Genomic DNA, 288358 nt, shown 5'->3' on the forward strand with positions numbered 1-288358 from the left:
CAATACTGTAAAAAATACACATACAAGATATATAATATTGGATGTGAGGTCTCAAGAAAAACAACAGGCCGGCCGGTGTAACCGAGCGGTTCTAGGCGCTTCAGTCTTTAAATGCGCAATCGCTACGGTCGCAGGTTCGAATCTTGCCTAGGGCATGGATGTGTGTGATGTCCTTAGGTTAGTTAGGTTTAAGTAGTTCTAAGTTCTAGGGGACTGATGACCCCAGATGTTAAGTCCCATAGTGCTCAGAGCCATTTGAACCATGTTTTTGAAAAACAACAATATTGTAGATAATATTCATTCAAGCTATACAATATTACATACATTAGCATACAGTATTACAACATAATTTATAAAATAATGCATCATTTACAAAAATTACAGCTCTAAATATTCAGTTTAATTATATACAGTATTGTTTAGGAGGAACTGTTTCTCCTCATGAATAAATTCAGGCTGTCAATGTCCTTTTTTATTGTCATTGGAGCTTATTATAAGTTCTTATTTCGTATTGGTTACCTCATTTCAATAGAATACTGAGAGTTGTTGAGTCTTTGTGGACACACTGCTTCTGCCTTCTGTCATGACTGTGAATATCACCATTAGTTGGAAGGGCTTTTCTGTTGTTGATTACAAGTACCCTGTGAGTACTAACGTCCAAAGGGTCTTGAATATTATGACTGATTTATAACGCCACAGACCTACCTAACAACTGATGACCTTAGCTGTTTAGTCCCCCTTAAACATCCCAACAACCACCACCACCACCTACGTAACAGCTCATTTTAGTAATTTAAAATTTTTTCCCCTTTGGCAGTATTTCCTCAGAATTTTAAATTACACAAGATCAGTGAGTCGAAATACACGAGATATGACAACATTATTATTTCTCTGTCAACACAGGGTGCAACAGGTAGTAGTACAAAACATGCCAACTTTAGTTTCTTGAGCAGGTGACTAATTTATTCATTCCATCTTCATTTATTATCCATTTGTATGCCTAGAAATCTTATACATGAATTTTCAATTTATTTTCTGGCCATTGATCTGTTTGAAGATGCTGAAGCTTGTTATTTGCTATCTGAAACTAAATTAATTTTATTTTGCAATAAAGGTTTAATGATAGGCTATTTGCTGTGAATCGTTTGTGTACTTGTGTTATAGTTTCAGTTGTAATCTGCATTGAGAATTTCACACCTTTGATCAAAATACGTGTGTCATCAGTGAACGTTCCTATATTTTCCTTGTTATTTATTGATGTTGGTAGGTCCAGGTCATTAATGTACGCTATGAAGTTCACTTGCTCAAAGATTGACCCTTGGAGAACAATGCACATAATAGTTTCTCAGTCTCATTTTATTGTTTCACCGGTACCTGATAGGGCAACTCCTTTTTTTCTGTTGTGTAAGTAAGATTCTAGTCAAGCAAGCAATTAGTCATTGATGCCATAGAGTGGAAGATTTCTCACTAATGTGATATGTTTTACCCAGTCAGAAGCGTTGGCAAAGTTTCAGAAATCTCTGTGGGATATTTTCTACAGTTCAGCTCATCTAGAATTTATTTTATGAAACTAAATATTGCTCCCTCTGGGGAGAATCCTCTGCGACAGCTGAGCCAGGAGTGTGTCAGTAACTCATCTTGTGTTAGGTTTTACACAGCGTGCAGTACACTAGCCTCTAAAATATTTTTGAAAGAAATGGCATTGGAGAGATAAGCCGATAAATAACACATGTTTGGCACCATCTTTGTCTACTGGAACCACTGTCCTCTATAAACTTAACACAATGTTCTGAGCAATTTCTTCTGTAGAATAAATATTTTTTTCATTTTGTCTACATTGTCTCAATAGAGTATGGCATGGTACAGCACTGAGGGAATGTGTGCTGACAATCCCTTGTGCTGGTAAATTTAATGAGAGAAATTGCAAAACACAAAGGATGTGTGACTAATAATGTTAGTTAAGTCTGCAACGATATTTTTAAATACAGTATTCCCGTTTGCCGTGGGATCAACTGCTGTTATTCTCTCTGTTAAAGAATTAGAAGCCGTTGCCTTCTTATCTCGATCGTTGTAATTCCTGGTATTAACTTTCTGCGAGTGTATGTGAGTCCTATATGTACGGGAGGCCCTCGTCACACGACATTTCATTTCAATAAACACACCGTCAACCATCTTTGCGCAGGTAGATTTGCGCAAGTATTCAGTTTCTTGTGTGACCAGTGAGCTCTGTACTGTAGTGGTAAAGATGATCTCTTCCGGCGGCTACACTCAGGGAGCTTATTACTTCAGTCTTTAGTAAAGACTCTTTACCACTGTTGTCTTTAATACCGCCAGGCGCGAGTTGTGACAGATTTGGTGTAGTGTGCTGTTTGCGTGTGTGTGAAAATATGTAGTGGAAAGTACTGTTTGTTGGACTGGTTTAGCGGTCAGGATGTGTTGTACAAAGCATGCAGACTTGAAACGTTGAAAAAACAACTGCAATTTTTGACAGCTACTGAAAATGAAGCTTGTGAGTGTTAACATTTATCAGTGTTGGAATAACTTATAAGTTTTTTAATATTTGTGTCATAATTTTTGCCTAGAACTGGGTGGGTGTCGAATTAATGTTTTTTATTCTGATTAATTAAATATTATGTAGAATTTTTTTAAATAACATGTAGAAATTTTTGTGCTCTAGTGTACAGTAGATTATTTACTATTTTCCAGTATTGCTTGAGCAGCGATCCTAACAAGCCTTGCCACATATTGCGGTTCAAGGAAATCACATTAATGCTTGACTGTGGCTTGTCAGCTCAGACAGTTCTTAATTTTTTACCTTTGCCATTAGTACCGAGTGCAAGGCTAAGTAATTTGCCAGGATGGATGCCAAGAGATGTGTCCGATCCGCAGTTGGAGGGAGTACGTATCTTTTGTTGTTCTTTTCTCTCTTTATATCTGTCGCGTGTATGAATTAATCCAGGACTCTCATAATTATGTTTCCATTCCAGGAACTGAAAGAGTGTTGCGGAAGAGTTTTTGTGGACTCTGCACCGGAATTTTTCCCACCACAACCGAAGATTGTAGATTTTGCTGAAGTTGATGTTATACTTATATCAAATTATTTATGTATGTTAGCTCTACCTTTTATTACTGAAGGCACAGGATTTGCTGGGGTTGTATATGCCACAGAACCGACCCTCCAAATTGGAAGGTAAGAAATATTGAGACAGTTGATTTTCAAATATATTTAATCAGACGTTTTCAGCAGATAGCAAGATTAGCTAATAATGTTTCAATGTAACATTGAACCCATAAGGAAATGGGAACAGAATTTCTTTTTTTAGCCACTGTATTTACAGACAGTAGGCATATTTATCTGATTGCAAACTGACAACACCTCAAAATCCTGCGCCGGAACTCTAAGCGCATTTGAATGAAAACATTTGATAGTCAGTTTCAAAGGCAATGTCCCTCATGAAAATGGCTGTAGTACATACACCAAGTTACAAATGGAGCTAAATCTCTACAGAAATTCATGCATGTTTCTTATGTACATTCTGGTTCTACCCCACCCATCACTGTATGAATGTGGCAGCAACATCTTTAAAAACTAAGTAACTGTGAAGAATGGCTCTTCCTATTCACATGATTGTAACCTGGGGCTGGGGTGCTGTTCAGCAGTAAGTATGATGATACTGAATAATGCATTTTTTTTTTTTTTTTAAGGACCAATTTCAGTTTAATACAATATTCTTTACTATGGGAAAGAGTGTATGCTTGGTAACAACATGATAATAAACTGGATAACTGTGTAACACATTACTAAGGGTAAAAATAACTGACGATTTAACTACAAAGTGTAACAGTTAAAACACAAGGGCTTCCTCTAGGCAGTTCATATTATTTAGGTGTAGTGAACCAAATTGTGAGGAAAATGTTTTTAGTCTAATCTCACAGAATATAAAACACTCAAAAAGGTCCTGGGAATGCAGTTTACGGAGCTACACACACATTCAGTATTTCAGAACCCAATCATTATGTTATTCTTAAGGAAAATATTATTGGTACTATTCAGGGGATTTTAAACGATGTTGGTATAGCAATAAATATACTTTCTGTACATGTCAATGTTACAGTGGTATTCATCCAATGTATACTTATACAGCTCTCATTGCATCAATAATTTTTTTAAAGATATAGCTATGGCACCACATTTCTCAAGATTTCATGTTACATTCATTGGCTTCCATTGCAAGCTGGAGCGTGGTCTATGCTACAGATCGATCTCACCTTGACCTACATAAAAAGCTGTACAAGCATAATAACTATTGTCAACATTCAGTTAAACTGAACATGCTGACATAAGATGTTGACTTCATCCCATGATGTAATCGTGTTGTGATGTTATGAGTTGCACGCACAAAAGAAGACAACAAAATACTGACAGATTTTTTGCTTTCCCTGTATATTATTTTTTGGAAAGTAGATTGTGGTGACAGATTGATACATAGTGTAGCCCAAAGTATAAGGTATGTTGAAAGGCAACAATTTGGTTGTGAATTGGCAAAGCCAGTCAATGTTAGTCCTAATTATCTGACTTGTGGTGACATCCAGTTCTGTAGTCTAGCCCAAGGTCTAGGGTAGGTTGAAAAGTGTCAGGTTGTGCATTGGCAAAACGGTATCAAAGGCTTCATTTAATGTCAGCTTTCTCTTCTCTCTTTTTCCGCATATAATAATTCACACTACAACATTGTTACATTGCAGGTATACGAATGACCAGTATTTAGGGTCAACTACTACTCTTTTCCCTGCTCTCAGTTAAATCAACACATGCTACCAGTAAGGCCAGAGTGTTTTTTTGGGATATAAATTCCAGCTGTGTCTCATTTACATCATACAACACATGGTTGCAAATAAGAGTGAAAACCACAGTACATGTGTCCTTTATACTACAAAATCATTCTTATGTATTAACCCTAGGATGCATATACAGGGCCTCCGAGGCCCTTGTAAGTCTTCATTTTTAAAAAAAATTCTGTAATTTTTTGTTTGATTTCAAACTGCTTTCCAGTACTCTTTCACTAACACTATGACATTCCTCCTATCAAGTCTGAAAGAGATACCTTTTTAAGTTTTTTGTATAATTCAATACATTTACCCATACACCGTGAATGCATAAGCAGGGCTTCAGAAGCCCTCACACATTTATAAATGTTCTTTAGCCTATATTGTCTTCAACATTTGTTTGGGAGCAGTTATTAATTCAGCAATAATTGTAGTGGTATTTCCAGCAACAGGAGTGCCAACAGCAGCAGTAGCTGTAGTAGCAATAGTATAACTAAAAAATAATACACACTATTTTCACATACTGGCGATCTCAGTGTATTATTGATCTTTTTGCTATCAAATGTTTTATTATTGCATAGTATTGTTATCCTGTGCTACTCTTGTCAGCCTCGTTGTTACTGTAGTTTGTTTGTTGCTGCAAGGCCCATATTGTTACGAGTGTGACTTGTTTAGTGCTGCACAAGCTGCTGTTCGAGAGACACGCCTTTTGCTATGGCTTCGACACGCAAAACAAGAGAGTCAGTACATGCAAATGCAGCTAATTGTGAAAGTATTGTGGCTCAGTGGTTTGAAGAAGATGATTCTTGCAAGGAAGGAAATATTTTTGAAGATGCAAGTAGTGAAGAATCAGCCAAGGACCTGCAGATGTGAATATTGAGGCAGATGACAGTCCTTCCGATAATATTACTTCATCAGAGTCTGAAAATATACAACAAAAAGGTATAGAAGACCACACATACATTAGTCGGAATGGAACGATTTGGAAATTAGATCCTCCTGCAACTTTTCGTACGCCTGTCCATAATATCGTAAAGAAGGCACCTGGTCCAGCCCGTGGTTTGAAAACCTATAAACCTTAGGATGCCTGGGACTATTTCATCTCCAAGGAAATACTAGATGAAATCATCAACTGCACAAATACTGAAGGCAGAAGATTGGCTGCTTTACGTGGTAAAACGTGGAAAAACGTTTCGCTTGCTGAAATGGAGGGTTTTCTTGGTCTTTGACTCCTTTCTGGTGTTGAGAAGAGTTGGGATGTCCTTATTAGAGAATTATTCTTGGATGAAAAGGCAAATCCTACATATAAGGCCACCATGTCAGTAAATAGATTCGAGGTTATAAGGAGAATGATTAGATTTGATGACAGGCGTACCCCTGAAGCTCGATCTGCAGGTGACAAACTTGCATCTGTTCGCTGTGTATGGGAACTATTTCTTGACAAACGTAGAAATGGAATGATTCGCAATGATTCGCTCACTGCTGGCGACCAACTAGTCCCATTCCATGGAAGATGCAGATTGACCCAATATATGCCCTCTAAACCAGCCGAATATGGCATAAAAATATTTTGGTTATGTGATGCTACATCTGCATATGATTTAGACGGAATTGTTTACACGGGAAGGAAGCCCCATGAACCTATTCAGAAAAATCTTGGATTGAATGTGGTGAAGGATCTTGCTAAAAGCATTGAAGGATCATCAAAAAATATTACAGTTGACAACTTCTTTACTAGTGTGCAGCTGGCAGAAGAGATGCTTCAGAAGCAAATTACAGTGGTGGGAACAATTAAACAAAACAAACCAGAAATTCCGAATGAGATGAAACCATCTGCCTCAAGAGCGATTCATTCCTCTTTGTTTGCATTTAGAGGTGACATTACAATGGTGAGTTATGTTCCCAAAATGAAAAAAAGTCTGTAGTTCTCATTAGCACAATGCATCACGACAGAAACATTGATGAAACTCATGCAAAAAAGAAACCAGATATAATCAAGTTCTAGAACTCTGCGAAGGGTTGAGTAGATCAAATGGACCAGAAAATTCATTATTACACTTGCAAGAGACAAACAAAAAGATGGCCATTTGCATTATGGATGAATCTGAAGGACGTTGCAGCAATCAGCAGTGAAATCTTATTTTCCGCCCAACATCTGACATACCATAGTGGAAGAAGTGATAAAAGGCATTTGTTCCCAAGAGATTTAGCGGAGGAAACGGTAAGAGCACTAATGGAACTTCGTATTCAGATGCCTAATCTTCCAAAGAAAATCGTTGATGCCATGCAAAGATGTGGTGTTCAAAAATATGTCATATTGCCAAACCAACTACCTGTTTCAGGAAAAAGATGATGCAATTATTGTCCATATAATAAACACAGGACAAGTGCTATGACATGCATTAAGTGTAAAACCAACATTTGTAAGGAACATAGTGGCATTCTCTATGCTTCTTGTTTCTCACATGTTGAAAACTAAGAGAAATGCAATTTTATGTGAACAATGAATAATAAATTTTTGTCAAAATATTGCCTATATACATAATATTGTGAATAATAAGCATGTTTTAATTGAAGAAATTGATTGTAATAAATGTTATAAAATGTAAACTGCAACTTATAAGTGAATTAATAAAATTATTTGTATATGTTGTATGTAAATTGATGTAACTAATAAAAATTCACTCTTAGAGTTTTTTTAAAAAAATTAATAAAATGTTAATCAGGCCCACCAGATCCTGTTATTGTATCTTAGGAATCTTTCAATATGACAATAAATTTGACAGAAATTAATTTTAATCCAAATAATGATTATATAAAAAGAGGAAAATTTTAAATTGGGGCAGGGCCTTGGAGGCCCTGCATATGCATTCATGTATGTTTTTGGCACCATGCATCCTAGGGTTAAGGGGGATAAATGTCTATCTCAGTACTTCCTCAGAATTCTTCATGTTTCAGAAGCAGTGTACTACAAATACAGAGGCCCGTCCTCTTTACTTTTTTTAATTTTGCACTCAGTGAATGAATGGCCTACCTCCTCTAGTAAACTCCATGAGCACATAAATTTCTTGTGCCCTGTATGTCAAAGTATGAAGCATTTGCTTGTGCTGAGCTTGTTGATGGTAGTTATTAGCCTGTAATAGCTGACCACAATATTATTTTGCACGCCCTTCCATGGCTGTTAAGGAAAACAGTACTGTGGTAAGAAAAATGTCACAGTGTGAATGCTTTTGGGACAAGTGTGCACATGCTATCAAGTGGTACAGCAAATCCTCTTGAAATATCATTGTAAAAACTTGTCATAAGCCAACTGAAGCACCCTCACTCCCAGGTGCAATATTATTGTGGTCAACTAATAGATAAAGATCAGTTTGTGTTGCCAAGATATAGGTGCAATGTCCTTGCTTACTTTCACAATTTGTTGTGACCAACGAATACACAGGGTAAGGAAGTTGATGGTCTGCAGGAAAAAATACAAACTTTCTGAACTGCAAAAAATTACTACATAATGAAAGTTAGCATTACTTTTAAGGTTTCTGGAGACACCATGGTACCTGTGCCGGTTTGTGTCAATAGATACATCTGCATTTATTGGCAGGTTTATAGTAGAAGTGACAAGACGATCCTTGTTTTTTTTATAGTTACAGTGGACTTGGTGCAGCTGCTTGCTGTATCTACCTCAACCAAATGCGTAATACGATTTTGTATATGTGTAAATGGTAAAGCCACAGTGTTGTACACCTGTAGTTGACAATTGTTTTCACCTGCAGCTGTTTGTACTTTGCAGTTGGAAGCAGGCAACATGGCTACCCGTAAACAGAAATATTCTTGCTCTTATCTGCTACTTAGTGACTTGGACATGGAATGCACTTGTGCCACTTCATCACTGCAGCTTAAAATGTGAGAAGCAATTTTGATAGTATTTCAAACTCTCATTCTTCTTCAGGTTAGAAAGGAAAGGTCAAGTGCCTTGTAGTCATCATTGTGCTTCATGCAGTCACCTGCCACTCCACACTTTGCGTTAAGGATAAATCAGTGGTCTGTTCTCTCCCTCTTTCCTTTAACTGCTCAGAAGTTTTCATTTTTGTGTGTTGTTGTTGTTTGAATCCATCGTAAAATGTGTCGAACTAAGAAGCAAAACAAATTTTAAGTATCTAAATTGTCTGTATAAATTAATACAGTTGCAGCATCCCCCATTAGCACTTCTTGATGTATGTTTCAGTGACAAGTCTGTCATTGGTAGCTATGGGGAGTACATGTTGTTCACAATATTTGCTGGTTTTGATACATTGTAGTTTTTTTGGTGGTTAAATGAGTCTCTAAATTCCTGGCATGAACAAGGTTTGCTTCATGCTAGAGAAACTTGAGATGAAACACAATAAATAATCAAGGTTGTAGGATAGCAAGCTATATAATCCAAGGAATAATCCTCCAAATAGCATCATGCACAACTTAAAAATCACTTCAAATATGTGTAGTTGGGTAATCCATGATGTTTATGCTGCAGTTTGGTATTCCTGTGGCTAACGCCAATGCATTATAATAGATGAGCTCAGCATGAGATGAATTACAGCAAAGTTCATTCTTCATGTTTTGAATGTTATAATTAAAAAAAGGTTCAGTTATGTATTAAACTGCAAGCATCTCTTTGAGATGACTGAAATTTCCTGTGCATGGTCATAACTCACATTAAAATGCAGCAGCAATCTCAACAGTGTAATATTTCCCATGGTTTCTCTAAATCAATTAAAAAACACCCAGAATCCTAAACCCCTCACCTCATTCAGATTCACTGATGACATCTTTGCGATCTGGATTGAGGGTGAGGACACCCTGTCCACATTCCTCCAGACCCTCAACAGCTTCTCCCCCATTCGCTTCACTTGGTCCTACTCATCCAAACAAGCCACCTTCCTAGATGTTGACCTCCAACACAAAGATGGTGACATCGGTACCTCTGTTCATATCAAATCTACTAACCACCAGCAATACCTCCACTTCGACAGCTGCCACCCATTCCATACCAAGAAGTCCCTTCTATCTAGCCACTCGTGGCTGTCACATCTGCAAGGATGAGCGGTCCCCCTTGAAATATACCGAGGTTCTCACTGAAGCCTTTACAGACGATAATTATCCTCCAAACCTTGTACAAAAACAAATCTCCTGTCCCTTATCTTTCCAGTCACCCACCATCTCCCAAAGTCTCACATTGCAGCCACGGAGGAGCATTCCCATTGTAACTCAGTACCACCCATGACTGGAGCAAGTGAATTACATTCTTTGCCAGGGTTTCAACTACCTTTCGTGCCATGAAATGAGAACTATCCTGTGCCAACTATCCTTTTCACACCTCCCACAGTGGTATTCCGCTGTCCACCAAACCTACACAGTATACTCGTCCATCCCTACACAACCCCTGATCCCAACCCCTTACCTCATGGCTCATATTCCTGTAATAGACCTAGATGCAAGTCCACATACATCACCCACCCAACAAAGGCAGGGCTATCTTTGAAACCAATTGTGTGATCTGGAAACTAAACTGCAACCCTTGTGCTGTGTTCTATGTGGACATGGCAACCAACAAGCTGTCTGTCTTCGTGAATGCCCACCAACAAACTGTGGCCAAGAAATAACTGGACCACCCTGTTGCTACCAACATCACCCGACATGACATTATTCATTTCAGTGACTGCTTCACAGCCTGTGCCATATGGGTCCTTCCCACCAATACCCATCTTTCTGTAACCCTCCTGGCCCCAACCTTTGTTAGTCATTGTTCTCACACATCTAGCCCCTACCCTGTTCCCATTCCAGCACTACACAGCCCTCCATTCCACCAACGAACCCTGTCTTTTTTCTTCTCTCAGACTTTTCTGCTGCCCCTCTCCCCTGCCCTCAGTCTTACCTCATGACTGCACCTAGCTGACCTACTCTCCACCTCGTCCCAGCACACTCCCAGCAACGCTTTACCATCACGCACTCCTACACTGTCATTTCTCCCCCTCCATGCCCTAGCCTGCTCCTTACCCCTAACCAGTTGCTTCTCCCATCATGCAGTGCTGCTGCTGCTCGTAGTCTGCCTTTAGCTGCCAGCGACTGGCCATGTGAGAGAGTTGAGTTTGCACATACGTACGTGTGTGTGTGTGTGTGTGTGTGTGTGTGTGTGTGTGTGTGTGTGTGTGTGTCTGCTATATGGTGAGTAGCATTTACCTATTTCATAATATTGTTGCATTCCATGCTGGATTTTTCATTGTTTGAAGACACAGATAAGAGTATAAATTAGGGTAATGTCATTACTTACGTGTTTTGTAGACCAGTAATGGCACCATTCACAGTGAAGTGTGATGGAAATGTGTGTGTGTGGTGGTGGTGGTGGTGGTGGTGGGGGGGGGGGGGGTGTAAACAGCAGGTTGTAAATATCTAACAAGATATCAGCAGACGGATAATATTTATAGCATTGACTCAACAATTATCATCAAATCAAATCCTGGTAATCTACATAACCACAGTATGTGCAGTGGACACAAAAAATAATTAATAAGATTAATGATAGTAATGATACAATAATAATAATAATAATAATAATAATAATAATAGGATAATTGTACCCCATATAACTCATCCAATGTTAAATTTTTTTGTTATTTTTGAAGACACAGCAATTAATTGTAACTGGTTGCAAATTACAATCAATTGAGTACATAACAACAATATTTGGAGCAATTAAAATTATTTACTTAAGTCAGTCAGCTGTATTTAGTGGCAATAAACACACTCCTAACCGTTTCCTAAATGACTCTCCTGATGATCTTGGCTTCAAAGGATCTTTAACTAACTCACTTGACTGGTCAAGGTTGTGAAGCTAAAGGTTCTTTCAGTTCTGATGATGGACTTGTTGCCCTGAGGTTTTCTAAAATTTCAGAATGTGATTATTCAGAAAATGCCTTGTGCAAATGCAGTTTCAGGAATTGCCTAGGATTGTATGGAAACAGTACTGTTTCATTAAATGCAGACTTTATCTTACACATAGTCGTTGATTTTTCCAAAGTGTTGTTTGGTTAATGTCCTCTCACTATGATTGTGCCATTAAATCATCACTTCTTGATCCCAGTGATGTTCAGGGGAATGAAACTCTGCCTTATCAAGCAGTGCTTGTTAAGCATTATAAAACAATGTCATACTTCCCAATAATCTCCACAATGTCCATCAAAAACTGTTACACAGTGACCAGTTCCTTTATGGTGCCCAGAATGTTCTAACAAGAACAAACATTTGTAGTTGTGGAAGTTCATTCAGTCATAAAACAAACGGAGTCTGCTGGTAAGTCATCAGCATAAGATCATATGAGAAATTGCTGCTCACATTGCTTTTATACTAGACAATACGATGTCATCAGATATATAAAAAATTCTAATCACAATGTGGCACCAAGAGAACACACACAAAAGAAGGTTATACTTGTGGAAGCTTTCGGAGCCAGTGGCTCCTTCTAGGAGAAGGGTTGAAGGGCGAAGGAAGAGGGGTGAAGGAAAAGGACTGGAGAGGTTTAGGAAAAGGCGTAGATTTCAGAAAAGTCAGCCAGAACTGCCAGTCACGGAGACTTGCCGGACAGGATGAGAACGATCATCACACGTGCACATTGTTCATTGCCAATGATAGTAACTCTGTCTACCTCTCTTTGCTAGTACATTTGACTCTTTGTGCAAAATTAATTTGCATTTCTTTCATCCATATGCAGTAGGTTTTCTTGTTTATTGAAAAATGTCTATTTAGCAAAATCAGATTTAAAGATTTAATTTTTGAAAATCTCTCTTTACTGTTTGGTCACTAGATCTTGCAATGTCCTCCTTGAAATTGCAACATTGACTTTTGGAAATGTTCTTGTCTGTTTTTGGCTTGTGATTATTTAATGTCATTTAAACTCATGCCTAATGTTATTTTTCTTGCAAAGTCTACAAACATATAACCTTATAATTTTAAGTGTTAAAGGAAACCTCACTTTTCTGCCAGCTGCATAATTCAATAACATAAATCGTCATGCTGTTCTTTATTTAGATTGATGTCATGTTTCAACTCAGCTTTGATTTCGCAACCAGATGTAAAGTGTCCGTGAACGGGTCTTTCATGTTACACCAAATTCCTTTTTGGCTTTGTAATTAGACATTTGATTTTGTCTAAAGCTTTCAGTAAATCATCCTGGCCATTTTGTCTTGTTTCTCAGTAGATTGTGGAATAGCCCTAATACATGAAATTAAAAAATATATGTATTAAAAACCAATAAAGTAAATACCCAGAGTGGCCTATCCGGTCACAATAGTTCACCATTAGGCCCTTCATGAAAAAGAATTTCCCATAAAATGGTAGACAAGTTTAAATTTATTGGGAAATGTTATTAATGGTACAAAGCTATACAGTGTATCGTAAGTATCATGAACAGTACCAAATTTGTAAAAGAATTTGAATGTATGAATTACAGATGAATCTTACTGGTAGAGAATTAAAACACAAAAGTAAAAATAACACATCTGCTTTCAACAGTCCTTCACAAACAGGTCATAACAATTGTGTAATTGCTAATGTGCCGAGGTTGTTATAGTTGCCCACAGAATTAACTGCTTTTGGATTCCTATTGCAATTGTCAGAAAGTAGAAATTAGGCCTCATAGGGTCATAGGCCATATTGGTTACAGTAACCTTAATAATACAGAGAGAATCCCAAACATTTACAGAATATTTGTCATAACAGTAAAAATACTTTGGCTGCGTATGATGTACAGCCAAAATTACAATGTAAACTAATGTGAAATGTGGCAACCTCTTATCTCTGAGGTCAGAAACATACCATGATCAGTTCATTAACTGTAGTCAAGTGTGTTGTTATATTCATTGGTTTCATCAACTAGCATCTAAACTTTGATCTTTCAGCTTAATCTAGACTACAGGCTATGCTACAGGTCACACCGTTGTCATAAGCTTCATTCCCCGAAGGAACAAAAGTTGAAGTTGCAGTTTAAAGCAACTATCTATGACCCTACAGAAATCGTGTATCCGTGAAGAATATCAAATTTCAACTTTCAAAAAACATCACCCCTTTTCTCCCCGTTCATTGGTTACCTGTATTCAATGTATCATTGGCAGCACTAAACTGACAATTTGCCAAGCTGTGTAACTACAGAGGATAAGTGTGCTGGGTGGCACTGTCCATATTCTGGACTTCAGGCAAGAAAGTTTTAGGGTGATTCCTTTGAAAATGATGTGATTCCTTCCGACCTTGTCCAATCCAGTTGTGTGTGCTATCTGTGAGGACATCATAGAAGGGGGGGGGGGGGGGGGGGTCCGCAGTCTCTTTCTTGTGCCTGTCTGTGACTCAGCATCCTTCTGTAAGGTGAGCAGCAATCTGTCCTTTCCATAATACTGTCTTAAGAGTGCTTGTTCGAATGAGGCAGTCACATTTTGAAAAGTTACTTAGGATTTTATCATACTTGTCAACATTCAGTTCATTTAATTTTGTGTCATTGTATGTTGTGATTGATCTTTTCTTATTTATTTGCTTTATTTTGATGTAGGTTGTTTCTTGAAGAGCTGGTTCAACATATTGAACAAACACCAAAGGCCACAGTTGCTACTCATTGGAAGGAACAGCTGCATGTCCTGCCCCCACCTTTATGTGACAGTCAAAAGCCTCGAAACTGGAAGCATATTTACAATATGCAAACAGTAAATGACAGTTTATCAAGAATACAAATGGTGGGGTATAATGAGAAGTTGGTAGGTCTGTCGCTTACTGCATTGTATTTTTGCTATAAAAAAAAGTGATTGAAAACATTCTAAAATTATGCTTTACAAATAGGTATGAGAAATGGATTTCTAACAAATTAGACATACAGTGTTTCTATTTGTTTTATTTTATCTTTATTTTTCAATATGTTTGTTCAGAAATTTCCTGTACAGGATTTCATTTGGTCAGTTGTAAATATTTTATGTTTTATAATTCTACATTGTTGCTGTATTTGTTTTCAAGCTTGGCTCAAACAAGTAGAGGAATTTGGTAAGACCTTTAGTATCAACTTGCTCAGAGTACAGTTGTACTCTGCAAGCCACTGTACAATATATTGTGCACTGCTCTAGTTTTGCCTCTTTCTGTTCCATTCACAAATTGCTATAATGCTATTGCCATAGTCAGCTTAAGATGCGAGATTAGTAATATGTTACTTAACTCTTTTTGGACACTTCATTCTTGAAATTTTTTCTGTGTCTTACACACCCAAGAAGAAATTGTATGAGCATCTTAGTGACAATTTCGTGTGGAACAAACTTGTTACGAAATGCGGCTCGTCTCTGAATTTTCTCTATCTCCGCTGTCAGCTTTACATAGTAAGGTGTAATAGTGACAAAAATTACTCATGGGTTTTGTCCAATTTTCTGATTGCAGTATAAACTCAAAAAGACAACTACAGTTAAAGAGAAGCAGAAAATCACACAAACAGACCTCACAGAAAATATTTACTTAAACCAATGCTCTTGAAAATGAGACTAAATCCTCAAAACAAATTCTAAAAATAAGTAACAGTTACAATTTTTCATTATGTAAATCATACTCTGAAATTGTTGAAATGAGAGTTTTCGGAGAGCTGCCTCCTCGTCTATGAATTACGTTCCTATAGAATTTTACAAGTGAGTCTCCATATGAAATTTGCCTTTCTTGCAAGCAGATTGGTATGTTCATGACACATTAACCCATTAGTGCTCAGATGATGGATTTTTTAAATACATTGATAAATAGGTATTTACACTTAAAAAGCAGTTTCCTTGCATTTCTAGTTTTCATGGAATATACTGTACTGTATTTGTAACATGAACCACTGTTGAGAACAAAACATCCATTTATATGAAAGGGTTATTTTTGCGTGAAAGGAAAAAGTTAAACGTGGGTACAAAATACAAATAAACAAAAACAACAAATTATTTGGTATGACAGGCAGCAAAACATTAAACATAAAGTATCACATTACATTTCTTGCAAGCTGATATCTTACTGTTTATTCCAACACATCGTCTTCATTTGAGAGTCTGTATTGTCACAACCAGATGGTTCATTCCATCGAACTGCTACATTACTGGAGTGTGGGGTTTTTCCAGGTCCTTTCAGTGGCATCTAATACCTATACATCTAGTCTCTGCAAATCAATGTGCAGAAGGTACATCCCCATTGTACAGGTTACTAGGGTCTTTTACCCTTTCATTCACATATGGGATCCGAGCAAGGTAGCGCAGGGGCTAGCACGCTAGACTTGCATTTGATAGGACGGTGGTTCAATCCTGCGTCAGGCTGTCCTGATATAGGTTTTCCATGATTTCCCTAAATTTCTCCAGGCAAATGCCGGGATGGTTCCTTTTAAAGGGCACGGCCGACTTCCTTCCCCATCCTTCCCTAGTCCGATGAGACCAATGACCTTGCTGTCTCGTCTCCTCCCCCAAACAACACAACCAACATATGGGACATGGGAAGAATGATCGTTTAAAGGCCTCTGTGCATGTGTAATTAATCTAATCTTGTCCCACAATACCTATGCAAGCGATACATAGAGGTTTGTAGTATATTTCTTCAATTGAAGCAGGTTCTTGAAATTTCGTAAATAGGCTTCCTCGGGATAGTTCATGTCTATCTCCGGGTCTGCCAGTTCAGTTTCTTCAGCATCTCTGTGACATGCTGCCACATGTCAGACAAACTTGTGACCATTTGTGCTGACCACCTCTGTATACGTTCAATATCCCCCGTTAGTCCTATTCAGTACAGGTCCCACACCCTTGAGCAATATTCTAGAATGGGGTCGCACAGGTTATTTATGAGCAATCTCCTTTGTAGACTGATTGCATTTCCCCAGTATTCTACCAGTAAACTGAAGTCTGTCACCTACTTCATCCACAAATGAGCCTATCTGATTGTCTCATTTCATGTCCCTATAGTGTGTTACATCCTGATATTTGTATGAGTTGGCCGATTCCAGCTGTGACACATTGATTTTATAGTCATAGGATTCTATGTTTTTTCATTTTGTGAAGTGCAAAATTTTACATTTCTGAACGTTTAAAGGAAGTTACCAATCTTTGCGCTGTTTTGAAATCTTGTCAAGATCAGACTAAAATTTTATGCAGCTTCTTTCGGGCAGTATTTCATGAAGATAATTACATCACCTGCAAACTAATAATGTTGTCTGCAAGGTCATTAATATACAACATGAACAGCAACGGTCCAAACACTCTTCTCTGTGGCACATCTGAAGTTGTATATCTAAGAATGACTCTCCAACCAAGATAACACTCTGCACCCTCATTAGCAAAAAGTTCTCACTCCAGTCACAAATTTAGCATAATAAACCCTATAATTGTGTTTTTGACAATAAGTGTAGATGTGGTACTGAGTCATTTGCTTTTTTGAAATGAAGAAATCTGCGTCTATGTGACTGCCATGATCCAAAGCTTTCATAGTGTCATGTGAGAAAAGTGAGAGTAGCATTTTGCGTGATAGATTTTTTTGGAATCCATGCAGGTTGGCATGGCGGAGGTAATTCTCTCTTCTTTATGTCTGAGCTCAGAATATGTTCTAAGAATCTACAAAAAATCAATTTCAAGGATATTGAGTGGTGTTTTGTGGATCACTTCTACCACCTTTCTTGTAAATGTGTGTGACGTGTGCTTTTTTCCAACTACTGGGCATGGTTTTTTGTCTGAGGGATCTACAATAGATTATAGCTGAAAGAGAGATTAACGCAGCCACAAATTCAGTATAGAATCTGATAGCAATTCCACCAGGGTGTGGAACTTTGTTCAGCTTTAAAGGTTTCAGCTGTTTCTGAATGCCACTGACACTCACTTCACCCATCTTTTCAGTGATATGGGGATTAAATTGAGGCAATTCTCCAGGATTTTATTTTGTAAACAAATATTTGTAGATGTAGTTATGCATTTCAGCTTTTGGTTTGCTACCCCCAATTTCAGTTCCTGTCTCACTCATTAGGAACTGGACACTAACATTGGTTCACAAACAGTCTGTACATACGACCAGAATTTCTCCGGGTTTTGTGAAAGATCATTTGACAGTATTCTGCTATAGTGGGCATTGAAGGCTTCATGCATTGCTCTTTCGACAGGCATACATGTTTTATTGAGCATCTTTCTATCTATAGTCCTCTGCTTTGTTTTACACATAGTATGCAATAGCCTCTGTTTCATTAGTTTTTCAGTGACTGTGTCCCATGGAGGGTCCCTCCCATCATGAAGTGTTCTACTGCATATGTTATGTATTGAAGTGACCTCAGCTATTCTTTTAAACTTGAACCATAGTTTCTCTCCATGCTCCTGCGCCATGCTGCAAGTTTAAAGTTCCTCATTCAGATGTAACACAGCTGCTTTCTTATCTACTTTGCTGAACATATATACTTGTTGCAGTTGTCCTTTGTACTTTGGTAATCATTCTTCAAATGACCTTGGCCATGTTCCACACATACTCGCTAGGTGGTAGGGTTGTGCTTAGCAGTACACTGTTTGGGCTTTTGACACATTAGTTACGGTGACAGTGGCTTGTGATTTGGGAGCAAAGAGTGAACCTTAAGTTCTGATTTAAACTCAGAAAAACATGGACAACGATTAAGCAAGCATATGCAGGCAAGGCTGTTTCAAGAAGTATGTTTCCGAGTGGCACAAAAGTTTCTGTGATGGCAGAGATTTAGTGCCAGATGATACCAGAGCTGGTTGCCCATCTACAGCACGCACTGATGCAAAAGTGGAGTGTTTAAGGCAGCTATTGCAAGAAGACTGTCATGTAACTGTGCGTGTAGTATCAGAACAACTTAATTTGAATTGTGACGCATGTTATAAGATTTTACGCGAAGATTTACGGAAATGGAAACTTAATTAAAAAAACTTGTCCATCACACACTAACAGACAAACAGAAAGAGGAAAGACGAAGAATCTCTGCTGAACTACTGGGTAGAGCCAGGCATGATACCACAACATTATTGCTGGGGATAAAAGTTGGTGCTACCAGTATGATCCTCATGTGGGGTGTCAGAGTGCTGAATGGAGTAGTCCTCGTCTTGTGATTTTTTTTTTTTTTTTTTGCAAGTGAAAAGGCGACTGAGAGGAAAGCTTAATCAAGATATTGCAGATATCCGAAGGTCTGTGACAAATGATCTTACAAGCATCGCAGTTGAAAATTTTTCTTCTTCCAAGACCTCCAGAAACATTGGCAACTGTGTATAGGTAGCCAAGGGAACTACTTCGATAGAAGCTAGTGCAATTTTCTTAAAAAAAAAATTGTTGGATGGTTACAGCCTCCACTGATGCTTACAGTATGGTTGGGGAGCTTATGGAAAAGTGAACTGAGCTTTGTTGAAACTGTGCAAGGATGCTATTCTCAACCTCCCATGCCAGTTAGTGGAATGACATAAGTATGAAATCGGAGCCCAGATGAAAGGCATTGTTTTTTCCAATGTGTGCCACAGTTTGCAGTTGGTTGCATTCTGTTTCCTCAGTGGTTTCTGGAATAGCTTTGTGAACATGTTGAATGTGGTTTTCAGGGGTACACACGTATTGCACCTGTTGTTCTTTGCTGTCGTTTCCCTAAGGGTACCATTATTTATCCTTTTTTTTTTTTTTTTTTTTTTTTTTTTTTTTTTTTAAGTGCCAGTGATTAATAGACTCCTACCCTTTGCGTTTGCCTTATCTTGACACAGGACAGAGCAGGTTTCCCCAAAACATGGAGTGAGTCCCACTGGCTCAGTTTCATTGAAAGGCAGCATCTGAAACCTGTTGATCATGGGGACGGTAACACACCCTTTGTCCTCCCTTATTAAGAAGTATGGCAGGAGCCAGTGCAGTGATTACTAAATGCTCATTCCATTCCTTACTTGTTCCTGCTGCCGCTACTTTGCAGGCTACAATAACATGTTGATCGGAGCTATAGTCCTCAGCACGATCATCTGTATCAAGGGTTTCATCCCGAGTCCGTCACACATGGTGACATTCAGAAGACTGCCATCATCAGGCCATTCACTTTGTACAAGAGTGTCTTCATGAGCTTCAGCCTCCGTTATGCTGCCTAAACGTGACGGCACTTTCTGGATGCCATCTTGCAAGGCTTGGCCTGGTATTTTGTGTATGTGGATGAAGTCCTCGTTTTCTCCATGATGCCCAAGGAACACTTCAAATGCCTCCATACAATCTTCAAATGCCTCTGAGATGCCAACGTCTCGTCAAATAACAAAGTGCTTCTTTGGAGTTAGTAAGGTGGTACTCCTGGGTCATACCATCCTCGCTGATAGCTCACATCCCCTGCCTGATAAGTGCAAGCCATCCTCAATTTTTTGTGCTTCGAGATGTTAGAGGACTCTGCCAATTCCTTGGCATGTTAAATTTATTGCACTGCCACATGAAGAAAGCACATGACACAGAAGACTCCAAACATTGAAGCAAGACTTTAGAACTGGATGCGCTAATATCTTTTGTCTGATTTTTATTACAAGTGCAGTCCTTTTTCCAGAACCCTCCCAAAAAATCCACATCTTATGTTCCATTTCCCAATACTAATTTTGCGCGTTGATCCCATTTGATATAGATAGTTAGTAGTACCCCTAAATACTTACATGATGTGGTGTGCTCGAGATGATCACTGCTTATCTTGTAATACAATACTATTGTTCTTCCTCCTTGTCGTGAGCTTATCTTATATCTCTTCATATTTAAAGAGAGCTAAATGGGAATATTGTGCAAGTACTTCTGCATGTCCACGAAGTCGGACGAAGATGCAGCATTGCCATAGAATAATCCTTTAGTAGTGATAATCACTGATTGTGTAATCCAACAATAATGGCTGTTTTCAACAATTTACACACAATGTTACATTTGTTAATTTTGAGAATCAAACGTCTGTCCATGTACCGCACACCCTGCCATAGTGCACTGAGATTATTGCCATGTATGTATCAGTCACGGTGACAGATGGACCACACTACCTGGAAGCAGCGCCCTCGCTGGTGGAACTGTGACGAGTACATTGGAATGAAATGGCATAAGGGATTCCTTGCGACTCCACAGGTGCAGTCTATACCATACCACTGAATCCCAGGGCAGTAGCCTGAGACCTGTTGACTGTGGTAAAGGTATCTTCCAGCTGTTTCTGGAAGGTGGTTAATTTTCCTCTTTCTTTGCACACAATAGGAATAGTTTCTACCCATTTTGCACTGTCTCCTACTACAGACAAGCTATTGAACATGAATGAAGGAATTATAGTAAACCAGCTCTTGGAAGAACAGTTAAAAGTAATTGATTTGTGTGGCTCTTAGCTATGCGAGCCCCAAACTACATGACTGCTGCAGAAAGTGGAAAATAATGCTTTGTAGTTTCCTCATTGGAATTTTGATTTGAATATTTGGTGAAGCAGGCACAAGAGTCAAGACTAGTGTGTTTTAGAGGATTAGTGCAGTGGAATTTTGTACCAACATAAGCTGTTTGTAGCTTACATTAACTGTTGATTAGTGTTATCAGTGTAGAAAACTGAACAATGATTGTGCATCAGTGTACACACATGCTGATGAGCCAAAAATTATGATAAGTATTGCCAGTGATAATGCTGGAATAGGTAGTGGTGAAAAGATCAGTAATGTGAAGACCATCACAAAATCAGCCAGAACAGAGATAAGTTGAAGAGGAGCACAGGGGTTGGCCAGGTTGTTATGGTAAGAGTAATGGTTTTGGGGTACAGTTTCAGAAAATCGCCACCCAGTAGAAAAGTTCGTTGGTTCATTCAAAGCAGGGATCATGTTGTGGGATGAAAGATACATCCCTTTCTTTATTTTCAGAAGAATCAGTAGTTTTGGAATTGGTTTCGGTAGCGGTGAAAATGTGCTTGTGAAGCAAGGCGGTGAGGTAACTGTGAGAAAAGAAGATAATTAATAAGAGTAGCTGTGTGTTTGTGTAGTAACCATTTGTACATATTTCTGCTGTCCATCTGATAAATAACTATTCTTCAAAAATAATTGAATAAGTGTATCATATATTATCAGTTCTTTTGTGCTCCTTGTTTGTTGATTTTATTGTGGTGAGTGTGTGAAAGTGATTCCTTCAAATATGAGTGTTATTTCTTCTGCACTTGTATGATATGCAGTAATTCTGCCATTTCATTGATCAGCCTCCGTTCAGTTTGTTGCACTATAGTGAACATTGCTTGTGATTGTCACTCCATTAATTAGTATTGTTTTATCATTTACATTTTTGTCAATGTTTTCTATTTGTTTACTAGGATGTGTATGGAGGTTTGGGAGTGATGGCTGTGAGTTCAGGCTACTGCCTGGGCTCCAGCAACTGGGTTATAAGTTCGCATTATGAGAAGATTGCCTATGTGAGTGGATCCTCAACACTTACAACACATCCAAGGTAAATTATAGCCTTATAAATTTTAGCTGAAGCAATGAACAGTTTTTGCATAAGAAAAAAAAGCTCAGGCAAGTCAGTTGATACTACCCAGCAGTACACTTTTAATAATTATACTTAACATGTCTCCCATGGAAAAGTGTGTTTTACATTATTTGGTTTGTATCAAAATTTTCACTGATACGAATGAAGTTATTGTGATACTGTAAACAGTCTGTCCAAATCATTTATAAATATCTTGCCCATTATGTGAGCAAGTTGTACTACAGTTTCACAGTGTTATGATCATTGATGTGCTTGCTATCAGCAGTGTCCCCTGTTCTATTGGACTGTCAAACATAGGAAAACTGCACACTGCTGTGATATGCTCCTACTGATTGATTGTGCAGTAATATCATCCTTATAAGTACAGCAAGTTACAGTTGCTCATCAAAATGGAAATTAATTTGAGGAAACTAATGTTACATGGAGGAAGTATGGCTGCCCACTGCTTACTTTCATGAGGTGAAATTCCTTGTAGGAAGAAATACCTACCTTTCGGAATATTTATGCTCCTTTCTTGTGGAGGAAAGGGGGATTGATTGTGGAAGGTTGGGGAAGGGAAGGGAAGGGAAGGGAAGGGAGAGGAGGGGTGCAGTTCACTCAGGTCGTGTATTAAGAAGGGACCTGCCTGGTGAGAGAATGAGGAGACTTTTATGGTTTCAAGTATTTTTATTGACAATGCCTGAATTTTCACATCCTAAAGATACGTAATGTTGGGCCATGATAAAAATATCTTTTGCATAGTGGCTTTCTGGAGTGGCAGGAGGGATTGATTTATCCCCCACTCCCTCCCCATTCTCCCCCTCCACATCACGTATTAATAAAGAAGCAAAAGTCTGAGCTAAAAATTTATGTGATAGGTTTAACTGCATACTGTTGCTAGACCTAAGTAAAATGAACCATAATGTAGTGGTTAATAAAAAAAATGGGAGAAGAGAGACCGTGAAAAAGGGAAAGAATGAAAGAAATGCAGATCGAACTTTGTATTACGGAAAAGCTATCGGACTTCGTTATTCGGAAAAGCTATTGTTGGGGTGGTCCTTGTGGCGTTTTTGAGCAAAAGTTAAACAAATTTTCACTACAAAAGTTATTGAAAAGAAACAGAGAATAACAGAATGTAACTGACAGGGGGAAGTGGCGTAGACGAGAGATCATCCTTTACCAGATTAACTTATCTTCTTTCGGGCGGCGTCCACGTCTTCAAAAATCTCCTTCATTTCAGCGTGAAAAAATCTGCTCCGAAATCTTGTAATAGTCCAGGGATCACTAATTTATACCAATTAAAATCATCTTGATACTGTATGCAATTTAATTCACTTTGCTACTTCCATCCACCGAATTTCTTAATAACTTCCACAATATCTACACATTACAATCAGATCAAGATTAGCCATTAAGTTTTTACGTCAGCATCCGATCACGCCTGCCTTAAGCTACGGCTACCAAGAGACAATTGAAACGGAATAAAAAACAAAAAAGAGTTAACAATTTTAGTATTTTCTCTCTGCCGTCGAGCGCTCATACCGCTGCGACGGGATATTTTTATCTGAGGGAACGAGTGTAGCGCGGCGAAATTCAAAGCCCCGCTACAATAATGAACACTTAAGCCGTGGACTGCACTTCAACAGAAAAGGGAAGGGCAAGCTACAAGTTAAATGAATCAGGCGAGAAATCTTTAAAACAGGACGATCCTGTTACCCTAGATTAGAAGCAAGAGGCTTATATATATATATCACACACCTCACTTCTGTTCACTTGAAGGAAAGCTGTAACTACGAAATAAATGACCAGTCATTGCAATACGTTACTAAAGACCCAGTTAATGCTACAGGTGATTGTAAAAATTGTAACCTAAATAAATGTAATTTGTGCAAGGTGTTAAATCAGCAAGATGTTCTGTTAATGACAATGCATTTTAATGTTCGATATCTCGGACACAGATTGAATTTATTGCAAATATTCATAGAGGAACAAACCACTCTTATGTTGGTTACAGATTCTAGTCTATAATAAATTATGGATTAGAAGGTGACTTATTAGCAAACAGTTGTTGCAGTCAATGCCATTAAGATGGTGGTGTGGAGTTTGTTAACAAACATGTAGTAGTTAAAAAAAATCTTTTCTTGAAAACCACTCTGCAGGTGGTTCAGTTGAAATGACACTTGTCATGCTCCACAGTAATGATCTTAAGGTAAATAAGCATGAAGTGATTGGGGTGTATCGTCCACCAAATACAGATGTAACGTGCTTTGTTGAGAGATTTATTAGAATAGGTGGCCAGACTGGTCCTAATGACCTTATTATATTTGGTGACATTAACACAGATGCAAATTCTAATAAAGCAGTAAATTTGAAGCTCACTGATGCATCAAGCTCAGATAATTTTGTAAATATAGTACACTCGGACAATAATGACACATGCTCCATTAGAATAGATTATGTTGCAATCATCAGAAATATTATAGATAAGGTAAAGTGTAGTAACCTAGACTTTAATTACTCTGACCACTTTTTTCAGGTGGTAGAGTACATAAATTGAGCTACACCAAAAATAACAAAGGTTGTTCTACAGAAACAAACTGAATATATCAAATATTAAGGCCTTTAACTATAAACTAGCAGAGGAGAAAAGTGACTCGGTGTAAAAGCTGAAAGGGTCTGACAGCAAATGGAATGAGTTCTATTCAAGCCTGGTGAGAAACCTAAAAGGTTGTTAAGCATTGCTAAAATGCAAATAATTGTAGGCTGTAGTGTAGGCTGTAGCTCCCACTGTGTCAGATAGGCTCAGCAAGAATATACATGATCTAAACCTGCTTTATATAGCTGCTATTGAACAGATTTTTAGGGAAAATACAAGCAGGCAAAGAAAATATTTAAAAGTGAAATTACAGACAATAGGAAGTAGATTAACCCCTTAACTTTAAACCCCAAGTTCTCATTTTTATTACCTTAGCAGACCTTGATATTCTTCCACCTGTAAGCTCTCAGGTTTTCAAATCTCGTTCACTGCAGTCCTCAACAAACCCCTGCGGTAAGTCTCCCGAGACCCACTGTTGTGGGTGACTTTTCTGAAATCTAGCCCTTTTCCTAGACCTGTCTATCCTTTTCCTTCCCCTTCAACCCTTCTGCCTGCTGAATGAGCCACTGGCTCAGAAAGATTGCCTAATTGTACCTTGCTTTTATGTGTGTGTTCTGCCTCCACTCGATGAGTAATTTTTTATCTAACTTTTGTAGTATGTAACCTATTTTGTAAATATAATTATTTTTCATATTATACTGCTGGCTCCAAGCATAAAGAAAAAGAGAGAGAGAGAGAGAGAGAGAGAGAGAGAGAGAGAGAGAGAGAGAGAGAGAGAGAGAAAGTAAATGAATAAATAAGACTTTGTGAGGATATGAGCAGTGAGGGGAGGAGAGTGTCGATTCCTTCCCCCTCACCCATTCCCCCCACCTGATGCTGACACCATTACATATATTTTGTGCTTATACAAAAGTGAAGGTGACACCCTCAAATACAAATGAAGATGTTCCAATTAGTGCTGATCTTCTTCACTACTGGCAGAACCAGTAAAGAGTCTTCTCATTGTGGGCGAACTGTACTGGTTATCCATTTTGTTACTTCAGCATTTCTGTGTTCACTGTTGTTCATCTGTAACTGCCAGCATAGCATTTAATTACTATTACGGTATATGATTTATGATCGATTTAGCACAAATACCTCGATAGCAATATAGACCACTGAATAAAATAATGGAATCCTATTATACAACCCAGTTGCAGTTGATTTTAGTTCTAGGTGTTGTAACCCTCAGAGATTAATGGGATCACTTTCTCAGAATATGTCGGTCTAATTTTTATTTATTTATTTATTTGTTATGAAGGAGTGTCTGTCATGCTTTTGTTGGGGCATAATGTAAAACTGATAATGCAAAGCATATAATCATTCAAAGCAAGTATCTTGTTCGGGCAAGTACCTTGTTTGTGAATGAGTTTGCGTAATTTTAGCACCCTCCTGGTTTCAGTGAAATATTTAAGCATTGTGTGAACTACAACAGACATTGCCACAGTAAGAAGTGCATGCAGTTTTGTAGTTGACATTACTCTTCGTTACTGTACCACAGAAAGGCAAACCAAAATACACCATGAAGAAGTACATGGTAAAATAGCTCTGATGCCAGTGGCAGTAGTAGACAATTCTTCCCTGGGTCGATGCAGATTCTTTATAATAGGCAAAGGAATTGGCAAATTTTGTAAATGACCATTTCCATGGTATGACAGAGGAGTTGCAGCAAAATCTTTCTAAAACATATGTTTCACTCACAGTGACTTACACAGCAACCACAATAATGATGTTTCCCACAACAGAGATTTAAGTCAGGAAGGTAATACAGAAATTAGAAATAAGATGTCAGCAGTGATAGATGCGGTCGCCAGTCTGTGTTCTGGAGGCACACACAGACAGCATATGAGATATATTAACTGAGTTTTTTATTTCATTTTTTTCCAGAGTACCTAAAGCATGCATTAGTTGTATCCTTAATAAAGAAAGGTAATACAGAGAGTATTGAAAACTACAGGCTAGTTTCACTACTGTCTGCATTCTCAAAACTGGGTCATGATAGACTAATGAATGACATAAATAAATACATCCTTTTCAGTGAATCACAATTTGGTTTCTGAAGTGGAAGAAATACAGTATTGATTGTTACAGAGTTCACATAAGTGATAATTGAAGCTCTTAATTAGGGTAACTTTGTTATCTTAATATTTCGAAGGATTTTGATGTTATTGACCATAAAATACTACTAGTTAGAAGCAGTAGGTCTAAGAGGAACAACAAACTAGTGGTACCAGTCTTACCTGAGAAACTGGTTGCAAAAGTTAGTGACAGCACAAATCTTCTGATGCTAAATTTTTAGTAAAACAATTTTTAGCCAAGAAACATATACTGGGTAGTGTGTTGGGTCCAGTCAATACTAGCTGTAGAGGGGAGTTGAACTGTATTACTGCACAGAGCAGCTGGTTTTTGGGTGCGGCAAAACTATAAATTTTAATATGGTTCCAAAATGATGAATTGAACAAGACAGTTAAGATACAATTCAATCATAAAATCAAGTGCCTTACTGCAAATAGCCTACAGTATTGTGAAACAATGATAAATGAAGTGCTGGGGTTGGTCACTGTGCTAGCATCTTTTAAAATAGTAAAGCTTGCTAGTGACGTGTTACAAACTAAATTTCTACCATATTCCTACACAGCCCTTGGAATGTATGTACGAGGGTCACACCAAAAGAAATGCACACTATTTTTGTAAAAATACAGTTTTCATTCATCATGTGTGAAAGTTTTACAGTGTGTAGATACATTTTTCCTGCTTGTTTTCAAACTTAGTTCAACCTGTTCCCGTGAGTGGCGCCGTCACAGCATGTCTTCAAGATGGCTGCTACACTTTACTTTCGTCAGAAGCAACGTGCTGTCATAGAATTCCTGTGCTGTGAAAACGAGACAGTGGGAAACATCCACAAGAGGTTGAAAAAGGTGTATGGAGATGCTGCTGTCGATCGCAGTACAGTTAGTCGGTGGGCAAGCAGGTTACGTGATGAAAGCGGCCACGGCAATATTAAGGATTGTCCTCGCAGTGGCAGGCCTCGTACTGCACACACTCCAGACAATGTGCAGAGAGTTAACGAATTGGTGACTGCTGACAGACGCATCACAGTGAACGAATTGTCATGCTACGTTGGGATGCGGGAAGAAAATCTTTGCAGAATACTGAAAGTGTTGGCGTTAAAAAAGGTTTGTGCCAGGTGGGTTCCCGGGATTTTGACAGTGGCTCACAAAGAAACAAGAAAAATGGTATGCAGCGAACTTTTGGAACAGTATGAGAATGGTGGAGATGAATTCCTCGGAAGAATTGTGACAGGTGATGAAACATGGCTCCATCATTTTTCACCAGAGGCGAAGAGGCAATCAGTGGAGATGCATCATGCAAATTCACCCAAGGAAAAATAAAAATTTTAAACCATACCTTTTGTTGGAAAAGTTACGGCTACGGTGTTTTTTGATTCCTGAAGGACTCTTGCTTGTGGACATCATGCCAAGTGGAACCACCATAAATTCTGATGCATATGTGACGACACTGAAGAAACTTCAAGCTCAACTGAGTCTTGTTTGACCACATTAGCAAAAGCAGGATGTTTTGCTGTTGCACGACAATGCACAGCCACATGTCAGTCAAAAAACCATGGAAGCGATCACAAAACTCAGATGGACAACAGTGAAACACCTGCCTTACAGTCTTGATGTGGCTCCATGTGACTATCATCTCTTTGGGAAAGTGAAAGACACTCTTCGTGGAACAAGGTTTGAACATAATGACTCCCTTGTGCACGTTGCCAAACAGTAGCTCCAACAGGTTGGTCCAGAATTTTACCGTGCGGGTATACAGGCGCTGGTTCCAAGATGGCGTAAGGCAGTTAAGAGGGATGGAAATTATGTGGAGAAATGAAAATATTGTTCCTAAAGGATGTATCTACACACTGTAAAACTTTCAAACATGTAGAATAAAAGATGGATTTAAAAATGGTGTGCATTTCTTTTGGAGTGACCCCTGTACATCAGCTTGAAAGCCCCTAAAGAAACAAAATTTATAATTTATAGTACTGTATAAATTTTATTATATTATGATAAACACTCAGATGGACATATGAAAATGTGTGGATTGGAATGACTCCTTACCCTCTCCCTTAAGACCCACATCCTTTCGTCTTTCCCCCTCCTTCCCTCTTTCCTGATGAAGCAACCGTGGGTTGCGAAAGCTTGAGTTTTGTGTGTGTGTGTGTGTGTGTGTGTGTGTGTGTGTGTGTTTGTGTGTTTGTGTGTGTGTGTGTGTTTGTGTTTGTGTTTGTTAGTGTCTCTATCAACATACCAACACTTTAGTTTGGTAAGTTACATCATCTTTGTTTTTATATATATAAAGATGCTGTAACTTATCAAATGAAAGTGTTGGTATGTTGATAGGAGACAATAAAAACACACACACACACACACACACACACAAATTTCAAGCTTTCGCAACCCACAGTTGCTTCATCAGGAAAGAGGGAAAGATGAAAGGATGTGGGTTTTAAGGGAGAGGGTAAGGAGTCATTCCAATCCCGGGAGCAGAAAGACTTACCTTAGGGGGAAAAAGAGAAAGGTATACACTCCACCGCGCGCGCGCGCGCGCCCACACACACACACACACACACACACACACACACACACACACACACACACACACACACACACCCATCCGCACATATACAGACACAAGCAGACACTGTAAAAGCAAAGAGTTTGGGCAGAGACGTCAGTCAAGGCAAAGATGTTGCTGAGTGACAAGTGATGTACGGGAGGCGGCAACTTGAAATTAGCAGAGGTTGAGGCCGGGTGGGTAACGGGAAGAGAGGAGATATTGAAGGGCAAGTTCCCATCTCCGGAGTTCTGATAGGTTGGTGTCAGTGGGAAGTATCCAGATAACCCGGACAGTGTAACACTGTGCCAAGATGTGCTGGCCATGCACCAAGGCATGTTTAGCCACAGGGTGATTCTCATTACCAACAAACACTGTCTGCCTGGGTCCGTTCATGCGAATGGACAGTTTGTTTCTGGTCATTCCCACATAGAACGCTTAAAGTGTAGGCATGTCAGTTGGTAAATCACGTGGGTGCTTTCACACGTGGCTCTGCCTTTGATCGTGTACACCTTCCGGGTTACAGGACTGGAGTAGGTGGTGGTGGGAGGGTGCATGGGACAGGTTTTACACCAGGGTCGGTTACAAGGGTAGGAGCCAGAGGGTAGGGAAGGTGGTTTGGGGATTTCATAGGGATGAACCAACAGGTTACGAAGGTTAGGTGGACGGCGGAAAGACACTCTTGGTGGAGTGGGGAGGATTTCATGAAGGATGGATCTCATTTCGGGGCAGGATTTAAGGAAGTCGTATCCCTGCTGGAGAGCCACATTCAGAGTCTGATCCATCCCGGAAAGTATCCTGTCATAAGTGGGAAACTTTTGGGGTTCTTCTTTGGGAGGTTCTGGGTTTGAGGGGATGAGGAAGTGGCTCTAGCTATTTGCTTCTGTACCAGGTCGGGAGGGTAGTTGTGGGATGCGAAAGCTGTTTTCAGGTTATTGGTGTAATGGTTCAGGGATTCAGGACTGGGGCAGATTTGTTTGCCACGAAGACCTAAGCTGTAGGGAAGTGACTGTTTGATATGGAATGGGTGGCAGCTGTCAAAATGGAGGTACTGTTGCTTGTTGGTGGTTTTGATGTGAACGGATGTGTGAAGCTGGTCATTGGACAGATGGAGGTCAACGTCAAGGAAAGTGGCATGGGATTTCGAGTAGACCAGGTGAATCTGATGGAACCAAAGGAGTTCAGGTTGGAGAGGAAATTCTGGAGTTCTTCTTCACTGTGAGTCCAGATCATGAAGATGTCATCAATAAATCTCTACCAAACTTTGGGATGGCAGGCTTGGGTAACCAAGAAGGCTTCCTCTAAGCGACCCATAAATAGGTTGGCATACGAGGGGGCCATCCTGGTACCCATGGCTGTTCCCTTCAATTGTTGGTATGTCTGGCCTTCAAAAGTGAAGATGATGTGGGTTAGGATGAAGCTGGCCAAGGTAATGAGGAAAGAGGTTTAGGTATGGTAGCAGGTGATTGGCATGAAAGGAAGTGCTCCATCGCAGCAAGGCCCTGGACGTGCGGGATATTTGTGTATAAGGAAGTGGCATCAATGGTTACAAGGATGGTTTCCGGGGGGCAACAGATTGGGTAAGGATTCTAGGCGTTCGAGAAAGTGGTTGGTGTCTTTGATGAAGGATGGGAGACTGCATGTAATGGGTTGAAGGTGTTGATCTACGTAGGCAGAGATACGTTTTGTGGGGGCTTGGTAACCAGATACAATGGGGCGGCCGGGATGATTGGGTTTGTGAATTTTAGGAAGTAGGTAGAAGGTAGGGGTGTGGGGTGTCGGTGGGGTCAGGAGGTTGATGGAGCCAGGTGAAAGGTTTTGTAGGGGGCCTAAGGTTCTGAAGATTCCTTGAAGCTCTGCCTGGACATCAGGAATGGGATTACCTTGGCAAACTTTGTATGTGGTGTTGTCTGAAAGCTGACGCAGTCCCTCAGCCACGTACTCCCAACGATCAAGTACCACGGTCGTGGAACCCTTGTCAGCCGGAAGAATGACGATGGATCAGTCAGCCTTCAGATCACGGATAGCCTGGGCTTCAGCTGTGGTGATGTTGGGAGTAGGATTAAGGTTTTTCAAGAAGGATTGAGAGGCAAGGCTGGAAGTGAGAAATCCCTGGAAGGTTTGGAGAGGGTGATTCTGAGGAAGAGGAGGTGGGTCCCGCTGTGACGGAGGACGGAATTGTTCCAGGCAGGGTTCAGTTTGGATAGTGATCTGTTTGTGTTTGTTAGTGTCTCTATCAACATACCGATGCTTTCGTTTGGTAAAGATGCTGTAACTTACCAAACGGAAGTGTTGGTATGTTGATAGAGATAATAAAAAAACACACAAATTTCAAGCTTTCGCAACCCAAGGTTGCTTCATCAGGAAAGAGGGAAGGAGAGGGAAAGGCGAAAGGATGTGGGTTTTAAGGGAGAGGGTAAGGAGTCATTCCAATCCCGGGAGCGGAAAGACTTACCTTAGGGGGGAAAAAAGGACAGGTATACACTCGCACACACAGACATATCCATCCGCGCGCGCGCGCCCACACACACACACACACACACACACACACACACACACACACACACACATCCATCCGCACATATACGGACACAGGCAGGCATATGTCTGCCTGTGTCTGTATATGTGCAGATGGATATGTGTGTATGTGTGGGAATGTATACCTGTCCTTTTTTCCCCCTAAGGTAAGTCTTCCCACTCCTGGGATTGGAATGACTCCTTACCCTCTCCCTTAAAACCCACATCCTTTCGTCTTTCCCTCTCCTTCCCTCTTTCGTGATGAAGCAACCTTGGGTTGCGAAAGCTTGAAATTTGTGTGTGTGTTTGTGTGTTTTTTATTGTCTCTAGCAACATACCAAAGCTTTCGTTTGGCAATAACAAAAAGCAAGGTTCAAGGTCAGGGAGGGGGTGGTTGAGAGGGAGGTGGTTAGAGGTGGAGGGGGAATGGAGGAGTTGATGGACAGAGGGAGTGGGGAGGAGAGTAAATGTGTATCCAATTATCAGTATTTAGCAACTGCAAAGCATTACCAAGTTTGCCAGTAAAGAAATAAAGATAATTGTCATCATATGAGGGCCTGACAGTTCCTAAGATAACTATAGCAGTATTACTAAGGAAAACACTTTGTATTATCTAAATCTACATACATATTCTGCAAGCCACCATATGGTGCGTAGCAGAGGGTATCCTGTATCACTACTAGTCATTTCCTTTTCTGTTCCTCTCGGAGATAGCGCAAGGGGAATTTGACTGTCTGTATGCCTCCCTGCACGCTCTAATGTCTCCAATCGTATCTTCAAGGTCCTTACACGAAATGTAGGTTGGTAGCTGTAGAATCACTCTGCAGCCAGCCTCAAATGCCGTTTCTCTAAATTTTCTCAGTAGTCCTCCTCGAAAAGAACGTCACTTTCCCTCCAGTGATTCCAATTTGAGTTTCCGAAGCATCTCCATTACACTGGCTTGTTGTTCGAACTTACCAGTAACAAATCTAACAGCCTGTATCTGAAATGCTTTGATGTCTTCCTCTAATCCAAGCTGGTGTGGATAGCAACCACTCCAGCAGAACTCAACAATGGGTCACGCTAGGGTCTTGTATGTGGTCTCCTTTACAGATGACCCTCACTTTCCTGAAATTCTCCACATAAATCGAAGTCAAGATTTAGGAACCAGCTTTAAATTGTAAGATATTTCCAGGGGCAGATGTGGATTCTGACCACAATCTATTGGTTATGAACTGTAGATTAAAACTGAAGAAACTGCAAAAAGGTGAGAATTTAAGGAGATGGGACCTGGATAAAGTGAAAGAACTAGAGGGTGTAGAGTTTCAGGGTGAGCATTGGGGAACCATTAACAAGAATGGGGGAAAGAAATACAGTAGAAGAAGAATGGGTAGCTTTGAGAGATGAAATAGTGAAAGCAGCAGAGGATCAAGTAGGTAAAAAGACGAGGGCTAATAGAAATCCTTAGGTAACAGAAGAGATATTGAATTTAATTTATGAAAGGAGAAAATACAAAAATACAGTAAATGAAGCAGGTAAAAAGGAATACAAACGTCTCAAAAATGAGATCGACAGGAAGTGCAAAATGGCGAAGCAGGGTTGGCTAGAGGACAAATGTAAGGATGTAGAAGCATGTTTCACTAGGGGTAAGATAGATACTGCCTACATGAAAATTAAAAGAGACCTTTGGAGAAAAAAGAACTACTTGCATGAATATCAACAGCTTAGATGGAAACCCAGTTCTAAGCAAAGAAGGGAAAGCAGAAAGGTGGAAGGAGTATATAGAGGGTGTATAAAAGGGCGATGTACTTGAAGACAATATTACGGAAATGGAAGAGGAGGTAGATGAAGATGAAATGGGAGATATGATACTGTGCAAGAGTTTGACAGAGCACTGAAAGACCTAAGTCGAAACAAAGCCCCGGGAGTAGAAAACATTCCCTTAGAACTACTGATAGCCTTGGGAGAGCCAGCCCTGACAAAACTCTACCATCTGGTGAGCAAGATGTATGAGACAGGCAAAATACCCTCAGACTTCAAGAAGAATATGATAATTCCAATCCCAAAGAAAGCAGGTGCTGACAGGTGTGAAAATTACAGAACTATCAGTTTAATAAGCCACGGTTACAAAATACTAACACGAATTCCTTACAGGCAAATGGAAAAACTGGTAGAAGCCGACCTTGGGGAAGATCAGTTTGGATTCTGTAGAAATGTTGGAACTCATGAGGCAATACTGACCCTACTACTTATCTTAGAGAATAGATTAAGGAAAGGCAAACCTACGTTTCTAGCATTTGTAGACTTAGAGAAAGCTTTTGACAATGTTGATTGGAATACTCTCTCTCATATTCTGAAGGTGGCAGGGGTAAAATACAGGGAGCGAAAGGCTATTTACAACTTGTACAGAAACCAGATGGCTGTTACAAGAGTCGAGGGGCATGAAAGGGAAGTAGTGGTCGGGAAGGGAGTGAGACAGGCTTGTAGCCTATCCCTGATGTTATTCCATCTGTATATAGAGCAAGCAGTAAAGGAAACAAGAGAAAAATCCAGAGTAGGAATTAAAATCCAAGGAGAAGAAATAAAAACTTTGAGGTTCACCGATGACATTGTAAATCTGTCAGAGACAGCAAAGGACCTGGAAGAGCAGTTGAACGGAATGGGCAGTGTCTTGAAAGGAGGATATAAGATGAGCATCAACAAAAGCAAAACGAGGATAATGGAATGTAATCGAATTAAACTGGGTTGTGTCTGGGGGAATTAGATTAGGAAATGAGAAACTTAAAGTAGTAAATGAGTTTTGCTATTTGGGGAGCAAAATAACTGATGATGTTCGAAGTAGAAGGGATGTAAAATGTAGACTGGCAATGGCAAGGAAAGCGTTTCTGAAGAAGAGAAATTTGTTAACATCGAGTATAGATTTTAGTGTCAGGAAGTCGTTTCGGAAAGTATTTGTATGGAGTGTAGCCATGGATGGAAGTGAAACGCGGACGATAAATAGTTTATACAAGAAGAGAATAGAAGCTTTTGAAATGTGATGCTACAGAAGAATGCTGATCATTAGATGGGTAGATCACATAACTAATGAGTTATTGAACAGAATTGGGGAGAAGAGAAATTTGGGGCACAACTTGACTAGAAGAAGGGATCGGTTGGTAGGATATGTCCTGAGGCGTCAAGGGATCACCAATTTAGTATCAGAGGTCAGTATGGAGGGTAAAAGTCGTAGAGGGAGACCAAGAGATGAATACACTAAACAGATTCAGAAGGATGTAGGTTGCAGTAGGTACTGGGAGATGAAGAATCTTGCACAAGATAGAGTAGCATGGAGAGCTGCATCAAACCAGTCTCTGGACTGAAGACCACAACAACAGTGACAAGCAGCACATTACTAATACTGTATTTTAACATTATGGTTTTTAAAAGTGAGCACAAATAGTCTCAAACACAAAGACCCTCCCCCTCTTTTTTTTTTTGTGGTAACTGGTTGCGATCAGTTTTTGGCCATCTTCAGATCTCATACTATGACGGTAGGCAGTGGCGGTGAATGGGCGGCTGTTATAATTCCACGAATGTCATGGACTTACAACAGCTGCTCCATTCACCACCACTGCCTGCCGTCATGGTACGAGGCCTGAAGAATTATAAAAAAACAAGTGGCCAAAACTGGCTACCACCAAATAAATGTTTTTGCAATTGAGACCATTAGTGCTCATTTTTAAAGTACTTTTGCCAGACCCATGCTCTCCACGAGAAATGTCCTAAAAAATTACATTATGGATTTGTTTTTCCTACTCATCTGCATTAACTTATATTTTTCTACATTTGGAGCTAACTGCCATTCATTACACCAACTAGAAATTCAGTGTAAGTTATCTTGTATCCTCCTACATTCACTCAACAATGGCATCTTCCCATACAACACAGAATCATCAGCAAATAGCTGCTGACTGCTGCTTACCATGTCTGCCAATCATTTATGTACATACAGAATAATAATGGTCCTGTCACACTTCCCTGGGGCAGTCCTTACGATAACCTCGTCTCTGATGAACACTCGCCATCAAGGACAACAAACTGGGTTCTGTGACTTAAGAAGTCTTAGAGCCTCAGTTTACCTTCCATTCGGAAAGTGGGTGCACTCAGTGACTGTATGTGACTTATAAATTATAGAGTGCAGCAATCAGTCATCCCTTTTAGACTTTATTATGCAAATCCAGATTTCGGCTAGTCGCTAGCCATTCTCAATGCGCTATTTTTTATTCTCAGTGCATGTAAGGCCCTGTTGTTCGGGCATCAGTCACAGTATTCAGAGAACTGTGACTGATGCCCGAAGAACAGGGCCTTACATGCATTGAGAATAAAAAATAGCGCATTGAGAATGGCTAGCGACGAACTGAAATCTGGATTTGCATAATAAAATCTAAAAAAGATGACTGCACTCTATAATTTATAAGTCTTGGAGCATCTTGCATACTTTCGAACCTATTCTGTATGCTTGTGCCTTTATTAACCATCAGCAGGGTTGTGCCATGTCAAATGATTTTTGGAAATGCAATCTGCCTGTTGGCCTTCACCCATGGTTCGCAATATCTCGTGAGAAATGGGCATGAGCGGTGCTTTCTCAAACTGTTGATTTGGGGACAGAAGCTTTCCCTTCTTAAGGAAATTTGTTGTGTTCGAACTGAGAATATGTTCAAGGATTTTACAGCAAACTAATGTTAAAGATATTGGTTTTTAATTTTGCTGATTTGTCCTTCTACCCTTCTTATATGCAGGTGACGCTTGCACTTCTTCCAGTCGCTTGGGACTTTGTGCCGGATGAAAGATTCACGATAAATGCAGACTAAATATGGGGCCAGTGCTATAAAGTACTCTTTGTAAGACTGAATTGGGATTCCATGCTTTCAACTCTTTCTGTTGTTTCTCCACACCAGCATTGCTTATTACTGTGTCCTACATAAAGGAGCCTGTGCAATGGCCAAATGGTAGTATGTTTGTATTATGCTTAAATATGAAATTTAAAACTTCACTTTTGCTATCTTCCACTGCCACACCAGACAGATCATTGAGAGACTGGATAAAAGCCTTAGACCCACTTTGCGGTTTATGTAGGGTTAGAATTTTCTCAGGTTTTTGGCAAGATCTGTTGCTAAGATATAATGGTGGTAGTAGTTGTAAGCTTTGTGCATCAATCTTTTTACAGACACACAAATTTCTATTAACTTTTGTCTCTCGTTTGCATGTTCTCTTTTGAACTGAGAGTGTAACAGCCTTTGCTGCCACAGCATTTTTCAAATTTCTTTGTTAAACCATGATGGGTTTTTTCCACCCTTAATCAACTTACTTGGCACATACTACTCCAAGTATGATTTACGGTCTGTTTAATCTCTGCCCACAATTCCTTGTCTGTTGTACTGGAACTAAATAATGTCAACTCCTTTTGGCAGTAATTCTCTCCTATTCTTCTTGATTGATTTATTATATTTAGTAACCAAAGTCGCTGTGATGATATCATGGTCACTAACCGCTATCTCTATACTGATGCCATGGACTAGGTCAGGCCTGTTTGTAGCTACGGGGCCTAAAACATTTCCAGTGTGTGTGGACTTTGAACTAGCTGCAAAAGACACTTTTTAAAAAAAGTGTTCAAAAGAACTTAGGAAGACTGTCTGTATCCACTGCAATAAATCCATGTATGCCCCAGTATATACACGATAGGTTGAAGTCATGTCCAACAAAAATTGCGTGATATGGGTATTTCCACATTACTGACTGCATATGTGTGGCCAATGGCTAAAACCGTCACAGCAGAATTGGGTGGCTGGTAAAAACATCCAACAGTTGACATAATTTCGCCTGGACCTGTTACACATGACCAGATAACTTCAGTGTCACACTCAAAATCAACCTCAATAGAGACAATATTTTTGTCATCTACAATGAACACACTCCCTCCTATGGTGTCTAATCTGTCTTTTCGATATATGTTAAATGAATTGCTAAATATATCGGAGGCTCCTATTGTTGGTTTGTCAGCTTTTGGGCACAAGAATAAATTAAACTTGAGAAGTATCCTGGAAGGCAGTAAATTCAGGGAGTTTGTTATGAACACCTTGACAATTTACTGATAAAATTTTGTCAGTCAGTGTGTCTTAACTCTGAACGTGGTCTGACTTCACTATCTGTGAGTATCTGGTGAGTGTTCACCAGAGAACCTCAACTTACCACCTAGCCTTCAAAAAATTATAAATAAATAAATAAATAAATAATGGATCTGCTATTAATGCTATTTACATTGCTATTCTTCTTGTTGTGCTCCTCTCAATTTTTTCTGTTCTGTGTGTATCTTCCTGTAAGTTTTCCCTCTTTCCCTTTCCACACTGTGTTGAAGCAGTGCTTGAAAATTCCACATGGGGTGGCAAAATCTGTGGAGCAAACTCTGAGTCCAGTTCTATTATTAATATATATCAGTGACTTTCCAGACTGTATAAGACACAGAGAAAAGGTTTTCTTCACTGATGACAGCAACACTATAGTCACTGATAATACACCAAAGCTCCTACTGTGGTTACTTTCTACACCTGTGTAAACCAATTTCTTACCTGTAGGATTCTCTTTGGATATTTGAAGACACAAAATGTGGACAGAATTTGTGAATAGTACATCTATATAAAAAAAAAAAAAAAAAAAAACCACTTAAAATAGTGTTCATAAGTAATGCATTCTATATATTCTAAGACTAGTGTGCCTAGAGGACTCTGGGTAGTGGTTGATGATGAAAGGGTACAACTGCAGTGCCTGTCACATTACAGTACTTCATCTTGATGTAATGCTTTTACTAGAAAATTGTGTGTAAAGATCTAAAGTTCATGATAATAATTTACTGCTGTTCTACAGAGTTCAACATCACACTTATCTTTGGAGGGGGGGGGGGGGGGAGGAGGGATATGTTGCCTCAGAATTTCAGGTGGATTGAGGGGAAGGCATAAAAATGCAGATTTTGGGGTATAGTTGCAGTTTTCTGAACAGACTGGACTTATTGCAAGGGGCATAGCAGCAAGTTCATGGTCCATTAGTCGCCAACGGGTGTCTGTAGTGTAGGTAGCCATGCTTGCTAAACTATGTTGTATGTTGTTTGTTTTCTGGGGCAAATTGTCTGTACATCAGAGAACTTTGCATGATAGAGACTAAATGAATAAAGCACTGCAGGCGTTAAAACACTGATTGTATATTCGGGTGGATGGAGTTTGCTCTGTCCGGCCACCCTGATTTAGATTTCCCGTGGTTTTCCTAAATCATTTCAAGGGAATGCAGGGATCATTATTTCATCAGTGTGTGTGTGTTTGTGTGTGTGTGTGTGTGTGTAGAGGATTACGGACATTTTTAAAATGTTAACAAAGAACTATTTTTTTTTAAAGTTAAATGACTTTACATTTGTTGTTGTTGTCTTCAGTCCAGAGACTGGTTTGATGCAGCTCTCCATTCTGCTCTATCCTGTGCAAGCTTCATCATCTCCCAGTACCTACTGTAATCTACATCCTTCTGAATCTGCTTAGTGTATTCACTTCTTGGTCTCCCTCTACGATTTTTACCCTACATGCTGCCCTCCAATACTCAATTGGTGATCCCTTGATGCCTCAGAACATATCCTACCAACCGATCCCTTCTTCTAGTCAAGTTGAGCCACAAATTTCTCTTCTCCCCAATTCTATTCAATACCCCCTCATTAGTGATGTGATCTACCCATCTAGTCTTCAGCATTCTTTTGTAGCACCACATTTCACTTCCATCCATGGCTACACTCCATACAAATACTTTCAGAAACGATTTCCTGACACTTAAATCTATACTCGATGTTAACAAATTTCTCTTCTTCAGAAACACTTTCCTCGCCATTGCCAGTCTACATCTTATATCCTCCATACTTCGACTATCATCAGTTATTTTGCTCCCCAAATAGCAAAACTCATTTACTACTTTAAGCATCTCATTTCCTAATCTAATTCCCTCAGCATCACACGGTTTAATTCAAATACATTCCATTATCTTCGTTTTGCTGTTGTTGATGTTCATCTTCTAGTTTCCTTTCAAGACTCTGTCCATTCCATTCAGCTGCTCTTCCAGATCCTTTGCTGTCTCTGACAGAATTATGATGTCGTCGGTGAACCTCAAAGTTTTTATTTCTTCTCCATGGATTTTAATCCCTACTCTGAATTTTTCTTTTGTTTCCTTTACTGCTTGCTCAATATACAGCTTGAATAACATCAGGGATAGACTACAACCCTATCTCACTCCCTTCCTAACAACTGCTTCCCTTTCATGCCCCTCGATTCTTGTAACAACCATCTGGTTTCTGTACAAATTTTAAATAGCCTTTCCCTCCCTGTATTTTACCCCTGCCACCTTCAGAATTTGAAAGAGAATATTCCAGTCAACGTTGTCAAAAGCTTTATGTAAGTCTACACTTGCTAGAAATGTAGGTTTGCCTTTGCTTAATCTATTCTCTAAGATAAGTCGTAGGGTCAGTATTGCCTCACGTGTTCAGACATTTGTAAGGAATCCGAACTGATCTTCCCCAGGGTCGGCTTCTACCAGTTTTTCCATTCATCTGTAAAGAATTCGTGTTAGTATTTTGCAGCCGTGACTTATTAAACGGATAGTTCGGTAATTTTCACACCTGCCAACACCAGCTTGTTTTGGGATTGGAATTATTATATTCTTCTTGAAGTCTGAGGGTATTTCGCCTGTCTCATACATCTTGCTCACCAGGTGGCAGAGTTTTGTCAGGGCTGGCTCTCCCAAGGTTTTCAGTAGTTCTAATGGAATGTTGTCTACTCCCAGGGCATTGTTTCGGCTTAGGTCTTTCAGTGCTCTGTCAAACTCTTCACACAGTGTCGTATCTCCCATTTCATCTTCATCTACATCCTCTTCCATTTCCATAATTTTGTCCTCAAGTACATCGCCCTTGTATAGATCCTCCATATACTCCTTCCACCTTTCTGCTTTCCCTTCTTTGCATAGAACTGGGATTCCATCTGAGCTCTTGATATTCAGAGGTGATTCTCTTTTCTCCAAAGGTCTCTTCAATTTTCCTGAAGGCAGTATCTATCTTAGTGATGTATGCCTCTGCATCTTCACATTTGTCCCTGCTTAGCCGTTTTGCACTTCCTGTCAATCTCATTTTTGAGATGTTTGTATTCCATTTTGCCTGCTTCATTTACTGCATTTTTATATTTTGTCCTTTCATCAATTAAATTCAGTATACCTTCTGTTACTCAAGGATTTCTACTAGTCCTCATCTTTTTACCCACTTCATCCTCTGCTGCCTTCACTATTTCATCTCTCAAAGCTACCCATTCTTCTTCTACTGTATTTCTTTCCCCCATTCTTGTCAATATTGCCTAATGCTCTCCCTGAAACTATATACAACCTGTGGGTCTGTCAGTTTATCCAGATCCCATCTCCTTAAATTCCCACCTTTTTGCAGTCAGTTTTAATCTACAGTTCATAACCAATAGATTGTGGTCAGAGTCCACATCTGCCCCTAGAAATGTCTTACAATTTTGAAACCTGGTTCTCAAAGCTTTGTCTTAACAGTATATAATCTATATGAAACCTTCCAGTACCTCCAGGCCTCTTCCATGTGTACAACCTTTTTTCATGATTTTTGAAGCATGTGTTAGTTGTGATTATGTTATGCTCTGTGCAAAATTCTACCAGGCTGCTTCCTCTTTCATTCCCTCCCCTCATTCCAGATTCACCTACTACATTTCCTTCTCTTTGTTTTTCTACTATCGAATTCCAGTCACCCATGACAAATAAATTTTTTTCCCCTTCACTATCTGAATAATTTCGTTTGTCTCATCACACATTTCATCAATCTCTGAGTCATCTGCGGAGCTAGTTGGCATATTAACTTGTACCAATGTGGTAGGCGTGGGTTTCATATCTATTTTGGCCACAATAATGCGTTCACTATGCTGTTTGTAGTAACTTACCCGTATTCCTATTTTTTTTTATTCATGATTAAACCTACTCTGTCCGGCCATCCTGATTTAGGTTTTTCGTGATTTCCCTAAATCGCCCCAGTCAAAAGCCGGGATGGCTCCTTTCGAAGGGCACAGCCGACTTCCTTCCCCATCCTTCCCTAATCCGATGAGACCGATGACCTTGCTGTCTGGTCTCCTTCGCCCCCCCCCCTGCCCCCCCCCCTGCCCCCCCCCCTGTCCCCGCCCCAAAAAAAAAACAACCAACCAAACCTACTCCTGCATTACCCCTATTCGATTTTCTATTTATAACCCTGTATTCATCTGCCCAGAAGTCTTGTTCATGCTACCACCAAACTTCACTAATTCCCACTATATGTAACTTTAACCTATCCATTTCCCTTTTTAAGTTTTCTAACCTACCTGCCCAATTAAGGGATCTGACATTCCACGCTCCGATCCTCAGAACACCAGTTTCTCCTGATAACAGCGTCGTCCTAAGTAGTCCCCGCCCGGAGATCCGAATGGGTGACTATTTTACCTCTGGAATATTTTACACAAGAGGACACAATCATCATTTAACCATACAGTAAAGCTGCTTGCTCTCAGGAAAAATTACAGCTGTAGTTTCCCCTTGCTTTCAGCCATTCGCAGTACCAGCACAGCAAGGCTGTTTTGGTTAGTGTTAAGAGGCCAGATCAGTCAGTCGTCCAGACTGTTGTCCCTGCAACTACTGAAAAGGCTGCTGCCCCTCTTCAGGAACCACACGTTTGTCTGGCCTCTCAACAGATACCCCGTCGTTGTGGTTGCACCTACAGTACAGCTATCTGTATCGCTGAGGCATGCAAGCCGCCCCACCAACGGCAAGGTCCATGGTTCATGGGGGGGGGGGGGGGGGGGGAGGGATTTTACATTTGTGAATGTATAATGAATGTCAGCATCTTCCGTGACACAATAGCTGAATAAAAGACGCATACTCATGCATGATAAAATCAGTTTAATTGTTTTGCAAGTTTTTGTACCAGTACAACATGGAAAGAACAACTGGTGTGACTGACTAGTGAACTGTACATATTAGTTTAGTTTCCTCACTGTGTAAGAAAAAAAGGCGATCAAAATTTAAGCTCAGTTGGGTCATTAACTTGTTGACATGGAAGTTTTTATTCAGTACACTGAAGACATATTGTTAAATTATTTCGTTCTACACAAATCTTTCATTTTCTCCTTTCATATGACCTGAATTGTATCAGTGAGCTTAAAAACTGCTTATTTTACAGGGTCACAACTTAAGACAGAAAACAGAATTTAAAGAGGTTTCTTTACATACTACAAAACATGAATGAGCTCTGTTGGCTCTGAACTTCATTGACATGGTCATCATTTAGTGTGTCATAAATGTGCTACAGTGGAACTGACCATGAGGATTGAAATCACTGTTCCTGTGACAACAACTCATTATTAAAGCTTCTTGATCTTTTTGAATAAACTGAGAGGACTTAAATTTTCAGTACACTACTCTCTGGGTTGAAAGACTACATCTGGAGTGTGTTTGTCTTGCAACAATTTTTATTACTCCTGCAGTAGTCTCCTTTGTACCCCTTCTGTAAAATTTGAACTGGATTTGAAATAGCTTCTGAAAGATCTATATAAATTCATTTACTAAATGATATCTAACTTTACAGGCCAATGGATCAAGTTGCTTTGAAGAATTCAAATGTTCTAATATTGACAGGGCTAACACAGACACCAACTGCCAACCCAGATTCAATGCTAGGAGAACTCTGCATGACAGTTGGTAAGTGTTTCATATGCTTTTGTATATGGAAATACTATGTACAGCACTATTATTTTTCATTTCAACTTTCACAGCAAATACATTACGATGTGGTGGCAATGTTCTGATACCGTGCTATCCTTCTGGTGTTGTATACGATCTTTTTGAGTGCCTGTCAAGTCATCTGGATAATTCTGGGATGTCAACAGTACCCTTGTATTTCATATCACCTGTTGCAGATACATCATTGGCATATTCTAACATTCTTGCTGAATGGTAAGTATAAATTGGTAATAATTAGCACTATTACATTGTGAACAACATAGTTGTTGAAAAATTTAATGAATTTCAGGTTATCAACCACCAAGCAGAATAAAGTCTACTTGCCCGAAGAGCCATTTCCACATGCATTTCTTGTTCGAAATGGGCGCTTGAAACATTTCAAACACATTTTTACAGAAGGTTTCAGCACAGACTATCGTCAGGTTTGTTCGTAACCCTTTCCAATAAATCAGCTAAAAGGGGTGTTGAGTTGCAGACAGGCATGATGAAAAAGAGTGCTAGATATCTTTAAGATTTTGGACAAAGTCCTTCTACAGAAGTAGAAAATTCACACATGTCCACACTCACATACTCATGGTCCCTGTCTCCGGGCACTAATGTAGTGCATGTATTACTTTTCTACTTCTGGAAAATGGCTTAGTCTGAAAGCTGATATATTTCCAGTGTTCTTTTTTGTTGTGCCCGTCTGCAACCCAACATCTCATCTGTGTGGTGAGTAGTGACCTATCCTTTATGTAATGTTGTTATAGCATTCTGAACTTTACATTGTTTGATATCAAGCCTAGATCACATGAAATTAAAATGTCTGTTATTAGCAAATAGAAACTTAAAAAGTAATTGTTTATAATAATAACTACTCAATTAAATATTTAAAATTTTAGAATTCAAGGTGTACAAGCTAATTTCCCCTCCTTTTACTGCAGCCCTGTGTTGTATTTTGTGGACATCCCAGCTTGAGGTTTGGAGATGCAGTACACTTCGTGGAGTTGTGGGGCTCCAATTCGCTCAACACTGTAATTTTTACTGGTGAGAAAAAAATTATGTACAGTATCTGCTTCATAATTACCCCAGTTTTTGATCTTTTTGTAATTTAATATGTAAGCTGTCAGTTGCTGTTGATGTTTGCAAATCTGCAAATTGTATTGAAACATTAGTGGTATTAATTTATCATATTTTAAAATTTTAGTTGCTTGCTTTCCTGAAGTTAATAGTGCATTCCACCTAACTGACAGATATCACATCAGCTTTGGTATTAAGAGCTTCAGTTGTTCTCAGTTTAGGCATTATAGTTAAAAATTGGCACAAATAATCTTGAAATAATTGGCAGTTCATGTATTTGTAGCATCTTGGTGGCAATACTGAGCAATATTGTACAGTGTGAAGATGGTATTCGTATTCAGGAGGACATTGCTCCAAATTACCTCTGGGCCATTAAGATTTAGGTGTCTTCCTTAAATCTCTTACAGCCAATGTTGGGATGGTGTCTTTGAAAAGCACATTGTCCATCTACATCTACACCCACAACTAAATGACTACTCTGAATTCACACTTAAGTGTCTGGCAGAGGGTCCATTGGACCACCTTCAGATTACTTATCTACTGTTCCACTTTTCAAGAGCGTGTGGGAAAAACAAACACTTAAATCTTTCCCTATGAGATTTGATTTTTACTCTTTTATTTGATGATAATTTCTCTCAATGTAGATGGGTTCAACAAAATATTTTCGCATTCGGAGGAGACAGTTGGTGTCCAAAATTTTGGGAAAAGATTGCATCACAATGAAAAACCCCTTTGTTTTAGCAACTACAACTTGTGTACCATGAGACACTCTCCCCTGTTTTGCAGTAATACAAAATGAGTGACCCATCTTTGGAATTTGTGATGTCGTCCATCAATATCGTCTGGTAACTATCCTATACCGCACAGCAATACTGTCGCAGAGGCCAGACAAGTATAATGTAGGCAGTCTCTTTAATAGACCTGTTCCATTTTCTCTATTTTTTTGCCAATAAAATGCAGTCTTTGGCTCGTCTTCCCACAACATTATCTATGTGATCATTCCAGTTTAAGTTGTTCATAATTGTGATCTATGTGTATGTAGCTGAATTTGTGTGATTTATCGGGATTTAACAGATTCAGTATTACTGTAAATGACCCCACACTTCGTTATTCAATCAGTTGCCACTTTTCGCATCATCTTGTCTAAATAATTTTGCAGCTGGTTTTGATCCTCTAATGCAGGCCGGACATGGGATGCCAAGCTTCACTTGTGCAGTGTGTGTGGGCCGTGAGCGGGCCAAGGCCTGGCCTGTCACGTGGTTTTGCTTGGTCCTTCTCAGAAATATATGGGACAGCATGACATTTCATTCTGTATTCCAGTGTGACATTTTTCAGTTGTCACAAGTCTCAGAGTTTGTCAGAATCATTCTGTCAGTGCTGTTTCACCTTCGCTATTTGTTTGTTGTATAAAGTATGTTTACAGGTCATGTGGCTGTTTGCACAAAAAGAGGCAGTCTAGCAATCTATCATGAGTGCTTTAAAATGAATGGGAATGACAGAAAAGAACCTAAGTGAGAGGCACTGCATATTTGCTCTGAAACGACATTGCAATACCATGCAGAAAGAATTTAAAGATTTAGTTTACAATAAAAGAGCAAAAAATTACAGTGACAGATGAGATTCGTTGTTCTGTGCATAAAAAAGCACTTTGTGCTAAATTTGCAGGCCTGGAACACGTGAAGAAATCAGTGGTATGAGTAGTAAAATTTATGAATGTGCACACATTATTCCGCTGTCAGTTGCATACAGTTTTCAGTGGAACTGAACAGTGTGCACGGAGACTTCATATATTGCTACAAAGGACATTGTTTAAGTCAAGGGGCACGACCAGAATGATATTTCGATTTAAAATTTGCTATTGCTTAATTTGTGACAGAAGAAGGTGTGCAGGAATGAAAATTAGAACACCCAGAATGGACTGCAGACTTAGTGTTTCAAGTGGAATTGACTGCACACTGCTCACAGTAAAATGTTGTGTGGGGTGGCAGGTTAAGTTTAATAAGAAATATTGTATTTATTCATTTGACGCCGTCTTTTACAAGAGCCTGAAAACTTTTTTTGCAGTCAGCTAGAAAGTGATGGAGAACATCCCGACTATAGTATCCAGTCTGGAAGTCACTATGATTATAAATAAAAGTTTTGAGTGGTTTGATGCAGCTCTCCATGCCACCCTATCCTGTGCAAGCTTCTTCATCTCCCAGTACTTAGTGCAACCTACATCCTTCTGAATCTGCTTAGTGTACTCATCTCTTGGTCTCCCTCTACGATTTTTACCCTCCACGCTGCCCTCCAATGCTAAATTTGTGATCCCTTGATGCCTCAGAGCATGTCCTACTAACCGGTCCCTTCTTTTTGTCAAGTTGTGCCACATACTCCTCTTCTCCCCAGTTCTATTCAATACTTCATCATTAGTTAATATATTCAATAAAAATTCACATTCGCAGACATAGTAATACTTGTGATAATGATGATGATGTGTCTATTATAAATGGCTCTATGAGCAGTTTGGAGGCAATCTCTATGGTAAGTTCCACTTAAACAGTCTTTCACCCTGACTGCTAATCATCACAGATTATTGCATGCCACGAAAGTGGAAAATAATATCGCCACTTGCCATGTGATCTTGTTAACATTACAGGTGACACACAAACAGTTACTTCCGTGAAATCTAAGTGATCCAGGGTGATGAACAGTCCTTGCCAGTTCACTTCCTGTTTGTACTGAAAACATCCATTTAGCTGCATACTGGCTGTGACATCGTCTGAGGCAGCATGTAAGCTGGCATTTGACTGATGTGGATTGATTGGATAGCAAGGTGCGAAGTGAAGTGTGTCACTGCCTCTCTGGCTGTATTTGTATATGGGTGCAGCTGACGACCAAACAGAACATCGGCCATCATTTGCTCTAAGCCCAGGTAGCAGCAACGAAGTGTCTTTCTGGGACACATATTACTGTGCAACACTGTTGTGTACCAATTTACAATCTTCATAATTTTACATGAATGGAGTTAGGTTGGCTTTAAACAGAGAAGATTTTAACTCGACTGCATTTAAACTTTTCCGGCTAAAATTTTTAGAACGAAACCAACAGTAGAACATGATCTCTGAACTACATCTTTAAGAGGCCTTGTATTGGTTGTTACCTACATTAAGGTCTTGAAACTTGCTACAGCTTTACTGCTTAATGGATGTAATCAAGTGCTGTAATCAGAACTTTCTACCATTAGTATAAATGATACTTAATCTATTACAAATAATGACATTTTTGTTCGAAATTTAGTTTTTGGTAAATTACTGGAAAACTATTAGAGGTAGCTTAATGGGGTCATATAGGTAATATTTTTATATCCGACTGAAGCTTCAAATATCATTTTTGACTAAAATATTGCTCCAATAAATTTGAGACTCATAACTGTTGCTTGTGACATAAATAAGCACAATATGAAGAATTTTTGGCTTTCTGTCTTCATTATTTAGTGCCACTTGGTTTTTACCTAAAACAATGTATTTAATGAAACCTATTCATCTGATCACTGTGTGATTTAACAATTTTAAGATTAATATACTGAAGCATACGTTGACAAAGTGTGAAAAAGCTACTTTAATTTTTAATTTCATTCTTAGATCATGCCGCAATGCTTTGTATGCTATGCACAGGCACATTATGATGTGGCATTCGTGGCAGTGAACTGGAGTAAGTCCCAGCACACTTGCTCACCTCTGTGTCTCTCAAATGATACAGGGCATGTTTCACCACAGTTGCAAGGTAACATATTTCTGATTTGCTGGGGATGCTTTTAAAAATAAAATTACATTGTAGAAGGGACACATTCTAACAAAGACAGTCCAGTTCCGTAAGCTCACTGGTATTAAAGAAAACACAAGGTTTGGAAGACTTCATTGTGGCCTTGAAAGAATTACAGTGGTAATTCTATAAAGATTTTGAGGACACAGTGTTACATTTGTTTCTGTTCTGTTTGCAAGACCATTTGCCATTTCAGTTTAAAGTGCTCCTGTGTTTGTGCCGATGTAACTGACTGACCTGCAAGGTAATTCCAGTTTGAATGACAAACCTTTTTAAGTTAAAATTGTCCAGGATGTCTACATTACTTTACTCAAGTAGTGTTTTCAAGTCTCCATAATGAGATTGCATAAGTGCTACAATCTTCTCATCGACATATTTGTGTGAAAGGGTTTTTGTTTTGTTTCAGTAATGAAACTAAATAAGTCGTGAGTGTGAAATAATCTGTATCTATCCACATGCAGACAGTTTGTACCAGAAAAAAATTGTTATGTCCCCAGTGTGCCAAAAATAATTAAATAAAACTGAAAATTAGTTTTGTTTGTGACCTATGTTGCTGAGAAATGTGAAAAATAAAAGCAAGCAGTATGCAGTGAGACTGTACTGCCGTTTAAACGTGGTGCGCTCGAAGTTTTCCCCTCTTGCCCTCCTCACACTCTGACAGGGTGATGTGGCAATGGGGCAAATGTGAAGTTAGGCTGAGCACTTTGGCACATGTGCACAGGCACGGCCTGTGAGCCAAGATCTTGGCTGCTCCTGCCCTGATTTGAATAGATGGTAAATGACAGCATGAGCTCCAAACAATCAAAGAGGGCAGCCCAGATTGTCTCCTAAATTTTTACATAGATCAGGAACAGCAGAAGGCCTGTAAAACTTCCCTGAGGAATAATCTGTTTTTCATATAATATGAACTATGACCTTTCTGACAGGAAATCACAAACCCACTCTCACAACTGAGATGATGATCCATGGGCACGCACTGTGATTGGACGTTGCTGGTGAGGAATGGTGTCAAAACTCTTCTGGATATCTAGAAGTATGGAATAAACTTGAGACTATTGACAATAGCTCTCATTACATTGTGTAAATAAGGAGCTAGTTGAATTTCACATAAATGGTATTTTCTGTGTCTGTGCAGACTGTGTCAATAGGTAATTTTCTTTGAGTTAATTCATAATATTTGAAAACAGTATATGTTCCAGAAGCCCACTGCAAATTGACTTGAGTGCTTTGTGTGTTTAATTCAGTGGATTTCCCATATTTACTTTCTGGAATATTGGTGTGACCTCTGCAACTTTCCAGTCTTTAAGTATGGATCTTTCATTGAGTGAATGGTCGTATATGATTGCTAAGTATGGAACTATTGTATCAGTGTACTCTGGAATGAACCTAATCGGTGCACAACCTGGACTGGAAGACTTGCCTTTATTAAATGATTTAAGCTGCTTCATTAGCTGAGGATATGTATTTCTAAGTTACTAGTGTTGGTAGCAACTCTTGATTCAAATTTGAGAACATTTACTTAGTCTGCTTTGGAGAACTGTGTTTACAGGGTGCATGCACTCCAGGACAACTGGGAAATCCGAAAAAACCAGGAATTTTCTCATCTGGGAGAAAATCGGGAAAAACATGGGAATTTTTCGATGTTTCAATATTCAGTTAAATTTTTGTAATTTTCGCTGGTAAGAACTTATACTCTAACAAGGAATAGTACTGTATCACATTGCTGCAGAATAATACTGCAGCAATAAACATAAATGAGAGAAAAAACCAAAATAAAATTTTAGTTGCAAAGGAAATGTGCCATTTACAACAACCAACACTGCGCACACACAAGTGTCTTACAGCAGCAAAAAATGTCAATGGCATTAGAACGAAGACTGTGCAGTTGTAACAACAAACCTCTTCCGATGAACGTGACGTCATAACTGTTTACTTTAGGTTCATTTGACCAGCGGACGCACTTGCTTTAGCAGCTGAGTGGCGTATGAACAGTATCTCCCATGTCTGGCTACTTGAAGTGTGGCTGTTTGCTGAATCAACAGTAGCAGCAAGCAGCCAGATGCTAACTGGGAAAATTTCCTGCCACACCGAGACTGCCAGATTGTGCTTGCACAGAGCAGTCTGAGTAGTTTGTGTGTGTGTGTGTGTGTGTGTGTGTGTGTGTGTGTGTGTGTGTGTGGTTTTTGGTGGGGGGGGGGGGGGCAGGGGTGGAGGTAGTTTCCATGTGACCAGTGTTTACATTTAGTGATTTTTCTGTTTCCTCTTCGTTTACAGCTCCCATGTCAGATGAAAACAAAACAGATTTCTGTGGCCAGGAGCTATCAAGTGAATTAAAACACATTCACATAATTTCGGAAGGCTAAAATATATTATTAGTTTGTTTGCTGATTTTATTTTATTTCCAGGTTTTTGGCAGTCAAGCATTAATTGCCTTCAACAATGAAGTTATTTTTTCCATTTTGCTAAAGAAATTTGGCTTTTATTAATTTTCTCCATGTTGTTGTTGTTGTTGTTGTTGTTGTTGTTGTTGTGGTCTTCAGTCGTGAGACTGGTTTGATGCAGCTCTCCATGCTACTCTATCCTGTGCAAGCTCCTTCATCTCCCAGTACCTACTGCAACCTACATCCTTCTGAATCTGCTTAGTGTATTCATCTCTTGGTCTCCCTCTACGATTTTTACCCTCCACGGTGCCCTCCAATGCTAAATTTGTGATCCCTTGATGCCTCAAAACATGTCCTACCAACCGATCCCTTCTTCTAGTCAAGTTGTGCCACAAACTTCTCTTCTCCCCAATTCTATTCAATACCTCCTCATTAGTTACGTGATCTACCCACCTTATCATCAGCATTCTTCTGTAGCACCACATTTCGAAAGCTTCTATTCTCTTCTTGTCCAAACTATTTATCGTCCATGTTTCACTTCCATACATGGCTACACTCCATACAAATACTTTCAGAAACGACTTCCTGACGCTTAAATCTATACTTGATGTTAACAAATTTCTCTTCTTCAGAAACGCTTTCCTTCCCATTGCCAGTCTACATTTTATATCCTCTCTACTTCGACCATCATCAGTTATTTTGCTCCCCAAATAGCAAAACTCCTTTACTACTTTAAGTGTCTCATTTCCTAATCGAATTCCCTCAGCATCACCTGATTTAGTCTGACTACATTCCATTATCCTCGTTTTGCTTTTGTTGATGTTCATCTTACATCCTCCTTTCAAGACACTGTCCATTCCGTTCAACTGCTCTTCCAAGTCCTTTGGTGTCTCTGACAGAATTACAATGTCATCGGCGAACCTCAACGTTTTTATTTCTTCTCCATGGACTTTAATACCTACTCCGAATTTTTCTTTTGTTTCCTTTAGTGCTTGCTCAATATACAGATTGAATAACATCGGGGAGAGGCTACAACCCTGTCTCACTCCTTTCCCAACCACTGCTTCCCTTTCATGCCCCTCGACTCTTATAACTGCCATGTGGTTTCTGTACAAATTGTAAATAGCCTTTCGCTCCCTGTTTTTTACCCCTGCCACCTTCAGAATTTGAAAGGGAGTATTCCAGTTAACATTGTCAAAAGCTTTCTCTAAGTCTACAAATGCTAGAAATGTAGGTTTGCCTTTTCTTAATCTTTCTTCTAAGATAAGTCGTAAGGTTAGTATTGCCTCACGTGTTCCAACATTTCTACAGAATCCAAACTGATCTTCCCCGAGGTCCGCTTCTACCAGTTTTTCCATTCGTCTGTAAAGAATTCGCGTTAGTATTTTGCAGCTGTGACTTATTAAACTGATAGTTCGGTAATTTTCACATCTGTCATCACCTGCTTTCTTTGGGATTGGAATTATTATATTCTTCTTGAAGTCTGAGGGTATTTCGCCTGTCTCATACATCTTCCTCACCAGATGGTAGAGTTTTGTCATGAATGGCTCTCCGAAGGCCATCAGTAGTTCTAATGGAATGTTGTCTACTCCCGGGGCCTTGTTTCGACTCAGGTCTTTCAGTGCTCTGTCAAACTCTTCACGCAGTATCTTATCTCCCATTTCGTCTTCATCTACATCCTCTTCCATTTCCATAATATTGTCCTCAAGTACATCGCCCTTGTATAAACCCTCTATATACTCCTTCCACCTTTCTGACTTCCCTTCTTTGCTTAGAACTGGGTTGCCATCTGAGCTCTTGATATTCATACAAGTGGTTCTCTTCTCTCCAAAGGTCTCTTTAATTTTCCTCTAGGCAGTATCTATCTTCCCCCTAGTGAGACAAGCCTCTACATCCCTACATTTGTCCTCTAGCCATCCCTGATTAGCCATTTTGCACTTCCTGTCGATATCATTTTTGAGACGTTTGTATTCCTTTTTGCCTGCCTCATTTACTGCATTTTTATATTTTCTCCTTTCATCAATTAAATTTAATATTTCTTCTGTTACCCAAGGATTTCTATTAGCCCTTGTCTTTTTACCTACTTGGTCGTCTGCTGCCTTCACTACTTCATCCCTCAGAGCTGCCCATTCTTCTTCTACTGTATTTCTTTCCCCCATTCCTTTCAATTGTTCCCTTATGCTCTCCCTGAAACTCTGTACCACCTCTGGTTCTTTCAGTTTATCCAGGTCCCATCTCCTTAAATTCCCGCCTTTTTGCAGTTTCTTCAGTTTAAATCTGCAGTTCATAACCAATAGATTGTGGTCAGAATCCACATCTGCCCCTGGAAATGTCTTACAATTTAAAACCTGGTTCCTAAATCTCTGTCTTACCATTATGTAATCTATCTGATACCTTTTAGTATCTCCAGGATTCTTCCAGGTATACAACCTTCTTTCATGATTCTTGAACGAAGTGTTAGCTATGATTAAGTTATGCTCTGTGCAAAATTCTACAAGGCGGCTTCCTCTTTCATTTCTTAGCCCCAATCCATATTCACCTACTATATTTCCTTCTCTCCCTTTTCCTACTGACGAATTCCAGTCACCCATGACTATTAAATTTTCGTCTCCCTTCACTACCTGAATAATTTCTTTTATCTCGTCATACATTTCATCAATTTCTTCATCATCTGCAGAGCTAGTTGGCATATAAACTTGTACTACTGTAGTAGGCATGGGCTTTGTGTCTATCTTGGCCACAATAATGCGTTCACTATGCTGTTTGTAGTAGCTAACCCGCAATCCTATTTTTTTATTCATTATTAAACCTACTCCTGTATTACCCCTATTTGATTTTGTATTTATAACCCTGTAATCAGCTGACCAAAAGTCTTGTTCTTCCTGCCACCGAACTTCACTAATTCCCACTATATCTAACTTTAACCTATCCATTTCCATTTTTAAATTTTCTAACCTACATGCCCGATTAAGGGATCTGACATTCCACGCTCCAATCCGTAGAACGCCAGTTTTCTTTCTCCTGATAACGACATCCTCTTGAGTAGTCCCCGCCCGGAGATCGGAATGGGGGACTATTTTACCTCCGGAATATTTTACCCAAGAGGACGCCGTCATCATTTAACCATACAGTAAAGCTGCATGCCCTCGGGAAGAATTACGTCTGTAGTTTCCCCTTGCTTTCAGCCGTTCGCAGTACCAGAACAGCAAGGCCGTTTTGGTTATTGTTGCAAGGCCAGATCAGTCAATCATCCAGACTGTTGCCCCAGCAACTACTGAAAAGGCTGCTGCCCCTCTTCAGGAACCACATGTTTGTCTGGCCTCTCAACAGATACCCCTCCATTGTGGTTGCACCTACGGTACGGCCATCTGTATCACTGAGGCACGCAAGCCTCCCCACCAACGGCAAGGTCCATGGTTCATGGGGGGGGGGGGGGGGGGGGGGGGGGGGCGGGTTTCCTCCGTGAAGGCAGTCAATTTATTTCAAATGACATGTTTCATCCCACAGTATTGGCTAGTTCCAGCTGTTCGCCGAATTTCAAGTGCATGTTTTCATCGTCTGGCATGTGTGGTATTATGACATAATAAAGAACCAAATTTGAGATAATACAGTACTGGTACGATAACCACACTGAGAAGCATGATATTAGCTTGGGGGCTTCTTCATTGTAAATCTGGACTTACGAAAGTGCGCTTCAAGCCGAATTGTGCATTTTTTACGTTTTACTAAATTTCGATGCTCTCGAAGTATCATTTTATGTCCTGTTTCTCTTATGACATAATGTAAGACCTCTTAACGCTTTATACATATGTAAGTAATAGCTCCACGCACACAATAACGCCTGTTTTCTGTTGCTCTCGCACGACTGCTGAAATGAACGTATTTCTGATAGGTCTTGGGAAAATTTTGTGTATGTTGGTTTGAAAAGCATTACTTTCAAAGTAAATTTCCTTTTATGCAAGATGAATTATGTTGTGCATGAGAATGTATGATGAATTTCTTAAATCACATTCCATTTGGATCTCGTTTCAATATTGGTGATCTGAGGCCCCGCCACTTAGAAGAATTTTGAGCCCAAAAGACCAGATATTTGTGTCATTATTTTAAATAATGACATAAATGTGAGGTATTTAGCGTGCTCTGTTTGTTGGAATTTGAATTTATACTTTCAAGAAAAAGACTCTCACAATTAAAGCTTTTGGCCGTTAAAGTCTTCGTGGATTGTTGACGAAGGCCTTAATGTCTGAAAGCTTTAATTGCGAGAGTCTTTTTGTTGTGCCTGTCTGCGACTCAGCATCTCCATTATATGGTGAGTAGCAACTTTTCTTTTCATAATATTGTTATATTCCATCCTGGATTCTGTTTAATTTATAGTTTCGCAATATGAAAATACACAGTGTACATGTTGTTGCACATCAAAGGTCTTTCCAAAACTTATTTTTAACTGGTTTTTGTTTTCTAAAGTGCCTGGAAGTTCTACGCCAGTATATAAAACATTAACCATTCAAAGGGTTGATAAATTTTGTAGTCAAGAGGGAATCTATACTGTCACTTAACACGGAAAAAGCGTATTTTTTAACCGGGAAATCTGGGATTTTTTTTTTCCTTGCCCACATATACACCCTGGTTTAGTAACTGTGCTTTAGTGGCACTGTCTTCTGTAGCTTTACCATTTCCATAGTGCAGCGAAGATGTTGATTGTGTTTTACTACCATTGCACTTTACATACAACCAGAATTACTGGATTTTCTGCAGGATTAAGAGACAGAGTTTCACTATGAAACTAGTAAAAGCACTCCCATTGAAGTGTGCACAAAATTTCAAGCCTCTGTAAAATGTTACCAATCTTGGAGATTTTGTGTTCTTTTAAATTTGACATGCTTTTAATGTTACTTCTGCAACACTGTTTTGATCTGTTTTGCATACCATAGGGGATCAGATCCATCACTTTTTGGTTTATTTGTCTTCCATCACTTTATGGTTTATTTCTTACAAGATTTCATTCCCGTTCTTCCTCCATATAAGCTTGTGCTCCATTTCTCATGACATTTCTATGCTGAACATTTAATTCATAGACTGTATGAAGGCTTTGGATACACACTAATCTTCTACAAGACATTGCTGTTCCATCCATGAAAAGTTCAGGCTGTGAACAAATTGATGAGAAGACAGTACTTACTGAACAAAAAAATATAATCATGGTAGACATCAGCATACAAACTTTAAATAAATTTCAAGTTTTAAAAATTCACGTCCATTAAAGGGAGATGAAATCGGGGGAGGAGGAAGAGCAGGAGGTTGACTGGGTAAAACAGAAAAGAAATGGGGTAGTTTGTTGAGAACAGAGGATTAAGAGGTGTTCACAGGAGTAATTAGGACTGTAAAGTGAACAGTGAACATAAGGGATATGAATTCTTGTGAAGTTAACAAAACACTGCTGCATACAGTCAGGGAGTCATTACAGCTGAAACTTGCTTTGCAGTATGTGACCCTCTTATGGCAATATTCATGTCATATATCAACTATCACGCTAATAACAATCAACTTCATGTATTATTATAATAATTATGAAGCTTACTGATTATCATTTACAAATGTATATAGTAGTGAAATGCAACATTTTGCTACCCATCTACTTGCTCATATTGTCATTTTGGAGATTGAATAATCTTTTGTCCACTTGAACCAACCCTTCATGGCTGCTTATTTATAGCTGAGGCCAGTTCCCCCCCCCCCCCCCCCCCCCCCCCCCCCCCCCCACCCCCCCCCCCTGGCTTTGTAGTAAATCTATAGGTCATTCTTCTTCTTCTTCTTCTTCTTCTTCTTCTTCTTCTGTTTTTGATTGGACCATGGATGGCTTACAACCTTTGTTCGGCTTCATCTGGTGTTGTGTAAAAACCTGCTTCAGTGGTGCACTTGGTGCCAAAGGGGTGTCAACATGGCCAGGCACAGAACAGTAATAAATCAGCCTGGGTAGTTATGGCATGGACTGCACTTCACTGCACTATATGCATTACACTGTAAGCAGTATTCCAATTGCTGATACTGGGATGATGAACCAGCCATCTGGCATCAGGCTTTGTACTCGTGTAATCAGTAGAATCGCTTCATGAAGATGCAGCTCAGGAAGGCAGCATGGAAAAAAACATGGTAGCACTCTTATTAAATGGACGGTGAAAGGATGACAATAATGAGCACAGGATAAGAATTCTGCGGCTTGCGTACACCTCGGCAAAAATATGTCGCACAACAATGTGGGCCACATGGCATGGCATGGTCGAGCTGCTGAGAGCATGGCCAGGGATGTTGCCTTTTTGGAGCAGAACAAGAGACTGGTAGAGCGATGGTTTGGCATGCCTAGCTTCTGGAAAGCATGGCTATCTAAGTTCTCCCTCTGGCGGAAGTGACCAGCAAGGGTATTGTAAGGCTGGTTGCCGGTCTAAGCAGCCAGTCATCTGCTGCTACAGATGGAGGTGAGGAAAGGAGTCACCACACAGTTCCCCCCCCCCCCCCCCCCCCCTTCAAGAGAAAAACAGTGGCATCAGCTGCACAGAGGGGTGTTTGAAGCTGACTGATGATGCTTGCTGAGGGGCTGCAAGAGTCGTTGCTGCTGTGCCTGTGCTGTGGTTTCCGATGAAAGGAGGGTCATGGACAGCCCCTGCATGCAGCGTTAGGAGCATGTGAAGTAGCGTCGCTGCTTCAGTGGTGCAGGTGCTAGCAGCAGTGGTGACGACACTATTGAGCTTGGTGGGAGCCTGTGGCGATGGGGCACTGTCTGTCGACTGGAGGCTGTGAGAAGGGTAGTGCAGTGGTGACATCAGAGTCCTAGGCACTGGGAGGAGTGTGACTCATGTAGTAGACTGGAAGTGGACCAGAGTCAGCATTGGCTGGTGGTGTGTCTGACACACTGTCAGGGTGGCGACAGCTGGTGGCACGTCAGGGACACCAGAGGGGACGGTGTAGGCCTATGTCGTATCTGGTGCATTGTTGATGGTGCTGTGGCTGCATTCGGAGGTACATTGGTGCAACTCTATCTTGATGGTACTGTGGTCATTGGCTGGAGGGGGCTTTAGGACATAGATTGGCTTGAGCCTGACTATGGAGACAGTTGTCGCAACTCCATTCAGATGAATGGAGAATGTCTTTCTTGTCCCTGCGTGGCTGGAGGGGGCTTTAGGACATAGATTGGCTTGAGCCTGACTATGGAAACAGTTGTCGCAACTCCATTCAGATGACTGGAGAATGTCTTTCTTGTCCCTGCGTCGCAACACCAGGTGCATGCCTGAATACTGAGGGCCAAGTGGAGGCTGGTGTGCATCCATCTGAAGCATGATGTGTGCGCACGCTGAGAGATCACAGTGGATGAAGGTATGGTGCACACCGTGCCGTTGCAGAGGTGTTGGTCGTAGTTGGGCCATATAGCCCTGGAGCTGCATCATGAAACCTGCGATGGTGCTGTCAGGAGGGAGCATGGTCACTTCCAAAAAAAAAATCACCGGGAATGACGAATGGCTGTCCATGTACCAGCTCAGCAGCTGAAGTTTCCAGATCAGTTTTGTCTGATCTGCAGGCCTAGAAGTATCAGGGGTAGGGCAACAGACCATTCAGAAGAATAACATGTGAGGGGCTCTAAATGTGCAGTGAAACCGCTCCATCATGCCATTAGCTGCAGCATGGTAGCTGGCGGTATGGTAGAAATTGGAGCCACAGTTGGCTGCCAGAGATAAGAAGAGGGGCATGGTGAACTGGTGCCCATGATCCGTAGTGATGTTGCATGGACAACCAAAGCATGATACCCAGGTCCGAAACAAAGGCTGGTGCCACAGTTTTGGCTGAAATGTTTGGGATAGTTGTGGCCTCCGGCCAGCGAGTAAGTCTGTCAATAATTGTCAGCAGATATCACACCTGTTGGAGGAGAGTAGTGGGCTGCCAATGTTGAGGTGAACGTGCGTGAACCAGTGTTGTGTGGGGATAAAGCTGCCCACAAGGGAGTGAAGGTGCCAACCGACCTCAGCGCGCTGACACGGAACACGGGACCGTGCCCAGTTGGATGCCTAGCCAGATGAAACATTGTTTCGTGAGGGTGGCGGAAGTGCGGATGCCTAGATGTGCAAGGCCATGGACTTGGTCAAATGCCAGTTTTCAGAAGGCAGAAGGGAGGAAGGGGTGTGGGCCACCATTGAAGCTGTCAGGTTTTGAAGGATCCAGAAGACGTTGAACCAGATCTTACAGTTAGAACTGCATATGGATCTTAACTGGTGGTTGAGGCCAGAGTCCACATTACAAAGGGTGTGGTCAAGGTCGGGGTTGCTCTCTTGAGCAGCGGCCAGGGCATTGTAGGGTTGGGTGATGGCCCAGGAGCGGCTAAGACAATCCGCCACAATGTTGTTGATGCTGGCAACATGCTGGATCTTGGTGGTGAATTGTTCGATGTACTCCTGCAGCCTAAACTGTTGAGGTGAGTTCTAGTCTATGTCTTTCCTGCAAAACCAGAGGTTCTGTGAAAATCGTAAAGACCCGTCCCTCGACTGAAGGTCGGAAATAGTAGACAGCTTAATGGACTGCAAGCAGCTATGGTCAATATGCACCCTAGCGGCATTGTGTATCATTGAGCTTGGACGAAAGAAGGCGAGCGGTTGCCAGATGTTGTCTGTGTATTGTTATAGGACAGCTCCGATAGCCATCTGGCTCGCGTCCACCACTATTGTGAGTGGAGCATGGGATGGGTATGGGCTAGAAGGGCCGCATTGCTATGTCCCATTTTCTTTTTTCGAAGCTCCCAATCATGGCCAGGGGCCAAGGGACCAGCGTGGTCCCATTGTTTTTATCCCCACGGAGTGCTGTTGTAAGGAACTCTTAGGTTGCAGCAGCATTGTTAAGATGATGATACAAGAAGTTGACCGTGCCAATGAAATGCCCAAGGCCTTTGAAAGTGGTAGGGCATGGAAAGTCTGTCTTGGGAAGGGGGTGGGAGCCTGTGGCAAAAACTAAGTGTCAGAGGAATTTGACCTTACTCACCCCAAAAATGCATTTTGCCAAGTTGAGGATCATTCCACCTTTCTGTAGGTGGGGAAAGATTTTACGTAGCTGTTGATGCTCAGTAGGGGCTCTGGAGTAGATGAGTAATTCATCTAGACAGACGAAACACTCTGTTTTGCAAAAATCACTGCCTTGTTTATTTGACATTGCTGAGGCCAAATGTCATGAACGCACTCTCGAACAGGCCAAAAGATGTGACTGTGGCTGTTTTCTCAATGTCCTCTGGGTTGACTGGAATTTGTGTGCAATCTTTAGTGCAATCTGCCTTAATGGAGATAGTAGCTCCTGAGATGGCATCATTGTAGGTGCGGAGGAGCGGGTCCGGATAGTGGTCAGGGTTGTTGTTGTTGTTGTTGTTGTTGGTGTTGTTGTTGTTGTTGGTTAATTTTTTTTTTCAGTCCTGAGATTGGTTTGATGCAGCTCTCCATGCTACTCTATCCTGTGCAAGCTTCATCTCCCAGTACCTGGGCGTTGAGTTTATGGTAATTGCTGCAAGGGCACTTGGAACCATTCTTCTTGAGGGCAAGATGAAGAGCTGAAGCCCAGTGGCTTTTAGAAGGGTGAAGTATGCCGGAGATGAGGAGCTCTTTGAACTCCTTTTGTGCGATTTTGCACTTGTGAGTGGGGTAGGGGACAGGCACTGTAGAAAAATGGAGGACCAGGGGTTGTGGCAGTGTAATGCACAGTGTCATGCTGAACATTCCCAGGGGGGCTGAATGGCTCGATGAGGAGGCAGAAATCTGCAAGGAGCTGAACATACGGGCTTTGAACTATCAGCTGTTTCATGGCGAAGAATGTGGCAGGGTGGGAACTGCAGTGGATGGTCTTGCCAGAGGTGTCATCAACTAAACGGCAATTCGCTACATCGACCAGTAGGCTGTAATGACCAAGGAACTCGGTGCCCAGAATGGAGACAGTAATGTTCGCGAGCGTGAAGGGCTACGGGAGTGTGCACTGGAAACCTAGGTTGAGCGAGCAGGTATGCACCTGGTAAGTGGTGATGGCAGAGTTGTGGCAGCAGTGCTGAGGAAGGGAGGCAGGGGGGATTTAGGAGTAGTTTGCGGGGGATTTATGGATAAGTCACAACCAGTGACAGAGGTGGTGGGTAGGGGGATTAGTCTCATTAAAGTCCTGCATGGGTGGGTGCTGTGAAGTGGCACAGCAACTGGGCGCGTCTGCTGCTAGTGACTGCTGGGGTTCGGGGATCAGGAGCAGGTTGATCTGCAGTTGGTCATGTTCTAACCTAACCTCTGTGGGTACTAGCAACCTGTGCCTAGTGTGCAATTTGTTGTGAGGGGGGTTGTTCGAACCGTGCCTGCAGTGGCGGGGGACTGATGACCATAGGAGCTTACCACCTCCAGTGGCACCTGTTTTCGCCTGGGCTGGCCTAGCATGTGTGAAGGTGGTCAGCACCTGGTGGCTGATGTGTGAGGTGTAGGCGGGCAAAGCTGGTGGTAAGTGCTGGCATCTCGGAGCTCAGGCCTGCCAGAATCTGGTAGAGGTTGGGGGCCTGCAGGCTGGATGGAGGGAGGTGGCGTGACAGACATCGTGCATGTCATGGGTTGGGGTGGGTCGGGAGGGCTGGGTGAATAACTGGCTGGAGCCGTGGTGTGGTAGCTAGTGTTCCACAGCAGGGGATGGGAGGGACATCGAGCACGTCCCACGTGTCCCTCAGTCAGTCCACAGCTGTGGCCGCTTCAGGTACTGCCTGCACTGAGATTGACCTCTCACCCTTTGTCGAGTGGGAGAGCATTCCAAAGTCTGGTAGGCAGTGAAAGACTTTCTGAGGGACCAATCATAGGACCTCGAACAGGTTTTGGCCACTATCTGTGGCTGACAGCCTCTAAGCTGTTTGTGGTCATCCACTCTGTTCCAGAGGAAGCTTCTCAGCCCGCAAGGTCTGGGCATTCACAGAGGGTGGATTTTCTAGTAGTTGGGAGCTCCAATGTTGGCACATAGTTGGGCCTCTTAGGAACATGGCTGTCAAGGAGGGAAGGAAGCCAGTGTGCACTCCGTATGCATACTGGGGGGAGTCATTCCGCATGTGGGAAGGGGTGCTTCTGGCTGCCATGAAGAGTACAGGGTGCAGCCAACTGCAGGTGGTGGCTCATGTCGGAACTAATGAAGTGTGTTGCTTTGGATCAGAGGAGATTCCCTCTGGTTTCATGCGGCTTGCGGAAATGGTAAAGGTTGCCAGTATTGCTTATGAGATTAAGGCGGAGCTCACCATCTGCAGCATCATCGATAGAACCAACTGTGGTCCTTTGGTGCAGAGCTGAGTGGAGGGTGTGAATCAGAGGCTCAGGTGGTTCTGTGACCACATAGGCTGCAGATTCTTTGGCTTGCGCCATCAGGTAGTGGGTTACCAGGTTCTGCGTAATAGGTCAGGAGTCCATTACACACAGGAAGCGGCTACACATGTAGCGGTGGCTGTGTGGAAGTGACTGGGCAGTTTTTTAGGTTAGAGGGTAAAACATAGTAAGGTAGTAGTAGAAACGATCTGTATTGTAGTTGTAAATTGTCTTAGCCATGTTGGGATAGAACCAAAGTTCCAAGCCCTAATAGAAAGCACTGAAGCTCAAATAGTTACAGGTACAGAAACCCGGCTAAAGCCGGAAATAAGTTCAGCCAAAATTTTTTTTTTTCAAACGATCTAACAGTGTTCAGAAAGGGTAGATTAAATACAGTTGGTGGTGAAGTATTTATTGCTGTCAGTAGTAGTTTGCCTTGTAGTGAAATTGAAGTAGATAGTTACTGCGTAATAGTATTCGTGGAGGTTATACCTCACAATCGGACTAAACCATCAATTGGTCGTTTTACGGACCCTCCCCCACTCCCCCAGCTCAGATGATGTAGTTCCTGAACAGTTCAAAGAGAACTTGAATCTCATTTCAAATAGGTACCCCACTCATACAATTATAGTCTGTGGAGACTTCAATCTACCCTCGAAATGCTGGAAAAATTATACGTTTAAAGCCTGCGGCATGCGTAAAACATCATCCGAAATTGTACTGAATGCTTTCTCAGAAAATTATTTTGAATAATTAGTTCATGAGCCCACTCGAAGCATAAATGGTTGTGAAAGCATGCTTGACCTCTTAGCAACAAATAATTCTGGACAAATAAGGAGTACCGTGACAAATACAGGGATTAGCGACCACGAGGCAGTTGCTGCTAGGCTGAACACCGTAATACCTGCAACCATCAAAAAGAAATGCAAAGTATATCTATTAAAGAAACTGATAAAAATGTTATTAACATCTTTTTAAGAGACAGTCTCCATTCCTTCCTATCTGATTATGTAAGTGTAGAAAAAAAGATGATCCCCTATGGTACACAAAACGGGTCAGATCGTTGTTGCAGAAGCAACGAAAAAAGCATGCCAAATTTAAAAGAACACAAAATCCCCAAGAGTGGCAAAGTTTTGTAGAAGTTGGAAATATAGCGCATGCTTCAATGTGAGATGCTTTTAATAATTTCCACAAAGAAACTCTGTCTCGGAATCGGGCAGTAAACCCAGAGAGATTCTGCTCATACGTAAAGCACACCAGCAGAAACATAGAAGTAGATATCCTCGGTGTAGCAAAGCATTTTAAATCACTTAATAAAGGTAAGGCCTCTGGTCCAGATTGTATACTAGTCAGGTTCCTTTCAGAGTATGGTGATACAATAGCTTCATATTTAGCAATTATATACGATCGCTCGCTCACAGAAAGATCCATGCCTACAGACTGAAAAATTGCTCAAGTCACACCAATACCCAAAAAAGGGAAGTAGGAGTAATCAACTGAATTACAGGCCCATATCACTAACGTTGATTTGCAGTTGGGTTCTGTAACATAATATTGTTTGAACATTATGAATTACCTCAAGGAAAATGATTTATTGACACACAGCATGGATTCAGAAAATATCATTCTTGTGAAATACAACTAGCTCTTTATACTCATGAAGTAATGAGTGCTATTGACTGGGGATGTCATTGATTCCATATTTTTAGATTTCCAGAAGGCTTTCGACACTGTTCCTCACAAATGTCTTCTAACTAAACTATGCGCCTATGGAATATTGCCTCAGTTGTTTGACTGGATTCGTGCTTTCCGTCAGAAAGATCACAGTTCGTAGTAATAGACGAAAAGTCATAGAGTGAAACAGAAGTAATATCTCGCATTCCCCAACGAAGTGTTACAGGCCCTCTATTGTTCCTGATCCATATTGACAACATAGGAGACAATCTGAGCAGCCGTCTTAGACGATTTAGATAAGATAACTGTATGGTGCGAAAAGTGGCAGTTGACCATGAATAAAGAAAAGTGAGAAGTTATTCACACGAGTACTAAAAGAGATGTGCTAAATTTCGATTATGCGATAAGACACACTAATCTGAAGACTGTAAATTCAACTAAGTACTTAGGGATTACAATTACAATTACAAATACCCTAAATTGGAACAATCACATAGATAATGTTGTGGTAGACCAAACCAAAGACTGTTATTCATTGGCAGAACACTTAGAAGGTGTAATAGGTCTACTAAAGAGACTGCTTGCACCACACTTGTCCGCCCTATTATGGAGTACTGCTGTGCAGTGTGGGATCTTCATCAGGTGAGACTGACGGATGACATCAAAAAAGTTCAAAGAAGGCCAGCTCATTTTGCATTATCGTGAAATAGAGGAGATAGTGCCACAGACATGACACATGAATTGGAGTGGCAATCATTAAAACAAAGGCGGTTTCCTTTGCGAAGGGATCTTCTCATGAACTGTAAATCACCAGTTTTCTCCTCAGATTGCTAAAACATTCTGTTGGCACCCACCTATTTAGGGAGAAATGATCATCATGATAAAATAAGAGAAATCAAGGCCCGCACAGAAAAATTTAAGTGGTCGTTTTTGTGGCTCACCGTTTGAGAGTGGAACGCTAGAGAGACAGCTTGAAGCTGGTTCATTGAACCCTCTACCAGGCACTTTATTGTGGATAGCAGAGTAATCACGTAGATGTAGATGGCAAAGCGGGTCAAGTGGTGTTGCGTGGGCAAGATACCAAAGCATGACCGGGGATGTTGCCTCACTGGAGCGGAACAAGAGACTGGTTGAACGATGGTTCAATGTGCCTAACATCCTGAAAGCATGGCCATCTAACTTCTCCCTCCAGCGGAAGTAACCAGCGAGGGTATTGTGAGGCTAGTTTCCGGTCTAGGCAACCTGTCGTCCGCTGCTACAGGGGGAATCAAGGCAAGAAGTTGCCACATTTCCAATCATTTGGCACATCTCACTGCATCTGGTTTGTCCAGTAGTTCATATTCAATCTGTGCCTCTACCTTTGAGGAATTTGTTATAGAGCCCGTTTTGTGCTCATACGTGCTCGGGATTTATTCCCATTTTCATGGCCCTCAAGGTGCTCTTTTTATCAGAGTTTATTATAGTCCCAATAAACCTTTGTAGCTCTGGCTGGTAGTTTGGACAAGTCATCCAACTTCCTTGTTTTGTTGTCTTGAATTGAAAAAATATAGTTATGGCTCTAGAGACAAATGATGCTGTATTTTCTTCTTGGATTTTCTGAGTGATTAAGTCTCATTTTATGTCTTCATTTAGGAATTTCACAAGTTTTGTGATGTCCCTTGCAAGTGTTGATACACCTGGCATGTGCAGTCCATCAGTGAAATATTTAATAATTTTGGGACTCATGTTTGAACACACTTCGGAGTTTTCATGAAGAGTGCACAAGGCTATATGGAATAAATATAATTATATGACGTGTGGAATAATTGGGTCTACTGCCAGATGTTTGTGTTGCTCTGGCACAATATTTCAGCCACGTAACTTGTTGCCTTCTTCAGGTGCTACCTGAGACTGCCGTGTTGGAGGATCTTGTGCAGTATTTATGCCCAGAGGGCGCTGGGTGCTCTCTTTGCCGTCCGCACCCACCTGGTGCTGCTTGTAATGTGTTCTCTCTTCCCCGGTGCTCCCTCGGATGTCTGCACCCAACTTGGTCTCCATCTGTGGCAGCTCTCTGAGGTGTGTTCTTTGTTGGGCACTCCATTCTCAGTCCGCGCCTGCCTGGCACTGCTCCTGAGGTGTTGGCACATCACTGGTGCTCCAACGATCGTTCGTGCTCGGCTCGTCCATCATCTGCGGTTGTGGCGGCTGTCAGAGGCCCGTCCTGCATTGGGAGTTGCGTTCGTGGCCCATGTCCACCTGGTGCTGCTCCTGCAGTGTTACTACTTCTCGAGGAGTTTCTTGGTTCATTTCGTTGGACCCTGATAAGCTCCAGAGCCGGACTCCACGCCGAGCTGCGCTGGTAACCGCTGTCTCGGTTTATTAGGTTGTCTGTGACCTTGATCTCAATGGCCTCCTTTATGACACTGTCCCAAAATCTTGGCATCTGTGTCACAATTTTGGTGTGACCTTCTGACCATGTTGAGAGTTCAGCATTTGTTCAGTATCTTATCAGTTGTTGTGTAGTTTACTGCTACAGACATTCACAAGATAAACCATGTATCTGTATTGTGTGTCTACCTGATTTTTTAAAAAATTGCAGTGATCATGATAGAAATACTATTGACTGTCATAATATGGTTCTTCTCCTCTTTTAACATAGTTTGATTTTCTTTTTCAGAGCCTGATTATCCTTATCTTGAGGCACTTGCTCCATTTCAGCCATTGGCTATGAAAGCCGTGCATTGTCCAATTGACACTAGTCTAAATTTTACACAAGCAAACAAACTCATCCGAGACTTGAAGCCAGGAACATTAGTGCTGCCAGAATCTTACAAGCAGCCTCCTATCACTGCACCTCATCGACTGGATTTGGTTATTGATACGGTATTGTCTTTTTATTTTTTTATCTATTTATTTATTTATCCACATACTTGCAGGAATTTCAGTCACACGAGATAAGAACTTCATTGTCATTACCATGATATATTGCTTAAGAATGGTCATATTTCTTGTGGAGATTAAAGTTTATTTCTTATTGATGGCATCCAAATGTCTTCAATTGCTGATGATCCTGTTACAAAATCATTACAGATTGTTATCAGTTGTTTGAATTGTTAACTTTAATTTTGCTTATCATACTACAAAGGCTTTCACAGTTGGTATTTGCGTCCATTGTGGTTTTTGTTTTATGGACATTGGCCCATGGTCCAAGGAATATTTCTCTCCCTAACATTTTGCCGTCCAATGCTGGAGACATCATGAGAGACTATAAAAGACGCAGACAGCAGTAGCAAATTTAAACACTCAGCAAGCCAAACTGTTTGTATGTATTCACACAACGGTCAGTTCATGACATCACTAGACTGCTGCGTAAGATATTGCAGGTGGGCAGTATATGTTAGGGTGGTTGTGATGGGGAAGAATTGGTACTGTTTGCCTTACTTCACACCTAAGTGCCAGAACTTGTCTAACTTCTATCTTCCTCTTTTTGTCTAAAGTTATGTTTGTGCATTTGGATTTCTATGGCCTCTCTGTATATTGTAGCATAGTAGTAATTATTGGATGTACATAAAATCATATTATCGGAGAAATGAAGTTGCTTGTTCCCTGATCTCGCTGCATGTTGTGCTACTGCCGGTTTATCTGTGTTTCCCAGGCAACATTTGTTCTTGTTCCTTAAGCCTGATGTTAAAGCCTCTTTTTGTAGTTCCTGTGTGCACTTGACTGTATGTGTAAGGAATTTTATAAATATCTAGCATAGAAAGTGGTGGGTGTAGGTCCTTTACAGTGTTCAAATACTTGTGCATCTTTCTTCTTGGTTTAAACACTGCCTTCTTAGCACTCTGCTAATGCAATCTGTGACATTTGTACAATTGGGAAGTAAAATCTCCTTTTAGTTGGTTCTTTTTCGTTGGGAAAATACAAATCTTTTAGTGGCAAAATAATTTAATTGGATAGATAAAAAATCTACTCACCAAGTGGCAGCAGAACAGACACATAAGATGGTTGTAATTGGCAAGCTGCAGGGCTAAGTGGCTCCTTCTTCGAGCAGAAGGGTTGAAGGGGGATGAAGAGGGGTGAAGGAAAAGAACTGCAGAGGTCTAGGAAAGTTGGTAGATTTCGGGAAAGTTGCCAGAACTGCGGGTCAGGGGAGACTTACCGCATGGGATGAGAAAGAAACATTAATTGTTGAGGACTGCATTGGACGAGATTTGAAAACTTGAGAGTTTAAAGGTGGAAGACAGGGTAACGTGGAGACAGATTACTGCTTATACATTGTGCATGAGTTAATAAGAGTGAAAAAGCTAAGTCCGTTGTACATAACAGAGGTGAAGTGGGCGGTGAAAAATAGATGGGTAAGACAATGAAAGATGTAGAAAACTAAAAAGGAGCGAAGAAAATAGTAGTTACTGTGTGGAAATGCTGAGATGGAAGAAATTAACGTAAATTAAGGCCAGGTGGGTGGTGAGAACCGAGGACATGCTGTAGTGCTAGTTCTGAGAAACTGGTGTATGGGGGAAGAATCCAGATGGCATATTTGGTGAAACAGGTTCCAAGATCACGATTGTAATGTTGTAGAGCATCGTTGTAACAGGATATTGCAAGTAGTCAGTATACACCCTCTGTGTATGCCCATTAATCCAAATTGACAATTTGGTAGTAGGCATGCCAATGTAGAAGGCCGAACAGTGTTTACATAACAGCTGGCTCTCCCTGTGATAGTATATATTTTACCAGTTACAGGGCTGCTACAGATGGTGGTAGGAGGGTGCATGTGGCAAGTCTTGCAGTGGGGACAGTCACAGGGGTAGGAGCCATAGGGTGACGAGATGGGTGGAGAAGGAGCATAGGGTCTGACAAGAATATTGTGGAGATTGGGAGGCCAGTGGAAAACTATTCTAGGTGTGGTGGGCAGAATTTCAGACAGAATGGATCTCATTTCAGGGCATGATTTTTGGAAGTCAAGTCCCAGTCAAAGTAGCTGATTAACTTATTCCAGACCAAGATAATACTGAGTCACCAGTGGTGTGCTCTGAAGTTGTTTTTTGGAGGGATTAGCAGTACCAGGATTGGATGAGATGACACAGGAAATTTGCTTTTTAACTAGGCTGGTGGGTAATTACGTGCAGTGAAGGCTGAGGTGAGAACAGTGGTGTATTGCTGTAAACAGTCTTTACTGAGGACGAGATCAACATCCAGGAAAGTGGCATGGGATTTGGAATAGGACCGCGTGAAATTTAATTGGGAGAAGGTGTTCAGAGACTCCAGGAATTTTAACAGGTCCATATGGTAAAGATATCGTCAATGTACCTAAACCAAACCAGGGGCTGAAGACCTATGGGTCCCAGGAAAGTGCCTTTCAAGTGACCCCATGAAAAGGTCGGCATAGGAGGGAGCCATCCTGGTTCCCATGGCCGTACCCCAATTCTGCTTGTATGTCTGCCTCTCAAGGTGAAGTAGTTGTTGGTAAGTATAAAGTTGATGAAGGTGAGGAGGAAGGATGTTATACGTTTGGGATCAGGTCGTTGCTGACTGAGGAAGTGTTCACTAGCAGACAGACCACGTATGTGGGGGATCTTGGTGTAGGAGGAAGTGGCATCAGTGGTGACAAACAAGGTGTGTGGTGGGAGTGGGATGGGTAAGGACTTCAGACAATCTAGGAAATGGTTGGTGTCTTTGATGTAGAAGGGGAGTCGTTGTACTATGGGTTGCAGGTGTTGATCAACTTAGGCAGATATACATTCAGTGGGAGCTATGAAGCCAGCAACTATAGGACGGCCAGGATGTTTGTGGATCTTAGGAAGGAGGTAAAAGGTGGGGTGCGTGGTTTGGGTGGGGTGTGAAGTTCTATGGATTGAGGTGTTAGTCCTTGTGAGGGGACTGGGTTTCAGGGAGAGACCGCTGGTCAGTTTGAATCACTGAGATGGGATCTTGATGGCAGATGCTGTATGTAGGGGTGTCAGACAGCTGCTGTTGACCTTCACTAATGTACTCCAGTATCAGTGTTTTCCCAAATATCATGATGCAACTTATTATTGAGGAAAATGTGTAGCTGCATCAACTTACAGTTCACAGCAGCCAGATCATGTTGCATGTGATAAATGCATTTGGAGTAGCTTTGCCTGTGTACGATCATAGATCTGATGCACAGCTGATGAAATTCTCATTCTCAGAAAATTCAGTGTTGCCGAGGTGTGTCTACAATGTAATGAGAAGGTGAGAGAACTGAGTAAAAGATCTCTTCTTCGTGTGCCATCCAGAAGTTTAACATTTCTTGACATTTTTTCCTCATAAAGGCATTTAATCATTCTTTGCAGGTGTCGTTGCTAAGTTTTTTTTATTTTTTGTATGTTAGATCTTGGTCCAAGGCATATTTTTCTTTGCTCTTCTAATGCTGCAGACATCATCAGAGACTATAAAGAATCAGCACTAGTGATTTCAAACAAGCGCAACAAGCCAAACTGTTTGTATATATCCATGCACTGGTTAGCTCATGAAATCACTGGACTGTTGCACTAGATTGCAAAATATCAGACGTGTATGATGGAGCTTGTGGTAGGGAAGAGTTGTGCAGTTTAAGTTGTACAATGATAAGGAAAAATTCGGGAAGGCGTTCCTTCGGACACTGAAGATGAAACTGTCATTTTAACTTCCATCTGTTCATGGTACTTTCACTATATGCCCTCATGTAGATAAAATCTCAGAATTTCTAAATTTCCTAAATGATACCAATTCTAATATGAAGTTCACTATGGAGAAAAAGAAAGAAGCTTCAGTCTCATTTTTGGATGTAGAGGTACTTAGGAAACCTGACCGACCTTCCGGGCACAAAGTCTACAGAAATTTTACTTGCACAGATAGGTATCTTCCTGGAAATTAGTCACCATCCCAGGCAGCAAAGAGGAGCATTCAAAACATTGATGGAGTGGGCTAAAAGAATCTTTGAACATTCTGGTCGCTGCCCGTAGAAACTGAGTGTGTTGTGATTTCTGTAACAACTGGCACAAGGGAGTCTCCAAATGTGACTTCCCACATTGTTACATCACAATGGAGTGCTTTATTTCCGAGCAGTGATGGCTTGATGTCAGTTGTCCGTTCTTGTAGTACTTTGGAGAGATGCTAACTGGCTATGCCTGCTTCCACAAAGTGGTAGGTGACTTGAAAACACATTATAGGTGTGAACAGTTCCCATGCTTTTGCTATTGCTGTATGGTTCCAAAGTTGTCTTTATCAGAAAAGTTTGTTGTGAAATGGGGGACAGTTTGACTGAAAAAGAAATTTTGAGTTAGCTCAAAGAATCTGGATTAGAAATTGAAGATGATGATTTTGAAATTGATGACGGTATTTCAGAAACAGACAGTAAATATAAATATCATCCAGTGTGAATAAGGATCACAGTTATATTCACTGTAGCTTTACTGACTCACATCTTGTATTTTGAAGGTAACGATGAGCGTCCTGAAAATGGAAATGAGCTATCAGATGAATTAGAAGAATGTGATTTGGGTAAATGACAATGTTCGACCCCAATTACTTTTCTTTGAAGGTGCAAGTAATGTTTTAGCACCTTAGGATACGGAAAGCGCCTAATTTGATTGTTAGGGTGTGTTTTTTGTTGACGAGAAAGTCATAAAAAGAAAAATAAATAAAAACATGAAACTGAAACAAACTGATATGTGCCATCGAGTATTTCTAAATTGTGAAGACAAAATAAAATAACCCTCAGGTTGCTTTGGGCCAGTTGGTCTGCTGTGAAGCTGAATTAGATGTATCAGTTTTTTGCTGTGCTTATTCAGTGTGCCTTGTGCACAAAACAAATATCACAGGCTATTGGAGCAACAAGCTAATGTTAGATTCATCTTTACCTGAGAAAATTGTCAAGAGAGACTGATTTAGATTAGTTTGTTTAGTGCTTCTTTGTGGATAACAGTGACAATTACATACACAGGGAGCAACCAAACCATTGTCTTTTACACAAAAACTTTGTATTAAAAAACAAGAACAATTTTTTTTCCCTGAGAATTGAACAGTTCATGAAAGTTTGCGTCCTTTTAGTGGAAGAATTCGGTTCAGAGTGCATATCAAGAAAAAGCCAAACAGGCATGCTTTAAAAATGTATGGAAAGATCTGGTTGAAAATTACAAATCATTTAGGAAGCCAGGCTCCATACATTTTGTTTGTGTGCTCATCAGCAACACAGTGCCTGTGCCTTTCGGTGAGTCATCTCCTTTGTTCCTAAATAATAGATATGCTATAAAGCTTTTCAGTCTTAGTAATTCTGCAACAAGCAATGTTTTGAACTGTGTAGTATACTGGTGCAGGGTAAAAAGATAATAGTGCGCATTCAGTAGTCAGTGTCTGGTACTGGGTCCTCCGTTCATCCTCTTTCAGCATCCATGTCTTCAACCTTTTCTCCAGGATGAACGGAGGACCCAGTACCATACACTGATCAGGAAGAAGCTGCCAAAGGAAGATCAGAGAACAGTGGAAGAAGAATGGGGAGATTTTAAGAGGGCTCTAGTTGAGGCAGCTGAGACTGTGTGCGGAAGAACTAGCACAAAGAGGAGAAGTAAGGAAACCCCATGGTGGAACAACATATGTAAAGAGGCAGTACTTCGAAAGAACAAAGCCTTCAGAGAATGGTTCCAGACTCGAACAGAGGAAGCTAGGGTAAAATATAAGGGAAGCAAGAAAGCGGCACAGACCATAGTAAGGGCGGAGAAGAAGAAGTGGATGGAAAAATGGACAAGAATGTTAGAAGAGGACAGTGAAGGGAACAAAAAAGTACTTTACACCATGGTAAGAAATAAGAGGAACGACAGAAGCGCGTGCCTGAGGATCATGGATAATAATGGAAGAGTTGTGGAGGAAATGCATGAGCTCAAAAAGATTTGGAAGGAGTACTTTGAAGATCTGTTGAATGCCGTCAAGCGGGTAACTAACAGCGATGGAGAGCCTAAGGCAGCAGACGATTATAATAGTGGGGAAATTGATGATCTAACTTGGAATGAAGTGGAAGAAGCCATAAAGAGGATGAAAGGGGGCAAGGCACCAGGTTGGGACGAAGTAACAGTGGATATGATACGAGCAGCAGGAGAAGTAGGAACCCAGTGGCTATACAGAGTGCTGAGGGTGGTGTGGAAAGAGAACAGAATTCCTGAGGATTGGAAGAAAGGAATTATAGTCCCGATCTTCAAGAAAGGGGATAAAAGGAGATGTGAGAATTACAGAGGAATCACCCTGCTATGCCGTTGTGGAAAAATCTATGAAAAGATCCTGGAGAAGAGAATAAGAAGCAGTATTGAAAGTAGACTGCAAGAGGAGCAGTATGGTTTCAGACTGGGAAGATCAACAACGGACCTCATATTTGCGGTAAGGCAACTGCAGGAAAGGCACTATGAGTACGGGAAGGACTTAATCATGGCCTTTTTAGATATTGAGAAGGCGTATGACAGTATCTATAGGGACAAGCTCTGGGATGTGCTGAACGCAAAAGGGATAAATCAAGAGATAACACGAAAAGTTAGAAAAATGTATGAGGGAAGTGAGAGTTGTGTGAAAGTGGGGAGGGAACGTACTGCATGGTTCAAGCTGGAAAATGGGCTGCGACAGGGAAGTGCACTTTCGCCTTTATTGTTTATTATTGTTATGGATGAAATCCTACAGCAAGTATCAGATGCAATTGGAGATCATAAAATGAAAGCAGTGCTTTTTGCCGATGACCTGATGTTATGGGGAAATTGCAAGGAGGAGGTGCAAGAGCAGTTAGATGTATGGGAGGCAATGGCAGCACAATATGGAATGCATTTCTCTGCAAAGAAAAGTGAAATAATTGTCACAACAAGGAAGAAGAATAGGCCAAATGTGGATATAACTTGTGGAGGGGAAAAACTACTAGTGGTAGAGAACTTCAAGTACCTGGGAAGCATGATTGAAAGTAAGGGGGGAAACGCAATGGAAATTAATGAAAGGTGCAGAAAAGCAGGGCAGTTCTTCAGATGCATTAGGGGGCTTATTTGGAGCAAGGAGGTGCCACAGAAATCCAAGGGAATTATATACCGAACCTACTTTGTCCCCATATTGGCATACGGAAGTGAGACATGGGTAATGCACAAAAGCGATAAAAGTAGAATACAAGCTAGTGAAATGAAGTTCCAGAGGAGCAGGTTGAGTGTAACAAGACGAGACAGATTGTGAAATGTGTATGTGAGGGAAAGACTAAAGGAGGAACCAGTACAGGACAGGATAGAAAAATCAAGACTGCAGTGGTATGGACACATGAAGAGAGTGGATGAGGGAAAAATTCCAAAGAGGATGTTTGATCTGCAACTGGAGGGGAAGAGGCCCAGGGGAAGACCAAGAGATAGATGGGTGAAGGGAGTGAAGGAATGTGTGACGAGAAGTGGAGAGAACTGGACGAAGGTGGAAGAGGGGGAATGGTGGAAAGACAGAACACGATGGAGAGGCTTGTGTTCCTGACAGACCCAGCCAGTGGCTGGAAACTGTCCAAGATGATGATGATGATTCAGTAGTCGTTTGTTTGAGTGACACATTATACAAGGACTGGTTTTATACAAGTATAAGGTTATTTGAAAGATTATTTGATTAGGGCACATGTGCTGTTGGCACAGTTATGAGGAATAACAGGCCTGCCACAGGAATTCAAACAAAATAAACTAAGGAGAGCTGAAATGGTATTAAAAAAAAATCCCATGTTAGCAATTCACTGGAAAGACACTAGGGATGTGTTTGCCTTGTCTACAAAAACACAGCATAACAAGTAATGTCACTAACATAAAACCAAAATTTGGAGTGGGAGAAAAGCTGAAGCCTGATCTCATACTTGATTATAAGAAAAATGAAATCAGTTGGTGACGTATTATTATTTTCAGCAAAGAACAATGAAATGGTGGTAGAAAGTGCTTTTTCATTTGTTAATCATGTGTATACTCAATTCTTAACGTGACTACAAGATACAAGTCCTGTCTCTCGCAAAGGAACCCATTTGTTTACATGTATTGTGAAGCCGGGAAAACGAATTCTTGAGAAAGTTGTTTGAGATTTTGTCGAAAATGAACAGCAGTGCTCCACAGCAAACAGGCTAACTGCAATGCATTTCCCCACTCATGTACCACTGACAACAAGCAAGAAGTATGGTTCAAGGTAGTGTGTCGTTTGTTCTGAGAAAGGTGCACACAGTACTGGCAAGTGAGTTAGAAGGGAGACCATATAGTGGTGTGAAGAGTGTAAAGTAAGTTGTGTCTACCTGACTGTTTCAAACAATATCATATAAAGGCAAATTTCGTTCAGTGAAAATAGTTCATAATTTTTAATGAATTGGTTTTGTACATTTATTTTGAAATAAATTCTTATGTATTGCATTTCCAACCTTTCTACTGCCTCTTAGCCTTCCAATTTCCAAAATTATACTGTAAATATATGATGAATATCAGAATGCCTTAAATAAATGTGGAGATAAAGGATTATGATATATGTTTCAGTAAAAAAAGTTTTGCTTTTCTCTTTCATCTTGTAAACAGGAGCCATACCAAGAAATCAAAAAATTGTGTGACTTAAGACGGTCTGCAAAAGTCATGGTCTGACTGGAGTATGTTAAACCAACAAGAAAGGTGCATGAAGATTTGAACATAGCAGAATATCTGTATATAAAAATCCTACATATGCAGTCAAGTTTACATAGGAATTACAAAAAGGACACAAGAGCAGTTGTTGTCTGGGGAACACAGATAAATATGCAGTAGCAGAACATGCACTGGCATTGGGAAACACCAAATGTGTTCCTTTTTATCTAGAGCCAGTCATTACTACTATGTTTGAATGTACAGACAGGCCACAGATAGCTAAAAGCATATAAATAACTTTAACAGAAAAGGAAGTGGATTAAAATTTGCGAGTTGTGGACATTAACACTAAATAAAGCAAACAGCAATAATTCTTCTCCACCATAAGCTCTGTAACGCATCACTAAATTCTATGATCTTGGATATGATGACGTCACCAGCTGACTATTACATGGATATGTATAAACAGCTTTGCTTGCTGAGTTTGTTTAAAGTTGCTACTGCTATCTGAGTCTGTATAACTTGTGATGAGATCTCCACCACCAGAAGATGAAATGATAGCCATGGAAATATGCTTTGGACCACGGCCTAAAGCTCAAGAAACAAAAATCACAATCAATTGTGGTAGTTTTTCATGGTGTGGCTTCTTGGTACTATGCAAAAAAAATATGTGAAATCTGCAGCTAGATATAAGTAATTCCAGTTGCATAACTAGTCCAACATTTTGACATGGCTGCATTAAAAATTTGTTGCTAATTTACTATATTAACAAATCGGGCAGTGCATCACAGTTGCTAAATACGTATGAGAATTGGATGATACATATCCTCTCTCTCTCTCTCTCTCTCTCTCCCTCTCCCTCCCTCCCCCCCCCCTCTCCCTCCCCCTCCTCCTCCCCCTCCCCCACCCCCATCCCCATCCCCTCTCCCTTGCCTCCCCCCCCCCCCCCCCAATCCGTGAACCACATTTATTGTTATTGCCAACAAAATGTTAATTGGGAATCAAAGTCACTTGTACTGAATGGGTACCCCATTTGGGGTAGTTGGTATATTGAGTGTGAGAGACCTCTCCAGCTATTGGCTCTGTAAGGATAGTAGCTTCAATGACAACATTTCACATAGTTTTGACAATATAAGGAAGCAGTCAGAGGCCTGCTCACTGTAAAGATGACTCACTGAATTGCATTCCAGTTCGAACTGCTGGAGATGCTGATCATGTGTGAGTGAGGTGTTCTTGCTTGTGTGGATGAATGTGGGTGGGTGTCTTCTTTTCTGAAGAAGGCTTTTGCAGAAAGTTAAATGTGTAACAGTCTTTTCGTAGTGCCTGTCTGCAACGCATTGTGTCATCTGTATGGTGAGTGGCAATCTGTCTTTTTCCTTATATTGTTGGTGTTTCCTGGGTTTTCCATTGTTCGATTTCACGTAGTTTTTTGTCCACAATGAGTAAGATTACAAAATTCCAGATGATTCAGATTCCTCAGTAATATTCCAGCTGTAATCCTGTAAACCATAATACAACTTTCCTGTTTTATTTTAAAACTGGCTAAGAGGTTGAATCTGAAACAGCTTGTATTTTTTTAGAATTTTTGTTTAAAACTATATAAAAGGAGAGAGAATTATATGGGAGAAAAAATTTGTTTTATCATTTAAATGCTCTCTGTTGTAGTTAAAATTGACTGCAAAAAAGAAATTGATACTGAACATTTTCACAGCACACCATAACACAACATTTTCTTTCTCACAGTCTATTTTAATGGGAAACCTGTGAATTGTCTTTTAAGAGAATATATAGCCTATGGCCATCTGAATGTTTATGAGTATCGTATAAAAAGTTAAATTAAATTGATCAAGAACTTTTTGAAGTTTCTGAAATTTCTGCTAACACTCTTTCCCCTATAAGTATAAATGTTTGTTAGTGTTGTGTAAAAATTTGGCGTGAATCGGTCAAGACTTTGTAGTCCGTATCCAACAGTGTTTTTTGGAACGGTGTGTAAAAATTTTTTGGAACGGTGTGTAAAAATTTGAGACAAATCGGTTAAGAGCTGTTCGAGAATTTTGGTGACAAAATTAAATGAAGACTTGTCTTTGTGTAGTAGTAGAGGTGAATACCAGACTGAAAACAGTAAAATGAGTGCTTAAATAATAAGTGCTTTTGTAACACGCAGTTGAAGTTTTTGTGTCAAAGATGTGATCCATATTTCTGTCAAATCATTATACACTCCTGGAAATGGAAAAAAGAACACATTGACACCGGTGTGTCAGACCCACCATACTTGCTCCGGACACTGCGAGAGGGCTGTACAAGCAATGATCACACGCACGGCACAGCGGACACACCAGGAACCGCGGTGTTGGCCGTCGAATGGCGCTAGCTGCGCAGCATTTGTGCACCGCCGCCGTCAGTGTCAGCCAGTTTGCCGTGGCATACGGAGCTCCATCGCAGTCTTTAACACTGGTAGCATGCCACGACAGCGTGGACGTGAACCGTATGTGCAGTTGACGGACTTTGAGCGAGGGCGTATAGTGGGCATGCGGGAGGCCGGGTGGACGTACCGCCGAATTGCTCAACACGTGGGGCGTGAGGTCTCCACAGTACATCGATGTTGTCGCCAGTGGTCGGCGGAAGGTGCACGTGCCCGTCGACCTGGGACCGGACCGCAGCGATGCACGGATGCACGCCAAGACCGTAGGATCCTACGCAGTGCCGTAGGGTACCGCACCGCCACTTCCCAGCAAATTAGGGACACTGTTGCTCCTGGGGTATCGGCGAGGACCATTCGCAACCGTCTCCATGAAGCTGGGCTACGGTCCCGCACACTGTTAGGCCGTCTTCCGCTCACGCCCCAACATCGTGCAGCCCGCCTCCAGTGGTGTCGCGACAGGCGTGAATGGAGGGACGAATGGAGACGTGTCGTCTTCAGCGATGAGAGTCGCTTCTGCCTTGGTGCCAATGATGGTCGTATGCGTGTTTGGCGCCGTGCAGGTGAGCGCCACAATCAGGACTGCATACGACCGAGGCACACAGAGCCAACACCCGGCATCATGGTGTGGGGAGCGATCTCCTACACTGGCCGTACACCACTGGTGATCATCGAGGGGACACTGAATAGTGCACAGTACATCCAAACCGTCATCGAACCCATCGTTCTACCATTCCTAGACCGGCAAGGGAACTTGCTGTTCCAACAGGACAATGCACGTCCGCATGTATCCTGTCCCACCCAACGTGCTCTAGAAGGTGTAAGTCAACTACCCTGGCCAGCAAGATCTCCGGATCTGTCCCCCATTGAGCATGTTTGGGACTGGATGAAGCGTCGTCTCACGCGGTCTGCACGTCCAGCACGAACGCTGGTCCAACTGAGGTGCCAGGTGGAAATGGCATGGCAAGTCGTTCCACAGGACTACATCCAGCATCTCTACGATCGTCTCCATGGGAGAATAGCAGCCTGCATTGCTGCGAAAGGTGGATATACACTGTACTAGTGCCGACATTGTGCATGCTCTGTTGCCTGTGTCTATGTGCCTGTGGTTCTGTCAGTGTGATCATGTGATGTATCTGACCCCAGGAATGTGTCAATAAAGTTTCCCCTTCCTGGGACAATGAATTCACGGTGTTCTTATTTCAATTTCCAGGAGTGTAGAAATGAGTAATGTAGGCACAATATTGATAACTTTGGATAGTAGCTACTCTTGGAAATAAGTTACTGTTGCCTGATAGTGCTGTGATGGGTCTTGGTTTTTTGATGACAGTCTCACAAAATGTTAAAAGTAACTTCAAAACATTTGGGAAGAAAAAGATCTTTCTCTAGTAAGTTATTGTGCTTATTGTAGAACCAGTATTCATTTAATTTGGGTAATACTGCACCTCAGTGTAAAGACTGATCTGACCATTAATAGTGAAAAAATTTATGTATTTTTCTTCAGTTCATGCAAGGACTTCCACACATGATTAAAATTCAACACTCCATTTGATTACTGAACTGATGCACAACAGATAATTGCACAAATCATTTAAATATCAGGTAATTCAGTTGTGAAGGGATATCAGATGGAATGAGCACATGATATTATTTGTACAGAAATCAGATTGTAGTGTTGATTTGTTGATATGGTACTGAGAACTCACAGTTCATCCAAAAGGTCAGCTATCAACAATACAGTTGTTAAATATATTCTGTTTGTCCAAAGTATCTGCAGAATAATTAGAGTTTCAATTAAAACATCTATTATTCTCTTAGTCCAAGTGCAGTATTGCAATGTTGATCATAAAATATGTCTTAGAATTAATATAGTCAGATTCTAGTCATTCTCTCGATATCATATAATAATAAACTGATATGAGCAACAGTAGCCCTATCCATCGTACTACCCACAATATTATAAATGCAGTAACTGCTCAGAACAAAGAGGCAAGTGAAATTTTTTGTTTGCATTCACAATGTAATATTATAGATTTGTTGATAATTTTTTTGTACCTTACACATCCTAATTTCTGCAGAAAAATTACAAATCTGCTATAAGTTACATCTGAATAAAGAGACCATTAATAAAAGTTGTGTTTGAACTTGACAAAATTTTATTGTGTGTATACCTATGATTAATGTGTAATGCACACAGTAATCCGAGTTCTTTAGTTATCTGCTCTATGATGATGTGATGAGAATTAGGTCCATTTTGAGTCATGGAATTCTCACATACACATTGGCATTCCAGTTCTAAAAATAACATTGGAGGCTGATAAAATTTTGTTCATTGTGATTACCGTCAGGGACCTTTCGATTAGATGCCTTCTTGAACCAACCTAGAAAGTAAAAAAATTACAAAAAATTGTGCAAATAGTAGATACGTTGAGTTGTTGTTGGGCATATAAACAAGTCTGAGAATGAGAAATTTGCTAGCTTTTGGGTGAATCTCTCTTCAACACACACACACACACACACACACACACACACACACCACACAGAGAGAGAGAGAGAGAGAGAGAGAGAGAGAGAGAGAGAGAGAGTTGGCCCAGTGTAGATGTACAGAAGGGTGTGTGTGTGTGTGTGTGTGTGTGTGTGTGTGTGTGTGTGTGTGTACTTAGTACTCTTAGCGTACAGAACCAGGGGTTTCATCATCAGGCAAGAAAAGAAGATTTTTTTGAGCAAGATTACTTGGGGAAAGAGGGAGAGGGGTTCCAAATCACTCAGATCCTGGGTTAGTACCTAGCCACAATGAGGAAGAATATAAATAATGGCCAATTCAGTAAATTTCTAAGTGGGTTTTCTGCTTTTGCATAGTGATTATGTGTTACAAGCCAAATAATCAGCAGAACTGTTTGTAATCTATACCACACACCACTGGGTCATGCTTGTCAGTACACTATTTTTCTAATTTTATCTGCTTGCAATTTTTATGCCTGAAATATAGTGTTAAGTGAATGCATGAAAGATCTGTTATGATTGTTCATCTTAAATTTTGGTTCCATTTGCCTGTTTAGTAGGACCGTCCATTGATAACATTCAAGCGAGATGAAGTTTTGACATTACCTTTGAAGAGGAAACAAACTCAGGTCGAGTTAAGCCCAGAACTGGCAGAAAATTTACTCCCAAGTGAAGTGAGATCTGGTGTGGCTCTTGCAACATTAACTGGAGGAATCCATGTCAGAGATAACAAACACACTTTAAAAGTGAGTATTGCGGTTTAATTGAGTCAACTGTGTACTGATTTTATTTTGTGTTGTCATTACTTTTAACTGTGATAGTTTTATTTTTTCTCATTTTATTCTTGTGTTTGTTATTCCTTCCCCCTGCCCCCCTTTTTCAGAGCATCATAGTTATTTTGTATGTTTTAATAAGATTGCATACATGCCTGCTGTTTGAAGCAAATTTGTTGTGAAGGCAAGATGTAAAATGCAAGAAATGTAAGACTTTTGTAGCAAGTGATAGGAGGAAGGGATCATGGATTTGTTTCATCACGAGAAAGGTTTTTATTCTTTTCTGCAGGCCTTTTATTGTGTCCACACCAACTAATTTTATGCACTTACCATGAGATGAATGTGGCTCAGTAATTCATCTACTGGAACAAGGTGCTGCACAATAACATGTTTGTTTGTGAGACCAAAATGAACGATAATAACCATAAACATTGAAGGTTTATCAGCCAGCAAAGAACAACTTCTACAAATTTTATGTCAGGATATAAATTGTGATGTTTTGTGCATGCAAGAGATGCACAGAGATACTACTCAACAAAGATCAAAAATAGCAGGCCTGCAGATTGCCATTGAGAGACCCCACAGGCAGTATAATAGTACCACTTTTGTGAGGCACAGTGTAGCAGTGCTCTGTTTCTCTATCAAAGGAGAACAATATTGAATCTTAAAATTGAGTTAAGCAGTTGTACGGTAACAACAGTCTACAAGCTTCTTGGTGAAAAATTTAACTTCACTCCCCCAGTGAAGTTTCAGATTCAGGACACTCACTTCGCCGTGGGCACCTTTAATAGCCGCAATAGTACATGGGGCTCCAAGAATGACGATGTAAACAGAGAGGAGGTACTGAAGTGGCCAATTGCAGAAGATTAACTCACTCACATGACAGCAAGTTACCACCTTCATTTAACAGCAGCTACTGGGAAACGGGATAAAACCCTGACCTGCTTTTCGTCAACAACACTGTTTCCCGCCTCTGTGTGAAGACTGTACCATTACCTGTACCTGGCACCCAACATAGGCCAGTCTGTCGTCAGGTGTCAGCAGCAATCAAACCACAGGTGATCCCGTTCTCTAGGTCATTCATCTGTAAGAGGCCAACTGGAGGAGTTTTGCGGAAACTCTGGATGGGGAAATACTAAGTGTCGAAACCGTGACAGACTTTTAAGACCGTTTTTTGATGCTGTGAAGAGGTGCATTCACACTTCGATCCCCAGAGGCTGCTGTACATCATACTTTCTGGGTGTGAATGAAAAATTAATGTCAAAACTCCTAGAATCCCTTAGATCCGTTCAACAAGTATACAGTAAAATCAGGAGAGACTCTTATCCCAGGAACTGGAGAAAGCCAAACAAAATCGATGGCTTGAAATGTTAGAATGTATTGACATGTCTAAGAACAGCAGAAAAGCTTGGAAACTGCTCAAACAACTCAGTAATGATCCCTACTGTCCTTGAAGTTAGACCCAACATTATCCCAAATGAGGTCTGCCACCAGGTGCTGCTGAATGAGAAAACTGAAGGAAGAAAGAAGAAAAAAAAAGGGGGGATAATCTGGCAACATCCAAAAACAAAAGTACTGTCTACCAAGTTTACTTTGGAAGAACTGAAAGCCGCTATTAAAAAGTGTGAACCCGGCAATGTGCCAGGACTTGGCAATTTATTGGTGGAACAGATGAAGCGTTTTGGACCTGCAACTTCGGGGTAGCTATTGCAATCCTATAACAGCTGCCTAACATGACAGCAGATTCTTAAAATGTGCAGGATGACAAGGATCTTCGCTATACTGAAACCTGGCAAGCCAGCTTGCAATACCAAGAACTTATGCCCTATGTCTCCTTTGTGCCATCTATATAAAATACTTGAAAGAATATTGCTTAGTCATCTCAGCCCTGTCACAGAGCTACAACTGATTTCACAAGAAGCTGGATTTAGAACAAATAAGAACTGTGCAGCACAAATACTCAATCTGACACAGAATATCAAGGGTGGTTTTGAGAGGGGTTTGGTCACAGGAGCAATATTTGTGGATCTCTTTGCAGCTTATGATACTGTGCAGCACAGTATCACTTTGCACAAATTGTATGAACTAATGAGAGATTATGAATTTAAGAGCTTCATAGGAACTCTGATTCAGAACTGTAGATTCTATGTCAAACTAGATGGCAAGAAAAGTAGAGGGAGAATGCAAAAGAAGCAGTCTGCCTCAAGATAGCATCCCTTAACACAATAAGCTTCATCTGTGCTGACGATCTGGCGCTAATATCTCAAGCCAAAGACTTTGAAACAGTAGAGAGACATCTAACAAATGGACTTCACTCTCTTGCAGCATACTGCCAAAATAACTGTGTGAAACCAAATCTGGCTAAAACTCAAGAATGCACTTTTCACCTGTGAAACAGACACCAACAGAAAATTAAAAGTCGTATGGGATGGTGTGGAGCTGGAGCATTGTCATAATCCAGAATAGGTGCCAGTCACACTGGATTATGCACTGACATTTAGGAAGCACTGACAAAATGCAATACAAAAAGTATCTGACTGCAATAATATCAGAAGACTCACAATTAGCGGATGGGGTGCCCAGCTGACAGTACTCAGAACATCGGCACTTGCATTATGTTACTCTGCTGCTGAATATACCTGCCCTGTTTGGTTCAGTTCTGTTCATGCCAGGCATGTGGATATTGCCCTCAACGAGACAAGCAGAATAACATCAGCATGTCTATGACCAACCCCAACCCAACAAACTTACAGCCTGGCAGGGATAGCTCCACCAGATACAAGACGGGAAGTTGCCGCAAACACAGAGAGAAGCAAAGCAGGTCTAAACATAGCACATGTGCTGTGTGGGCACCAACCCCCTCCCCCAAGCAGGCTGAAATCTAGAAGAGCTTTCTAAAAATTTCCATCAAAGACAGTACATCACTGTCAATGGCACAACAAAACCTGTGGACTGCCAGAAACACAGATAGCATCGTGGATCCTACCTTCAGAGCCCCCCCCCCCCCCCTACACACACACACACACACACACACACACACACACACACACACCTGCAATGGAAAATGTGGAGGTCCCTCAACAGACTAAGAAATGCTGGGTAGAACAAAGGATAATATGGGCAAAGGGAACTGTCTTGGGAACCCATCAACTGTATGCGATTGTGGAGCCAAACAAACCACCAAGTACCTGTACAGCTGTCCTCAGTGCCCAGTTTCCTGCATGTTGCAGGACCTGTTGTGAGCCAGGGACAATACCATTGAGATTGTTAATTTTTGGTTTGATAGTATTTAGTGTTTGTATACAACTATTATTATATGGTTCTATTGCCTCACATTGTACCCCTATTTCCTTTGTATGTATTAATTAATAAATATAAAAACAAAGATGAGGTGACTTACCGAACGAAAGTGCTGGCAGGTCGATAGACACACAAACAAACACAAACATACACACAAAATTCAAGCTTTCGCAACAAACTGTTGCCTCATCAGGAAAGAGGGAAGGAGAGGGGAAGACGAAAGGAAGTGGGTTTTAAGGGAGAGGGTAAGGAGTCATTCCAATCCCGGGAGCGGAAAGACTTACCTTAGGGGGAAAAAAGGACAGGTATACACTCGCACACACGCACATATCCATCCACACATACAGACACAAGCAGACATATTTATATATAATTATTCCCACGTGGAATGTTTCCTTCTATTATATTAATTAATAAATAAGCGTTTTGTAACAGTTCCTATTCCTGGAACAATCCATGCCAAAGAAGTATGAACACTCCATGCCAAAGAAGTATATCTTAGAAAGCCATTATACTTTGCTGCCTTGTGTCCTATTCACAAAGAGATATTTATATATAGTCACTGATTCTGCCACACTGTAAGAGAAAGCATTAGGCAACAACTGGTGACTTCTGTCATAAAATGATGGCTAACTAAAGCTATAAGTGCAGAACATTATTTTATTTTCCCTGCTGAACTGAGATTCAGAAACTTGGTTTATTTTTCTGAGATGAAGTTTTTACCATAATCTGGAATGACACTGTTCCATACCTGCTTACATAATACGAGGTGCATTCAAGTTGTAAAACCTCGGTTTTTTTGCTCAGGCCTGGAAACAGACATAAATGTGTGGTTCGCTCACTCATGAGTACATGACAGAGATGATGGCACTGTACAGCAGACAGTACTCTACCAGCAGCAGCAAGAGCGAACAGTGTATTTGACACTTAAAAACTTTCACATTTTTGTTTCAAGAACAGTATGTAATAATTTGTTTTCTCCGTTGGCATAGTATGACACTGATTGAATCTCGTCATCAGTTGAGTGAGTTATGATGTAATGGTGTAATGGCTGATTTTAACGTGTGTTCATAGGTGCTACAGTTCAAAGAAGGCACAGTGTCTTGTGACAGTATAAATCAAGACAATCTTGGCCTCGCATCGACCAGTCTGACATCTTGATCGATTGAGTGCAGAAAGTTGTTTTGGAGGATAACAGAATAACTGTAGAACATATTGCCTCAAAAGTTGGTATTTCTGTGTGATTCTTGCACATACTCCAGCATGAAGATCTGAAAATGCAAAAAGTGTCCTCCAGATTGGTTTGGACAAATGAGCACAAGACTGTGCTCATGGTATGTTGTCAGGCAGTGTTGGTGATGATTACGTGAATGACATTTTTTTCCCCACCAATTGTGACAAGGTATGAGGCATGGATACCATTTTTCAATCCTGAAACAAAGTGCCACCCAGCTCAGTGGAAGCGCACACTCTCACCACCAAGAAAAAAGAATTTTGGGTAAGTGCCAGTGCTGGAAAAATGATGATGGCCATGTTCTGGGACAGCAGTGGCATAATCCGTACTCATTGCATTCCAAAGGGCACTGTGGTGAGAGGTGCATCCTACCAAGATATTTTGAAGACCAAGCTCCATACAGCATTGCTTGAAAAGATGGCGAGAAAGGCTCTTTCACCGAGACACAGCACGGACACATTGGGCACATTCAGTGCTGCTGTTTCTTTGTCACAACAACTTTGAAATGATTTCTCATGCTGCTTACTCAGCAGATGTGGCTCCTAGTGACTTCTGGCTGTTTCCAATGATGGAACGCTCTTCATGGTCACTTATTCACTAGCTGGGTTGCTATTGTGCCAGCGCTTTTCCAGTGCTCAAACCAAACACCTAAGGAAGGGTTCATAGTGGCCATGGAATCGGGGCACTGATGTTGTGAAAAATGTATATGGCTGCTGGGAAATTGCATTGAGAAGTAACACAGTTTTGTGTGATTAGTGTGTGAGTAAAAAAAAAATGGTGTTGTTATAACTTGAATGCACCTTGGTAAGAGGTACTCTGCTGAATTGTTCTTAGGTGATGAACAGGAAATTAATAAGTGTGACAGAGATGATGAAAATAGTTTCCTAAAACTATTTTAGCTATTACGTATTGTTCTCTTCTTACGCATTTATATAAGTATTATGATTAGTTTGTAAATAACTTGTGTTTTCAGTTGGTGGGCTTATTTCAAGTAATTACTGTGGTCATAAGGGTAAATTATTCATCATCTGTAAAATTAAGACGACAGCGGACGAGAGCAAATAATGGAAGACACAAAACTTGCAGTGAGAGATTTGCCCATAGGGCAGAACATGTAATCATGATCATAATTACGGTTGAGAAAACGCTTAAGGAAGTATTTCAACTTCTGAAGCCGTTTCACAAAACTTATATTGTGGATGGAACACAGTGGTATGAATCGTAGAAAAGTGGTTGTCATCATTATAACACGGCCGAGCCTTCAATTGTGATGCTTGTAGCCAGAAAAGATAGAGAGCTGACTCATCAAGGTCCTATGAACATGTGTCCAGAAATGCATCCTTGCCAGAGTAGATGATGCTGATGAATGAAAGTTTCTCTGACCATGTGCCGTGTGTTCCTTGTGTGTTGCAGGCTGTCTGATGCAGTGTAATGTAAGTAGCTGAATGATCTGTTAGTCATGTCAGGAACAAGCCAAGATAGTGTTTTCGTATGGCCAAGCAGATGGAAATGGTCAAGTCAGTATGGCAATACCAAAACAAGTATCCTGATAGACACCAACCACATCACACAACACTTCAAGCTGTATTTGAGCATTTGATCATAGGTCCTTTCAGACTGATGAAAATGCAAGGAGATCCGTTTTGTTGGACAAATGTTCTACTAGTATAAGCTTGGCTGCTGTACACCTCCATATTTCATTTCAGCATGTGACTATGGCGAAACCAGTGCAAAGTAAACCATTCACATTTGACCATAATTCAGAACTTGTGACATTGTTCTCATTGCATAACCTAGTTTTCTTAAGTTTTGGCCTAAAAGATCAAAGAGATGTTCCTGAAACCCTGTTTAACAATAAATTAAGAAATTTTAGTATTATTTTCAGAAAAAACATTCCGTTGCATCCCATAAGATTGATGGTTCAGCCGAAGGTATATTAAACTTACTTTACTGAGATTTAAGCTGAAGCAGCTACTTTTGAAATAATTCCTGAAGCCATTTAAGACACTAGAACAGTTCAGTCTCATATCATTGTGACCCATCAACAATTGTTGTCATCTGCATAGTTATCTTACTATTGTGCATTGTGGCTTAAATCAGTAACAAATGATATAAACAATAAGGATCCCAGAACTGAGTGTTGGGGCACACCATACCTGGAGAAGTGTTACACTTCTTAATAATACTAGCTTCTATGTGCTTAATTTGTGTAACCCAGTACCAGTGTTGAATGACTGTGACACATTTAGTGATATCTCTGATTTAACTTAATTACACTCGTTATAACAGATGGTTGTAGAAAGCTTGTACCTCTCATTAAAGTTTTAAAAACAAAACGCTGCACCAATTACATGATGTTGTGCGTGAGTAAGAAATGTAACTGATGCAGATTCCACTGATAGCACATGTTTACAGCTCATGAGAACCTGTATCAAGTGCTTGTGGCAGATTTAGGAACAAACATGCTGTCATTTCCTTTTTGCCTAATTTCTATATCTAGATCACGTGTAGAAGATGAAGTTTAGGAACTTTCCTAAAGCCAGGTTGTGTTTATCATAATACTTCTTTGAGAATAAAGTTTTCTAATTTCAATGCAATAATTTTTTCTAACACTTTACTTACCTTTGTTTGACATAATCAATGTTTCAGGAAAGCTTGCAGCTGTGTCACTCATGATTTAAAAAATAAAAATCTGCACCAATTACTTATTTTCAAGCTTAGTGTAGGGCATTTCGAGAATTAGTTTTCATTTACAAGTACATTTGTTTACATGAATATTTTTGATGATGTTTGTGTGTGTAATTTTCTGCCTCTCATGAATTTTAGATGTCTTTTTGAAGTTATATTGCAATGCTAATGCTAGCAATGATACCTGGATTTGCATACTTACAAGTATGTGCCGCCTCCATTGCACAGAATGTCACACACATGCAAATTATCACTTATACTGTTTGTGTTTGCACTCTAAACATGGTACAAATATATTATGACACTACAGTTTCACAAAGAATTTGTACAAAGTCAGAGGTTCTGCAGTATTCTTGAATTTCGTTACATACATAAAGTTGCCATTTATAAAATTTATTTTTATCACTTAACTACTGGACTAAATGTACATTAACCAAATTACAGTGGCCAATGACTTCCCCAGCTCAGTAATAGACAATATGTAGAAATATGTAACAAAAAAGAAAAGAATCCATGGCTCTTTAGAAGGATCCAATAAAACAAACAAGTGTGTGGCCTCATATTTAATGTAGGTAACATTTCTCAGAAGATAGGATACCTAATTAGGCCATGTAAAGTGAAAGTAGCTTTCACAACAAACTACAGAAGAAATTATAAGTAATAAAAAAGAAAGAGAGAAATTCTCAGACTTGGGAATATACAACATTACATGTAAAACTTGCTACATGGGGAAAGCAGGCAGAAATTTTCAAATTAGGTGCACTGAACACATCAGCTGTTAAACACGCAGTGAGTTTACGAAATCAGCAGTAGCAATACTCTTAAAAAGCACTGGACACCAATTCAGACACATTGAAGAAGATGTTAAGCTGTTCCACCACACCCTAAAATTACATACAATGGAGTTAACGGAGGAACTTGAAAATTTTGTACACCACAAAAATCAAGGAGAAAAATTCTCGGTGACAAATTAGGTAGTAAACCAGTTAATACATTGGAGCCGATGAACGTACTAGACACGTTCACTGTGTTTTAACCATGAAATCCGATGGACGTATGTCATACATTCTTCATTTCTGGCTTGTTTGTTTGTGATTTAAACACATGTTTTACATTTGTAAGTGGCAAGGCTAATTGTTTGGCTTGTCATAAGTGCACTATTGATGGCTAGCGCGCATCAGCCTCTCGTGAATGGTACCAGTGTTACGTGAACTGTGTATGCACTTGGAATATTGTTGTATGTTGTTTTGTTCTATGTCAACTGTCGTGTTGTGCTATTGTGTGAATCCTTCCCGTGTGTAAAAACATATAAATGGTGAATACGGCTAATGGGCATCACTTGTCAAACTTGGAGATTGAAGAACCGTTGAACAGTGTCTCAGAACTTGACGATCTTTTGGACGACATCAGCGATTTTTCGGAAGATGATGATGACTCACGTGAGCTGGAGAGTGAAACCTGTGCTGCTGATAGAAATGATGGTAGCGAGTATGAAGAATTTGTATTAGGTTTGTCATTCAGTTCAACAGCCTGCTCTTAATAGTGAATGGTGTCATTTTGATGCACTCTCTGAATTACCTCTGAAGAAACAAGTGGAATTCAGGTTCCTGTCAATACATTATCAACATAACTAGACTGTTTGTTTGCAATTTTTTGATCACAGCATGTTTCTAAAACTGAAATCAGAGGCAAATATGTATGCTGCTGATACTATTTCTGAACTTCGCCATCAGAACAGATTCAAACCAAAATCTTTAGTGAAGAAATGGAGAGCAATGAGGATAGATGAAGTATATCAACTTTTTGCAATTGTTTCTCATATGTGTGCTGTAAAGTAACCTAAACTTAGGGGTTATTGGTTTGTAGACCCTGTGCTTGCTTCATCATTTGCTTCTCAGATGATGTCACAAGACAGATTTTTTGCCATATTCAGGATGATGGGAGTGAACAATGCTGTGACCCTCTGTGTAAAATAAGAACTGTTTGAGACTTTCTATGAAAAAGACGCAGAAGTCTTTTATCCATCACGGAATCTGACTGTGGATGAAGCAATCCTCTTACTTGGCAAAAGGACATGTAGTGCATATGGACAGATTTTATACAAGTCCTGCAGTCATTGAAGTACAATGGGGAAGAAATACAGTGGGAGTTGGAACTTTGAAGAAGAACAGGAGAGGTTTGTCTAGAGACCTAATAAATCAAAAACTAAAGAAAGGAGAAAAGACTTTTCATTGCCAAGGACACCTTTTCTGCTTGAAATGGAAAGACTTGTCCACTTTGTGGAAAAATAAAAATGCTGAAAAACTGTATCTTTAGAGTAATATCTAAAAATCCCTGTATAATTTATTAGTGCTAAACATACACATATAGATATTCATAAAGAGGAAGGATGGAAGGTTAAGCTGATATACTGCCTGAAGAGGTAAGTGGATTAGTAAATTTATTAAAAAATTGTGAATTGTAGAAAATTGCCTCAGGAACCAGGTATTAACTGGATTGCTGACCTGTTACCTGTTAGGCTCCATTGTGTTAACTTTTTCAAATGTTTCTTCTGCATATGATAACTGCAGTAATTTTCATAAATATGTAGGTTATATTCCCCCCCCCCCCTCCTCTCTCTCTCTCTCTCTCTCTCTCATGCACACACACACACACACACACACACACTCTGAATACAAAGTCTATGGCCTTTGTGGAACCTTAGCATCATAATATCTTCGTAGCATTTCTTCATTACGGAAACAAACAGTGTAAGTGGTGATTTGTGTGTGTGTGTGTGTGTGTGTTACATTCTGTGTAATGGAAGAGGCACAATACCTGTAAGTACGCAAACAAAAGTACTATTTCTAACATTAGTATATAAAAACACTCCAGGATTCATTTAGTCCGATTTTTGATTGTAGTATAACGTCAAAAAAACATCTTCATTGCAGGAGAAGCACCAAATCAAACATGCAAACGTCACCAAAATTTTTCTTGTGAACAAATGCACTTGAAAATGGGAGACAATTCTCGAAATGCATTGTGCAAGATGAAAAAAATAATGAACTGGCGTAGTTTTTCATTACCAACTAATTTGTTCGTAGTTTTAACATTTTCCAGTACTGCCCTTTTTCTGCAGTAACTCAACTATTTTTAATTTTAATCCATATGGGGACACACCTTCTTTTTAAACTTTCATTGAACAGGTGAACTTTAATATAATTGGGGAACTTTAATATAATTGGGGAAATTTCATCTCATCAAATTGAGACTTTATTTTGCGTTTTATCTGTAATTGTGTGTGTTTCATTTGTATTGGTCTCACACATAAAAACTGATTTATGAGTTTCATAGTCACCAAGATGGTACTTATGCTCCATGGGTTAATAATTGTTGTTGCTGATATTACATTTTGATTTTCTACCAAGTCTTGCATTTACCAAGTCCCATACTTAATTTGCTATGTTCTTTGAGTTAAGTATTTGTTGTTGTATGATTTCTTTGGTTTGTATAGGATGTTTCAATTAAGATGTTTGTCTTAATTTCTGGAACCATTTAAAATATTGTAATTCTGTTTTCGCCCTAATGAATTGTGACTTACGTCTTTTCATAACTGTATTAATTACAGAGATATTGGTATTGATTTCACATTTTTGTGATGAATCTACAGTAATTTCTGTGAACCAGAGAATTGTATAAAGATCGTTAAATAATAGCTTTGTGTAATTGGTTTAATGTCAAGATACCCACTTATTCTACAAAATTGGAACAGCAACAAAAAGGAATGGCAAAGCTTTTCACTTTTCAAAATCCAATCACTACTTTCTGAAAAATCACAGTTTTTAGATCTTAGGCTCGTATCGACTTTGATCATGAAACCAAGTGCTGTTTTATGCAGAAGGTCATGTTGTAACTTTTGTGTCAGACTGATGGGGTGCTTGAACTTGACAAAACTAAGGGAACCTACTTACAAAAATGGAATAATGGAAAAAAGTTTTAGCTTAAAACTGATGATAATCACATTTGGCTACATGTGGTTGGGCTGACATACCAGGTTATGCAAAGCAATGAATTTGGCATTGAAGTGTTATTTACCAGTATACTGTGCTGCTTTTCTTTCTGCAGACCATGAAAGAAAGGAGCGAGTCAAAAATTGAATGACTTTGTGAACCAGAGAATTGTATAAAGATTGTTAAATAATAGCTTTGTGTAATTGGTTTAATGTCAAGATACCCATTTATTCTACAAAATTGCAACAGCAACAAAAAGGAAATCACAAAAGAATAACAATATGAAAAGGATAGATTGCTACTCATCACATAGAGGAGGTGCTGAGTAGCAAACAAGCACAATGAAAAGACTGCTAAACACTAAGTTTTTGGTCAAAAAAAGTCTTCTTTCTGAAATAGAAACACACACGCACTCGTGCACGCTGTGGCCACTGGGGCCAACTATGAACTATGCCTGTGTCTGATGTGTGCAGAAATCTAGGGTGATTGGAGGGAGTAAGGAGATGGCATGGCATGGGGTGGGGAATGGGAGGGATAGCAGTGCGTGAAGGTGATGTGCTACTTGTGGTAACGTGAGGATGTGATGGGGACAGGTTTGGCTGCTAGGTGCACAGTCATAGGTCAATGCTGGGAGGGGTATGTGAGGAGGGGGGGGGGGGGGGGGCAGGAAAGGGAGAGGAGAAACATAGAGAATGGGGAAAAGACTGTAGGTGTATTGGTAGAACATGATGTGCTTAATTTCAGTGGCTGCTTCATAGCCTTTGCACATTCCCACCAACACCATGTGTTCTGAACTGCGATGCTGGGAATGCTCCCGTCAACCCCCTAACCTCAACCTTCAACTGGTCCCTGTCCTCTCCCTACCTATCTTTCCCTACTCCCACTCCAGCAATGCACATGCCTTCTATTCCACCAACACACCTCCTGCTGTACGTCTCCTCTCACCCACTTACCCTTCCTCTTTCCCCTCCCAGCACAGCCTCATGACTCTGCACCCAGCAGCCAGTCCTTTCCCCACCAGGTCCCTGTACAGTCCCACAAACTGTGTGTGTGTGTGTGTGTGTGTGTGTGTGTGTGTGTGTGTGTGTTTTTCTTTCTTTCTATTTCAGAAGGAAGATTTTTTTTGTCCAAAAACTTGGATGCGTAGCAGTCTTTCCATTGTGCCTGCGTGCAACTCAACATTTCCTCCATGTGGTTAGGAGCAATCTGTCCTTTTCATGTCCTTGTGATTCCATCCTCAAAATCACAAAAAAATGAAGTTATAAACATTGCCTTTAACTTCTGTTTATGTTACCAGGTGTTCAAAATGTCGCCATCTGCTGCAACACACATTTGCAGCCTCTGGTGCTTTTATATAAACTAAAGAGCTTCCTTTAATATCATTGTGCATACTGCAACAAAGCAATATTTTAAGTCGTCTTTGAGTCATTGGAACTTGTGAATGGATTTCATCTATGAGTGTGACCCAGAGAAAATAGTCCAGTGGTGTCAGATCAGGTGAATATGCAGGCCAACTGATAATGCGCTAACATCAAAGGTGTGGACAAGCTCTTTACAAGCAACAAGCGAATAATGAGCTGAGCACCCATCATGCTGGTACCACATACATCAATGTATTTAAAGTGGTACTTCCTCTAGTAGAGCTACACTATGTGGTCAAAAGTATCCAGACACCTGGTTGAAAGTGACTTAAAAGTTCATGGTGCCCTCCATTGGTAATGCTGGAACTCTTGGCCCTCCCTTAGCTGTGTTGACAGCTTCCACTCTCGCAGGCATATGTTCAATCAGGTACTGGAAGGTTTCTTGGGGAATGGCAGCTCCTTTCTTCATGGAGTGCTGCACTGAGGAGAGGTATTGATGTGAGGTCTGGCACGAAGTCAGCATTCCAAAGCATCCCAAAGGTGTTTTATAGGATCCAGGTCAGGACTTTGTGCAGGCCATGCCATTAGTGTTCAATCATCCAATGTTTACGCTCCTTACACCAAGTGAGGCATCGTTTGGCATTTACTGCTGTGATGTGTGGCTTATGAGCAGCCACGCGACCCGTAGTAGTTGAAGTGGAACCTGATGCAGTTTGGAATTCCTGTGTGATGGTCCGGATAGATGTGTCTGCCTATTACACATTATGACCCTCTTCAACTGTCGGTGGTCTGTGTCAGTCAACAGACGAGGTTGGCCTGTATGCTTTTTTGCTGTACATGTCCCTTCACGTTTCACTTCACTATCACATTGGCAACAGTGGACCTAGGGATGTTTAGGGGTGTGGAAATCTCACGTATAGACGTATGACACAAGTGACACCCAAACACACGACCACATTCGAAGTCCCTGAGTTCCGCAGAGTGCCCCATTCTCTTCTCTCACAATGTCTAATGATTATTGAGATCGCTGATAATGAATACCTGGCAGTAGGTGGCAGCACAATGCACCTAATATATAAAAAGTATGTTTTTGGGGATGTCTGGATACTTTTGATCACATAGTGTTGTTGCACTTCAGTAAGAAATGTTTTTATCTTTTACCTGTTTACGTTTCTTCAGTGAAGTAGTTACCAGTCACTAGTCTCCAATAATCCCACAACAAATGTTCACATTCCACTGCCTCTTATGATCAGCTTGCCTCAGTCAATGAGAATTCTGACACCCAAACCTCCAGATATCAGACACCCTGATGGTACCAAACCTTGTGTGTCGATAGATTATCAACCAAAACACCAATTTAGTTCGTGCTGTGTGCTGTCATCCAGTAGAAGATGCATAAACAGTAATTAAAAGTAACACCAGAACTATGGAGCATAGGCAAACTGTATCCTGAGCTCCGAATGTGAAGATTTCTGTTAGGTGAGTTGATAGAGTGTCAGATCATTGTGCTAAAGGTCAAAAATTTGAAACCCATTGATGGTGATTTTTATTTACTTTTTATTTATTTATTTTAAACAGATAATGCGTGAAACTGTTGTATGGGAGAAAATTTTTCTGCCATGTAAAAGGACATTTCAGAGTTTGTAGCAATGTTCTTTTTGTAGTCTGCTTTCGCTTCATTAGTTGAAAGTAGCAAACCTGTAGCGTACGTTTGTATAGATAGGTGTGGTGTTACTTATACACGTGTACGCTATAGGTTTGCTACTTTCAACTAATGAAGCGAAAGCAGACCGCCAAAAGAACATTGCTACAAACTCTGAAATGTCCTTTTACGTGGCAGAAAAATGTTCTTCCATATAACAAATTCACGTGTAATCTGTTAAAAAAAAAAAAAAAAATCACCTCCAGTGGGTTTTTAACTCGTGACCTTTAGTACAACGATTTAACGCTCTGCCAACTCACCTGCCAGAGAACTTAACATTCAGAGCTTATAGATATGGTTTGCCTATACTCCGTAGTTCTTGCTTTACTTTTAATTACCATTTAGGCATCTTCTACTGCACGACAGCACACAGCACAAACTAAATCAGTGTTTGGTTGATACTCTATGGACACGCATCATTTGGTACCGATCAGTGTGTCTGACATCTGGAGGTTTGGGTTACAGCGCCCCAATAACATACATTTCTTACATTTAATTTTCCATGATTGGTAAAGGGAACTCCATTGGTAGAGGGAATTCTTTGAAGAAGAAAGAATCTGTTGTGATGCTACATCAGAACTGATCTACAGAATTCCAATCAACATTGTGCTGACATACCAGAGGCACTTGCAGTTTCTTTGGAAACAACGTGTAGATTATGAGCTTCGTGTTCCAGAACATCTACTCCATTCTCTTCACTCACTGCAGGTCTGCTCCTTACACTCTGCATAGTATTCCAGTGCCCTCCAATAACAATTTTTTGCATATTCCCTAAGTTGTCATTCTTGTTGGACACCACATGTCAGAATACTGTTCTACATAAGAGTACAACTGAACTGTTCTCTTCATGTTCCATTTGCATTCTCCATAAGTAGCAAATATAGTTTCTCCCAATTTGTAAAATACATTTATTTTTTCAGAGCAACCTGCTCTTGACACATGTGTAAGCCACAAACAGAATGTGCCTGTTTGATATCAGTGTAGTGGCAGTGCAATACTCTGTGTCCTCCATATCCAGCATGATTTAACTTCAACAGTTCCAGATATAATTGAGGTGAACAGCTTAGCTGAATCACTCTGTGCGCTCAAGGCTTATTTATGGGATGGTCGACAAGCTTGATATTTGGAAACTATTTATATTTTTCTCTGGATGTGGACATTTTCTCCAGGAGTTGTTTCACTTTTTTATGGCAGATTGACATGGTCCTGAAAATTTATTCTCACTTAGTATGTGTTCTAATAGTATGCACATGTTGCTGGGTAATGATTATTTTGATGCAGCGCTTTTTTTGTTTCTTCTTTGGCTCCATATAGGTCTTACCATTTTTGTTGCAACTCACTGTTTATCATCCCCAGTGTTTCTTTTTTACTTTCCCTTATTATTTAGTATGTTATACATTCTATCAAAACTTATTAAGAAAGGTACATCGTGCATAGATATACCTATATAACTATATTTGTGTGTTGAACTTTTGGATGTTGTATGATATTATTTATACCAGGATATGTGACAATTCTCAGTCTCCTTAGCATCATTAGTAGATTCTTCTTTCACATTGTTTTTGTTAGAAATTAAGTTTCCTGTATTTACAAATACATAAAAATGCTGCAAACTACTGTTAACTTCACAGTAGAGAGAACTTATCATTGTACTACATTTTTGGGTTTCTTCCCCGACCAGTCGGCCGTGTATTGTGGGAGAAGTGCCTGTGTAATTACGTCTGCATGTACTCAGATTAGTCTAATCTTGATTTTGTCATCTCTACAGGAGCAGTACATATGGGGCTGAAATATTTTCTACATTCTTCACTTAATGCCAGTTTTTGGAACTTTGTAAGTTGGCTTTCTTGGGATAATTGGTGCACATCATCAAATGTGTCCCGATTCAGGTTTTCAGCATTTCCATGATGGTCTCCCATTATTGAAACAAATCTGTGACAGCCCTTCTTCAAATACGTGCAGTACTCACTGTTAATGCCATTTATTATAGGCTCCACTTGCTTCAGCTGTATTCTAAGGCGGGACGCAGAAACTTATCCATCCTTTCAGGTTAGAAGTTCCAGAGAAATTTATTAGAGGTTGCATTGTTGTGTGTTGTATTGTCAAATTGGTATGCTTACCAGCAAATGAAGCCTCCCATCAGTTGGCCTGTATGCTATTAACTGATTTTAAATTTAAATCATCCCTGGTAATACACTAAACTACAGCAAAAATCCTTTCACTCTGAGTGCCAAATTGGAGAAAGCTAACCTTGATGGAGAATAGAATTTATATACTGCATTTATAATTCTCAGAGAACAGTGTGGAGATCATGTCCAAACTCTTCCATTATAGTAAATTTACATTTAAGGGTACAACTTTTTTCCAGGTGCTTGTGGATGAAGTTAAACCACATTCATCAGTGTCCAGCAAGAAGCGGATTAGAGGTGTTGAAGAAATGTTAAACAAAAAACCTACAAACTACACCTGGGGATCGTTAGATATTGATGAATTTGTCCAAAAGATAACACAAGAAGGCATAACAGATGCAAAAGTGGAGCAGGTCTCTAGTGGATACATTATTCATCTGGTAAATATTAGTTTTAAAATTAATTTGAGTACATCTTATAAACCAGGCACACAAAAGGATGGTAAGAGAAAAAGAAAGGAAGGAACAAACAGATGAAAACCACTGCAAATATTCTTTACCTGTGCTTTCATTCATTATTGAGTCCTGTACTGGTCATTTTGACCAACATTTGCAATGCATAATTTTTGCAAATGTTCATCTTTATATTTGGGCAGTTATTTAGAGGAGTCATACTGCTTATTTGATTGTTTCATTTGAAGTTGTCTAGTAGTCTCTACCTAATTGTTTCAGATGCTGTTTAAATTTTGTTTGTAGATGATTGTACATGTCATAGGTAATTTCATAAATCCATGACTCTCAATACATAGTATTTGGCATTTAAGAGCCTATAACTTCTCAGAAATTTCCATTAATGTATTTTGGATAATTTTAGCCACATCTGAAAATGTATTGACAATATTAAGGTTACTTGTAAAGAAAAATGTATTGTTCCTAATTAACGTTGAATGAATTGCATGTAAAGTGGCATTTCTCAGATACAAAATTTCAAAATTGCTAAAACATCAATGGAAAATTTCCTGGAGCCAATTTTGCCACTGGTTATCAGAAAACTCATCCACTTCTGAAAACTGTATTTTCCAGGTCCCACAAAGAAATTAACAGAGAGCTTTTTATGACGGTTACTCCAAGAAGTAATTCCACCTACACTTTATAGTGTTTCTTATTATGATGAAATTTCTTGATGACTCTTGACTGCCTCTGGTGTGTTGAATGCTACATCAAAACTCTTTAACAACTGTATGCATCACATGATTCAAGCTATTGAACTAGTGAACCCACACACATGGGTGTAGTTTACATATTCAAGGAAAGACAAATATGTAGCCTTGTTGTTGAGACCTTTTGTGGAGAACTGAGAACATCATGTCCGTAATTCAGTAGATTTTGTTAGTAGGTTAAACACTTTGAAAGTTAGCAGCTCTGACTTATTAGTTACCTTTGATATCAGCTCCTTGTTTACTAAATTATGTTTGTAAGAAAGCTCATAACTCACTAATTTTGTGACAGGGCTACAGACAATGCACTGACTAATAGTCACATTTGCAATACCTTTTACTTACACCTATGTCTCATTAAAAACATGTGATATAATTTTTCAGCATGATTGAAGAGAGATTGTGCCATGAGTGTTGCTTTCTAATGTATATTATTTCTGTATTGTGTGCAAAAAATTAATTTAGGAATGCAAGTACCAAGATTTCCAGTTCTGAAGAAAGTGGCCACTGTGAAAACTGCTCTACCACGTCACAAATAGAGGTGAAACTTGTCAGAAGTTCTTATAGATACCTTAAGTATATTATATACAAATTTTATCAAAATTGAGTATGGTTGAGACGGGTTCCCAAGGTTGCTTAACACAGAATGATTATTTAGTCAAGATATTCCAGCAGTAAAACTGTCTTAAAAAATAAATAAATAAAATAAAAATAAAAATTCATGTAAATGCAAAACTTCCTGATATATATAAAAGGTGTGTGGTGTACCTGGACTTGCCTTTCATGGCAGTGTTCTTATGGACTACACATGTCTAAGAAATATTCCACAATACTGTTGAATTTTGTCCATTTGTATGCAATATTTCCAGTCCCAGGAATGAATCTTTGATGTTGATTACTCGAGTAATTTGAAATCTGTTTCATTGTTCCACTTACTAATGAGAAATATCTTGCTACCATTCATAATGTTCCTATTGACACCTGTATTCATTGATGCTGTAACTACCTTATGGTCAGTGATTCCTGACTTAGCATTAACTGAATCCAAAAGTTCAGGTCTGTTCCAAAGTCTCTACCCTCACAGATCAGTTCTCTGACAAACTGCTAAAGATAATTTTCAGATAATTTATTTGGTACCATATTGCATGAATCTGTCCTTACCAACCACTCTAATTGCTGTAGCTGTTAAGGTGAAATCTCTCCCTAATATTATAACATGATCGGGAAATTTATTTCAAAATTTCCCTGAAATATTCCGTCATTGTGGCTCCGGATGTAGGTGGGATCTGTAGTAGCTTGTGTGCCCCTTTAACACTTCTGTTCAATCAGATTATTTCACTTTCAGAATCTCTGCTAACCACACTTTATTTTGTCATGTTATTTACTGTTCTAAGCACACCTCCACCATCAGTTTCCAGCCTATACAGGGTGCCCCCAAAAAGAATGACCTGTAATAATATTGAGAGAAATGTCACTAGGTAACTGAAACAGCGCTAGATGTAATCGGCATGGTCTAGAGTTTCAGAAAAAAATATACTAAGTGTCACTACAAGCGCTGACCTGGAGCGTGCAGCCAGTCTTGCACAATATGGTGTCCGCGCAACAAAAGGCGTATTGTGTTATTGAATTCAGTCGAACTCAATCAGTGATCACAGTTCAGCGGGCGTTTCATATTTGATTTCATGCTAAACCACCATCACCAAAGAACTTTCGACAGTGGTATAAACAGTTTGAAGAAACAGGGTGCCTCTGTAAAGGCAAAAGTCCTGGCCGGCCACGCGTTCCTGAACAAGCACTAGAATAAATTTGAGGAAGAAACCATAACAGGACAATCATATCTTACAATGCTACAGAACTGGTTATTCCCACAACTTGACTCTGACAATTTAATCTATCAGGAAGATGGAGCACCACCACAATGGCACAACAATGTGCACAGTTTCCTCAATGCCAACGTGCCTCAATGTTGGATAGGATGTACAGGACCACGAGACCAGGCTTTACACTCTTGGCTTCCTAGGTCCCATGACTTAACGCCATGTGATTTCTTCCTGTGGGAATATGTTAAACAATATGTTTACGTTCCTCCCTTACCTCGTGACATTGATGAACTAAAAACCAGAATATCAGCTGCTGTAGCTTCAGTGGCAAAAGACACATTATGCTCAGTTTGGAATGAATTCAGCTACAGTTAGATGTCATCTGTGCAGCCAGTAGAGGACATATTGAACATTTATGATGGATTTTTATATAAACTTATGTCTTTTCTGCGTAATTTAGTATGCAATTTGCTAAAATTTAAAATTTTATTCCTCTCAGCTTTTGATTTCAGCCACCTTACTATCTCTAGTACTTCTTTTCCCTAGTATTTGTCACATCTTGTATGAGCCCCACTTTTTCTGGTTTTTGGCATATTTTGTAGCCAGATGCCTCTCCTGACACCAGTGTCAAGATAACCTAAGGGAGGGAAGTTGTGTGCACCATTTGTCTTGTGAATCGTGTAAAGTTAGTTCTGTATGTTGTCATATATCAGTTGTTTGTGTCCAAGGTGAAATTTGGGGACCAGCTCAGCATTGGCCTTAATGAGCATCAGTAAACACCTGAAAACCACACTCAGGCTGGCCGCCCCATCGTTGTTAATCCATTGCGTGAATTCGACACCTCTCTGTCACACAAGCTAGAGCACTGCACGTTATCCTACACAAACAGGCTTCTGTCCCTGTTACTATGTTGGTATTATTATCAGTTATAAGCAAGACTAGTTATTAGATCTTTCAACCAATGGTTCTGCAGTGAAGTAATAGTATATCACAATTTTCTTTCTGCGACTAGGTGATGAATGCTACACTCTGAAATTAATGAGCTGTGTGTTCTCCCCTCTCTGAAATCAGTTATTGGGCATGTGGAAGGGTTCCTCAATTCTTAAAAAGTGCCACTCGTACACTGCTACCCTACTAGACACTTTCTGACGTCCTTCATTCCTGACCTATTAAGAGATCCTACAGCTCTTCACTCAGTAGTGGAGGATCAGAAATCTGCTTTCAGGCTTGTCACAGAATTGCCTCTGTTTTAAGCCATCTATTGGGTTCCGTGAATGACGCTATGAAAAACTAGCTCAGTTTCCACCCCTTTGCAAGAGTAACTTCATTTAACAGTTCAGCTGTTAGGAACTGAGGACGACCTCTTAATCCAGGTGGTTACATTAGCCATGATTTGCAGCCGGCTGCAACCAAATGTGTTGAACAGTCACTGGGAAAGGAGAGCAACATCTAGCCATGATTTGCAGCCGGCTGCAACCAAATGTGTTGAACAGTCACTGGGAAAGGAGAGCAACATTTTGGGCGTAAGTCCCCATTCCCCTCTCAGCAAACACACCAGTCAGGCATTAGTTTTCCTTCTTGACCTGCTATCTACTTTGCTGAGGGGCATCATTACCTACCTAAGAATGCTAATGACTGACAGAAGCAAATCTCTGTGCTTGTCTGTATATTTCAATTAGATTAGCCCCAATCCCAATGGACAGTGATGCAATATTTGCTCCAGCTGTGGGCAAAACCTCAAAGTGTAAGGAGACCATTATGTAGCCAGTACCCACTTTTGCATTCCTTCCAGATAACTGCGCCTTCTGCTGCTTGCTGTTCACTCCAAGTGAATGAATTAGCCAGGCCAGTATTATCAGAAAGTTCTTTGACATAGGGGATCCTAGATGATTCTAGAAGCACAACAGGTACCAAAGCTTTCATCTCAGGTGCTTTAACTTCACCACAGCCCAGGGCAACAGCCAGACATCTGCCAACTACTTCCAACTATTTCTGGAAAAGTGATCTATTCACCTTGCATTTGTACAATAGGTGAAGTCTGTATCCATCTTTATCTGTGTTCAAAAATATGGAAACAATAGATTGCTGCTCACCAAATAGAGAAGGTGTTGAGTCACAGAAAGGCACAGTGAAAAAGAATGCTTATTTTAAGCCTTGAGGCTAAGCCCTTTATGAGAGTTAGACAACTCACACACATTCACCCTCACATGGCCACTGCTAATCTGGGGGATGAAGCCCCAATTGTTTTTGCTGGGGTTAATAATGGGGGTGAGAAGGGATAGCAGGGTAGAGGTGTGGAAAGATGTTACTGCTGCCTGTTGGAACATGCAGGGATGAATGGGTACAGGATATAGGTGATAACTGCAACATAAGGCAGTTTTGTGGAGGGGTGGGGGAAGTGTAGAGAATGAGAAAGGACTATGCAGATGCATTGGCAAGATAAAAGGCATGTGTAGTACTGTAGTGGGAGCAGCAAAGGAATAGGCAGGTGGAGAATAGGGACCAGCAAAGGTTACGGGGGCAAAAGAATATGTTGCAGGCAGAGTTCCCACCTGCATATTTCAAGAAAGATGATTTTGGTGGGAAGAATCCAGACAGCAGAGGCTGTGAAGCAGTCGTTGAAGTTAAGCTCATTGTAGTGGGTAGCGTGGTCAGCAACTGGATGGTCATCTGTCTCTTTGCCTCTGTTTGGCAGTAAACATTGATGCTAACAGCCAACTTGTTAACATTCAGACCCCTGTAGAATGTGGCACTGCGGTTGCAGCGAAGTTGGTACCACATAGCTACTTTCACAGGCCGCCCAGCCTGCTTGCGACAGGACTAGAGTAGGTGGTAGAGGGAGAACATGTAGGACACGTCTTGCATCTTGGTCTACTGCAGGGATATGAGCAATGAGTCGCCAATCACCTTCCATTGCTGAGACTTCAGGAGACTAGAAAGTCATATATTTAGCTTATTTGCTTATATTCGCAGTTTAATTCTTAAAATAATTGTATATTTTTATATTTGAGAGGTGTACATTCATACAATCTGCATAGTAGTCATTTCTTCATTTGTTTCGAATGGCCGACCATTGACCACACATCAGTCAGCTACCAGTCTCCATTGGTGAAGCATCAGGAGACTGGCAAGTCTGTTCTGTTTGTTTTCATAGTTTGTCTTAAGTTAGTAGTGGCAGGGTGGATATGGTGTGTGCGTGCTATGTACAGATGCAGGAGGAGCTGGTCACGGTTCACAGATAACAGAAGATTCTTCTGGCTATGGTCAGCCATCTGCAGTCTGTTGCATTGGGGTGTAGCAGTGGTGAAGCATCTGCCATTGTCACATGGGACATCTCAGGTATCGCTTGTTCTGCCCACAGACTTTGCTGTTGAAGCACTTTGCAGTATGCCAACAGCTCCTGTACACAAATCAGTGCATCTACATCTACATCTACATCTACATGACTACTCTGCAATTCACATTTAAGTGCTTGGCAGAGGGTTCGTCGAACCACAATCATACTATCTCTCTACCATACCACTTCCGAACAGCGCGCGGGAAAAACGAACACCTAAACCTTTCTGTTTGAGCTCTGATTTCTCTTATTTTATTTTGATGATCATTCCTACCTATGTAGGTTGGGCTCAACAAAATATTTTCGCATTCGGAAGAGAAAGTTGGTGACTGAAATTTCGTAAGTAGATCTTGCCGCGCCGAAAAACGTCTTTGCTTTAATGCCTTCCATCCCAATTCGCGTATCATATCTGCCACACTCTCTCCCCTACTACGTGATAATACAAAACAAGCTGCCCTTTTTTGCACCCTTTCGATGTCCTCCGTCAATCCCACCTGGTAAGGATCCCACACCGCGCAGCAATATTCTAACAGAGGACGAACGAGTGTAGTGTAAGCTGTCTCTTTAATGGACTTGTTGCATCTTCTAAGTGTCCTGCCAATGAAACGCAACCTTTGGCTCGCCTTCCCCACAATATTATCTATGTGGTCTTTCCAACTGAAGTTGTTCGTAATTTTAACACCCAGGTACTTAGTTGAATTGACAGCCTTGAGAATTGTACTATTTATCGAGTAATCGAATTCCAACGGATTTCTTTTGGAACTCATGTGGATCACCTCACACTTTTCGTTATTTAGCGTCAACTGCCACCTGCCACACCATACAGCAATCTTTTCTAAATCGCTTTGCAACTGATACTGGTCTTCGGATGACCTTACTAGACGGTAAATTACAGCATTATCTGCGAACAACCTAAGAGAACTGCTCAGATTGTCATCCAGGTCATTTATATAGATCAGGAACAGCAGAGGTCCCAGGACGCTTCCCTGGGGAACACCTGATATCACTTCAGTTTTACTTGATGATTTGCCGTCTATTACTACGAACTGCGACCTTCCTGACAGGAAATCACGAATCCAGTCGCACAACTGAGACGATACCCCATAGGCCCACAGCTTGATTAGAAGTCGCTTGTGAGGAACGGTGTCAAAAGCTTTCCGGAAATCTAGAAATACGGAATCAACTTGAGATCCCCTGTCGATAACGGCCATTACTTCGTGCGAATAAAGAGCTAGCTGCATTGCACAAGAACGATGTTTTCTGAAACCATGCTGATTACGTATCAATAGATCGTTCCCTTCGAGGTGATTCATAATGTTTGAATACAGTATATGCTCCAAAACCCTACTGCAAACCGACGTCAATGATATAGGTCTGTAGTTCAATGGATTACTCCTACTACCCTTCTTAAACACTGGTGCGACCTGCGCAATTTTCCAATCTGTAGGTACAGATCTATCGGTGAGCGAGCGGTTGTATATGATTGCTAAGTAGGGAGCTATTGTATCAGCGTAATCTGAAAGGAACCTAATGGGTATACAATCTGGACCCGTATCAAGCGATTTGAGTTGCTTCACAACCCCTAAGGTATCTACTTCTAAGAAACTCATGCTATCAGCTGTTCGTGCTTCAAATTCTGGAATATTCGATTCATCTTCCCTGGTGAAGGAATTTCGGAAAACTGCATTCAATACTCCGCTTTAGCGGCACAGTCGTCGGTAACAGTACCATCGGCACTGCGCAGCGAAGGTATTGACTGCATCTTACTATTGTGTACTTTACATACGACCAGAATTTCTTCGGATTTTCTACCAAATTTCGAGACAATGTTTCGTTGTGGAACCTATTAAAGGCATCTCGCAGATTTAGAAAATGTCACTCATGTGAAACTCAGCTTGCCCTTTTCTCACATGATATCCAGCAAGCCCTTCCATGTGAACCATGGATGAAGGGCAACAGGCAGATGCCATATTCTTAGATTTCCAGAAAGCATTTGACGTTTGACACTGTGCTTCACTGCAGGCTGTTAACAAAGTTTACTATCATGTTGTAATGCCACTTCCTCGAACGAAAAATGAAAGAGAAAAAATAGCCACCAATACCCCAAAAATTTCCCCAAAACAAATTCCAAATTCCATGAAAAGTGAACAAGTAACCAAAGTTCCATTTAACACTATTATTTAGATAATAACCAGTAATTGAAATAAGAACCTTATACTTAGTAATTTATCAACTTACAAAAGAAAGATAGAATCTCATTAAACTCAAACTCAAAATCATAGTAAATCGCAAAATCATTATAATTAAAATTAGCAAAGTAGAACCAACGATCTCAAAGAATACTTTGTGTGAGTACTCTTTGAGAATTGTGAGTAATGGCCAAGGAAAATTTGATCCATTGTCACTACGTTAAGAGAGTTAGCCGAAGCTGGTAAGATTTGTTCGAATACTTGTATATGTAGGCGTGGTTAGATTGTTTTTCGAGGATTGATAATTGCGATCTACTATGACGCAGTGAAATGAAACATTGACTTCAACTATAACATAGTTTAGCATTCAGATAGAGGACTACCATATATTAGACTGAAGTGAACTTTTTAATTAGATAACTCATACTCAACTCTAGTTAGGCATTGAACAGTGATAGACAATTAACTTCATTCATAATTGCAAATGGGCTCTGTAACTTGGAAATAGCTTTAAAGCAGACAATTTATAAATTCCCCCCCACACCCCCCCACACCCCCCCCCCCCCCCCCCCCCCCCACCACCACCACCACCACTTGGAAAAGCTTCTTCCTCACGGCCTTTTTAGGAAGTGATTGTTATTGTGAAACAAACCACCCTTTCGTGCCAATTTACACATTTGTGATTCCAAATTACAAAATTGTTTAGAGACATAACTGTAATCTTTTGCGTGCTGGGATAATATTTGACTGAAGGGCTCGGTGCATGTATAGAAACTCTTTGACGTTAGAAAGCAATCGCAATGTTATGACTTATTAGAGATTTGAAATTACAACCAAACTATGGGGAAGTTGGTGTCGGTGGAACTGAATTGAATTTATCATTAATATTTTAATAGCAACTGTTAAACCATCGAATATAAACGAGTTAATTATGACGAGTAGCGTAATATTGGTCACAATTGGTGAAGTAAATATCACGCACACATCGAGAGTTCAGTTCAGCACTGTTTTTTGTAACGTCGTCTTTACCTAATAACAGTATCATCGCTCTACTGACTACCGCTGAGTTTTAGCCAGGGCCGATCAATACTAATCTGTCAGCTATCAACTAGAAAAACTGGTGACGTTACAATGTGGAATAGGTTCTCTCACATGTGAGTGGCATGAAGACTTCTTAAGTAAAACATGCAGTACATTGTCTTTGTCGGCGATTCTTCATCAGAGTCATGGGTATTATCAGGAGTGCCCCAGGGGAGTGTGATAAGACTGCTCTTATTCTCTTTGTACATAAATGAGCTGACTTACAAGGTGAGCAGCAATTTATGGCTGTTTGCCGATGATACTGTGGTTTGCATGAAAGTGTCATTCTTGAGTGACATGGACAGAATTTCTAGTTGGTATTATAAATGGCAAATTGCTCTAACTGTGTAAAAAAAGTGACTTAATGTGAATGAGTTGGAAAAACAATCGATTTTTTCCTTCCTCTATTTGCAAGTGAAACAGGAAAGGAATGACTGTTAGTAGTTCAGGGTACACTCCACCATGCACCTAACAGTGGCTTGCAGAGTATATATGTAGATGTAGATGTAAACGTAGATGCATGTGGATTGGGAGCAGGGGGAGAATGGACAGAGATTGTATAGCTGGGATGGACAGTGGAATGCCACCATGGGAGGAGAGGGGAGGATACTTGTCATTTCAGAGCATGATTTCAGGTAGTCTGAATCTGTGGTGGAGAATGAGACTCAGTTGCTGCTCTGGTCACGGGTGGTACTGAGTCACGTGAGGGGTGTTGCTTTATGGCCGGACACTGGCTATGTGGGCTATGGTAGGTAAGGTGGTTGGGAACTCAAAGCAGGGGCACCTCAGAAGATGTTCAGCACAGCTCTGGACAAAACATGTAATGCAAAAGTTTTAGGGACCATAACCATACAACATGAAAGATTTACCAGCAGCTAAGATATCTAGTTGTGAGAGACTTTTATTATTTTTATGCTATCATTAATTATGTGAAGAAAAGTCTGACTTGATTGGGAGTTATCACTCAAGATGCTAAAAATTGTCCAAGGTGGAAGATAATATGCAAACCATCAGTCTCTGACCTAAAGTGGGACATAAACTGAGAAGAAGAAAAAAAAAAAAAAATTATCAGTTTTAAATTTTATATGATATCGAACATTTAAACTATGTAATAGTTATTATTTACTTAAAAATATTGTTAATATGTGCCCTTACTTTCCTTGCTTATTTTGGGAGGCAAAAGTATAGTATTTTCTTTGTCAGGACATACACAGACTAACTCGGCCATGCTAAGGTGTCCTGCAATTATTGAATGTTATAGAGATCACTGCATTTTGAAGCCAGAAAAATCTATCAACCTCAAGACTCTCAAGTATTTGGATCTTCTTTTGTTTCATGGCCCAAACGTTTTGCCTAAAGAGGATTCTAGATTTTACCAACTGAACCACTGGAATCAGTAGTAATGGAATTTCAGTATAATCTGTTCTCTCCTATACTGTCAGCAAATGCTGCAAACAAATTTTTATTGTAGGTCACAGTTTGGTTCTTCCTGATAAATGCAGTAAGTCTTCATCATTTCCACTGAAGTAATAAATGAAGTAAAGAATCAGAAAACCAGGAGAGGTCATAGATGGGAACAATCTGGGTCCTCAACATACTTGTCACTGTTGCAGATGTCTCACATCAGCAAATAGATGGGAGGATAATAAAATTAAATCTCTCCTCAGAGTCTTCAATTCTGCAGAACATAATGGTGATTCAGGACACATTTGGAGTAGTTTTGGCTTTCAGCACAGGAAATATCCACTTAAAGGCTCTGAGCCCTCTGTGCTTCACAGTTGTATTATCATCATAAAGGATGTTATTGTGCAGTGGTCACCTGACAAAACTTCATTCTTCGTTTAACTTGACCCATCATTACTGAATCTTATTACTGCTTGTCCACTTCCTGTTTGGTTTTATTGTTTCCTTACTATATTTAAACTTCTAAACTTTTTTGCCTTGATTCACAAAGTATTACTCTTATTCATTACTCGTCCTCTTCCTGGTAATGCGTATGAGTGTTCTCCATCTGGTGAAGTTTAAAGGAGATGGGTTTACCTCTAAAATTGATAGAAAAGAAATAAATGTATGCATTTTTTTCTTCCATTTAAGGGTGATTTTCCACTCCAGGTAACAAAATGGTGTCCTGAACCTTGGTTACTTGTCTGTCCTTACTCGAAAGTGCTGATGGTAGTTTCAAAATAACTCCTTTTAACAAACGTCACAATTTTTATTTGAAATATTAGTGCTGACTGTGATTGAACACTAGATTTTTCTAAAAAATTATAGTCAGATCATATTGGATGGGTCCCATATTACCTATTTACAATTACTTGAATATACAGTAGTTATGTACTGTGAGAATGAAGGTTTTGTGAGAATGAAGGCTCTGTGAAGATCTTTCCCTACACTCGTAATGGAAATTTCCAAATATTCTGATAATGTGTACTGTTGAAGGAAGAACACCTTAGAAGACTTCACTTTAATAGTGATGAGAGGGTGTAAATAGGGTGAGGTTGTGGCTTGTTCAACAAAGTCAAACATTCAAATACAGTGAAGGTATCAACAAAACACTCTCTTGTTGAAACAAAGGTGTTCGTCTCCACGGTGGCTGTGTTGACAAATTAATGTGTAGATATGAAGAACAAAGATGTAGAATGTTAATAATGTTTGTTTTATTTTAAAAAACTGGCAAGAGTTTCGCCACATAAAATTCAGAGCCATTATTTCTCAGCATATCCTCACATAAGTGAGAGGGGGGGGAAAAAAAAAAAGCGCGCGCGCGCGCGCGCGCGCGCGCGCGCGCACACACACACACACACACACACACACACACACACACACACACACACACACACACACACACACACACACACACACACAGAGAGAGAGAGAGAGAGAGAGAGAGAGAGAGAGAGAGAGAGAGAGAGAGAGAAACTGCAACATCGATAACATAGAATTAAATTTTGGGAACACATTTGCCCAGGTAATGTACTTAAGTAATTAACATTCTAAGATTGCAGGTTAATGTAAGTGTGAGATAAGCCCTTGCAATTGTGAAATGCTGGTGCATTAATAATGCTAAAATGTTGAATGCAAGCCTGCAGACATTCATGCATTGAGCTGTACATGTGCTTAGTGTCAGTTTGTGGGATGGAGTTACATGTCTGTTGCACTTATAGTTCAACTCTTTTTATCTTGGCGGTTCGCGCATGCCCGCCCAGACAGGGGAGATTGCTGCGTTGCCAGTTGTATGTGCCAAGAGAAGCAGTGCCATAGTATTGTTCGCAAACTTACGTTTATGGGGGAGCGCGCTGTTTATGAAGTAAAACCATCACGGCCGCATTAACCCTCTCGCTGCTACAGAGACGTGCTCCCTGCATTCCGCGATGTGCGCGATTTTGTCATCATTGCACTGCTCACCTGTGCAGACACATGGTGTTTCAACTGCTTTGACACAATTTATCATTCGATTTCACAAAAACTATTTGGCCCAAAAATTTGATTTTTACACATCATCTTGACTGATACCTTCCCCCCATAAATGACTTAATTTTGTTTCGATGTTCAATGCAGTTATTGTGCAGCATTAGATGTAATAAACCATTGCACAAAATTTTGAAGAGTTTGCAGAGGTAAAAGTCCATAGCGTATACTTTCCATATGGTCGATTTTTGTTGCCACTAGAAATTTCAAAAAATTACATTCAAACAAATAAAATTCATGAAGTAAGACACTTCAATATTGTTTTTAAATAAAGAAAATATTAAGCACGCACACTTTAACCATTACGCTAACGCAGCTCGTCATTGAATATATCTCACGGAGGACTTTAAAATATCGCGCAAAATACAGGCAAACACTGTTGGTATGATTATGAATTACTGACGTTTTGACGTTTTGTCAAAGTACAATAGGAAATAATTACCGCTGTTCTTTATTGCGAAAAAGCGGTTAGTAAGAATGATACAAACACCTTTCTTTGCTATCGCCTGAATTAGGAGGCTTATTGCTTGTTTGCTTTAATTATTTAATAGAATATGAAGCAGCTGGTATAAAGAATGCTTTTTCCAAACTTTCTTTAAATGAAAGTCTGCTATCAAGAGATTGCTTTTGTTCAATTACTTTATTTATGACTGAACGTCTCCGAAACTGAACACTCGTCCCTGCTCTGCACTGCAGTTGAGCTCTGGCAACGTCGTTCTCTGTTCATTGGCTGACTGTGTTTTGTGACATCAGATGCGCAGAACGAACCTGAACTCGGCCGCCGTTATAAATGACGTGCACTTTAGTTGATCAATACAGGGACAGTTAATGCTGTTTGTGGACGATGCTGGAGTTTTCACCCGATAATGTGCTCTATTGTAGACAGACTGGGTGATCGAGTAGGCCAAGGCAACATTTCGACACCGTATAGAGCATGTTGGGTTAAAACAGCTGTATGTGGGTGATCATTATACTGTTGGAAATAGAATGCTCTCTGGAATGTTGTTCAGAATGGCAGCACAACGGGTCGAATCACGATATTGATGGACAGATTCGCTGTCAGGGTGTGTGGGATAACTACAAGAGTGCTCCTGCTGTGATACGAAATTGCACCCCAGACGATAACCTATGTACAGACCAACGTGACTAGCAAGCAGACAGGTTGTTTGCAGACCCTCAACTGGCATCCCCCTACGTGGCCATCACTGCCACTGAGGCAGAACACCCTGCCCTCCAATGAGGTCTTACTTGACCCAATTGAAGTCACAAATGGCAGTGATTTGGGGTCACAGGATTGCATGTGACAGGGCATCTGGCTCGGAGCTGTCCTTGAAGTAGTAGATTTGTAACAGTTCAGTGTGTCAATGTGCTGACAAGTGCTGCTGAAATTGCTGCTGCAGATGCGGTACTGTTCAACCGAGCCAAACATGGTCTTCTCTCTCAGTAGCGCCACATGGCTGTTTGGAGCCTGGCCTTCTTGTGACTGTACATTCTCATGACCACTGCTGCCAGCAATAATATACAGTGGCAACATTCTTGTTTGTAACTTAGTTACATAGCTATTTTGCTGAGTTGTAAGCGAAAGGGAGGTTATAATTGAATCTCTTAAGTTAGCATTGAGGGCTTTGTGAGTGGATTAATTGTGACTGTAAAAACTTGTTCAAATTTCTATTTTACAGTATTGAAGTTATGTTTTCCATGATCGCCATTTTATCAGTGTAATTTTTTTCTTCTGTTATGTGCCAGTACTGCAGTGCCTCTTACTTTTTTTTTTTTTTTAAATATATATCATGCAGTAATTGAAAGTCATCAGAAGCCTGTTGAAGTAGAGCATCCTCAGAGTACTTCAGTCAGCAACAAGAAGTAAAGATAGTTTTTGTGCAAGTTATTTTGTGGACCCACACAGTCAAAGATCTATTCATATTGCCCGCATCTCTCTGCAAAATATGATATCTTTCCAACAAATACTAATAACGATATATGCCAGTTTATGATGACAACATCAAAGTCATGAAACCAATTCTAATGACTGAGGTTAGCACACTGGATTCGCATTTTGGAGGACTATGGTTCAAATCCGTGACGGACCCTCCAGATTTAGGTTTTCAGTGATTTAACTAAAGTGCTTAAGACAAATGCCAGGAACGTTCCTTTGAAAAGGCATGGCCAATTTCCTTCCCCATCCTTCAATATCCAAGTGTTCAGTGTCTAATGACCTCGTTTGTGATGTTAAATGCTAATCTTTGTTCAATGCTAATGAGAGTGTGTTATCTTAAATACAGCATTGTACACATGAGGAAAGGTAATCATTGTTCTTACTGAGGGCACAAGCTAGAAAGTTAAACAATAGTGTTTAACATTAATTGATTTCTCTGTTGTTAGTGACAGATCATTGCAGTAATATGAAAAAGAAAAATAAACTTTCTTTTGTTGTACAGCTATTTGTGCCAACTTAGTAGAAGTATTAGTGATACAGATACAGAATATTTAGAGAGAAAGCAGTGCAATTTTGTATGTTTCACAGGAAACAGTTGCAGTAAAAAATAATACATTTTGTTTTACTGTTGTAACCTAACATTTGTATAAATGATACTCAGTTTAACAGGGGAAACAAAGTAAATTATGATTGTTCATTTTAGAGAAAAGAAATCTTAATAAGTATATTGTAGGTCAGGACAAGCAATCACTAATGCGCAGAATGGTAGGAAGGTGGCACAGAGGATCAAGTATTCTCACTGACTGTTGTAGTTCATGTGTAGGTACCACCTTTATTACAAACAGCCTCGTACACAGACACCAAAATGCTGATCTATGTGGCAGTTCCAGTATGCGTGGTCATGGAAGTAGGTGCAAGCATATACCTGTGCCTATATCCCACCCTCCATTAATCAGCATGCGAGTGATCGTTCCTCATCATTTTCATATTTGTTCCTATCCCAGAATTTCGGCTGCTGCAATTATTTTTTTTTCTAAGTAGTATTTTGAAGCTGAATTTATTTTAATATGTTATGGTGTACTGTTATCATGATGTATAACTTTTCCATGGATGTGCATTTTCTGTGTGGTAGATGTGATTATCAGTTTCACATGTAGAAGTTGAGTGTAAATATATGTTATATGTTCTCTTTTTGTTGCAGCCAAATGAAGATACTTTAATCCAGGTGGAAGATGCATCAACTCATATAATTTGTGATGGAGACATACAACTGAGGCAGAAGCTGCGTACCATTCTTCTTCAATGTCTTAACAAATTTTGATCATTTGTGATGTATTTCATCATTCTAAGTTTCATGAAGACAACAATTTTTTGTTTAGTTCTTATGACAAAGTGAATGATTCATCTTGTATATGCAACAGTTTGTGTCAGATAGAAAAACTGTAAGTAACTTTTCAGATTCAAGTACATTTGAAGACAAGCGTGGGAAAATGGGCTAACCCTGAAATGTAAAAGCTTGGAGAAAAGTGTTGCCATCTGTTGCTGGGTACAGGAACTATCAAAATTGACATTGGTCTCACCAGTAAATGTCCTAATGTGATATTTAGTGTGAGACCAATGCCAAGTTTGTTAGTTTCCATACCTGGCAACAGATAGCAACACTTCTCTCTAAGCTTTTACATTACAGGGCTAACCCGTTTTTATGTGCACGTCTTCATTTATTCAGCATCAGAAGAAAGGAACAAAAACACATGATCTTTCTGATTATGATTGAACAAAAATTTATTGACATGTCTTTTTTCTGATGAATCACTTTTTATTTCCTCACTCAGTTTTATTTGCAATACAGATAGCTATCAGACTTTCCTTTACAGATAAAATCTAATATATTTTATGAAAAAGGAGAAATTAATCAGTAATTTAGAAATATTTTTTTACTTATATGTATTTAGGTATAAGACTATTTCAATTATACGAAGTTTCTCTGACAAATTTAACTTCGAATTTGTTGTAAATTTGTGGGTTTGTATAAAATTGCTGTACTTATCTGACAATGTAATAAAAATGTTGCAAACGTATCACGTATTTTCTTGACTCTTAATAGAAATCAGAAACTCTGGTGACATTCTGAGAATCATTTGACATTGAATTGTGTTCCTGAAATGCTGCCTAACCCATGGAATTCCTGTGTTCCCACCCTCCCCCCTTTCTGCCTTCAATGGCCTAACAATCAAAATTCCAGTTTTTGGACTAAATCTCTCCTTTCAGAACAACCTCCGATCCTTCACAGTCTGCTAGTCCCAGTCCATCTCAAACCTGATCCTACAGGAACAAAATGCTGTGTTACCACATTGCTGATGTACATCTGCTCCTTCATAAGATACACTATCATGCTCCTGCTCTAGTTTTGGATTGAAACTACCCAACAAGATCTTTGCTACCCTTAGAGAATGTCCTTCCCATTCACTCCCCTCAATCCTCTACCGCATCCATTCTCTTCCTGTCTGGGCTCCTTCATCTGTTACACCCAAAAAGAAGCTCTCTTCCAATATATCATGAAACACGGAACCCAAATGAAGTTTGTGTGTGTGTGTGTGTGTGTGTGAAATCTAATGGGACTGCTAAGGTCATCAGTCCCTAAGCTTACACACTACTTAACCTAAATTATCCTAAGGACAAACACACACACCCATGCCCGAGGGAGGACTCGAACGTCCGCCAGGACCAGCCGCATAGCCCATGACTGCAGAGCCTTAGACCTCTCAGCTAATCCCAAGCGGCAATGAAGTTTGAGCACAGTTTTTAACCTATCCACTAAGACTGAGAAGTGATTTTCAAAGATTCCACCAAAGCCGTGTATCCAAATTCAGTCGTGTTGGACTGGTCAAAGATCTAACCTCTTTTGCCTGATCTTTACAGTGGAAATTTTATTTTACTAATAATCCCTCTTAAAAGTGGTGAACATTACTGAACCTTCCCTCTCCCAACTCAAATCACCAGCCGTCTGATTTGTGCACCTGTAAGCCCTGTGACAGAGATGTCACCCCAGAAGACCAATCCTACCTCAAATCCTTACTCAAATTCATAGACCCATCCTAGAACCCATCTTTCTCACCCAACCACCACCTGCACACCCACCATCTATCATGTTTCTTAAAATCCACAGAATCTCTTCCTTCATTACCCAAGATCTCCAACAAATTATGCAGAGCCTAACTTCCTATGTAAGGACACCTACTACTCCTTAAATGCCTCTCTACCATCCTTATCCCATTGCCACATGGTTCTATCACTGTTGACATCACTTTATTTTCCAGTTACCACCCTCCATTCCCTTGGCTTTGGTCCTATCAAGTAGTGCCTCAGCCATTGCCCTGCCAACTTCCTGTCCGTCATCTTATCCTTAAGTAGATGAACAATTACATACTTGTGACTCTTGAAGTTTTCCCGGCGTATCGAATATTCCACAAGATTTTGGGATTGCAGCCGGATCTCATCGACTTCTTACCACGATATTTCGGCTGACGACCTTACAGCCATCTTCAGGCGAGTGTTTGACACTGGAGACTGCTAGTGCAAGTCGCTCTATTTATACGTAAAAGTGACGCAGGCGCGCATGCGCAAGTTACCGTAGCATGCGCGCCACCTGTCGATTCCAAGGCCCTCTACAATATTACTGCATCTATGGAGTGCAATCGAATGCGTGAAAAAAGTAAAACATGCACGCAGACGTGTCCAAAACAATAAAATGCAAAATTTCAATATTAAAATTACTTGTCGCTCGACATATCAGCAGCCATAAAAAGTTTTCTTTTGGTTGAAATTAAAGAAATCAACGGGTCCCAGGCCTTATTCAATAAAAAGCCGCCATCATGGTTAATTAGATTATCCGCTAAACGTATTTCCACGGATTCCTTCACAACTGAATCCCAGAAGGATCTTGAGGGGGCCAAGATTTTCGTGGCCGAATAATCCATAGTATGTCCTGTGGAAATACAATGTTCGGCTATAGCCGACTTACTTGGCTGTAAAAGGCGAGTGTGGCGCTCATGTTCAACGCAGCGGTCGTGTACTGTGCATGTGGTTTGACCAATGTAGGCTTTCCCACACTCGCAATGTATTTTATAAATTCCAGCCTTCCGTAATCCCAGGTCATCCTTGGCTGAGCCCAGAAGAGCACGAGTCTTTGTAGGTGGCCAGAAGATTGCTTTCACACGATGTTTCTTTAAAATTCTGCCCACTTTCGATGAAATGTTCCTGACATATGGGAGAAATGCTCTGAACTTAAACACCTCCTTATCCTCTTGATCTTGTTGGTGGTCACGTTTTTTCCTCCTTAAAGCAGTACTGACCTGATGTGCAGAATATCCATAATGTTGAAATACCGATTTCAAGTGCTCTAATTCGTCTGCAAGGCTGTCTTTATCAGACACGACATGTGCCCTATGCACCAACGTTCGAAGGACACCCATAGTTTGTGACGGGTGATGACAGCTTGACGCCTGCAGGTACTTTGAGGAGAGGGCTCTCGATTCGGCGATGTTGAAACCAACAGTCTTCTGGCGGTACGTGGACGATACCTTTGTAGTGTGGCCTCACGGTGAAGAAGAGCTTTCACGGTTTTTACAACATCTGAATTCCATCCACACAAACATTCAGTTCATGATGGAAGTTGAAATAGATGGTTGCCTACCATTTCTGGACGTCATGGTTAAACGCAGGGTGGATGGGTCATTGGGGCATTTGGTCTATCGAAAACCCACGCATACGGATCTGTACCTGCAGGCGCCAAGCTGTCATCGCCCGTCACAAACTATGGGCGTCCTTCGAACGTTGGTGCATAGGGCACATGTCGTGTCTGATAAAGACAGCCTTGCAGACGAATTAGAGCACTTGAAATCGGTATTTCAACATAATGGATATTCTGCACATCAGGTCAGTACTGCTTTAAGGAGGAAAAAACGTGACCACCAACAAGATCAAGAGGATAAGGAGGTGTTTTAAGTCCAGAGCATTTCTACCATATGTCGGGAACATTTCATCGAAAGTAGGCAGAATTTTAAAGAAACATCGTGTGAAAGCAATCTTCTGGCCACCTACAAAGACTCGTGCTCTTCTGGGCTCAGCCAAGGATGATCTGGGATTACGGAAGGCTGGAATTTATAAAATACCTTGCGAGTGTGGGAAAGCCTACATTAGTCAAACCACACGCACACTACACGACCGCTGCGTTGAACATGAGCGCCACACTCGCCTTTTACAGCCAAGTAAGTCGGCTATAGCCGAACATTGTATTTCCACAGGACATACTATGGATTATTCGGCCACGAAAATCTTGGCCCCATCGAGATCCTTCTGGGATTCAGTTGTGAAGGAATCCGTGGAAATACGTTTAGCGGATAATCTAATTAATCGTGATGGCGGCTTTTTATTGAATAAGGCCTGGGACCCGTTGATTTCTTTAATTTCAACCAAAAGAAAACTTTTTATGGCTGCTGACACGTCGAGCGACAAGTAATTTTAATATTGAAATTTTGCATTTTATTGTTTTGGACAAGTCTGCGTGCATGTTTTACTTTTTTCACGCATTCGATTGCGCTCCATAGATGCAGTAATATTGTAGAGGGCCTTGGAATCGACAGGTGGCGTGCATGCTACGGTAACTTGCGCATGCGCGCCTGCGTCACTTTTACGTATAAATAGAGCGACTTGCACTAGCAGTCTCCAGTGTCAAACACTCGCCTGAAGATAGCTGTAAGGTCGTCAGCCGAAATATCGTGGAAAGAAGTCGATGAGATCCGGCTGCAATCCCGAAATCTTGTGGAATTACATACTTGTCAACGACTTCTCTTCCTTCAAGGGGAACACAATACATATCTGGGGCCGAACTATGGGCATCCATATGGCACCTTCATATCCAGCCTGTTTGTGGTCCATTGAAAGGAGTCCTTCCTCAGGGTGTATACGATCCGGGAAAATCCCGGGAATTTTTTCATCCGGGAGAAAACCGGGAAAAACCTGGGATATTTTTAGAATTCCGGGAATTTTTGATTGTTTTAGTTTTCAGTTAAATTTTTGTAATTTTGACTGGTAAGAACCGATACTCTAACAAAAGATGTTATTGTATCCCGCTACTGCAGAATAATACTTCGACGATAAAACATAAACGAGAGAAAAAAAACGAAAATAACTTAAATTGAAAAGGAGATGCGCCATATGCAACGACGACACACAGTGCTCATGCAAGCGTCTGTCAATTGAAAATGTGTCCAAGGCTTTAGGAAGACTATGCATTGCTTCATAACAACAAATTGCCTCAAATGAGCGTGAAGCCGCAACTGTTTACATTTGATTTGTTTTAGCAGTTACGCGCGGACTCATGCGCATGTGCATTTGAGTCTCGTTTGAGTGGTAGATTGTCCCGCTTCTGGCAACAGGAATGTGGCTGTTGGCTGTGCAAGCAGTCGCAGCTAGATGCTAGAGGGGAAAAAGGGGTGCCAAATTCATATTCTTGAGGAAATAAACTTGTTTCACAAAGCACCTATCATTCATCGCACGTTTGTCTATCGATTATTCATATGATTTTGAAACGCTTCCCGGTTGGTTTTGGAACATTTTTGAACACATTTTAAGTTGATTTCTGAGTGAATCATAAGTTGACTTCTGAATGCATGCATAGTGTACGTGATCTCTCTGTCAGGAGAACCCTCGTCACATCTAGAAATAAATTTTCCGCAGACAAAAGGGGACGGGGCTATACGAGCTGAGGGAGTAAAGCCGAACGCATGAATGCCAATCGCTGCCTGATTATGTGGTTGATTAAATTTGTGAATGATCAGCATTGTTACAATAACTATCGATATCCATAGATTCAGACTACCAGAATGGAAATAAACGACTCACAGGAATAACAGGTCAGAAAGATTACGTATTATTCATATTCTCGGTGTATCCAAGAAAATGAAATTTTGACAGAAAATTTTTGGCCAGATCACTACACTAGTGAGGACCAGTAGTACAGTCCCCGGCTAGCAGCCACGTAAGTTCCATTCTGGAAAATAATCGCGGGATAACTAAACTTGTGATTCTGGCAGGGTTAGTGAAGTTAATCGGCGAACAAATTTTGACAGTGGAAGCAATAGCTACAGAATTGGTGATGCCAAGATTGTTTGTTAGAACGAGGAAGGAGAAGAAACGGGGACATCATACAAATTATGGAAGATTTAGACGATTCAAAATTTATATAAAAATTTCGTAATACTGCTTTTCGGTCTCATGCTTGAGAATCTGGTGCGTATGAATGGAATGTGAAACTATTTCCTAACATAAAGGTTTTTGCTTGTAATTGGCCCAGTAGGCATTTGATACTGGTACTTATTGGATTATATTCTGTCGTGTTATAAAAATTGCCACTTGTGCCAAAACAGTCTCGTTTATTTGGAGAGTTACAAAACTGCTGCCATATTAGAAAGGCCTGTTTTGTTTTATCTAGCAGGCATGACGAAATAGACGTAATCAGATCGAGAAACCACACCAGTCTTTGGTATTATTTGTATTGACAGCTTTTTCAGTATTAGATAATGATATTTCGATTTTTCATGTAGCAAAACGTTTGCAGAAAGGAAAGCACGACATGTAAAGCTGTATCAAGATTAGAGAGAAAAAATATGCTAGGAGCTAAGTTTTGAGGAAATGTGTAATTTCTTACTTATCTCTTGTCAGTATTGGTTTTATATATCCTATGCCCGCATCTCGTGGTCGTGCGGTAGCGTTCTCGCTTCCCACGCCCGGGTTCGATTCCCGGCGGGGTCAGGGATTTTCTCTGCCTCGTGATGGCTGGGTGTTGTGTGCTGTCCTTGGGTTAGTTAGGTTTAAGTAGTTCTAAGTTCTAGGGGACTGATGACCATAGATGTTAAGTCCCATAGTGCTCAGAGCCAGCCATATATCCTATATTTAATTTTATGTCACACAAAACAGCAATTTATTAACTAATAGGCAATAAAGAGTTCAGATTTTCTGAAGAGTTCTTGTTCTCTCGATTACAAATAATCCCATCTGCTATTAATTGCGAGATTTTTTTAAAGAGGGGCAGGCTGTCAAATCGGCCGACTGAGAGCAGGAGACGCACCACAGGACATTTCAATTTCCACTCTCCTGAATATAGTTTGGGCGTGCGGTAGAAAAATGCTTTATGAAGAGGCGTGGCACTGCACTTTGGCATACTTATGACCAAATGATATGTCTTACATTTCCTCGAATACACATGTTTTATGTTTCTGACTTTTCAGGAGATGTGCGCTACAAGATGAAAATTTTGAAAATTCGATTTTTTTTAGTATTGACCCGGTTCGCAAATATAGATCCGGGGCTGATGCGCAGAGTTATAGTGGGTAGTCTCCACGTGACTCGTGTTTACATTTAGTGACTTTGCTGTTTCCCCTTCGTTTACTCTCACGTCAAATGAAAACAAAACGGATATCTGTGGCTGGGAACTATCAAGTGAATTAAAACACATTCACATAATTACGGAAGGCTGAGATTATGTCATTAGTTTCAGATTTTATTTCCACCTTTCTGACAGTCAAGCACTAATCGCCTTGCGTAACAATGAAGTTATTTTTGTGTGTTTGCTAAAGAAATTTAACTTTTGTTAATCTTTTCCGCAGAGGCAGTCAATGTATTTGAAACGAAACGTTTAATTCCACAGTACTGGCTAGTTTCAACTGTTCGCTGAATTTCAAGTGCACGTTTTCATTTTCTAGCACGTATGACATTATGCTATAATAAAGAACCAAACATGATATAATTCAGTACTGGTGCTCCAAGAAAATTTACATCCCGAAAACCACTCTGAAAAGCTGAATATCAGGTCGAGGTCTACTTCATTGGGAATCTGGACATACGAATGTGCACTTTAAATGTGCACATTTTAATATGGTTCACGAAATTCCGATGCTCTTACAGTATTCTCTGATGTCTTGTTTCTTTTATGACATAATGTATGATCTTTCAGTGTTTTATATGTACGTACATAGGGGCTTCCTACGTCATGATAGCTACCCAAGCGCGGTGTCGCCTGTTATCTGCGCCCTCTGGCAATTGCTGAAACGAACCTATTTCTAACAGGTCGCGTGAAAATATTGCGAATAATGGTTTGAAAAGCGTTACTTTCAAAGTAAACATCCTTTTACGTAAGTTGAACTATTTGCAAGAATGTACCATGAATTTATTAAATCACAGAGCGTTTGACTCCCAATTAAAAATCAACTCTTTGATGATGAGCCATTTAGAAGAATTTCGAACCCTGAAGATCAGATATTTATGTCATTATTAAAAATTTTACTGGCACATTTGTGTGATATATCTTAAAATGTAACACGCGCAAAGGAGATCAACAGCATATGCGAAAGCTTAGCTTCTCTTGCAGCTTGAGACCAGTATCATATGTGAAACAGTTGCAACACTATGTATATTAATTTAAACTATTAACTTTCCCTGTTTGTGTGTTCTTGCTACTTAACAGTTATGTTGCTGTTGGCTGACTACATCACGTGTCCTATGCTCTGAATATCCGCTGTCATCGGCTGGCGAGATCACGTGACATGAGCTACAAACGGCTTAAAAAAGCGCATCGAAATCTCGATTTCAATTATTCGGAAAGTAACATGCGGTGTTTGGTGGAATTCCAATATATGCTTTCGTAATACGAAAATATGCAGCGTACATGTTGCTGCACATCAAAGATATTTCCAAAACGTGTCTTTTTTCCTGAGTTTCGTTTTCTAAAGTCCATGGGAATTGTACGCGTGTGTATAAAACCATAACCATTCAAAGGATTGATAATGGAAAATATACTGTCACCTGGGAGAAAGTGTATTTTTAACCAGGAAATCCGGGAATTTTTTTTTTCCTTGTCCACGTGTACACCTAGTTCCTGGCCACAGAAATTGTAAACCCCTTGCCTGTGTCAAGTTAATTAATGACATATTAGATCAATTTTATCCTATATCCCCCAAAGGCTTAACACATTTTCTGCTGTCTATTTCACATGATCTTCAGCTCAACATGGTGCCTCTTTGGGTGTTGATCTCCTTCTTTGTAATGGCAATGTTAAAACCATTCTTCATAGGAGAACTATTAACCAGCTACAGTATCTCCACTTAAAATAGCTGCCATCCATTCCACACTATAGAATATGTCTCATACAGTCTAACCACCCAAGGTCCTCATATTTGTAGTAATGAACCAATCTCTTGTCCAGTGTGCGGCCAGTCTTAGTAAGTTTATCATGGAGAGGACTATACCCCAAACCTAGTCCACAAACAGAAGTCCTGTGCAATATATAGCTACCCCCTACTAAACAACCCCCCGCTTTTTTAAAAATCCAGTTACACCTCAAAGTTGAATGTCTCAAATGTCCCTCCCAGGAGCTTTCAATAACTTCATTGTGCCCTGAAATGAAGAATGTCCTTCCCAAAATCCTATCCTTTTCTCCAGAAATGGACTTCTGTTGTCCACTCAATCTATGAAATACCCTATTCCATCTTTATGTCACCCCTACCCACAACCCCTTGCCACATGAATCATATTCCTGTGAAACAGTCTGATGTAAACCCTGTCCCGTGCACCCACACAGTGCAGCTTATTTGCATACATACTGTAACCTATCAGGGTCAAGACCATCTGCTGAAATTGCAATTGTGCCATAAATAAGCTCTGTTGCAGTTTCCACACAGTCTTCTAAGTAGATAAGACCACCAATTTTCTATCCATCCAAATGAATGGCAACCATTTAATTATGACCTAGAGTGAACATGACTACCAGGGTTAGAGAAAATGCCCTTGAGCTAAACATGCTGGCCTTAAATGGCTGCTCTTTAAAACCATCTACCTCCTTCTGTCCAATGCCACTTCCTCTTGGTTGTGTTGAATGAAACTGTCCTCATGACATATCCTTAAATTCCTCAGTCCTTCTAGCCTCTGTCAGCTACTCTGTGTCCCACACTCAGCCATCTCTGCCTCCATCCCCCCCCCCTCCCCCCTTCCTACATCGCTCTTTTTCAGCTCCTTAATCTACACCCACACTGGTCTCTCTGCATTCTCCTCTTTTGTTGTATTATGTTTACTCTCCTTTTGCCAACTCAGTTCCATTCTTTTGTATATCACATATGACTTTCCTGTAGCCAAATGAGTTTAACATTGTCATATTCATTTTCTGTTCATTGCTGCCTCTACCTCCTAATGCCACCAGCCTCCCTTCTCTTCAACTCCCACCTTCTTACTCCTCTAACCAGATAAAACATCTCACCATAGTTGGGCTGCAGTACCGGAACAGTATAGTCAAGAAGGTATTATTTCCTATTTTAGCTTGGAGGAGTGTCATTGTTTAGCTTAGCTAAGAGTTCAGTCTTGTTTATCTGCCTGTCTTGTGTTCAACTATGTGGTCAGTGGATACTGCTTCCATTACTTGTACTCCATACTGGAATTTCCAGAATAAATCACTTCCATTTGTCTCATGTATTGGTATTTTCTGTTTGTTGAATGAACTGATTATTGATGTAAATGTAAATTTTATTTGGTGAATAAAAAGGCATCATAGTTAATTACATTTTGCAGAACCTATTTATATATTTACATGAACAAGGTTAATATACATATAGTAATATGGTAAAGCAGAGAAATAGCTACACAAATGTGGTACGAAGGTAAGTGATAAAATATAGAGGGAATAGCTACACTCCATGTTAATCTCCCTTTGTGTCATTGAAAAACAATTTTGAAAAATTCTCATTGGTTCTTCCTCTCATTCATCCGTGCTGTTTGCATTGTTGTCAGTGGCTTTACTAATCATTGCCAGAGCATTAGTCTTATTTCTCTGAACTCTTTGCTCTCATTTACTGGGTGAAGCAATCTGAGGTGATGTAAACTGATGCCTATGTGCCTCTCATATCAACCAGATTGCAGTAAGTGGAATTTTTATCCATGTGTATTTGTAGTTGGTTTTCCTTGCAAACTGTCTAGTAACAGCTATGCACAGAGCTCACTGCTACACATAAGACACTATGTATACTTTGGTACCTGTTGCACTTTTTATATAAGCGCTCATAAAAGTTTTTCACTACCTTTATAATGGAGAAAAAAAGTAATTTGTGCTGTTGGTTTTGTTCAGGAATGTGTACTCTCTCTCCAGTTTTGACTGTTCAGTCTACCAGCGTGTCCTGAAGGGTCACTTCCAGCTTAGACAATGTGTGCATTGCATACTATTGTAAGGAGGATTGCCAGCACAGGAAATTACCAGCTGAATTAGCTTATGTATGTAAGTGACACACAAATTCCTTGCCTCGAGAGGATCGACAATGGAGGATTTATAACATTCTGCCTCCAATCTTTACAGAGAGAGACTTGCTTGGATTTTGAAAACATGGATCATGTGAAACCCAACTTTCACTTTCCTTACACGCTATACTGAAAGCTTTGGATCAAGGCAACCAAGTAGATGTAGTAGTTCTTGATTTTCCGGTGGTGGTGGTGGTGGTGGTGGTGGTGGTAGTTAGTGTTTAACGTCCCGTCGACAACGAGGTCATTAGAGACGGAGCGCAAGCTCGGGTTAGGGAAGGATTGGGAAGGAAATCGGCCGTGCCCTTTCAAAGGAACCATCCCGGCATTTGCCTGAAACGATTTAGGGAAATCACGGAAAACCTAAATTAGGATGGCCGGAGACGGGATTGAACCGTCGTCCTCCCGAATGCGAGTCTTAATTTTCCGAAAATCATTGGACTCAGTACTGTATTTATGCTTATTGTGAAAAGCCTGATCATATGGTGTACCAAGTGAAATTGATGACTGGATTGAGGACTTTTTGGTAGGGAGGAAACAGCATGTTGTCTTGGATGGAGAGTCATTGTCAGATGTAGAAGTAACTTCTGGTATGCCCCAGGGAAGTGTGTTGGGACCCTTGTTGTCCATATTGTATATTAATGACCTTGCAGACAATATTAATAGTACTTTTTACATATGATGCAGTTGTCTATAAAAAAATTACTATCTGAAAGAAGATGGAGAAATATTCAGTCAGCTCTTGGTAAGATTTCATGGATTGGCAACTTTCTTTAAATGTTAAGAAATATAAAATTGCACACTTCACAGTACAAGAAACGTAGCATCCTATGACTATAATATCAGTGAGTCACTGTTAGATTCGGCCAACTCACACCAATACCTGTGTGCAACACTTTGTAGCGATATGAAATGGAATGATCATATATGTTCAGTTGTGGGTAAAGCAGGTGGCAGACTTTTGTTTATTAGTAGAATACTGAGGAAGTACAATCAGTCTACAAAGAAGATTACGTACAAATCTCTATGCAATCAGTTCTGGAATATTGCTCAAGTGAGAGGACCCCAGCCAGAAAGGAGTAACAGGGGATACTGAACATATACAGAGAAAAGCAGCAAAAATGGTAACATGTTTGTTTAATCCATGGTAGAGTGTGACAGAGATCCTGAAGGAATTGACCAGAAGACTCTTGAAGATAGTCATAAACTATCTCGAGAAAGTTTATTAACAATGTTTCAAGAACTGCCTTTAAGCGATTGCCTTAGGTATATGCTACAACCCCCTATGTATCACCAACATAGGGATCATGAGGATAAGGTTAGAACAATTACTGCAAGCACGGACACATTCAAACAATTGTTCTTCCTACACTCCATATGTTAATGGAACAGAAAGAAACCCTAATAACTGGTACAATGGGATGTTCCCCTGCCATGCACCTTACTGTGGTTTGCAGAGTATAGATGTCGATTTTTTAAGCCCTAATCATAAAGGCTGGCATGCATGACAAGTATTTCGTGTGGGAATAGTGTCGACCTGCTTTATGGGGAAGCCTAGGCGCAGCCTCCAATGCAAGCTACCTGGCATAACAGGCATGTTGTGTTGGAGAAATATCACCCTGCTTTCCACAGCAATCTACATGTCACGGGAATAAAAGGGTTTCCAAGGCATTGACACACAGTTTTTGCTGCACAAAAGAAAAGGGACAGGAGGAAATGGGTAGGGAGAGAGGGGGCATGAGGGGATTTGTGGAGAGGGAGGGGAGGAGGAGATGGACAGATGGAGGGGAGGACAAGATGGACAGCATGGGAGGAAGAGACAGACAAATAGGCAATTGACTGAGAGGTGGGAGGAAGAGACCGAGAGGGAGACAAGAAGATGATGGGCAGAGAAGGGGAGAGACCAAGAGAGGCGTGCATTGTATGCAGCATAGATGAATGCTGGTGAAGCCATGGGGAAAAGACTATTATATAATAAAGCAAACTATGTATCCCTTGGATTTCCTCTCAAACGTGTAGATCAATTTCAACCAAATTAAGCACACAAACAGCTAACTTCCCAAGTATCAGCACTGTAGGGTTTATAACCACCTAGCTCCAATAGGACTGGAGATAGGGTGAAGCATCCTCTTTTTCTGCCCCTGCCAGATAGGCTGTCCCGCACAACAGATGTGTTGGAGTGGTATTGGCTTGCCTTATCAATTTGCTTTGCAGGGTAGCCTACATGTCGGATTTTGGAAAACGCTATTCTTCCCACTCACATGTAGGTTGTCCTGAATTACAGGCATATTGTGTTGGAATAGTATCAGCTGCATTATCAACCAATTTCACTGGGGCTATATGTGTTGATAGACATGGTGGAAGAGGTTGAGATGAATAGAGGATGGGGTGACACAGAGGGGTGTTGGAGAGGATGGACATGGAGACAGGGACATGAAGGCAGGAATAAAAAGAGGAGGGGATGGTCAGACTAGGGTGGAAGAAATGAATACACAGTGGTAAGGACTGGGAGAGGAGTTGGTGAGAAGTGATGGACAGTGGAAATTGAAAATTTGTGGTAAGGTCTTATGGCACCAAACTAATTAGGTCATTGGTCCCTAGCCTACACATTACTTAATCTAACTTAAACTAACTTACACTACGAACAACACACAAACACATGCCCAAGGGCGGTCTCGAACCTTGGACAAGGGGAATCACACGGACCCCATGGCTACCCACACAGCCGATGGACAGTGGGGGCAGGAGGAGATTGATAGATAAGGAGAGTGGGAGCAGTAATAATTGTGATAGGAAGGGAGAGAGGAGGGAGGAAGAGACTGACAGCCCCTGTTGTGTAGGCTTGCCTGCACGACGGATGTGTTGGGCGAAGAGTGTTGACCTGCTTTATGGGGCTGACTACATTTCAATTTCAGGGATAGAAATGGTTTGGAACTTTTAGGCTCCATATCATAACAGGCATATTGTGTTCGAACAGTATCAGCCTGCTTTACATGTCAGCATATGTGTCATAGAAAAAAAAAGTGTTTCAGACCCTTGACATGTAGGCTGTGCTCCACTAGAGAGAGGGGGCAGGCAGGGATGGATACAGAGAGAGTGGGACAGGAGATGATGTGTAGGGAGAAGTGCAGGAAGGGAGGGATGTACAGAAAGAGGGGGGAAGGAAGATGGACAGAGATAGAAGGACAGATGTGATTAGTTGGATAGTGGGAGGGGAATAGACAGAAAGAGGGGAGGCAAGAGGAGATGGGATGAGGATTTTGACAGACTGGGGGGGCAAGAAGGTAATAGGTAGAGAGGGGGAGGAGGAAATGGATCAAGAGAGGTGTGCATTATATGTGAAATACTTGAATGCGCATGAAGCCACAGGGAAAAATCTGGTCTTAAAATATATAAAGCTGAGAATGTGTATGTATGTCTGGGAACTCCTCACAGACTGTTGGACCTAAGTGGACCAAATTTGGCACACAAAATTCCTTGTCCTAAGAGGCCTAACATAGTGGTGCTGATAACATAATTACGCAGCTTTTTAAGCCACTATCCTGTAAGCAGCTCTGTATGTTAGGTGTGTTGTTTGGGAATATGGTGCTCTATGAGGCATGGCAGCCTACATGTTGTGAGCAAGAAATGGTTTTCCAGCCCCCAGCACGCAGCCTGCCCTGTACGACAGGCTTGCTGTGTTGGAGTACTATTGTCTGTATCACGCAGTTTTGCAGTGGCTACATGTGCAGATGGGCATGGCTGGGGGAAGATTGATTTGGATAGAGGATGGTATGGAGAGAGAAGGGAGAGGTGGGAGACAGAGAGGAGAGGAGACGAGACAGACAGTATGGACGAGAAGAAGATGGACAGAGAGAGGGGGAGAGGAGAAGAACAGTGAGGGTACATGGAACCAACAGATAGAGAGGAGGAGGAGGAGGAGATGAAGTTGGACACGGAAGAGAAGGGTATGGGAAGAGAAAGGTCAGGATGAGACAGATACAGGAGGAGGAATTAAACAGAAGGGGGGAGAGGAGGAAGAGCAGACAGAGGAGATGGAGGAGGATAAAGTCAAGTAAGGTGGAGGGTGATATGGTCAGACAGGAGGAGGATGAACTAGACAGAGAGGGAGAAAAGGAGATGCAGAGAAACATAGGGAAAATGGAGGAGATGCACAAAGTGAGGAGGGGGTAGATGGGGGATAGTATTTATGTGAAAAAACTCCACCCAGGCCCCTGGACCAAAGCAGGCCAAATTTGACACACAAACTCGTTGCCCCAAGAGGATCAGTGCAGGGTTGTTTATAACACTCTAGCTCTACTATTTGTAGATACATGGGTACATTTTTTAAGCCCTTGCTGTGTAGGCTACCTTGCACAACAGGTGTGCTGTGTGGGAATAGTATTGAACTTCCTTATCGACCTACTTTGCAGAGCAGCCTACATGTTGACAAGAAACATTGTTCCATCCTCCCAGCACAACAGGTATGTCGTGTTACAGCTGTAGCGGCACCACCGTTTAGGATAGGGAAAGTTAGCTTTGTGCGATATTCTGGGTGCAAGTCACACTCAGGTGTGGGCCAGATTGCAGTAAGTTACGCTGACCAGCAGTTGCGAAATGGAATGGAGGTCACAGGGCTGTTGAACCACTGAAAAGAATATACGCAGTGGTTCGCATGGCACAAGCTATAGGCAGAAGGGGCCCACTGGCTCAACCGGGGTGTGGGGTGCACATGACACAGAGCAGTGCGTTAGTGAAACAGAGGCACGCAGCCTAGTATAAATTGGTGTTGTTTTCTGACGAGAGTCATTCAAGTGTGGTAGCTCTCCCGCACGGTGGGGCGTGACACTCTGCTGGGCTACACACAGCAACAGATGGGGCGACAGTGTCCCAGTCCACAGCGAGTAGTCGGTTCGACCCTCTGAGGCCAATGCGGGGTCCACAGCCAGCTAGGAATGGCACTCTTCAGCTTTCTACCATGGGCAGTCGTCTCGGCTCCCAACACACGCTGGAGACTTACGTGGCGAGGGCCGCGGATTCAGATGCCGGATCACGGGTGGTTGTTGCCGCCCCTTTTCCCGCTATGCCAGCTGAGGAAGAAGCAGCAGTGGGGCCACCCTATGGCTCCCGGCGGAGCAGCGCGGAGTCAACAGGGATGGTGGCCGCTGACTTGGTTGCTGGCACAGCCTTCCTGATGTAATCGGTACTCAGCAGCTGGCGTACAAGGCCGGCACGACACAGCGTTACGTTGCACAGGCCACTGGGTTGGCTTCCTCAGCATTGCAGGGCCATGTGACGCAGACCGAGGTGAAAGGAGCATTGTAGTGGAAACAAATAAATCGTTTGAATTGTTCTCACCGAGTTTTAATATGGCAACCCCTGGCACCCACCCACTACGTTTGGTGTCATACACCTCATTTGGCATCTAATGCCACAACATTAGGTGTCAGAATAATAGACGTCGACTGTCCAGTATGACGTTCGAGCCCACCACCTGCAGTACAGTCACAAGATGTGATGAGTGCTGACAGAGCACTGAAAGACCTGAGTCGTAACAAGGCCCCGGGAGTAGACAACATTCCATTGGAACTACTGACGGCCTTGAGAGAGCCAGTCCTGACAAAACTCTACCATCTGGTGAGCAAGATGTATGAGACAGGCGAAATACCCTCAGACTTCAAGAAGAATATAATAATTCCAATCCCAAAGCGGCGGCAACAACCATCCGTGATCCGGCATCTGAATCCGCGGCCCTCGCCACGTAAGTCTCCAGCGTGTGTTGGGAGCCGAGACGACTGCCCGTGGTAGAAAGCTGAAGAGTGCCATTCCTAGCTGGCTGTGGACCCCGCATTGGCCTCAGAGGGTCGAACCGACTACTCGCTGTGGACTGGGACACTGTCGCCCCATCTGTTGCTGTGTGTAGCCCAGCAGAGTGTCACGCCCCACCGTGCAGGAGAGCTACCACACTTGAATGACTCTCGTCAGAAAACAACACCAATTTATACTAGGCTGCGTGCCTCTGTTTCACTAACGCACTGCTCTGTGTCATGTGCACCCAACACCCCGGTTGAGCCAGTGGGCCCCTTCTGCCTATAGCTTGTGCCATGCGAACCACTGCGTATATTCTTTTCAGTGGTTCAACAGCCCTGTGACCTCCATTCCATTTCGCAACTGCTGGTCAGTGTAACTTACTGCAATCCGGCCCACACCTGGGTGTGACTTGCACCCGGAATATCGCACAAAACTAACTTTCCCTATCCTAAACGGTGGTGCCGCTACAGCTGTAACACGACATACCTGTTGTGCTGGGAGGATGGAACAATGTTTCTTGTCAACATGTAGGCTGCTCTGCAAAGTAGGTCGATACTCAGCAGCTGGCGTACAAGGCCGGCACGACACAGCGTTACGTTGCACAGGCCACTGGGGTGGCTTCCTCAGCATTGCAGGGCCATGTGACGCAGACCGAGGTGAAAGGAGTATTGTAGTGGAAACAAATAAATCGTTTGGATTGTTCTCACCGAGTTTTAATACGGCAACCCCTGGCACCCACCCACTACGTTTGGTGTCATACACCTCATTTGGCATTTAATGCCACAATATTAGGTGTCAGAATAATAGACGTCGACTGTCCAGTATGGCGTTCGAGCCCACCACCTGCAGTACAGTCACAAGATGTGATGAGTGCTGACAGAGCACTGAAAGACCTGAGTCGAAACAAGGCCCCGGGAGTAGACAACATTCCATTGGAACTACTGACGGCCTTGGGAGAGCCAGTCCTGACAAAACTCTACCATCTGGTGAGCAAGATGTATGAGACAGACAAAATACCCTCAGACTTCAAGAAGAATATAATAGTTCCAATCCCAAAGAAAGCAGGTGTTGACAGATGTGAAAATTACCAAATTATCAGTTTAATAAGTCACAGCTGCAAAATACTAACGCATATTCTTTACAGACGAATGGAAAAACTGGTAGAAGCCGACCTCGGCGAAGATCAGTTTGGATTCCGCAGAAATGTTGGAACACGTGAGGCAATACTGACCCTACGACTTATCTTAGAAAATAGATTAAGGAAAAGCAAACCTATGTTTCTAGCATTTGTAGACTTAGAGAAAGCTTTTGACAAAGTTGACTGGAATAATCTCTTTCAAATTCTGAAGGTGGCAGGGGTAAAATACAGGGAGCGAAAGGCTATTTACAATTTGTACAGAAACCAGATGGCAGTTATAAGAGTCGAGGGGCATGAAAGGGAAGCAGCAGTTGGGAAGGGAGTGAGACAGGGTTGTAGTCTGTCCCCGATGTTATTCAATCTGTATATTGAGCAAGCACTAAAGGAAACAAAAGAAAAATTCGGAGTAGGTATTAAAGTCCATGGAGAAGAAATAAAAATGTTGAGGTTCGCCGATGACATTGTAATTCTGTCAGAGACAGCAAAGGACTTGGAACAGCAGTTGAATGGAATGGACAGTGTCTTGAAAGGAGGATATAAGATGAACATCAACAAAAGCAAAATGAGGATAATGGAATGTAGTCGAATTAAGTCGAGTGATGCTGAAAGAATTCGATTAGGAAATGAGACACTTAAAGTAGTAAAGGAGTTTTGCTATTTGGGGAGCAAAATAACTGATGATGTTCGAAGTAGAGAGGATATAAAATGTAGACTGGCAATGGCAAGGAAAGCGTTTCTGAAGAAGAGAAATTTGTTACCATCGATTATAGATTTAAATGTCAGGAAGTCTTTTCTGAAAGTATTTGTATGGAGTGTAGCCACGTATGGAAGTGAAACATGGACGATAAATAGTTTGGACAAGAAGAGAATAGAAGCTTTCAAAATGTGGTGCTACAGAAGAATGCTGAAGATTAGATGGGTAGATCACATAACTAATGAGGAGGTGTTGAATAGAATTGGGGAGAAGAGAAGTTTGTGGCACAACTTGACAAGAAGAAGGGACCGGTTTGTAGGACATGTTCTGAGGCATCAAGGGATCACAAATTTAGCATTGTAGGGCAGCGTGGAGGGTAAAAATCGTAGAGGGAGACCAAGAGATGAATACACTAAGCAGATTCAGAAGGATGTAGGTTGCAGTAAATACTGGGAGATGAGGAAGCTTGCACAGGGTAGAGTAGCATGGAGAGCTGCATCAAACCAGTCTCAGGACTGAAGACAACAACAACAGTCCGAAAACAAAACGACCAACTGAGAACAAAAGCAACACAAGGGCAGAGTCAAGGACGCAAGGTGTGTCAGAACCAGAAGCTGTGCAGATTTTTATGGAAAAAGTAGCACAATACACAGCTGAGAAATGAGTTAACATCAAGAAGGGAGCATGAAACCGCATCTGATCAGTCGTTGTTGCCTAGGGTACAGAAGATTGATCCAGCCGCCACAAGTTTCATTATTCCATTCTCTGGCAAGGCATCTGAGGATATGCTTTCATTTGTGGAGGACTTGGAGACTTCAGCGGTGATGAATGGTTGGTCCAATGCACAGTTGTTACATTAGCCAAGATTAGATTATCCAGTGAAGTGAAAACATACGTAAGGTGTTCTGAGGCCTTAAGGAAGGGAGGACAGTTTAAGCAGTTAAAGGAAGCGCTTTTACAAAGGTACAAAAAACAGAATAGCGCTCGGTACTTTAGAGATAGGTTAAGTACAATGACAAAGAGACAGGGGGAGACTGTGGCGAGATTTGCGGACAGGATAAGGGAAACTTATGAGAATACTTACGAGTTGGGTAAGAGTGATAAAGTGAATCGTGTTCTATTGCAGGAGGCCGAGTAAAGGGCACCTGATGTGTTTTTGAGAGGGTTACCAGCGCATATGTCACGGAAAGTGCGTGAAGGGAATCCGAAAGATTTGCATTTGGCCATTCAGATGGCAAATCAATGTGAGGAAAATGATGTAGCAACAGGGGGAACGCGAGAGGCAAACAGTATTTGCAGTGGGTATAAAATGTTATAAGTGTGGTCGTACGGGACATGTGCAGAGGCAAGGTATCCAGTCACCAAGGAATAGAGGAAGCGGTGGAAATCAGCAGCGTGGAGGATGGAGAAGTGGAGATAGGAGAGGTGGACAGTCGTTAAATGACAGAGGGGGCCCAAGACCCACCTAAGAGAGCTCCTGTTTAATTTCAACGTTACGAATACGTATGCAGAGGTGGAATGTTCAGTGGTAGGATCCATAGGAACTAAAAAGTTAAAGATTTTGTTGGACACAGGGGCACAAGCGTCAATGACTACTAGGAATATAATGGGATGAAGGAAGCTAGACCCACCACTTTATAGGTTGCGTGGAGTGGGGGATAAGGTCACGCCTTTGGGGTAGGTGACAGTTGACTTTCGTATAGGAAAAGTCAGATTTAATGCATGCATGGAGGTGATACCATGGGTAAGCGAGAGCTACGACATGATCCTAGGAGTAGATTTCTTGCATCAACATCATGCCAAAATTGACCTTGGACAATGAACTGTGGAACTCTAGGGGAAACAGTTGTCAATGCAGAGCTGTTGCGAGGAGTGTTCAACGTAATGAACAAACCAATTGAACCATGTACATTAGCATTAAGGCTTAATTCTCATGAGTATGCGTCTAGTGGCACCGGGAAGTCGCTTTGGGTAAGTGTGGAGTCGAATCTACCTGTGGGTACAGTGTGTGTTACTGAACCATTGGAGGATAATGAAGTTTTGGATCCATTGGGTTGTTCTGTGAAACGTAGTGTTGTACGCGTACAGGAGGGGAATGACGGGCAAGTAGTTCCCTTGAATGTGGATAATTTTAGCACTGTAGATGTGAATTAGAGGAAAGGAGTTTTAGTAGCAACTTGGGATGTGCCAGATGATGAAGACTGGTGTTTGAGAGGTATGCAAAGCGATCAACCACTAACTGCCGATAGAACTGCATTGCATGACAAAATTAAGCATTTGAAAGGAGGGGAAAGAGAGCATGTGGAAGAATTATTGCGGGAATTTAAGGATTTGTTCTTTCCACAAGGGCCGTTACCAGCAACTCAATTAGTTCAACGTAGGATACCGAAAGGGAATGAAGCACCTGTTTACTGTAAACCACACAGAATACCGAGGTATTTGCAGCCGATTGTGGAGGATTTCATTGATCAGCAGCTTGCAGACGATATTATAGAGCATAGTAATAGCTGCTGGGGAGCGGGCATTGTTGTTGTGCCTAAAAAATCTGTGGATGGAACTAAGAAATATAGGTTCTGTTGTGACTTCCGATACATCAATAATAAGACATTAACGGAGGCGTACCCCATTTCAAATATATCGGAGACTTTGGATCACTTAGGACAGTGCCAGTACTTTTCTACGATAGATTTGACACGTTTTTAGTTTAGTTTTTAGTTAGAGGTGGCTCCAGATCATCGTCCAAAAACTGATTTCTCTACACCTGGAGGCCATTAACAGTACATTAGAATGCCATCGGTTTGAAAAACGCTCCTGCAACGTTTCAGAGGTTGCTAGACAGTGTCTTGAGGGGTTTGAAACCACGGCAGTGTTTGTCTATTTGGATAACATTATAGTGTTTTCAAGTAGTATGGAGCAACAAAGACAGTGGTTAAGGGAAGTCTTTATGAGGTTAAGAGCAGCTCGTTTGATGTTGAGCCTGGAGAAGTGTCATTTCGCATTAGAAGAAGTAAAATATTTGGGTCATATTATCAGTAAAGACGGAGTGTGAACAGATCCGAGGTTGGTATAGGCTGTAAGGGGTTTTTGGGGAACCGAAAACAGTTAAGTAAGTGCAGTCATTCATCGGAATTTGAAATTTCTATTGAAAGTTCGTGAAGGGTTTTGAAGATTTAGCACAGTCATTGACGCTATTGTTATGGAAGTGTGTGAAATTGGAGTGTCAGAAAGCGTTTGACAAACTGAAAGAAGTCTTAACATCAAGTCCGGTTCTTGTCTTTCCAGATTTTGAAAAGGAGTTTATACTAGCATGTGACGCATCGAATCAAGAATTAGGGTGTGTTCTTAGTCAGGAAATTGATGGGAAAAAACAGCCTGTAGCCTACGCATCCAGGCACTTGAATGCAGCAGACAATTACTCAACAACAGAGAGGGAGATGCTTAGCATAATCTATGGAATCACGTATTTTAAATGTTATTTATATGGGAGAAGATTTCGGGTAGTGACAGATCATGCTATGTTGAAGTGGTTGTTGGGGTTGAAGGACTCATCCACTAGACTCGCTAGATGGACTGTGAGGCTTAGTGAATTCGACTATGGGGTGGTACACAAGCCTGGGAAGAAGCACGGTAATGCGGATGCCCTAAATAGGAAGGTAGCAAAAGTAGAAGTCATAGGTTATGACCTAGCAGTATGGCAAAAATTACAGGACGCCGACAACGATTGTAAATTGTATCGGACACTGCCACAATTTAATATGCACGACGGTCTTCTGTGTAGGGAAACAAAGTTAGGGCTTGGTTAGGTAGTAGTGCCAGCAAAGCCGAGGGGTGAGGTTTTAAAGGAAGCACGTGATCTCATGTTATCTGGTCATGGAGGGTGCAGAATGATGAATAGGAGAGTGGCGGAGAGGTATTGATGGAGAGGTAGGAAAGTAGATGTGGATCAGTATGTCAAGAATTGTATACCATGTGCGCAGAGAGCAGATTTGAGTCAGAAACAGATACAGCTACAACGATTACCAGAAGCCACATGTCCATTCTCTTTGCTCGGGATCGATGTCTTAGGACCTTTTAGGCAAACACCATCGCAAACAGTTTCGTTCTGACAATAATAGACCATTTTTCAAGGTGCGTGGAGATGATGGCTATGCCAAATCAGCAGGCAGCAATGGTCGCCCAAGCTTTAGTAAATAACTGGATTTTGAAGTTTGTTGTGCCGGAGACAATGGGTACTGACCAAGGGACCAACTTCATGTCAGATTTAATGAAGGAACTGTGTAAATTGTTGAACCTTCAGAAGTTGAGGACGAGCGCATTGCATCCACAGGTGAATGGAAGGACAGAACCGGTACACAGAACAATCGGGAAGATGTAGAGTTTTTATGTGGATTCTCATCACCATCAGTGAGACGAGTATTTTAAGCATATTGTATGCGCATACAATGCAAAAGTCCATACAAATACTGGTCTGTCTCCATATGAGGTAGTGTACAGGCGAAAAATGCCATCACCATTTGATTGAGTGAAGCTATGGAAAGGAAGGACTGGTGAATCTGTGCGTCAATTCGTGAGAACAATTCGGGATGTTTGGAAATGGGTGCAAAAGGCAAATACAAAGGCTTTGGAAAGGAAGGAAGACACAGTAAAGCGGTAAGGAAGTTTACCGCAGTAGAAAGTGGGGCAATGGGTAGTGCTGTCCAGCCCCTATATGCAAAAAGGGAAAACGAAGAAGTTCCTCACGAGGTACCAAGTTGTTGAAACCACATCTCCCTTTAATGTTAAGCTTCAGCTGCGAACTAGAACGACGATAGTACACATTGGGCGGTTATGGCCATTTAAGGGTTGCCCAGATGTGATTCCAGGCGTGTCACAGGTAGGAAAGAGGAAGAAAGAGGGGGTGAAGACAGGTGCTAAGCACAGAGAAAACCAGGAAGATAGAGAACAGCATGAAGTACCATATGCTTTGCGATCTAGAAAGTAGCAGAGTATTTGTAGTTGTTGTTGTTTTTCTTGTTGTGTATCATTGGGTTTGCATAGAGTAATTAGGCATTGTGTTTCTATGTGTTGTATGTGTTTTCTAGTATTGTGAGCCTGCTAGGGGCAGCAGTACTTTTTGAAGAGGGAGAAAAGGTGATGGTGATCCCTGTTCTCAGTCCATTGAAAAGGGAAGTGGAGCATCTGACATATGTGGAGTGGTGGAGGAGGAATCGAACGCAGTTCTGGAGGAATAAATGCGTCAGAGTAAAGTTTACGGCAAAGCTGTAATAAATATGTGTTGAACAATGTCAGAGTCATACGATTTCTTGTTTAAATTTTTAATATTGACAATACTGTGTCAGGAAAGTCGTGTTTATTGCACCAGTTCATATAATGTAAATTTAGGAATGAAAGTAGTCACACAATCGGTGTGGAGTTTGGATCAAAAATAGTGAATGTTGGAGGAAAACCTGTGAAGCTACAAATATGGGACACAAGCATGGTGCAGTTATTTTTAGCCAGGGGGAAAGGAATAGACTGTCCAAGGGACATCATAGAGCCAAAATTGAGCAAGCATTGGATTTTCTCCACCTACGAGAATTTGGTAGTAGTAGCAAGTTGTTTTGAGCAAGGAGTGTTTACGGAAGCAAAACGTATAGAGCTCGAGGGGAGCAGAATTTTAATCAATGGAACTAAGTGTAACTTAATAGGACCAACCTTCCATCTGTCAGCGTCAATTTTGGGAGTCACACAATTGAATGCTACGCAGCCACAGCTGTACTGGCCAGAAGCCACATTGGAGGTTTTGCCAAGGCGGAATCTGACATTGTTAAAATCAAACTCAGGAGCCAGGTCTGTTGAGATCCGTAAACCAGTTCATTTTAGAGCAAGAGGGGTGTATATCAGCCAAACAGCTTGTTCAACATGTCGCTCAGTATAGGGAAACGCAATGGCAAATAACGATCATTTTCTCTATGCCAAGTGTCATCGCAGCCTTAACTTTGATATGTGTTGTTTTCTTTTTGATCAGGTGGAGAGCCAGTTAACAAAAGGGGAACCAAGTGTAGTCCAAGTCCCAGTAGAATGGATATTGAGGGCATGAGACGAAGAGGTAAGGGGTTGATCGAGCAGTGGTCATCCAGTAAGGAATTTTTATGTTTTGTTTTATGTCATAGTTTTAAGAGGGCAATAGACCCCATTCAAGTTTTCTAATAGTAAGGAAATATGCCATAGGTGCCAACCCAAACAAGTTAAAAGATAGTTAAGGGTTGACCCGGGGACCGGGTCTTTCCGATGAGGGGAATAATGTAACGGCACCACAGTTTAGGATAGGGAAAGTTAGTTTTGTGCGATATTCCAAGCGCAAGTTACAGCCAGATGCGGGCCGGATTGCAGTAAGTTACACTGACCAGCGGTTGAGAAGTGGAATGGAGCCCACAGTGCTGTTGAACCACTGAAAAGAGTAAATGCAGCGGTTCGCATGACAGGCAGAAGGGGCCCACTGGCTCAACCGGGGTGTGGGGCGTACATGACTCAGAGCAGTGCGTTAGTGAAACAGAGGCCGCAGCCGAGTATAAATAGGTGTTGTTGTCTAATGACAGTCATTCAAGTGTGATAGCTCTCCTGGACGGTGGGGCGTGACACTCCGCTGGGCTACATGCAGCAACAGATGGGGCGACAGTGTCCCAGTCCACAGCAGGTCGTCGGTTCGACCCTCTGAGGCCGACGCGGGGTCCACAGCCAGCCAGGTCGGGCACCTTTTGGCTCGCTACCACGGACAGTTGTCTTGGCTCCCGACACATGCAGGAGACTTACGTGGCGAGGGCCGCAGATTCGGACGCCGGATCACGGGCGGTTGTTGCCGCCGCATTCTCAGCTACGCCAGCTGAGGAAGAAGCAGCAGTGGGGCCGCCCTATGGCTCCTGGCAGAGCAGCGTGTAGTCAACAGGGATGGTGACCGCTGAGTCGGTTGCTGTCGCAGGCATCCTGACGTAATCGGAACTCAGCGGCTGGCGTACAAGGTCAGCACAACACAGCATTGCATTGCACAGGCTGCTGGGGTGGCTTCCTCAGCGTTGGTGGGCCATGTGATGAAGACCGAGGTGAACAGACCATTGTAGTGGAAGCAAATAAATCGTTTGGAAAGTTCTCACCGAGTTTTAATATGGCGCCTCCTGGCACCCACCCACTACATTTTGTGTCAATATGCCAAATTTGGCATCTGACGCCACAACACAGTGGTATCAGCCTACTTTGCACAGTAGCCTTCCCATCACAGGAAGAAATGGGTTTTCAAGCTCTTGACTTGTAGGTTGTGCTACACAAAGAGGTGTGTTTTAGTGGTAGTACCAGACTATGTTGAGGATCTCCTTTGCATGGCTACATGTGCGGCTGGGCATGCCTGAGGAAAGGTTTAGAAGGGTAGAGGAGATGGAGTGTAGGATGGAATGGATAGCAGGTGAGGGGGCCAGCAGGGGATGGGTAAGGACAAAGGAGGCAGGAGGAGATATAAAGATGGGATAGGTTGGAGGATGAGATGGACAGAAAGAGGGGAGTGGATGGACTGAGAGGTGGCATGATAAGATGGAGGTCAGGAGGTGATGGACAGAGAGGAGAGTAGGAGATGGACCTTGATGTGTGCGCATTGTAAGTGACATACATGTACGCAGGGGAAGCCATGAGGAAAAGGCTATTCTACATACAAAGCTGAGTGCATATTTGTTTGTGTAAGAACTCCCCTGAGGCCACTGGGGAGGCATAGGTTATTCATAACACTCTACCTCTATTTAAAGAGATGGCGTTATGCACTTTTTTCGTGCCCTTACTGTATAGGCTGTCCTGTACAACAGGTATGTTGTGTTGGAATAATATCGATTCTCTGGGCAGAATCCCATCTCAAGCTCCTAATGTGTAGGCTGCCTGGCACAACAGGAGTGTTTTGTTGGAGTATGGCAGCATAAACGACATGGGAAAAAAGGGTTTTCAAGTCCTTGACATATAGTCTTTTCTACATGAGTGACGGTGGCAGTACGGGGTGGTTGGGGGAGAGGGGATGTACAGAGAGGAAGGGGGAGAAGAAGATGAACAGAGGTAGAGTAACAAATTGAGGGATGGATAAGATGGAGAGAGAGAAGAAGAGAGTAACTGGAAGAAGAGTGGGATGAGGTGGTCAGCTGAGAAGTGGGAGGAGGAGATGAACGGGTAGGGTGGTGTGAAGATGATGGGCAGAGAGGGGAGAGGAGGGAGCAGATCTGTCCTGCAATGCCATTCAGATGAGGTGTCGATTTTGTCTATGGATGTCCTCGGTCCCAGGTTCAAATCTCACCACTGCTTAAATTCTGAATGAAAATCATTAGCAGTGTTAGCCGAAGACTTCTGGCATTAGAAGTTATCCTCATTCTGCCAATGGCTGAGTCAAAGAGGACGAAGGAATGGACAGATGTTCAGGGCAGTCTCTTTCCCATGGGGTGGGAAATTGGCCCTAAAAGGCCGAAGAATCAGCAATCATCAATAATACAAGACAGTAGAAGGCAATGTAAACCATTACATTAGACACAATGTTTAACTACTGGATGTATGGCCAGTAATTGAAAAAATGTCATTATGATCTCTTTATTGGTAAAAGATTCTGGACTAGTCCCCCATTCAGATCTCCAAAAGGGGACTCTTAAGTGGGAGGTGACCATGAAAACAAGACTGAATAACCAATGCAAAGAATTCTATGAATCAGAGCATGGAATGAGTTTGAAAATGGTAGAAAAGCTAGAAAATCTGAAAAGGGGTGTCCTAAGGGTCAACATACAATAGGGATCAGTGAGGTGATATGGAAAGAAGGTAAGGATTTCTGGGTAGTCAGGTAGAAGGTAACATCTACAGCAGCAGCAAATGGTATGACGGGAGTAGAATTTGTTATGAATAGGAAGGTAGGGAAGAAAGTTAATTACTGTGAACAGTTCAGTGATATGGTTGTCCTCATTGGAATTTGCTGACAACAAAAGTTTGGGTACATACACTGATGTTGCAAGTTAATGATGAAGAGAGAGAGAGAAATTGTATGTGAGGATATTGAATGGTTAATTCAGTATGTAAAGGGAGATGAAAATCTAATAGACATGGGGGATTGGAAAGCAGTTGTATGGCAAGGAGCAGAAGAATGGATTATGGGAGAACATGGGCTTGGTACTAGGAATGACTGAGGAGGAAGACTAATTGAGTTCTGCCACAAAGGTCAGATGGTAATAGCAAATACTCTGGCCCAGGCTCACAAGAGGTGAAGATATGCTTGGAAAAAGTCGGGAGATTCAGAAAGATTCTAGTCAGATTACGTCATGGCCAGCAGAGACTCTGAAACCAGATATTGGATTTAAGGTGTATGCAGCAGCAAGCACAGACTCAGATCACAATTTGTTAGTGAGGAAGAGTAGGCTGAAGTTTAAGAGACTGATCAGAAAGACTTAATGGACAAGAAGGGAAATACAGAGGCACTAAGGATGAAGAGATCACTTGAAGTTCTCTGAGGCTATGGATACCAAGATAATTAGAAGCTCAGCAGACAGTTCCGTTGAAGAGGAATGGCCATCTCTAAAAGGAGCAGTCACAGAAGTTGGAAAGAAAACTGTAGGTATAAGTAACTGCGAAGAAACCGTGGGCAACTGAAGAAATACTTCAGTGAGCGATGAAAGAAGGAGGTACAAAAATGTTCAGGGAAATTCAGGATTACAGAAATAAAAGACATTTAGAAATGAAACAAATAGGAAATGCAGGAAAGCTAAGGTGAGTGGACTGCATGAAAAGCGTGAAGAAATCGAAAAAGAAATGATTGTCAGAAGGACTGACCCACGATAATGAAAAGTCACAAAAACATTTGGTGAAATTAAAAGCAAGGGTGGTAACATTAAGAATGCAATTTGGATTCCACAAATGCAGAGGAGAGAGAAGATAGATGGAAAGAGTACATTGAAAGCCTGTTAGAGGGAAGGACTTGTCAGACGACATTATAGAAAAAGAAACAGGAGATTACAGAATTTAAGAGCTCTGGAAGACTTATGATCAAATAAGGGAGAAGAGATAGACAACTTTCAATCAGAATTTTATAAAATTATTGAGGGAAGTGGCAACAAAATTACTATTCGCATAGCTTCTTGGAATGTATGAGACTGGTGATATACCATCAGACTTATGGAAAAACTTCCAAAGACTGCAAGACCTGATAAGTGCAAGAATTTTTGCACCATCATCTTAACAGCTCATACATACAAGTTACTGACATAAATAACACACAGAAGAATGGGAAAGAAAGTTGAGACTCTGTTAGATAATGATCATCTTGGCTTTAGCTAAAGTAAAGGCACGAGAGAGGCTGTTCTGACGTTGTGGTTGATAATGGAAGCAAGGCTGAAGAAAGGTCAAATACATTCATAGGATATGACGACTTGGAAAAGTGTTCAATAATGTCAAATGGTGCAAGATTTTGTGAGAAAAATTGGGGTAAGCTACAGGAAAAGATGAGTAACATACAATATGTACAAGAACCAAGATGGAACAATAAGATTCTAAGACCAAGAGAGAAATGTTCAGATTAAAAATGGTGTAAGACAGGACATATTTTTTTACCCCTCTACTCAGCCTATACACCAAAAAGCAATGACAAAAATAAATGATATATGAATTATTTAGAAATAAAGGAGACAACTCACCGAAAGGCAGAACCACTGCATCCTCGATAGGTATGCAAACAAAAGGTACAGTGCTTAATGGGACACCCTTTTCTAACATAACTTTTTTTTATAGAAGTAGCTCATACCAGGATTAATCTTGAATCTCATATAACATTATCTCGGCTGTTTCATTGAAAGACTTTCAAATGATTTTGTATACAATGTATTATATTTTAGGCTAAAATGTATAAACAGAAATTAATTTGCTACAATCTATACAGTTAAAATTACTCTTCTTTTAAAAATATTTGAAATTATGAAATATCTGGCATACTTAAAATTCATATTATTAATTGCACAACCAAATTCCAATTATTATATTTGTTTCTGGATTAATTTATAAAATAATGATATAACTTGGCGAAGATTCTCCTTTTGTCAAGGAAGTATGTAAAATCTTTTGTTTGGTAAACTCTTTGGAATGTGTGAGTACCGCAGAATGAGTTAGTAGTAGTGGGAATGCCTCTGACGAAATCAGAAGAGATTTTTTAATTTTGTCAATAACAATGTATTTGTTGGTTTTATGGAAATGGAGATTGAGAAGTCAGTGTGACATAGAAGAATGGGATAAAATAAAAGAAAGTCATAGGAACAGAAAGTACTTCATCAATTATTCAGAACTACTGGAACCTACAAAATCAAAATTTCAGCCTCAAGAATCAACCTCTAGATGCGAGAACTGCAGCCAACAACAAGAGAAAAGTGAAGATAATTAAAAAGTTTTTCTTTTGTATATCTTACACCTCTCTAAGCTTAATGGTGATGCCGGCCGGAATGGCCGAGCGGTTCTAAGCGCTACAGTCTGGAACCGCGCGACCGCTACAGTCGCAGGTTCGAATCCTGCCTCGGGCGTGGATGTGTGTGATGTCCTTAGGTTAGTTAGGTTTAAATAGTTCTAAGTTCTAGGGGACTTATGACCACAGCAATTGAGTCCCATAGTGCTCAGAGCCATTTGAACCATTTAATGGTGATGTGTAGGAGGCTAAGATGAACATGCCTGTCTCCCTACATTGTGCTCAGTCAACTGCCAGCTCTTTCATGGCTCACAATGAGTGCACTAGGATGAGGAGTGGGGTGTGATGGGGCAGGGCTAGCAGCTCATGGGAGGGTGGGAAGCCATCTAGATGGCACGGGTTGTGAAGCAGCCATTGAAATCTTGCATGTTGAGCTCTACTGCATGTTGTACCACTGGGTGGTCCACCTTGCTTTTGGCAACAGTTTGGCGATGGCCATTCATTCTAGTTGACAGATGGCTGGTTGTCATACCAATGTAAAACTTCATGCAGTGGTTGCAACAGAGCTGATATGTTAATATGACTGCTTTCACAGGTGGCCTGGCCTTTGATGAATTGGAATAAGCCTGTGACGGAACTGGAGTAGGTGCTGCTGAGTGTATGGACTGGGCAGGTCTTGCATCTGGGTTGCACGGAGAATGATCCCTATGGCAGGGGATTAGGTGTGGGAGTGGCACAGGCATGGACTAGGATGTTGTGAAGGTTGGGTGGGCAGTGGAACACCACTTTAGGAAGGGAAGGAAGTATCTAGGGTAGGATGTCCCTCATTTCTGGGCGTGATGACAGATAATCAAAGCCCTGACAAAGGACATGGTTTAGTCAGTCCAGTCCCAGGTGGTAGTGGGTGACAAGAGGGTGTTCCTTTGTGGTTGGTTCTTGGGATGGATATAAGGATCAGGTGCGTGTGGGGCTATGGAACAGGGGATTTGTTTGTGAATTAAGTCTTTAGGGTATTGCCTGTCTGCAAAGGTCTTTGTAAGGCTTTCAGCATACTGAGCAAGGAAGTTCTGATCACTGCAGATGCATCTACCATGGGTGGCTAGGGTGGTTTCCAGAAAGGTTTTTCAACAGAAAATGCCATATATGCTTTCACCAATCAAATTTTGAATGATCTGAATAACCGAACACCACCCATTGGGATTTTTTGTGATGTCTCAAAGGCTTTTGATTGTGTAAATCATGAAATTCTGCTAGACAAGCTCAAGTATTGTGGCATGAGTGGGACAGTGCACAAATGGTTTAATTCGTACCTAACTGGAAGAGTGCAGAAAGTTGAAATAAGTAGTTCTCGTAACATGCAAAGATCAGCACATTCCTCAAACTGGGGAACTATCAAGAATGGGGTTCCACAAGGGTCAGTCTTGGGTCCTTTGTTGTTCTTATTATATATTAATGACTTGTCATTCTATATTCATGAAGAGGCAAAGTTAGTTCTCTTTGCTGATGATACAAGTATAGTAATCACACCTGAGAAACAAGAATTAACTGATGAAATTGTCAATACTGTCTTTCAGAAAATTACTAAGTGGTTCCTTGTAAACGGACTCTCACTGAATTTTGATAAGAGACAGTACATACAGTTCCGTACAGTAAATGGTATGACACCATTAATAAATATAGACCTTAATCAGAAGCATATAGCTAAGGTAGAATATTCCAAATTTTTAGGTATGTCCATTGATGAGAGATTAAATTGGAAGAAACACATTGATGATCTGCTGAAACGTTTGAGTTCAGCTACTTATGCAATAAGGGTCATTGCAAATTTTGGTGATAAACATCTTAGTAAATTAGCTTACTACGCCTATTTTCACTCATTGCTTTCATATGGCATCATATGAGGAATAAAGTATTTATTGCACAAAAGCGTGTAATCAGAATAATAGCTGGAGTCCACCCAAGATCATCCTGCAGACATTTATTTAAGGATCTAGGGATATTCACAGTAGCTTCTCAGTATATATACTCTCTTATGAAATTTGTTATTAACAACCAAACCCAATTCAAAAGTAATAGCAGTGTGCATAACTACAATACTAGGAGAAAGGACGATCTTCACTATTCAAGATTAAATCTAACTTTGGCACAGAAAGGGGTGAATTATACTGGCACTAAAGTCTTTGGTCACTTACCAAATAGTATCAAAAGTCTGACAGATAACCAACAAGTATTTAAGAAGAAATTAAAAGAATTTCTGAATGACAACTCCTTCTACTCCATAGAGGGATTTTTAGATATAAATTAAGAAAAAAAAAGAAAAAAAAAAAAACAAAAATATAAAAAAAAATAAAAAATAAAATAAAAATAAAAATAAAAAATAAAGAAAAAAACACAAAAAAATAAAGTTGTTATATTAACTTAAGTATGTTGTTAAATTAACCTAATTATGTCATGTATTGGAAAATTCTACTCGTTCCACATCATTATGAAATATCGAATTCATGATCCATGGAACTAGTATTAATCTAATCTAATCTAATCTAATCTATGGGAGGGATGTTTTGGTGTGAAAGGGGTAGTAGCTGTCAATTAGCAGGTACTGTTGGTGATTGGTGGGTTTGATGTGGACCGTGTTGTGGATGGAGCCAACCAAGAGGAGAAGACCGACATCTAGGAAGAGGTGGAGGAGGAACAGGTGAAGTGAATGAGAGAGAAAGCATTGAGGTTGTGTAGGAATGAGGGTAAGGTGTCCTGGTCTTGGGTCAAGATTATGAAGATCATCAATAAGCCTAAACCAGACCAGGTGTTTGGGGTTTTGGAAAACTAGGAATGTTTCATCTAGGTGGCCCATGAAGAGGATGGCATAGGAGGGTGCCATGCAGGTACCCATGGCTGTGCCACGAATTTGCTTGTATACCTTCCCATTAAAGGTGAAGTAGTTATGGGTTAGGATGTAATTGGTCAGGTGTACGAAGAATGAAATGGTGGGTTTGGAATGTGCGGGATGTAGGGAGAGGTGGTCTTCAATCACAACAAGTCATGGGCATGAGGGATGTTGGTGTATAAGGAGCTCTCATCAACAGTGATGAGTATTGACCAGGCAGGTAAGGGTGTGGGGATGGTGTAAAGCCAGTGCAGAAATTGGTTGGCATCTTTAACGTGGGAGACTGGGTTCTGGACAATTTGTTGCAGATGTTGGTGAATAAGGGCGAAGATTCTTTTGGCGGGGGCACTGAAACCAGGCACAGGGATGCTCCGAGGATTGTTAGGTTTGTGGGTTTTGGGGAGCATGTAGAAGATGAGTGTGTAGGCTGTGATTTGGGTGAGTTGGGGGATAGATTCAGGAAGGTTCTAAGGATTTCAGCAGGGATTGGAAGTTTCTCTGGTTCATCACAACAGTGGTGGAACTTTCATCTGCCAGGAGGATGGTCAGCTCAGGATCCGGTTTTAGGTTGTGTAGGGCAGTCCTTTCTTCTGCTGAAAGGCTGTTGTTCACAGGGAGTGACCTGGGGAAGGTTAGTGCAGCCAGGACGGATGTTGGAAATTGCTGTAAGTGACTAGGGGATGGTTATGTGGAAGTGTTTAAGGATCATGATTGTATCGTGATATGAACTGAGACAGGCAGGGTTTGATGTAGGGATTGGATAAGTTTTGGTTGGAGGGGTTGATGGCACATCAAATCCACCAATCACCAACATTACCTGTACCTCTACATCTACATCTACATACATACTCTGCAATCCACCATACGGTGCGAGGCGGAGGGTACCTCGTACCACAACTAGCATCTTCTCTCCCTGTTCCACTCCCAAACAGAACGAGGGAAAAATGATTGCCTATATGCCTCTGTACGAGCCCTAACCTCTCTTATCTTATCTTTGTGGTCTTTCCGCAAAATTTAAGTTGGCGGCAGTAAAATTGTACTGCAGTCAGCCTCAAATGCTGGTTCTCTAAATTTCCTCAGTAGCAATTCACGAAAATAACACCTCCTTTCCTCTAGAGACTCCCACCCGAGTTCCTGATTCATTTCCGTAACACTCGTGTGATGATCAAACCTACCAGTAACAAATCTAGCAGCCCGCCTCTGAATTGCCTATATGTCCTCCCTCAATCCGACCTGATAGGGTTGCCAAACGCTCGAGCATTACTCAAGAATAGGTCATATTAGTGTTTTATAAGCGGTCTCCTTTACAGATGAACCACATCTTCCCAAAATTCTACCAATCCGCCTTCCCCACAACTGCCATTACATGCTTGTCCCACTTCATATCGCTCTGCAGTGTTACGCCCAAATGTTCAATCGACGTGACTGTGTCAAGCGCTACAGTACTAATGGAGTATTCAAACATTACGGGATTCTTTTTCCTATTCATCTGCATTAATTTACATTTATCTATATTTAGAGTTAGCTGCCATTCTTTACACCAATCACAAATCCTGTCCAAGTCGTCTTGTATCCTCCTACAGTCACTCAACGACGACACCTTCCCGTACACCACAGCATCATCAGCAAACAGCTGCACATTGCTATCCACCCTATCCAAAAGATCATTTATGTAGATAGAAAACAACAGTGGGCCTGCCACACTTCCCTGGGGCACTCCAGATGATACCCTCACCTCTGATGAACACTCACCATCGAGGACAATGTACTGGGTTCTATTACTTAAGAAGTCTTCGAGCCACTCACATACTTGGGAACCAATCCCATATACTTGTACCTTAGTTAGGAGTCTGCAGTGGGGCACCGAGTCAAATGCTTTCCAGAAGTCAAGGAATATGGCATCTGTCTGATACCCTTCATCCATGGTTCGCAAGATATCAAGTGAAAAAAGGGCGAGTTGCGTTTCGCAGGAGCGATGCGTTCTAAAGCCGTGCTGATGCATGGACAGCAACTTCTCTGTCTCAAGGAAATTCATTATATTCGAACTGAGAATATGTTCAAGAATCCTGCAACAAACTGATGTTAAGGGTATTGGTCAGTAATTTTGAGGATCCGTCCTCTACCCTTCTTATGTACAGGCATCACCTACGCTTTTTTCCAGTTGCTCAGGACTTTATGTTGGGCAAGAGATTCGCGATAAATGCAAGATAAGTAAGGAGCCAATGCAGTAGCGTACTCTCTGTAAAACCGAATTGGAATCCCATCAGGACCTGACGATTTATTTATTTTCAACCCATTCAGCTGCTTCACAACCCCAGGGATGTCTATCACTATGTCCTCCATACGGGAATCTGTACGAGACTCAAACAGCGGTATGTTTGTACGATCCTCCTGCGTGAAAGATTTCTCAAATGCTAAATTTAAAATTTCAGCTTTCGTTTTGCTGTCAGTGAGTGACTGGATGGAAGCCTTCCACCCACTTGCTGATTTTACGTAATTTCCTTGGGTTTTCAGCAAGATCTTTTGCTAAGGTATGACGGTGGTAGTGGTTGAACGCTTCACGCATCGCTCTTTTTACAGCAGCACGAACGTCTACTGACTTTTGCCTGTCCTCATTCTTGTACCGTGAGTACAACTGCCTTTGCTTACTGAGCATTCTCCGAATTGCGCTGTTAAACCACGGTGGGTCTTTTCCGTCTGTAACCCACTTTCTCGGCACATACTTGTCCAATGCATGATTTACAATGTGTTTAAAATTTGCCCATAATTCTTCCACGTCCATCGTACCGGAAGTAAATGAAGTCAATTCATTTACTAAGTGGGATGCTAACAACTGCTTATCTGCTCTTTCTAGTAAGAATACTCTCCTAGCCTTCTTGACCGACTTTTTAACTTTTGTAACCATAGTCGTAATGACATCATGATCACTAATCCCTGTCTCAACACTGACACCATCGATGAGGTCTGGTTTGTTCGTGGCTACCAGATCTAAAATATTTCCATTACGCATTGGCTGTCGATTTAGCTGCTCAAGACAGTTTTCGAATAATGTGTTTAAAAGCAATTCACACGAGGGCTTGTCTGTACCACCTGTAATGAATCCATAGACATCCCAGTCTATACTATGTAGTTTAAAGTCGCCTCTGACTAATATAGCATGATCCGGGTACTTCTGTGATATGGAATGTAGACTCCCTTTGAATGATTCTAGAACTGTTGCAGTGGAACCTGGTGGCCGGTAATAACACCCCACAATTAACTTTATTTCCTCTAGCCCTGTTAAACATATCCAGATAACTTCACAATCACACTCTACTTCGACCTCAGTAGACACAATATTTTTGTCAACTGCAATGAAGACACCACCTCCTACGGTGTCTAATCTGTCTTTCCAATACATGTTCCAACCATCACTAAATATTTCAGAACTTCCTATCTCAGGGTTCAGCCAGGTCTCAGTCCCAAGAATAATTTGCGTGCCACACACTTCCTGGAGGGCAGTAAATTCAGGAACTTTATTCCGAACACACTGAAAATTTACTGCTAATATCTTGATAGCTGAAGTGTCTTTACACTGAGCACGTCCTGATTTCCTTGCATGCGCATCGACTGGTGAGTGTTCATCAGGACACCTCGCACCACTGCCTAGCCTAAAAAACTCCCTTGTGCACGCCACAAGTACTCTGCTACCCGAGTAGCCACTTCCTTTGTGTAGTGTACCCCTGACCATTTAGGGGCGTCCTACAATTCCCCACCCAATAGTGCAAGTCTAGAGATCTGCAGCCAAGACTGTCACAGAGTCGACAAAGCCTCTGGTTGAGACCCTCCACTCGGCTCCAAACCAAAGGACCCCGATCCACTCTGGGAACCATGCTGCAAATAGAGAGCTCTGCTTGCACCCTGCGTGCGAGGCCAGCAATCTTCGCCTGTGCAAACTGAGGATCACCTCAGAACCCAAGCGACAGGCATCATTGGTGCCGACGTGAGCAACTACACTCCTGGAAATTGAAATAGGAACACCGTGAATTCATTGTCCCAGGAAGGGGAAACTTTATTGACACATTCCCGGGGTCAGATACATCACATGATCACACTGACAGAACCACAGGCACATAGACACAGGCAACAGAGCATGCACAATGTCGGCACTAGTACAGTGTATATCCACCTTTCGCAGCAATGCAGGCTGCTATTCTCCCATGGAGACGATCGTAGAGATGCTGGATGTAGTCCTCTGGAACGGCTTGCCATGCCATTTCCACCTGGCGCCTCAGTTGGACCAGCATTTGTGCTGGACGTGCAGACCGCGTGAGACGACGCTTCATCCAGTCCCAAACATGCTCAATGGGGGACGGATCCGGAGATCTTGCTGGCCAGGGTAGTTGACTTACACCTTCTAGAGCACGTTGGGTGGCACGGGATACATGCGGACGTGCATTGTCCTGTTGGAACAGCAAGTTCCCTTGCTGGTCTAGGAATGGTAGAACGATGGGTTCGATGATGGTTTGGATGTACCGTGCACTATTCAGTGTCCCCTCGACGATCACCAGTGGTTTACGGCCAGTGTAGGAGATCGCTCCCCACACCATGATGCCGGGTGTTGGTCCTGTGTGCCTCGGTCGTATGCAGTCCTGATTGTGGCGCTCACCTGCACGGTGCCAAACACGCATACGACCATCATTGGCACCAAGGCAGAAGCGACTCTCATCGCTGAAGACGACACGTCTCCATTCGTCCCTCCATTCACGCCTGTCGCGACACCACTGGAGGCGGGCTGCACGATGTTGGGGCATGAGCGGAAGACGGCCTAACGGTGTGCGGGACCGTAGCCAGCTTCATGGAGACGGTTGCGAATGGTCCTCGCCGATACCCCAGGAGCAACAGTGTCCCTAATTTGCTGGGAAGTGGCGGTGCGGTCCCCTATGGCACTGCGTAGGATCCTACGGTCTTGGCGTGCATCCGTGCGTCGCTGCGGTCCGGTCCCAGGTCGACGGGCACGTGCACCTTCCGCCGACCACTGGCGACAACATCGATGTACTGTGGAGACCTCACGCCCCACGTGTTGAGCAATTCGGCGGTACGTCCACCCGGCCTCCCGCATGCCCACTATACGCCCTCGCTCAAAGTCCGTCAACTGTACATACGGTTCACGTCCACGCTGTCGCGGCATGCTGCCAGTGTTAAAGACTGCGATGGAGCTCCGTATGCCACGGCAAACTGGCTGACACTGACGGCGGTGGTGCACAAATGCTGCGCAGCTAGCGCCATTCGACAGCCCACACCACAGTTCCTGGTGTGTCCGCTGTGCCGTGCGTGTGATCATTGCTTGTACAGCCCTCTCGCAGTGTCCGGAGCAAGTATGGTGGGTCTGACACACCGGTGTCAATGTGTTCTTTTTTCCATTTCCAGGAGTGTACTTGCAGACGACTGCACCCTGTACGCTCGATAGCTGCAGGCAACGCCACCTCCACATCTTGGATGAGGCCCTCCAGCGGACAAACCAAGTGCACGTTGGATTTCTTTCCAGCCCTGTACGCTATTGCCCTAAGGGGCTCCATCATCCGCCTAATGTTGGAGCTCCCAATAACCAGCAAGCCTTTGCCCCCGTGTGCCTGCTTGGGCCCTGCTGAAGGAGCGGCCACCTGCCCACTGACAGGATGAGTGGGCGAGGCCAGCCGGCCAGCCTCCACATTGGACCTCCACCTCGAGCGACGCAAACGCGTTGCAGTCCGCCACTCACCCTGAGGTGAGGGTGGTCCCAGCGTACCGGGTACATTAGAAGGTGCCTCGGCGGCTGAGTCAGCGGACACAGCAAGCGACATCTGGGGTGTCTCAAGCAACGCACCAAACTCTCCGCCATCGCTGCACCTCGAGGCAGCAGCCTGAAGGCGGCCTACCGTGGCCAACAGCTCGCTCAGCTGCTCGCGAACTGCAGCCAGTTCCGCCTGTGCCCGCACACAGCACGCACACACCCTATCCATCCTACTGCTAATATGTAACAACTCCTCGAATTTATACTCTACGGCTATCAATAAGCAATATTTCTCATCTCAAATACGAGAATATGCAAGAATTTTATGTAATTAAATATGCAAGTGCACAAACACTTGGAAAGAAATTAAGAATCAAACTACAAAACAAATTTGAAAGCTAAATATGTGACTCATTACTGCACTGCTGCTGCACTGATACTTCATCAGCAGCTGCTCAAGGCTCACTGAGGAGCCACCCCTTCCACACCAAAACATCCCTCCCATAAAGCCTAGCCACCCATGGTAGACACATCTGCAGTGATCAGAACCCCCTTGTCCAGTATGCTGAAGGCCTCCCAAAGACCTTTGCAGACAGGTAATACCCTCCAGAACTAATTCGCAAACAGATCTCCGATGCCATCTTCACATCCATCCCAAGAACCAACCACAAAGGAGGGCCCCTTATCACCCAATACCACCTAGGACTTGAATGACTGAACCATATCCTTTGTAAGAGCTTTGGTTATCTATTATCATACCCTGAAGTGAGGGACATTCTACCCAAGATACTTCCTTCCTCTCCCAAAGTGCTCAAAATGCGAGATCTCGATAGCTGCTTCACAACCCATACCATCTGGATCCTCCGAGTCACCACCAGCTTTTCTGAGCTGCACAGATGGGAGCTCTCCTTATAGCACATCCTTCACTCCCATAACCTGCCTGTAGGCCCCCCCCTCCCCACCCAATAGTGAGTGCGTGTGTGCCCCAGGACCAACCCCCCCCCCCCCCTCCCAATTTGTGTCAGCTAGTTGTGTGCTGCTGTCTCATGCACTAGTCTGTGAAATCAAGTGCCCAGCTGTCTGCCACCTGGCCCTCTACCTGCACTCCTAGCTAGCCCACAGGCAGCTTTCCCTCTCCCATGGGCTACTAGAAGCTTCCCTCCAACCCCCTCCCTGCCTTCCACTTATCTCCACCCCTCACCCCACCCCTCACCACACCCCATCCCTCACAATACCCCCCACCCCAGCCCCCCCCCCTCCTGACACCCCTGCTTCACCCCAGCACACTCAACATGAGCCAGGAAAAAACTGTCAGTTGACTCAGCACAGTGTAGGGAGACGCGCGTGTGTGTGTGTGTGTGTGTGTGTGTGTGTGTGTGTGTGTGTGTGTGTGTGTTTCCTACAAGGTTAGAAAAGAAAGTTCATTCAGAAAGCTAGCAAAACTTTGTATCTTTCATGTGTACCTACCGACAATGATGCACTTCTGCCTTTCGGTGAGTTGTCTCCTTAATTCCTAAATAATTCGTAATTCTCAACCATAAATAAAAGAAATTTTCCAGAGTTGGATTCAAATTCAAGATGGAAGGTTATCAGTGATAACATTTTCTGATGACACAACTATCGGCAATGAAAGTTAAGAATTACAGGGTGTGTTGAATGGAATGAACAGTCTGAGTAGAGAATATTGATTGACAGTGGCTCCAAGAAGACGAAAGTAATGAGGAATAGCAGAAAGTAGAACAGTGAGAAACCTAACATTAGAATTGGGGATCACAAGTTAAGGAATTCTGCAACCTAGGTAGCAGGATAACTCGTGATAGACAGAGCAAGGAGGACATAAAAAGCAAACTAGCATTAGGAAAAAGAGCATTCCTGACCAAGAGAAGTCTACTACTACCAAACATAGGTTTTAAATTGATGAAGAAACTTCTGAGATTGTACTTTTGGTACACAGCAATATTATGATAATGAAACATGGACCATGGGCAAGTCATAACAGAAGAGAATCAAAGCATTTGAAATGTGGTGCTACAGACGAATGTTGAAAATTAAGTAACTAATAAGGTAAGGAATGAGTAGATTCTGTGCAGAATCAGAGAGGAAAGGAATGTATGGAAAAAACTGACAAGGAGAAGGGACAGGGTGATACGAAAACTCTTTAAAAAATCAAGATATAATTTTCATAGTGCTAGATGGAGTTGAAGACAATAAAAAACTTTATTCAAATTTCACACTAGCTGCATAATAGCAGCGCTTGTAGCACCATTATGAGGGTGCAAATCATATTTGCTTTAAATACACACAGTAACGGTCGTGAGCATTAGTTACCTTTGAGATGGGATGTGGTGAGTTGATGTTAGTTAAGAATGCCTTTAAGGCACCAAAGATGCCGTTATCAATCCCACTGAGTTTGAATAAGGTCGTGTAATAGGGCTACAAGAAGGTGTATGTTCCTTCCGCATTACTGCAGAAAGACTTGGCAGGTATGTAGCCACTGCGTATGATTGCTGGCAGCAGTGGTCACAAGTCTGTATCTTCGCAAGAAAAGTTATATGGCACTACTGAGAGAGAAGACCATCGTGTTTGGCATATCTGTTTGGTGCATTGTACTGCATCTTCTGCAGCAATTTGAGCAGCATTTGGCATGACAATGACACAACAAACTGTTTTAAATCAGATACTTCAAGTACAGCTCCGAACCAGATGCCCAGTAGCGTGCATTTCACGGACCCTAAACCGCCACCGTTTGTGGCTTCAGTGGAGTCAAGCAAGAGCTAATCGGTGGGAAGGATGGAGGTCTGTTGTATTTTCTGATGAAACCTGGTTCTGGCTCGGTGCCAGTGACACCCATGTGTTGCTTAGGAGGCCAATTGAGGGCTTGCAAGCAACTTGTCTGCATCATTGGACCCATACCTGGAGTTATGACCGGGGATGCGATTTTGTATGACACCAAGAACACACTTGTGGTTATCCCATGCACTCTAACTGAAATCTGTGCATCAGTCTGGTGATACGATTTGTCATACTGCATTCATGAACAGCATTCCAGATTGTGTTTTCAACAGGATAACACTGGCCCACACATCGCTGTTGTGACTCAACATGCTCTAAAGAATTTCAACATGTTGCGTTGGCCTGTTGGATCACCAGATCAGTTTCCAGTCCAGTATATATCGGACATCATTGGACGAGAACTCCAGTGTCATCCACAAACTGCATTAACCACCTCTGTATGAGCCAATGAAGTGGAATAGGCATGGAACTCCATACCACAAACTGACATCTGGGACCTGTACAACACAGTGCAACTCTCTTGCATTCAACATTCTGGGGGTCACAATGATTATTAATGTACCAGCATTTCACATTTGCAGTAGCTTATTTCGCATTTACATTAACCTGTGATCTTGCAATGTTAATCACTTAAATATGTCATCTAGACAAATGATTCCCAAAATTTCATTTCTATACATCAATTATTATTTGATGTTGCAATTTTTTACGTCAGTGAATATGCATAAGCTTGCTGGGATCTCCTCCCAAAGCCTTGGATTGATTTAAACCAAATTTTACACATGAACAGCAATCATAACAAGCATCAGCACTGAAGGTATTATAACATCCAACCTCCAACAGGAACACAGGGCAAAACACCCTTTTTTCCTGCCACTGCTGGATAGGCTGCCCTGCATGATTGGTGTGTTGTGTTGGTGTAGCATGGCCTACCTCTTCAACCTGCTTAGCAGGGCAGCATACACCTCAGATCCAAGAAAGGGCAGATCCAGATCCTGACACAGGATGCCCAGCACGACAGGCTTGTTGTTTTGGAGTAGTATCAGCTGTCTTATCAAACTATTCTATGGGCTACGTATGTGGATAGGTACAGTTGGCGACATTTGAGGTGGGTAGGGGAGGGGATGGATATGGAGAGAGGGGTGTAGTATGGGGTAGACATGGGAAGGGGGCAGGAGGGAATTGACAAAGAGGGGCAGTATGATGGGATGGACAACTAGGTGGCCAGAGGGGATGGACAGAGAGAGGAGTAAGTAGGTGAGGGATAGAAAAAGGAGGAGATGAATATGGAATGGGAGGAGGAGATGGGTAGGGAGGAGGAGGAGTAGAAAATGCAGCCTGTTAGGTAAGAGAATGGTCAACAATACACTGATGATAAAAGATATCACCATAGTTCTCTCACAAACAAACAGAGGGAATCTTTGTCCTTCCTACAGTATCCATAAAGCATTAGAGTTCTTTGAATTCTTGAGTGAGATACACTACAAGAGACATGAGAGCAGCTTACGCATCAAGTTTATCATAGATGTTTGACGCGAAGTGCAAAATGTTGGTTCGTTGACAAAAATGAAGACTGGACACTGCGGTAGGATAACGAACTTAAACACTGCAGCAGGTTCTGGAGTGACCAGAAAAAGGAGAAAGGTGTAAAGGTGCTGAATTGGCCCTCACAATCACCTGTTGCTAATATCATTGAAAATGTATGATATTATATCAAAAAGAAATTGCAGGGAGAAAAACAGCTTCGATGCACTTGGAGATCTCTTCCAAGTGAATATGTGGTAAACTTGGTTTGAAGCATGTGTCGGAGGTACCAAGCAGTTATGACTGCTGCAGGTGACTCGATATAGTATTAACTGTAACTGCATTTTCCTTTTGTTCACATATGTTGTATATACATGTTTTAGTTTGGTGTCAAACATCTTTTCCTACTAATTAATTTGACTACAATCTTATGTAGGGAGGCAGGAGGAGCTGAATATGGAGAGGTTGGGATGCAAAGATGGATGGAAAGGTGGGGAGGAATTGATGAACAGAGGGAGGGGGTAGGAGGAAATGGACAGTGAGATGGGGGCAGGAGGGATGTACAGGTAAAGAGCAGGTAGGCGACAATGGTCATAGAGTGGGAGATCCCACACGTGTGGATGGCATGCTGGGGCCCAGTTTAAGATGGAAAGAGGAGGGGATGGAGAGAAAGGGATAGGCAGAGGGAGAGGGGGCAGGAGTGGATATACAAGACAGTACTATCATGGGTAACTGTATCCTTACATACATGCTGTTGTATTCTCATTTCATATTTATTTCGATTTCAGACAATGGCGGAGATTGGGACACGAGAATCACTGGGATGGAGTAACGTCACACAAGTGCAGCTGGAGTATTCAGGAGGGGAAGGATGGGGAGAGACAGAAAGAGGCTGTGTGGTAGAAGACAGAATGTGTGAGGAGGGAGGGGAAGGTGGTCAGGTTATGAGGAGCTCCTACCAAGCCCCTGGACTGAAGTGGGCTACATTTGACACACAAACTTCTTGGCCCCAGGGGACCAACATAGAGTGATTTATAACGCAGCAGCTCTAATACTGGCAGAGATACAGACATGCATTCTTTTTTAAGCTCAAGTGGGGGAGGTAGGAAAGGAAATGGAGAGAGATGGTGGGCATGTGAGGATGGATGGGGAAAGAGGGGAGAGGATCAGGATAGAGGGATGGGATTATGAGATTGACAGTGGGAGGGGGGAGGGGGAGGAGATGGACAGATAGGGAGTTGAGGAGGTGATGGGGCAGAGAGGAGAGATGAGGACATGGAGTGACTTACTTATATGCTCAGTGTATGTATTTATGTCCAGGATCTCCTCCCAAACACCTGGATCAATTTTGACCAAATTTGGTACACAAACAGCAGGCCCCCACAAGTATCAGCACTATGGAGTTCATAACCTCCTAGTTTAAATAGGAGTGGAGTATTGGCAAAATGATGTTTTTTCCAGCCCTTGGCATACAGGCATATAGGCTGTGCTGTACAGCAGGTTGATTCTGTGGGGATAGTAGCGGCCTGCCTTATCACCCTGCTTTGCAATGCTGCTTACATGTTAGGGGAAAGAACGATTTTTGAGCCTCCAACATCTGCTCTGCTTCAGGTGAGTTATGGGGGGCTAGTATTAGCCTGCTTAATCAGCCTTCCTTGCAGGGGCTACATGTGCAGATGGAAATGGCTGAGTGGATAGATGGGGGTGGAGATGGGTAACGAGAGAGGGGTATGATGAGGGGGACAGAGAATAGGGGAGAAGGAAACAGACAGAGAAGGGGTGTAGGGGATGGACAGAGAGAGGAGGGAGGATGAGCAGGACAGAAAGTGTGAAGTGGAAGAGATAGAGAGAGAGAGAGAGAGAGAGAGAGAGAGAGAGGGAGAGAGAGAGAGAGAAAGAAGAAGCCATAAATAAAATATGGCGTTTCAGTCTTCGATCACTATTCTTTATTTTCAATTACCGGTTTCAGGCTAGCTGCCCATCTTCAGATCATATATTGTAGTTACAGAGTAACTTGTTCGTACAGAACACTTGGTTCACTGTCATAAGTAAAGTAAATTTCAATCAGTTGAAACCTTATATCGCAGTTTTTAAGAGTAACCTGATTGAAATTTACTTGCATTTGTCCTCTAGCCAACCCTGCTGAGCCATTTTGCACTTCCTGTCGATCCCATTTTTAAGACGTTTGTATTCCATTTTGCCTGCTTCATTTACTGCATTTTTATATTTTCTCCTTTCATCAATTAAATTCAATATATCTTCTGTTACCCAAAGATTTCTACGAGCCCTCGTCTCTTTACCTATTTGATCCTCTGCTGCCTTCACTATTTCATCCCATTCTTCTTCTACTGTATTTCTTTCCCCCATTCCTGTCAATCATTCCCTAATGTTATCCCTCAAACTCTCTACAATCACTGGTTCTGCCAGTTTATCTAGATCCCACGTCCTTAAATTCCCACCTTTTTGCAGTTTCTTCAGTTTTAATCTGGAGTTTGTAACCAATAGATTGTGGTCAGAGTCCACATCTGCCCCTGGAAATGTCTTACAATTTAAAACCTGGTTCCCAAATCTCAGTCTTAGTCTGTCTGTGTCTATCTGAAACCTTCAAGTATCTCCAGGCCTCTTCCATGTATACAACCTTCTTTTATGATTCTTGAACCAAGTGTTAGCTATGTTTAAGTTACGCTCTGTGCAAAATTCTACCAGGCGGCTTCCTCTTTCATTTCTTACCCCCATTCCATATTCACCTACTACATTTCCTTCTCTTCTGTTTCCTACTATTGAATTCCACTCACCCATGACTAACAATTTTTCGTCTTCCTTCACTATCTGAACGATTTCTTTTATCTCATTATACATTTCATCAATCTCTTCATCATCTGTGGAGCTAGTTGGCATATAAACCTGTACTACTGTGGTAGGTGTGCACTTCGTGTGTATCTTGGCCACAATAATGCATTCACTATGCTGTCTGTAGTAGCTAACCCATACACCTATTTTTTTATTCATTATTATGCCTACTCCTGCATTACCCCTATTTGATTTTGTATTTATAACCCTGTAATCACCTGATCAGAAGTCTTGTTCCTCCTGCCACCGAACTTCACTAATTCCCACTATATCTAACTTTAACCTACCCATTTCCATTTATAAATTTTCTAACCACCTGCCTGATTGAGGGATATGACAGTCCATGCTCCAATTCGTAGAACACCAGTTTTCTTTCTGATAACGACATCCTCCAGAGTAGTCCCTGCCCAGATATCCAAATGGGGGACTATTTTACCTCCAGAATGTTTTACCCATGAGGACGCCACCATCATTTAACCATACAGTAAAGCTGCATGCCCTTGGGAAAAATTACGGCTGTAGTTTCCCCTTGCTTTCAGCCGTTTGCAGTACCAGCCCAGCATGGCCGTTTTGGTTAGTGTTACACGGCCAGATCAGTCAATCATCCAGACTGTTGCCCCTGCAACTACTGAAAAGGCTGCTGCCCCTCTTCAGGAACCACACATTTGTCTGGCCTCTCAACAGATGCCCCTCCGTTGTGATTGAACCTACAGTACGGCTATCCTTAACGCTGAGGCACGCAACCCTCCCCACCAATGGCAAGGTCAATGGTTCAAGGGGGGCATACATATGTACATGTAAGAATTCCTCCCAGGCCTCTGGACCAAATGTGTCCAAATTTGACACACAATTTCCTTGCTTTGAGTGGACCAACATAGGAGGTTTTATAACATTGTAGCTCTAATATCTACAGAGATACAGACATGTGTTTTCTTAAGCCCCTGCTAGACAGGCTGCCTGCCATGACAGGTGATTTGCGTGCTACATGTGCACATGAGCATGCCTGAGGAAAGGTTAAGATGAGAGAAGAAAGAGAGAGACAGAGAGAGAGACAGAGATGGGGGAGGACAGAATGGGATGGAGCATGTGAGAGGGGGCAGGGAGGGTGGTAGGAAGACAGGTGCAGGAAGAGGAGGAGATGGATGGAGAGATGCTGGAGGACGAGACGGGCAGAAAGCAGGGAGGGGATGAATGGAGGGAGTGAAAAGATGAGATGGACAGATAAGATGCTGAGGTGGTGATGGACAGAAGGAGAGGAGCAGATGGACCAAGAGATGGGCACATCGTGGGTGACATACATGTACACAGACGAATGAACTGGGGAAGGTGGGAAGATGAGATGCTCAGATAGGGAGATGAGGATATCATCAACAGGTAGTTGTGCCAGTGAATCACTACCCCTAATTCCATTTTGTAGATTGCAGATTCTTGTACAATTGGCATTTGCCATTAAAATAAATAAAACACATGGTTAAATGACGAAATATGCACCATCAACCTTAAACATCCATTTTACTGCATAGCCAGCTGTACGTGGCGTGTAGTGGAGTTGTCTCACCAAACAATTGACAGATCATGAGACCTGGGAATAATGTGCCTAATATTGTGTATAAGACTGTACTACCATGGAGGAATGTACCCCTACATATGTTCTATCATGTCTTCATTCATACCTATATCGATCTCAGGCAGTCGCTGGTAAGTGGGGAGGTTGGCACACAAGGATGGCTGGATGGAGTATTACCGCACAAGTGCACTTGGGGTATTCAGGTTGGGAGGGGGGGGGGGGGATGTTGACCAAAATAGGTTGGGAGATTGAAGACAGAGAATACCTGGGTGATGCCGAGGTGTTCAGCTACCGTATTTTTACAGAACTCAGATGCGTCTTATAGGTATACTCAACATTAATATAAAATGTCCAGTGTTTGATTTAAAATTCCCACCAATCTTAAAAGTGGTCACACTTTTGATGCTGCAGGAAACCTCTCTCTATCTGGCAACATTGGATTCAACTGGCAGCAGCAGTGCACCGATGTGATCATGAGTTGTGAGGATTCACAAGCTTGCTAACACTGTATCTCTCCTGCCTTGCCATCATAAAACTGTCTAGCCTATGATGCGCCATTACATTCTATGGTACCAGTGAACTTGAATTGAAAGTGATCTGTGTTATCGGTAACACTGCAATATGTTTGATAGTAGCTAGTTTTGTAATGAAAGAAATACAAGGTATTCATGTGATGCAGGCTATAAATCAAAAGTAATAGTATATTCAGAACAACATGGAAACAGATCAGCTGAGCCGCATTTCGGCCCTGCACTAACAGAAAAAAAAGGTTCAAGTTTGGCAGGCTAGTAAAGAAGAACTGAAAAAATGAGGAAGACTAAATGTTCAAATAGAGGACTGAATGCAACATGGCCAAAACTAGAAGATAACATATTGAAATGGATTCAAGGACACTATCAAAGTGGTATTCAAATTAATACAAAAATGAATGAAATGCATGGTGTAAGATAGTGCTACAGTGGAACATGACAGACTTTGTGGGTATAGTTGGTTGATGCTGCAGGTTTAGAAAGCCTCATGGACTTAGAATCTGAACCAAAACCAAAATATCTCAGAAAATGCCACAAGAGTATGAAAAAATATGAAGAGAAAATATTACCTTTCCATCGCTTTATTATTCAATATTGAAAGGAAACCAGTGTGGAACTCAGCCAAATAGCGAATCTAGACGAAAATCCTATGACATTTGATGTACCAAGTAACAGAACTGCCATGAAAGTTGCTAAAACTAGAACTATAAAAACAAGTAGTCATGAAAAACATGCACTACACGGTTGTCCATTCATGTTGCGTTGACGGTACTAAACTTAATCCAACAATCAATTGCAAGCACAGAACACTGCCAAAAAATTCTGAAATTCCCTCAGGTGTTGTTGTTCACTTACATGACAGGGATTAGATGGTCAAGGCTGGTATGAAATAATTGATTAGCAGAATCTGGGTGACAAGGATAGGTGTTAGATGAGTTTAGTAGTCATTTGAAAAATTTTGTAAAAGAGAAATTCATACAGGGAAATACAAAGCTTTCTTTCATTCTGAGAGGACTTACTTCACAATTGCAGCCTCTTGATCTCAAAGCAGAGCATATGTATGTGTGAACATACGTGTAAGATAATGATCGAAGCAGACGAAATGAATTAAAGTTTGTGCTGCAGCTGGGACTCGAGCCCTGGTCTTCTTGCTTGCTAGGCACAAATGCTAACCATTACACTACCACAGCACAATAGTCAACAATGCTACATGAACTAACTAAGCTGAGTGCCCTCCTCTGAGACCCCTGGACCAAAATGGCCCAAATGTGACGCACCAAATCCTTGCCCCAAGATGATCAACACAGGAAGCTTTATAATACTCTATTTCCAATATTTATGGAGATAGAGATATGCTTTTAGCCCCTGCCATATAGATTGCCCTGCATGACAGGTGAGTTATGAGGAAACAGTAATGATCTGCCAGGACAGTTGAGGAATTCGATACAACTGGTCAGCTTTGACCAATGACTCCATGTTTTACTCATGACTATTAATGTCTTTATTTTCGAGCCATAGACAATAAATTTGTTATCTTCTGTGGATAAGGGCCATCATTTTAAATTGAAATAAATGAATGTGTTATTAAAAAAGTGCTAGACATTGTGTAAGATTTTTGTTGTTTGCATTCATTTAAATCATTTGTTCTTTACAATTCATTCGGTACTTACTTCCATTGGTAGTGAGTTTGAGATAATTTAGGACAATTTTTTTTTTATTTACATTTGTAGGTACAGATTTATCTAATTCTATGAATATGGAAGACCTAAAGCAGGCTTTGGGTGTAGATACGGTGTCAACTATTCGCATTTTGCGATTTCAATGTGGTCTTCTTGCTGATAATGTTCGATGTGAGCGTGATGAGGGGTTTGCTGCAGAAATGGTGTTACCCAGAAGTTTCCTGTTTTTAGAAAAAAGGAATTACTGCTACAAAAATTGTTCTTTGTAGTTGGAGTGATATTATTAAATGTAAATATTTGCTCTGTAAATGAACTTAAGAAATGCATTTTCAGTGACAAAATTGTGGTTTACACCATTTTACCTCCAAGAAAACTTTGAAACTTTATTGATGTACACCATATTTTTGAACTCCTATACATCATTGTTGGTCTCTGCGAACAAAATTGTATATACTGCCCGAATGAAGTAACCTAAAATATCACAGTTTTAAGAAAAATGATGGAAATAACACTACTTAAATTAAATAAACAGTATGTATTAAAGAAATTAAACAACATTTATTTCACTTTTTGCTACAAACATGGGATGCAAAGTACAACTTCTTCCTTTACTGACATTAGTACTCAAAATAATGTAACCTTTTAAGGTAATATGACAAAAATGAATAATCTATACTAGGTGACATCTGTCCTTTGACGTATGTTGGAAATTGGGTTGGATGACCTTGAAAAGTAGTTGAAATTAGGTATTTGAAAGTGTAGCGAACCCATTTTCTTACCTATATGAACACTGGCAGCCTAGTAAGCACTGATATTTCAGCCTCTTGTGGTATAATTGAACTAAGTCGCTATTGCTGTAGGTAGATAAATTTAAACAAATTATATTCGAATTGAATGAGCAGCCTCTAGTGGGGGCAACACAATATTAACTCCAGTCAGCTGCAGGAGTAAGCTCTTAGAACAAAAATTAATGTCCATTTTCCAAGAGGATGGCGAACACACTTGATGGTCGTATTGGTTCTAACTGTTTAAATAAAGACTTATGTCCAGTTCCTAGGGAGAGATGACTTAGGTTAGTGAAGGTAGCCCAAGTGCCCTTTATTTCCTGCCATTTTCTTAGGGTAATAGAGGTAGCCCAATTGACCTATCTTCCCGCCAAAATTCAAACTTCCCGCCAGTTCCTAGGACGAGGTCATGGTCGGGTGACAGGATAGTGGAGGTAGCCCAAGTGCCATCTCTTTCCCACCATTTTCTTAGGTTAGTGGAGGTATCCCAAGTGCCCTTTCTTTCCCCTCCAAAATTCAAACTTGCCGCAAGGGGGGGGGGGGGGGGGGGAGAGGGGGTTGGCACTTTCTTAGGTTAGTAGAGGTAGCCCAGTTGAGCTATCTTCCCTCCAAAAATTCAAACTTCCCGCCGTCTTGAATGACGTCAATTGCGCCATCAGCTGACGTCACTTGACATCACGTACTTGCGTCACGGCCGCTATCTTGGATAATGGTACTTTGTGGTGATGCCCTTACTGGGCTGACGCAGCCCTTCCGCCATCTTGGATAAGGGTACTTGGGGTGACACACAGGTTGCCCTACTACTGGCATCTATCCTATCTCCAACCGGTTTGATTTCATCAAACACCTTCCTCTCCCCAGTGACTACCATGAGGTGCGCTGGTTTCTTTGTATCATCAACTTTCACAGCCGACACATTCCTCATGCTGCTCCCTCACTGATGCACTTGCAGGCAAAAACATTTCTGTCGCCAGGAAGTTTCCCTGGATGGAAGACACGCATCGTGCTTTCAACGCATTGAAGTCCTCTCTTTCCCGCGCTGTCATGGTGGACCATTGTATCCGAGACGCTCGTATTTCCATTACGACTGATGCAAGTGATTCGTCAATAGGTGCGGTGTTACAGCAATATCTGGATGATACAACAGAGCCTTTAAAATTTTTCCCCAACTAAATTGACAGCCTCTCAGTGCAAATGGTCAACATTTGACCGCGAATTACTGGCAGTATACGAAGCGGTACAATACTTTCGTGATGACATTGAGGGCCGCGAATCCATCACCTTCACAGGAGTAGCATTGTTAGCTGCAACAGGAGGAAGACGTGCTTTGTTGGTGGGGCAAATTTTAGCGATTTGTTCGAGATAAACTCACGCTGCAGTGTTCTTCTTTGGCACGCCAGTACAGGACTGTGCAGGAATTTTCCTTTGTGTGACTCCGTGTGTAAAAGACCGTGTGCCAATTTAAAGTCCTAGATTCCCATATTTAGCTGTTCGCGTCGTTTCTGCGTAATCTTTCATTGACTCTATCAATAACCGTTTGTATGTATAAATTTCGAACTTTCGCAAGTGGCGCGACATACTCGTACTGTTATTGTTTATTGTACACTTAAACGTAATTGTGCTCTTTTAAAATTTTGAGAACAGCACGCCTATCCTCGTTCAAAACAATCGTTCTCTAATTTCGTTGTAGAATTACGTGAGAAATAGGTTACTATGTGAATTTTAGGATGCTTACAAAACTGTATTTTCTTATGTTACTGGTACCATTGTTTTCGATACGTAATTTATTTTGTATCAAATCAGCGTTTGTGGTTCACAGTTCTACTAGAGAGTACATCACCCCTAAACTTCATTAAACATCAAAGCAAATAAACGTGGGTTTTTGAGAGTTTTTGGAAGCTACCATTATCATTTGCAGATTCTATCAGCAGTTTTTACCAAATCGGCGTTTGTGATTTAGTTACTGTAACAGTCTTTTTAACGTTGTGGTCGGTCGAACACCGAGATCGGAGGTCGTGATTTATTGTTCTCTATCGTCGGCCGTTGTGTGAGTGACGCCGGTCGTTCACCCTCCAGCGACGTGTGCAGAGACGACGAAACTGATGTGGAGTCGGTGGAGAGATCTTCTAGGGCCATGCCCACTTTAAAGGGTTGATGGCCACCATTGTCGGTTTGCCATTGACCTTGATTTGGAGGGTGTTGTTGCTGCGGCTGATAACTTGATATGGGCCCTTGTAGGGGAGTGTGAGCACAGGTCGGACCACATCGTCACGCACCATTATGAACTGCATTGTGGCCATGCGTTGCATACAAAGATAGGTGGCGCTGTGTGGGGGCCATGGCAGTGGAAGGGTGATGCGCTGAATTCTTCTCCACGTGGCTTTTAGTAGTTCTGGTAATGGTTGTGGCTCATCGTCCGTTGGAGGCATGAAAAGATTCGCTGCTAGTCACAGTGTCTTCAGTATAGTAGTTTGACAAGTAACACCTGCACATCCTCTTGTGTGGTGGTGCACAACCCTGGCAAGACCCAAGGGACCGCTTCTGTTCATTCATTGCCATGATACATAAGCACTGCTTTCATTGTCCTGTGCCACGTCTTGACAAATCAGACACAAGTGTGTGCTTCCCATACGATAAATAGGGAAACCACTTGCAAGTTGAAGATAGAAACGTCAGGGTTTAACCTGGAACACTGTAACACTGAAAATTACCATGAATACGCTCATTTCCATTTATGTAGAAATAACACTTGACAGATCTCCAACGTTCAAAACACATAGCACAAATTTCAAATGAAAATTCCTCACCAGGACCAACCTACTGAGAAAACTGTGCAGATCACAGAGGGACAAGTCAAGCTGAAACCATTTAAATGTCTGCAAGGACATTATGCTGTTCTGCTGCAAAGTATACCTGTCCTGTTTGGTATAAGTCAACACATGCCAAACAGGCGGATATTGCCCTAAACGACGTTTCTGGCTGCTTAAAGTCAACTCCATTGGAATAGCTCAACTACCCTGCAGGGATAGCACCACCTCCTCTTCAGAGAGAAATAGCAGCAAACAGGGAAAGAACGAAACTGGAGCAGGAAAAACGCATCCTATGCATGGGCAATAACCCTACCCACAACGACTAAGGTCAAGGAAAAGTTTCCTCAGAACATCAGAGAAACTAACAACCACTGATGAAGGAGCCAGCCTGCAAATATAGAAGGCTGAGACATCCCACTGACCCAGTTGGTAAAGTTTTTGAGATTCTTTACTGCCTTGTCATGATGAGAGTTGGCCAATCTGAAAGTCCTTGAACAGGCTGAGGACAGAAGTTGGCAGATCACGAGTTAACCTGGCAAAATGGGGGTACACTGAAGAAAACAAAACCCATTGGTGACGGCGGAGAAGAACAGATTGTTCAATGTATGCTTCAGTGTCGACTATGTCCAGCCAGGTGCACAGAAGATGATCTTCACCAGGCAATGGAAAATGCACCGAACGTGGCCAAATTTTGGTCAAAGATTATATAAACTGTGTCGATCTGTCAACAATTGTATAAACTGTGTTTTATGTATGTTTCTGACACGTGAAAAGAATCTTGACAAGTCCATTACTCTGTGGGCGACACACTGTCGTACGCCAGAGGTCGATGCTGTACATGTTCCGTAATACTTCAAATAGCGAAACCTCGAACTGTTCTCCTTGGTCCATCGTTATTGTGAGTGGACAGCCGAACTGGATGATCCATGTATGAGCAAATGCCATAACTGTGGCTTCCGCTGTCAAGTCAGTCATTAGTTTCACCTCCTCCCATTGCGTCACATGATCAATCATGGAGAGGATATATTTTTGACCTGACGATTCTGGTAAAGGGCCGACGACATCCTGACAAAATCATCCCTGTAGAAAAGTGCCCTAGTGGCAGTTGCGCATGATGGCTGACTGTGCTTTGATGACAGGCAGTGCAAGCGCATGTCCATACTTTGCAGTCTTTATAGCATTTGGCCTTATGAAGCCGTCAGTGACAAGCTTCTTTGTGGGCCATATTTCTGTATGGGAGAGACTGTGTGATGACCGAAAATTGGCTTCACAGAAGAATCCTGGAACCAGTGGCCAACATTTTCCAAGAGCATCACAGAGCAGAACAGCGTCCATCTCTGGGTAACTGACATTATTCAGTCTTCAAACTGCTCGCCAAGTCAGAAACGAGTGCCATAATCGAAACATTCGACACGTGTTTCCATGCCATTTGGACATAGTCGAGTTGAAGCAATATGGTACTGACCCATGAAAGATAGACCACCGCAATGTTATCCGCTTCCTGTAAGTAGCAGATGTCCACAGTAAACCTTAGAAATGTCCATGATTGGTTTATGGTCTGTATAAATCACAACTGCTCACCTGTCGATATCTTCATTGATATAGTGGATGGCTTCATAGATTGATAAAAGTTCTCGATCTACTGCAGAATACTGAATTTGGGCTTTTGATAGCTTTTTGGAGAAAAACATCGTCTGTAGTTCGTATTTCTGAAGCGGAGATGGTGTATCCTAGAAATGTGACTTGTTTCTGGTAAAGCCGTAGTTTGTCCTTGCTGATCCGACCCCCACTTCTTCTAAGGTACCGAGAACTTGTTTGAGATGTCTCTCGTGCATTTTCTGGTTGACTGTGAGCCCCATACAGCAGCGTACGCATTGCTGTTTTAACGCAACACTAATATACCGTTAATGTGGGCTTAACAATTGCGGACGTTAAAAAGCATATGGTCGATGAAACACTGCCTCTTCTGTGTGGCGTTTTTGAATCCGTATGGCATTACTAAGCACTCGAACAAACTCAAAGGCGTGTTGATGGCAGTTTTATGAATATCGTCTGGGTACATGAGAATCTGGTTGTATGCTTTCTTGCAGTCTTTAGTAATTTGTGTGTAAAGCCTTAACTGTTCGGTACTAGTAGGAATCATGCATGGATCGAGCGTTTATTGTATGATAATTAGCACACACACTTATTGGTCTGTGTTCCTTCGGAACTACTTTTATTTGCGAGACCCAAGGGCTCTCACATTGTTGAAGCACGCCACATGATATCATCTGAAAGACTGCTTGTTTTGCAGCATTGAGTTTTTGAGGATCTAGTCTATGCATCTTACATTGTACCGTAGGCCCCAGTGTCGAAATGATCCTATGGACCATTCTGTTCCATATGGCACATGAATACATCATTGAGGGGACACTGGAGGACACTGAGGAGGCAGGCGAAGCAGAGTGCAAAGTACTTATCTGTGTCGACTTGTCTATCCCGATTGGCTGAGGGCATGGTTCTGCCTCAGCCGACAAGGAAGCTGTTGGTTCCATAGAGCACTGTGTGCGTTGCTGTTTTAATTCATCAATTGTAGTGCAGGCCGTGTTGACTTCCTCTGTAAGTGACTGAAGTTGTATGGGCAATGATGCATTTTCTTCACATGTATCCAGGAGCTGTAAGTGGTTTGTTGTCAGCTTTTCCAGTGCAGTGGAGATTTGCTGCATTAGGTGGCACTGATGCTGGTGGACCATTGGTGGTACATCCTGAAGATTTAGAGTCAGTAGGTGTGGCCCTGGTGACGGTGTGTGTATCATGGAGGTACAATGCAGACCGTTGAAAGCCAGGGAAATAATTTGAAGTGTCACAAGAAGTCCATACCAAGAACTGGTTGTGTGACATCGGCTATGTAGAAAGTCCACTTGCTTTGTGTTCTGCCAGCGAAAGTCACTGTTCTGGTCACGGTTCTGCATATCCATATAGGAACATCATTGGCAGCCAGGAGGAGCAGAGGTTCTGAGATGGGACACTCTGAAGCGAGATGGTGGGGGAGTATATTGATGTCGGATCCTGCATCAGTCAGGAAGTGGGGGTTTTCTACGACATCTGTGACAGAAATGCATCACCTCCTGTTGTGGTGATCGTGGCCAGAAGGTGACTTGTTGTATTGGGCAGGCGAATACACCTAATCCTGCCTACCAGTGGCATTTGTATGCCAGCATGGAGATCTGCATTTTTGTGCCTTAAAAATCGCCGAACATTCAATGGTACCAGCGCGCAGTGTCAGCTTTGTCTGATTCAGGAGTGGTTGTTCGTCGTGATGGCTGAACATCGATGGTGCTGTAGTGGGTTCTACACACTAACGTTGAGGTGTAGCATGTTGTCATGGGGCAAACTGTCTAGGCAGCAGTATCCCAACACATGAGAGCATACATTCTATTGGGCACTGTAAGTCTGTCTTCCATTGGTTGCTGCTTGTGTCCTATCAGTAATGTCTGGATAGCAATCGGCAACTTTGCAAGCCAGATAGTCCACATTGTATTATCGTTGATGATCTTTGTGTCAGAAGGTTGCAAGTTCAAATCATGTCAGGGCCACCAATGTGGTGATTTTCACAACAATGCCGATATGGTAGCGAAATTTTACAAGCACGTTGCATTCTGTACTCACTGTTTTATTTCCACTTAGTACAATGCATGGCGTCTGTTCGATATGAAAGCACAGATCGTAGTAACTATTGCTCTGTCAGCGACATTATTGTTCAGAGTCCCCACACTAACAATTATACTTAACCTCAAAATGTTTTAGGAAACTAGTAGTTTTTACCACAGGTTTTTATGTTACCTTCACAGAAATCTCGTTTTGTGTACTTTCTTCAGTTCTTGTAGCGAATTAGTAACTTTTTAGTTCAATAGATTAAAAGATAACCATACACCTTAATTTAAAGTTATTTGTTCACTGCCTTGTAATACACTGCACCAGCCAAACTGCAGCCTCACTGTGAATGCAGTTCTCGAACATGAGATAAGTTGAGCAAAGAATCTACAGGTATACTGCCGGTTCATAGTGCCCAACGGGCATAATATTTCGGCAATCAGACATGTCACCATCGTAAGGTGCGCGACGAACTGAGCTCCTGACGTGGCGGTCACCTTATATCCCTTCCCCCCATGGGCCGTTCTCTCCGCGGTCCGCACCTGCGGGCCAGCATCGTCAGTCGCGGAGACGTAGGGGTCGGAGTCTGTGGCAGAATCGGTATTGTTGCAACATCCGCTTAGCTCGCCAAATCGTTTTCGTTGCTGTCTTCTTAATTATACTCAGTGCTGGTTCCCATGCCTTACTAAGATTATAACTGCATTCTCGATTGACGAGTTCGTCCCTGGTGTGAATTTCGATGGCCTCTCTGACAACGCTGTCCCAGTCTGGGCCACGATCTTGGTAAGCTCGTAATCCATCTCGTGTTTTTCGGACGAACATTGCACTGCGACCACCGACTTGTGAGGATACTTCGGTCGTGTGTGCTTGTGATGTTCTCGGCAAAAATCCTCGATGGTGTGCACTGTCTGTCCAATATAGGTCTTCCCACACTGACAGCATATCTGGTATACGCCGGCCTTCCGCAAGCCGAGATCATCTTTCTAACGCTCGTGTTTTATTGGACGGGCAAAAGACAGTTTAAACTCGCTGTTTCTGCAATATGCTTCCGAATTTCACCGATATTGCGTCAGTGTATGGAATAAATGTTGTGGCTACTTCTTCCTCCGTGACTTCTGCCTTCTCCAATGGTTGTACTGTAGTGGTGGGGTGGAGAACGCGTCTAATCTGCCGTTCTGAGAACCCGTTCTTTCGGAATACGGTTCCGAGGTGTTCCAGTTCCTGGTTCAGACTCTCTGCGTCTGAGATGCTGCGCCGTGTACACAAGTGTTTTTAGAACCCCGCTTCTCTGAGAAGAGTGATGACAACCGTCTGCGTGCAAATACAGATCAGTGTGCGTTTTCTTCCCGCACACACTGTGACCCAACGTGCCATCAGCTCTTCTCTTGACCATGAACTCCAGGAAAGTTAATCTTCCTTCTGCTTCGGTCTCCATAGTGAATTGGATGTTGGGATGTATTGAATTCAGATGTCTAAGGAAGTCCAGGAGCTTGTCCCTACCCTGAGGCCAGATGACGAACGTTTCATCCAAATAACAGAAAAAAACAAGTAGGTTTCCATTAATGTCGCCAAGGCTTCCTCCTCGAAGTACTTCACACACAAATTCGCGACCACTGGTGAGAGTGGGCTGCCTATTGGGACTCCTTCCGATTGTTCATATCGTTCTCCATTAAATAGAAAATACATGGAGGTCAGGAAATGCTTGAAAAGGTCAAATTTCTGTCCAATAAACTCGACTAACTCTCTTAGAGGTACCCTGGTGAATAACGAAATGACATCAAAGCTCACCAGGATATCTGAGTCTTGCAGCCTGGAACTGTCGAGACGTTTTACAAAACCCACAGAATTATGGATGTGATGAGGGCATTTACCAACATAAGGGCTTACTATTCCTGCTAGGTATTTTGCCAGTAAGTATATGGGTACCCTAATATTGCTGACAACCAGGCGTAACGGCACCCCCTCTTTGTGGACTTTAGGGAGTCCATGAAGTCTTGGTGGTACAGGTCCTTGAGGTGACAATTTCTGGGCTACCCCCTCTGGTACATCCGTGTCCTTGAGAAGAGCCCTTGACTTGTTCTCCACCTTCTTTGTGGGGTCAGCGTTGATCTTCCTGTAGGCATCAATGTAGTCCTTGTGGGAAAGAACAACAGTAGCATTGCCTTTGTCAGCTGGTAAGACAACAATCTCAGGGCACTCTCTCAGTTCCTGAATGGCCATCCTCTCTCTGCCTCCATTTAATTATGGAGGTGGGAACTAAGCATCAACCAGGGTCACATTGCGGCAACACAAAAACTGCTCCGACGACGACTAGCGAAGCTACGACGAATACTTCGAGGGAATTCTCATCATCATTAGTCGGTCACGGCACTCACATGAGTACCCGCAACCAAAGTAGAGCCACGTAAACATTTGTAAACAAAGACAGGGCTAGGCTTTCATCGGTACGAGAGGATAGTAGGTCAGACACCGACTCAAACGAGGACAAAGTGTGCATAGCCGATCCTCGAAGGGAATCGAAAGGGGAGGGCGAGGCAGAAAGACAGAGGGCATTAGCCAACGAACCGAGGGAGAGAGAGAGGGAAGAACAAGGAATGTGCCGACTGCAAACACGTTTTCTGTCTTGGAAAACGCGGACGCGGAAGGCGAGGGCCAAATGCAGACAGGCGAAAGAAGGAGAGCATTCCGCTTATCATTACGTACATTAAGCAAGGCGTCTCAGCTCTCGTGAAGCAACTGCGCGGAGGCGTGAATGCCAAATTAACGGCGGTGTTTCGAGCCAAAACTACTAAAATACAGGCAGAATCGATTCGTAATAAAGGAACTGAGAAGAGGGGAGTAGAGTTCCACACATGTTCGATACAACCCAAGCAGGCTTTGAAGGTAGTTCTGAAACATCTTCATTGGCGCGGAACAGGTTGATCTCAAGCAGGAACTCATAGGCGAAGGCTTTGTAATGTCAGAAGTGCACCAGTTTTCGAAGCCAGGAGGAGGAACAGGAGGTCACAAGAAGGAGCCGAACTTCTTGGTCGTCAGAGAAAATAATGAGGATGCGTAAAGAGTCTTTAGTCTTCGCTGTATGCTAAGCTTTAAAATTATGGTAGAAAAATACAAGAGAGCAGTGCTACCACTGCCAGAGGTTCAAACACACGAGTAAAATCTGCGAACAACAGCCAAGATGCGTAAAATTACCGCAGGAGCGAATTTTATCAAAGATTAATACAAAACCAGAGACAAAGCAAACCTGCCAATGCAGCCATATCTATTTATGACAACCAAACTGGGCAGCAAGAAAAGTTTAGGTTTCAACCATGGCAAATTCCAGCACTGAAGCCAGGACAGAACGCGTGGGCTGTCCCCTCCATTTCCAACGCCAGAGTACCGCCCCCCCCCCCCCCCCACACACACACACCTATGGCACCATAAGCGAGCGTTCCCCCACCACCGAACCCCACAGTGGTCACAGAGGCAATCACGCCACCACAAGCGCATCTACCAGCAGCCCAGTTGACTGCAAGTAGCTGCGCCACCACCACTAGACCCTCCGCTAATGAAGCCAGCTGCGCCTGGCATAGAAGGTATCAGATCCGTCCCACAACCTACACCAGAGTCACCTCAGGCGACGTCAACCACTAGTGCGACCTTTTTAGTTTGCTGAAAGAATTCAGGAAAATAAAGGCGCTGTTTGTGGGACTGAACCTGACAAACTTGTGCAAAAAACTAAATAAATGCTGATAAAGGTCCGAGTGGAACCAGATAGACTTTTCAGGCTAATGATAATAGTTGAAGCAGCTATGATGGTATTTGCCGATGGACCTTAATAGTAGAAGATCCTTCCGGATTTTAAATTGGAATGTCCATGGCATACCAGATAAAACCCTGCAGCTACAGTCCTTTCTTGACCGGCATGCCGTAGATGACGCCTGCATCATGGAGATGCATCTATTGCCGACCATTCGATCTAAGATGCCCAGTTACTCAATCCACAGGGTCAATCGACAAAACCGCCCAGACGGAGGAGTAGTGGTCCTTGTGAGGCGGAGGATTTGCCACCGAACAATCGACGTACCAAACTTGGTCATGATCGAGGCGGCCGGGATAGAACTAAAACTACGCAACCAAGTATTTAAAATAATATCGGCCTATAAACCCGCATGACCAACCATAAATGCTGGGTCTTGAAGCCTTGTTCGACAATGACGAGTGAGTCATAGTAGTGGGGGACATGAACTACAAGGATGGGTGCTGGGGCTGCGCCACCGAAAACAGCAGTGGGTGGAGACTGAGACGATTTATCGCGATCAATCCCTCTCTGGGGCGGTAATCGCTCTCCAAGAACCAATTCATGTCCAATTCCAAACCCAGCACAGGCCAGATATCCTGGATATCTCCCTGTGTAAAAATCTGCCATGGAGGGCTGCAAGAACAGTTCACTACGAGCTGGACTCAGACCACGACTCAGTTGACCTTGAATGTGCCAGAGTCTAAGACCAAATCTGGAGGATGGCAAAAACAAACATAGTTACTAGCTGGAAACAATATAATGCCATGGTAGAACATCATCTGGAGGACATCATGCAAATGCGGAACAAAGCAGAGGTGAATACAGCAACAGAACATTTTACAAATGTCCTGCAGACCTGTGCCTGGGAGACTAGCACCAGGCAAACCACCGAGCCTGGCGCCAGGGACCTGTCCCCTGATATCTGCGACTTGATAGTCGAAAAGCGGCGCATGGGGAGGGATTGGCAGAGTTTTCACGATCCTGCCGATCATCGCCTGCTTAGAGGACTAGAAGCCCAGGCAAAGCGAAGATTACAGGAGCACAGAGGCCTCAGCTGGGAAGAATGGCTCAGAGAAGTAGAACAGGACACAAGAGAAGTATGGAAGATCATGAAAGTGCTAAAGGCCACATCTAGGGTAGAAAGGCCACTCTCAGGAGTAAACGGATTAGTTTATAATAACGAGGAGAAGCAAGAAGTGTTAGCAACATTTATGGAGTCACAATTCCGAACTCACGTCATCGACGGTGACATGAGCGATAGGCAGGCAGAAATAATAATTGGGCGAGTGGCTCAGTGGAGGCAACAGAGGATCGAAACAGAATTTATGCCGGTTCCTGATCGCCTTGCATGTGTCTACATCAGAGAACTAGGGAACAACAAATCCCCCGATCCTGACAAGGTCCATGTCCTTTACCTAAAACACCTTACTCCAACTGCAATCGCTCACCTCACAGCCATATGTAACCAGTGGCTTTCCCTAACCTACTTCTCAACCACGTGCAAAACAGCTCAGGTTGTAACCCTACCCAAGCCCAATAAAAACCCCATCCTACCCAACGGTTACAGACGCATTTCACTCCTGTGTTTTCTGGGGAAAGTACTGGAGTGTCTTATCCATGGAGCCCTTACCCAATTCCTGAAAGACAGTAATATAATCACCCCTGACCAGTTTGTCTTCCATCCTGAAAATAGCATTGTCCATCAATCACTACATCTGCTGGAACATGCATGCAAGGCGAGAGACATAAAACATAGCACAGGAGCAGTATTTCTCGACACCAAGAAAATGTTTGACAAAGTATGGCATGATGGCTTAATAAATAAGCTACTCCACTTAGACACTCCATGACACATAATACACATAATTAATTCGTTCCTGTCAGGGATGCAATTCTCTGTTAGGTGTAGCAATCATGTTAGTACACTCAGGGATGCTGTGGCCGGTATCCTGCTGGGGTATGTTCTGGGCCCCATTCTATATTCGCTATTTACAAATGACACACCAAAACTGGCAGGCAATGAACTGGCGCTTTACGCTGATGATACAGCGGTATATAAAAGCAGTAGCAACCTCAACTTCATAGTGAGAAAACTACAAGGTCATCTGGACGAAATAGTAAGCTGGTATAACACATGGAAAATTAAAATAAATCCAGGAAAAACAGTAGCGATAATGTTCACCAGAATGTTAACTCCCCCAAGCAGGCAGATTTCGGTTGCATGCAGAGACATCGACTGGAGCGACTCATCAAACCTACCTAGAATTAGAATGAGATAAAAAGCTGAGATTTGGGAAACAAATAAAAATGACGAGAATAAAGGCAGTACAGCATTTAATCGCTTGTACCCACTCCTAAAGTGTGTGTGTGTGGGGGGGGGGGGGGGGCTGACAGTAGAAACAAAGCTGCAACTGTACAGAGCTGTTATCCTCCCCACTATAATATGGATCAGAAGTTTGGTCAATGGCGGCAGACACCCATCTACACAAGCTTCAAACACTCCAAAACCATATCCTCCATACCATGGAGGATGCTGATAGATACACGCCCAACATACACTTCAAAAAATTACTAGGCGAACCACGATACTCAGATACACTGAAAGAAAGGCGGTAACTTTATACGAAAAGACTTCAACTTTGCCCCACCAACTAATTCACCAGCTAGGCACACAACACCCCAACGCTTCAAATAATAGACCAGTACCCATAATAAACAGACAATTTAGGGAATAACAGATACAGGCATACAGTCATGCATACAATAACTTCGACAAATAAATAAAAGCTAACCTGAATCACTCATTTACCCATGACAGAAGTCAGACAGTCAAAGCCCTGTGGTGCTTCAAATGGAAATACATATAGATAGCAGATAGCGGCAGGAGCTCAGTTCGTCAACGCACCTGACCGTGGAGACATGTCTGATCGCCGAAATATTGTGCCGTTGTATACTATGAACTGCCAGTACATCCGTGGACCCTTCGAACAACAAATACACTGGGAGAAATTGAAGAATCCCATGAGATGTGTTGGTTGACGTTCGTAAGCAGCTGGAAATCACCCTGACTACTGTCAAACTATTGGCAGCTGCTGCAAATTGGTGTGTTGGAAGAGTTCATGAGAGCCCTGTACCTTTGATACTTGTGCCAGAGGTAGCTCAAGAACAATCATCTCCCTTGGATCCTGCCTCCTCTGCAGAAAGTTCTCTACAAGTGACTTGTCATTGGTAGATCTAAGTGAGTAGTAGAACAAAGTTAGTATCAACTCAGTCTCCATTGTTGCCAAATGTATTCAAAATGGCGGATCCAAGATGGTGGCGAAAGATATGACAACGTCACAATGACATCTAGGAGGGAAGTTCAAATTTTGGCGAGAAGATAGGTCGATTGTGCTATTTCCACTAACCTAACCCCCTCCCCTCCCCACCCCCAGAAAATGGCGGGAAGTTCAAATTCCAGCAGGACAATGCAACAAACCATGGCTACCTCCAGTAACCTAAGTAAATGGTGGGAAAATAACTCACTTGGTTACCTCCACTAGCATAAATCATCCGACTGCCACCTCTTCCTAGGAATTGGTGGGAAAATGAGTCAGCCTGTGCTGGATAGGATGGACATAAATCTTTATTTTCCATCTTTATTCAAACAATTTGATGCAGTAGCTCCATCCGGTGTGTTCACCATGAAGTCCGGAATCCAACTGACCTAGTAGACAGTACTGCCACCAGATTCTGCTGTCATCCCTTCCGTGATGTAATCCAAGTTGGCAGTCTCGAGTGGGGGATGATGGGAAAAGGACTCAGCCTGTGATGCACTGCTGGAGAGAGGAAGGAGTGTACTTTATTTATTTCGGAACAATTTATTTAGCGATGGGTTTCACGGAGTTTATTTATTACACTGATACAAAACACTTGCTCTGATGTGCTTGGGGTCACAATATACAGCCTACGGACCTGCAAACTACTCATAGATCACCGAAATAATGCATGTAAAACGCTCTGCAGACACGCTTGCTAATTGTAAACTGTAGAAATAATGCATTGCACAGCCTACAGACCAGCAAACTACTCGTAAACCTCCAAAATAATGCAGTTCACTGATGTGCAGACACGAAAACAACTAATACTTTGTCAAAATAATGCAAGTAAAAAGCCTTGCAGACACGTTCACTAACTATAAACTGACGAAATAATACATTGCAAAGACTACAGTCCTGCAAACTACTCGTAAATCACCGAAATACTGCAGTACACAGATGTACAGACACGAAAACAACTCGTAAATTGCCAAAAAATAATGCATGTATAACGCTCTGCAAACGCGCTTACAACACTTAAACAGCCAAAAATAATGCACTGCACAAACACTCATTGCACATAAAAGACACTTTCGAACTATTGTCAACCTCAACTATCAGATGCTCCAATGCACGCACGCGCAGATGCTGTTGTGAGCCACCGCCGGACGCAAGCCAGAGCCGGAGTGCACGCCACTGCCGCCTACAGGAAGGAGGTAAAAGTCACGTCTGTTTTTGGGTATAAGGTTAGAGTTCTTCGAGTGTTCTAGCCCCTACTGACATCATGTGTCTATGTAAATAAGAGCCAAGTCACCCACTGGATCATGTACACGTGTTTACCATTGCTGGCACGAAACCTCTCTACCTGTGGATACTGACATCACAGATCGCGCTATAGAAATCTGTTCGAATGCTTGCCAGAATAGCACAGGGTGCATTGTTCCTAGCAATCGTACCGGGACATGCGAGCTGCTTGTCTAAAAGGTTCTCAGTGTTACATTGACGTCACATGGCTATGTAAATAAGAGCGAAGTCGACCTCTCGGAAGGTGTAAATTGCTGCAGAAGTAGTTAACTGTCGCTTATATAGGGGCTTTCATGATGTCTCTATTTGTCTGTATGTAAATTCTTGTCCTAACAGGACCTGTTTATGAAAATATCCCAGAATAACACAGACTGCTTTCTCCCTCGCGACCCTAATGAGGCACCCTGTTTCCAAGATGCAAACATTGTAACCGCTATGTAGAGGCTCCTAAGTCCCACCACAAAGGATGTGTTGTGAATGAATCGAGCATTCTGATTGGCTCTTACTGAATTTACCCGCCAAATTACTGATGCTGCCGGTGTGGAAATACTGTCCGCCTTTTTCTTTCTGCAGACGAGACTTTCAGCGGCAACACTATTTTGTACAGATCGCCATATTGCACTGCCAATAAAACCCTGCGAAAAGTGGTGCACAGATCGTCAAATATGTCCCACGTATCCATCATGCTGCAGTGCAGTGCCGACGGAGGAAACTGCCACTGTAAACACGGCTCATGACCGCAGCCACAGAAACGCATGTCAGCCAGACAGAGGGCAGTCGGCCGTAAACTAGCACCAAACCCAGGAGGACCTAAGTGGTAGGAGTTTGAATGATATCAATACTCCCAGCACGAACACTAGTCGTATTGAATCTTCTCAAATATACACGGAGTATACACGCGACACACGCGATCCCAAAGTCACATCAATGCAAATAAGGTATTAGTTCAATATTCACCCACCCAGGTGTAACTGCGAGCCAAATCGTCATAAGCCACAAGCTTTCTGGGACTCTCTGTACTGGTGTACAAATGATGGTCAAGCCCCATCTTGGAACAAAGGCTTTACTCTTTGCGGCCCTGACCTGCTTGCTTTCTGCTACGCTTTCTACGGCCATCTCCAGACTCCAATGGTTGATTGAGAAGGACCACAAACAGTAGATGGTGTGCTGACTGAGGTCGTAAGAAATGTACACTAGCTTTCCAGACATCTAGTGCTACGCTTCCCGGTAGAAATGATGTCTATGATTTGGAATCAAGTCTTTCCATTCAACAACATACCTGCATTGTTTCCGATGGAGAATTCCTTTAATGATTATAGCCACTAGTGAATCATGTTTCTGGCACTCTCGTATCTCGAAACGAGTCACCTTTTTCGAACCTATCTGCTACAGTAAAATTTTAGCTAGTCCCTATTCCTCTTGCAGCTACTTCCATTTCTTTGTGCATATGATCGTCCAATTTTAGTCAGAACCGAGCAGAAGTCGGAGAGAGCCATATCCACCAACTTCTGCAACCCATGCAGAAACAGAGTGATCCGAGTTAGTGCAACAGGACTGTGTTTTGACCATTAAGTGGAAATGGGAACAGGTTGCCGTAGCTCCGCCAACAATGTACGATGTGTAAGGTCAGCGCCAAACGTAGCCTGCTCCTGCAACACGAGGTAGTTTAAATGACAGTACGGGAACTGGGAGAAGGATGAGAATTTTGCTACTGCATTGTGGTGCGTCCCCAAACTTCATACATATACTGCAGTCTGAAGAAGATCCGCGTCCCTCAGGTCCCATTCACGTCTATCACCCCAACATGCTATCGTCATTATTCTGTACCATCCAACAGAGAAAAACTACGAACTATAAAAGCTACACTAACTTCATCCGATAGAGAATTACACAAGATTTTTACTGCGTCTCTCTCCTCCCATATATCGAAAACAAATACCATCTGCTTGAAGGCATTGAGCACGTGTGATGATGCTATTAAATATACAGTTATTGATTCATTGCACAGACCAGTGTAAAGTTGCATCGCCTCTACTGTAGGAGGATGACTGTATCCCACAAACTATACAATAAGTCGCAAGAGACGCTCCCTGTGACCCTGTGTCGTAGTTTCAAAGATTGCTCCTGTGATCGCAGGTTCGAATCCTGCCTCGGGCATGGATGTGTGTGATGTCCTTAGGTTAGTTAGGTTTAAGTAATTCTAAGCCTAGGGAACTGATGACCTCAGATGTTAAGTCCCATAGTGCTTAGAGCCATTTGAACCATTTGAAACATTGCTTTTTCTGCCGTAACTCGCTTTGTACACTGCCATACATTTTGTTTTTCATCCACGACTTTGAGATCCATGTCAGGTTTTAAACTGACAGTAACACGTTCTGATCCATTGCTTCTCACAGAAAACTAGACGTTGCATTGTGTAAATGATGTCTGGAAGAGTTTAGTCGCATTGTGAAGCGTTTCCAAACTGCTCTCCGAAGGTGATTGACGACGACTACATTTAAACTCATCTGTCACAGTGACGGAATAGCTGATGGCTCTGCGTTCTGTTTTGACTGATTCCTCATTTAAACTCATCTGTCACAGTGACAGAATAGCTGGTGGATCTGCATTCCGTTTCGATTGGTTCCTCATACTGCAATCATCTACGCGATCACTGTTTTGGTGCTAGCCATCCCCAGAAGGTGTCGCCCCTCCACCAAAAGTCTTTCTCCATCTCAAACAAGCGATGTCAGTCAATCATTATGTGGTAACGAACAGCGTACCAGTGGCCGGATGGGGTGGAAAAGACACCATAGATGTACTGTAATAATAAGCATCGCAGTTGATAGTGCGAACAATTTTAGCAATTTTACAGTAATTTCAACACCAACGAATGATGTGACAGCATGTTTTTCCGTATAGCCATTAAACCGTCCCTTCTCTACTTTACGAGTATCATTGTGAATATAGATAGATGACCATACAGTACCTCCATTCATTGTTAATTCTCGAACATATACATCATCAAAGTATACCAGACAGCACTCTACATATTTCTACCACCTTAAGCATAGTGCATAATTTACGATCTGTTTCTATGCGGATGGGTGTCACAGAGCTTTCTCACAGTCTCAGGATAAAATTAGAGACTGAAAGACCTCCTCACACTGTCTTTGACCAACCCGCTCTGCAGCACAGTTACTGATTTAATCTGCAGCTGACCAGAAGTAGACCGCAACATTCTGCATCTCGTGAATGAATAGAGCTTGCCGAGTCCTCTGCCATCCAAGTGCACAAGATTTCTCCAGATGCGTCCATGTCGAGGAGGTTAGCACCCCTTATTGGTGTATAGTAGTAGATTTGAAAGTGCTGTGATGTAATAGCAGGGGGTTAAGAAGAACAACTAACAGGTGGTTGTTATGCATGATGGAGTTCCAGACGGATGGAGTTCGAAGGATTTTACGTAAATCAACTACGCCATCAGTTTTAAAGTATTGTTCTAGTGTCTGGGATCTGTACCAGAACGATGTTGTTAAGAGGGAACATAAACACACGCACTCCTAAGGCTACAGGGTGCTGCACTTGAAACAGACTATAACGTTAGATCGCTTCAGTTTCCAGCCTATTAGTCATGTGGAAAGCAGCGCTTTTATCATTCCAATGTAAAAAAGATATTTCCAGCGCATGACATACATCCTTCCTGCAGGTTTCTCTTCGATAAACTATGGTAACAAATTGTAAACTGAAAAAACTACTTCCTTAAAATATCGATTCTGTGTGTGATACGTGCACAAAATAGCTTTCCAGAGATGTATGGCGTCCACTGTTCACATACGACCACGGTTCAGAAATTATACTATGCTCGCATCAGTCCTATATAAAATGATCGTTAGTAACACAGAATACATCTTACAAGGAAACAGGTAAACGCATAGCAGCGGCGTCCAACATGTGAAATTACACCGCCACTAACACTGAAAACAGGACATCTGTCAAGCAGATGTATACATGGGGATTGCAGTGTCCCACAAACACCTATCGCTAACTTAGAATCATCTTAGTTATGAAACTGAAGTCTCGATTTTATACCCAAGAAGCTACAAGGGAATGTAGTACATCGCATAAATTTTCGTTAGTTTAGAGGAATGTGTCGAAACAGGATCGTCACGTTTCATCACACGTGAGATGGAAGTTCTCTGATGAAGGAGAGGTTTGCTGTTAACGATCGCAAGTAGACAGTGCTCTAAGTCAAATACAGAACACGTAGTTGTACACGAGTCGAACGCAGGTTATCATGCGACTGATGCATCCTCATAAAACAGCGGAAAAAATGGTCAGATGACCTCCCTCCCTCTCTAGAATGCATCATCAGCCTGCCATTAAATCGTACCTCGTTACAGCTCCATCTCAATCGATCATCCTGTCCACTCTCTGTTATCCTTCAACGCAGAAGCAAGTAAGTTTAGAGGCAGATGCTTCTCTGTTTTCCTTAAAAGCGTCAAATACAGTAGTTAACTAGCGTGTGTCACTGTTACCTCAATAGACTTACAGAAGAATGAGAAATACAGTTGACAAAAAAAAAAAAAAAAAAACTGTTTCCCTGGTTCCCTTCGCTTCCATGTCGACGTTTTCTCGGATTCCTCTTGCTGTCGCATACTTGTTGCTATGTACAAGAATTGCTCCGCGCCAACCAGAAGAGACGAAATTACTTCCTCAATTTCCCCAAATTTCAGCATAATTTTTCCTCAATTTATATGTATTTTTCGCAATTCTATCGACAATTTATGTCACTTCTACCTCTGCCATTATGATATAACCTCTCGTTCCGTGTTCTAAAACGGCTTCTAAATGTAATACAGCTGCCAACACCTAGTGCAAAGTCACTATTTTTCAGATCGGGAGGCTAATATAGCACAGTACTCGATTCACTAGTGGCTGTAAAGAATAAAGAAATTCACCATCGGATACAACACAGGTATGTGGTTGAATGGAAATTCCAGTTCATAGACATCATTTCTACCGGAAAGCGTAGCACTAGATATCTGAAAAGATAGTGTACATTTCTTACGACCTCAGTCAAGACACCATCTACTGTTTGTGATCCTTCTCAATCAACCATCGCCTGTAACCCAGTCTATATATCACCGAACCTCTGATGTGGCATCGAGACAGAATCCGTTACAAGTACTGGAGAAATATCTAGCGGTGGCGTGAGGAAGTTACAAATACTGGTTTCATACCACGTTCCTTAGCCGAATCACTCCCTAAATTCTGTAATTTTATTACGAGGTTGCATCGTCGACGACGTGTAGCCGCACTGTTGGTCTGATAATATACACTCTGGCGATCACCGTCTATATTCAGTGTCGTAGTATTTGTATGGAAAAATCACTTCATTTGGAGGTACTGCCATACCTCAATTTCTGAAGTCAGTATAGCTTTTAACATGGATTTTTGTATGCACCTGTAGAACCAAGACCGCTTGTGACAGTAACATACAGTAGTTGTTGCGATCGTGTTTTTTAACATCTGGCGATTTGTAAGACCATTATTCCTCTCTTTCTAAGACACTATGGTACCACTCGCAAGAAAAGCTTATGAGACATGTCCACCCATAGCTAATTTTCGGTCAGTATTATTTCGTATCACTAGTAACCTGTTATTGGCGAATAATACACTTAGTAGTGGGGGATGCGTAATAGGTTCGCCTTGAGCATCACGCTTATAAAGTATGTGTTTGTGTTCCGACTTGAGCAAAGGAAATGACAACGTTCGATCGTAAGCAAGTTATGGATTTGATGTGGAATACTGTGATAGCAAAGGGAAGAGTATGTCAAGACACAAGAAAAAGGTACAGATATTTCTATTCCCAGAGCCACAGCCGTCAGCAGGGTGTATTTCCGATACTTCGCTCACTCTCGAATGTCGTTCACCTGAGACTGCAATTGTAGCATTTAATTGTAAGTATAGCGATCAAATATATATTTGACCGATTTGCTAGGACAATTCTTTCTAGTGGTGCGTGGCGCGCTGGCAGTGGTCTGTGCTGGGAATGATTCACGTTTCCTGCTAACGGCCGGAGCCGTCCGAATGGAGAGTCCTGTCGGGATGAAAGAATGTAGTTGACTTAACCACGTCGTCCTCTAGACGGCTGAATAGCGGACTAATACTTAGTATGTGTAGGACAGCTTTCGAGATGGTGTGCAAATTTGAGAAGATTCAGTATGGACATGTGTTTGCGCTGGGCCATTATTCCCTCCCATGTAAAATGTCTGACTGACTGCTTCTTCACATTTCCCGTCTTTATTTGGTTAAAGAAGGTCGATTGCGATGTTTATTGACAGCATCTAACAGGTTAAAGACGGGTGGAGGACACATTTCCTGGTTCTCAAGACATGAGAAACGCCTTAGTTGACTTTGTAAATTATAAGGATGATTTGGAATCTGTTATATCACCGACATCGGTATTCGTGAGTGGAAATATCAGTTTCCGCTATTTTTTTCTATTTTTCGAGTAAAGAACATCAGAGACAGGAAACGTTTCTAGTTAGTCAATGGTTTACAGCATGTTCCACCTCGCTGAAGTTTCGGTTTTGTAGAGAAATAATTTCCAGTCTGTATCTTCGGAATTATGTTGCGCGAGCGATTGGTAGCATCCTGCTGTGTGCTTGATATCGAGAAGTACCGCGTAAATGGTATAATATTCTGGCAAACCATGTGAAAATACATGTGTTCTTGTAATCCAAGAGTTTGGGGATGGGTGTAGAAGGCAAGCAAGCAAGCAAATAGGTTGGGGCCAAAAACAGTGACGCCTTTGTGACGAGGGGAACCGACCCAGCATTTGTACAACAGTCTTCGCATTATATGTACGAGTATCTGGCGGTTGCTACTACGTGTATTATCATGAGGGAGGTATAGATTCAACACATCGATAGCCATAAAGGGAATAATAGTTTTTTTTACGTGGAAAATTTTGTGTGCTATAGATACTGAGATTCGTTCCAGAACCACAGTCATAAAGGGGAGAATCATACAGTATTTGCTCGGTGTCAGACTGCGGCAGCAATCATAATATTTAATTGTAGTTACACTGATAAATGTGTCTCTGGTTCCCCATATTCTTGTGAGGTTGGAGATGGCCGTAGAAAGCATAGCAGAAAGCAAGCAGGTCATTTGTTGCAAGATAGGGCTTGCCCATCATTTGTACACCAGTACAGAGAGTCCCAGAAAGCTTGTGGCTTATGTCGATTTGGCTCGCAGTTACCCCTGGGTGGGTGAATAGTGAACTAATTCCCTGTTTGCGTTGAGGTGCCTCCAGGACCACATGTGTCGTGTGTATACTCCGTGGAAATTTGAGAAGATTCAGTACGACTATTGTTCGTGCTGGGAGTGTTGATAGCATTCAAACTCCTACCACTTAGGTCCTCCTGGGCTTGGCGCTAGTCCCCGGCCGACTGCCCTCTGTCTGGTTGACATGCGCTTCTGTGGTGGCGGTCATGAGCCGTGTTTACAGTGGCAGTTTCCTCCGTCGGCACTGCACTGCAGCATGATGGGTACGTGGGATGTATATGACGATCTGTGCATCACTTTTGCAGGGTTTCATTGGCAATGCAATATGGCAATCTGTACAAAATAGTTTTGCCACTGAAACTCTCGTCTACAGAAAGAAAAAGGCGGGCAGTGTTTCCACACTGGCAGCATCAGTATTTTGGCTTGTAAATCAGAGTGCTCCATTCATTCATAGACATCCTTTGTGCCGGGACGTAGGAGCCTCCACATAACGGTTACACCATTTGTGTTTCAGAGATGTTTGTTGAAAGCAGGACTTCATGATTTCCATTAAGGGTAACATGTGATGGACGTGGTACCACGTTAGGATCGCGAAGGAGAAAGCAGTCGGGCTTTCTCTACGCTATTTTCATAAACAGGTCCTCTTAGGACAAGAATTTCCATGCACACTAACTGGGACATCACGAAAGCTCCTGTAAAAGCGACGGTTAACTATTTCTGCAGCACTTTACAATTTCCATGAGGGGACTTCACTGTTGTTTACATAGCCATATGACGTCAGTATAACATTGAGACCCTATTAGATGGTGAGTCGCTACCTGAACATTTTATGGCAATGCGTCAGCCACACTGGGCAGGTAAGCACATGTGCATAACTATATGCCGCTCGTATGTCCCATTAGGATCGCTGGGAACAATGCACCCTGTGCTTTTCTGGGAAGCATTAGAAGAGATTTCTATAGTGTGACTTGTGACATCAGTATCCACAGGTAGAGAGGTTTCGTGCCCTCTTATTTACATAGACATGTGATGTCAGTAGAATACTCGAAGAACTCTAACTGTATACCCGAAAACTGGCGTGACTTTTACCTCCTTCCTGTAGGCGGCAGTGGTGTGAGGGCGATGGCTCGCGCTCCCGGGCTGGCTTGTGTCTGGCAGTGACTCGTAGCAGCGTCTTCCTGTTGGAACCTTTGATAGTGGCCGTTGACTTTAGTACGAAAGCGTTTTTTACGTGCAATGAGTGTTTGTGCAGTGCATTATTTTTGGCTGTTTAAGCGTTGTGAGTGTGTTTGCATAGCAATACAAATGCATTATTTTTTGACAATTTACGAGTTGTTTTCGTGTCTGTTGCATTATTTTGTGAGCAGGTATGCAGGCTGTGCAATGAATTATTTCGACAGTTTACGAGTTGTACATCTGTGTACTGCTTTATTTCGGTTATTTTCGAGTAGTCTGCAGGGTGTGCAATGTATTATTTCGACAGTTTATAGTTAGTGAGCGTGTCTGCAGAGTGTTTTACATGAATTATTTTGACTATTTAGTAGTTGTTTTTGTGCCTGCACATCAATGAACTGTTCAGGGGTCCTACACAACGCGGGACCACACAGAGTGCTTATAGAGGACAGGCACCTTCGACAGTCTACATAATGGAAAGTAACAAACAGTGTCAGTTAATCAGTTCAAACCAGCATGGTGTTTAGCTGGTGCCCCACGTAATAGGGACGGCAGAGCTGATTCTACAGTTGTCAGTCCTCAGGGCGCGTTTACTTCTGATTGATTCCTCTAGGGATCCTTCACTCTCTGAGTGCAGTATCTCTGCCTCTGTGTGTGATTCTGTTCATTTACATAGGTCAATGTTCCACATCGATGTCTTCAGTCTTACCATCGACGACCTATCTATCAGATTGTGGGACAGCACCATCTTCATCTTCAATGGTCCTTCAACCGCACCATGGGACACACCACCACATTTCGACGTCACCCCTCTCACCATGTTCGATGTCCCCGACGACACCAAATCGACTGTCTAACAGCACCTGTCTCAGGTAATGATATCTTTTCAATCTACATGCCGCCCCACCCAGTGTCGACTGCTCTCCCCTCAACTGCTAGAGACCAACTCTACTCTCACACTGGGCGCCACCTACGTCCTCCCAGATGGCTTTAAGACTTTGGCGTTGACACTATTTCCAGCTTGGCATCCACCTCATGTTCTACACTACCTGGGGGGAGGGGAGGGGGCGAGGACGCCTCTGTGGTGAGTGTCGACCACGTAAAGTATAATCGCTGGTTTTGTATTCTCGTCTATGCTGACTTCTTTGACTTGTCTATCTTCTCTGTCATTTTTCGCGCCATGCTTTGTAAAGTTTCGTGTTGTATTTTGTTTTCATATTGAATAAATCTACTCAAACTATTATGTGGTTGACTGTTACCAGTGTAGTCTACATTACTACCATTTGTAATATCTACAAGTAAAGCTAGTGTCCTACCCATTGTCCATTGGGATAGGTTGCATCCCTATCACATCTCTCTCCATCGAGAACTGCACTGAAATGATTACTAGAATCGCGTTAACTTTTGTACTTGGGCATTAAGAGAGGATACTCAAGATGTATCATATATTTTGTTTAACGATGAAGCCACATTTACCAATCACAGACAGGTAAATAGCCGAAACATGCACTATTGGTCTTCTGACAATCCTTGTTGGCTTCATTAGTTGGAATGTCAACATTTGTGGTGTAGGATAGTGAAGCATTAACTCATAGGCCCATTTTTCATAGACAGAATACTGAATGAGCAGCTTCGAAAAAGATCATCTTCCACAGACGCTAGATGATGCTTGGAAGAATGTGTGGTACCAGCAAGATGGCTGTCCAGACTATAGCACACAAAGTACTACAACTGGTCTTCGCTAGTTGTTCCCTGGACTTCACGCCGGTAGTCTTTTTTCTGTGGGGACTGCTCGGACAATGATGCTGAAATGTTTGTACATGTGCAACAGTCGTTCATACCAGACCAGAAATGTGTATTACTGCTGCCAGATGTCATTTTGAACACAACCTATGATGGTCAGCTGTCTTGTTAAAGATCAGAATCCACATAACTAACATATGCACTTTTGTTGTTCTTTAGTGTATGTTATCACAAATATTGGACAAGTGTCAACGTGGGACCTTTTCAAAATACGATATCTCGTAAACGACTCGCACTAGAATCCTACAACAAATGCCTCTGACATTCTAATTTACCTTACATTTAGTCTATTAATGTCAATAGAAATTGTTCCATTTAAAAAACTGCATGTTTGAACGAAAAATAAGCTTTCTAAGTCTTATTACAATCTGTTGATTGGCTAACAATACGAGTCCCTTATTACCAATCCATTCTGTGAAAACCATATGTGAATAGCACTTTCCATTTCCACAATATCTGCGGTGAAACTTTTAGATGATTCATCCTATATATATACACTCCTGGAAATTGAAATAAGAACACCGTGAATTCATTGTCCCAGGAAGGGGAAACTTTATTGACACATTCCTGGGGTCAGATACATCACATGATCACACTGACAGAACCACAGGCACATAGACACAGGCAACAGAGCATGCACAATGTCGGCACTAGTACAGTGTATATCCACCTTTCGCAGCAATGCAGGCTGCTATTCTCCCATGGAGACGATCGTAGAGATGCTGGATGTAGTCCTGTGGAACGGCTTGCCATGCCATTTCCACCTGGCGCCTCACTTGGACCAGCGTTCGTGCTGGACGTGCAGACCGCGTGAGACGACGCTTCATCCAGTCCCAAACATGATCAATGGGGGACAGATCCGGAGATCTTGCTGGCCAGGGTAGTTGACTTACACCTTCTAGAGCACGTTGGGTGGCACGGGATAAATGCGGACGTGCATTGTCCAGTTGGAACAGCAAGTTCCCTTGCCGGTCTAGGAATGGTAGAACGATGGGTTCGATGACGGTTTGGATGTACCGTGCACTATTCAGTGTCCCCTCGACGATCACCAGTGGTGTACGGCCAGTGTAGGAGATCGCTCCCCACACCATGATGCCGGGTGTTGGCCCTGTGTGCCTCGGTCGTATGCAGTCCTGATTGTGGCGCTCACCTGCACGGCGCCAAACACGCATACGACCATCATTGGCACCAAGGCCGAAGCGACTCTCATCGCTGAAGACGACACGTCTCCATTCGTCCCTCCATTCACGCCTGTCGCGACACCACTGGAGGCGGGCTGCACGATGTTGGGGCGTGAGCGGAAGACGGCCTAACGGTGTGCGGGACCGTAGCCCAGCTTCATGGAGACGGTTGCGAATGGTCCTCGCCGATACCCCAGGAGCAACAGTGTCCCTAATTTGCTGGGAAGTGGCGGTGCGGTCCCCTACGGCACTGCGTAGGATCCTATGGTCTTGGCGTGCATCCGTGCGTCGCTGCGGTCCGGTCCCAGGTCGACGGGCACGTGCACCTTCTGCCGACCACTGGCGACAACATCGATGTACTGTGGAGACCTCACGCCCCACGTGTTGAGCAATTCCGCGGTACGTCCACCCGGCCTCCCGCATGCCCACTATACGCCCTCGCTCAAAGTCCGTCAACTGCACATACGGTTCACGTCCACGCTGTCGCGGCATGCTACCAGTGTTAAAGACTGCGATGGAGCTCCGTATGCCACGGCAAACTGGCTAACACTGACGGTGGCGGTGCACAAATGCTGCGCAGCTAGCGCCATTCGACGGCCAACACCGCGGTTCCTGGTGTGTCCGCTGTGCCGTGCGTGTGATCATTGCTTGTACAGCCCTCTCGCAGTGTCCGGAGCAAGTATGGTGGGTCTGACACACCGGTGTCAATGTGTTCTTTTTTCCATTTCCAGGAGTGTATATATATATATATATATAGTCGCCAGTGGTCGGCGGAAGGTGCACGTGCCCGTCGACCTGGGACCGGACCGCAGCGACGCACGGATGCACGCCAAGACCGTAGGATCCTACGCAGTGCCGTAGGGGACCGCACCGCCACTTCCCAGCAAATTAGGGACACTGTTGCTCCTGGGGTATCGGCGAGGACCATTCGCAACCGTCTCCATGAAGCTGGGCTACGGTCCCGCACACCGTTAGGCCGTCTTCCGCTCACGCCCCAACATCGTGCAGCCCGCCTCCAGTGGTGTCGCGACAGGCGTGAATGGAGGGACGAATGGAGACGTGTCGTCTTCAGCGATGAGAGTCGCTTCTGCCTTGGTGCCAATGATGGTCGTATGCGTGTTTGGCGCCGTGCAGGTGAGCGCCACAATCAGGACTGCATACGACCGAGGCACACAGGGCCAACACCCGGCATCATGGTGTGGGGAGCAATCTCCTACACTGGCCGTACACCACTGGTGATCGTCGAGGGGACACTGAATAGTGCACGGTACATCCAAACCGTCATCGAACCCATCGTTCTACCATTCCTAGACCGGCAAGGGAACTTGCTGTTCCAACAGGACAATGCACGTCCGCATGTATCCCGTGCCACCCAACGTGCTCTAGAAGGTGTAAGTCAACTACCCTGGCCAGCAAGATCTCCGGATCTGTCCCCCATTGAGCATGTTTGGGACTGGATGAAGGGTCGTCTCACGCGGTCTGCACGTCCAGCACGAACGCTGGTCCAACTGAGGCGCCAGGTGGAAATGGCATGGCAAGCCGTTCCACAGGACTACATCCAGCATCTCTACGATCGTCTCCATGGGAGAATAGCAGCCTGCATTGCTGCGAAAGGTGGATATACACTGTACTAGTGCCGACATTGTGCATGCTCTGTTGCCTGTGTCTATGTGCCTGTGGTTCTGTCAGTGTGATCATGTGATGTATCTGACCCCAGGAATGTGTCAATAAAGTTTCCCCTTCCTGGGACAATGAATTCACGGTGTTCTTATTTCAATTTCCAGGAGTGTATATATATATATATATATATATATATATATATATATATATATATATATATATATGTGTGTGTGTGTGTGTGTGTGTAAGAATGTTTGCACTGGACCTCCTAAATGCCTGGATCAATTTCAACCAAATCGGGCACACAAACAGCAAGCTTCATGAGTATCAGCAGTCTGAGATTTATATCTTAGCTCCAATAGGAGTGGAGACATGGGAAAGATGCGTTTTTCAGCCTCTGCTCTGCATCACATCTGTGTTGTATTGGCCTGCATTATCGCTTTGCTTTTTGGGGCAGCCTATATGTCACAAGAAAGAAACAGTTTTCCAACCCTCGACATGGAGGCTGCTTTGCATGAAAGGTGTGTTGTGTTAGAGCAGTACTAGCTTTCTTTGTCGACCTGCCTTGCAGAAACTACACATACAGATAGGCATGGCCAAACAAAGAGTTGGGGACAGAGATGTACAGTGAGAGAGAGAGGGAAGAGTGATGTGGGGAGAGAAAGGGGGAAGGAGGAGACTGACTGAGAGGGGAGATGAGGTAAGAGACAGAGGGAGGGGATGAAGGTGGGTGTAATGCAGGTAGTATTGGATGCCTTGCAGGGGCTACATCTGTATATGTGCATGGCTGAGCAGAGAGCTAGGGGAGGTAGGAGATAGATTGTGGGAGAGGGAGAGGGTGGAGATGAATAGTGAGAGAAGGGGGATTGATTTGGGCAGAGAAGGAGGGAGGAGGAAGTGGACATAGAGGCTATAGGATGTGATGCGTGCTCACAAGAGAGGAGCAGATGTACGGAGAGAAGATGGAGGAGAGGATGGGCAGAGAGAGGGGATGTGGAAGTGTACAGAGAAAGGGTGGAGGGTACATGCAGGTGTAAGGTGTAGATGGGTAGTGTGCAAAGGTGGTCAAGGAAGAGGGGGAGGAGGCGATTGAGAGACATATGAGGGCACGGACAAATGGAGGAGCAAGGTATGGTTGGAGAGGGTGCAGATGACATGGACAAAGAGAGTGGGGGAGGAGGGTGTGGAGAGAGAGAGAGTGGGAAGGAATTTGACAGATAGAGGTGGGAGGACATAGGGACAGACAGAGGGGGAGAAAGAAGTTGACACAAAAAGAGGCTGAGGAAGAGAGAGGCAGAGAGAGGGTCAGAGACAATTGTGTGGAGAAGATGGTCAGACATGGGACGAGGAGGAGATGGACAGAGAGGGAGGACGAGGAGGAAATGAAAAGTGTCATGCATGGAGAAGATGGTCAATGAGATGGAAGAAGAAACAGATGGGAAGAGAGATGGAGGAGGAGGTGATCAGAGGAGAGAAGGGCAGGATGAGATAGGCAAGTTGGGGTTAGGAGGTGGACCAAGAGGGAGTGAGAGAGATATATGTGCAGTATACATGTTGAACAAATATATGAGCAAAACTATAAAGGGTAGTGTACATATAACACAGACTGTATGTATCTATGTATGCACATATGGAGGAGGAGGTGCAAGATTGGGAGAGTGGAGGCAAGAGGAGATAGATAGTGGAGGAAAGGTTGGGCAGAAAGCTGGGTAGAGGTGTGGATAGGGTAGGTGAAGATAGACAGAGGTATTGGTGAGGAGAGAATGGGCAGAGAAGTGGAGGAAGAAGGAGATGGAAAGGAAGAGGGTGTAGCTCCAAATGGTTAGAGAGAGCCAGATATGTGGGCTACATATGTGTCATAAGCATGTACATGTGAAGCTGTGGGGCAGTGGCTAGTGTATATAAAAAGCAGACTGGATGTCTGTTCGAGATCTCCTCCAAAACACTTGGATTGGTTCAAACTAAATCTAGCACACAAAAGAGACAAAGTACCAGCATCAGCACTTGGGAGCTAGAACTTCCTAACTCCAATAGGACAGAAGATATGGAAAAAAATGTGTTTTTCATCTACTGCCATATAAGCTGTTCTGTACGACTTGTATGGGAGTAGTATTGGCTTGCCTTATCAACCTGCTTTGCAGGGCTGACTACATGTTGGGGAATATACAGTTTTCCAGCCCCTAGCGTTTAGGCTGCCCTGCACAACGGGTGTATTGTGTTGTAGTAGAACTGGCCTGCCTCATCAACTTTAGTCCCGCCAACACATCGGAGGCAATAAAAGATTTTCATGCTCCTTGTATTAGGCTACTCTGCACAACAGGTGTGTTGCTGGGGTAGTATTGGCCTGCTTTATTGATCTCTTTTTTCAGAGGCTACATGTGTGGCTGGGCAAGGCTAAGGATGAGTAAGAGGAGGAGGAGATGGATAGTGAGAGATGGAGTGGTTGAAATGTACACAGAAAGGGGGGAGGAAAAGATGGACAGTTAGAAAGGGGGAGAGAACATGATGGATAGAGAAGGGGGGAGAAGACGAACAGAGAGAGAGAGGGGAGGAGGCGTGTTTTATGGGGGTAGTCGTGAGATGGACAGAGAAATGGGAGAAGAAAGCAATAGACAGAAAGAGGAAGGATGTGGAGACAGACAGAGAGAAGGTTCAGATGGTTCAAATGGCTCTGAGCACTATGGGACTTAACTTCTGAGGTCATCAGTCCCCTAGAACTTAGAACTACTTAAATCTAACTAACCTAAGGACATCGCACACCCCCCATGCTCGAGGCAGGATTCGAACCTGTGACCGTAGCGGTCTCGCGGTTCCAGGCTGTAGCGCCTAGAACCACTCGGCCACCCCGGCCGGCGCAGAGAGAAGGGGTAGGAAGAGATGAACATGAAGAGTGGCAATGGGACACACAGGGGTGAAGTTGCATGGAATGGAAAAGGACAGTTAAAACAAACACACACACTCGCAAAAAGAGCAGTCTATGAATATGTGTATGTCCAGGATCTCCTCCTAGACCCCTGGAATGACTTCAACCAAATTTTGCACACAACAGCAAACTTCAAAAGTTTCAGTTTGGTGATATGCAAAAAAAAAAACTTTTTTTCAGCTCCTGCCATATGGGCTGCCCTGTACATCATGCTGGCTAACAGCACAATAGGTGTGTTGTGTTAGGCTAGTAGTGACCTGCTTTGCTGGGCAGCCTGCACATCAAGGGGCAAAAAACGGTTTTTAAGGTCTGACACATAGGCTGCCCTGCATGACTGGGGCATTGTGGAAATAGTGTCGGCCTATTTTTGAGTAATGTTACTTAAAATCCGTCTTGATCAGATGTGACATAGCATGTGAAAGTTGCTGGATTTGGACGAGTTACTCCTGTAACTGAAATATCAGATCTGAAGATGGTTCTGAATGAACTGAAACCGGTCATAAGAATAAAAAATTTGCAATCAAGACGGATTTTGATTAACATTATAAAATCACTGATTGCTGTTATCTCATAAGACATTATGTCTGTTTTGCAAAGTATTTTTGAGTGGTGAACACATGGCTTGGTAAGTATGAGATGGAGAGATGAGGAGGAAATGGGCAGAGATGGGAAGATGAGAAGGAGATAAGCAGAAATAGGAGCAATGGATATAAGAAGAAGGAGAGGAGAACATTCGTTGTAGAGGGGCAGATGGGTAGCGGAATGGACAGAGGGAGGCGAAGAAAGGTATTGTCAGAGAAGGGGAAGAGGGAATAAAGAGGATGGAGAGGAACAAATGGAGACAGACAGGGGCAGAGAAGGAGATGTGTGCAATATATATGACAAATGCTTACACAAGTGAAGCCACGAGAAAAAGCCTAATATAAAGTTTAGCTTAGGTATGTATATATAAGAACTGCTCCCAGGCCCATGCAACAAAGTGGGGAAAATTTGACACACAAACTCCTTGCATCAAGAAGATCAACATAGGTGTGTTTCTAATGTCCTAGCACTAATATTTATAGAGACACAGACATGCATGTTTCTCAAGCCACAGCAATATAAGTTGCCTTGACGTCGTGTGTTGTGTGGGAATAATATCGAGGTGCCTTACTGAACTGCTTCAAAAGGCAGCCTACATGTCGGGGAAAATAAATAGTTTTCCAGTCCATGGTGTGTAGCCGAGCCCAACACGCATGTTGTGTTGGAGTAGTACCAGCCTGTGTTACCAGCCTGCTTTGTATGGCAGCCAGCACATAACAGAAAAAAATGATTTCAACCTCGCCCCCCCCCAAAAGAAAATATAGGTTGTGCTGCACACGAGAGAGGGGGAGGGAGTAGTTAGAGAGAGGAGGTAGGAGGGGATATAGAGAGGGGGAGGGGAGGGAGAGATGGTCAGAGATAGAGGTATAGACAGAGGGGGATGAGATGTAAAAAGAGGAGAGGAGGAGATGAACAGCAAGGGGGAGGGAGAGAGAGAGAGAGAGAGAGAGAGAGAGAGAGAGAGAGAGAGAGAGAGAGAAAGAGAGAAAGAGTGGGGGTTGGAGGAGATGTAAAGACAAAGAGGGATGGTGAAGAGTAGATTGGACAGAGAGGTACGATAGGGGATGAGATGGACATAGAGAGAGGAGGGGGTCGACAGAGAGGTGGTATGATGAGAGGGACAGATAAGGAGAAGGAGAGGTGATGGGCACAGAGAGAGTGGTGGAGAAGATTGGCCAAAAGATGTGCACATTATACATGACATATCTGTATGCGGGTGATGCTGTGGGGAAAAGTATGTCATGTTAAAGAACGTATGTATGTATATATGTATGTATGTGCAGGGTCTCCTCCCAAAACTCTAGGTAGATTTCAACCAAATTTGGCACACAAATAACAAACTTAATGAGTAGCTCCTAGCCCCTATAGGAAAAGATACAAAGCAAAAACGTATTGTTTCAGCCCCTGCCACATAGGCGACCGTGCAAGGCAAGTTTATTATGTGCAGATACCATCTACTTGTATTATGGACCCCTTCTTGCAGGGCAGCCTACATGTCAGAGGCAAGAAATGTTTTCAAACCCCTGACATGCAGGCTGCCCTTCACAACAGACATGTAATGGAAGTAGTAACAGTCTGCTGTATCGACTTGTGCAGGGGCTACACATGCAGATGGGTGGGTTAAGGCTGAGATGGATAGGAAAGGAAATCGACTGAGAGAGGGGAGGCAGGAGGGGGTGGACAGAAAGGAGGGTGAGAATGAGACGGATAGAGAGAGAGAAGGAGAGGAGGAGGTAGACAGAGAGATTAGTAAGTAAGCGAGGAGATGTGGAAGGCAAATGGAATGTGTAAAGGGGTACTAGGCAGATGGAAAAGGAAGAGGGGTAGGAGGAAATGGATGGAGAGAGTGGGAAGAGAAGACTGAGAGATGCTGGAGAATTCATGGGACAATGTCGAGCTTTTTGGAACAGCATGTGTGGTCATATGTCCAACATCTCCACCCAAATGCCTTTATCGATTTCAACCAAATACAGTACAGAAACAGAAAACTTCACAAGTATCGCTATTATGGGTGTGAGAACCTACCAGCTCCCTTAGTAGCGGAGATGTGGAGAAAAACTTTATCTGTCCCTGTCATGGAGGCTGGCCTATACAACAGTTTGTTGTGTGGGTATGGTACTGAGCTGCCTTATTGACCTGCTTTGCAGGGTAGCCCATACATCAGAGTCAATAAACTTTTTCCAGCCCTCAACATGTAGACAGCCCTGCATAACAGGCATATTGTGAGACTAGTGTAGGCCTTTTTTTGTTTACCTGTTTTTCAGGGACTATACATTTTTTGTTGACCTGTTTTGCAGGGACTATACATGTGGTTGGGCACAGCTGTGGGAAGATTGTGATTGATAGAGTAGGGGATGGACAGAGAGAGAAGGCAGGGGGATGGACAGAAGTAGCTGGGGTGGAAGAGTTGGTGAGTGTGTGTGTGGTGGTGGGGGGGGGGGGTAGAAAGATACAGAAAGAGTAATGGGGTAGGAAGAGACTGACAGAGTGTAAGGGGGAGGAGGGGACAAATAGAGGTAGATAGGGAGATGGAATGAAAGGTTTGAATGCAGAGAGGGGGAGCAGAAGATCTGTAAAACATGTGAGTCGAAATTGTGTGCAAGTGGAGCGGTGGGGAAAACTATGTGTGTGTATGTCCAACATCTCCTCCCAAACCCATTTATTGTTTTCAACCAAATTAGGCAAACAAACAGTACACTTCATGAGTATCAACACTGTGGGTGTTAGAGTCTATTAGATGCTAAAGGAGCATAGATGTGGGCGAAAATGAATTTTCAGCCCCTGACATTTTAGCTGCCCTGCAGGACCCCCTTCTTGTGTGGGCCTTTGTTATCGATGTCCTTTGTGTAGCAGCCTACATCTCGGGGACAGAGAACTGATTCCAATACTTGATATGTATGCTGCCCTGTGTAATTTGTTGGTGTAATATTGGCCTCCATTATCGACCTATTTTCAGGGGTCAGACATGTGGATGATAGAGAAGGGAGTAGACAGAGAGATGGGGCAGGAGGTGATGGATGGGTAGAGTTGGGCAGAAGAGGATGGACATAGGGAGAGGGATGGAAACACAGTGTGTGGATATTGTCAACATCTCTTGTAGGAGCGATATTTGCATGTATGGGCACAGCTGAGCGGTGAGAAGTGATGGATAATGAGAGATCGGGAGGACGAAGTGGACAAGACAGAGATGGGGATGGAGGGAATGGACAGAAAAAAGGGGAGGGTGTGATGGGCACGGAGAATGTACAAATTGGGAGATGGACAGGAAGAGAGGGAAGAAGGCGATAGAAAGAGAGACTATAGAGGAGAATGAAATGGACAGGGAGAGTGTGGATGAGAATGAGATGAACAGAGAGAGAGAGAGAGAGAGAGAGAGAGAGAGAGAGAGAGAGAGAGAGAGATGGAGGAGGTGGATAGAGAGAGGGGATGGAGGAGATGGACAGAGGGAGAGTCAGCTAAGGGACGGTCAGAAAGGGGCAAGGAGATGATGGACAGAGAGAGGAAGGAGAAGGTGGAGAGACAGAGTGAGTTTGGAGAAGGGGATGTACTGAGAGTGGGGGGGGGGAGAAGATGTGGATATAGAGGGGCAGGAGGAGATTTTATATTATATGTGTCAAACTTGTGCAAGAGAGAAGCTGTGGGGAAAAGCCTAGTAATCTAATAATTTTTGTGTACATCTGTCTAGTAATCAAATATCTGTCTTTAGACATTTTTGTGTACATCGGTCTTTACTGTCTTTTGCAGTTTAAATCCAATTATAATTATTATTTTCCTGTTTTACTAGTACTGAATATTCAAAAATAATTGCCATACTGCTTAACCGATCATATACTGTAGCTAACCATAATAATTTTACCATGACAAATAGCATTATCTTTTGCGGTACTTTTTTGGGAGATTTCAGCTACATTATTTGAGTAAAAGCTCATTCTGCAAATTTTTTGTTCATGCTGATAGCTGTGTTTGTGACAGTGGAGAGCAGAAAACTGACTTTCGCTTTTTTTAACTGATCTAGTTAAGAATTGTGATCAGACTCTTCAGCAACATCGACTACTGTACCAGTAAAACATACAGACACACAGTTAAGAATTGAGGCAATGGATATTGCCACCCAAGTGTTAATAGCATCACATGTTTATTTCCACTCTGTGTGCATCCTGGGCCATAGAATAGGGTTCGTTATATTCAATAATTCAGAAATAATGATGGAGAAACTAAAGTGTTTTGTGTATTCAGAAACTATCAGTATTGCATAGACTATATACGATGAGATTTAAAAAATCCTTCAATAAACGATAATTATAAAATTATGAAAATGTGATGTTTCGCTTAATTTATTGCTTCAGTTTTAACAGAAAACTTGTAAACGGCAATGTCACGAATTCAGAGTCCTTCAGAGTTCCATCAGAACCAAGATGTCAGGGCACTTAAAACATCAAACAGATTGTTTCCTTACACTGATCATGAATTTACAGATTTCACACCCTCTGCCTGCTGACACTGACCTGAGCCAAGAGATTTACTATTATTGCAACTTTCTAGTGATAATCAATGTAAGTCTTTAGTACTCGTTATTTGCGACTGATAAGCGTAAGGGGATGTTATTACACACACCACTGGCCACAGAACCAGAGCAGGATGTGAACCAGACACTCAGAAAAAAAGGACATGAATATGTTCCATCTTACATCCTAGGGGCCTCTCATTTCTTTTGTGAGTGTGTGCTTGACCACCATTGGTCCTGCTTGGATTTGGTTTATTATCCTGAACACTCGTTTTCTTTCCTCTTCCAGCACTTTATACAGCTTTTCGTTTTTCACTACGTCGTCCACATTGCTGGTTTTGACCTACCACTCCTCTTCCAAAATTAACGTAAGTGCAAATCATGTGGGGAAGGTCACTAAGTGTGGTGTACATTCAGCCTTTTCTGCCTTTCTGCCTTCATACCCTTCCTTTCCACTAAAAGCAATGTACCCAAAACCCAACACGGTAGCCACCCCATTGTGGTGGAGAGGGAGGGGACTTGGCACTGTGGTAGCCCCCTGACCATGCAGGGATTTCACTATTGGTGCCTGAGCTGATATCTCTCCACCTACGCCAAGTATTATGTGTTCATTGTGGATGGGACACAGGGACTCTGGTCAACAGCTGACTGACCAGGATGCTGTTGCCACAGCTGGCTGGCACCCATGGGGGAAACACTGTTTGGAGTGGGTGACACAAAGGTAGATTTCTCACAAATGAAGTGGCTCAAACTTTCTTCTGCTGGTGGCTGCACAGCCCCAGCAATTTATTCTGAAGGAAAGAGTTACTACAACGTGGTGAGATATGACCCTGCTTCCCTGGCTACATCATGAGGGGAACATAGGGATAAGAGACAAGAGGGAAAATACTTCCCATTATACTTAGCTTGCTCTAGAACTGATAGGGATTCCTTTTTAGCCACAAAGCCATTTCTCTTTATCTGGCGGCTTGAGGACAGGTCTGAGGAAGTAGCAGTGATTTGCAAGATGAAAAGTGGTTCATTTCTGTTTAAAATAGTATCCCAGCTCACCTGCGGGTCCTGCTTACCTGTGACAAGCTAGGTGATATTCCTTTGACTATCATCCTCCATAATAGTCTTAGTATAGTACAAGGTATCATCTTCCACTGTGCCTTCCTTTTACAGACAGATCACAAGTTACATGCCAGTTTGGAACGATGGGTGCACGTTTTATCCATTGAGTCCATTGTGGACCAAAGGATAGTAGATTTGATACTGGGACCTTCATCTTGGCCTGTCCCTCCCTTAGTATCACTTGCCTGGATGTCCACCTGGATGGGCTCTCAACAATGCTGACTTGGATCCTTTTGCCTCTACCATCGCCCTTAGCGCCCTGCCACATGGAGATATTGATGTGGCTGTCCAGAGCACAACCACAGCCTTTCTATGGGCAGCAGACTTAGCATTCCCCAATTCCTCATGATACCTCCATCAGCATACAGCATCTTGGTGGACTTCAGAAATCTCCGTTGCCATTAGAGATCACTGACAGACTCTCAATGCCATAAGTGTCATCCATCAATGGAGCACCTCATTGCTTTAAAATGGCTCCATGCCCGGGTCTGCCAACAAATAAAAAGTCAGAAACAAGAGTGCTGGGAATGGTATGTTACTACCATTGGACTGCGTACCTCTCCTTCACAGGTTTGGGCAAACGTTCGACACCTCTATGGATACCAGTCTCCCACAGTGTACCTGGCATCTCCCTGAATGATGTTGCCCACAATGACATGATGATGTCGCTGAACATTTCGCTCTGCATTACACTTGAGTCTTTGCCTCTGAAACCATCAGCCTGCATTCTGTGTCCTCATAACATATTGCCTAGAGCAATATAATGCTCCGTTCAGTGAGTGGGAACTCTTCAGTCCCGTAGCTCTTTGCCCTGACATGGCTCCAGTGCCAGACTGCATCCACAGCCAATGGTCAAACACCTATCGATGAACTGCCACCATCATGTCCCTGCCATTTTAACCGTATCTAGAGAGAGGGTGAGTTCCCATCTCAATGGCGAGAAAGTGCGATCGTTCCAGTACTGAAACTGGGTGAACACCCACTTTAGATGGACACCTATTGCCCAATTAGTTTCATTAATGTTTCTTGCAAGCTGCTCGAATTAGTGGTGAGCCTGCAGCTGTGTTGGTACCTTGAGTCATGGGATCTTTTGACTCCATTCCAGGTCAGTTTTTCTCAAGGCCGTTTTACCACTAACAATTTTGCTTCCCTGGAGTCTGCTATCTGCTCACCTTTTACCCAGCTTCAACACTTTATCACTGTCTTCTTCGACTTGCAAAGGCTTATGACACCACATGGCATCATCACATCCTCCTTATCCTACATGGATGGGGTCCCTGGGGCCCACTCCCTATTTTTGTCCCGAACTTCTTGTCGCACTGTACCTTCTGGGTTCAAATTGGTGCTTCCCACAGAACCCTGCATATACAAGAGAATGGGGTCCCACAGGACTCTGTATTGAGTTACTGAGTGTGTCCTCTTTTGAGTGGCTATAAATGGCCTAGCTGAAGCTGTGGGGTGTACAGTGTCACCCTCCCAAGACAATGACGATTTCTGCAATTATTATTGCTCCTCCACTGTGGGTGTTGCTGTACACCAGCTGCAGGGTGTGATAGAAAAGGTGCATTCTTGGGCTCTCGCTCATGGCTTCCAGTTTTCTGCTGCCAAGGTATTCATCATGCGCTTCTGTCACTGGTGTACTGTCCATTCACACCAGAACTCTACCTCAACGACCAGCTGCTCAATGTGGTGTAGTCTTATCAAAATTTGGCAGTGGTCTTTGATGCCCAGTTGACGTGGTTTCTCTAACCTTCATATTCTTCATTGCCTCTGTATCACCTGCTGGGATGCAGAACACTCTTTACTTCTGTGGCTATATAAAGCTCTGATACTATCCCATATTGCACAGCATCACTGTCAGTGTTGCAATGTTGGGTCTGGTAAACCATTGTGGGATTTAACTTGTGGCAAGTGTCTTTTGGACCAGCCCCATGAACAACCTATTTGCAGAGGCTGGAGTCCATCCACTACAGCTCAGGTGCCAACAATTGCTGCTGAAGTATGCTACACACATTCATTGCTCCTCTGAAGATCTGAACTGCTGTATCCTTTTTCGTGGGAGGGAGATCACCTCCCACAACACCGACCCAAGACTGGAGTCACAGTCGCAGTTATCTTACCAGTGTCTGTGCTCTAAACTCCAACATCCCTCAGAGACGCCTCTTGTCAGGAAGCAACAACATACTACCTGATGATATGTATCCCATCTTCAAATCTGTCTCTATCTATCTTTTCGACCGTAAGGCTCTTTTGGCCCTATGGTTTTTCGCCATTATTCGTCGCCGTTCTTCATGCAGTTCCAGGTTTTGATGTGGTATGCACTGACAACTCTATGGTCGACAGTCAAATCAGTTTTCCCCTCACACATAAGCAAGATGCAGTGAACTATACTTGCCAAACAGATGCAGTGTATTTATAGCAGAATTCGTGGCCATCACTCAGGGTCTATGTCACTTTAGGTCTTGCACAAGCGAGAAGTTCTTAATTGGGAGTGACTCCCTGCATTGTCTTCAGGTTATCAAGCAGTGCTAACTTCGACACTCATTGTTGTGACTATCCAGGATCTCTTTCCTGAACTCCATCAAGCTGGACAGTCGATCATCTTTGTCTGGATACCAGGTCATCTTGGGATTCCAGGGCCAAGTTGGCTACAAGGACACTCGCTTTGGAGAAGGGGATACTGGAATGGGACTATTGGTCAACTCTATACCATCAATTGTTGGTGTCTTGGAACGTGATTTTGATGTACCCTGCTTTCCCTGAACAAATTTTGAGGAATAAAGGTGACCACAACCATGTGACAGTCTTCCCTTAATGTTCCTCATCTACATCTACATCTACATCTACGTGATTATTCTGCTATTCACAATAAAGTGCCTGGCAGAGGGTTCAATGAACCACCTTCATGCTGTCTCTCTGTCGTTCCACTCTCGAACAGCACGCGGGAAAAACGAGCTCTTACTTTTTTCCGTGCGAGCCCTGATTTCTCTTATTTTATCATGATGATCATTTCTCCCTATGTAGGTGTGTGCCAACAGAATGTTTTAGAAATCGGAGGATAAAACTGGTGATTGAAATTTCATGAGAAGATTCCGTCGCAACGAAAAACGCCTTTGTTTTAATGATTGCCGCTCCAATTCACGTATCATGTCTGTGACACTATCTCCCCTATTTCGCGATAATACAAAACTAGCTGCCCTTCTTTGTACTTTTTCGATGTCATCCGTCAGTCCCACCTGATGCGGATCCCACACCGCACAGCAGTTCTCCGGTATAGGGCGGACAAGCGTAGTGTAAGCAGTCTCTTTCATAGACCTGTTGCACCTTCTAAGTGTGCTGCCAATGAAAGGCAGTCTTTGGTTTGCTCTACCCACAATATTATCTATGTGATTGTTCCAATTTAGGTTATTTGTAATTGTAATCCGTAAGTATTTAGTTGAATTTACAGCCCTCAGATTTGAGTGACTTATCGCGTAATCGAAATTTAGCTGATTTCTTTTAGTACTCATCTGAATAACTTCGCACTTTTCTTTATTCAGGGTCAATTGCCACTTTTCTCACCATACAGATATCTTATCTAAATCATTTTGCAAGTCGTTTTGATCATCTGATGACTTTACAAGACAGTAAATGACAGCATCATCTGCAAACAATCTAAGACGGCTACTCAGATTGTCTCCAATGTCGTTAATATAGATCAGAAATAATAGAGGGCCTATAACACTTCCTTGGGGAACGCCGGATATTACTTCTGTTTTACTCGATGACTTTCCGTCTATTACTACGAACTGTGACCTTTCTGGCAGGAAATTACGAATCCAGTCGTACAACTGAAGCGATCCTCCGTAGGCATGCAGTTTGATTAGAAGACGCTTGTGAGGAATGGTGTCGAAAGCCTTCTGGAAATCTAAAAATACGGAATCAATTTGACATCCCCTGTCGACACTTTATTTCATGAGTATAAAGAGCTAGTTGTGTTTCACAAGAACGACATTTTTCCGAATTCGTGCTGACTATATGTCAATAAATCGTTTTCTTCGAGGTACTTCATAATATTCGAATACAGTATATGTTCGAAAACCCTACTGAAAATCCTCATAGGGAATGTTCAGTTCTCTGTTGGCTTCACATTGACCACACTTGGTTGACTCATGGCCACATCCTACAACATGAGGATCCATCCCACTGTCAGTGTGGTGCCCATCTAACAGTGGCCCACACCCTACTGGACTCCCCCAATTTGGCCACTTTACAGTGAAACCTTAAACTTGCAGTCACACTGCCCCTGGTGCTAGCAGATGACGCCAAAATGGCTGATCCAGTTTTAAATATTACCCATGAAGGTGGTTTCTCCTTCTCCCTGTGAGGTAGGGCACATTGGCCTCATCAACCACTTCAGGTATTGGAGGGATGCCCCTTCACCTGTTCTGATACAGGGTGCTCATGACAGCCCTTGCTCAGCTGTCTTGCTTGCCTCTTGCTCTTCCCACCTTTTAAATTCTTCTTATTCCTGTACATCTGTTGTTGGTTTACTGTCTTGACATCGTTGTTCTGTTTCTTGAGATTTTATCAGCTTGTCCATGTTGCTTTTTGTAAACAAATATAGCTGGAAAACAGTGACACACAAGAAGAACAAGAAACGTGAAAGTGATTCGTCTAAACAGGAAGACAAAAGTGAATTTCTTGCAACTGGCGACTCCATATTGAAAAATGTAGTAGTTGCGAACTGTGACGTCGATGTTCGCCCTGGCATTCGACCACAACAAATTAATAAGCATTTTAAAAATATTATGAACACTGAAACAGACTAACTTTAGGAATAGTAGGGATACGACGACAAACTTCAGAGGTGTGATAACCCATGTTGGGACGAACTCTATTCGTAGCAGCAGCGAACAAGAAATCATAAACGATACAAGAAATGTAATTCATTCGGTGAAAAAATTGTTTACAAGATCTAGAATCGTAATCATTGGAATCTTACATAGAAGAGCGGTGAGCAACACTTATATAAACAATATAAACTACACCGTCAGGGAACAGCGCGAAGAACTGGGTACGATTTTCGTCGACCCTAACAAATTTCTGAGTGACAAATGTCAAATTCCAACAGCTAGAAGTCGAGCTGGAGACTATAAACTATATAAATAATTATTGCAGCAGTATAGGTACAAAATTACAGCAAAAAGTCCCTCAGATCATACTGCTAAACAAAAATGTACCACATTCAATGGTACTACTGCCCGCAACAAAGGAAGAAGTCTACAAAGTAGTTTGCAAACTGAAGAATAAAAATTCAGCTGGTTTAGATGAAGTTCCAATTTTTCTAATTGAAGACTGTATAGAGGCCTGTTATCACCATTAGTTAATATTATAAACCAATCATTCAAGCAGGGTTACTTTACTGACTACTCAAAATATGCTAAAGTACTGCCTCTCTTCAAAAAAGGAGACACAGGAAATATAGAAAATTATAGGTCACACTCACTGCTCTCGTGCTTTGCAAAAATAATAGAAACTATTGTGAAAGATAGACTTATGAGCTACTTAAATAAACACAACCTCCTAACCAAAGAGCAGTTTGGTTTCTGAAAAGGGAAAGGCAAAGAAGCAGCAACAACATATCTCACTAAATATATTTCAGAAGCACTCGATAAGCTAGATGAACTGGGAATTAGGGGGATTGTAAAAAAATGGTTCCAATCATATCTAGAAAATAGAATACAGATGACTGAAATAACACATTTATTATGTAACTCCAACTGTATTGAAAAACATATTTCTGACACCAAACATATAAATATAGGTGTACCACAGGGTAGTGTCCTAGGTCCAGTACTATTTCTAATTTATATTAATGATTTCCCACAAAGTATAAAGCATGGGCATACAATATTGTTTGCAGATGACTCTAATGTGCTAATCAATAACACATCACATGTAGATCCAAGAGAGAAAGCTGAAGAAACACTAAAAAGTGTATATGAGTGGGCAGCTAACAACAAAGTCACGCTTAATATTAAGAAAACAAGTGCTATGAACCTTTACATAAACGAAAAACCATATTATAATAACCTGAAGTTAGTAATGAAACCATGCAATGGATGGAAAGCACAAAATTTCCTGGCATGCAAGTTGATAGTCAGTTGAATTGGGAGACCATGTAAAAATACTTCGTAACAGAATCTCTACAGCATGCTATGCCCTCAGAGTTCTTACTTCAGCATGTGATATTTCATGTGCTAGATCAGTATACTTTGCGTATATCCATTCTGTTATTAGTTATAGGATAATATTTTGGGGACTGAACAGGAAAAATATCGAAGCTATATTCAAATTGCAGAAAAGAGCAGTGCGTAAAATGACAAAGAGTGGCAGCATGGCCCACTGCCTTGAACTTTTTAAAATGCTGGAAATCTTAACTGTCCCATGTGAATATATTTTTCAGAAAATATTGGACACTATGCTAACAATGGTTACGAAACTAGGAACTGCAATAATTTGCATCTGGATAGAAAAATTAAAGTTAAAACACAACAGAGTCTATTGTACAATGTCATCAAATTATATAATAAATTACTGCTAAACATAAAAGACATAGAGACAGTCTCCTCCTTCAAAGGAAAACTAAAAAAAATTTATCAAAATAAAATTTACTATACAATAATGAATTACTTGAATTAAAAAAGGTTACTTAAAATCTGAAAGTTCCGTGTTAAACTATATGGAGAAATAATAATTATATAAGACTGAGAAATGTAAATTAGATTATAAGAAAGTTTCACTGTCAACTATTGTGTAAGAAACAAATTTAAACTGTTAAATTGAATAATATTCAATGACAAAATCCATACAATGTAAATTGTTTCACGGATTAATAAAGAAATCAAATCAATCAAATCGAATCTAGTTTTCTTGTCGTAATGGAGAGTGGGGACACACCAGTTGGATGCAGAGGGTGCATCTGCCATTATATAACGTGCCTCCAGCTGGTTTCTGTGCAGAGCAACTCATTCGCCTTTACCCTCTTACCGCTATCTCACTTCCACTTGCTTCTGTTCATTGGCTTTATTGACAATCGGCTACAATCAGATCCATCAGCAATTTATCATCTGTGTTCTCCCTCTCTGAGGACTGCTCCTGGCTTAATGCATGTAGGTTGAAGGGGCTGATGATCTCGTAGTTTCATACCTTTAACCCTATCAGTCAAATCCACTCATAAATACAGAATACATAGGCTGCAGCTTATTACCACTTTCTCGCTCTGCGACAGTGGGGGAAAAAAAACTGAACTGAAGTGCTGGAAGTTCAAGCTGTTCAATCAAAATATTGTCTTGAGCTCCATTATTTCAACATTGATGTTTGTAGAAAGCTCATCATACATGAAACTTACTGGCAGATTAACACTGTGTGTCCAGACCGAGACTCGAGCTCGGGACCTTTGCCTTTCGCGGGCAAGTGTTCTACCAACTGAGCTACCCAAGCACGACTCACGCCCCGTCCTCACAGCTTTAATTCCGCCAGTACCTCGTCTCCTACCTTCATCATACATGTGTGGGCATTTGTGACATGCGTACACAGTAGATACTAGGTGCATTTTCTAAATGCATACCATTGCCGTTTATGGGTTTGGTGTTAAAACTGACAGAGAAACTAAGCAAAACGTCACATTTTCATAATTTTATAATTATCGTTTTTCAAACGATTATTTCTTTTCAAAATCTCTACATCACATACCTAGTGTTATTGAATACACAAAACAGTTTAGTTTCTCCATGATTATGGCTGAGAATGTGATAAGAGTGGTATTATCCATGTGACCCTATTGCCTCTCGAGTGGCAATATCCACGCTTGTAAGATAGCTTACATGTCTAGGTTGCTGTGTAATTGTAAGTTATTGTCATCTCTTTCGTCATGGGAGGCCGGCCGGTGTGGCCGAGCGGTTCTAGGCGCTTGAGTCTGGAACCGCGCGATCGCTACGGTCGCAGGTTCGAATCCTGCCTCGGGCATGGATGTGTGTGATGTCCTTAGGTTAGTTAGGTTTAAGTAGTTCTAAGTTCTAGGGGACTGATGACCTTAGATGTTAAGTCCCATAGTGCTCAGAGCCACTTGAACCATTTCCTCATGGGAAATCTTTACTATGTAGAATGTTCTTTGAGTAAATGTGCTGTTAGATAGTTGCGTTCTTTGTGCACAACTTTACTAGTCCCAGATAGGGTACCATATCTTAGTTTAAATCAAAATTATTTGACCTCCAAGAAACGAGCATTTTGCATCCAGCTGCTACTTGTGTAGCCTGTCGAGGTTGTGGCATCTTTAAATAAACTTGCAAATGTTCCCATTTAAGGTCTGAACAGCGTGCCTGCATAGAGCCACCGACTGATGGAAAGCAAAGTTTGTTCAGTATTAAAATATTACAGCCCTTAGTCACTACTTAACTACACGAGCTTAGCAGCAGCAGCAGTAGTGGTAGTAGTACTATTCATTTGCAGATCACTTTTACAAGATATTGGACATATTGCGGTATTAGAATTTAAGAACAACAAAATTAACTTAAGTCATATGACAAACATTTACAATTTACAGGTCTAGTTTGTCAAGTATTTTGTGAATGAAAGTATCGTATTTTAAACTAATGCGGAAAATGAAAACTGTTGGAATCTGTTGCTACCCTTGTTGCTGATTATGATGGTTCTCTTTTTCAAATTACTAACATTTTCTTTCGCATTATGTGTGAAACTAGAACAAGTAGCTCATACTGAATGATTTACCGTTATTTAATTACTGATAGGCTCTTTGAGAAATTTTATTTATCATACTATACATCAAATGCTTGTTATGTTGGTAATACCTTCAAATGTTGTTCAATATAGTTAGAAACATGGTTTTTATGTGAAAATAACGTTTGACATTTTGGTTTTCTGTGGGCAGGACAAATCAGAGATAACCCATTACAAATGTTTGCGATTATGTTCGCGATGTTCGCATATGTAGTTGTTTGAATGGACTCTAACCTCCTTGGTTGTTGTATATGTTGTCATGGTGATACCTCTGCTGCGAAGCCACCTGGTGTCAGATAGTGATACTACCAGTAGGAACGAGTGGAGAAAGAGCTGTTTGTTGTAAACATTGAGGTGTAAACATAAATACCAACGAAGCGATTTGGTTGATGTAGTGTTCATTATCATATTTAATTTTGATATTGTAATTAGGTAATTTACATTTATTTTGTATTTCCTTCACTGTTTCCGGATTATCACAGCGCAATTAATATTTTTAAATTGTGCTTTTTGTGTTCTGAAAATCAATATCATTGTGAATTTGTTTAAAATTTTAGCACTGAATCATTACTCATTGGGAATGTGTAGTTTATTAACGTGTGGCCGATGTTCAGTAATGTCATTACCTACTTTCGATGAAGAGCAGGAATTAAATATAACTTAATTTTATCCTAGAGCATTGTCATGGTAATTTTTATCGACAATAGTTTCTACAGCATGAGCGCTTTTCTTAAGTGACGATCTTGCCGCATAACTTTACTGCGTGTAGTGCAGAACGGGAAAGTGAGGTTGCGGGCGAGGGCGGGTGGAGATCCCGGCCAGTGACGGGGGTCTGGCCGCCATGTCCTGCGTTGTCGTACTCGGACTCAGCTGCAGCTGGAAACAGTGACGAAATACAATAAGGTACATGTGTACAGGCCTTGTAATTGCTAATTTTTCAGTGTACATGATGTAGGTTATCATAATATTTCGCGAATAGATGAATGTACGTCACAGAGGAGACAGAGAACTGAAGGCTACTGTTTAGGGTCGATTAATGTGATCTTCGCCTCTAAAGTTTGCAAGGCAAACTCCAAGAATTTTGCACTTAATTTGGTTTTCTGTCGCGAGAAGTTACAATTTTCGGTGTTACAACAGCTTGTTCCTTGTTACTGAGCGATTAACGAGGCACGACGTGTCATGTAGAAGCTGGTGACGGGGTCATTGAGTAGCGGGCGAGGCCGGGGACGGATCCCGGGAAGCGCTGGGGGTCTGGCCGCCATATCCTTGCGGTGACTGCCCGTGATATTTCGGCAGTGTATTATTTGTCTTACAGGCTTCAAATGTGTGCGAATTTTGGTTCTATGGAATTGCTTAAAATTCTGTGTTTCTGTTACAATCAGGAGATAATTGATGGGCCGTTCGACTGCTCAGTAAATTTATCCAGAATGTAACTTAGGTGTTTGAGTGTGACAGCCAACACATTGCATTTATTGTAAATGAAGTTAGCATTAATGAGGAAAATCTCCAGCTGAAGGGAAAATACGAACGAATTATTTGAAAATTCTCCATTGCGTTACGGACCTCGTATGGGAATTCGTTTCAAATCAAGAGGCCTTTTTATAGTTATGATGGACTAATTGAGCTTGTTTATCAACGCCCTGGCCCGATGACAGCGATCATTGTGCGTGTTTTGATGACAGTTGAATATTGTGTAAGGGATACAGCTTAGTAATACCGGCATTAAATGCTTGCATTCGTTCTGTCAGAGAACAAGTTTAGTACACTTATAATTTGTTATTCAACATTTTGCTTTGCATTTTCTGAAAACTGAAGTCGAACATGATTAGTGAGGTTTTCTAAAAGAGTGTTTCTTGTTCTGCTTACAGTGTTTTGCACAGAAATAAAATGCAAGTTTTCCTTCCAAGTGAACGGTGTATATTCCATTTTTTCAACTATTAAGTGTGCTTCAGGAAAGAACCGTAAGTAGCATGTGCCCAGCACTAATACTGTAAAATTATTTTTTCCGAAAGATGGGAGTTTAACTTGTTTAACTGTCGTTGCTGTTAACCTATTGATAAATGAACTACAAGTACTAGTTACTCAGGTTTCGAAATCGTTGCGTTAAATGTGTGATGTGATACTTAACACAATTTTGCATTCATAATGATTCATTGTGTCAAATGTTCAAAAATTGTACGTGTATTGACTAGTGGCAGAGTGAAAAATTCAGCTGGAAACAATAGGTGTGTGAGTGTGAGTGTAACTGCTTCTCAATGTATTTTAGTATATACCGCTGTTTTCCTTTTTTTCATATATTTCGATATTGCTGTATTTGGTTGTTTATTTTGCCAGTGTTTATTGCATTATATTTTCGTTTTCTAATTCCATGCTGTATTGATTTATTTTCCCAGTGCTTGTAATATATGAATGAACATGTTATACGCAAAAATACTGGAACTATTTTTCTTTTTCAGTTTGTCAAATGGTGTAATGCTATGATGAACTGTGAGCAGTCTTCATCCTGTTAGACATTTGAATTTAATTTCTATTTTTTTTCCATGGTTGAACTACTGTTTTTATCTATTTGCGATTTCCTTAAGACACCAGAGAAGTTTCCAACGTTTGATAACAAGTGATGTATAATTCCATAAGGTGACCATGTAGTTGGCATTACTGTACTGCTCAAGGATGGATGTCCAGTCCTTTCAGCCAGGCAGTAGCTTCTCCCTTAAGCAAATGAAGGTCCTGGAAGGTGCCTTGGAATTTCCTGAAAGGGCATTCAGTGACGATGTGCTGTAGTGTCTGTTTGTTGTGTCCACAGTTGCAGTCAGGTGTATCAACCATGCCCCATTTATGCCTCCAGTAGTGACAATTTCCATACCCTTTTTGGAACCGGTTGAGTGATGTCCAAGATCTCCTTGGTAGCTCAAATCTGACAGGGTGTTGGCTTGGATCTTTGATTAGATTATTTGGGTCTGGGCTGGAGGAAGACCATTCTCAGCACTAAGCATCATTGGTGTTAAAATTGTCTCTTACTAAACCCTCTCCCACCTTCCATGATGGTTTATGAGACCTTAGTCAAGATTAGGAGATGAGGTCTTGATGGATAGGAAGTTGACGGTTGTCTAGGCATTTTTGCCACTCTTTTTTTCAGTGCTAACTGTCTTAGGAAGTGTGGAGTATGGATGTTGGGCAGAACAGAGTGTCACTGCGTTGGTGTTGACTTGATGGCTCCTGATATCAGCCTCATAGTATTATTAAGTTGAGTATCTACTGCTCTTGTATGGGTGCTATTTAACCATGTAGAGCTGCAGTATTCTGCTGTTGAATAGACAAGAGCAAGGGCCAATGTCCTGAGGGTTATCACATTCATTCCCAAGCCATTTCCTGTCAGTTTTTGAATTATGTTATTTCTAGTTTTTATTTTGCAGGCTGTCTCCTCCAGGTGGGCTTTGAAGGTGAAACTGCAGTCAAATGTTACTCCCAGGTATTTTGGTTGAGGGTTGTATCTCACCATTTGGTTTCTGAAAGCGATTCTGGGTGCATAGTGTGCTTGCTTGTTGTTTACGTGAAATTAGGTTGTCTCTGTCCTCATAGTGTTGGGTTTGCCATACTTGGAAATATTCATCCATCTTTTTCAGGTCATTTTCAAGAGTAATTTCTGATGTCTCGAAGTCGACAGATTGGCTATTTAAACGTATGTTGGCGGCGTAAATAAACATTTTAGAGTAGGTGTTTGGTAGGTCAGATATGTATATATTGAAGAGCAGAGGCGAAAGTACTGATCGCTGGGGATGACCATCATTGAGTGGGTAGTTACAGCTTTTCTTGTCATTAAGGTGTACTTCAATGTGTCTATTTGTCACCATGTTGTTAAGGAGTGTGGCCAGTTTTTTACAAGGTATGATGCATAAAAATTCAGCAGTATTCTTTGTCCCGTACTGTGTCATACGCAGATGATAGATCAATATATACAGCTGTGGATTTTTTTTTTTCTTTTCTTCATAGCCCTTTTCAATATGTGTGGTTACTGCTAGTACCCAGTCGCTGCAGCTCCTTTTAGGTCTAAAGCCAGCCTGTTCCACTGGTATCTTCTCCTCAACAGTGGATTTTATGCTGTTAAGAATGAGTCTCTTGAGCAATTTATAGCAGACACTCAGGAGAGCTATGGTTGTGTAGTCTTCAGGGTGCTTTCCCGATTTTAGGATTCCTATGATTTTGGTTCTCTTAAAAAGGGCTGGCAGCCTTCCCATCTGTAAAATGTTGTTGAAGAATTCTGTCATCCATCATAGAGCAATGGGGCCGCAATGCTTCAAAAATTCTAGGTATATGCTGTTGATGCCTGTGGCATTCCCTGTTTTTGTGTCCTTAATGGCCTTGGAGGTCTCGTATGTCTCAAAATTCTTTGAGACATCAGTTTCACGTGTTCTTCCTTTGATGCTGTTCAGTTCTGCTCTGATTTCACTGGTTTTCTTTTTGTCTACCTCTGGTGTTCTACGTGTAAGTTTCAAAATTCTGTTGGCAACATCATTGGGATTTATGTAATCACTATTGTGTACTGTTTTAATTGAAGTTGCACCCTCTTGACAGTAAGTGCCATGCCTTTCTACTGAAATGTTCGAAACTCATTTCATTCATTAATGTGTGCCATTTTTTCGGCGAGCTGAATCCAATCATTGCAAAAGCTCGTCAAGGTTGTCATTCTCTTGGTATTCGTTATAGAGGTCAGTGCATTCCCGGCCCCATCCAGGAATGTATATTTTTCCAATAGCCTCTGGGGGCATGCTTTGTGGCAATAGATAATAGCAGGCCCACAAATCGCCCATAATTTTCTGCTTTTGGAAGAATCCATTGAATGTTAAACTCTAGCTGAGAAGTATAGTTCTCCCAGTTAGATTTAGCAAAATTCCATCAGGGTTTAGGAATCAGTCTGATGATAGGAATGTGTCCCCATGTTGAGCAGAACAGGCCTATGTTGACTGCAAGTGAAATCTTAGAGGACTTTCTTGTTGCAATAAGGTGTAATTTGCACATCGTTTGTGATGAAGCACAAATCTGGACAGTAGTCTCTACCCCATTTAGCAGAATGGAATGTGCCCCTGTCTTTGGGGTAATACATTATAAACATATTCTGTCTCTCTGCCCATTTGGATACTTGTTTGCAGTCTTGGTTGGTGTAGTTATATCCCCATTGAGTGTTGTGACAGTTGAAGTCTCCCATGATGACTGCAGAGTGTTGGACATCTCAGATTGTATTGTCATTCCAAGCTTGGTCTGGAGGCATATAGAGGTTTATAATTTCAATATTAGAAAATTTAATTCGTGTAACATCCATGTTTCCTTCTGTAGTGAATATCACGTTATTCATTCTCTCGATGTTATTCCTGACATAGGTGGCAGTGCCATACATTTTATGGTATGTGGCAACAGCTAGGGTGAAACTAGGTACTTTGCATCTGTTTCTTAGTTGTGTCTCATCAGAACAGTGTGTTTCCTGAAGTAAAACTACATCGACAGAGTGACTTCTATTTTCAGCTGTGATATTTTCAGAATATCTCCAGTAACCCTCGTCGGCTGGTTCTGATAAGAGCTGTAGGTTTTAGCATTTGATTTGGCATTCATTAGGCTGTATTTCTAGAAAGCTGGGAAATCCACTTTAGGTCTAGCAGCGGGTATTGTAGACTATTTAGCCATGGCCTGGGATGAGCCATGTGGAGGCTAGTCTACTTTACACCCTATTAGGTGACCATGAATTTCAGCTTCACAAAAGAATTTACAGTTGTATCTTTTATTGTAGACTATCACCAAACACTTGTTGTCTTTCAAGGGTTACACATGGAAAAAATCTAGCTTATTTGCACTTCCGTAGGTGCTGTTATGCGATTTATGTACCCTACTATCATCTCAGGAAAACTCTGTAGGTGTCTGCAGATTGCTTCAGGTTCTCCATTGTAGAATATTTGTTGAAGTTTTGTAAATTTGTAATCATCTTTTTATGTATGTCTAGGTGTTCATCAAATTCAACAAATTAGGAAAAGGTAGATAGCTACTTATCGTAAAAAAGACATGTTAAGCTGCATATAGGCACAATTAAAAGACACTTACATAGAGCTTTTGGCCACAGTCTTCATTGGCCAAAGAGGAATCATTCTGTTTGTGTGTGTGTGTGTGTGTGTGTGTGTGTGTGTGTGCGTGCGCGCGCGTGTTTTATGTCTGACTGTCTTTCTTTACTGACAAAGGCTGCAGCCAAAAGCTCTATGTAAGTGTCTTTCAATTGTGCCTGTCTGCAGCTTAACATGTCTTCTTTGCAGTAAGTAGCAATCTATCTTTTCCTACATTGTTGGTATTCTTACATGGAGTTTCCACTGTTTAATTCATCAGATTCAATGTTACTTAACATTCTGACATTAGGTGACTGTCCATTAAAAAATATGTAAGAGCTTAAATCAGGGACAGTGCCATTACTAGCATGTTTTGCAGAGCATTGTTGTCAGCACTGGTTGTGAAGTGTGATGGTGACACAAAGATATCTGTTGACATCTACTGGTACTTCTAAATACACAAATGAGGTGTCAGCAGACAGGTTGTGTGTATTTTGTAGCAATAAAATGAAATGCCAAATCTTGACATGAATGTAACTGCAGAATGCTTAACATGTTCAGAAGAACAGTGGCTGTAGCCCCACAAATTTGAAAGAAATTTGCCATAACGTAAAAGTACTTTCACAGTTCATGATACAGAGCGAAAATAGGTACTTGAACTGTGCAATAACCAAACAATATTTTTTTCTTTTCCCATTTTGCAAATTGTAGCAGATCTTCCTCCTGTGCATCACACTGACTCCCAGCCAAACTATCTCACTCCTGTCTGTGCTAATTAGTACAGTCAGTGAAGCAAATACAGTGTTAGAAGGGAGTACTAAGAGCAACATACTAAAAATCCTGACTGGTGAGGTGTGTATGTGACAGTGGTGGGCCATTTAAAGGTCACTTTATAATGTTTTTTCTTGATTAACTCAAAAAATGCAGCTTCCAGAGGAAATGTTTCCTAGTACAAAATTAAACTACGTTAAATTTTTTCCAAAATGATCTTATTCATTTTTTCTGTAGGACTATCAGTTTCCAGGTTGCAGAGAATGGAAAAATTGTGCAAATTATTAAAAACTGTTTTAATGGTATAAAATGACTGCTTACTGTTAAATGAAGTGAGTTAAGAACAAGTATTAGATGTTTGTACCACATCTAAATGCAATGGAACCATATCAAGGGATAAATTGTGTTTTGGATGTGTAAAAAGATAGGTGGGATGGAGTGTTGATGGGGCTGTAGGTATCAGCTGTCCACCACTCAGAAGAGCCTGCCCTAAGTGTAATATGCTGACAACATGTGTTCAACACATGGATTTCGTTGCCTCCACTGTCAGTGGCTGGAAAACATAGTATGAGGGGTAATAAAATGCATCACCCTAGACTCTGCTCTCCCAACACTTAAAATGGCACAGAGGCTTAAGTGTCTCCCTCTGCAACAGAAGTAGGTCATCTAGGTGTTACGGAACTTCAGTTATTTCAGGATAAATCAACCAATGCATTACAGCAGACTGATGTTCTAGACTTGTGCATGATCAGATCTGTTCCATCAGACATATTCACACCCGTCATGCAAGATGTACTAGGAAAGTGTAGTATGAGGGTGGTCCCATAAGTACTCGATCCAACAAAGAAACCACAAATTTTTTTTAAGAAAAGTATTTATTTTTCAATATTATCTCCTTTCAGCTCTATACACTTTTCCCAGTGATGTTCAATAAGTTAGATACCCTTTTTGTAATGAGAAGTGTGTAACTCTTCAAAATAGCCATTAACTGCTGGCATCACGTCTTTATTTGTTGAAAATCTTCGAGCATTGAGCCATTTTTTCAAGTTTGGGAACAGAAAATAATCTGACAGGGCTAAACCTGGCAAATAGGGTGTGTGAGGTAGCAAGTCAAATTCATTAATTTTGGCCATTGCAATAACGGACTTGTGAACTGGTGCATTATCCTGAAGAAAAAACACTTTCTTCTTGACCAAATGCAGCCTATTTGGTTGATTTCTTTGCCCAAAATGTTGCAATAAGTTCACATAATACTTGCTGGTGATAGTTTTTCCTTTTTCTAGCTAGTCAGTGAAAATTATCCCACACACATCCCAAAAAACCTATGCCATGACCTTGCCTGCAGATGAAATGGTCTTTGTCTTCTTTGGAGTCAGTTCTCCAATTTGTGTCCATTGTTTTGACTGTTCTTTTGTCTTGGGATTGAAGTGGTGGACCCATGTTTCATCCATGGTTATGAAACAGCACACAAAAAAATCACCTTTGTTGCTGCAAAAATTCGCTAAACACTCGATTGAAACATCTTCGCGACAATGTTTTTGCTTGAGCAAATGTGGCACAAACCTTGCCCTCGGTTCACTCGTCCAAATTTTCAGATAATATGTGATGTATTGCACTTAGTACCGCTTTGTGGATTTTCTTCGCCATTTCTGGAGTCGTCACCTCATTTGGCCGACCACTGCGATGCTCGTTTTGGCAGCTTGTACAGCTTCATTTAAACTCAGCTACCCAGTATTTTACTGTTGTCAACGAAGAAGCAGACCCTCCCAAAGTAGAATCTAGCTCAGATTTAATATTGGTTGCGCTGAGACCTTTCAGAAAAAAAAAAAAAAAAAAATTGTATTACATAACGATGACCAGTTTTCTCCATTTTCACAAGTTCACTCCCAACATTCACTAGTGATGGCTGCCAAACAAATACTAAACAATGTGACATCTTCAAATGTGAAATATATGCTTCAGAGATCGTATGCTTTCTAATCCACAGATATTTTTCAACAATGACTGCCATGTCTCGGTCAAGCCTGGTGCTTACGGGACCACTCATAAGTGGCTGCACTCAGAGTAGCCAACTCTACAAGTGCCAGCAATCTCTGAATGGAAGAGGCTTGTGCACACTACCAGCAATACAAGGCCAAGAGAAGTGCAGTAACTCTCTGGTCATTCATTACTACTCCATCAAGTGACTACAGCATGGTTATATAGCTTTACAGTATGCTGTCAACAATAGACAACAGCAGGATCCCACATTTACTAATTCAGTACCTTTCTGTCCAGCACTACAATGGTCACAGACAACATCACACAAATGGAAAAACTTTGTGCCATTGTGTATAGGATTGTATTATACATAAAAGCTTATTTAGCTATTGCAGACATGTTCTCAATAAACTGAAAATGACTGCACAGGCCCAATGAAGTTATTTTGTCTACATACAAAGACATGTGAACGGGAAATGCTGGGAAGTATAGTCTGCGTGTAAACTGAAAAGTGAGCATCACTCATGGTGGGGGGAAGTCACCTTTCCCAGAAGGATGCTATCACTACTTTATAGAATGTCTCACACTCAGTTTCTCCTCTAGCAGCATAGAAGAATGTACAGTGATTTACATAGAATCTGCCCATATGTTTTTCTTGTGTTAGTATTATTATTAACTCGTATCTGAACTCCATGTACTGCTACTGAACTTTCTGGTATACAAATAACCCCCAGGTATGTTGATGCACTTCATTACTCGTGATTCACTTTGTGAAATTCCCTGTAGTTGCTTCTTGTAATGTAGTGTGATAGAAAGAGAGGGGGGGGGGGGGGGGGGGGATGCACCTGCTCACTCATCAATTTGCGGACCTATGAAGAATGGAAGTGCATGACGACGATCTAGTGACCTATCTACCCTCGCGTCTCCACACTATCCCCTCTCCCTCTTTGGATCACAATTTACCCCTTCATGCGACTTTGTTCTTAACCCACTTCATTTAACAATACACTAATCTTGTATTGAAACATTGTTTTTAAAAATGTAAGACTTTCCATCCTGTGCAATGTGGAAACTATTAGTCCTAGAGAAAAAATTAATAGGAACTTTTTTGTAAGAGGTTTAATGTAGTTTAATTTCATACTGGGAAACATTTTCTCCAGGTGCTGTAGTTTTCTATATATTCAAGAAAAACTTAAAAACTTGACATTTAAATGCTCCACACACTCATGACCAACACCGACTCAAAGGAAGGCCTCGGCACTTGTTCGTGACGTCACGTCAGCTAGGCACGGCGAACGCCAGGTCTTTTGCAAGCATACTCATAATGGTGGTGTCTCCCTCTCTGACTGTTTAGTCCCCCTTAAACATCCCCAACATCTCCCTCTCTGACACAGGAAAATGTGAAACTATTGGCGGTAGTCGACCAACGCACATTGTTCTAAGAGATTTCTGCAATCAATTGATTGTGAAATTCATTACACTTCTTAACAATTAGTGTACTCCTGAACTTAAATTTCCTACTGTTTTAAGGATTGACATACAAAAACAACTTCATGGTCCAGCAGCAACGGAATTCGTGCTTCTTTACCTTATTTGTAAATCTGAGGAAGTTATGTTTGTACTGGGTTGCTTTTACAAGAAACTGTGAACGTATTGGTGCTCTTCTTTAGGTATCTTGGTTGACTATGGGGTGAGGAGCACTGAATGTTAATGAAATATCTTGCGATTGTACACGTTGGGGGAGGGGGTGGGGGGCAGAAGAGGAGGCAAAAGAGAGAGACTTGTTTTATCAAATAAAATTTTTTTATCTTATAAAGTTTCTCCTTTCAGTTGCAAGAGGGGAATATTTATCTTTTCTTATGTGCATGTTTAAAAAACTTTAAGCTCAGCAGTATTTTCGATGTATGAAGCTATTTTGTTTCCTGTTTAGAATTCCTTTTGTTGAAAACGACTATAATCTAATGACTGGCAACAGTTGGACATTTACACATGTAAATTAGTTCACATTTCCAGTGACGATGTCAAGCGAAAATAAATAAATAAATAAATAAAAGAAAGTAGTTCATTGTAAGGGAGTTGGGGTTAAGTTTTGATGACAAAGTGGATCAAGTAAATATAGTTACTTGAATATAAAATTTTAGAAGCTTGCAATGGGGCAAATCATCTGCTCATATTGATCTACGTTTGTTTCGACAGTATTCATTAATACAGAACTATGATCTTCATTTGTAGCTTCATGATAGTAAGAAAATCTTTCATCTAAATAAAGCTGCAGAATCCAAAACAATACCAAACATTTTGTCCAAAAATAAGAGATTTATAGTGATAAGCACACCCAGACGTTTCTGCCTGCAACAGACCTGGCGTTCGCCGTACCTAGCTGACATGACGTCACGAACAAGCACCGAGGCCTTCCTTTGAGTCGGTGTTGCTCATGACCCACTGGCATGTTGCTCATGGCACTCCTTCTTACCACTGTACAAAAATTTGCGACTGTATGAATTTTTTCCCCTAGTCAACCATTTTTGGCCTTCGTTGACTGTGCTGAAGAACATAATGCTGCACAGATTAAATCTGTCACCATAGCAGTCACTCCATAAAATAGCTTCTTGTGGTGTCACATTTGTTGATTTTTGTCAATGCAAAATAAAACTCTCTCTTTCCTTTCTAGCCAGGGCCTCGAGTTACGCTACAGACCAGCCTATTGTCACACCCTTCATTACAAAGAATAATAGAAAAGGAGTGTGATATCCATTTTGGCAGCAACTTATGACAACTTATGTCCAGAGTCTATGAAGGAGATTGCTTATAAAATATTTGTGCAAACCATCCCAGGCTATTGCTCAAGTGTGTGGGACTCTACTACAAGGGACTAGCAGAAGACACTGAATGTATGCGAATGGTTGCAAATTTGTTTACTCCAGGAGAGAGCATCACTGAGATGCTGAAAAACCTGAACTGACAGAGATGTAATGGTAGACAGCAACTGTCCTGCAAGTGCATACTTACAAATTTTCAGGAAACAGTATTGAGTCAGAGATATAGAAATACCGTACAATCCCCTATATATCTTTTGTGTCGTTTCGTTGTCACTGTAGTCTTGTACCGTGGGAAGTAAGGAGAAGTTGTTGTTTGGTGGCCGGTATCCTCTTTCTATAACACAAACTGCATGTATGTATTAACAGGGTTCTTTATTCATAAAAACCAGAAGTTACTTAAGATAGTCCATGTGTTGTGGCAAAAGCTCTTCTGTAATAGTCTACGTTAGCCTCACTGCTGGTTATTTATTTATTTAGCTTATGGCATGAGAAACTACATTGAAAACAGCATAAAAGAGAATATTCATTGTTAAAATATAGGGGGTAAACATAATAAAATAATGTAAATTGAACAGTGACACGTAACAATAAATGTATAACTACATTACAAGACAAAAAAATTGCATAAAGTTCAGATTCCAGTATTTTCAGCAATCACAGTTCCACACTTAGATTCTGTTGCCACTCCACAGCTTGTGGTGTTGCCCTCTGGAAGTCGTCGTCAGTGCCAGTGAACGCCCTCAGTGGACACTCGCTGGTGGATGGTTTGTTCTTTGACACCACAGTCACACCCTGGGTCAGGTCTCAAGTTCCATCTGTACATCAAGGATCTGTATCGGCCATGACCTGTCCTTATTCTGTTTAGTGTTACCCAGGTTTTCCTTGGGAGGTGAAAGCCCAATAGATGATTGTGAGTTTCACATAAAGTATGCCATTGTGGATTGGCTCTGTTTCTCCAGTCCGTCCGCCTGGTTTCAGCACCATAGTAGTTTTGGCTCAGAAGTTGCTGTGGAGTCTTCACAGGAGGATTTCTGGATTTGAGTCTTCTAAATACAGTAAGGTCCTGGTGGATTACTGGAGATCTTTTTGAAGTCTCTTATGAGTATGTTGCATCAGCGTATATAAGGCGGTTTGGTGTTACTGAGGACTATTAGCCAGTAGAGTGGAGTGGTTTTAATAGCTCCAGCAATTATTCGCATCATCTGATTTGGCACCACATCTACTTTTCCCATGTCCACGCTCTTTAGCTGCATTGCTGTGCAGTATTCAGCTGTTGAGTAGACCAAGCTTAGAGCGGTGGTACGGAGTGTCTCTGCACCAGCTCCCCAGGTCGTTCCCACTAATTTGTGGAGGATGTTGTTTCGGCATTTCAGTTTTGGAACCAGGTTTGGGTGTTTTTTATGAGAGAGAGTGCAATCCAAAGTTATGCCTAGATATTTTGGATGAGAATTGTAAGGAATCACAGTACCATTCAGAGATATCTGTAGAGGTGTTCCAGCCAGCCTATTATTTAGGTGGAAGCATGAGATCTCTCTGTTTTAAGCATGCTTGGGATTAGTCGCCATTTCCTGAAGTATTCAGCCATCAATTCCAGATCTTGGGTAACAGTCAGTTCAAGAGCAGTCGTATTAGTATGTTGGCATGCAAGAGTGATGTCATCTGCGTAAATAAATTTTCCGGATGTGGTAGTTGGTAGGTCAGCTACATAGAGATTGAACAGCAGAGGTGCAAGCACTGATCCTTAGGGAAAACCATTACTCAGGAGTTTTGATATGCTGAAAGAGCCACCCATTGAGATTTGCAAGACTATTTGACAACATATTCTCTTAAAGAGACATCATCGTTTTACATCAAGTAGCTTTTAGGAACTTATATGTTAGACCCTCTTTCCAGACAGTATCATATGCTGCTGTCAGATCGACGAAACCGCACTAGTTTTCAGGCGTTGTTCATAGCCCCAATCAGTGAACATTGTTAATGCAGTTTCGAAGCCGTCTGAAGCCGGCTTGGTCGATAGGCAGAGATTACAGTCTGATTGGATTTAATCTGTTGCGAAGGAGACGCTCAAGCAGTTTATATGCTACACTTAAGAGAGCGATGGGTCTATAGCTTTCTGGTTTATAATCTGGCTTTCCTAGTTTGATGATGGCAATGATCTTTGCCCCTTGAATTCTTTTGGCAAAACTCTTTTTTTTTTTTTTTTTTTTTTTTTTTGTCCACAGTGTGTTAGAACTCTGGGTGTATGTTGTCGAGACCAGGGGCCTTGCCATTTCTTATGGCTTGTAGGGCCTGTAGCATGTCTGTGACAGTAAATGTTTTTTTCAAGTCTTGTTGTTCACGACTGTTTTTCTTTAATGTGTTTAGTTCTTCCTTTGTTTTATGTGAGTGTTCTTTATCAACAGGTGCTCTAGACATTTTGACTATATTGTTGGCAATTTGGTCTGGTGTAATACTTGGTTTAGTTTGTGGTATATGTGAATTAGCTCCTAGTTTCTTCAGAAGGCTCCATGCTTTTCTGCTAGAGCATCTAAAATCCAGTTTTTCAATGGTGTTCCTCAACGTGACCCTCCTAGCTTTTTCCGGGCTATGCAGAAGGTCATCTGCGACTTCAGATCTTCTGCTCTTCTCGTAGTCCTCGTCAGCCGTTCACAAGCTTCACTCCATCCTGGTATGTACTGCTTTCTAATACCCCTAGGAATGTGTTTTCAGCGGTCTTTAAAACAGTGTCAGTAAATTTTTGATAATGCTGAGGATGAGGGGGTATGAATTGTACGTTAGAGTCCAGGTCTCTAGAAAAGCCAGACCAGTCAGCATTGGAGAAATTCCACTGGGGCAGTGGAGGCATAAGGATCATGGGGATCTCTATGCCCACCTCAAGGAAGATTGTTCTCTGCTGACTGTGCGGGAAGTGTTTAACGATGTGACAGTTAACAGGGATTGGCTTAGCTCTCGGGTCGGTGGAAACAAAACATAGGTTGGGGTTTGTCTCCGATCCCCATTTGGCTGATTTGAAGGTTGCCATGTCTTTATGGGTATAAATTAGGTGCATTTTCTGCATCTCAGCCCATTCCAGAATCCTGAGCCCGTTTGTGTTGCTTTCCCTGTACTTCCATTCAGTATGCTGGCTGTAAAAATCACCTGCAATTAGGGCAGGATGGCCGACGAGTGGAGGCTGATTTGCTGGCCAGGAAATAACGGGGGGTTTTAGATGTTAAAGATAGTTAAATCTCCCACTTTTGTAGTGGTGTTACAGATATTATCGCTGTCAGCTGTAGAGACAAGCTTCTTATTATCAATATTTGTCTATGCATAGGCATCCGTGGCATAGTTTGGGTGGTACGTTGCGCCAATCAATCTGTACCCTGAGATTTTTCCTCTCCACTGGAGCTGTGCTGCGTCTGTAGTGTGTGTTTCTTGTATTAAAATGATGTCAATGTCATTGTCTAAAGGAAGCTTTGATAAGCATTCACTCTTTGGTCTGCGTATGTTTTCCGTATTAATCTGGCAGACGCGCAATATTGGTCCCACGGTCTTTGTCCTAGGGCCTTGGGAAAGGCCATTAGGGTGTTTCGCTTGCCTTGTGTCCGGTTATCCTGAAGGTCGTAAGACAGTCCGGATTACCTAGGTTTCTAACTCTTTAGCTGCTTGACAGCATTGCCCGGGGTGTACCACATGAAGGTGAGTTAGATATTACACCCCTCACTGCTGGTGATGTACGCCAGTCATCAGTCGCAGCCCAGTGAGAGTCGAAGTTAGCTCAGCCTCTACCTGTACCTAGCAACCAAAGTAGTGTCAATGCGGGACGTGTACTTCATGGCTGGTAATCGAGAGGGTGTTGGCAGCACGTTGCCTGCGAGTCTGTTTTCGGCCTCTCTCCTGATAGGCGCATTGCTTGTGCCTACTATCGATCTCCTCGCAACCAGTAGGAGCTGCATGACATTTTTCCATTGGGTCTACTGTGTAGATTCCAAAGACCACCAGTAAAGCATTGCTTGGCATGGTGCCAAAGTCTCATGTGAGCCTAAGGAGAACATTCCTTTGCGCATATCACAAATTTGCCTGTTCCTCATGCCTGTGTGCTCAGACCCTTGCTGCATAGCCTGTGATGGAAGTGAAAATAGCATCATGACAGCTTCTCACTACATGCAGTGGTAGCTTGTAGTTAGCTGTTGACACACAGGCAGTTTTGTGCATACTGTTGCTTGCTTTGTTTACAGTTGTCTGTATGTGTTGTGTGCAGTTGTACTTTTCATCCATTTGGACTTGAACATAACGTGTGATTGGTTGTCTGATGATAGAGATGCTTTCTAATTTAACTGTAGGATTTCTACATGATGAAAATTGTTGTTTAAGGCGTATGCTTGTGGGTTTCTGTGTTGCTATGGTTAATTTATTGTTTATGGCCATCACAACATCCAGGGAAGAACACCATTCACCATTTCCTCCAACTCAGCACTTCAGTTTCCCAATACCACAGCCTAGACATCACAGGCATACACCACTACCCCAATACCCTATCAACACGGTTATCTTCTTCCCTGTTAGTTCTTTTTATTACTTTTTCTGTGCTGGCTGAACATCCCACATCTCTATCACTACAGTTATCTATAAAGCTGTAGTATAGACACTGGGGGACCCGTAGTTCACACATCCAGCTAAACAACACAGGCCACCATAAATGATCAAATGCTCCTGCGATGCCAGTTAATATTGCTATTGCATATTTTTGTTGTATAAGTCTGCTGTTTCTATTGCCTTAGTAGATGCATCTTCAATACATTTCCCTTTTCTTAAACAAAATGGGCATTGATTAAATCCATTAACCTCCCTGCGCAAATGTACCATGACCTAGAGAAATCATTCCTCAGTCTTTGCAAGTATGTCAGACAGACCGATCGGTCTGTAGGTTTTGGGATTAGCTGGATTTTCAGCCTTGGACTTTTTCATTATTACAGCTTCTTCTAATTTCTTGCTGGCAAGTACCCTACCCAGTGTTAAGGAATCATTTAGCAGTCTGGTTGCGAATGGCATAATTTTTACTTCTATTTGTGTAGGGAGCTTGACATGAAAATCATCTGGTCCTGGAGCTTCTCAGTTTTTCAGTTTTGTTATGGCTTGGGCTGCTTCACTGGACAGCGCAATTATTAAAGTATTGATGTATTTATTGTTTAGGGCATATCTAAGTTGTCTGAGGAATTGGTTGTCATGTTGATCATCATCTGGGAGGAGATTTCCAAAAATGTATTCTGCTTGGCAGTCTCCATCCATGGTTCACTGATCAATCTTCAGTTTACATTGTGAATAAAGTTTGTTTTCTCTGTAAATATTTTATACAGTTTGCACCACACATCAGTCTTCAGCTGCTTAACTTGGTTAGCTTTCTGATTTTGCCTGTTGGTGCTGATCAAGCAGTTCTTGGTGTTGGGACTTGAGACTTCTGTATTGCACCAATTGGACTATGATGGTCTTCACTAGCTCACCTTGTGCACCATCTAATATCCATCAGTTTAGGTGACCATGCCATCTTCCCTAATGATTTGACAGCACATCCAGGCACACATTCGAGTTGCGCATTTTGTAATATTTCATGCAATGCGTGACCTTTTAGATTTACACTGCCCTACAGTCTATTGACACTGTATACTACTTCAGATAGCTTTTTTAAGTTTGCTTGCTTAAGGTTAAACCTTTCTGCCATAATTAAGTTTATTATTTCTATTGTTAACTGTGAATGTAATTATATCAAAATCACTACTGATTAGTCCAGAGTGAACTGTTGTTACTGTTGTTATGGTCTTCAAGTCCAGAGACTGGTTTGATGCATCTCTCCATGCTACTCTATCCTGTGCAAGCTTCTTCATCTCCCAGTACTTACTGCTACCTACATCCTTCTGAATCTGCTTAGTGTATTCATCTCTTGGTCACCCTCTGTGATTTTTACCCACCACACTGCCCTGCAATACTGAATTGGTGATCCCTTGATTCCTCAGAACATGTCCTACGAGCCAATCCCTTCTTCTAGTCATTTGTGCCACGGATTTCTCTTCTCCCCAATTCTGTTCAGTACCTCCTCGTTAGATACTTGATCTACCCATCTAATCTTCAGCATTCTTCTGTAGCACCACATTTCGGAAGCATCTATTCGCTTCTTGTCTAAACTATTTATCACCCATGTTTCACATCCATACACGGCTACACTCCATACAAATAAGTTCAGAAAAGACTTCCTGACGCTTAAATCTATACTTGATATTAACAAATTGCTCTTTTTCAGAAACACTTTTCTTGACATGGCCAGTCTACATTTTATATCCTCTCTACTTCGACCATCATCAGTTATTTTGCTCCCCAAATAGCAAAACTCCTTTACTACTTTAAGTGTCTCATTTCCTAATCTAATTCCCTCAGCATCACCTGATTTAATTTGACTATGTTCCATTATCCTCGTTTTGGTTTTGTTGATGTTCATATTATATCCTCCTTTCAAGACATTGTCCATTCTGTTCAACTGCTCTTCCCTTCTCCATGGATTTTAAATTCTACTCCAAATTTTTCTTCTGTTTCCTTTATTGCTTACTCTATATCCAGATTGAGTAAAATCGGGGAGAGGCTACAACCCTCTCTCACTCCCTTATCAATCACTGCTTCCCTTTCATTCCTCTTGACTCTTATAACTGCCATCTGGTTTCTGTACAAAATGTAAATAGTCTTTCGCTCCCTGTATTTTACCTCTGCCACCTTCAGAATTTGAAAGAGAGATTCTAGTCAACATTGTCAAAAGCTTTCTCTAAGTATACAAATGCAAGAAATGTAGATTTTCCTTTCTTTAATCTATCTTCTAAGATAAGTTGTAGGATCAGTATTACCTCACATGTGCTGACATTTGTACGGAATCTGAGCTGATCCCCCAGATGGTCGGCTACTACCAGGGTTTCCATTCATCTATATATAAATTAATCAGTATTTTGCAGCTGTGACTTATTAAGCTGATAGTTCAGTAATTTTCAAACCTGTCAACACCTGCTTTCTTTGGGATTGAAATTGTTATATTCTTTTTGAATTCTGAGGGTATTTCGCCTGTCTCGTATGTCTTGCTCACCAGATGGTGCAAGTACATCACTCTTGTATAGACCCTTTATATACTCCAGCCACCTTTCTGCTTTGTGTTCTTTACTTAGGATTGGTTTTCCATCTGAGCTCTTGATGTTCATACAAGTGGTTCTCTTTTCTCTAAAGGTCTCTTTAATTTTCCTGTAGCCAGTGATATATGCCTCTACATCCTTACATTTGTCCTCTAGCCATCCCTGCTTAGCCATTTTACACTTCCTGTTGATCTCATTTTTGAGACGTTTGTTTTCCTTTTTGCGTGCTTCATTAACTGCATTTTTATATTTTCTCCTTTCATCAGATAAATTCAATATCTCTTCTGTTACGTAAGGATTTCTACCAGTCCTTGCCTTTTTACCTACTTGATCCTGTGCTGCCTTCATTATTTCATCTCTCAAGCTTACCACTCTTCTTGTACTGTACTTTGTTCCCCTGTTCCTGTCAGTCGTTCCATAATGCTCTCTCTGAAAATTTCTACAACCTCTGGTTCGTTCAGTTTATCCAGGTCCCATCTCGCTAAAAATTCCCACCTTTTAGCAGTTTCCTCAGTTTTAATCTACAGTTCAAACCAATAGATTGTGGTCAAGGTCAACATCTGCCCCTGCAAATGTATTATAATTTAAAACTTGGTCCCTAAATCTCTGTCTTACCATTATATAATCTTATTTGAAACCTTCCAATGTCTCCAGGCCTCTTCCACGTATACAACCGTCTTTCATGACTCTTAAACCAAGTGTTAGCTATTATTAAGTTATGCTCTGTGCAAAAATCTACCAGGCGGCTTCCTCTTTCATTCTGCCCCCATTCCATATTCACCTACTACTTTTCCTACTATTGAGTTCCAGTCTCCCATGACTATCAAATTTTCGCCTCCCTTAACTATCTGAATAATTTCTTTTATCTCATCATATATTTCTTCAGTCTCTTCGCCATGTGCAGAGCTAGTTGGCATATAAACTTTATATACTTTGGTAGGCGTGGGCTTCGTGTCTGTCTTGGGTACAATAATGTGTTCACTATGCTATTCGTAGTAGCTGATGCGCATTCCTATTTTTTTTATTCACTATTAAACCTACTCCTGCATTACCTCTATTTGATTTTTTTATTTATATCCTGTATTCACCTGTCCAGAAGTCTTGTTCATGCTGCCACCAAACTTCACTGATTCCCACTATATCTAACTTTAACCTATCCATTTCCCTTTTTAAATTTTCTAACCTATCTGCCTGATTAAGGGATCTTACATTCCACTCCCCGATCCGTAGAATGCCAGTTTTGTTTCTCCTGATAACGATGTTCTCCTGAGTAGTCCCCACCTGGAGATCCTAATAGGGGACTATTTTACCTTTGGAATATTTTACCCAAGAGGATGCCATTGTCATTTAACCATACAGTGAAGCTGCATGCCCTCGGGAAAAATTATGACTGTAGTTTCCCCTTGCTTTCAGCCATTCGCAGTACCAGCACAGCAAGGCCGCTTTGGTTAATGTTACAGTGCCAGATCAGTTGCCCCTGCAACTGCTGAAGAGGCTGCTGCTCCTCTTCAGGAACCACACATTTGTCTGCTCTCTCAACAGATACCCCTCCGTTGTGGTTGCACGTACGGTACGGCTATCTGTATCACCGAGGCATGCGAGCCTCCCCATCAACGGCAAGATCCATGGTTCATGGGGGGCCTGTGTACTTTTAAATTTTTTTTACAACTCTGCTGTTTGTTAGTGTAATGTCTGTGTAAGCGCCTGTGCTTGCTCTGTTTTTGTATGTCTCAGGTTGTCCCAGGTGATTCGCCACTAGCAGTTCAAGTTCTTGAATGATATCTAAAACCTTCTGGGATCTTTGATGTGTGTGTCTGCTGAACCAGAGGGCATTTTTCACATTGATATAAGTGGCATTCAAATGAAACCTGGTCACTAGTGTAAAGTAACTCTAATGATTTTATTAATTCAAAAATGTAGTTTTACACGGTATACTCAGATATGGTCGCCAAAACTGTTGGCACATTTATCCCATTGTGACACTAGCTAGTCGATTCCATCCTTGAAGAGGCTACTAGGCTTCTGTCAGATCCAGGCTTGGACCCAGTCACACACTTCGTCATCCGTTGCGTATTGATGTCTGCAAAAAGCTTGTTTTAGAGGTCCAAACTTATGAAAATCACATGGTGAAAGGTCGAGACAGTATGTTGGAAGTTCCAGCATTTCCCACTGAAACTGCTGCAATGTTGTCTTCACGGCATTGGCCGTGTGTGGGTGGGCATTATCATGCAGTGGATAACGCCATTGGACAACATGCCTCGGCGTTTCAACTTGATGGCTTGTCTAAGGTTCTGTAAAGTGGCTTGATAACACTGGGTATTGATGGTGGTTCCCTATTCCAGGAACTCGACAAGCAGTGGGCCCTTGTGGTCAAAAAAGTAGGACATCAAGACCTTACCAGAAACGGTGTGCACGGCCTTTGATTTCTGTGGAGGTGGTGAAGTTGCACTGCTTGCTCTGACGCTTGCTTTCCGGTTAAAAATGGTGACACCATGTTTTGTCACCTGTGACAATGCGTGACAGAAAGCCATATTCATCTTCATGATAACATTGCAGATGATTCGAAGACAGTGCCCTTCGTGTATTGCACTATTCGGCAGTCTGTTAGTGGGGTACCGACTGCACGCAGATTTTTCGAAAGTTCAAGTGTTGATGTATTATGGCGTGGGCGGTGCCCACGCTAATATCCAGTAACCTATGTCCAAGACTAAAGCATTCACTTCCACAGCCATTACCGGTGTGATGACACGATGCTCCTGTCCAGGACGAGCATCATCTCCAGTGACTCGCGCCTCTCAAGGAATCGCTTGCGCCATTCCACAACAGTTGAAAGACTCGGACTGTACTCGCCGTACACAGCCTTCATCCGTCGATACATTTTGAGGCCTCCAACTCCCTCCACAGCCAAAAATCGAATAACTCGTTGTTGTTCTTGCTTACTTGCTTGCATGTTTGGTAGTGGACGAAAACTTGTGTGACCACCTTCTCTTCAGCGTGGAACCACACTGGCTGTGTGCAACATCAAACGGTGCACATGCATCAGTCTCTCTACCAATAGATGGTGCCACAACACTTGCAGTTACGTGGTGCCACCTTACATGTCAGGCAAAGGTAGACACGCTGACCAGGTTTCATTTGAATTAACCTCATATTGGATGTTAACAGTAAATTTTTACCGTTATTGTAGTAGTCACCTCCATGGCTTTTTCAGTATATGATTCTATGTGATGAGAGTATCGTGCATAAATATTTGAGAGAATCCATTCATTATTTTGGTATCGAAATGCAATAGAAGCCAAATGTTTATTACACATCTCTGAAGTTTTGTTGATCACTATACCTTTGTTTCTAAGTACAGTAACTGCTTTTGCATTTGATGATTCAAGAATGTAACTGATATCTGGGGAAAATGTGAGAGTTTATTTTTCAGATACACAACAGATCAGCTCCCATTTCTTTGACCCTTTTTCTGAGTTCAACCATTACAAAAGAACTTCTCAATGCATTAATCTGTAGAAGTAGAATTTTTCAAGCCATTATGGAAAGTATGTTTGAATGTAGCACAAACCTAAAAAAGCCGGGGTAGCCATTGCTGCATATGAGAAGGCTGGTCTTGCAATCGGCACAATAAATTTTTCATTTTAAGGTATCAGTCTGTCATTTTTCTCGCCAGGCAGTTAGATTTTGGTCCCAGGGGGCTGGTATTGTCTTTATATCAAATCCTGCATCTGGTTTCCAAGTTTTTTGGTGGGCATCGTAAATTTGCCCTTTGACTCACACCCGTTGATACCTCCACATATTTGACTTGCCTTTGATCTCTTCCAGGGGATTAGATGTTTTTGACCAGCAAGTAGAAGTGAAATGCAGAATTCCGGCAAAAATCACAAGTCTGTTGACATATTAAGCCTAGTGAACTTTGAAGTCCGATTTCCAGTATAGCATTCAGATTCTAAGTCCAGAGCACAGCCGAATCAGCATCAAACACCTGGATCCTGGCATAGTACTTCTGTATTGTGGATGAGAACTGGGTTGTACATGTATGGAGCGGCATTAAATAAGGCTCCATAGTTAATGGAGCTGCCCAACTGGGTTCCCTGTATATTTTGGGCGGCCAATGACTGAGTGTTATGGGTGGCTAGTCACTGTGTTTTGAAGTGCACCCATGCAGAGGTGGCCTGTGATGTTAGCAGTGGGCTGCACACGGAGAAGTGCAACCAACGATGCATTTCTCGATTGCACGTAAAGGAGCGCGCAGATACTCTGTGCGGGGATTTAATAGTGGTGGATACAACACTCCTTCCCCCTTGGGGAAGCGGAGAAGCGTCTGCTGCGAATGAACGCCACATCTTTGGGGGTCCTCAGCAGCGTTGGTGAATCGGGGCCAGGTGAATACAGATGAAAACGCCCTGGCCAGGGCCGAAGGTTGTATGATGTGGACCTCGGCAGCAGAGCTGGTGGAGCAGGAGCAGCCAGCGGCGTGTGTTCATCGTGTTGAGGAATTACTCATGGTTGGTGACTTTCTCCATCTGAATTTTGAAAGTGCGGACCATACTCTTGGCTTTTTGATTTGATTGTGAATGGAAGGCTGGCATTGGAATGTGGTGAATGCAACGCTGGGCATAGAAACCACAAAACTCCTCACTACAGAATTGTGGACAGTTGTCTGTTGTGACCACTTGCGGCAGACTTCAATCACAAAATTTTTTTGTAAAGCTGTGATGGTGTTGATGGTTGATGTGGCATTGCATTGGACAATATACAGAAATCGGGATAGTGCATCATCCACTATGAAGAACATGGCTTTAAACATTGGCCTGGCAAAATCAATGTGCACCCACTCCCAAGGGCGAGCACACAGTGGCCAAAAAGCAGATGAATGTCATGGGGCTGACTGTGGCAGGATAGACATGTTTGGGTGAGTAGTTCAGTATCCAGGTTAATGCCAGGCCAGTAAGTGAATGTGTGAGCCAGGAGTTTAGTTTGGGATACACCCCAGTGACCTTGGTGCAATAGTTGCAGGACGTGCCGACATAAAGAATAAGGAATGACTACCTGTGGGTGTCCCTCATCAGAAATGAGTAGATTACTCCATCCGTCAACATGAGCTGCGGACGGTCATTAAAAAAGTGATGGAATGCCTCGGCAGCCTTGGGAGGTTCGTCGTTCAGACCGTCCATGAAATATGTGACTCTAGACTTAGTTGCTACAGGTTGTATCTGCGACCTGGGAGATGATAATGGGAAAAGAATTTACGGTGGCTTCTGCTTCTTCATCGATGTGAAAAAACAAAATTTATTTTTTGTTGAACTCTGGATCAGATTCCCTAAAGAAGGTGTGAGAGGGCATCAACATTGGCATGCTCAGTCTTATTGTGGAAGTGAATCTCTTACTGGTAGTGTGCCAAAAATAAAGTCCAGTGCTGGAGGCAGTGAGCAGTCCTGTCTGGAATCTTCTCTGCTGACTTGAATAGAGAGATCAGCGGTTTGTGGTCTGTGATGAGGCAAAACTTTGTGCCATAAACAAAAACATGGAATTTCTTTAATGCAAAGATAATAGCCAGTGCTTCTTTTTCTAATTGAGAGTACCTGCATTGAGTGTCAATCAATGTTTTCAATGCAAAGGCCAAAGGGTGCTCAGAGTCATTCACCTCCCTGTTTGCTAGGGCTGCTCAATCACCTATATCAGATGCGTCCATTGCGATAACTATCTGCTTTGTTGGATAAAAATATGTGAGGCCTGGAGCCATCAACAGCTGGGATTTCAGCCTGAGGAAGTTGTGCTCACAAGTTAGTGTCCACTGGAAAGGCACCCCTTTTCTGCATAACTGGGACGAGGGAGCGGTTTCTGTTGCTGCTGTGCGTAAGAACTTGTGATACGATTTCTTCATCAGAAAGGAACGAAGTTGCTCAAGCATTGCTGGTCAGGGAAGTTTGATTATGGCTTCAACATGTTTATCCAGAGGACGAATGCCTGAGCTGGAAATGATGTGGCCGAGGTACTCAATCTCAGGCTGGAAAAAACAACTTTTCTTTTCTGCATTCTAGACCAGCCTCCCTTAAGATGCTGAATAAAGATTTCAGGTTGCGAAGGTGTACCTCCATGGTTCTCCCTGTTAACAATGATGCCATCTAAGTTGTTAATCCACTTTGAGAACCATTGAAAAATGGCAGGGGCACTTGCTATAACAAACACAAGGCATTTCAAATGATAAAGCTCGTGCAGCATGTTAAGTGTAAGAATCCGTTGAGATTCTGCATTAAGGGGAAGTTGGAGATCTGCATCTGCTAGGTCTATGTCAGAGAAGATGTTTCCACCTTTTAATTTTGACAGTAACTCTTCTGGTTTTGGAGTAGGATGTATTTCAATCTCTGATTGGGCATTGACAGTTACTTCAGAATTGTCACACAGGCGGATCTTCCCCAAAGGCTTTTGTGCCATGACAAACGAGGCACCCCATAGACAAGAAGGAATAGGTTTTAGAACTTAGTTGGAGTTAGGTGATCAAATTCTTCCTTTATTTGATCTCTGAGAGCTAAAGGAATGGTGTGGGCTCAAAAGTACAGAGGCCATGCATTGCGTTTCAGTGTGATGTGTGCCTCAAATCCTTTGTGGTGTCGATTTCTGGGGTGAACATTTGATGACGTTCCCTGCTTTATCTCTTCGTTTATTGTCCTCGGTGTCGACATACTGGCTGAAAAATGGGGTGTGGAAGTGCAGTATTGTCTACTTTCATTTCACTTTTCACAACCCCCCCCGTATAAGCATTTATATGGCCAGTGCACTATTATTTAACTTTTGATAAGCCTCATTAATAGGTTGCAGGCGAACATCCACATACAGCTACCATAGGTTACTATTGAACATCTACTAGCAGTACATACCTGATCACAAAGTTCACAGTTCTTGAATAGAAAGATACATATGGAGCAGACACTGGCATTGTTTTTAACACACGGCCTAATTGTGTAACACTTATTTCACAGTTAAATTTAAGCATTGTTGTTGTTCTAATCAGCACATGTTTCTCATCTGAAACTCAGCTGTGGACTGACTGTCTCGTGACCAAAAATCGGGCCCTTATATATGCTCACAGTAATAGGTACTGAAACTACACATTGTTCAAAGTTAAATTTACAGAAATTATAATTAAAACTTAACTCATTAAATTAACTGAATACATCGAAAACTTGGTTCTTCTTAACAGTTTCTTCTACTACAAGGGTGAAGCCAAATTATTTGTTTAAATCATGAAATTAACATATATATAGTTATGCAAACAACACTTTTGAAAAACTGTTTAAGGTCCCGAGTTCGAGCCTCGGTCCGGCATACAGTTTTAATCTGCCAGGAATTTTCATATCAGTGCACACTCTGCTGCAGAGTGAAAATCTCATTCTGGAAACTATTAATTACTTTGACTTTAATTAAGAGCTGGCTTTGCTAACCTGTTTTCAAATAGAGCCAAATAGATCCTTTAAGTATACAATTAGTTGTTCCTCCAAATGTTTATAATTATTATAGAATTTATATTTGTTTATAATTCAACAATAGAATTTAAGTTACGAAACAGTTACTGATTTCGCCCTTTCATGAAAGTATTAATTAGGAATAGTTGAAATAAATTAGAAAATAAATTACATACATAAAACTAAGCACAAAATTAGATCTGGTGTTATATTCTTTAAAACTGAGGGCCAATATTTCTCTTTCATGAAAATGTAAATTGTACTCATGTATGTTAATAGTAGTTAGTCAAAAATGAAAAAACAAATTTAATGAGACTAATGTCAAAACAAGAGGGGAGTTAAAAATATCCCATCTTGCTTTGTCACAATCAGGTCCTGGTGAAGTGTCTCGAGGTCCACGTATGGAGCATCTTCGGATACCAAATTCAGAGAATCATTTATTGAAAATCCAAATTTCTGGAAAGAGTAAAGTCCAAACAAGTTCTCAGCAGAATCAGTGTTAATGACTAAGAAGATAATGTGGTGGGTGACATTATGAATTGTCGTCAGCAGTTCGGCTTGACCACTTACTGGGATGATATGTTTATTATATGGCGTTAGACATCTCTTTGTTTCTTACAAGGGAGGAGCTCCAAGTTTCAAATAGGTATCAAAATTGAGAATGCTCATGGGAATGCTGGTGTCTACGTGTAATTGAACTGGCTTCTCTGCAATTTGCTCTTCTACGAAAAGTTTATTGGAGGTCTCTTTTTTTGGTGTGTAGTGGCTACCAGATTAACATCCATCTGTTGGGCAGGAAGCTGTCTTACCTGACAGGACTTACGTCATACAGAAACTAAATGGCCATTGGTAGAATAGTTTTGGCAATAGGCTGATCTGTCAGGACAGCCTTCACACTGATGTTTTTTGAAACAATCCTAACATGATGACAATCGTTTCGGTACCCAAGACCTATTTGATCGGCTCGAGCGGGGTGGGGGATATTGTTGATTAATGGTACGGTGTCTCGTCCGTACAGTTGCTACGTCCAAATTGCCTCTAGTGTGGCTATTGGCTGCTGGCTCGGATGTGTTTACATTAACGGCTACCATGTTGATTTATGACGTCCTTTGAAACTTTGTGCTCAGTCCAAAACTTTGTCTAACAACGGGTCTTTGAGTTGAAGTGTCTCGTGCTGGAAATCCCTGTTTGTAGTATCCCGAATGATCACTTTCCTGATCATATCTTCTACATATGACTCCTTACTTTTAGGGGTAACAAAATGACATTTTCGTCCTAACACTTGCGACTCTGCAGGCCATTCTCTATGAGTTTAGTTTGGCTGTTTCTTGCACTGTTAAAATGCTACCCAAGAGGAAATAACATGGATATGCTGCTGGTAATATTTAAGCTCTGAAGGCTTAGATAATGGGGCCAACTTGCACAGTAGCCAGTAAATCTCAGGTTTTGACCATGACAAAAACAAAGATTTCATGAGGCTGGAGTCAGTTACCTTGAATGTGTGGAAATGCTCCAGTAATCTTGATTCGTAGGCTTCCCAATGCTCTAAAGCCTCATCAAAGGAAGGAAAGTCTGGCACTTTCCGTGTTGCTTGCACCTGCAGTAAGCTTTGAAGAAGTGATTGGAAGGTATTCAGTAGCAGCTTTTGGTTTTCATCCTGCTGATGAATAAGTTACTTCCAATTTAGATGGTTACTGGCTCATCACCATTTTATTGTGTTATATCTAGGAATAACACAGTAAATATATCACCATTCTACAGTTTATTGACACAATACTGATAACAATAATTCTGTTACCAAGTGCCAAGTTGTAGATGAACACTTTATGGGAAATTATGTAAATTGATGGTGGTTATACTGATGTCCAGGAATTGCAAGTGATATGCAGAATTCCGGCGGAAGTCACAAGTCCATTGACATACTAAGCCTAGTGAATGTTGAAGTCCAAGTTACAGCGTAGCATTCTGGTTCTAAGTCCAGAACATGGCTGAATCAACATTGAATAGAGGTCCACTGCAGCGTAGTACTTCTGAGTTGTGGAGTAGAAACAAAGCATGATGAGAACTGGCTTGTAGATGTCGGGAGTGGTGTGAAATAAGGCTCCATAGTTAATGGAGCTGGCAGCTGGGGTCACTGTACTCGTATACTCTGGCCGGCCAATTGCTGAGTTTTATGGGTGGCTAAACACTGTGTTTTGAAGCGGGCATGCACAAAGGTGGCCTGTGGTGTCAGTAGTGGTTGGTGCACGAAGAAGTGAGCCAATGATGCATTTCTTGGCCCCACTTAATGGAGGATGCCGCTGCTCGGTGTGGAGATTTAATAGCCGTGGATCCCACAGTTCCCTTTGTTTTACTTACGTTGACGTTCATCTTATCACCCCTATCCAAGACACTATCCATTTCATTCAACTGCTCATCCAAGTCCTTTGCCATCTCCAACAGAATTACAGTATCATCATCAGACCGTAAAGTTTTTGTTTCCTCTCCCTGTACTTCAATTACTTTTTTAAAATGTCATGATTTCTTGATATTTGTTTTCTTTTATTTCTTGGGAACACAATTTGCTCTCCCCGAGGTCAGTTGCTACCAGTCATTCCGTTGTTCTCGACATACTTTTTGTTTGAATTTTGCAAACGTAACACGTTAAATTGATTTGATCAGTAATACTCAACCTGCCTTCTTTGGTAGTCGGATGACGGAATTTTTATTAGAGTCCTAGGGTATTTCACTACGTTAACTGAAGCTTTTGATATTTCTTCGCCAACTCTTAACCAGACTATAACCTTTCAACCTAACCTATGCCTCAGGCTATGCTACAGATCAATATTTCATAACAACTAAGATTTCACATTCACATTTGGTGGTTCGCCAACTCACAACCAAATGGTCACCTTTCAACCTAACTGTACCTCAGGCTACGGTCTACCACTGCAACTTCTGTTTAAAAAATAATGTAAATGAAAGAAAAGAAACATTGTCAGTATTCTGCTCTTTACCTTTTTTGCACATGGATTACGTCACAGGACATTGTATAAGGGGCGCTCAAAAATTAAAGAGGCGGAGGTACAATTACAGAAACCAGAACCTGTATGTTAGAAGTACTGACCCTGGCTGATGAGACACTTCTCCCACTGTGACACAAGCAGTGAACGGTTCTCTCATAAAATTCCTGGGGCTGCAATGTTAACCAGTTCCACACCTACATCTGGACGTCGTGATCCGAGGTGAATTGTTTGTTCCTTCAGAGCCTTTTTAAGGGGGCCAAAAATGGCGTAGTCACAGGGAAGGAGGTCTGGACTATATAGAGGGTGGCTGAGAACCTCCCATTTGAATTTCTGCAGGAGTGCCGCGACTGTGTTGGCTATATGAGGCTTTTCATTGCTATAAAGTAGAATGAACCCATGGGTGAGATTGCCTGTTTGTTTTGATTTGATCTCTTGGCGAAGGGTGGCCAAGGTTTATGAGTAATGGTGGATATTCACTCTTGTCTCGTGCTGCAGGAAGTGAATCAGCAGGGGGCCATCTTGGTCAAAGAAGAACATACCTTTCCTGCACTCGTGTGGATGGCCTTGGCTTTTTTAGGTGGTGGTGACTCTGGATGCTGCCACTGGAGTCTTTGTCGTTTTGATTCTGGTTTGAAGTGATGACACCGTGACTTATCTCCAGCCACCACTCGTGCCAGGAACGCATTCCCTTCCTGAGCATAGTGCAGCAGATGAGGAAGACAGTGGGCCATTCGACATGCTTCCTGTTGTGGTGCACCCATTGGGCACACACTTTGTGCATGTGCAGTTGTTCCTTCATGATGGTGTGAACACTTCCGATGCTCAGTCCGACCACAGCGGCTATGGTTTTCACTGTTCACTCAGCAGTCCTGAGTAATGAGTGCATCCACCTGCTGGATGATGTCATTGGTAATGCAGTGTGTTGCTCCAGACTGTGCATCATCGGCTAACGGCACCCGTCCTTCCCTGAAGCACTTGTGCCAGGCCTTGACCAATGCAAGGGATATGCAGTGTTTCCCGTACACTTGTGACATTCATCGATGAATGTCCGTTCCTCCTACCCCTTTCGCTGTGAGAAAACGAACAACACCTCTTTGCTCTTCTGTTGATGCCTTCATGTCACCATTTGCAATGTGACTGGCAGCATTGAACGATTGGTGCTTGCCGCTGCTAGCTCTTTATACTCATGTGACATGGACACGTGCCCTCTAGCAACGGGCTGTGAACTTCCACACTCTGGTCGGAACCACACCTCGTCACACATGCCATGATATTATCCTCCTGTCATCGGTTTGCACATTCCAGACTCCAGCTCGTTTCTTTTTGAACACCCCTTATAGTACAAAGCTGACATCTTGTATCTAGTTCCAGCTGACCCATTTTGCTGGCTGATATATCTTGCACAGCAGATAGAATAATATTGTCATGGTTGGGTCTACTAAGGACATTAATTATTCTGATAGAATGTCATCTACCTTAGGTGCTTTGTTTCATCTTACTAGGGAATGGTCCAGTCTGACAAGTCGAAACCTACCGTGAAATTTTTCGTGCAGGTAGAATACGCCGAAAGCAATGCACTTGCAAAAATTTAACTACTAAGGCTGACTGCATGTAGTTTTTTAAAAAAAATGTTGAAGTTAATATTTTTTTACGCACGAAGAACCACTTACAATAGTGGTTTGTATAGACCTCTCTGCCTAGTGCTCAAATCAGCGAATAAGCAGATGCAGCCGTAACAAGTTGGCATAATGCCACACAGCATTAAGTCCAAAGTGAACACATATTAATTTTTAACACTTCAGTCACACCAAAAATGCGTCAATTCATTACTTTTTTGAATAATTTGCAGTTCACATCAACAACTAAACTGTTCCAGATATAATTGTTACACAAGCAACTATCAGAGGAAAGAAAATCAAGACAGTGTCTGCTGTTACATTACAAATGACTTCCACCAGGCTGGACTTTAATTTTTTGACATTAAATATTTTTAACAATTCCTGTAGCACCATTCTTATGATGGTTTTTGAATAATGTATATTTTGCTAATATATTTTGCTAACAATGCAACAGTTCATTGTTTATTAGAAATGTTTATACCATGTTTGTTGTTGTTGTTACAAAAATGCAAAGGTCTATTGGGTGATGAAAACAAACATTTTCCTTACACCCAGGCATTCCCAATAAAAGAAAAGTTAATGCATTCAGGCACTTCACAGTAATTACTAGTTTTATTTAAACAGAACTGGATTGGAGTAAGAAATGGTTGTGTACCAGGCATCCTTTAACAAATTCATAAAATGTGGTGATGCAAACTGACAATGCAGGAATGACTGAGGTCTAAGAATATTGTTCTGCTGATAAATTTGAAATGACAGAAAACTATCAAAAATCTGAAAAATGCTTTACACTGTTGAAAAATTTTTTTATCGAGAGACTGAATTACACTCTTACTTCTGGGTGAATCTGAATTATATTAATAGCTTTTTGTGGTCTGTGAAATATGGAGTTATTTTCACAACCAGGCCAAGACTACAGCGAAGCAATGAATTATTCTCAGCAGATGGTAAGAAGTAGTTTTCATTTTCCAAACTTTTGCTGGTAAACAGTCCTCTGTTTTTAATTTTTGGTCCCAGTTTGTCTTGATGTTGGTGAAAACAGAGAGAAAGTTGCGGAAACAGTAATTACCGATAATTATCACTGGCATTGTTGTATACAAATGTGTCATAGCATTTATTGACTGCACAAGTGACTCTTTTCTTTTTTTGTTTAAAATGATAAATGTGTGGTTGAATGAGGCCTGACTGACTGGCTGTGTGTGCAGCTTTTAGGGGATAACAATAAGCTTCATGTCAGTGACGAGTTTCTCTATAGTATGTATTACCTATTAATGATATCTTCTCTAAAAATTTACTTGAAGTAAACTTCCTCATTTTGTGATTTCCATTTTCTGAATCTGTTTAACCAGGTCGAAGAAGCCTGGAAATCAGTAACATTCATCTCACTTGCAGTTCAGAGTGCCAAGTGTCATAGATCTTGGTAACAGTGCATTGACTCTCACGAGCAGTTCTAAATCATCCAAATTGTTTTTCTTTCATGCTTTTGCAAGTTCCGTTTTAGTGCATTTTTGAAAACAGCTTTGCAGACAACTAAAGTTGAAGTGTTTTCTCTTTCTTTTGTTTAACCAAAAAAGTTACAGCCCTTTTTGTGTCACTGAAGGCTATTATGAAACATGTTTTCTTTGGGCTCTGAAGGTGCTCTATTTTTGTTGTTGGCCTTTGTAATGCAACAATTATCATTCAAATCACAATTCATGGAATTGCCAGAGTTATTTCATGTGTCTTCTATGTTTCCATAGTTTCTGACTAAATGTTGATATCATTGGAATGAACGTCCAAGAAATTAACTAATAAATAACACACATGTAGGTCCTCTGAAGAAGTAGATGGCTACATTTGCATACCACATTATTGGTATTTTATCTTTGCAAAGTTGGAAATATTTATTGGATTCCACATTATTGTGAAACTCTTGAACCTGGACATAGACAGATGCTATTAGCAAGTGTATGCCATCAAATCACAAAGAAATTTAATTCAGTTTTATCTCTATTGTTAACACACAGTGAAATCACAAAGGTAACTGCTCATTATTATGGATATTAAATGGGTTGCAAATTTAAGTGAATAGTAACTGTGAACAATTATGTCAGAGAAAATATGAACAGAAACTTAAATCTGCTTTACAAGTTAAGATTGTGTCATGCCATATTATCTATTTACTTCTGTACCATCAGTCAAGGATATGTGCCCGATGTGTTGTGCATGCGCTGTCTGCTACAGCTACAGCATTAGTGTAAAAATTCTCCAACTTTTGATGAGTTAGGAATTTGGCCAATATCAACAGTTTTTTTTACCCTTTCTGACATGAATTTTTTCGGGAGATGAACAATTTTAATTATGGTTTAATGGTCTTAGTTGATTGTTTAAAATGATTTTCGAAGGAAGATTTACAGAAATATATTCATCCATTTTCAAAATAAACATTGCACATTCAGGTTCATTTTATTGACAAAAATAATTAATTTTGAAATATTCACTGTCGTAAACCATGCAAAAAACAATAATATAATTCAGTTATACAGTGGAATATAATTAACAAACAATCTCTGTCTATTCTGGCTGTCACAAGCAACAGCACACTGCTACATTCACCTGTTGATAATTTTATAGTGGTATTGGGCAGGGGCAGCCTTGCACATGATGAAAAGATTGAACAGCCACAAATGTGTACATAAGGTTTCCATTGTGGAAAAAAAGTTTCTGTTGCAACTAAGAGACAGTAAAAATTGTTGCCAGTGGATCTGAAAGGGTTAAAAAATACTTGCAGTGTGTCTCAGCAACAAGAATTTTGTTATTGGGTTTCTTTCAGTGTGTTCTTTCTATATAAAAGAATTCAAGGCAGGTTTCAAAATGTCGAATTGGACGATTCCCTTATTAGGTCTTTCAGTGCACTGCAAAATTTTTCTTACAGGTGTGCATTCCCTACATCATCTCCATTCACTCCCTCTCCTTTATATAATATTGTCTTCAAATTTGTCCTTTATGTAGTGATTCTGTGTGCTCCTTCCCTCTTTGAACCTCTTCTCCTTTGCTTAGAGCTGGCTTGCCATGTGAGCTCTTTTATGTTCATAAAAACGCTTCTTTTTCCAAAGTCTTACTTAATTTGCCTATAAATGGGATCTGTCTTATCCCTGAGTTTGGCATGCATCTACAGCTTTGCATTTCTGTGTTAGCCATTCCTGCTATTGACATGTTGTACTTGCTATCAGTCTAATTTTTTAATTGGATAGATAAATCTAATCACCAAGCGACTTCAGAACACACACATAAAAGAAGGATATAATTAGGCAAGTTTTTGGAGCCAGTGGCTCCTCCTTCAGGCAGAATAGTTAAAAGGGGAAGGAAGAAGGGTGAAGGAAGAGAATTGCAGAGGTTTAGGAAAAGGGGTAGATTCCAGAAAAGTCATCCAGAAATCTACTCCTTTTCCTAGACCTCTGCAGTCCTTTTCCTTCACCCCTCTTCATTTCCCTTTAACGCTTCTGCCTGAAGGAGGAGCCACTGGCTCCGAAAGCTCACCTTATTATAACCTTCGTTTATGTATGCCTTCTGCCGCCATGTGGTGAGTATATTTTTTATCTATTCAATTACATCATATTCTGAAAAATGGATTGTTTTCATTGTTGTATTTTTTTTAATGTGTGTTTTCCCTATGCCTGTTTCATTTACTCCTCTTTACTTTTCTGCATATGTATTATGTCACGCACCACAACATTAGTAGATTTTGATACGAAGCCAACATTTTGTGTCAGTCTGATGACAAAAAGAGAATTCTAGATTTTCTTCAAAAAGTATAATGTATAGGACATACATATAGTGCTTGGTTTTCAGAGTGGAGTACAGTAAATAATTGCAATACCTACAGGCAGTGATGAGAGAACACCAGATCACATAAGAATGTCAAACTGCTGACCTTGTCCAAATCTTAATCAAACATCTCATCGCTGTCTTTCTCTGAAATAAGTGTTGTGGCCAGTCCCAGTTATTTCCACCTTTTCAGACACAGTTGTATTTGTGGTTAAGACATTTGCAACTGTATCGGACACTGATATAATTGAACTCTCAGTTAATGGGTTTTGAGTTCAAAAGGTCACTTGGTTTGCAGGTTGGTTTATTATATTTGTCACAATAGTAACTGCTTTGCTGGGAAAACAACAAATAGCTATCAAGTGACAGCTATATACACGTCCATCATGCTGCCCTTATCTGTATGCCAGCAAAATGTCAGATTACCAGATGTATTCAACCGATGATTACAGAGACATTAGTGTACTTCGAAAGTGACTCTAGCAATACCCAGCAATGAGGTATGTAGCTATTTTGATCTAGTACTGTTGTTGGTTATTTGAAACTATCAGTTAATTACTTCCTAGCTAATGATAGTATTTTATGGTTGTATATTCGAACAAAAAATATTGATTCTGACTCTGAAAAAATTAATAGAGCGTCAGAGAATGCTCGTTAAAGATAAAAAGCACGGCCTGAAGAATTAATTATACTTATGTGTGATAGTCATAGCCAGTAATGTACATTATATGTACTGTGTATATGATGTGGTGGATAACATAAAAAGCTCCATGAAGCTCTTCAGAAAAGATGCTATTACATGTAGGACTTTTGCAATGACAGAAAACTCTAGTAAGACCCAAGAAGATCTACAGAGGATTAACACAGGAATAGACAGTTGGCGGTCAACATAAATATATTCATCACCATATCAAAAGCAAGTTATCATCATCTGCTGAACACAATCCTCTTCTGCTCTGCTACTGAACACAATCCTCATCTGCACTTCTGTGTATATTACAATCTTCATCTACTTGCATCCAAGTTTGTCTAGCCTGTTTCTTTATGCTGTCACTCCATCATCTGTTAGATCTCCCATTGCTTGTTTCTTATCATAAGGAGTTCAACACAGCATCTCCTTACTCCATCTCCCATTATTTTGTCTCTCTATGCCCAGCCTGTCTACATTTGTCACTATCACATTGTCCAACTTATACAGGAACTGACATACATTATATGGTCAGCCGTTCTTCTCCAACACACCATACAATAGAAGAGACTATTAGCATTCTTAATGAATGAATATCGCCTGATATATGTATACAGTTGTGGTTATGTTTGTAGTCATCCTGTATCACCTGGTGTGTGAAGTATTATGAAAACACAGAAATATTGACAATGAAAGCCACCCTCTCTGTGAAAACAATGTACACCTTTAATGTGTACTGCTTTAAGCGCCATGCAGTTTCAGCCAAACTGTTGGCTGCGATATGTGAGTAACACAATAGTTTTTTGGTTACATCCAAAATTGTAAGTTCCATCATTATATTAACATTCTGCATAAGAACCACATCTTCAAGAATTTTCATATACACTAAAACAACTGACGGCACAGTTTGTTGCAGGTTGTGGAGGTCCACAGAACTGCCAGTGGCAACCTAGGACACACCAACCCGTACTTACATGTCAAATCGCACAATCATTCAACTCAAAAGTGTTTTGTTCTACACACTGGCCACCTGAGGCCATCACATCAGTAATGCAAACAGTATTAAGCATGTTCTGAGCTGATAGATATGCCAGAAAAAGAAAAACAAGAAGAACTGCAAAGTTCAACATGAAGCTAAACAAACAAAATTGAGAAATGTCAAAGGGATCAGTAATCAAATAGGCAAGGTGTTTCACTGAAGAGTCTTCAAACCAGTTTTCCGAAGGGGCTGCAGAATTTTATAGATCCCATTAAGGATGAAGTAAAAAACCCTCTAACAGCAAATGTTTACTGGATACATTGTGAATCAGTTCTATATACAGGGCTATTACAAATGATTGAAGCGATTTCATAAATTCACTGTAGCTCCATTCATTGACATATGGTCACGACACACTACAGATACGTAGAAAAACTCATAAAGTTTTGTTCGGCGGAAGCCGCACTTCAGGTTTCTGCCGCCAGAGCGCTCGAGAGCGCAGTGAGACAAAATGGCGACGGGAGCCGAGAAAGCGTATGTCGTGCTTGAAATGCACTCACATCAGTCAGTCATAACAGTGCAATGACACTTCAGGACGAAGTTCAACAAAGATTCACCAACTGCTAACTCCATTCGGCGATGGTATGCGCAGTTTAAAGCTTCTGAATGCCTCTGTAAGGGGAAATCAACGGGTCGGCCTGCAGTGAGCGAAGAAACGGTTGAACGCATGCGGGCAAGTTTTACGCGTAACCCGCGGAAGTCGACGAATAAAGCAAGCAGGGAGCTAAACGTACCACAGCCGACGGTTTGGAAAATCTTACGGAAAAGGCTAAAGCAGAAGCCTTACCGTTTACAATTGCTACAAGCCCTGACACCCGATGACAAAGTCAAACGCTTTGAATTTTCGGCGCGGTTGCAACAGCTCATGGAAGAGTATGCGTTCAGTGCGAAACTTGTTTTCAGTGATGAAGCAACATTTTTTCTTAATGGTGAAGTGAACAGACACAATGTGCGAATCTGGGCGGTAGAGAATCCTCACGCATTCGTGCAGCAAATTCGCAATTCACCAAAAGTTAACGTGTTTTGTGCAATCTCACGGTTTAAAGTTTACGGCCCCTTTTTCTTCTGCGAAAAAAAAACGTTACAGGACATGTGTATCTGGACATGCTGGAAAATTGGCTCATGCCACAACTGGAGACTGACAGTGCCGACTTCATCTTTCAACAGGATGGTGCTCCACCACACTTCCATCATGATGTTCGGCATTTCTTAAACAGGAGATTGGAAAACCGATGGATCGGTCGTGGTGGAGATCGTGATCAGCAAATCATGTCATGGCCTCCACGCTCTCCCAACTTAACCCCATGCGATTTCTTTCTGTGGGATTATGTGAAAGATTCAGTGTTTAAACCTCCTCTACCAAGAAACGTGCCAGAACTGCAAGCTCGCATCAACGATGCTTTCGAACTCATTGATGGGGACATGCTGCGCCGAGTGTGGGAGGAACTTGATTATCGGCTTGATGTCTGCCGAATCACTAAAGGGGCACATATCGAAAATTTGTGAATGCCTAGAAAAACTTTTTGAGTTTTTGTATGTGTGTGCAATGCATTGTGAAAATATCTCAAATAATAAAGTTATTGTAGAGCTGTGAAATCGCTTCAATCATTTGTAATAACCCTGTACATTGGGAAAACTGGAAGGCCCACATAGCAAAACATAAGCATTCTGTTCATTTTGGGCAATATGATCGATCAACATTGCAGAATTAAACTGGGATTTTGAGTGGCCTATAGTTTCCTGAAGTCAGAAATTGAGAGACAGCCATTTGTGTGCTTGCACAAATTAAGATAGGCACTTGAAATACCAGTGCAGCTTAACAATCCCTACCGAGAGAACAGCTGCTTATTTCCAACCATCCTTTTACCATGTTCATTGTGCAATTGTATGTCAGTGGCTTCACTGACACTGTCGTGACCAACTAAATGGACAGCACATGCTGAACTGGTTTTGGTTTTCTGTATGTAAAAGCAGGAAAACAGGCCCCACAAGCTTGTCATTGATTTGCGGTGACTGCCAATTACCAGTAAGCCACCTGCCTCACAAATGGATTGCTGTCTTTCCTAACACCAACCACTAGTATTTTATGGCCAATAAAGTCTAAGAAATTTGATGGTTGTGGTCTTATGACATAGTTAGAAAAGAAATGTATTGAAGTACCCACTCCCCAGCTAAGCCATTCTATTCCTGAGAAGGACTGCTGCAACACAACAAAGTCTTCTGATGTTTTGGTATTTTAGCATTTTAAATACTTTATAAAATGACTTATGCTTTGGTATTTTAGCATTTTAAATACTTTATAAAATGACTTAGCAGAAGGATTTTAATCACAGTTGCTCTAACATACTCAAATCCTGTTATTTCTCTTATCTTTTCTTTGTATGTATCCAACTTTTCTTTGTATGTATCCAACAAGCATCTTTCCATTGTTCGATGAGCAGCCCTAAATTTTTGAACTGTTTTTGCATGTTTCGTTTCCGTAACCTAGTACTGGTTGAATGAACCTCAAACCACTTTTATCCAACTGTCTTTTTCTTTTTTTAAAGTCTCTGTCCATTTGTTATTTCCTCCCTCTAGTAGTGAAATTCTGGATCCATAGCAAACAAAATAATGTCATCTGCAAGTTGAGGGTGGTTCCGATAAGTTTGTTTTTGCATTTTGTCCTTTCTTCCAGTTTAAGATCCAAAGAACTGTTCCAAGGCTATGGAAAATACGAGTCACCTTGGCTAACTTCATTCTCAGTTGTGAACACCCCCCCTTCCCCCCCCCCCCCCTCTCTCTCTCTCTCTCTCTCTCTCTCTCTCTCTCCCCTGAAGTAATTGAGTGTAAGTTACAGCTTTGTTGTACATAATTTTCTACAAATTGATGTAGATATAGTCTATTTCATGATTCTTGAATATTGCCAGCATGTGTTTTATTATGATAATGAAACACTTTGCCATATTCTGTAATTTCCAAAGAAAATAGTAAGAAACAATTGTTGTTCCTTTGTTGAGGACCTGTAGGTGGGCCATTGTGCTATACCCACTTCAAAAGCCATCTTATACATTTCTCCTTGTAAATTCTAGAGGATTAGTAAGGATTTTTGGAAAAATCTTCTGTACCACTGACAAAAAGCAAATGGGCTCAACGTCCTCAAACCTTCCCTGCTCTCTTTCATGTGGATTGCAAGTACAACATCGTTCCCACCGTGTGCTATACTTTGTATAACTTTGCTAGTTTTGTTTTCACCATCTCTCTCCCTACTTTAATTATTGTTACTGTTAACCCATGACCCCCAGCGGCATTCCTTCTTTTCATTTGTTTCCCTCCTCCTTGTAGTAAAACTTTTGGAATGCACTCGCTCTCACAGCTTGTTGTCAACGTGTCCATTTTCTTAGGTGCGCTAAAACGATTTTTGAAGAAATCCTGAAATACCTCTAATGTGGTCTTCTAGTTTGCCATCACAACACATTCTAACCAGTATAAAACATTGGAAAATTCAGGATGGAATGTATCAGTGTTATGAAAAGGATAGTTGCTACTTACCACATAATGGAGATGCTGAGTCGCAGATGGACACAACAAACAGACTGTCAGAAACTGTGGTTTTGTGTGTGTGTGTGTGTGTGTGTGTGTGTTTCCGATGACACAGGGCGAGTAGCAACTTTCCTTTTCATAATATTGTTAAATTCCATCCTAACTAATATAATATGATGTCTACCCAGCGTGTTAGTTTTGTTTTCTTCATATTTGAGCTATTCTCAGCTGTCTCCTTATTATCTTCTCATTGTACAGTGACATCATCTCATAAACAGTGCTCTTAGTTTATTCTATCTGACTTGTGCTGTAATTTAATTTTACTTCTTTTCTCTCCTTCTTCAATATTCTTGTGGCTTCTCAAATTTTGTTTTGTTTCCCGTCTTCACTTCAGCAACATGTGTTTTTTTTCCAGTATATTATTTATTAAAGTGTTATTTCTCGTACATAAGTCTCTTCATTCTTGAACACTGTAAGCTTTTCTGTTAGTTTTAACTGGTAGTCTTGTTACATGATTTTTTTAGTAATTAAACTGGCTTTGCACTTAACAAATTTATTATTATTATTATTATTATTATTACCTTTGGTGAATGATGCAACCAGCTGGTCATTAACAAACTTCCAGCATGCTGGAGTAGCCTGGGCCAGCAGCTTCTGTTAATCAGTAGAACAAAAAACCAGTCCAAGTTGCAAATTTTTCCTTTTTATTCATTCAATGACTAGTTTTGAATGAAGACCCATTTTCAAATCATCTTAACAAAGCCGAAAATGGCATTTCCAAAGGTATAGAAAATGGGCAATGAACACTTACAGTGCTCTGTTATATGAGTGCACTGTAAATGTTCATTGCACTTTTTCGAAATCTTTGGAAATGCAATTTTCGACTTTGTTATCATGACTTGAAAATGGGTCTTGGCCCAAAATTAGTCACTGAATGAATAAAAAGTGAAAATTTACATTGTGGACTGGTTTTTCTCACTAACTATCATTAACGGCTGTGGTATTCACAAGATCCAACATGGATAAAATATTAATAATAGTAATAATAATAATAATTGCTTCAACTCCTTACGTGGAGCAAAGGGCTGCAACATAGGATCACCCTCTTGTTCTGTCTTCTGCTAGTATTTTCAATTCTTCCTATCCTATTCCCCGCTGTTGACGTTCCTATTCAGCTGATCGTCTCCATGTCATTCTGGGCCTGCCTTGTCTCCGTCATCCCTGTGGGATCCAATAAAGTACTTCCTTTGCAATATGTTCATTTGGTCTCTGGAGTGTATGTCCTAGCCATCACCACTTCCTGCTACTTATGCAGTTCAGTTGGCTTCTGGTTGGTTCTTCCCAGAGTGTTTAGTTAGAGATGACGTTTGGCCACTGTACCTCCAGGATGGTCTGCAGACATCTGTTGTTGAAAGTCTGCTGCTTATGTAGTAGCTGCTTTATCACTTTCCGTGTTTCACATCCACGTAGAATCACAGATTTTACATTTTTCAAATATCCACAATTTGTTCCTCAATGTTATTTCCTTTGATCACCAGATGGAGCGGAGAGTTGTAAAAGTGCCTTTGGCTTTGTTGATGCGGCTATTAATTTCCTCTGATGCACCACCATATGGTGTAATTATGCTTCCAAGGTAGCAAAACTTATCCACCCTTTCGATTACCTGGCTCCCAAACCTAAGCTCTGTGATGTTGTTATCATTTTCCAGCATGTCTTTTGTTTTCTTGGGCATTAATTTTCAAACTGACATCTTTTGCTGAAGACTTCATATCTTTTGGTTTCTCTTTCATGTTGTTGAGGCAGTGGGATAGCAGGCAGAAGTCAACTGCAAAATCTAGGTTTTCTGTGTGTGTTCCATTGCTCCATTTTATTCCTCTCGCTTTATCCATTGCTTGCATCATTATGACATTCAGTACCATGTTAAATAGGGTCAGGGAGAGCATATGGCTGTGCTTAAACTCCTTGTTTCACTGTCATTGGATTTGAAAGCGTACGTTGATTTTGAACCTGACACATGTAATTTTCAAACAAGCACTTGACAAGAGCATTTATTTTCCTGGGAATTCCAGATTTTGCAGCAAGCCCCATATTTTTGTTCTAATTATACTGTTGAAGGGCTTTTCAAAGTCTACAAACAGCATGTGAAGTGGTGATTGGTATTCATATGAATGATCTGCTATTATTCTCAAGGTGTTTATCTGGTCAATGCAAGTGACATTCCCTAAATCCTGCTTGTTCTCTTCTTATTTTCTTGTCTACACACGGTTTTATCCTATTTGGGATTATTCATGAGAGGATCTTGCTTGAGATTGACAGCAGGGTGATGCCTCTACGATTATCACAAAACGATAGGTCTCCTTTCATGGGGAGCTTGATGATCATGCCTCTGTTCCAATCATTTGATACTTTTTTGTTCTCCCATATGCCTGTCAGGAGTAGATGTAAAATTTTTGCTGTTATAGAGGACTTTACTTTCAGTAACTCTGGAGTGGAGATGTCCAGCCCTGAGTTTTTCCATGTTTTATTTGATGGGCTGCTTTAGTGATATCTTCTTCAGATAATGATTCTACATAGTTGACATATCTTGTGGGAGTCCTTCCCCATCCACATTCTGCTGAGTTACAGTGTCATCTGTAGTTTAACAGTTCACAACTTTCTCAAGATAATGTTTTCACCTCTGCACTTGGTCTTATTGATTTGTAAGTAGTTTTCCTTGCTTCTGTTTGATTGGCATATCACCCCAAAATTTCCTATTTGACAGTTTTCTTGGGATGTTGTAAAGGGTCTTGCTATCACCTCTGTTAGCTGCTGCCTCTGCCTTAGCTGTGAGATTATTGATGAAAGTTCTCTTATATTTTCTGAAACCCTTCTTCACCATCCTATTTAGTGCGCATGGTCCCTGTTGGATTTCTTTTTTTACTTCCCTTGCCTGTGCACAATTTAGCCAGAGTTTTGCCTTCCTCCTCTGCTGTATTGCATCCCAAGTATGGTCAGAGAACCATCTTGGCTGCCGTGGCCCTTTGTTCCAAGAATTTCCTCAGCATTCTGTGTGTAGGTCATTTTCACTGCATCCCATTGACCATCAATGTCATTCTCTTCAATTCCTCTGCTAAGTACTTCAAAAAGATTTCTCGGTTGGGTCAAGGACTCCTCTTGGGCTTGCGTATTGTCCAATTGTCCAACTTTCCAAAATTAAATCTGATCCCCTTCTGCCTACAATGTCCATGTGTGCAGTTATTTTTAGACGGACTTGTTACAAACATCTGCTCTTCTTTTGTTCCTCACATCTAGAAGCGATCTTCGCCAGGTCCTGCTAATTGCAAAGTGGTCTATCTGGTTCTCTGTTTTGCCATTTGGTGAAACTCACAACACTTTGTGACACTGTTTATGGGGGTAAATGGAACCTCCAGTGATCAGGTTAGACATTGTGCACAAGTCTGAGAGACGTTCTCCATTGTCATTTCGGATGCCCTACCCATGTTGCCCAATAATCTGCTCTACCCCACAGTCATCATTCCCAATTTTTGCCTTAAGATAACCCATCAGCAGGAGGATATATCTTTTCCAACACTTTTGTAGCATTTATTGGAGATTGCTGTAAAACTTGTCTTTCTCGTCGTCCTCAGACATTTCTGTTGGTGCATAATATTGTACACTGGTCACTGGTCTTACCTTCGTTGCAAAGCGAGTGACTATGATTATCTCTGTAATTGGGTACCACTCTATTGAAGACTGCTTTGCTCTCCAGTCTAGTATTAATGCCACTTCTTCACTATGGACTTCATCTTTTCTTCTAGAATAAAGGAGGATGCTCCTTTCCTTTATTCTTCTTTCTCTAAATCCAGTTATTCTTGTTTCACTTAATCGTAAAATTTCTTATCTGTGTCATTCCATTTCTTGTACCACTTCCATTTGTTTTTGTGTTTGCCACATTGTTCTCAAGTTCCTGAATCCTGATCATGTCACCTTTTTCATTGCCAATATTGTTATCTTTAAATATGGCTGATAATTGGTATTCTCTGCTGCAGTTTCTATTATATACTGGTTTCAGATTTAAATTTAATTCCAATTAATTTAGTGCCCAGTTTAATTTTGTTTCTTATTAACCTGTGGTTACCGGATATCCTGATCTGCTTTTTGACTGCCACATTGTTTACAGTTTATTTTCAGCAGATAATTGGTCTTAATTTCTAGTTATGTTGGCAATTTCTGTGTTCATTTTCTGCTGTTTTTCTTGAAAAATGTGTTTAGGACGTACACTAGATTCCAGAAGAAGTCCTACTTTATCATCCATGATATTGAATTCAGAAAACTATCCTGTAATGCGAATTATTTTTGTTTAACAGTGCTTATTTCTCCTCATAAAGATTCCTAACTCTGGCAGAGTATGAAAGTATGAAATGTGTCAATAAAGAAACGGGACTGGTTGTTGTGTGCATTTCTGGTTTTGTGTGACAAAGAGAAGAAGGAGGGGAATAACCTTGAGACTCTCTCTGACATGCGTGCAAAATTTCACACCGCTGCTGTGGTTAGTCTGGCTGTGAACCTTCTTAGGAAACGAGTCATGCGTCTGAGTTACGTCGGAAGTATGCTATGCTCTAAAGTGGAACAACATGTTAACATCAAATTCCTCAGAAAACTTAGAAAATCTGCCACAGAAATGATTTGTTGAAACAAGTTTATGGTGATCAGTGTCTATCTTGTATGCAAGTTTTTGAGTGGGTTGAGAGGTTCAAGGATGGTAGGGTAGACCTCACCAAAATCAGGCTGTCCTTCAGTTCAAAAACTGAAGAGAATGTGGAGAAGGTCAGTAGAATCGTTTGAGAAGACCGCCGCGTGAGCATTCAAGCAATTGCACAGCTTGCCTGCATCCATAAGAGAACCATTAGACAGATTTTGCACAATAATCTGGACATGACAAAGCTTTATGCTAAAGTGGTACCAAGAATCCTCACAAACGAGCAAAAGCAACATTGAGTGGAGTGCTATGCTGACACTCTTGAAAACATTGAAAATGACCCTGATTACCTTGGTAAAATAATTGTGTGTGCTGAAACGTCCATGTTCCAGTACAGTTAAGAGACTAAGTGACCCCTCAGTCCCCTAGGAAGAAGGAAGTGTCCATGAGAAAATCAAAATTTAAAGTAATGATGATTGCTTTCTTTGATATATGAGGGGTTACCTACATTGATACGTTGCCTGAAGGTCAGGCTGTCAGTCAAGCTTATTATGTAACTGTTCTGAAGACCCGTCGTGAGCTCTGTGGAAGAATCGCTCATGGATTCCTCATCAGGACAGTGCATCTGCTGGCCTAGTTTGTGGAGAAAAACAACATTCCAGTGATGGAGCATCCACCATATTCACCTGATCTAGCACTGTGTGACTTCTTTCTCTTCCCAAAACTGAAGTCTGTGCTCAGAGGAACCAGGTTCGATTCTGTGGATGCAGTGAAGGAAAAAGCAATGAGCCTCTTCAACAGCATAACAGAAAAAGAAGTGTAACACAGCTTTTTTAATAAAGAGTTAGAGAATGAGTCTGGATTCTTTATTGCCACACCTAGTAATGAGGAGTAGCAGAAATTAGATTAACAGTACCCTTAACATCAAAGGTAGGGATCATGAAGTTGATGAAGTCAAGGAATTCTGCTGCATTGGAAACAAAATAACACACAATGGAAAAAACGAGGAGGATGTAATAAGAAAACTAGCACATACAATGAACTGTGGGGAAACAGGAAAAAAGAAGAGAATCAAAGCATGTGAGATATTGAAACTTAGGTGGAGTGAAAAGATAAGGAATGAGGAGGTTTCTGCAGAATCAATGAAGAAAGCAACATATAGAAAACACTGACAAGAAGAATGGATAAAGTGATAGGACACGTGTTGAAATATCGGTGAACAACTCCCATGGTACTAGAAAGGAACTGTGTATAGTAAAAACTGTAGAGGACCACAGAGATTGGAATACACCCAACAAATATTTGAGGATATCACTGTAAGTGTTAAAATAAAAAAAAAGATGTATATTGGTACGCAGCCCAACAAAGAGGGTCAAAGAGCATTTGAGCATTTTTCTATGAGAATGGGAAATCTATAGCAACAAGACACAGCTGTGACAAAATATATTCGTGGTTTCAAAAAGAGAAGAGGTAATATTGATATAATAAATATGGGAGAGAGTTATGAGTGTCATGAAATCTGTGGAGGGATATCAGTCTAGTAAATTTGCGATAAAAAATGCCACAGCTGAACAAGTGGCCAACTTATGAAGTTTAAAACAGTTTGTGTTTCTTTTATCTTTTATTGTTACTGAATGACAGTGTGTGGCTGTCTCGTGCAAGACTGTAGCTGTGGTGCAGAAAGATTTGGATTAAGAATTAGTTTCTAAAATGGAAAATACTGAGTGTATATGGAAATAACACACCTGAATCTATTTTGCTATTCAGTTTCAATTTAAACTGGATCCATTGTGATGTTATGAGTGCAAAAATTTTTGCCATACTTCATTCAAATATTGAAGTTGTGATGATTGCAGAAAATATGACTGGGTAGAACTCAGATCAGGAATAGATGGTTAACTGTATGGTTGGGAGCAGAGTGTATCCAGTCTGAGGAGGAGAAATTTCCATAAATAAATGTCACAGGGCATATACAACTTGCTGAAGTTAAGATCTTTAAATCCACGCAGCTTGCCAACATTTATAACATGTTTTGCTTCAGTCATGCAATAGCATCAGTGAAATTTTACCTTACACCCCCCCCCCCCCCACACACACACACACCTCCCACCCTCCACACACACACACACACACACACACACACACACACACACGTGGACACACACTCTAGGAAGTATTATGACTATACTTTAAAAAAGAATGGGGGAAGTGGCTGTAGTAGCAATTTCACATCCACAGCTGGATAAAGGCATCATGAAGACTATTACATTCATTACGTCCTTTAGTTGTTCTCATCCATGTTGTTCCTGTATGTTCGCTAATCCTCTACCCCATTCCATTAGATCATCTTCCTAATCTTTACATATCTCCTGGAATGCAACCAAGTTCTACCTTGGTCCATCACATCATTCATTGATTTGACTATATGTCTTGTTCATGTCGGTTTTAGTCTCACTACTGCAATTGTTGCATTTTCCTTTCCTGTTTCTTTTTCCCCCTTCTATCTTTCAGGAATCCCTATTGCATAACTTTTCATTTCTTCCAGAGCAAACTGTGCATAAAAAGTCAGTGTATGGTAATATACATTCACTGTAAACTTTCCTTTCCAGACTCATCAGATACTTGGTTTTAAATACACTATCTAATTTACCAAAAGCACTACAAATAATTTTTACTCTGCTGTTCATTACTTTTGATATCCATACAGTCACTGTTTTCAACTGCCTTGGCATAAAAACTCATCAATGTGATTTTGTTGTTAATTTGTATTAGTTTCTCTTTGCTGTATTTATTATACATTATGCTTTATTGGAATTGATTTTGAAGGCTACCGTCAGATGTACTTCGTGAAGTTTGTACAGATGTTGTAGTTTACCTACAATAGATGCAAACCGTATAATGTCATGGGCAAAATGAAAATGGTTCCAGTATGTTTAAATAAATTATTTTGAAAATATTGCTCTGGGACTACTGAAAGTAGTAGGCTGCAAGTCGAGGCTACAGTGTGAAGAAAAATTTGGGAGCTAAGATACTGATACATAATAAAAAGAATGCAAAATAAAAAGAAACTGGGCTAGTGGAGAAATTTTTTAAGCTGTGTGTAGTTCATTTACAGTTTGTTTGTTTACTTCTATGAGTAAAATGCAAAAAGATGAAAATTTTGCTTAAACAAAAAATGTGGCAAGCAAAACAGCTCCACTCTTGGAAGGATACGTGTATCAGGATATCCAGCTGGGTTGGCAAGTTCCTTTTTCATGCATAATGTTTCAACAATTGACCTTCTTGTCTTTGTCAGATGCAGCATACAATGATCTGAAATGTGTTTGGTTCCTAGACTGAATATGTAGCAGCCCTTATCAACTGTACTTCACAAACTGGTAGGAGTTGAGTATCAAACCCATGTTGGACAGTTGCTTCCAGTTTTTGATGGAGACTGCTAGGACTATCACTGTGCATAAAAATTTAATCATTTACAGCTCTCCATGCAAGTCTACCCTGTGCAAGTCTCTGCATCTCTGAATGAGTGTGGTAACCTACTTCATTTTTGAACTTGTTTACAGCCTGTCTTAAGAGGCAGCTAAAAGGAGTCTCACACTTTCTGGCCCTATGAGTTCATGTCCCATTCTATGGTTTGACCTGCCACTTTCAAAATTCTACAACAGGGCAGGCCATATGGGCAAGGATGCCTTATGTGGTGCACATGCCCTTAGATTCAATTCCTGAATCTCTTGTCACGGCTTTGCATCTCCACCTGCGATTCAACTATTTGGGCGAGGACACTTGCCGGGGTATGTTATCTTCTTCCGTTGTCTCCTGTCCTCTTTTGCCCCCATGACAATATTGGATTTCTCTGCGCCCAATATCCAGCACAGTAGCCAGTCTGTTGTGGTGGGGTGGTCATGTACCCATTTGGTGGTAGCCCCCTGTCAACACAGGGATCGCACTGCTGATGCCTGAGCTGTAAACTCCCCACATATGCCAAGGAGTTGATGCCTGTCTTCCTGGGGCATCAGGACTCCCGGTAATGGCCATCATGCCAATTGGCCTTTGCTGTGGCTGGGTGGCGCCCGTAGGGAGAGCCCCTGATCAGAGTGGGTGGCATCAGGGCGGATGACGCGCAATAAAGCGGACTAAGTCATCTCTTGCTGGTGACCATATGGCACCGGCATTCTCATAAGGAGGGCAAGATAGAATACCATGCCGACAGGTAGGACCCTAAATTGTTTCCCTCCCTTGCTGTACCATGGGAGGAATGTAGAGCTACAGAATGGAGAGAGCCATACTCGCTTCAGTTTTTAGTCTGTAGCAGAACTGATAGGAATTCTTTTCTACTGTCGAAGCCTCAAGTTTTCATCGAACACCTTGAGGATAAGTTTGGAGAAGTGACAGCGCTGTCCAAGATGCAAAACAGTGCAGTCTTGATTCAGACAGCATCTCCAGCCCAATCCTGAGCGTTACTCACCTGTGACAAGCTGGGTAATATTCCTGTTTCCGTCACTCCCCATAAAAGCCTCAACATGGTCCAGGGGATCATTTTCCATCGTGACCTCCTCTTGCAGTCTGACAATGAGCTCCGCACCAATTTAGAACAGCAGGGTGTTCGTTTCATCCGACGCATTTGCAGGGGACCCAAAGACAACAGGGTTTCTACCGGTGCCTTCATCTTGGCCTTTGAGGGCAATTCATTGCCTGAAAAGGTCAAGGTGATGGTTTACCACTATGATGTTAAACCAAACATCCCTCCCCCTATGTGTTGTTTTAAGTGCTGGAAGTTCAGGCGCATGTCTTCCCGCTGCACTTCCAGCACCACATGTCGAGACTGCGGACGTCCACTGCATCCAGATACTCCATGTGTGCCACCTCCCACTTGCGTCAGCTGTGGAGAGCACCACTCCCTCTGCTCGCCAAACTCCCCATTACTCCAAAAGGAGCAGAAAATTATGGAGTACAAGACCCTGCACCAGTTGACTTATACAGAGGCTAAATGTAAATTCGAAAGATTACACCCCATACGATTGACGACGACATATGCTGCAGCTACATCACCATAGCTGTCCCAAGTACCAGTGGTTCCTTATTTTGTGCCATGAACAGTGGGCCCTCTGGGCAACCAGAATACATCTGCCCCCTTGGTGGTAGGGGGCAAATTTTCCTCCATTGCACCCAAAGCACTTACTTAGGAAGCAAGGTCCCTCCAAACACAGGGGCCATTGGTCCCCTCCCCCCTGCCAGAGAAGCAACAGCCTCCTCTGACTCTTTTCGTGTGGAAGGGGTCTCTTGGGGCTCTCTCTTCCAAGGTCTCCACTAATGCCATGGTGGACACTTGCCATTGGCTCAAGGAGCCAAAAGCTGCTGGACAATGAGCTTCATGATCCTCGTCCATGACTGAGCTGCTTCGGAGAAATCTTCCCAGCAAGCCCCTAAAGAGAAGTGAGAGAGCATACAAACTAAGAAGTAGTCTGCTAACAACAGGACCCTCTGGTGGCCCCAACACCACCACTCCCTATCAGTTTAGCATCTGAGGATGCAGTGGAGAGCTTAGCGTCCCCTGGGAACATGGATCTCACTGATGCCTCAGCCACCATAGAGATGGCTACAAATACTCAGTCAGAGGCAGCAGGTGACCCTGAGGCATAACCTGCCTCCTTGCACTGCTGAATCTCCCCACACGGTAACATCGATGTGGTGGTTGACCAGATAACTACAACAATCGCTTCTTTAGTGGAAAACACGATCCCTTGTTCCATAGGGTGCCAATGGCGAAAGATAGTCCCTTGATGGTCCCCGGAAGTTGCTGGGGCAATTAAGGAGTGTCGGTGAACTCTACAGCAGCATAAGCAGCGCCCTTCCCTGGAGCACCTCGTAGCCTTTAAACTGCTCTGTGCCTGCATTCAACAGCTTATCAGAAGGCAGAAACAGGAGTGTTCGGAGAGGTATGTGTCAATCATTGGGTGTCATTCATCACCTTCCCAAGTCTGGGCAAAGATCAAATGAGTTTTTGGGTACCAGACCCCAACAGGTGTTCCTGGTGTAACATAAATGGCGTATTATCTACTGACACAAAAGCGATTGCCGAGCACTTTGCTGAGCAATATGCTCGCGCCTCTGCATCGGAGAATTACCCGCCCAGCCTTTCGCACACTCGGATGGTGGATGGAAGAGAAAGTCCTCTCGTTCACTACACGCCATAGTGAACCCTATAATGCCTCATTTACAGAGTGCGAGCTCCTCGGTGCCCTTGCCATTGCCCCGACACAGCTCCTGGGCCCGATCGGATCCACAGTCAAATGATGAAACATCTCGTCTGACTACAAACGACATCTCCTCGTGATCTTCTATCGGATTTGGTGCGATGGTGTCTTTCCATTGCACTGAAAGGGGAGCACCATCTTACCAGTGCTCAAACCCAGCACAAACTCGCTTGATGGGATAGCTATTGGTCCATCAGCTTCACCAATATTCTTTGTAAGCTGCTGGAACATATGGTGTGTCAGCGGTTGGGCTGGGTCCTGGCGTCACGTGACCTACTGGCTCCATGCCAGGGCAACTTCCACCTGGGTCGCTCTACCACTGATAATCTTGAGTCCCTTGAGTCTGCCATCTGAACAGCCTTTTCCAAACGCTATCTTGTTGCCATCATTTTTGATTTACGAAAAGCATATGATACCACCTGGTGACAACATATCCTTGGCATGTTATGCGAGTGGGGTATCTGAGGCCCGTTCCCGATTTTTATCCAGAATTTCCTGTTGCTTCATACTTTCCATGTCCAATTTTGTGCCTCCTATAGTGTCCCCCCCCCCCCCCCCCCCCCACCTCCCCGTATCTTGGAGAATGGGGTCCCACAGGGCTCTGTATTGAGTGTATCTTTATTATTAGTGGCCATTAATGGTCTAGCAGTAGTTGTAGCGCTGTCCGTCTCTGTATGCAGACGACTTCTGCATTTCGTACTGCTCCAACAGTACTGGTGTTCCTGAGTGGCGCCTACAGGGAGCCGTCCACAAGGCGCTGTCATGGGCTCTAGCCCACGGTTTCCAGTTTTTGGCTACAAAGTTGTGTTTTATGCACTTCTGTTGGTGTTGTACCGTTCATCCGAAACCAGAACTTTATCTCAATGACAAATCCACTCAGAGTAGTTGAGACATATTGATTCTTAGGACTGGTTGTTGACGCCCAATTGACTTGGCTTCCTCACCTCAGTCAGCTTAAGCGAAAGTGGTGGCAGCACCTCAATGACCTCCGCTGCCTGAGCAACACCAACTGAGGTGCAGATCATTCTACGCTGCTGCAGCTCTACTGAGCACTTGTTCAATCCCCCCCCCCTCCCCCCCCCGCCCCCCCTCCCCTGTGGTTCATCTCCCGCACCGGCGACCCTGGTCAGGGCTTACAATTGCAGTTCTCATCCGGTCCCTTCTCTCTGAACTGTAGTCCCTGCTTTTACCACCTATACTTGAGGTCCAGTCTGTACACCTCCATGGTGTACACTTAGGCCGCGGATTCTCCTGGTCCTTTCACATGGCCCAAAGAACTCAGTTCAACCCATGGCTCTCCACTGTCACTTCATCTTGATTCTTGACATGTACCGAGGCCATGAAGTGATTTACACCAATGGCTCAATGGTTGATTGTCACGTTGGCTTTGCCTATGTCCATGGAGGACATATTGAACAGCATTCCTTGCCCGATGGCTATAGTGTTTTCACTGCAGAGCTGGTGGCTATATCTCATGCTCTTGAGCACATACTTTCATGCCCTGGGGAGTCGTTTCTTCTGTGTACTGACTCCTTGAGCAGCCTACAAGCTATTGACCAGTGTACCCTCATCATCCTTCGGTAGCTACCATCCAGGAGCCCATCTATGCCCTGGAACGGTCCAGTCATTCAGTGGTGTTTGGTTGGACCCCAGGGCACATCAGAATCCCAGGCAACGAACAGGCTGGCCAAACTGGACTCACAGAAACCTCTTATGGAGATCAGCATTCCAATAACTGACCTGCGTTCATTTTTATGTCGCCAGTTTTTTCGGCTTTGGGAGACAGAATGGCATAGTCACAGCACGCACAACAACCTATGTGTGAATAGGGAGACTACGAATGCGTGGCAGTCCCCCATGCGTGCCTCTCGCAGGGTCTCTGTGGTTCTCTGCTGGCTCTGAATTGGCCACACTCTTGCGACCCATGGCTACGTTCTGCGTCTGAAGATCCGCCTCAGTGTTGATGCATCACCGGGTTGACAGTGGCCCATATTCTGTTACACTGTCCCACTATGACGGCCCTACTACGAAATCTTTAGTTACCAGACTCGTTGCTGCTAATTTTATCTGACAATGCCTCATTGACTGGTTTAGTTTTATGTTTTATTCGTGAGGGTGGGTTTTATCATTTGATCTAAATTTTAGCACACCCTTTATCCCTCTGTGTCCTCCACCCTAGTGCTTTTAGGGTGGAGGTTTTAATGTGTTGCAGAGTGGCTGGCTTCTCTTCTCATGGTCAGTCAGCTATGGTAATCTGTTTTGTTGTTTTAATCTCTTCTACCTGTTTCTTGCGTTTCTGTGGTTTTCTTCTCCCCCTTTTTTTCCATTTTAGTGTTTGTTGTCCTTCTGTCATTCATGTGGTTTTTCCTTTCCCTCCATTTTGTGTTGTCAGTCTTGCTTGTTTTATTCTCACTCTTGTGGCATTGTTTTATTTGGAATAAGGGATCGATGACTTAGCTATTTCGTCCCCTTCCCCCTCTTTTAAACCAGTCAACCAACTGTGGCAAACCTTTGGCTTTCCTCTACCATTTTCATTTCACTCAGTTACCAAATTAACTATTCCTTCATACACCAGGAGTTGTTCTATCAAGCTACACCTTCCTGTAGTCATTTGCACCTTAAATGCCTTTTCTGCCTGATTTGGTTCAGTATCTACACATTAGTTACCCTATCTATCCATTTAACCTTCAATGTTATATAACATTACATATCAAAAGCTTCTATTTTCTTCTTGTCTGTATCGTTAACTGTCTGTGTTCCACTTACATATAAGACTATACTCCATACAGCTACCTCCAGGAGAGACTTCATAGGTCTTAATTTTTTTTATATTGGGTTTTAACATATTTCTCATTATAAGAAACACAGCTCTTGCTATTATCAGTCTGCATTTCATATTCTCTTTAGTATGAAAAGGAAAGTTGCGAATAACCATATAACAGAGATGCTGTGTCGCAGATAGGCACAACAAAAAGATTGTCACAAATAAACCTTTAGCCGGCCGGCGTGGCCGTGCGGTTCTAGGCGCTACAGTCTGGAGCCGAGCGACTGCTACGGTCGCAGGTTCGAATCCTGCCTCGGGCATGGATGTGTGTGATGTCCTTAGGTTAGTTAGGCTTAATTAGTTCTGAGTTCTAGGCGACTGATAACCTCAGAAGTTAAGTCGCATAGTGCTCAGAGCTATTTGAACCAAATAAACCTTTCTCGGCCAACACACATGACTACAGTCTCAGGCACTGCTGAAGCAGTGTGGTTGTCGTTGCCTGAGACTGCAGTCATGTGCGAGTCATGTTTGCGTGAGAGAGAGAGAGAGAGAGAGAGAGAGAGAGAGAGAGAGAGAGTGTGTGTGTGTGTGTGTGTGTGTGTGTGTGTGTGTGTCATCTATTTTGACGGAGGCCTTACTGGCTGAAAGCTTCATTTGTGACAGTCTCTTTGTTGTGCCTATCTGTGACTCAGCATCTCCGCTGTACGGGAGTAGCAACTTTCCTTTTCATAATATTGTTACATTCCATCCTGCTCACTTCCTGTTCAAAATGTTTTGAAGTGTGTAAGTGCTTCAGTTCCTGTTGGTTCAACAGGAACGCATCACTCTATATCAAAGGAAGATACTGAAGCATTGGAACACATTTTTTAGTTCATTGACTGGCTAATTTCAGTACAAAACAGAGTACTCAGAAGTTGTATAAATTGAAATCTTTATGTCTTTGGACTTTTCACGTACATCTTGGAACGATTGAAAATGCTTGAAAACTGAATCTCTTATTCATACTTCAAAACCAAAATTATGTTAAATAACGCTAGGTTTTGATTTTTATGAGCCTGTTATGTGATAATGTGGTAATAAAACAGGTTTTATGTATGGCAAAAATTTCAATTGTTTGTAAAACCTGTTCAACCTACAAGTGGAAGCTCTCCTTTTCAGGGAAAGTAGAACTATATGGTACTAATAAATAATAATAATAATAATAATAATAATAATAATAATAATAATAAATAAAAAAAAGGTTGGTATTTTTGAAAAAAAAAATTTCTCTAAATTATAAAAAAAAGTTCAGAACACTATAGGAAAAGAATTTTGACAGATAAGTCCAAATGGAGGATTTCTTTGTAATCATAAAGCAGTTATCATTCATATTAAAAAAAAAAAAAAAAAACCTACAAAATATCTAGAACTGTTCCCAAGATACAGCATTTTAAAATTTTTTCCAAAATTCCTATCTTCAAAATGGTATGCGCAGTGTCATCTTTGGAGGGCTGTATCCCAGAGCAGAAATTTTTTTTTTGTAGAAAACAAAAAAATACTTGTTCCGTACTTAGTCCTTCATTTTAACATATGCTAAATTCAATAACATCAGAGACTATGAAGGAAAGATTTTTTTCCTAGCCTGCCTGAATTGATATGAACTGTGCCTCATCTTTTAATTTCTTTTTACAACACTGCCTATTTTGTTCTACCGATTTTCAGGTTCCTCTGCAATCCTCACAGAATTAAAATCTCATCAGTAAACGTTAAAGTTTTTATTTCTTCTCCGTGGACATTAATTACTTTTCAAGATGTCTCCTTAGTTTCCTTCACTGCTTGCTGTACGCACAGATTGAATAATGGCTTCAACCTTGCCTCTCTTTCGTATCATTGTACTCTTATAACTGCTGTCTGATTTCTGTATGAGTTGTAGATAACCTATCACTCCATGCATTTCATCCCTATTATTTTCAGAATTTCTAGATGTGTTGGAACTCGGAAATTTTCTGTAAATCTACAAATACTGTGAACATAGTTTTTCCTTCGTGCTTAGCTACCATGGGGCCCCAGTCTTTGCAGCATTTTTTCCCTTCCATGCTGCATGTATACCCTCTTGCTATTCTTTTCCCCCTCACTTGGCGGGGAACATGTCTGGGGTGTTACTGGGAATGTTCTGCGTTGTCTGTCGATGACATAAGAACAGTCTCACCATTGTTTTTGCTTCCTTTTCCTTTCATTGTTTCCTTTCTCCTCTCGTTCCCCCACTTCGGTGTTTGAGGTTCCTCTTTTTCTTCTTCCTCCCTGTTCACTCCTGAAGGCTAGCCCATGCGTCTGACGCTTAACAGGTGAGTGGGTAATGTGTAATTCTCAGCCTCGGTTCGACAGGTAGGGTTTGCATGTACCCCCTGGTACAGGTCAGGCCCAGGGAGGGGTGATTGCCCGAGCTGCAACCTTCCCAAATTGCTGATTGGTGCCTCTGTCAGGTATTTGGGAGGTGTGACCTGAGGCATGAACAATTACCTATGCGGGTGCACCCCCTTGTGAAGGGGTCACCCCCCCCCCCCCCCCCTCCTCCAGTTGGATGGAGCGTGCCAGTGGAGACACACTGGCAATCATTGGGCATTTTCTCACAATGAGTCAATCATCTTCACAATCAACATCTACGAAAAGTAAACATAATGAGGCTAACAATTCAAAGACTCTTCCCACTGCATGACAGTTACTCATGGTCTCACATACTGACTGAAGATGGTCAGTCTTTGACCATGGTAAGTCCGTTTCTTATTCAGAAAGGTGTTGCTGCAATTGCCGGCCCTGTGAAATTCTGCTCTTGTTTACGGACTGGCACTTTGCGTTTGGAGACTACTTCCGATTCTCAAGAACAACAACTGCTTGCTGCCTCGCTTCTCCACTGCTACCCTGTTCGTGTTGAGGCCCATAGAACTTTGAATTCTTCCCATGGTGTTATTTACACTAGACTGCTCAGCGATCTAACTGAGCCTGAAACTCAATTTTATCTCTCTGATCAGGGTGTCATTGCCATCCATCGGGTAATGAAAAAGGTAGATTCCTCCTTAGTGCCCACCCGCGTTCTTTTTCTCACCTTTGATAGAGTGGTGCTTCAATCCAAGATCAAAGCAGGCTATGAAATTATCACAGTCCAGCTGTACATTCCGAGCCGAATGCGCTGCTAGCAGTGTCATTGTTTCAACCACACTAGAATGTCTTGTTGACACCCAGCCGAATGTGTAACCATTGGTAGGGATGCACTCGAGGGCGATTGTCTGCCTCCTCCTCCCTGCTGCATCAACTGCAGTGGTGGCCTCCTCTCAGGATTGTCCCTCGTATCTGGAAGAGTGGGCTGTGCAAGAGATCCGGGTAAAGGAAAAAGTGCCTTACCCAGTCACTCACAAGTTATTGGCTAGTTGCAAACCCTGCATTCTCCTGTCTGGCACATATACACTCCTGGAAATAGAAAAAAGAACACATTGACACCAGTGTGTCAGACCCACCATACTTGCTCCGGACGCTGCGAGAGGACTGTACAAGCAATGATCACACGCACGGCACAGCGGACACACCAGGAACCGCGGTGTTGGCCGTCGAATGGCGCTAGCTGCGCAGCATTTGTGCACCGCCGCCGTCAGTGTCAGCCAGTTTGCCGTGGCATACGGAGCTCCATCGCAGTCTTTAACACTGGTAGCATGCCGCGACAGCGTGGACGTGAACCGTATATACAGTTGACGGACTTTGAGCGAGGGCGTATAGTGGGCATGCGGGAGGCTGGGTGGACGTACCGCCGAATTGCTCAACACGTGGGGCGTGAGGTCTCCACAGTACATCGATGTTGTCGCCAGTGGTCGGCGGAAGGTGCACGTGCCCGTCGACCTGGGACCGGACCGCAGCGACGCACGGATGCACGCCAAGACCATAGGATCCTACGCAGTGCCGTAGGGGACCGCACCGCCACTTCCCAGCAAATTAGGGACACTGTTGCTCCTGGGGTATCGGCGAGGACCATTCGCAACCGTCTCCATGAAGCTGGGCTACGGTCCCGCACACCGTTAGGCCGTCTTCCGCTCACGCCCCAACATCGTGCAGCCCACCTCCAGTGGTGTCGCGACAGGCGTGAATGGAGGGACGAATGGAGACCTGTCGTCTTCAGCGATGAGAGTCGCTTCTGCCTTGGTGCCAATGATGGTCGTATGCGTGTTTGGCGCCGTGCAGGTGAGCGCCACACTCAGGACTGCATACGACCGAGGCACACAGGGCCAACACCCGGCACCATGGTGTGGGGAGCGATCTCCTACACTGGCCGTACACCACTGGTGATCGTCGAGGGGACACTGAATAGTGCACGGTACATCCAAACCGTCGTCGAACCCATCGTTCTACCATTCCTAGACCGGCAAGGGAACTTGCTGTTCCAACAGGACAATGCACGTCCGCATGTATCCTGTGCCACCCAACGTGCTCTAGAAGGTGTAAGTCAACTACCCTGGCCAGCAAGATCTCTGGATCTGTCCCCCATTGAGCATGTTTGGGACTGGATGAAGCGTCGTCTCACGCAGTCTGCACGTCCAGCACGAACGCTGGTCCAACTGAGGCGCCAGGTGGAAATGGCATGGCAAGCCGTTCCACAGGACTACATCCAGCATCTCTACGATCGTCTCCATGGGAGAACAGCAGCCTGCATTGCTGCGAAAGGTGGATATACACTGTACTAGTGCCGACATTGTGCATGCTCTGTTGCCTGTGTCTATGTGCCTGTGGTTCTGTCAGTGTGATCATGTGATGTATCTGACCCCAGGAATGTGTCAATAAAGTTTCCCTTTCCTGGGACAATGAATTCACGGTGTTCTTATTTCAATTTACAGGAGTGTAGTTCTGTTCTTGTTACCCCTCGCTCCATGGAGGACATGGCAAGGCCACACAGATATGCAACCTCTCAATTCAGCTCTGGGGTTGTTAAGTACTTCCATGAAGACTTTCTACGTTCCTCCAGCGAACCAACATCTGAGTCTTCCTCTAACCGGAAAGGCTCGTAGAAGTTCACCAAAGGCAAATGGTCTTCTCCTTCACCGACTCAAAGATCCTCTTCGACAGTGTTGCCACGTGACACCTTAGCCAAGCCGGCCTCCGTGTCAACGGTGCACACCACCAACTGTTTTCCAGCGTTGGACTCCACAGACCAACACTACATGCAAGCCGATGCTTCTGTGGACCCCATGGAGTAGGATCCTCCTGCTTCTGTGCCCTGTAGTAGTGACTCTTCACAGGCTTTTACTTGGCAGCCGCTGAGGTGACACCTCTACATCTCTTCTTCAGGACTCTCCTCCGAAGGAATGTTCACAGCATTCGCCCCCAAAGAGGATTTATGGCTGCTTTTAGCATCATTGTATCCCCTTGTACTCTGCCTTCAGGAAACGAAATTGTGCCCTCACGAGCGCATTGAGCTTTCACATTTCTTCCCCCTTTGTTTTGATCTTCACCCTGAGGTCGGCATCCCATCTCATGGGGGCATCGTGCTGCTCATACAGGATGATGTTCATAGTCAACCCATCTCCCTGACTACCCAACACCAAGCTGTTGCAGTTCGCCTTTTCCTTCCCCACCTGACTTTTTCCCTCTGTGCCATTTATGTCCCTTCATAATTTGATGTCACCAGAGCAGACTTCCTTCAGGTCATTGGGCAGCTACCCCCCCCCCCCCCCCCTCCCCCCACCTCCCCACTCCCATTTTTGCTACTCAGTGATTTTAATGCCCATCATCTCCTTTGGGGTTCTCCCACGACCTGTCAGAGAGGTACCCTTTTGGCTGATCTTCTTAACCACCGTAAGCTCTTCTGCCTTAAGACTGGAGCACCCACTTTCCTTTCCGACTTCTCGCGCACCTATTCCCAGTTGGACCTATCCTTCTGCACTGCCCAGCTTGCCCATCATCTTGAGTGGTCCCTTCTTTCTGATTCCTACTTGAGTGACCATTCCCCCGTGTGCTATTCGTTGCTGACTCCTACCCCACCTGCATACACACCTACACTTTCCTGGTGGGTGTGAACCCTTCACCAACTTGGCTTTGTGAAGCGATTCATGTTAACCTTGGCCTTCCTTCGCTTCCTAAGGCTACTACTCCAGCCTTGCTTTATCGCCTTAAGTTTCACAACCTTCGCATGGAACTTTGCGATAGTACCTGTGTCTACACTGATGGCTCTCGGACTGACAGTGGGATTGGTTGTGCCTTTGTCATTGGCACCCATGTCTTTCAATATCAGCTTCTGGCACACTGCTCGTATTTATAGCTGAACTCTTCCCCTGTATTGGTCTACTGAGTACATCCGGTGACACAGACTTTTCAGTTGTGTCCTCTGCTCAGACTCACTTGGCGCTCTTCAAAGTCTGTATGTGCTGTTGGTTGCCCATCCCCTAGTGCAACGGGTCCAGGAAAACTGTCACCTGCTCACTCTTGGTGGAGCCACTGTGATGATTGTGTGGGTTCCTGGTCATGTCGGTCTGCCAGGAAACGAGGCAGCTGATGCTGCTGCCATGCTGCAGTCCTCATACCTCAGCTTGCTAGTAACTATATTCCCTCCAGTGATCTCTGTGTTGCCATCTGTCAGGGGGTGGTGTCCCTTTGGCATCACCAATGGTCCTCTCTTTACAGGAATAAGCTCCGGCTTATTAGGTCTCTCCCAGAGGCTTGGATGACCTCCTCTCGGCTGTCCCATCGGGACGAGGTAATTTTAACTAGGCTGCATATTGGGCACTGCCTTTTTAGCCATCGTCATTTGATAAGCGGCAGTACCCCACCACTTTGTACACATTGCGCCCAAGTTTTAACTGCCCATCACTTCCTGATGGAATGCCCATTTTTTTAACTGTTTACGTTCCCGCTTGGGTGTGCCGTCTGAGTTATTGGCCATTTTAGCAAATGATGTGTTTTACTTTTTATCTGCCAAAGCAATATGGCGAAGACCATTTAGTTTTTGGACCTCCATTTCTCTATGGTGTCTTTTTTAGCCCTTTCTCCATGTGCCTATTTTTAGCTGTTTTTTCTTGTGTCAATGGGGACTGATGTTCAGTTGTCTTTTAACTCCTCTCTGTCTTCGTGTTCTGTAGTTTTGACTTGGGTGTGTATGACCACAGTTGCTTTTCGCACCCTAAAACAAAACAAAATCAAACCAAACCTTCTTTGTCCCATCTTCTAAGATACGCCATTTGGACATCATTGCCCTGGGTGTTCCTCTCTCCAGAATGCAGATTGATCTTCCTGAGGTCAGATTCTTTCCATTCTTCTGTAAATGATATGTAGTAGTGTTTAGCAACCAGTGACTTTTTATCAGAATTCTTACTATTCGTTGCTCAGGAGGTGAGCCATTATATTTAAAAACATTGAATTTGATTGACAATAAGGCCATCTGATTACAGTCTTGGTCTAACGGAAGATAACTTATACCCAGCTTACATGCAGAGGCAGTGGGCTAATTTGTAGTGAAGACATATTCTGGATAAACAAGGGTATATTATTTTGTTGTTTGCACAATTGTTTGCTAAATCTGTGATTGTTGATACCTGTGAAATCACAGAGCCATTATGCAGAGATCATCCAGAAGTGACAATGCCAATTGGTACACATATGAAGCACTAGATGCAGCAAGTTTTCATGTATTGTCACAAAAAAAAGCTAAACTCCTCCCTTTTATTGGCAAGACACATGTTGAATTTAGACTAGACAGAGTATTTTTTATTCCAGATTACATTTCTAAGATTACTTTCTTGATATTTTAAACAAGATTCCCGATTTTAAAGTTATGTATGCTCATGTTCCTGAACAAGAACACCCTTACCTCAAACAATGTTTTTCCCAACATTCCCGCCATGAATCACCTCTTCAGTGATGTTTTAGTGTTCAACGCTTAGTTCTTTGATATGCTAGGAGCACTGTAGCAAATGATCAGGTATTGAAATTTTTAGTCTCCTCTTAATTCCCTGAGTGCTATGTCCACCATACAGCACTTCTTCATAGTGGGTAAACAGTCCACGATATCAAAGATGCCCTCCTTCATCTGAAATCCCAGAAGAGAGGTGTTGTTCTCCCATGTACCAAGCCATGTGAGAATCTGTGGTAATTAGCAAATATTATAGTCAAAGATACTTGTGGGTTACCCAGTATGACTCAATGAAATTTCCCTGGGAATGCTGTAAGTTAATTGTTGTGGACTGTCATGTGTCTGTGGGAAGAAGAGTGACTCAGGATTTCAAATAATGAGGTGTTTGTTGATAAAATGGACTGTACCACTGTGACATGTCTTCTAGCTGCTGAGATATAGTCAAGTCCTCCTCACCCACCATTGAGCAGGGCACTGTTCTAACACACAGCTTCTCCATTACACAACATTACCATGTATCCTATCTTACTGGTGGAACTCATTTTAATGTTTTTGCAACCTAACATTGCATCTAAATTGTTAAGTAGGAGATTTCTGTGTGTTTTCGGAGGGTGGCATTCTCATTCATTTTTGTATGTGTTCAGTTAGCATTAGTGTAGTTATTTTTAACTGTATAATGTTACTAATTGCTAATTTTGTGTACCTGAGAGCGAGTCAGTGTGTGGATCTGTCTGCAGCTGCAAGTGAATGAGTGCCATTTTAATTAAGATTTTATGTTATCAATGTCTGAATTTGAAAAATTAGGTCACATTTGTCACAACATTTTAGTTAGAGCACTGATAACTGTGTTGTTAAGTTTCATGTTGTAACCACAACCATCATTACCAAATTGTCAAAGCTTCTATGTGTTACAGGAATGTGCAAAATCATATAAAGAATTTGGTATGATTATTAATTGCTTTTTTATCAGGGACAATTCTTTTTATAAACTTACATGAATGTCACATGTGTGGACAAATTAGTTCCAGTTTCTTCAACTTTCAAATGTGTGTGTGTGTGTGTTTGTGTGTGTGTGTGTGTGTGTGTGTGTGAGAGAGAGAGAGAGAGAGAGAGAGAGAGAGAGAGAGACCAAGACCAATCTTGACACTTCTAATTTTATTTTTTATGTACTTCAGTGAGCATTGCAGTATGGTTGCAAAAAAGAAGAGAGCTCAAACGGAAATTGATAATACCTCCACTTCAGAAATAACAGTAAGAAAAAGGGTACGGTCAAATGAAAATGCTGGGAGTAGTGCAGTTGTGCCTAAAACTAAAGAGTCGTCAAAAACTGTTACCAAATCTAAAAAAGGCACAGTGTCTAAAGATAAGGTGGAAGATCTAATTGAAAGGGCTGAGGAGGAGTATGTTGATGATGTACGGACTCATAACAACAACTCAGTTTTAGCTGATGATGGTAAGTAATGCTACTTTGCATAACAGTCTGCATACTTTCTTTCTAAAGACATGTAATTGCCTTTTCCAGTGTTGATTTGTTTACCAGTTATACACTGATCGGCCAGAACATTATGACCACCTATCTAATAGCCAGTATGTCCACCTTTGGCACGGATAACAGCTGCAACGCAATGTGGCATGGAAGCAGTGAGGCATTGGCAGATCACTGGAGCCACCACATCTGTGCTCACAAGTTACCTAATTCCTGTGAATTCCAGGGAGGGGGCCAATTAGCTCTGATGCCATGTTCAATCAAATCTCAGATGTGTTCGATCAGGTTCAAACCTGGCAAGTTGGCTGGCCAGCACATAAATTGGAACTCACCACTGTGTTCCTCAAACTACTCCATCACACTGCTGGCCTTGTGACATGGTGCATTATCTTGAAAAATGCCACTGCTATCAGGAAAAATGATCTTCATGAAGGGGCTTACGTGGCCTGCAACCAGTGTATGATACTCCTTGGCTGTCATGGTGCTTTGCACAAGCTCCACTAGACCTATGGATGCCCACATGAATGTTCCCCAGAGCATAATAGAGCCACCACCATGTGTCTGTCCCACAGCACAGGTGTCAAGGAACGGTTCCCCTGGAAGACAACAAATTTGCACCTCCCATTGGCATGATGAAGAAGGTATCAGGATTCATCAGATCATGCAATGCTCTGCCACTGCACCAACGTCCAGTGCCGATGGTCACATGCCCATCTCAGTCATAGTTGCCGATGTCATGGTGTTAACATTGGAACATGCATAGGTCATCGACTGTGGAGGCACATTGTTTGGAGTGTTCAGTAAACTGTGTGTTCAGACACATTTTTACTCTGCCCAGCATTAAAGTCTGATGTTAGTTTCGCCACAGTTTTCTGCCTGCTTTGTTTTACCAGTCTGTCCTACCTACAGTGTCTGACATCTGTAATGAGGGGTGGTCACCCAGTCCCATGAAATCTGGGCATGGTCTCACCTGGGTTTCGCCAAGTGTTGAAGACACACACCACAGCACTCCTTGAACAGCCAACAAGTTGTACAGTTTCTGAAATGCTTATGCTGAGCCTCCAGGCCATCACGAACTGCCCTTGGTCAAACTCAGATAGATCGCATGCCTTCCCCTTTCTACACGTAGACAGCACACTCTCTGATACAACGTGCATTGTGCATGTGTCTGAATAGCAGTCATTCCTTGCCAGGTGGTGCTGCTATCGCTTGGACAGGTTCATGTTGATAGGAGGTCGGTGACCATAATATTCTGGGTGATCAGTGTATTTCTCCCATTATTATTCATGTATTATTTTGATTAATATAATGCTATCAACATTATAGGCTCAGCACGACAACTCAAAAAAATCTTAATTTATGTGAAATGAAATTGGTAAATTGAACTTCAGAAATCCTAATTAAAATGTTACAAAACTGTGAAATGTGGATATAATAGCTATTTTTAATGAAACAGTATCTCATTAAAACAGTAGTATAAAGAAAAAGTGGCAACTTAACCATCAGTTAAGAGTGGGCAAGTTCACCTGTTCCATTGACATTACATTTTGTCTTTAATTTGTGTGTCTAGCATTATTGTACATTTTGTTCAAGATGCATTTCTGTCTTTTTGTATCTGATCTGTCCCTTTTTTCCCCCTGCAGACAAAATGGATGGCTCTGGATCCTTGTAAATATTGGTGGTGCTATGGGCAATTTGCACCATTTTGTCTTGATAAGAATTGCCTTGTTACTATCATAAAATGTTTAAACTTACTACAATTTTTTTTCAACTTCACATAAGAAAGGATGTAATATGGCCAGATCAACAATCATACTCTTGTTAAGTTGTTCGCAGTGCAGCATTTTTCATAAGACAAATGAGTTGCATCTATGTGGGGGCTTTCAATAAGTAATGCAACATTATTTTTTCCTCAGAAAACTTTGGTTGAAAAAACTGTAATTTTGTTTGTGATGTCCTTGAACATTTGCACATTATCAAATATTTCCAGTAATTACCAGATAGCTCTTCAACTAGTCTTGAAAGTGGCATCTGCAAATGAGGTACGTTCCAAGCAAAGTGTCATAACCCGACGTAGGTCTCAACATATTTACTCGGATCACCATTAGATCAGAGGATTGTAGGTCATTTGTTGGAAATGAGTGGCTTCGTACAGGGGTGAAACAGCAACGGATTCAAGCTGGGGTCTCTGTGATTAGAGACGGTACAGAATGACTTGCATGTTAAGCTAAGGAAGTAGATATGGTGGTGATAAGGAAATGAGACTGTGTTGTGGTTTGGCTTACTGGTGTGCTTTTTATATTTTCTTCATGTATTTGCAGTGAACATGCATGAAAGCAATGACACTAGTTTATAAATTCAGTAAGTGCAGAACATAATAGTCTTACTAGCGTTTCCACACATTAACCAGAACAAATGGCCACCATGACTTATAACTTGCTTAAGCTTCGCATATACACAGTAGCATATGCTACTGCTGGCCATGAACCATGGAAGTGCCAGATTATGTTGTTCTGAATGAACCCTTAGGTTCAAGTACTCATCAAAATGAGAGTGACTTACAGACAGTTACATGTCGACAACTGTATGAAGGAAATCAATAACCGTAGTACAGAGGTACATAAAACGAAGCTGTGCAAGTCATTCTTAGTGTAAAATCTTAACAGAGTTTAATCTCTCTCACATAGTATCTGCTGCAGACTTGTTTATCAAAGACTGTCCCCCCGCCTCCCATGGGTCCGGGGGTTAGAATGGGCCTGAGGTATTCCTGCCTGTCGTAAGAGGCAACTAAAAGGAGTCACACGTTTTGGCCTTTATGTGATTGTCCCTTGTAGGGTTTGACCTCCATTTTTCAAAACTTTCCCGAAGAGCGATCCAATTGGTGAAGGGTGCATTAAATGGTGCATAGTGTTCATTATACAGTGAGACATCTCACATTCTTCATCGACGTGGATCTGCACTTCCGCTCATTCTCCAGCTGTTGAGCGAGGTCGCGCTCCTGGGTGCGTTTTCCTCCAACCTCTGTGCAGTATCCCTTTCTGCACTGTTGATGATAATGGACTTCTTAGCTCGTTTGTGCCTGATATCCAGGACGGTAGCCAGTCCGTTGTGGTGGGGCCGCCATGTACCCTGTTGGTAGTAGCCCCCTGACCACACAGGGATCGCTCTGCTGATGCCAGCACCGTTAACTCCCCACGTATGCCAAGGATGCCCGTCACCCTGGGGCATCAGGACTCCCAGCAATGGCCATCCTGCTAGGTGACACCCATGGGGAAAGCCCCTGGTCGTAGTGGGTGGCATCAGGGCAGATGACACGCCATGAAGTGTAGTACGTCATCTCTTGTGGGTGGTCAAACACCAGCAGTCTCCAAGTGGTCAACATCTAACTTCAATGCTAAGAAATTTGACCCCAAATCGTTTGTGTCCCCCCTCCCCCCCCCCCCACCCCCACCCCTCCCAGCCACACCATGGGAGGAACGCCAGGCTATGGTTAGCAGCAAAGCTTATTCACCCTGGTACATTATATGTACGAGAGTTGATGGGGTCTTTCTTGTCGATGAAGCCTCAGTTTTTTGTGGAGCATTTAGAGGACAGGTTTGGGGAGATGGAGGGCTTGTCCAAAATGTCAGGGTTGGTCTTGGTCAAAACAGCATCCTCTGCCCAGTCATAGGCACTACTCGCATGTGACAAGCTGGGGGACGCTTCTTTTTCCATCACACCCCATAAGAACTCAAATATGGTCCAGGATATCACATTTCACAGAGACCTTCTTTTGCAGTCTGACGATGAGGTGTATGCCAGTTTAGAGTGGTGGGGTGTCCATTTCATCCGGCACATCCATCAGGGTCTGAGGGATAATCAGGTTACCACCGGTGTCTTCATCTTGGCCTTTGAGTGTGACACATTACCAAAGAAGGTCAATGTGATGGTCTACCACTGTGATGTAAAGCCATATATCCCTTCCCCGATGCGGTGCTTTAAGTGGTGGAAGTTTGGCCATATGTATTCCCACCGTACTTCCAGTGTCATCTTTCAGGATTGTGGACATCCTTCACATCCCAAAACTCCCTGTGCCCACCTCTGGTCTGTGTCAACTGCGGAGAGCACCATTTGCTTTGCTCACCAGACTGCAGGATTCTCCAGAAAGAAAGAAATTTAATAGAATACGAGACCCTGGACCGACTGACCTACGCTGAGGCTAAGAGAAAAAATGAGAGGCTACATACTGTGCATATGACGTCAACATACGCCACCACTTTGACAACGGTTCTACCATCTTCCTATCCGCCGCCTACAGTTGGCTCTCAGAGCTGTCAGACTCCATCTGCCCGCTTGATGGTGTGGGGCACTTCCCTCCCTGTTGCTCCTGCGCAACCTACTTCAGGAGCAACACCCCCTGAACCATTGGGCACGTCAGTCCCCACTTCTCAGCCAGAGAAGCGTAAGTCTTCTTCGGCTCCTCTCACCAGGAACGGATCCCTTGGGTCACTCCCTTCCCAGGTTCCTACCAGTGGCACATTTGACACCCGCCAGTGGCTGAAGCAACCACAGGTAGCTGGTTGTAGGGCTTCACGGTCCTCATTAGTCCCTGAGACTAAATCAGTGAAGCCCTCTCAGCCGGACAAACCCAAGAAGCGTCTAAAAAGAAAAAGGCCCCCAAGAACCAAGGGAATGCGGTGGCACCCACACCACCACTACCTACAATACGAATACATAGAAAGAAGGATCCTTTATTGTATGATTATATGATAGCGGAACAAACACTGGTAGCAGTTACTTCTGTAAAATATCTGGGAGTATGCGTACGGAACGATTTGAAGTGGAATGATCATATAAAACTAATTGTTGGTAAGGCGGGTACCAGGTTGAGATTCATTGGGAGAGTGCTTAGAAAATGTAGTCCATCAACAAAGGAGGTGGCTTACAAAACACTCGTTCGACCTATACTTGAGTATTGCTCATCAGTGTGGGATCCGTACCAGGTCGGGTTGACGGAGGAGATAGAGAAGATCCAAAGAAGAGCGGCGCGTTTCGTCACTGGGTTATTTGGTAACCGTGATAGCGTTACGGAGATGTTTAATAAACTCAACTGGCAGACTCTGCAAGAGAGGCGGTCTGCATCGCGGTGTAGCTTGCTCGCCAGGTTTCGAGAGGGTGCGTTTCTGGATGAGGTATCGAATATATTGCTTCCCCCTACTTATACTTCCCGAGGAGATCACGAATGTAAATTTAGAGAGATTAGAGCGCGCACGGAGGCTTTCAGACAGTCGTTCTTCCCGCGAACCATACGCGACTGGAACAGGAAAGGGAGGTAATGACAGTGGCACGTAAAGTGCCCTCCGCCACACACCGTTGGGTGGCTTGCGGAGTATCAATGTAGATGTAGATGTAGATGTACAAGCTCTGTGTCTGAGGATGAGGTGGAGATTCTGGCATCCGCTGAGGACCTACATCACGCTAGGCCCTCAGACACAATGGCTGTCATCCATACAGGTACTCATCGGGTGGCAGCAGTTGACCCTGAGGTGTTGACTGCCTCATTGTGTTTTTCATGCCTTCCCAGTCTCACGATCACGTAATCCTCCTGTGGAATTGTGGCAGTTTTTTCCACCACCTGGCTGAGCTACGGCAACTGTTAAGCTTTACACCTGCTTTCTGCATTCCCCTCCAGGAAAACTGGTTCCCGGCAATGTGGACTCCTGCCCTTCATGACTAAAAGGGATATTACAGGAACCATAGCGACTATAATAGTGTGTCAAGTGGAGTTTGCGTCTATGTCCTGAACTCGGTATGTAGTCAACCTGTGCCCCTTAAAGCCCTTCTTGAAGCTGTGGATGTCAGGATAAGGAATACACAGGAAATAACTGTCTGCAATGTATATCTTCCTCCAGATGGTGCAGTACCCCTGAACGTATTGGCTGCACTGATTGATCAACTCCCTAAACCTTTCCTACTTTTGGGAGATTTTAACGTGCATAACCCCTTGTGGGGTGGCACCATGCTTACTGGACAAGGTAAGGAGGTCGAAAATTTACTATCACAACTCGACCACTGCCTCTTAAATACAGGTGTCCCCACACATTTCAGTGCGGCACATATTCGGCCATTGATCTATGAGTTTGCAGTCCTGGCCTTCTCCCATCTATCCACTGGAGAGCACATGATGACTTGTGTGGTAGTGACCACTTCCCTATCTTCCTGTCACTCCCCAGGCGTCATGCCCATGGATGCCTACCCAGGTGGGATTTAAACAAGGCAGACTGGGAAGCCTTCATCTCTGCTGTCACCGCTGAATCTTCCCCACATGGTGCCATCAATGTTATCATTGAGCAAGTCACTACAATGATCGTTTCTGCGATAGAAAACACGATCGCCGCTCATTCTTTATGGTGCCCGCGGCGAAAGAAAGTCCCTTGGTGGTTGCTGGAAGTCGCTGAGGCAATTAAAGAGTGTTGGTGAGCTCTACAGCGGCATAAAAGGCACCCTTCCCTAGAGCACCTAATAGCCTTTAAACGGCTTTGTGCCCGCATTCGCCAGCTTATAAAACGACGGAAAATGTTGGGGGAGGTACGTGTCGACCATTGGCTGCCATACGTCACCTTCCCAAGTCTGGATGAAGATCAGACATCTTTTTGGGTACCAGACCCCAACAGGTGTCCCTGGCATTAACATCAGTGGTGTGTTATCTACCAACACAAAAGCGATTGCTGAGCACTTTGCTGAGTACTGTGCTCGAGCCTCTGCGGTGGATAACTATCCCCCAACCTTCGCGCTCTCAAATGGCGAATGGAAGAGAAAGTCCTCTTGTTCACTACAAGCCACAGTCAACCCTACAATACCCCATTTACAGAGTGAGAGCTCCTCAGCGCCCTTGCACAATTCCCCGCACAGCTCCTGGCCGGATTGGATCCACAGTCAGATGATTAAACATCTCTTGTCTGACTAAAAGCGGCATCTCCTCATCATCTTCGATCGGATCTGGTGCAATGTCGTTTTTCCATTGTATGGTGGGAGCACACCATCATTTCGGTGCCCAAACCCAGTCAAAACCTGCTTGATGTGGGTAGCTACCAGCCCATCAGCCTTACCAACTTTCTTTGTAAGCTGCCAGAACGTATGGTGTGTCGGCAGTTGGGTTGGGTCCTAGAGTCACGTGGCCTACTGGCTCCATGTCAGAGCAGTTTCCACCAGGTTCACTCTACCACTGATAATCTTGTCCACCTCAAGTCTGCCATCCAAACAGCCTTTTCCAGATGCTAACATCTGGTTGCAGTCTTTTTTGACTTATGTAAAGCAAATGACATGACCTGACAACATCATATCTTTGCCACATTGTATGATTGGGGTCTCCGGGCCCCCGTCCGATTTTTATCCAAAACTTCCTGTCGCTCCGTACTTTCCATGTCCAAGTCGGTGCCTCCCATAGTTCCCCTGTATTCAGGAGAAGGACGTTCTGCAGGGCTCTGTATTGAGTGTGTGTCTATTTTTAGTGGCTATTAACAGTCTAGTAGCAGCTGTAGGGCCATCGGTCTCACTTCTGTATGCAAATGACTTCTCCATTTCATACTGCTCCTCCAGTACTGGTGTTACTGAGCAGCACCTACAGGGAGCCATTCACAAGGTGCAGTCATGGCTTCCAGTTTTCAGCTGCGAAGTCGTGTGTCATGCATTTCTGTCGGCATTGCACCGTTCCTCCAGAACTGGAACTTTACCTTAATGACAATCCACTCACTGTTGTGGAGACATATTGATTTTTAGGACTTGGCTACTTCACCTTCGTCAGCTTAAGCGGAAGTGCTCAGTGTCCTGGTGGAGGCCAGAGTGCCTCCATTGAAGATTAGGTGTGCCCAACTGCTCGCCAGTTATGTTGCACACCTTGATAGTTCTCCTGTGCATCCGAATTACCGTCTCCTTCTCCCACCCACAGCGTTTCATCTCCCGCATCGGCAGCCCAGGTCAGGGCTTACACATGCGGTTCGTGTCCGGTCCCTTCTGTCTGAACTGGAGTCTTTCCCATTTACCACCTCTCCTCGAGGTCCATTCACATACACCTCCTTGGTGTACACCTAAGCTGCAGATTCTTCTGGATCTTTCACATGGCCCTAAGGACTCTGTTAACCCTGTGGCTCTCCACTATCACTTCCTCTCGATTCTCGTCATGTACCAGGGCCATGAAGTGGTTTACACCAGTGGCTCGATGGCTGATGGTGACATAGGCTTTGCATATGTTCATGGAGGACATATTGAACAGCACTCCTTGCCATATGGCTGCAGTGTTTTCACTGCAGAGCTGGTGGCCATATCTCGTGCTCTTGAGCACATCCGCTCATGCTCTAGCAAGTCATTTCTTCTGTGTACTGACTCCTTGAGCAGCCTGCAAGCTATCGACCAGTGCTACCCTTGCCGTCCTTTGGTAGCGTCCATTCAGGAATCCATCTATCCCCTGGAACGGTCCCGTCATTCTGTGATGTTTCTGTGGACCCCAGGACACGTCTGAATCACAGGCAATGAATTTTCCAACTGGCTGGCCAAACAGGGTACGTGGAAACCGCTTCTTGAGACTGGCATCTCCGAAACTGACCTGTGTTCTGTATTATGCTGCAGGGTTTTTTGGCTTTGTGGGTCGGAATGGCATAACAGTACGCACAACAAACTGTGTGTTCTTAAGGAGACTACAAATGTGTGGAAGTCTTCCATGTGATACTCTCGCAGGGAATCAGTTGTCCTTTGCTGGCTTTTAATTGGCCATACGTGGCTAACACATGGTTACCTACTATGTCATGAGGACCCACCTCAGAGTTGCTGTGGCTCACAAATGATGGTTGCCCACCTCTTGCTGAACTGCCCACTTTTAGCCACTCTGCGGCGGATTTTTAGCTTTCCCAGCATCCTACCTATGGTTTTGGGCAGCAATGCCTCAACAGCAGCTTTAGTTTTATGTTTTATTCATGAGGGTGGCTCTTATCATTTGATCTAAGTTTTAGCACATGTCCTTTTTCCCTCTGTGTCCTCCACCCTAGTGCTTTTAGGGTGGAGGTTTTAATGTGTTGCAGAGTGGCTGGCTTCTCCTTTTTGTTGTCAGGGTCAGCCAGCCATGGTAATCTGCTCTCTTGTTTTGATGTCTTCTACAAGTTTCTTGTGTGTCTCTGTAGTTTTCTTGTCTGATTTTGCCCATTTTAGTGTTTGTTGCCCTTCTGTCATTCTTGTGGTTTTCTCCTTTCTTCCAGGTATGTTTTGTATGTTTCAATTATTTTGCTTCCACCTTTGAGGAGTTATTTTAATCGGAACGAGGGACCGATGACCTAGCAGTTTGGCCCCTCCCCTCCTCTTAAACCAACCAACCAAGACTGGCAGGAATTCTTCTGCTCACTGGAACTCTTCTGCTTGCTGGAACCCTTTGGCTTGCAGGAAGTCTCCCTTGCTTGACATTTAAGGGCTTCTACTTATGGCATTTTGGGCTGTTTGGTTACAGCTGATAGATTCCTGTGTCAGTTTTTTACCTACATCTCACAGTCAGTTATTTTGCCAAAGCATTTGAGCTCTTAATAAACTGACGAAAGCAGTTTGCACTTTATGTCTCTATCGAAGTTACAGTGCTTGCAGCGAATATTCATACTTAAATTTTATTTTATTTATTTATTTTATTTTTGTGTGTGTGTGTGGGGGGGGGGGAGGGGGGGGGGCTGTCTGCCTTCAGCATTTGATCATTATGAAAAAACTTTTATTGAATGACCGTCGCAAATATTCACTGATGTTGGCAGAATGTCTACAGACACCAGGTAGTGGATAAAAGCACAGTAAGTCAGTGGCTGAAGCATATGTCATCCACAGAAAAATGATGAGGAAATTTGTCTGATCTTCCATGTGTGGGAGGCTGCACACAACTCCGATGCTTGCAATGTTGCAGTGCGTGGACATTCTTTATTTGAGGCAATCGATGAATAACAATCAAGCAACACGGTGCTTAACTTGACATCTCTGTTGGTTCTGTAGTCACTTGGTACAGCAGTTAGTGTATGCAAAGGATTGCGTTTCCTTGAACCCTGACTGAAGAGCACAAACAGGAAAGAAGGAACAAATATATCATATTGCTTGCTCATTATAAGGCTGATGATGATGTTTTCTTGTCGAACCTTTTTCCGGAGTGCCATCACACGATGTCACCTTCGAAGAAGTAATGCAAAACTATACCTTAATCTTAATTGGAGAAAAGAGAACCACTTGTATGAATATCAAGAGCTCAGATGGCAACCCAGTTCTAAGCAAAGAAGGGAAGGCAGAAAGGTGGAAGGAGTATATAGAGGGTTTATACAAGGGCGATGTACTTGAGGACAATACTATGGAAATGGAAGAGTATGTAGATGAAGATGAAATGGGAGATAAGATACTGCGTGAAGAGTTTGACAGAGCACTGAAAGACCTGAGTCGAAACAAGGCCCCAGGAGTAGACAACATTCCATTAGAACTACTGATGGCCTTGGGAGAGCCAGTCATGACAAAACTCTACCATCTGGTGAGCAAGATGTATGAGACAGGCGAAATACCCACAGACTTCAAGAAGAATATAATAATTCCAATCCCAAAGAAAGCAGGTGTTGACAGATGTGAAAATTACCGAACCATCAGTTTAATAAGTCACAGCTGCAAAATACTAACGCGAATTCTTTACAGACGAATGGAAAAACTGGTAGAAGCGGGCCTCGGGGAAGATCAGTTTGGATTCCGTAGAAATGTTGGAACACGTGAGGCAATACTATCCTTATGACTTATCTTAGAAGAAAGATTAAGAAAAGGCAAACCTACGTTTCTAGCATTTGTAGACTTAGAGAAAGCTTTTGACAATGTTAACTGGAATACTCTCTTTCAAATTCTGAAGGTGGCAGGGGTAAAATACAAGGAGCGAAAGGCTATTTACAATTTGTACAGAAACCAAATGGCAGTTATGAGAGTCGAGGGGCATGAAAGGGAACCAGTGGTTGGGAAAGGAGTGAGACAGGGTTGTAGCCTCTCCCCGATGTTATTCAATCTGTATATTGAGCAAGCAGTAAAGGAAACAAAAGAAAAATTCGGAGTAGGTATTAAAATTCATGGAGAAGAAGTAAAAACTTTGAGGTTCGCCGATGACATTGTAATTCTGTCAGAGACACCAAAGGACTTGGAAGAGCAGTTGAACGGAATGGACAGTGTCTTGAAAGGAGGATATAAGATGAACACCAACAAAAGCAAAACGAGGATAATGGAATGTAATCAAATTAAATCGGGTGATGCTGAGGGGATTAGATTAGGAAATGAGACACTTAAAATAGTAAAGGAGTTTTGCTATTTAGGGAGTAAAATAACTGATGATGGTCGAAGTAGAGAGGATATAAAATGTAGACTAGCAATGGCGAGGAAATCGTTTCTGAAGAAGAGAAATCTGTTAACATCGAGTATAGATTTAAGTGTCAGGAGGTCGTTTCTGAATGTATTTGTATGGAGTGTAGCCATGTATGGAAGCGAAACATGGACGATAAATAGTTTGGACAAGAAGAGAATAGAAGCTTTCGAAATGTGGTGCTACAGAAGAATGCTGAAGATTGGGTGGGTAGATCACGTAACTAATGAGGAGATATTGAATAGGATTGGGGAGAAGAGAAGTTTGTGGCACAACTTGACTAGAAGAAGGGATCGGTTGGTAGGACATGTTTTGAGGCATCAAGGGATCACAAATTTAGCATTGGAGGGCAGCGTGTAGGGTAAAAATCGTAGAGGGAGACCAAGAGATGAATACACTAAGCAGATTCAGAAGGATGTAGGTTGCAGTAGGTACAGGGAGATGAAGAAGCTTGCACAGGATAGAGTAGCATGGAGAGCTGCATCAAACCAGTCTCAGGACTGAAGACCACAACAACAACAACACCTTAATCTGGTCAAGACATGGCTACAGTAAAAGGACTCATAATAAAATGAGCAACTCTGAAGTCTGTTGTGAGATTCTTAGGAAAGTGGAGGAAAATTACTGCATGGTCTTGGGCACAAAAATGTGACACACTTCTCCATCTCTACAATATCACAAGGACACAAACAAGTCTGTGCACCCAAGAGGAGATCACACAAATTCGGTGAACTGTTCTTCCTCATCTGTCCTACAGTCTAGATGTCGCATCTTTGGATTTCTATCTCTTTGAACTACTGAAGGATGGACTCTTTGGGAAGTACTAGAACAATTATGCAGCAAAAAGTTGGCTAAGATACAGACCACTAGAGTGGTACCCTGATGACGCACAGACTCGCACATTATGGTGGCATAAAGCCATGGAATGCATTGGAAAATAAGGTTTAATAGTCAAAGAATGGGGGAACAGTCTTGTGCAGTGGTTCCCCACCTTTCTTAGACCATTAGCTAGTACACTCACTGCCCTACATCCCCCTCCCCACCCCCTTTCCCCCACATTATTACCAACTTTAGCACCTAACTAAGCTGTAGAATGAAAGACTTTTCCTGTAAAACTTTTATTTTTAATACAATGAAAGATGAATGGCATTTAGCTTTGTGTGTGTGTTTGTGGGGGGGGGGGGGGGGGGGGGGGAGTTGACACTTGTTACAAAATGTACTTCCCCTGCATTACTCCTTTCCATTGCAGCATTTTCTTGGCCTGCACATTGCAATGCCATTTAAAATCAACCAAGTTAAAACCTGCACACTATACTTACTGTTTATAAATCGCTTGATTGCTGCACTCGTTATTTCTGAACTGGAAGACTTCAGACTGTTGATGCTTTGTGTGGTCAGCAGCAACAACAACAATAATAATAATAATAATAATAATACTGTATACAGCATCCTTATGTAGTTATTGCTGTGTTGTGCTGTCAATTAATTCATTTATCTGTTTCAAAATGAGTAATGAAGCAATTTCTAGACTACTGCAGGTACTAACTACAACATAGAGAAGACATTTGCTTGAGATATTTAGCATTTGTTACATATATGTCTCACTTTATCATCAGCGATGTATAGGACAACGTAGAAAATACGTGTGTAGTGGCTGGGCAATGTGAGGAACCAGTAACCTTCATCACATTAATGCTACTAATTGAGAAAAAGTAATTTTTGATAACTTATATAATCATTATTAGAGTCTTACGAATTGCGATAACAATAATAATTTAGTGTAACCCTTGGGGGGGAGGCGGCGGAGGGGTAATTACCCCAGGTTGGGAACCACTGGTATAGTGTATATAAATCATGAATAAAACCATCCTGCTTTGAGAAAGTGTCCTATTACTTATTGAAGGATCCTCATAGATAATGAAAACAAGTGAGAAACCAATTTTGAAATATCTAAAGTAGAAATAACTCTTACAAATACATTGATTATCCATAAGAAATGTGGGTAAGGTGACAGAGTTTGAGCTTAACAATAGCAGAAGTAATTCTCTCCAATAGAAAATGATGCACTGTGAAGGAATTATGTGAATGGGACAAAAATTGGTAGATGTGATGTACAGACAAACAAATGAACACAATTTAAGAAAAGTGGATGATTTATTTAAGAGAAAGGGCTTCACAATTTGAGCAAGTCAGTGACTCATTGGTCCACCTCTGGCCCTTATGCAAGCAGTTATTCGGCTTGACATTGACTGATAGAGCTGTTGGATGTCCTCCAAAGGAATACTGTGCCAAATTCTGTCCATTGAAAGCGTTAGATGGTCAAAATCCTGAGCTGGTTGGATGCTCCAAATGTTCTCAACCGGGGAGAGATCTGGTGACCTTGCTGCCAAAGATAAGATGTGGCAAACACAAAGACTAGCAGTAAAAACTCTCACCATGTGCGGGCAGGCATTATCTTGCTGAAATATAGGCCCAGAATCCTTTACCGTGAAGGGCAACAAAACAGAGCATGGAAAATCATCAACACACTGCTGTGCTGTAAGGGTGTCATAGATTGACAATCAAAGGGTTCCTGCTATGAAAAGAAATGGCACCCCATCACTCCTGTTTTTTAGGCCTTACAGTGGGTGATGTTCATATTAGTATCACACCACTGGTTAGGCCATCACCAGACACCTCTTCGGCCTGAAATCTCTGTGACTGGTGTAGAATTGTCTTCAGTGACATGTTCTGCTTTGAACTGAGCCCCAGTGACTGGCAAAGACTTGTCTGGAGACACCTCTGACAAGCAGTGGGATACCAACCTAAACGTCACTCGCCCTATCTCCTGACAACCAGGAGTGATGGTCTGGGGTTCCATTTATTTTCATAGCAGACCCACTTGTTGTCATCTGCACCACCCTTACAGCGCAGTGATACATCAACTATATTCTACGCCCCATTTTGTTGCCCTTTATGGCAAGGCATTCTTGGCTTACATTTCAGCAAGATAATATTCACCTGCACATGGTGAAAGTTTCTACTGCTTGTCTTTGTGTTTTCCAAACCCTACCTTGACCAGCAAGGTCATGGATCTTTCCCCAGTTAAAAATGGTTGAAGCATTATGGGCAGGGCCCTCCAACTATCTCGAGATTTGGACAATCTAACATACCAATTGGACAGAATTTGGCACAATATCCCTCAGGAGGACATACAATAACTCTGTCAGTCAATACCAAGCCAAATAACTGCTTGCATAAGGGCCAGAGGTGGACCAATGCATTTTTGACTTGTTCAATTTGTGAAGCTCTTTTTCTTGTATAAATCATCCAATTTTCCTGAAATTGTAATCATTTGTTTGTCTGTACATGTACATCACATCTACCAATTTCTGTCCCATTCAGGTAATTACTTCATAGTACATCGCTTGTGTTGTTGTTGTTGTTGTTGTTGCTACTATTTCTGTAGCACAATTGAAGCATTATGATTATGTCTGCTTGTTCTTCGTGTGGTGAAGATATGTTGTATTATAACATGGGGAAGGCAACTTTTCCTTGACACCTTCATCATGGGGAAGGCACCTTTTCCTTGACAGCTTCATTCCCGTTTCATTCTTAGTCTGCTCACACTTTTCCAGTTTCTTTTTTTATATGTTCTAATTCTGTGAGTTAGTCTGGTGCGGTCTCCCT

The 288358-nt window shown here is 42.0% G+C and overlaps 2 protein-coding genes across 5 annotated transcripts in view; both read left to right on the plus strand.

Annotated features, from left to right (window-relative positions):
• The first annotated feature begins 2309 nt into the window (after positions 1 to 2309).
• Positions 2310 to 114885, plus strand: LOC124623617 (integrator complex subunit 9). Its single transcript, XM_047149049.1, has 13 exons — positions 2310 to 2509; positions 2707 to 2898; positions 2988 to 3190; positions 14393 to 14594; positions 22127 to 22260; positions 43698 to 43810; positions 43885 to 44065; positions 44142 to 44274; positions 44776 to 44878; positions 66757 to 66962; positions 81143 to 81328; positions 98001 to 98201; positions 114009 to 114885. Exons 1-13 carry the CDS (start codon positions 2501 to 2503, stop codon positions 114126 to 114128), a joined length of 1983 nt encoding a protein of 660 aa, XP_047005005.1. The 5' UTR covers positions 2310 to 2500; the 3' UTR covers positions 114129 to 114885.
• A 95753-nt stretch (positions 114886 to 210638) lies between these two features.
• The window catches only part of LOC124603184 (nucleolar transcription factor 1-A-like), a 211756-nt gene continuing 134036 nt past the window's right edge, over positions 210639 to 288358 (plus strand). The window contains exons 1-3 of one of the 4 annotated variants that reach the window (XM_047136379.1): positions 210639 to 210766; positions 212203 to 212295; positions 273005 to 273282. In XM_047136379.1, the coding sequence (XP_046992335.1) occupies positions 273018 to 273282 (265 nt within the window). In that variant the 5' untranslated portion in view covers positions 210639 to 210766; positions 212203 to 212295; positions 273005 to 273017. Of the gene's footprint in view, positions 210767 to 211106; positions 211238 to 211603; positions 212028 to 212202; positions 212296 to 245328; positions 245527 to 273004; positions 273283 to 288358 lie in introns of those variants that run through there. The other 3 variants (XM_047136378.1, XM_047136380.1, XM_047136377.1) reach the window with 3 other exon arrangements.

Source organism: Schistocerca americana, chromosome 1 (genome assembly GCF_021461395.2).
Source record: "Schistocerca americana isolate TAMUIC-IGC-003095 chromosome 1, iqSchAmer2.1, whole genome shotgun sequence".
Taxonomy (NCBI): Eukaryota; Metazoa; Arthropoda; class Insecta; order Orthoptera; family Acrididae; genus Schistocerca; species Schistocerca americana.

Bases quoted from the DNA above. Each gene is read 5' to 3' on its own strand.
- LOC124623617 (XM_047149049.1), top strand. The intron at 3,191-14,392 runs GTAAGAAATATT...ATTTTGATGTAG, and splicing joins CCGACCCTCCAAATTGGAAG to GTTGTTTCTTGAAGAGCTGG. The intron at 66,963-81,142 runs GTATTGTCTTTT...CCTGTTTAGTAG, and splicing joins TGGATTTGGTTATTGATACG to GACCGTCCATTGATAACATT.